The sequence below is a fragment of the Leguminivora glycinivorella genome, chromosome 1 (assembly GCF_023078275.1).
Source record: "Leguminivora glycinivorella isolate SPB_JAAS2020 chromosome 1, LegGlyc_1.1, whole genome shotgun sequence".
Taxonomy (NCBI): Eukaryota; Metazoa; Arthropoda; class Insecta; order Lepidoptera; family Tortricidae; genus Leguminivora; species Leguminivora glycinivorella.
In genome coordinates this window covers 13,409,348-13,685,570 of record NC_062971.1, presented here as the reverse complement: position 1 = coordinate 13,685,570, position 276,223 = coordinate 13,409,348, and the positions used below count along the sequence as shown (strand labels likewise).

At 36.5% G+C, this 276,223-nt stretch overlaps 12 protein-coding genes and 2 non-coding genes across 22 annotated transcripts; 6 read left to right on the top strand and 8 right to left on the bottom strand.

Annotated features, from left to right (window-relative positions):
* Window positions 1–11,895: 11,895 nt before the first annotated feature.
* LOC125233410 (acyl-CoA synthetase short-chain family member 3, mitochondrial) lies at window positions 11,896–28,324 on the bottom strand. Its single transcript, XM_048139460.1, has 12 exons — window positions 28,185–28,324; window positions 26,258–26,408; window positions 24,875–25,019; window positions 19,743–19,887; window positions 17,506–17,602; window positions 16,946–17,145; window positions 16,621–16,852; window positions 16,092–16,251; window positions 15,457–15,604; window positions 15,090–15,235; window positions 13,335–13,566; window positions 11,896–13,060 (listed from the first exon to the last, which is right to left on the bottom strand). Exons 1-12 carry the CDS (start codon window positions 28,297–28,299, stop codon window positions 12,783–12,785), a joined length of 2,049 nt encoding a protein of 682 aa, XP_047995417.1. The 5' UTR covers window positions 28,300–28,324; the 3' UTR covers window positions 11,896–12,782.
* Window positions 28,325–29,018: 694 nt separating this feature from the next.
* On the top strand, window positions 29,019–32,672 carry LOC125233558. Its single transcript, XM_048139642.1, has 4 exons — window positions 29,019–29,158; window positions 29,381–29,650; window positions 30,927–31,093; window positions 32,567–32,672. The coding sequence occupies exons 1-4, from the start codon at window positions 29,095–29,097 to the stop codon at window positions 32,639–32,641; spliced, it is 576 nt and encodes a 191-aa protein (XP_047995599.1). The 5' UTR covers window positions 29,019–29,094; the 3' UTR covers window positions 32,642–32,672.
* A 5,440-nt stretch (window positions 32,673–38,112) lies between these two features.
* On the bottom strand, window positions 38,113–49,682 carry LOC125233487 (alpha-soluble NSF attachment protein). Its single transcript, XM_048139551.1, has 6 exons — window positions 49,478–49,682; window positions 48,609–48,805; window positions 46,093–46,172; window positions 44,074–44,259; window positions 41,911–42,084; window positions 38,113–41,546 (listed from the first exon to the last, which is right to left on the bottom strand). Exons 1-6 carry the CDS (start codon window positions 49,567–49,569, stop codon window positions 41,397–41,399), a joined length of 879 nt encoding a protein of 292 aa, XP_047995508.1. The 5' UTR covers window positions 49,570–49,682; the 3' UTR covers window positions 38,113–41,396.
* Window positions 49,683–58,909: 9,227 nt separating this feature from the next.
* On the bottom strand, window positions 58,910–107,599 carry LOC125227867 (phosphatidylinositol-binding clathrin assembly protein LAP). Of its 9 annotated transcripts, none has more exons than XM_048132247.1 (17): window positions 107,323–107,599; window positions 92,515–92,657; window positions 80,012–80,087; window positions 75,464–75,484; window positions 73,806–73,908; window positions 73,309–73,476; window positions 72,832–72,970; window positions 72,574–72,719; window positions 72,259–72,436; window positions 71,519–71,575; window positions 70,739–70,922; window positions 69,454–69,585; window positions 66,718–67,008; window positions 64,611–64,722; window positions 63,016–63,115; window positions 62,498–62,569; window positions 58,910–61,026 (listed from the first exon to the last, which is right to left on the bottom strand). In XM_048132247.1, exons 1-17 carry the CDS (start codon window positions 107,471–107,473, stop codon window positions 60,916–60,918), a joined length of 2,184 nt encoding a protein of 727 aa, XP_047988204.1. In that variant the 5' UTR covers window positions 107,474–107,599; the 3' UTR covers window positions 58,910–60,915. The 9 variants fall into 9 exon arrangements, with proteins under 9 accessions (XP_047988204.1, XP_047988210.1, XP_047988236.1 ...); XM_048132253.1 differs by having other exon boundaries at window positions 64,611–64,719; XM_048132279.1 differs by lacking the exon at window positions 62,498–62,569.
* Window positions 107,600–112,592: 4,993 nt separating this feature from the next.
* Window positions 112,593–123,309, top strand: LOC125227857 (arginine-glutamic acid dipeptide repeats protein-like). The gene is made up of 2 exons (XM_048132239.1): window positions 112,593–113,108; window positions 120,699–123,309. The coding sequence occupies exons 1-2, from the start codon at window positions 112,854–112,856 to the stop codon at window positions 122,667–122,669; spliced, it is 2,226 nt and encodes a 741-aa protein (XP_047988196.1). The 5' UTR covers window positions 112,593–112,853; the 3' UTR covers window positions 122,670–123,309.
* An 8,084-nt stretch (window positions 123,310–131,393) lies between these two features.
* LOC125227947 (IDLSRF-like peptide) lies at window positions 131,394–229,854 on the bottom strand. The gene is made up of 5 exons (XM_048132361.1): window positions 229,758–229,854; window positions 154,389–154,511; window positions 147,395–147,523; window positions 133,837–133,989; window positions 131,394–133,580 (listed from the first exon to the last, which is right to left on the bottom strand). Exons 2-5 carry the CDS (start codon window positions 154,507–154,509, stop codon window positions 133,387–133,389), a joined length of 597 nt encoding a protein of 198 aa, XP_047988318.1. The 5' UTR covers window positions 154,510–154,511; window positions 229,758–229,854; the 3' UTR covers window positions 131,394–133,386.
* On the top strand, window positions 157,176–157,544 carry LOC125229910. Its single transcript, XM_048135210.1, has one exon. It carries the CDS (start codon window positions 157,176–157,178, stop codon window positions 157,542–157,544), a length of 369 nt encoding a protein of 122 aa, XP_047991167.1.
* Window positions 215,830–235,445, top strand: LOC125227784. Its single transcript, XM_048132478.1, has 3 exons — window positions 215,830–215,963; window positions 234,593–235,069; window positions 235,154–235,445. Exons 1-3 carry the CDS (start codon window positions 215,830–215,832, stop codon window positions 235,416–235,418), a joined length of 876 nt encoding a protein of 291 aa, XP_047988435.1. The 3' UTR covers window positions 235,419–235,445.
* A 943-nt stretch (window positions 235,446–236,388) lies between these two features.
* Window positions 236,389–237,489, bottom strand: LOC125227953. The gene is made up of 2 exons (XM_048132373.1): window positions 237,332–237,489; window positions 236,389–236,766 (listed from the first exon to the last, which is right to left on the bottom strand). The coding sequence occupies exons 1-2, from the start codon at window positions 237,453–237,455 to the stop codon at window positions 236,489–236,491; spliced, it is 402 nt and encodes a 133-aa protein (XP_047988330.1). The 5' UTR covers window positions 237,456–237,489; the 3' UTR covers window positions 236,389–236,488.
* Window positions 237,490–246,744: 9,255 nt separating this feature from the next.
* Trnaa-ggc lies at window positions 246,745–246,819 on the bottom strand. The gene has a single exon. It is a non-coding gene; the product is annotated as a tRNA-Ala (tRNA).
* A 362-nt stretch (window positions 246,820–247,181) lies between these two features.
* Trnaa-agc lies at window positions 247,182–247,256 on the top strand. The gene has a single exon. It is a non-coding gene; the product is annotated as a tRNA-Ala (tRNA).
* A 2,121-nt stretch (window positions 247,257–249,377) lies between these two features.
* LOC125227939 (trypsin, alkaline C-like) lies at window positions 249,378–252,244 on the top strand. The gene is made up of 4 exons (XM_048132349.1): window positions 249,378–249,531; window positions 249,765–249,945; window positions 250,475–250,733; window positions 251,889–252,244. The coding sequence occupies exons 1-4, from the start codon at window positions 249,492–249,494 to the stop codon at window positions 252,207–252,209; spliced, it is 801 nt and encodes a 266-aa protein (XP_047988306.1). The 5' UTR covers window positions 249,378–249,491; the 3' UTR covers window positions 252,210–252,244.
* Window positions 252,245–260,725: 8,481 nt separating this feature from the next.
* On the bottom strand, window positions 260,726–264,522 carry LOC125227849 (transient receptor potential channel pyrexia-like). Its single transcript, XM_048132228.1, has 2 exons — window positions 261,544–264,522; window positions 260,726–261,397 (listed from the first exon to the last, which is right to left on the bottom strand). The coding sequence occupies exon 1, from the start codon at window positions 264,520–264,522 to the stop codon at window positions 261,598–261,600; it is 2,925 nt and encodes a 974-aa protein (XP_047988185.1). The 3' UTR covers window positions 260,726–261,397; window positions 261,544–261,597.
* Window positions 264,523–274,166: 9,644 nt separating this feature from the next.
* LOC125227912 lies at window positions 274,167–275,906 on the bottom strand. The gene is made up of 2 exons (XM_048132318.1): window positions 275,765–275,906; window positions 274,167–275,631 (listed from the first exon to the last, which is right to left on the bottom strand). The coding sequence occupies exons 1-2, from the start codon at window positions 275,799–275,801 to the stop codon at window positions 274,355–274,357; spliced, it is 1,314 nt and encodes a 437-aa protein (XP_047988275.1). The 5' UTR covers window positions 275,802–275,906; the 3' UTR covers window positions 274,167–274,354.
* Window positions 275,907–276,223: the final 317 nt, after the last annotated feature.

The following is a 276,223-nucleotide window of genomic DNA, read 5'->3' as shown; positions in this document are numbered from 1 at the left end:
GTTTCGCCATACTGCAAGTGAACAGGAGCAAATTGTCAAAATTTACAGCAACACTACTTACAATAATAGAAAAAAGTTTAATTGAACTTCATTTGTTATTATATGAAAGCTGTCGTTAGTCAAGGAGCTTGCATGCAATTTTATTAGATGTTCTTGAGCCCTTGAGCGCAATAGTATTAATAAACATCGGTCAAAATTTCAACCCGCGACCTGCAGATTGAAAGTCGTCAGATACACTTAGGTACCTCTACATCCAAAGTACATATGTATATCATACATATAAAATATAAATACCACATCCAACAGATGAATACAAGCGATAGTAGCCAGACAATCAGAGTGCATTGACTTTGATTTGATGATCGGACCACAAACAGGAAATGCGTAAATAAAAACACTTATATAGGTAATGTCTTCAAAACAAGATATTTGCATTTCAATGCAGGGACACTTGAATGCCGACTATGCCGAGTTTGCTGAGTTCAGAGATCGAGTGATTGTTTCTTGTTTGTTTTCATATTGAAATGAGGGTTTGTGATATCGTAAAATGCCATGGGTGCATCAATCATGTTAAACTTGATCGCTTGACATCACAGCTTTATAAAATAAGTTAAAATATCCGTGGCACCTGTCGATGACATGAACTCACTCTATAGCCTCGACGTTTCTGCCACCGAGACCCCCACCGCTTCTCATGTTCCGTGACGTCATTAATAAAGTCGGGATACTCGGGATCAGTGTCCCAGTTGTCGGTCTCTGTAACGTCCGTGGCAGCTGTCTACACGTACAGTCGCACGTACTTACACATTTCTTCACCCAAAGTTGTTGCAATAAGGTGAAAAATTATACAAATATTTATGAACTCGACTGTACTTAGTGTACTTACTCTATAGCCTCGACGTTTCTGCCACCTGACCCCCAGCGCTTCTCATGCTCTGTGTGACTGTCTCATTAATAAAGTCGGGGTCGGTACCTCATCGCATCGGGTATTATTCGTCAGCCACTGAAAACGACATTTTTACTTACTCTATAGCCTCGACGTTTCTGCCGCCGGGCCCCCAGCGCTGCTCGTGCTCCGTGACGTCATTAATAAAGTCGGGGTCGGTACGTCATCGCATCGGGTATTATTCGCCAGCCACTGAAAACGTACTTACTCTATAGCCTCGACGTTTCTGCCGCCGGGCCCCCAGCGCTGACAGGGTGCTCCGTGACGTCATTAATAAAGTCTATTACCTCATGCATCGGGTATTATTCTAATTTTTGAAAACGACATTTTTACACTGTTAGCCTCGACGTTGTGCCGCCGTTTGTTTGCTCGTTCGTGACGTCATTGAAGTCGGGGTACCTCATCGCATCGGGTATTATTCGCCAGCCACTGAAAACGACATTTTTTACATTTTACTCTATAGCCTCGACGTTTCTGCCGCCGGGCCCCCAGCGCTGCTCGTGCTCCGTGACGTCATTAATGAAGTCGGGGTCGGTGTCCCAGTCGTCGGCTTCCGCCGGAGCCGGCGCGGCCACGTCCGTGGCGGCTTTCCACATCTGATGAGGAAGCACAAACATAATGTAGACAGGGTTAAATAATAAATAAACTATTAATTATTTTTGATTTTGATTTTTTGATTTTGAATAACATCCAAATCCACACAACCGAACTATAAATCTGTAGCTGTTTAATCAGTACTTACTTCAAACAAATAAAGTATACATTATATATATCTAATATATTTTTAAATTTTTAAACGAAAATCTCAGTGCAAGGAGAAACTATCCTACTCGCTAAATAATGAATCACACTGTCTTTGTTTTATCTTCACTGCACATAGAATAAAAATATTTTGTTCATTGTTTTCAAGAATATCTACACACATTCCTTATAATAATTGTATGAAATCCGGAAAATGTGCTTTCATATGAAAAAAAGATTTAATATTTATGACATTATGTAATGTTAATTCATTATTTTTGTAACTTAAAACAATTGTATATCAAGTTATTAAATTAGGTTGTTGTAAAAATACATTAAAATAAAGTAACTGATTCATCATCAAACTACCACATGTTATGGATTTCCAGGTTTCGCTGCAGGGAATGAATATAACCATTATTTTATCTATGAATACTTGAATATTATCATTGAGGAGCAAAATTTGAAGGAATTTTATAGGGTCAGATTTACACTAAAATGCCTTTTTATTAATTTTTTTAATTTATAGGGTCAGATTTATACTAAAAAATGCCAAATATCTTTATTAAACATTCGAACCCAGGCCCGCGCTCAGCAGGAAGGCATACCGGTTTTCATTGCTGGGCATATTACAGACTATGTTGTAAGACTGGTGTAGGACTAGATAAAATCCTTTCGCAGGCAAGACGGCCTGTAGGCTCTGCTTTGCCCACCATTATAATAGGGTAATATAGGTATCACCACTGTACATATTGATATACCATGAAACTAACAAAGTACAGTCAAATTCAGAAAAATTATAAAAAACTACCAATATATGACAAGCACTTACAGATGTTATATCAGTTTTACCTTCTCATATCATTTGTGGAAATATACCATTTCTTAAGAGTTTTAAATGAGTCACGGTTAGTTTCATTAGACTTATATTGACCAGGATATAGACCAAAAAATCAAAAAGGTAATCACGATCTATATCCCAGTCAATATAAGTTTAATAATACCATTTCTTGTTCATACATCTGGGGTAAAGATTACTTTTGTCGGACCAATACAAACTCAATAAAGTGTTATACAATTTATGACTTACGCACTACTGTCAAAACATCTGGCATCAAAGGTATGGCTTGAAATACCCCAAAAACAAGCTATTCATCCAAATATTTCTTAGACAGTTATTTTGGTCATAATACCTACTCAAGTAAATGGGCAATGTTATCTTGTAGATAGTAAATGTTGCGTACATGACTCATGGTCTCTAACCACAGCACTGTGGTTAGTCAGACTCATTGCAAGACATTATACCAAACTATACGAGGATAAGAGATTTTTATAAGCAAATGCACTTAGAGTTGTTATAATTAAAACTTACCATATTGTCGTTCAGGTTAACACTATCACCTATACTAATCTAATACTATCTTGACGTTTCTTAACGATGTATTTTGTTTACAGATAACTCCCACGTAGTTTTAGAGTGGCTAAATTTCTCCGCTCGTACTGACAATATAATGACACAGCTTGCGTGATTTTAATAGCTAGAAAGATGCCGTGAGACTATTCCGAGAAAACCGATTCAATTTGTACGTTTTTGCCTTTAAAAGCATAGAAAAAAAGTAAAATTTACCTTGTTTAGCCGGTTTCGTTTAGTTCTTTTGCGTTATACAGCCAAATTCGCAGTCATGTAGGTTTGCACGATCTTCAATATAGGCTTCTCACTATTTAATTTATGTACGTAGGATTTGTCAACTAGATTTTTGGGACTGAGGAAGGGATATTTGGAAAACAAATTGGGTGTGGAGGGTGTTGCAGCCTATGCCTACAGCGTCTATTCCCACTAATGACAATATGGTTGACAGTTGACACTGACAGCGCAGCTTACACAGCTGACAGATGTCTGTCTATGGTAATTGATAGTTTTGTCTATTGCTTCCACGCTCATGCTGCAGATGGTTGACTAAAATCGGGACGTTTGAAATAAGTCAATTGAATATTATTTTTTGACGTGATAACGTCTAATAACTCGTTACTACGGGCAGCATGCACGAAAAAGACGACGTCATTGTCCCGTTTCCCAATATAGCTTAAGCGCCATCTATTGGCGCGCGTTGGAACTAAGCGGCTGATCGATGCGCTCGGTATGGTTGTAGCGTGTGGCCTGAGTAAAGCACCACAACTGCGACAGATGGCGCGCCCGTGTTTATTATTTTTGAGTGTTTGTAATTTAAAAACATGAAAGATTGCATTAAAATAAGCATCTTTTATAGAATGAAGTTGTTTGAAAAACCTACTTATTTAGGAGTTAGAGCAGTACGAAGTTGCGAATTTTCCCATAGTATTTACTAAGGCGCCAGAGACTTAATAAATTTACGATGATGCGTTTTTTTACCAATATACCTATGTTAATATTGATAAATCATATAGAACACGTTTAAATAAGGATGTTTTGTTATATAAACATTGAGAGTTGAGTGTGATTTTCTTCTCCATTAATATTTACTGAGATATTAGGGTTCTAAGATTAGTAAATGGCACTAGAAACTTTAATAAAATTAACGCGTGTCTCGCAAACGGTCTAGGATACAAAATGACGACTTTTATAAGGTATAGGTTAGGTTCGTTAGGTATCTTCACTGAAGCATACTGTTGAAACAAGAGAAAATCGCCAATATACGCATGCTTCCTAGACTTGTCCAAAGCATTTGATCTTGTGTTACGATCTGCCTAGTAGCACATATATTAGAAGGCGGACTAGCCTATGGATTGCAACAACTTAAAAATATGTAAAATGCGGTTATTCTGTGACAGGGATATAGAACGTGAGCGAAGGTCACTGTCCGTTCGTATATGCTGGCCCATAGATTTACTCGTTGTAGCTTACTCTTTTTTCTACTCGTGTGGTCTATGGGTCGGTTTTAATAAGCGTGTGCGAGAGAGCGGCAACAGTAATAAGGGGCTCCGTCGATATCGCTTTCTGTCTCTGGCGCCTTAGTAATGCTACGGGAAAATTTGTGATTGGTTTGTGTGAAAAGGTGATTAATGTAAATAACCATAGTTTAACTTTTAAGTGTGTTTGCTTTTATTTATGTCAATTTAACATGTACATAATTATATTACCACATAAGTGCTTTGGTGAAATACTGTTAACTTTTGTGTATTTTTAATAAATAAATAAATAAATAAAAAAACGTGAAAAAAGTCCCAGAATCGGGCCCCTTTTGCTATACTCTGACCGCCCCTGTCTATACTACTGTAATGTTTGACGTTATCACGTTAAACTACCGTCCGTAAACCGACTTTACAGACAACCAATTTTTTAATAAAAAATAATATTACCAACCTGTGGCAGATTTATCAACCAAAAATTTTTTGTGACAAAAAAAGAATTATCCTTCGGAACTAAACCGTGGACGGACAGACAAATGTATAGACGAGCAACGTAGTAAAACTAAAGATCCCTAGTAAAAATGCAAGCAGCAAATTAAACAAGTAGTGCTACAAAAAAACGTATATAATAAAATAAAACTTTCTTTATTTATAAAAAAATATTCATTTCAATTAAGTACATACCTACTTACAAAAATGCTTAATAGTTATATGTCACAATTATAAAAACTTATTAATTTGAAACTAGATTAAGTAGTAATAATATAAATGAATTACAATAACGGGCGTAATGAGTTTTACAGAAGTCATCGATAATTATATAGGTACGAGTCGATACGATTTATACCTGACTGTATCAAAACCAAGGACGATATAATACCGGGACAGACAAAGCCCATACAAAAAAGCGTACCTCTGAAATGTATGGGCCTTTTAAGCTTAAAACTAGATGACGCTGGTAAAGTGGCCTAAATCATATTTTCCCCAAATATTTTTGCGTGTTTTTATTTTTTAAGAACACATTTCATACTTATATTTTAATATCATGATATCACGACAGTACCTACGAGCCCCAATGCAAATGATATCGTCTAGTATGAAAAAAATATTATGTCCTAACTTCGACCTCAAAATTCAGGATGAATTAGATGATTAGTAGAACATGTAACATAAAAACAAGAGAGCTTATAATGCATATTTTATTTATTCAAAACATAAATTAACAATTTTCCTCACTAGTAAACAAAAAAACATAATTTCACCAAATGTAACACTCGCAAAAATGTTCGTCTTCAGCGTAGCCGATGCAGAAAAGAACAACTACCACTTGGTGGCGTCACCTTTTGCATCTAAAACGGCCTTAATTCTGAGCGGCATTGTATCTACCAACTGTCTATACTCCTCAGGGGTTATTCCATTCCAGACACCCACAAGTTTCTCCTTAAAATCAGCTTTGGATTTAGAAGGATCTTTTCGCAACTTTTTCTTCATTTACCACTACAAAGTTTTTATGGGAGACAAGTCTGGACTGCTGGATGGCCATGATATGGTAGGAATTTGTTTTTGTTTCAGCCACTCCATCGTTGTCTTGCCAGTATGACATAAGGCACCATCTCGTTGAAAAGTAAATCCATTTATATACTTGAACTTTCTTATAGACGGTAGTGAACTCTATTCCAAGATGCTTTTGTATTTCTCTGCATTGACGGTTCCATCTATAAATTGCAGACATCCCACACCCTGTGCCGACATACAGCCCTAAATCATTTAAAGATGCTGGAAACTACACCTTGCGTTCAAGACAGTCTTTGTGAAATGCATCTCCTTTATCTTGAATGACTTTACTTCGTTCATCGCCAACTATGACCTCAAATTTGGATTTGTCGCTCCATATTATTTTTCGCCACTGATCGGCAGTCCAGTTTCTGTACTTTTGTGCAAATTTCAACCTGTTAGTTTTCTGCTTTTGAGTAAGTAATGGTTTCTGTTTAGCGGTGTGAAAACCGAAGCCCATTATTTTCATTACTGTCTTTCAGGTATCGACTGAAATGTTTATTTTGATCGCGTCATGCCATAGTTAGGTAAGTTCTCCTGCTCTTGCATGACGATTTTTCCTGATGATGCTCCTCAAAATCCTGTTTTCTCTTTGGCAGTTATTCTTCGACGGCCAGATTTATTTAAACAGGAGACGGTTCCGTGTTTTAGTTGATGCTGGATGATTGTATGCGCCGTAGATCTTGGCAAAAAAAGGTCTTTGGATATTTTGGAACGTAGATTTGCCGCTATTGTTACTGGAAATTATAATTTTCCTCACTGATTCAGGCACCGACTTACCTCTTGCTATTTTGGTATAAAAATGTTGTAGAATAATTATATTTTTTACAGAATTTACCTTTTTATGTAGCCGTATATCATATCAGACGACTTATAATATTATTAATTCAATTTAAAATATTATTGTATAATATTAATCTTACTATTTATATTTAAAATAGACGACCTATTATGCCTCAAATATGAACTAGGCGTATTTTTTTGCTTTAGATATGTTATTTTTATGATATGATTATATTAAAACATATAACATTAGGGCATTTTGTACGGCGCAAGATTAAACTAGTTTTAATGGCTTAGTGTGTCGTGTATTCCATTTATCATCAAAGTCAATCTGGGTTTAAATACCAGTTTCGGAAATAAATATCGCACGTTGAAGTGTGACTAGACGATATCATTTGCATTGGGGCTCGTACACATTTTGAAAATAATAAATTTGTGGGCATCATCAGTGTAGTTATAACAGTATTTAACAGGTGACGCTAAAAACTGAGGGTTCGATTCTTAGTATGAAGATTGTATATCCTATATAAATAATCTTTGATCATAATTTTTAAGAAAAAAAAACCGTCGCCTTTCGGGTTATGGTGAAAGTTACTTGCGAATATTGGATTATGTAGAAATGTGTAGGTGTTTTTTAAAACTTCTTTTAATGCTTTAATTATTAGATGGCAACACAAATGAATGTACGTATAACGTTAAGGTTTGAAGAGTTTCCTCAATTCCTCATGAATCCGATTATATTATTAGAAATCGAAGCTTGACAAACTTTGACTTGAAAACTCAATATGCTTAACAAACATAACTAAATAAATGTCACTGTTCTGAACTTAAATGCATGCTTTTCTTACAAAAATACCAAAGTCACTTATGAGTGTGCCGTTCAGATTTGAGGAGTATACGGTTCTGACTATCATCAGCAGTTCCACTGCACCAAATGTCACTGTTCTGGACGTAAGTGCATGCTGTTCTTATAAAAATACCAAAGTCACTATAAGCGTGCCGTTCAGATTTGAGGAGTTCGGTTCTGACCATCATCAGCAGTTCCACTGTACCAAATGTCACTGTTCTAGACGTAAGCGCATGCTGTTCTTATAAAAATGGCAAAGTCACTTTAAGCGTGCCGTTCAGATTTGACGAGTTTGGTTCTGGCCATCATCAGCAGTTCCACTGCACCAAATGTCACTGTTCTGGACGAAAGTGCATGCTGTTCTTATAAAAATACCAAAGTCACTATAAGCGTACCGTTCAGATTTGAGGAGTTCGGTTCTGACCATCATCAGCAATTCCACTGCACCAAATGTCACTGTTCTGGACGAAAGTGCATGCTGTTCTTATAAAAATACCAAAGTCACTATAAGCGTGCCGTTCAGATTTGAAGAGTTCTGTTCTGGCCATCATCAGCAGTTCCACTGCACCAAATGTCACTGTTCCGTACCTAAATGCATGCTGTTCCTTTAAAAACACAAAAATCACCATATGTATGCCTTTCAGATTCGAGGAGTTCCCTCGATTTCTCCAGGATCCCATCATCAGAACTGGGTTCTGAGAAAAATGGGACCAATCTGTATGCATATACATTCAATCAAAAAAAAATTTTCAAAATCGGTCCAGTAACGACGGAGATATCGAGGAACAAACATTAAAAAAAAACAAAAAAATAATAAAAGAAAAAACATACAGACGACTTGATAACCGTCCTTCTTGAGAGATATGAGGCGACGGTTAAAAACCAAAGGAAATTCGAGCTAAGCCTACCTACGGCCTAAACTACACCATACTCATGCGATATCGGTGAATTTTGTAGAACCCTTTTTCGAGCTTACAAAACACTGTAGATTGTTGCTTACAGAAGTTTAAGTCATAGGGCTACAACATGCATGCCGCGATTAAGACGTAACGTCAGGTAGTGCATAGGTACGTGCGTGTTTTTTATACACGTAGGTTGTAGGTATTCCTTTGAATTGAATTCATAAAAATACGTACCTATATGCAACGGTGCGACCAACCTTACAGAGTACGTACCTATATGCAACGGTGCGATCAACCTTACAGAATCTTAGAAGTTAAACTTGAAATACTTATCAGAGATAAATAAAAGTTATTTGTTTTACAAGGGGGCAAAGTTGTTGTTTCATCAGCGCCAGTATCGCGTTTGAGTGGCGGCCTCAAGGAGGAAAGCGAGCCCGCAAACGCCCCGTACACACCTGGAGGCAGAGTGTTGAGAACGAGCTGAGGGAATATGGACTGAGCTGGAACGAGGCCAAGGCGGTGGCTCAAGATAGAAAGGCGTGGAAGGATCTTGTGGAGGCCCTATGCACCCATGGGGTGCCCTAGGACGATCAACAACAACAACAAAGTTGTTGTTTAACCGCACGTGCCAATATTGACACCCGAGCAAGCGAAAGATTCCAATATTGAACCGCGAGCGTAGCGAGTGGTTCAAAAAGTGGAATCTTGAGCGTTGCGAGGTTTTTAAGGCACGAAGGTTAAACAAACTTTGCCAGCGAGTGAAACACAAAACTTTTCACCACACCAACACGTACAAAATACTGACTATAACATCAAATAAATCAAATCCGTCAATCTATTCAATTTTTTTTTATACTACGTGAAATGATTCAAAATCATAATTTATAGGTAAATTCTACCAGCCAGCTTAAGACATCAACTTAAAATTTGTATGAAATTACTTTGCACTTAGGGATTGCAATCCGGTCCGGCGGATCCGGTAATCCGGCCGGATCCGGTGCTTTTTTCATGCTACCGGATCCGGTGAAATTCGCCGGATCCGGTACCGGATCCGGTAGAGTGTAACTTAATATGTTAAAATTGTGCAAGAAATTAAAATTTACGCCAACATTTGAACGTCGCTCAATAGGGGATTGCAATTCGGTCTGATTTCCAATCAAAAAAATAATTTAATACGTATGTTCTTTGCACTTTGGGCATTGGAAGTCAAATAATGTGCTCAAATGACGCGTAGTAATGTGCTCAACATTTCCATCTTTGAATCCGTAGTGAAATCTGTGCAATTGTTTACTTGGATGCAAAATGTGGAGTAGATATGTACGTAGTGGAGAGTGACAAAGCGCCATACGAAAAACTTTTCGTTAACATGTCACTGAGGTCGATTCTCCGCGTTTTCTGGCCAAGCACTATCCGAAATCAAGACCTAGATATAAAGAATGAATGCCCTCTAACGAAATAACGCAACCATTGCTTTCGGCTGGAAATCGCAAAATGCAAACCGTGGCTCCGGGCACCCTGTAAACTGATGGAAGCGGTCCGTCGAGGATGAACTACGAGCGACCGAATATAGCTGGAGCGATGCCACGAGGGTAGCTGAAGATCGTAAGGCGTCGTGTGAGCTCTGAAGGCCCTTTGCACCTCTGTGGTGACATAGGACTCCAAGAACAACATGTTTTCAGCATAATATGAGAAGTATGAGGGTATATTGAGAATATAAGAAATAAAACGACAATTCAAAGCTTAAAGATGAACATTTATAAAAGGTATCCAGTAAGATTGTGGATTAAGCAATAGCAAATAATACTAAGGTCAATTACTGTTGCTGACTTCAATTTAGCTACTGTGGTTTTGTTAATCCGAGACTGGATATTTTTATACATACTGAGAAAGACTTTACGCAGACTTTTAATAGTTATGCTTAATATATATGATTGTAATAAGTAGGTACTATTTTTTGTTCTACTTTGCATGTGAGTAAAGTTAATTGTAAAATGACACAATACATATTTTTTTTAAAACACCGATCTCATGATGCATTCAGTTTAATATTATAATGTCCGTTCTTAATATATCGTATCTAAAAGCTCTATAGGTATTATTGTAAAACAATACAGTAAAAATAATTTTGTTATCCTATAAAAGTTTAAAAAGAAAGAACGAATTTGATTTGCGACTGATTATTATAGTAAAATTTACTTGTTACCTGGTAAAAATGTTGATTTCTAAGCTTGCAACTGTTGATTTATTAATCGTTAAGCAAAATACCATCATACTTCTCATATTCTGCTTAAACATCCAAAAAAAAAAAACTATTTGGGCACTTTTATTCCTCAAGGCCAATCCGGCCGGATCCGGCCGGATCCGCCGGATTGGGGGCACAATCCGGCCGGATCCGGCCGGATTGGATATCAGACCGGATTGCAATCCCTATTTGCACTCTTGTGGATAAAATTCAATTTTTAACCGCCTTCCAAATCTCAAAGGAAGGGGTTATCAAGTCGTCTGTATGTTTTTTTTTTTTTTTTTTTTTAATGTTTGTTCCTCGATATCTCCGTCGTTACTAGACCGATTTTGAATTTTTTTTTTTTATTGAATGTATATGCATACAGATTGGTCCCATTTTTCTCAGAACCCAGTTCTGATGATGGGATCCTGGAGAAATCGAGGGAACTCCTCAAATCTGAAAGGCATACATATGGTGATTTTTGTGTTTTTAAAGGAACAGCATGCATTTACGTACGGAACAGTGACATTTGGTGCAGTGGAACTCCTGATGATGGTCAGAATGGAACTCCTCAAATCTGAACGGCACACTTATAGTGACTTTGGTATTTTTATAAGAACAGCATGCACTTACGTCCAGAACAGTGATATTTGGTGCAGTGGAATTGCTGATGATGGTCAGAACGGAACTCCTCAAATCTGAACGGCACACTTATAGTGACTTTGGTATTTTTATAAGAACAGCATGCACTTACGTCCAGAACAGTGACATTTGGTGCAGTGGAACTGCTGATGAAGAGTGAGCCGCCCCTGGTTAGAGTTCCGTTCTGATAATCATTCTCATCTGTAAGTACTTCAGAATCATCCAGATTTCAAAATTGGTTCAGAAATACGGAGGTATCGAATAACAAACATTAAAAAATATACAGACGAATTGATAACATAATCCAACATTTGAAAGTATTTATCACCAGAACCCCAAAGGAAGGCGGTTTTTTTTTCTTAAAAATTATGCTATCTGTTTTCCAATAGCAAAGTAAGTCTTTACCAGTTGGTGTGGTGAAAAACTATTTATTGAAACGTAGCGTAGTATTTTTAACACAAACTTATGTGTAAACTTGAGATTTAATGATGCTTGTATTAAATACCTAATATATTATCAATAAAATGATTCCATCAATCTCTTACAAGTGTAAATTCAAAAGCGATTTGTGTGGTAACTGGTAAACCACGATAAGGTACACAGGCGAGACAATTTAGACTGACGGATAAAATGGTATGGAAGATCTGGGGACACAAATATCCATCAAGTGAAGTAGTGTATTTATAATATGGAAGATATCTAAATTAGTTGAAATTACCCGCCAGTCGAAATGGCTCCCCTGTCCCTTACAATATTTGTTCGTGTAATGGTACCAACTGGCAATGGTTGAAAAGCATTTTATTGAATATAATATACCTAATATAATTTTATGCACGTAGGAAATTAACTATTCAATATACTCTATGGTACGAAATGCGGTCCGTAAATTCAAAATTTCGATCTAGGGTTGTACTTTACGTAGTAACTAATTATTAATCTGTGGATGTACTATATGTACATAAACTCCTCTTAGAAATAGTTCAAATAGTTATCCTTAACGACTAGGGTGACAACAATCCCACAGCCAATTCGTGCTTATTAGGAACAAATTCTTCTGAAAGCAAGTTAGTCACGGAACCAAAGAAAAAATAAAATGTTTCAAGTTATTGATTTGTTCATAGATACAAAAAAGAACTCAAAATACCTACTTAAATTAAATAAATACCTTCTCTTAGATTAAAATACAAACTTAAAGCGTATATTTCTTGTTTTCCTAAATTCTTAAAAAATCTAATCACGAACGTTCAATATGTTTTGTTATATTTCAGGATCTGGTGCATCTATAGCATATCCAAACTTCTGCAGTGCAATCTTTATCTCTGCAAATACACTCGCGTCTTCAATTGTAGCTGGCAGGCGCACTAATTGTGATCTAGCTAATTTTGCAATAGCACCTCTAAGCGCTTTGCCGGACCTAGTCCGTGGTAACGCAGGAACTGCAACTGCTTTTCTAAACGCTGCTATTGGCCCAATCAGATGACGAACTAGGGCGATAAGTTCCTGGGTTACTGTGCTTTCAGCTACTATTTCTTCATCTGAAAAAAACAATAAACAATATATCAATAATTCAGATTATGCACACATTTTACTTACATATGTAAAATATTATTCACTTATCTTTAATCATTCATATTTATCGATCTTTTGGCTGTAATCTGGTTGTTGGTTCACTATTCTCCAGTTTAAAAAAAAAGTACGTAGTAAGTTCTCGTGTTATAGTAATATGAAAATAAGTAAGATAAAAATTGGTTCCAGTTTATTATAACGGTGCTAGGTAATTTTCCAATTACATTGAATTTAAATACTAACCATCTTGGGGTGGTCTCATTACGTAAAGACATAGCGGCACATCGCCCTTCGTAGTATCAGGGGCACCAACGACAACAGCATCGGCTATCCTTGCGTGCTTTAGTACAACATCTTCAATAGCTGCAGTCGATAGCCTATGACCAGCTACATTAATAATATCATCTGCACGGGCTACAACCCATACGGCTCCTTCGGCACTTATCCAACCGGCGTCTTGAGTGTCGTAGTAACCCTGGAAAATAAATTATAGAATACAATTAACAAAAAACTAAAAACCCTGTGTTTTGTTTCAAAGGTCAAATACATAATTGGACGGTGTTATGGAATAGCGAACTAAGCGCCAAAATCCGAAAAAAAAGTTATGAATGCAGTTCGGATATAAATGTGATAATCTATAGTATTGATTATTTCTTTGTTGAAAAATCATGCTTACAGCCTTATTTTAAGGGGTAGAATCAAGCGACACGTTAAAATTTGTATGGCCCTGTGTACTAAGTCGTTACGTAAAAACGAATTGAACGCCAAATTTACTTTTACAAATTATAATAAGCGTATATTCTAAATCGCAAAATCGAGTTAAACGCCATAAAGATGTTATTAATTCGTTTTGGTTTAAAGTTTTGATGATTTATAAACGCAATATCGATTTAACCGCCCTATTGGTGTCGTTTAATTCGTTGTTACATATTTGAAATTGCAGGATATTTCGCTTAATGAGAACTAAGAATCAAGAGGTTTTGTTATATCATAATATCTTATGTGTGTAATCCTGGCTAGTACTAATGAATTATTATTAGTTACAATGCCAATTTTGCCATATATGCTGATTTTTTTGACATTTATTAAAAAAAGTTGATTGCAGAACAAAACTAAATTGTTAGACGGATTAGTCCTAATCATTGTGGAGGAAAACATTGATTGTTAATTTATTTACAATAGCACTATTTACTCAAATATATGGAATTTTATTTTATTCCAGTATTCACTTTACCTCTAACAATTTGCATTAAAGAATCAAGCGACAAAATATGTCTCATAGTACGCTACGGCGAAATAAATTAACCTCATCGCAGTATTAGTTCAATAAAGAATCAAGCGGAAAAACGTTAATAACTTCGAAACTTAAATAGGTATGGTGTTATTTTTTTTATCAATTTAAATTATGAACACTTTTATAGGTTCAATGTCAAAATTAACTTTTTTTCTTTATAAATGAACTTACAACAACTGATTCAAATTTCAAATCTTTCTAGCTCATTTTCTCGATTTCAACTAACTGTCGCTTGATCGCTTATTCCATAACACTGTCCAATTATATACCTCTAAATATAAATAAGTGTCTATATACAATAACAGCATGCGTAAAGAAAACCTGCATAATGTAAACTACGCATCAAAATTAATTCATGTCAAATTTAAATATTACAAGTACCAAAGTGATTGCGCTAGTTTTCGTCCAATTGACGTGAATATCAACTTACTGCACAAATGAGAACTTAATGCAATCCTTATTTTAAACAATGCATCTACATATTCTACATAAAATATGTATTTTAAAAGTAGCAAAATTAAATATTAAAGATATCAATTCCGTCAAATGGATGAAAACCGATAAAAGCATGGAAACTAGCTGACATACCTACCCGACCGAATAAAAGTCATTATCATTGTAACTCACTAAACAATAGTTAATGAAAGCATTGCAGTTGATTGCTAATGAGTAAAATGTCGAAGGTGAAACTGGGTAATGCTTACTGGATATGACTCAAAATATGTCTTCACAAATCTGTCATCTGCTTGCCAAAGTGTCGAGGCAAACCCAGGTGGCAGAGGAAGCTTTGCGACTAATCTCCCGACTTCGCCCGTTTGACATTCTGAACCGTCTTCTCTTAAAACATGCACTGAAAAAAGTGTCTGTTTATATATATTTACATGCTTATGTAGTACCTAATTTAAAGGCAATACTTTATCACTTATAACAACATATCTAATGAAATTTTGGAACTTTATAAAAAATGCCGATTATCACTTGGGGCTGTTCACCCTTTGATCGATTTTTTTTTGTTATTTTTATTTATTTTAAATTTTATTTGGGTGGCTATTTCAATATTCACTAACTTACTATCGTATCCTGGAACAGGGTATCCAGCGGAATGTGGAGGTACTGATTTAATGCCATAGCCAAGACAGGCAGCAGTAATTGCTGACCCGGTTTCTGTTTGCCACCAGTGATTTAGCACGGGCACTGAAAATATGCGCTCTGCCCATAGCTGAAATAACAATTAAATGCCTACAATGAATATTAAAAAAACAGGTTTAAAGTGTCTGGAGTATCTAGTAAGGTTTATTCAATGGGTTTATTTTGGGACCATTTAAAAACGTTGAGGAATATATTGTATACATAAATATAATTCGAACTCGAGAATCGCCTTCGCATTCATCGTTATTTTTAACCAAAAGTAATGTTCTAGTAATTAATGTGGCTACTACGGTAATTGAATCGTATAAAACAAAGGACTGCCCAGACCAGAGGTCACGCGAACAGTCTCGGAATAAGTTTACATAAATACGGCACCTATATGTTGTCAATGAACAAACATATAATGTAGTTCAACTTTCTATGTGAACGGTACATTCTAATACTATGTGTCATTTACCTTCATAATAAAATTAGATTAAGATTAATATTTAAACATTGGTTTTATATATCTTTGATAACGTTAAGATTGATGTTAACTACTAGATACTAATACTCACCCGAGTATCTTGGTCGCAATGTTCTCCGGCAATGAATACTGATTTCAAAGACTGGTTACAATATCTCCTGGCATATTTGGCGTTCGGATCGGCTCTCTTCAGCACACGAATTGCGGTGGGAATTGTGAATAACGCATTTACTCCATGCTGTTCTATTATTCTGGAATATCGTTTAAGTAAGCTATATTTAATAAGAGAATATAAGTTCTGACATGAATTTATACCTATTTATGAAATTTTGAACAAAAAAATCGGTCACACGGTACCTAGCAGAGCTTTGAAAGTCGCATATAATATTTAAAAAAAAACATTCCGAAGGTCGCAGTCGAAAATAAATCCACCCATCATTAATGCATATAATATAACAATAACACTTATTGAGCTTAAGTAAATAGGGTGAATTAATTACAAGCAACAACAGGCTTTTAATTAGCTAAGCAACTATTAAATAAACATCAAACGAATTATTTAAATTGTCAACAATTTAACTTGATTTATATACTTATGGCTTATTTAACGACGCCCTTACCTAAAATACTGTCCTGGATCGGGTGTACGATCCGGCTTGCCTTCGTACAAAACAGTGGTGAGACCGGCAAGAAGAGGACCATAGCAGATATATGAATGGCCTACAACCCAACCAAGGTCAGAGGCTGCCCACCAAACGCCCTTCTTTAAGCCATATATTGTGCTCATTGACCAGCAAAGTGTAACTGCATGGCTACATGGACGTTGAACACCTTTTGGAGCGTCGGTGGTTCCTAAACAAGATTAAGTTTAGCATACAGAATTAAAAAAAAACCTAAATTGGAAATAAAGTACCTACAAATTATTTCATGTTAAGAGTAATCTACCTGAAGTATACAGAATGTATAAAGGTTCATTTGCCTCGACAGCCACACATGGCACCGGTTCGCTTTCAAGTGCCTCTTCCCAGCACATGTCTCTGTCTTTTTCAAGAGAACACTCAAGAACTCTTCGCCGCTGGTAAATAATGCACTTCAAGGGCTGATGTGAGCTTTGACATAGTGCCTCGTCTAAGATATCTTTGTATCTGAAAAAAAAAACACATGAATAACATTTATACTTAGTATTAGGTGCGCAAGAATTTACCTAAAGTTTCTGTCGTGACTATATTATATCGATATGGTGTAGTGGATGTGATTAAATTCGATAATTTCATTTTAATCTTTTTGTCCAACAGATTTTGTAAAGAGAAAAAATATTTTACTTAAAATGTTAGTCTTATTTATACATAACAGTTACATTTTTTTAAATATATTTAGTACTTATTTAAAAAATATGGCTTTCCCAATTATCTTTTCATCTTGTAGTATAGTATCTTACACATACATTCATAGTGTGATGCAATGAACATTGAAATGTAATTACAAAAAAAAAACTGAAAGCTCACCTAACAATTTTATTTGGTTCTACTCCACAACTAGCTGCAATAATAACAGTGGGTTCTGCATGTTCAATTCTTGTTCTTAGCTCTCTAGCCGCAAATCCTGAAATTAGAAATTATTCCTTTACAAATTTGAATAGACCACAGTTAGGCACAAGGGAAATGAGAACCAAATGTTTGTACCGCAATTACGGCATACAGATTTTGAATTTCGCGCTGCTTTATACTGAAAAAGTAGTTAGTAGGATTATGTAGAAAATGCTGAATTCATCTTTTTGTCACACTCTACGTTATTTTCTTGCTTAGTTATGTTATAAGGAAACCCAATTTACGTTTAATTTGTTTTATATCATATCTTTAATGAATATCTTTATGTTACTCGGGTGTTAATTAATTGGCACGTGCGGTTAAACAACAACTTTGCCCCCTTTCAAAACGAATACCTAACTAATTCAATGCCATTCTATTCTACCAACTTAAATAAAAAAAAACAGAAAATTTTGCTTAGGCATTTCCGTAAAATCCTAAATTAAAAATAACCTATGACATCATTGTCATCCAAAGATAATAGAATTTCATGTCTAGTTGTCATGTTGTCAAGCAATTCCCGTATAGTTTGTACATTTGGATCACGTCTCCGATTTTGATAAAAAATGGTAGGCTGATACAGTCCATGATGCTGAGCAAGATCCACTAGGTTTCCCAAAATGTCCTAGGTTGTTTGTATGAAACCTTCCTTTTTTGTTACCTGATTTCTATACATTTTCGGTAACAAAAAAGGAAAGTTTCATACAAACAACCTAGGACACTTTGGGAAACCTAGTGGATCTTGCTCAGCATCATGTACCTACTCTATCAGCCTACCAATTGTTAACAAAATCGGAGACGTGATCCAAATGTACAAACTATTCGGGAATTGCTGATCAATGATTTATTATTAAGTTTCAACCCCCTAGGTTCAGGCCTCACTAATCAAACAAATAATAATAATAAGCCCGCGGGGGCAGCTTGTGGCGAGCTGACGGTGAGTGGCGACACCGCGGACCCCTATTCCAGAGGGCACTTCCATCTAGCCCTCGCCTCTGCGCTTGCCTTAATCGGCCGGCCAGAGTGGATTCGCAAGAGCGGGACCTATGCTCCAGGTTGGAAGTGTAAAATCTCATAACGCCGGCGGCCTGCTGAACTAATCACCGGGATCTTGCTACCGCAGTCTCACCTCTCGACAACCTTTCAGCCACTCTTCAAGTGTTGCTCTGTTGTCGCACCATGCGTGCGGACGTTTTGCAGGGCCCACTCAATGAGTTGGCGAGTCACCGCCTGTCTTTTACAATCTTGAGACTAGTTGTCATGGCAGGTGTCCGATAGTCTCCCCCCATAGACCATTATCTAGTCCATCCAACTTGCACAACAATAGCCTATGACCTTAGTTCCCATCGCAACACAAAAGTGCTGCACTGAAATAGTCTTTACACCTGGCGGGGACCATCTCCGGATGTATCATATTGTGCGCTCGGGGATGGTATCCGCCACGTGTATCCCTTGCCTTTAGATTAAAGTGTCTAAAAGGGCCTCTGTGCTGTTGGCTTCGGCCCCACACATGCCTCCCAAAAGTCCGGGACCCCATGGTCCCGAGATATGGTAAGACATACAAATAATAATAATAATAAGTTCGGTGTACCCCTTACATTTCATTAAAGTGTCGAAAGGGCCTCTACGCGTTGGCTTCGGCCCCGCGCACGCCTCCCAAAGGTCCGGAATACCATTGTTCCGTGATGGGAAAGACATACAAATAATAATAAAATACTTTATTGTGCACTACAAAAAAAGATGCAATTTACAAAGCCAAGACTAAAATAGCAGATTACAACAGGCGGTCTTATCGCTAGAGAGCGATCTCTTACAGACAACCTTCGGATAGCGAAACGAAAATACTACTTATTAAAATTAATTATATTCAGTGCGACATAAAATTGAAAAAAATAAGGGTGCCACTTTCAAAGTGTAATATTTTTAATATCAAAAAAGTATTTGCAACAATGATGAATGGAAATACTTAGAAATATTATATTCGTATTATTTTAATATTGCATCAGCTTTCTCGGTTTCTCCAACATTTTACTAAAATTTCAAATCATTATAATTATATTGAAATATTATTTTATTTAAAAAATACCTCCTGAAATGAGATCCCACGAACGAGAATTTCTTTTTGAAGTCGGCTAAGAAAACCAGGCAGTACCTACCTCCGAATACCACAGAGTGGATGCCTCCAATGCGGTTGGTGGCCAGCATAGCGATGACTGCCTCCGGGATGAGCGGCATGTAGATCAGGACGCGGGACCCGCGCGTCACTCCCAGCTCCACCAGCTTGCCGGCTAACCGCGATACCTGTAGGTACGTACATAATGAATGAGGTGTAGTATGAATTTTCTGAGATGAACTTTTCGGTTTTGCCCTAATCTGCTAAACAAAGGCCTTTGTTTCTATTATTCGCCGCGGTTAGCTCCCGTTTCCACAGCACGTGCTAAAGTCTCAGTGTAGTTAAAAAGCAACTATCATGATAGCAATAAGGTTCAAATTTATTAAACAGTTTGCAATATGCAGGTAACTTTTTTTGAAGATGACAAAACGTGTTATCTCCGAAAGGGCTTTTTATGGATTTGAACCTTATTACTATCATGATAGTTGCTTTTTAACTACACTGAGACTTTAGCACGTGCTGTGGAAACGGGAGCTAACCGCGGCGAATAATACTTAGAAACAAAGGCTATTGTTTAACAGATTAGGGCAAAACCGAAAAGTGCATCTCAGAAAATTCATACTATATAAGCATGTGTAATTGTGTACCTATCAATAAGATTCTCTGACAGGTAGGTAAGTCATGCACTGTTTGTAGTATTAATAGGAACCCCGATAGCACAAAAGAAAACGATTTCTGGAACCAAAAATAATAGTTACTTATTAAGTATTAACCTTACTGAATAGGCTAGTTTCCTACTAGTCAAATCAGCTTCTTTTTATGAACTGTCAAAACGATTTGCTAATATGGAATTACTATGAAATACTGAGGAGTGACGTCACGGTCAATTCATTTACTTTATATCTTTCTCTTTGACTTATTAAATAGAAATTATGTTTAAAAATAACTACTGTGCATATTTTTCTACTAATTATGTGGTGCTTTATTTCGTGTACTGCTTAAAATATTTTAAGTATAGGAAACTAGCCTATTAAATAAAATTTGGCGAGTAAGCATGAATTCAGAAAAGCAACACATAAAATTTCCCATTATTGTTTACCGACTCCGGTTAATTAACATACCTAGTACTATATAAATAAATAAATATTATAGGACATTCTTACACAGATTGACTGAGCCCCACGGTAAGCTCAAGAAGGCTTGTGTTGTGGGTACTCAGACAACGATATATAATAATATATATTAATACTTATATACATAGACATACATGACTCAGAAACAAATATCTGTGCTCATCACACAAATAAATGCCCTTACCGGGATTCGAACCCGGGACCGCGGCGTAGCAGGCAGGGTCACTACACTATCACTACCGACTGCGCCAGACCGGTCGTCAAATTCAACATATTCTATTATTATATAACTAGCTACTCCCCGCGGCTTCGCTCGCGTTAGAAAGAGACAAAAAGTAGCCTATGTCACTCTTAATCCCCTTAACTAACTTCACTTAAAAAATCACGTCAATTCGTCGCTCCGTTTTGCCGTGAAAGACGGACAAACAAACAGACACACACACTTTCCCATTTATAATATTAGTATGGATTATGTTGTACATATTATATTCTATTTTAATTATTTTCACAAATCTAAAAATATAGACAAAATCTGCTACTTTTTGATATATACAGCCAGAAACAAAAACGATAGTGGTACTTATCTGGCACAGGAGACTAACACCGAAAACTTATTTATACTTTCTCCAATCATGGAATAAATATTTTCGGGATTGTAGCCTTGAACTGTCCACCATAAATAATTGTTTTCACCACATCAACCGGTAAAGTTATCCAGAACAGTGATAATTAATTTCATACAAATTTTAATTTGATGCCCAAAGATTTTCCTCGTGTTGGTGTGGTAAAAAATGATGTGTAGGTATAGTAAGGCGGCGGAATTGAAAAAAGTCGTCTAGTTTTGAAGTTGATGTGACTGGAGAGTATACTGCTGACAAGTGGTATCGTTGTGATCGGTAGACTTTACTGAGTACGAAATAATGACTTGTCACTTTCTCAGACTGTGGGGGGGTTAACTATGACGTCACAAAGATCGCGGTCCCGGGTTTCAATTTTTTGCCAATTTGTCTAGAACCCCTTATCCAATTTTGAAAAATGAGGTGTCGATTGAAAGCGTATAACATGCTGATTAAGATTTATTATATGTGAAGAGTATAGTTTTGTTAGTTATTTTTTAATTAATAATAATGCAAAAAATACTTTTTTTTTACTCTCTTTTTTGATTTTTGTGACTCAAAAAGGCAATGAAAACGGCCACTTAGCTAAAAAATATGTTATATAAATCATTTAACTACATTATTAAGCTATCTGTTGCTTTTTAAATTTCTACGATCGGATAATAAATAAGCAAACTACAACCACATACCTGTAGGCGGGGAGTACCGCTTGACACGCGTTCCCATACATTCGGCGTCTACCAAATTACACCTCGCGCAAAATTCGTTTCAAGCAGATATACCTCTAATCTTATTCATCGTAACCTATCAATATTGGTATCATTTGAAAGTACAATTAAAGTACTTTAAGAAACAATGTCAATCATTTTCATAAAATCAATAATCGCCAGTCTGTGGTGGTTACAAAGGAAAAAAGTGGGTATGCAATTTGACTGGTTTCCTAGGTTTGATACCCTAGACGAGTTTAAAAGGGAGGTAAAGGTGACATATGGGTTGTTCTCTGGCCTAAAAGCTATACAGAGGGTCACGGGAGAAAAAAACTAGGGTTTAAGTTTAGTTTTTAAGTTATTTTTTCTTTTATTTGTTGATTTTATTGTGTTTAATTTTTTTGTAATTTTATCAAGGATACACATTGGTTTCTTTTGCTGAAAATTCCCTTTTTTATGAGAAATGTTATGAATTTCATGGCATTTTCCGATAGAGACTAAAATTAACTTTCAAATAAGGCCACATAGTCATACTGATACATAGTCATACCCTTAATATTATATAAGTAAAAGTATGACTATGTGGCCTACTGATACATAGTCATACCCTTAATATTATATAAGTAAAAGTATGACTATGTGGCCTTATTTGAAAGTTAATTTTAGTCTCTATCGGAAAAAGCCATAAAATTCATAACATTTCTCATAAAAAAGGCAACTTTTAGCAAAAGAAACCAACGTGTATCCTTGATAAAATTACAAAAAATTTAACACAATAAAATCAACAAATAAAGGAAAAAATAACTTAAAACTAAACTTAAACCCTAGTTTTTTCTCCCTGACCCTCTGTGTAGCTTTTAGGCCAGAGAAAAACCCATATGTCACCTTTACCTCCCCTTTTAAACTCGTCTAGGTATCAAACCTAGGAAACCAGTCAAATTGCATACCCACTTTTTTCCTTTGTAACCACCACAGACTGGCGATTATTGATTTTAAAAAATGATTGACATTGTTTTTTAAAGTACTTTAATTGTGCTTTCAAATGATATCAATATTGATAGGTTACGATGAATAAGATTAGAGGTATATCTGCTTGAAACGAATTTTGCGCGAGGTGTAATTTGGTAGACGCCGAATGTATGGGAACGCGTGTCAAGCGGTACTCCCGCCTACAGGTATGTGGTTGTAGTTTGCTCATTTATTATCCGATCGTAGAAATTCAAAAAGCAACAGATAGCTTAATAATGTAGTTAAATGATTTATATAACATATTTTTTAGCTAAGTGGCCGTTTTCATTGCCTTTTGAGTCACAAAAATCAAAAAAGAGAGTAAAAAAACGTATTTTTTGCATTATTGTTAATTAAAAAATAACTAACAAAACTATACTTTTCACATATAATAAATCTTAATCAGCATGTTATACGCTTTCAATCGACACCTCATTTTTCAAAATTGGATAAGGGGTTCTAGACAAATTGGCAAAAAAATTAAACCCGGGACCGCGATCTTTGTGACGTCATAGTTAACCCCCCCACAGTCTGAGAAAGTGACAAGTCATTATTTCGTACTCAGTAAAGTGTACCGATCACAACGATACCACTTGTCAGCAGTATACTCTCCAGTCACATCAACTTTTCCCGAGACCCTCTCGCCGCTCTACTAGTAGGTAGGTACCCATCTCAACCTACATTTTATTCACAAATGCAACTTACTCATACTTACCATATACTTAATACGTTTTTGAAGTATCAAGAGAGCCTTTGCCAGTTGGTTTCTTGAAAATAAATGAACTATCTTTCGTCGTTACATTATTCATGATCACAAAGACGACGAATCGGGTCATCGAGATATGTCGCAGTTATGAAGTAACCATGGGTAGCAAGAACGTCACAGACAGTTCTTTGTGGTAGATATCTTGAACATTGATCAGGTTTCCTGTCTTAAATTTTCTTATAGCCCATCAGTCTTACCTTACATCGCTGTAGATAGGTACTTGATGTTGAGATTCCTCATATTAAAGCATCAATTGCCTTACATACATGAGTGGAATACTTTCGTAAGTTTTGTACACCTTGGCAATGTTCTCGGAACAGTTGGAACCTCATCCTTCTTCATTTTCCTAAATGCCTCCATATAGACGATGAGAGAAGAGTCATCTCACAACCAAAACCCTTTGTTTTGGTCCCTAAGAGCCAGAGGTTTATTTTTTGGACAAATAAGGTAATTAGGTATATTCGAGAGAGGGATGCATAATTATTACGAAGTTCTCGCCTCAGTTCTAATGTACGAGCTAATATACCTACCCGCGTTTTCTCACACACATTGATTTGAAAAAGCCGACACTAAATTATGTCCTTCTTTTATATCTACACTTTTTTTACAGACTGTACACTTCCAAACGAACCCGTTGTCGACTTCGTTCCTACTTCCTAGTGATCGACAGCGACCAGCGTGCGTAGCCGAATGCACAAACGCTCACGAAACGAAACGCTCGTAGATGTCTATCTCTATCGCTCTTGCGTATTGGCGTGACAGAGTCAGACTACCTTTCACGGCGTTTCGTTTTCGTTTCGCGTCGTAGAAATACCATTCGGCTACGGGGCCAGCAGTCGCTTGTGCGAGTTGTGCGTCACCAACAGCTAGTTGCTCGGGCGTTGCCGGCGTTGGGGACACTGATAGACGGGCAACTGTCCCACTCCCACTCCTTTGTGACTAACCTGGTCCCTCATCTCGCTGTACGTGATCCGCCTCACTGTGTCCGTGAGTGGTGAGTCGTGTACCAGGGCCACTGTGTCGCCCTGACCGTTCTCCACATGCCGGTCGATTGCGTTGTGACAGACTGACAGCTCGCCGCCTACCCACCTGCGACATGTGATTTAGGTAAGAAGATCATTATAAAACAAGAACAGATCAGTCCTAAATAAGTAGGTACTACTGGCCTTAGCATTTATTTTAGACGATTTATGGTGCAATGTCTGAGGGACATACATCGCTTTTGATGGCTAAACGTAAACAGATCTGTGCGAGAGCGACATACTTTGCCAGTTTGCCACATAGTTGACAAGGGAAACTTGCAACCGATTGCGACGTTTCGCAATGGTGTCTTCTTTCCCTTTTGTCAGCAAGTGCTGCAAACCACGTCTCATCGACGAACTTGCGACCATCTCCAACGCACTTTCGCCATTCCGTCCGCTTCTCCCAGTTTAAATTAATAAGTAGGTAAGCTTGTTCTTTTTCCCCTTACTAGCTCGGAAACACGTGTTTTGTCCTTTAATACCAGCGGGTAAAAACGCATTTTATCCACTAGTGGGTAAAGTAATTTGACCTTGAATAAAGTCAAATTAACTGCTTTAAAATTGATAAAAGTAGGTGAATCCAGTAATTAAGATGATTTACCACCTGTGGAACTACTGGAAGCAGTGATAAACGCATTTTTTTGCGTTGTAGTTTCCTCGCTATAGTGAGGGGAAAAGTTTTGTGTTACACTCGGGTGCAAATGTATTTTACTTCTCGTGTGTTAAAAAACTCGCAAGTTCAGGATTCTATTCTCGAACCACTCGCTTCGCTCGTGGTTCAACTATAGAATCCTTTCACTTGTTCGTTTTTCAATTCCACACTCGGCGTTAAAATACAACTTTGCCCCCTTGTATAACAAATAACTATTAACTTAACATGAAGCTCTGGCGGCCTAGCACAGCTAGCGTTCTCGTGCGGGACACCTACTAGCACCACTTCAAGTACCTATAAATGAACTCGCACGCGCGAGAGTGTAAATATGTCGTGATTTAGCGCACGTCGGATGTAGAGTTGAGTTCGATTTATAGTTTCATTATTATTATTAACATCATACCATGTTGCCACTTAAATACTTTCTGGTAATTTAAATTGTTAAAAAAGCAAGTAATTATCTAATTAAATTTAGATTTATTTTAGATTAATTAATTAATTAATTTTAGATTTATTTAGTTTAATTTTTATTTTCAGTTTAATTTTAGAATAATTTTAGATTTATTTAGTTTAATTTACCTGTAATATTATTTTAAAATTGTGTAGATATGTTATACACCACAATTAAATATGTATGTAATTGTGTCACTTACCATTTTGTAAATGGAGCGTTAGAGTTATCCAGAACCTTGTCCCAAGGCTTGGCCCACTCGATCTCTTTTGCCACATCAGACCAGAATCCCTCGGGATCCACCAGGGAGTGATGGTACGCTTTTTGATACTGCTCTGTCACACCGCTTTCACCTAAACCCAAAACATCATAATATGTACCTACTTATCAAAACCACTAAAGAAAGGAAACGAAACAATTGTAGAGCAAAAGTTACAAGGAAGAAAATGGACATGCTCGTATTTACGACGAGGCCTTTCTGCATCATGAATGAAACGAAAGATTTTACCTATAATTGAATTCCGATCATAATAATGAGGGTTAAAATAAAATCCTGTGCGAAGTGACCTCTTTGTTAACCTTTTTCCCCTTAAGGGAGGGCGCAGACGGGCGACGCAACAGTTTTGTATCCGTCGCTCGGTCTATGGCTTCCCACAGACAGTCTTAAAAATTCATAATCTTAAAAAAAAATTGTATGCAATCTGACAGTTCAAACTGACACTGACAAGACACTGACAGATCTGACAGTGTCAATTTGCATACAATTTTTTTTTAAGATTATGAATTTTTAAGACTGTCTGTGGGAAGCCTATGGGCTAGTATGAAGGTGCGCACACGTTGCGACGCAATTTTTTTGTCGCAGGGGTCGACGACAGGCCTGCGACGCAACTGTCTCCTTCCCTATGGGTTTCAATGCAAGTGCGCACACGGCGACAAAACAGTCGTCGGTCGGTTGTCAATGTTGCCAGTTATTCGAAAAAAAAGATAATTTTAAATGCAGATTGTTGAAGACGACATTGATATCTGTCTTTTAATTGAAGAAGTAGAGGAAAGACTGATTTTATATGACAAGAATTTAAAAGAATATTCCGACAATATTAAGAAAAAACGATGCCGGGTTGTAAAATCATCAAAACTTTTAAACACTCATTCTGAAGTACCAAAAAATTATTTTAGATAGGCTCTCAATTTCATGAAAAAAGAAAAAGTTGCATCCGAAATATCCAAAGATAATAGAATTAATCTATGGTAATAGCTTTTTAGTAGTCTGTGGTTACGTCGCTGTCGTTCCCGTGTGCGCACCTCGGAGACTGTCGCAAGGGGTGACGACAGAGACAAAAAAGTCGTCGAGCGACTGTCGCCCCCGTGTGCGCCCTCCCTAAGAGGGATCGAAGTGGGACTTTTTTTGTTAAAGGACTTTATGTTGCCAGTATAAAATATTAACGCAAAGAAAAAAGTTTGCACATTGGTACGTAATACATATAATAATAAGTTTTTGTCGATTTAGTTCGTTTTGTACACCATTATGTTATTAATATTTTGATAATTTCCTTATAGGTGATGTGAAATTGTAACAATCAACGGAGAGTTTGTGTGAAACGTCAAATTTCCCATTGGTATCAAAATAACTTGCACCGCCGTTAACACTTGAAATCCTCAATACGCTCAGGATTCTATTTTAGAATCCTTTGCTTCACACAGTAATATTGTGTAATAAATGTAGGTAGGTACGCCCTCGCCGTAAATATCTTATTTTGCTCCCTAGTGACACAATCTACTAATCCGAAATGGTGATGTGACAATGAACTGATAAGTAAGTATGTACGGAGTATTTGTTTGTCACTCGTAATAATTTACGATGACCGTATATTTTGTCTACCACTGACTTAATGAGTGTCCTGTGTTTACTAAATAGGTAAAAATATGTATTGATAATGTACGAGTATGTTTCTAATAGTTCCTAAATATCTTACCTACAAAGCACATCGAGATTTTTTAAATTATTTTAGATCTAAAATCTACTTCGAAAAGTTCTTATCTGTGTTGAACTACTCACTCAATTTCGTGTCTGCCTACAAGCCAGGAATCTTCTTAATCACGAGACCTAATTACCACAAACAAGGAATTACCATAGCTCTCTATATCAGCAGCAGACACAAACGCCTTTTTCTTCAGCTCACTGATAGAGGACTCGAATTTGTTCTTCTCGATCTTGGAGCTGACTCCATCGGTTTCCTGATACATGGTTATGGTACACAGTCACTTCGGGTGTCACGCGAGCACTGCCACACGAACAATGTGCCTTGTAAACTATAATACTCCATTATACCACGACCTGTGCCCCTTCTGAATTATTTAATACATTTATACTGAAAAGAGGTTGACGTTTTTAACTGACTACCTAAGTAGATGTCTATCTACCACATTGGGAGCAAATGACTTAAGTGCAATTGGAATTGTTTCACATGTTCTCCTTTTGAAATACGTGTATTGTATGGTACAGAATCTTCTTTTATTCTTTTTGACTACGATTGTGAAACATGTACTTAACACATAATACGAGAAATACATTTCAGCACGTGCGGATATGTAGATGAGTGTAAATTTAACATTCTACGAGACGGTTAATTTGATGAAAGTACAAAATATACTATAGGTATGTATTTAAGGAATTTCTTCAATTTCTCATGGATGCCATTATCAGAATACTTTGTCGGTGAAGTTGACAACAACGCATATTATTCTAAATATTGAACTTGGGTCTTATTTCGCATTTATATTTTCAATGTGATTAACGATTTATTCAGAGATAGATATAGTCCTTATTAGCAAGGAATCATTTATGAAAGTCAAGTCGAGTCTTAATTGAAAAATTAGGTAAGTAAACAATTAAATTGGTATGTTATGGTTAGAAATAAATTGGTTTCAATCATGCGATGATTTCAATTATTGAAACCTTTTTAGGTGAATATAAGTAGGCACACGTAGAATAATGTTTTCTAAATACATATTGTAGGAAATTTTAACTTTTGGTAAACCATGTTTGGTAAAATGGTTACTTTAATGCGATCTAGAATCATATTTTGCATTATAATCTTCTATGGTAAGTGCTATTAACTATGGGGCATCCATGGGTAACTTTCGAGTCGCAAGATCCCCTGTGATAACCCTATATACCCAATTACCCATGGACCATGGCTGTACTTGAAGCCATTGCATAATTTTCTTCACGTTTGTTACACCTCTTCAGTAGGTACCTAATTACTTAATAATTAATAACTTCTTGGTTTGAACGTTTACTCGCATCTTAAAATGCCTTTTTTAGTTGTACCACAAGGAAATGCAAAATCAATAAGAATTGATACAAGTATAGAAGTGGGCAAGAATATCACAGGCCTCCTGCAAAACCTGCAGAATTACTTGCAAGGCTTACAAACGAAGAGTCCGGACTACCTACAGCAACTGATAGCTAATGCGCAGAACAAGCAGGTGAAGGATGAGGCGTCGGACCAAGTAAAAGAACGCATAGTTCAACTAATCAAAAACATGGCAAACAATGCTGGAGCCGGCGTTACAACCCCCTCCCCATTTCAAGGTACCCTTATACAACGTGTTACACCAGCTACTGAAAGAGGCACCCCGAAGGAATTAAGATATACCTACTGGCCAACTTTTATTATGGGACACCTCGAAATAGTTATTTGTTTTTGTAAAAGTTGTTGTTTAACCGCACGTGCTTACCCGATTCATACCTACTACACCCGAGCAAGCGAGGAAGAATAGTTATTTGTTATACAAGGCAAGGGAGCAAAGTTGTATTTTAACCGAGTGTGGAATTGCAACACGAACTAGCTAATGGATTCTAGGGTTGAACTACGAGCTAGCAAATGGATTCTATGGTTCGAAAATAGAATCTACATTACGATGTACTAGTACGGAAAAGAGGCAGTTCGATACGAGTAGCAATAAATTAAAACACGACCGAAGGGAGTTTTACTGCAGGTACATATAGTGCTATTTTACTGCACTAGTCCGCAAAGTAGTACTTACTATACTTGCCTATGTCGAAACTTTAAAGATAACTGAAAAGTTTAAAACACTCCTCTAGGGTTGTGTTTTTGTTCATCGCCACTTGTTTCGAATTTCCTCTTTTCCTCACTTGTATTGTATCGTAAAGTAAAATTATGGGTTCCTTTTATCTGTACTGTACTTTAGATGTTAGTTACATTACATTTACATCTAAAGTACAGTCTCGCGTATAAAATACCTCTATATACTGGCCTTTGCCACCCTTAGCGTTTATTTCAGACGATTTATGGTGCAATGTCCGAGAGACATCGCTTTTGATAGCTAAACAGACCTTGTCGCCGAATTTACAGCTATGGCTATGAGACATGGTTTTCAAAAAGTTGCTTAGATCCATTGAGGTATCTTAGATCTATGTTTTTATTATTTGATTACCTACCTATATAACATAATTTACTATTTTTGCGTCTTAAATGGTTATTCAATCCACACTCGAGAGCGAGACCCCGATGACTTTTGCAAGAGTAAGTAGTTTTATTGAAACTTATATTTTACCAAAAACATGCAACTACTTTACATGTAACAAAATGTTGAAACAAGGCGTAACTAAATAAGTATAAGACCGTTTTCACATTATCCGATCCGATATCGGATGTCGGAAGGATTTCAATATAAAAAATCCAAGATGGCGCCTGTAATGTATGGGATATCGGTCTGACATCCGATATCGGATCGGATAATATGAAGACGCACTAAGGCTGACAAAAAGCACCGCCAGCAAGACAGTTCCACTACGCATTCTTGTTGGGCAATGTGTTTATCATAAATATTTCGTTTGTTTTCAGCACAAATACAGGCTGTATATGAGTCGAAAACCACAGAGATGAACTGGCTAGCGTTCTGGGAAGCTTTGAAGAAAATGGTGAATAATATAGCTCAGAGTCTAGACAACAAACCTTCGCAAGTCATAGTGCAAGAGGCAGAAGAGAAAAGACAATTTAGTCTTTTACAGGTACCCACAATCCTACATATTTTTCACCACATCAATGGTCAAGGCTCTCTCGAGGCTTTAAAATGAGTGACAAAGTTACATTTTATCCGCAAGAGAGCAAAGTAATTTTATACAAATTTTAACATGATGCCGAAACCTGGCTGGTAGAATTGACTTTGAAATGATGATGTTGAATCATAAAAATAAAAAAAATGTTAATATTTTCCACGTGTTGGCGTGGTGAAAAATTGTGTGTTTTCCTATGGCAATGTACGTGTCTCGAACCCGCAGCGCTCAAAATTCCAAATTCAATAATAGAATTTTTCGCTTGCTGGGGTATCAAATATCAATATTAGTACATTGTGCATGTGCAACGGGGCGGAAGTTGAATATTGCGAACGATAGTAAATTATATCGCGACGGCTTGGAAGCTGCCTAAATATTCGCCAATTTAGGTTATAGCCTGACTCTAATCTGTTTGTTTTTCCGTCTCCTAAGTGAATTTTTATGAGGAAAAAAATTAACCTAACATAATAATACGACGTGCACTTACCTTGTATCAATCTTCTGTCACTCGAATAAGAACAACCCTGATATTGCCAGTTGATAATGCAATGCTACTCTAACATAACACCGATGCAAAATAAACAGGAATACTTATAAGGGGGTTGGAAGGTCAGATAGCAGTCCATTCGTAAAACTAGAGCTTACGCCAAATCTTGGGATTACTTGTCAAAGTAGACCATAGGTTCCCATGAGCCGTGGCAAAATGCTGGATAATGTAAGGCGGATGATGATGATGACGATGATAAGGGGATCGGTGGATAGATAGTTTTATTTCAGCCTATTCAGCTCTGCCAGCCCCTTTTTAGGGTTCCGTAGTCAACTAGGAACCCTTATAGTTTCGCCATGTCTGTCTGTCCGTCCGTCCGTCCGTCCGTCCGCGGATAATCTCAGTAACCGTAAGCACTAGAAAGCTGAAATTTGGTACTAATATGTATATCAATCACGCCAACAAAGTGCAAAAATATAAAATGGAAAAAAATGTTTTATTAGGGTACCCCCCCTACATGTAAAGTGGGGGCTGATATTTTTTTTCATTCCAACCCCAACGTGTGATATATTGTTGGATAGGTATTTAAAAATAAATAAGGGTTTACTAAGATCGTTTTTTGATAATATTAATATTTTCGGAAATAATCGCTCCTAAAGGAAAAAAAAGTGCGTCCCCCCCCTCTAACTTTTGAACCATACCTATGTTTAAAAAATGTGAAAAAAATCACAAAAGTAGAACTTTATAAAGACTTTCTAGAAAAATTGTTTTGAACTTGATAGGTTCAGTAGTTTTTGAGAAAAATACGAAAAACTACGGAACCCTACACTGAGCGTGGCCCGACACGCTCTTGGCCGGTTTTTTGTACAGGCGTGAGTTAATTTATGTAATTTAATAATTATAAATATTTAGTCAAATAATCATTGTTACAATGTTTACAGAACATAAAATCAGGACGAGTTCGGGGCCCCGTTCACGTATATGGTCAGCACAGCGGTAGCAAAGAAGATGACTAAAGATAAAATATATCTTGAGATTTAGTAAAAATTAACTTATTTGTGGATTTAATATGTAAGGTACAGCGGGGCAAATCTCGACTAGAGGGCAAATCAATGTTTGCATTATTAAATAGAGTGTCCACCGGTTATATAATTATGGTAGGCGTGTTCAGTGTATATATGTAGAACCAGGGGCGGCTCACTCCGCGATCCTTTCGCCGCGCTACAAGGCCTACAAGTACATGCCGGCGGCCGCGAGTTCGCGGCCCATTCAGTGGCGACGACCTTCGCGCGGCGCAATAGAATTCAATGTCGTCTGCACGCGTGCGGTCCGTTTGTTAATGTAGGTAAGAATTTAGAATGGCGGCGTTTTGTGAACATCAAAGGAGTGAGCCTTCTGTACTTGTACTATTATATATTCTGTGGTAGAACTCGACATCATAGTGTAATAATGGAAAAAATGGATCAGTTACAATTGCCCCCCAGTCGAGATTTGCCCCGCTGTACCTTATTTTAATATTAAAAACATTAACACTTTGTCAGGTACAGTCAACTGAGTCAACCAATTTGAATCATAGGCCACTAGTTGTAGAACCTTTGAAATGTGACTTCTTATGGGCCTTATGGCAAATAAGTACAACGGTGTTCTAGAGTGGCCAGTATGCGTAGCCGAATGCACAAACGCTCACGAAACACTCACGATAATATCTCTTTCGTAGCTATCTATCTCTATCGCTCTTGCGTATTGGCGCGACAGAGCCAGACTACCTTTCTGCGGCGTTTCGATTTCGTTTCGCAGATATGCCATTCGGCTACGGGGTCTGGGATTCATATTGGTTGACTGTACGGGTTGAAGATGATGTTGAAGATGCACTGAAAATGATACAGGGATTTCGTATTAACTCTTTATTTATACATTAAACGATTATCAATTTATCAGTGTGCCGATACAATTAACTTCCGATGCTATGGTTACCGTATTTAATGGAAAGATTAATTCTAAACTGGAGTTTAAACATGCCATTTGTTTTATTAAAACAAGGATAATTGAGTATTATAAGCATACATCGGGGTTTTGGGAGCGGGAATGATTTATACTAGCCCAAAAAGGGTGAAAACGATGAACAGACATTACTATAACATTTCTAGGTACATTTGGAGCCAGATACATAGCTTAATCTATATTTCAGTAATTCAAGTTACTATAAACATAAGTAGTTATAAATACACAAATTCATTCCCGCTCCCAAAACCCCGATGTATGATTATAAGGTACATCGGCGCCTGAGCTTTGAGGGTCAAAAACTGCGCTCAACTCAACTAAAATGGAACAATCATTTTGTCAATAATATAACAGTTACAATGAAAGTCGGCATTTGTTTAGGTACAGTCGAGTTCATAAATGTGTACATTTTTTCACCTTATTGCATAGAGCTAAAGATGAAGAAATGTACACATAAATATTTATGAACTCGACTGTATTAGGTACATATATCGCTTTCTATATCTAGATTTTTTTAATTCACTACGAAAACACGCAATTATTTGATCCATTGACACGATGACTACAAAACAAAAAAAGTCAAATTATGAGTAAAATATGCGTCGAAGGTACCTGGAGTCTTAGCCCTTTTCAGACAAAGTACGGTTTAAGGCCCTCATATGCACCAATAGGATTTCAACTTTAGCATTCCTATTTAAGGTTCATATTAAATTACACTTTCGGAAAACGCGACTTTTCTTCGAATGAATAAATAAAGCTGCTTTAATCTGATTGTATTTGAATTAAGAAGCCAAACAAACAGTAACATAAGTCACTGCTAAAATCATTAGTACAGCAACAAGTAACCACATTTTTCACGTGACTTGGAACTGTTTACGCTTCTTGTACTCGCTTTAACATATACGCATTTTTATGCGTTGTTTAAGCTGTAACTGTAATCAATGCAAACAATCGTACCAAACAAACACCGTTAAAATATAAAGTCATTACTTACCAGTCTTCATTTCGTCTAAATTTTAAACTAACAGGATCTAACGAACATTCAAGAACACAACATCGAAAAAAACTGGCAAGACTGCGCTCTTGAGAAGGCACCTATTTATTAAAACAATACATTCTACTACATGATAATAATGATTATTGTATAATCACAAGGTCTTAGACGTATACTAACAATCAGAAAAAGATATTTGAAAAAAAGACAGTGCAATTCGTTAGCACAATAAGGGGCGGATTGTATTATCCATACCACGAACTCACGTTTAACCAACATAAGGTTTTGCTTAAGGGCGCTATCACATTTGGCGAACGGAAAGAAAGGCGAACGCGCAGCGACTATACCGCTCGCAGCTCGCTCGCAAGTCTCGTAACTCGCCAAATGCGATACGCCCTTAAATACATTTACTCTCATATTTGCATAATATCGCTAATGAGAAAAAACTTATGAAATAGGATTTACTTACATTAAGTTTTTCTTCACAAGGTCGCAACATAACATTATTAGGTTTCGTTAAATCAGTTGCCTACAGAATTTTCACATGAATAAGTACCTACCACCTACCAAGAACAATTTAATACTGGACTGACAAAGCCCATACAAAAAAGCGTACCCCTGAAATGTATGGGCCTTTTAGGCTTAAAACTAGATGGCGCTGTTTCGCAGACTGAAATTGGCCAAAATCATATTTACCCCAAATATTTTTGCGTGTTTTTATTTTTTATAAGATTATATGACATAGGTACAACTAGGGAACAAATCAAATTATTTTATTGAATATTTTTTATTTGTTATTTTTTCAAGTAGTCACACTACTATATATAAATTCGCCTCTTCGCGTCTTCACCACTAGACCAGCCGGCGGCGGCGGCGGTGGGCGGGTGGTCTAGTGGTGAAGACGTTAGCCGCGTAAGCAGAAGACGCGGGTTCGATTCCCGGCTCGGCCACCAGTGGGCCTTGTCGTTTTTTCTTTCGTGTATGATATCTATTTAAATTTATAATTAAATTACATAATATAACTTCATTTTAAAATCATGATATCACGTCGATACACATTTTGAAAAAAAAAAAATTGTATGCATCATCAGTGTAGTTATTAGTTTTAGTAGTATTATATAGTATTTAATAGGTGGTGCTAAAAATCGAGGTACGATTCTTAATAGTATGAAAGTATGTATAGTAGGACTGTACAAGTTTCTAATGGGTCGGCAACGCGCATGCGACACCCCTTGAGTTGCAGGCGTCCATAAGTTACGGTGACCGCTTTCCATCAGGCGGACCGTATGCATGTTTGCCACCGACGTGGTATGCCTAAAAAAATGTAAATCCTATAGTATAAATAATCCCTGCCACCTCCTAACTAAGATTTTCTCCATGCTATTCGACCTTATGTGTTTAACATAGAGTCGAAAAGTGGTAAACCACTATGTCTATCTTTTAGGGATAAATTTACTATCACCATTTTAATGATTTGATCTCCGTGCGTAGCCGGGGAGCAGGCCGCTAGTAATATATTAAATGCAAAGACCTTTACAGGGGACAGCTCAATCACATTTTTTGCCATACGAAATTGAACCTTATTACTGAAACAGAAAGTCGATCGTATCAGACTAGCGAAAACGGTCCACATGAGAGGGCATTGTTTGGGCTGGTGTCCCTCTCGCACGTGTTGCCAGTGTTAATGAGGTTCCCATAGTAGTAGTATTATTATCTGTATATATTACCTGATTTTATAACTTCTTATATTATTTTAGTGTTATATTCAAACTAGGGTTTCGATATATTTCAAAAAATTGGAAAATAATTATAATGTAATTATTTTGATGCCAATAAATCAAAGATTTGTATAATTAAAAAATACCTTCAATTGGGTATTAGTAGATTTGGTAGTAACTTTGAAAATTGACTGATATCCCCAATTTATGTCAGTGATGACGTCACTGAATAATGTTGACACATTGTTGACATTGTCAGTAAGTGCGAGAGGGACACCAGCCCAAACAATTACCTCTCATGTGGACACACTTTTTGACCTAACTAAACAATCTAGTTTAATAATTCTAAATCTATGATTAAATGTTAATTTTACACACGGTACCTACTCTTATTAGGCGAAATGATGCGAATGTGACTAATCGGAAGTACTTAGACAAAATAGGCAATTAAAAGTGTGACCCATATGGTAATTACACTACTATACTTAAACATATTTTTAATACAATAGGTGTTTAGATGTTTAATAAGCACGGTCACTGCTCTTCGTTTATTATTTATTAATACCGCCCATAAAGCCATCATATGAGTCATTGTTCTGACAGGAACAGGGACCTTGAAACTATTGAATATCTATTATCTTATTCTTAATTACATTATGTCCTTGTTTTAATAAAACATGGCATCTTGAACTATTCTATTTTTACCAAAAAAGTGAGCCTAAGTTACATTAAGGCGAATTTAAACGGTATTCCCTCCGTAAATAATTGAAATACAGTCAGTGGTCGACCCCAAGAGGCATTGTGTTCACGAGCTTACTGTACTCCGAAAACTCGCACCACTAGCACTTGTCATTATGCTAATTTTTGTCCACACTCCAGTTTTCATCATTTAAAGGTAAGATATATTGTTCAGGGGATAACGACGGCAGTTTCGTGTGACAAAGTTATATGTTCAGCAAACAAGCACTATGATCCTACATGTCAATTAGTACGGAATTGACATATCTGTGAAAGTCAGGCCTTGGCTGCCAAAAACGTCGAATATACAATTTTATTTACAAGAAGGTAAATAGCGTTTATATTTCCGATGTTGCGGTGGGTCTCTGCAATGAGGAGGCACACTGACATTTTCTCCCGCCAGGCGGCGCCTGTGCAAGTGTCTAGGCATGTCACTGTCATTCATATGTGAGAGAGAGAAAAAACATATCTTTTCGCTCTCGCATATGGACTAATAGGGTGGCGCCATCTGTCATACCTTTGAGTGTACCTCCGCATTAGTGCATGAACACGTTTAGATTTATTCGACGTAAACATTCTTCTACATAAATAATTGATGAGTGTTCGAATAAATTGTCCAATAACATTTACATGAAAATGAGAGTTATTTGAGCAGAGAACACAGGTTGCCTCTTGAGATGTGCGCACTCGGCTGAAATACAACTTACCTACACGTTGACGTATGAACACACGCTACGTTCTACCGCACGATCGTTCATTTCCTATCGAATGGGTAAATAATAACTTGAAGGTTACCACGAAAAACGTTAATTGTAATATTAAAGAGCGATAGAGAGCCGGATAATGGCATTCCCTTTACCATTTTGCGATAGTCGCTCTGATCCTGCGTTAGAATTTAGCTTGTGTTCAAATCTAAGGTTATTTATACATCCTGGCTGATAACCAGTGTATACGCAACCTTAGTTAACTACACTATGAATACATACTAGCTTGTATAAAATTTAACTAACAAACAGGAAATAAAAAATAAAACAAATAAAATATAAAATTTATTAGATAACGAAACGATAATATTTACATTAATAACAAAAGACGGATCGTTATTCGATCGCTTTTAATCGTTAGTCTATATTGAGAATAGGCCCCCAAAATATTACTAGATCGATTTAGTAAACTCATATTGATACTTTAACAAATAGCGTACTGTATATCAATGTAATAGTATGATGGTATACATATCGGCCAACTTTTGAAGTTGTGCAGTAAACACCATATAATACAGATGGAACATAGAATGATCATTTTATTCATGTATTTATAATTTGCGACAGTACCTTTGAATGCTAAATGAAAATAACCCAATATAGGGACACACCTATATCTAAATTGCCTAAGCACTAAAATAAATATGTACAATACAAAAACGGCCAATTTGGAATGGCTTAATAACGACATAAACAAGTTATAGTTATACTCAAAATTATGTGTATTTTATAAATATATAGCCAGATATAGATGTCGATAAATATAGCTTTGATAAATATAGTATACCCATAGTACAAGCTTTGCTTAGTTTGGTGCTAGGTCGACTTGTGTAAGTTGTCCCATTTTTTGATATATAAAACTGCAGGGTTAGTACATGATTGGCGCGAGATAGACTACCCGTCCTTATGTCATTAATACAATTAGAAGGAGACGTGTGATCTATCTCGCGGCAATCATGTGCTAACCCTGCTGATTCCCTTCAACAACATTCATTGCATATTTAAGTCTATGTGACTTGACTACATTCTCTTCGCAATTCCTTTAGAACTGTCTGCGGAGTTCTTGCTTACATAAGCTGACTGGGATATTAGTGTTATTACCTATTTTAATATAAGTAACTATCGACACCTAAATCTTTCTGGGCAATGGAAAGTTAAATGTGTCATATAATGATTTAAAAATTCTTCCCTGCTTACAACCTAATAATTATACCTAGATCAGCAAACACTAATACCTCTACATTACACTATTGACCAAAATCAACAAATTTATGGAAGGTACAATATAAGTAGGTAATCAATCACTACAGATAGTACTGAGAGAGAAAGTTTATAAATAGAATTCAAAATTAATACGAACATGGCGTCCCTTTTTTTATTCATCATAATAGTTATCATACTTTCTGATATTTTAGTATGTTATATGCTCCTTTCCTGTATGTTTTATTGAGTTCAACAGGTAAACGAAAAATGAAGAAGATATACCGACCAATGCCGATTTTACTAAATCAGTCTAAACCGAATCCTTAGACACGTAATTTTTTTTCAGCAAAACTCCACAATTTGTTTCGAGATATATTTTACATTTGAATGTGAAAAAGTGAAGATACAGAAACTGAAAAGAAACTGTGCTTTACACTAACTGTTATGTAAGGCTGATCACTAACTGCAGTCGTCAAATACTATGTAATACAGATTGTTTTGATATAAGTAGTAATTATTAGATCAAGTTGTATGACTGTAATAAGAGAAAACAATATAATGTACTTCGATAATTTAATATATTACGATTAAACGTACATAATTATAATACATCCTCTAAGTATAAATCTTAAATATTGCGTCTTACACTTACAATTTTTTTGATAACTATCATCTATCGTAAAACTGACTGTAAATGCCGTCCTTTAAATAGGACATCTATTTCGCATACACAAAGTATTTATACTAACTAGTGTTTATTTATGTACGATATCGAACATTAGCAGGTCCTTGATAGTAAAAAAACTAGGCGTATTTCGTCAAGTGACCCTTGACTATTATTGCTATGATAGCTGCCTGACTGCTTCATCTCGCGATGTTCGACAGTCAGTAAGCGGCGGTAAACTTCAGCAATTAATACTATTCGTAAACTAAAGGAACGTTGACTACAATCAATCTTATCAAATAGCCTCTAGTTCTAAAAACATTGTTCCTATTAAAAGCATACTGATATTTATATTCAATTATGGACTGTAGTTGACTATCATTTATAAATGACATGTAAAATGATGTCCTTTTTAAAGGACACGACCACTAAAAGCGTAATGGGGAGTAGTGTAACGTAGAGATTAGATAAACGATGGAATAGCACTGATGTCCTAAAGTAACATGTCAAGCCGTGTCGCCACTTCGATGTGTGCTCTTTTGAGCAATAACCTTATACAAGGAATGAAAAGAAAGGTCTACAATTGTTTCATAACTATGGGAAAGTTGCCATGCGCAGACTTAGATGTACGAATTTTGGTCGCACACATTCATTGAACCAGTCAATTTCAAAAAGTTTCTACATTTCCTTTATTCTTTCGCGTGATATATTAGATTTCCATTCCGATTACTTTACCACAGTTAATTACTTTTCTAATTAAATTTAAGATCGCATAATTTATAATAAACCACAGCTTTTATTTACAAATTCAAAATCAATACAAACACATCGACATTACCGTTGAGATGTAATGTATTATTATTTAGAATTTTAAATATGTGCTGAGCTTTTGAATACCTACTTTGCGGTATTTAGTTAATACATTCTTATTTCACATTTATTAGTTAGTAGTTACTCAAGAGGATTTTATACTATTCTAAATACCGCACAGTTCACAAGGCTTTTACATCGAAACAGACTGTAACATTGCAGCAATCTATCTAATACTGGTCTCTAAATATTGATTTAATAAATCTAATTTAAAATATTTTTGTTACACTAGACTTGAGTACAATTAAATATTTTAAATATATTTTACCGATCAGTATTAGATAGATGTTGTTAAAATAAATTCACGAGCATTTCCACCGTCTTAGTAATCTTAGTCAAATCACATAAATGAAATATTGATTAAATTGTGGACATGTATACACGGATAACCTATTAAAAACACTGCACTACGATATTATAAAGTGGTGTGATTTTTAGGGCGTAAGTTACACTTAGGGCCATTTTGACAGACACATCACGCAGCAGAAGTTGATGGAAATTCCCATACAACTTTAGCGAACGATAAATTCGGTAGAAGATGCTTTGGTGCAACCGATCCTTAGTCCAGTTGCGAATTTGACAGGCGATGGCATGGAATTCGAGAAGGCATAAAGGAAGGTGTATACATGCGAATTGCAACCCAAGATTTTAAACGGCGGGAATCAAAATTCTGAAGTTGCGTTGGTTTTTAGTTTGAGTTTTTAGTTTAAGAAATGGTGCTTAGTTTATTTCTCTATGAAATTGTCTAAAAGGTGGAAACGCTCCCAAATCTACCTAGCTACAGCACACAAACCTAACATGTGCAGCGGGGCAGCGGATTCAGCGCAGGTCGGGGTTGTCGTTGATCTGTTTCTTGACGCGCACGAGCATGGTCGTGTACCACTGGTCGAGTCGCGATATGCTGTCGTAGTTCTTTACCGCCTCGGTGAAGCCCTCGATGTTCTGGTCTTCAAGGTGCTCGATCAGTTCCTGGGGAAACAACGGAGAATTATAAAGTGCCTGGTGCCTTGTATTATAAGTCTGTTGTTATAAGTCTATCACCGAAAGGCGCTTCAGTTTATACAAATCGACAGCAAACGGCCAGCTCGGAACCGCTATTTAAAAAAAAACGCCGAAATCGACTAATATTTTGCTTAATGTTTTTTATGTAGGAATAAACCATGTATCAACCACGTAACAAAGACTTATTAGTTTGGCCCATTGAAACAGAATATTAAATCAAATAACAAACAAAAACGAAAAAAATACCAGTGTAGAGTATATACGGGTTTTCGACCCCTGACATTGAGCCATTGTGCATAGACATGTCCCCTATAAGGGACGGTGGGCGCACCTTGATAAGCTTGCACTCCCTAGTGTCAGCGAAGGCAGGGTAGAGTCCGCAGTACTTCTCGATGGCGTGCGACGCGTTCAACACGTCAACGCACAGGTGGCACAGCGCCGCGCGGAACATGTACTCCTTGGCGCTGTACTTCAGCAGGCTGTTGTCCAGGGACGACTTGGCAATCTGTATGACAGACAAAGTCAAATCAATTTGATAAGTCAGCACTATTAAGAAACACACTTAAGTATTAGAAGATGATGTTAAAGATAAGACCCCCGTGGTGGGCCAGAAACATGCATACATAATTAGGAACATTGATGCTCAACCAAGCCGTTTGTTTTCTGATGGTTTTTTTGTATCATACCGCCCAAATCGGCTATTTCGTCAGTGATATTTATTAAAATTCAATTGACCCGGCAAAAAGCAGTCATTAGGCGACGCGATGCAACGTGCTCTCGCTATGTTGAACGACGCGAGGTGCTAAACGTCAAACATTGGTTTTGTTACACAGTTTGAATTTTATGCATAGACTAATATCCGTTGGTTACATATTGATCTAGTTCTAATCCTTCACTTGCCCGCAAACCGACAAATACCTACGCTTTATTTAACTAATACTAATAAGTTACTACGTCAAACTCAGAAGAATAGTAGTACGTGCCACGCCACTACACAGGCGGGCGCCCCTCAGCCACTTGTTTATTCGAATGAATGGCTAGCGTGTAGGCGCTTAAGGGCCCATTTAGATGGTACGACAACTCGCATACGAGTTTTATTACATTGCGGTATTTGATGGCTGTGCAAAATTGTTTGTAACCTCAACATCCCGCAATGTAACCAAAATCGCATGCGAGTTCGCACGCCGTCTAAATCAGGCCTAACGCGCGACCGCGAGCGAGTGACGTAGCACATGATTGCCGCGAGAGTATGTCGCCGCGAAATAGATCACACGTCTTCTTTTTACTGTATTAATGACATAAGGACGAGTAGTCTTCGCGGCAATCATGTGCTAACCCTGCTGGTAAAGGTACGAGGTGCGGTCCAAAAGTTTCCGGCCTAACAAAGAAAGGGCTTACATATCTTTACAATTTTATTTTTATTTTTTAATATAGTCTTTCTCTGTCACAACGCTCTTTTCAAATCTCTTTATAAGCTTCTCCATCACCTAATAAAAATAATAAAGATTTTTGTCCTCAAAATCGCCCTAAACCGCACGGGTCACTTCGTAAAACGAAGATTTTTTTTTCTACTTCAGTCTACCTTAAGTTTTTAGAACAAATAATAATCACTTGGGGTCACGTCTCGAATATAAGGTAGGTGCCGAATATTTTTGAAGACACATTTCGTCAAAGCAACCTTGTAACTAATTGCACAAAAAATATTGCGTAGCATCTGCTATTTACCGTAGTCTACCCTTCTTTTATGTAAATCGTTAGAATTTCGTGACAACCCTAGAATACCGTAGCCTTTATCTTTTTTCGTGCATTTTGTGACAGAGGTTGTTCTAGGTGCCTTTTCACCATGACGTTGTCACTCCATTAATTTTCTTTTGTACAGAGTATCGTCTTACATAACCATGGTTTCATCTACAGTAGCAATTGCATTCAAAAAACTCGCTACGCGGTGTCTATGCTGGTCTCAAGTTTCATGAACTCACGGTTTTTCACTCATCTCGCTGTAAGCACGATAAAAGTTTGGGCACTAACCTAGCACTAAACACCGTAAAAAAACCTACAGCCAACAGACACCTAAAGAAACTATACACCAAAAAAGTGGAATAAATGACGAACACAATGATATCCATACTTTTTTTAAACTCTTCCGCCATATTTTTCGGGCCGGAGACATTTGGACCGCACCTCGTATATCCATAATCCACTCACAGACGTTTCTGCATGATAAAAAACAAATTTAGTATGGGTTAGCACATTGTTACTGGCGAATTCTCAATGTAAATTGAGACTCCAGTGCCTGTTAAGATCTATTCTTACGGGTAGATGTTTGCTATAACGCCACCCTAAGGCGGTTGAGAATTGAGGAAAGGCATGGATAAATTCGCACACATCCAGCAGGCCTCCGTGGCGCAGTTGGTAAGCGCGATGGCCCCGGCAAGGCAATTTTTCCATTTATCCTTTAATTTAAAAACATATCCATAATCCATCTACTACTGACCTGCTCGTATATCTGCACGGCCTTGTCGTAGTGCTCGAGCTGGGCCGCGTACTGGGCCAGCTTGAGCATGCACTTGTTGGCGGAGGAGGTGGACTCCTCGCCGCGGAAGTAGTCCGCCGCCTGCTCGTAGTGCTGCATGGCGCGCGCGAGGTCAACGCACTCGGTCTCGTACAGCTCAGCTATGTTCTGGTGGGAAAGTTATAAGAATTAATTTAAATAAGTTTTTTTGTAAAAAAAAAAAATTTTGGCACGAGCTTTTATCGCCGAATGTTCTTTCAACAGTCATCTACTGCTCTCTGAGACGTTTCTAAAAACTCCTCATTCGATGGAGATACAACGTTTCATAACATAACAAAGTTCCTATGACCACCTTACTGCTCGTATTGGCTACATGCACGAAAATTACGCCCACTACCATGTGAACTTTAAGTGGAAAATGTCAAAAAATGACATGTAAACAAACATTATATTTTAACGATTTTTCGTTAATATTTAAATAAATCCAGTAACAAGAGCTACTATTTGAAGTGTAATTTAGGTAGATAGATTATAAAGAAATGGATATAATACCAAAAATCAGTTTCCAAAGCATTACTCACGGTATAAACTTCCAACCCCAGACTACAGAAAGAGTCAATAAATTGGTGCTGGCAGGGCATATAAGGAATCTTGAAGAACATAGGAGTAATGGTACAAGTTCTTCGAGCTAGTGATATGGTATGTGTAGTGGTGGTGGTGGTGGTTAACCTCCGTCCCGTTAATGCCATATAAAACAAATCTAAACGTAAGTACCTAATCATGTCCGCGGCCGCAGAAATATCCGACACGGGCCTATTCCCTGGCTAGGCCTGAATCTTTAAGCATAATCTTTTACGGTAGGAAAAATACTAACAGCGTATTGAATAATATTAGGTAAACAAAGCTTAAATATAATTTATAATGGTTTGTTTTGACATGTCACTTACGTTTTCTTTTCACCGTAGCTATCCATTTAGTTCTTTGATCCAATTTCCAGTGTGCTCTAAGAAACACATAGAACGTGCAACGACTATTTATGCCATTATTTTTACAATTAACAACGAAACAACATTGATGCCCCATATCATACATTACATATTGTATTATATTTTATGAGTTTTGATAGATGACAACCACAATCAGTGTCGATTTTGACCACCGCAAGCACTGCGATCGCTTTGCTTACCCCCTCCATGCACTTCGCACGAAGCCAATATGACGTGATTTGTATATGTGTGCAAAATTTCAACTCAATCGGAAACCGGGAAGTGGGTCAAATTTAGCTTCTACGTTTTGACGCACACTAACATACTAACAAGGCAAGTTGAATAAAAGCTTGTAAAAAGCAGATGACAGGAACAAATAATGGGGCTAGATGGTAAAAGTAAAGCTTAGAATATACACCAATAATATATACTCAACCAAATGCATCGATATTTTTCTACATGTTACGTTCACGGCAAAAAGTACCTTATGTCGGTCACGCTCAAGTCACATTAGTTATAGAGGCGTCACTAATAAATTTATCGTAAGCGCCATACTCTTTTTACCCGTGCGACGGCACATTATGATCTGGATGCTAGTCCTTTAAGACAAATAATATACCCAAACAACACTATCTATAAAAAGAACCTGTGATGTTGCCTTCTCAATCAGTAATTTATTAGATTTGATTGTATTTTTTTGTACATATATATGCCATTATCATACATAGCTACATTTTCTAAGATGAAATTCACCATACATTTCAATTTAAGGCATACTTGATCATAGAAAAGCAGACAGACTATATTGAGCATGAAGTCAAGGTGAGATCATTTTTAATGCCTTTGATTGGATGAATCATCATTCACAAGTGTTTTTAATAACCGGTTTGGGCTCTTCTTTTTTGAGTATTAAATGTAAATCACTATTGTTTAATTATAAGACGATTCGCCAAACACGACACAACACACACAACAGTGGCAAACAAGTGCCACACTGTCTGCAGTGGATACATACCTGATGCTGCTTAGCCGCAACAGTGAAACGGCCCATGTCAGTGTAGATCTCAATTGCCTTCAACAGGCACGAGACTGCCTCTGAAATTATCCAACAATATTGCATAATCATATAAACATTATCGCTTTAGCACATACAAAGACAGTTGTATGATAGGCATTCAACACTTTTGTGAACTTACAGTTCAAATTTTAGCAAATATTTATTAAATGCAAGGACGAATGAAGGAAGTTTCTTTGACGTGACAGTGAACATGATACATATAACAAGCAAAATTTGGTCTAGATTACCCTTGAGGACTAGCCAACATGTAACATTGATACATATTACACAACAGCAAAGATTTAAAGTGGTATTGACACTTTACATTTTTTGTTATACAATATTTAAATGATTTTAATTTCACTAAAATAATAACATTATATAATTCCAAAAATTATACATTAAGTCATCCATTCCATAAAAAAATCTCAATACCAAATTGTATTTGAACTTTCTGTCAAAAGGAAAGACATTTTAATATAAATTTTTAGAGGATAGAGCAGTAAAGGGTTTAAGAGAATAAGCATGGATTATGTTTTAGAAACACATAATGTGCTTTTATAGTAACTTTATTAATAGGTAGAATTTTATTTAATTTAACATATGGAAAGAGACTCTTTTATGATACATGCTTTGTATAAAAATACTATTTGACCACTGTCAACACTCGTTTGACAGTTACTCGTCAAGATGGCACCGCATCAGAAGTCAACTGTTTTTAGCAAAATATTTATGCGTTTTTCTTTTGGTTTTTGTAAGAACAGGGTATTTCTGTTGTATAAATAATAAAATATATTACATAATAGTTGCAAGTGGTTATGTTTTCAATTTATTTCTCAATTTCTAATACTCATAATCATCATCTAAACAAGTTGTCCGCCGCACCGGACAGTGCCAAATATATACTAAATACGATTTGTCCGCCGTGGCGGACTATGCCAATGTTGCGGTGACACGTGTTGTAACAAATTATTATATTGTTTTGTTTATTATTTTGATTTTCTTGTTTTGGTGGCCTGCTTTTATGCTTAGATTTTTTATTTAATCCAACAGCGTGTGGTGCTGGACCAAGCAGTTAAAATTTTGGCACTTTTAGGTATACGTAGTGCGCGGATATTGTGAATGTTACATGTCGCGCGAGGGGCAATAAACATTAAAGAAAACCGGGTAGATCAAAATTTATAATTTCTTTGTCTGCCCCGAACATTGATATAATTAATATCGGGTAGTTTTGTGTTGTTTACATCTTCGACGACATTTTGCTGGGACATCACTGTCACATCAGTCTGTCGTGATCACGGCCTGTGCAACCTGGCCAAAAAGTCGGAAAAAAGTTAAAATAATGATATTTGACTATAAATATGTGTCAGTTTAATTTTCATACAAAATTATTATATTTGTTAATTTTTAAAATAAATATATGTTAAGAAATACTTGTTTATTTTAAATGACCGTATGTTTGGCAGTGTCCGCCTCAGCGGACATATTAATTTATCCCAATATTTGGCAGAGTCCGCTGTGGCGGACATATTTTTTTTCCAAAACTAATAAATCTAGATTTTTTTAAATATTTTTCGGACGCTTTAAAAACACCTGTTATTCAATATATTAAGTAAAATCGGAAAATTTATGTCACCAGAGTCTCTGCCAAATTAAGGGTTAATACAAAACATTATGTCCAAGCTGAAGTGCATGTTACACAGTAAAAAGTGGCCTTGATATCTTATCTTATCAGTTAACCAAGCTGATTTCAGGATCAAGTGATGTAATGAATTGTAAACATATTTGCCATAGTTAAAATCACTTTATCAAGTTAACCATACACGGATGACTCATTACTCCTGCGGTCTATTGAGATTTTTAGTGAAAACAATGTAAATAAAGTTCATTATAACAGAAAAAATGGTTCAGTGAGCTAATTAAAAACAAAATATGTAACTTTTACCAGTCACATAGTACTTTACATTGTTAGAGTTGATAGATAACACTGTAAATGTTCATTTAGAAAGTATGATTTTATTATTTGGCCTATACTACTGTAACCCTTAACACATTAAAGACAATTTAACACTTTTTATCCCAAGAAAAATTTTTATAGTCTTTTATCATGCAAATAGATAGATGTCGAAAATAAACAAATATCCATGTTTTTGCCACCTTTAGTAATATAGTTTAAATGTAATTATTTTATACAAACTATAAATAAATAAATATTATAGAACATTCTTACACAGATCGACTGAGTCCCACGGTAAGCTCAAGAATGCTTGTGTTGTGGGTACTCAGACAATAATATATTTAATATACAAATACTTATATACATAGTAAACATCCATGACTCAGGAACAAATATCTGTGCTCATCACACAAATAAATGCCCTTACCTGGATTCGAACCAGGGACCGTGGCTTAGCAGGCAGGGTCACTACCCGCTAGCCCAGACTAGTTGTCAGACAAACTGAAGATAAATTTACCATTAGCATCACACTTCTTGTAGCAATTGGAAGCATCAACAAAGTTGGTGGCAGCATCATGGCGGACTCCAGCCTTGAGGTGCAGTTGCGCTGCGTTGCAGAAGGCCTGACCGGCCTGGGCCCACTTCTTAGCCATCTTGAACAGGTTGCCAGCCCGGAGATAGCAGTCTACTGCTTCTTCCAGCTTTGATGAGCCCCTAATGTAGAAAATTGATTGAGAGAGCTGAATATTTATTACTATGCTCCTACTATCTTGCCATAAAAAAAATTGCAAACCATGATATTGATACAGTTTTAATATTTTACTCATAAGTGACTTACTAATTACAGATTCAGAAACAATAATTTTAATTTTGACAGGATAAGAGCAAAAAAATCCAATAGTGTTAGACTAAGGAATCTAAGATTTACCTATAATGAACTAAATCAAACTTAATAATTGTATAATACAATTATCTAATCTGTAACAGTATTTTAAGGTTTAGTAAGTAGTACATATTCATATTGGGCATAATAAATAAGGTAATTTATTATAGCATAGATCAATTTACATTTGCAAAACACGATTTTAGATTTTATAGGCAGGCTATGACTCAATTCTTTATCTCGGTAAAAGATGCCAAAATTACTATGCTCATGAGTAAACAGTAACAGCGTTAACTGCAATATTAACAAATTGTTCTAATGAGCACAGACTCGAAGCTGTGACACATTTTGTTCTACTTTTGATAGGTATTTGGTGTTGTATATCTTTGTAATGATTATCGACACCTTGGATTTTAGTATTTTACGTCATTTTATGAATAAAAGACCTCTCAGAGGAATTATTACAAGGAATAGTCAAATAATTCATTAGTCATTGTACTTACCCAAAAAGTGACCCAAGAAAGGTCTTAGATGAACTCAACTTTTTCTCCGCCTCAGCCATCAACTGCATTGCTTTCTGTTCATTATCAGCCATTTTCGTGGCTTTAAAAACACACTAAATACTAAAGAAATTACTAAAATCCCAACCAGTACAGGAATTATTGACAAAATGTCGTCACCCGAGAACACTGCGAAAATCAGTCGCTGTCATCGATTGATTTAGTGTTACCACAACAAATTAACTCCGTTCAGAAATAATGTAAAACAAAAAAAATTAAAGCCCAACGTTCGCCTGTAACACACGACCGCTCCGCACCGCGATCTTGAAACGTGTCATTTGAGGGCGGGAAGAAAAAAATAGCTTTCTCGCTCTCTAGTAGCACTAATAATGTTTCATATCGATAATCTTTACATAGTGTCGATAACTTTATAGACATGGACATGGCTACATTGCTGTCAGTTTTGAATTTTGCGCGCCCAGTGAAGTTATTTGTGTGTGTGTAGAAAAGCTTATGACCCCAATTCTATTTCAATATTTATGGAAAAGGCGGTAAATTAAAACCCATAAGGTGAGGAGCATAGTGATAGCGCAATAGAAAATTTGAACTTCGCGTCTTTTTATATAGCCGTATAATTCGTATAGCCTTAGCCAGACCAAAAACTAAATATAACATAAATTAAATATATATGTTATATTTAATCTATGGCCAGACTGAGACTTTAATATTATTTCCCTGTAATTAGCATACGTAGTATCTTCTTAGGCCGATAGTCCACTATCATTATGTTTATCATAGAAATATGATCATAGGCAACATGCCATCCTTTTTCTTCAAGTTGGAGAAAAAGGGAGGCATACAGACAGTCAGACATATGAACATATTTCTATGATAAATGTAAATGATAGTGGACTATTGGCCTTAGTAGCCTGTGCGTGTAGCTCACAGCAGTCACAACGACAAGACTATGGATGTGAAGACAAGACTTCAGTGGATGTCCTCATATTTAAGCAATAGACTACAATGTGTATGTATTGGTAAATTAAATGAAAATAATGAATAAGTAGATTATTCCTCAAATTTTAGGCACAACAAATATGGAGTTCCCCAAGGAAGTGTTCTTGGTCCTATTTTATTTTTGTTATACATAAACGACATAACAGAGATAACAAGACACCGTTGTATTTTATATGCCGATGATATTTCCATTATAGTGACATGAACTAGATATTATTAATACAATAGATATAATTAAGAATTGGCTATATACTAATAATCTTAAAATGAACCTGGACAAATCAAAATATATTCAGTTTAACAATTATAGGTAATCTCAATATCCAAAGCATCGAAAAAGTACAGAAAACCAAATTTCTAGGAGTACCTATTCATTGATGAGAAACTCGATTGGAAATCACAAATCGATAGTGTAACCTCCAGATTAAATAAATATGTATATGCTCTTAAACAAATAAGTAGACTCACATGTATTCAGACTGCAATTTCCTGTTACCATGCCTATGTCGAATCAACTTTACGCTACGGGTTAATACTATGGGGTTATAGTACCGACATGAACAGAGCATTCATAGCCCAAAAAAGATGCTTAAGAGCAATACATGGAATGCGGCCGGATGAAAGCTGCCGACCACTATTTAGAAAGCTCGGTCTTTTGCCTCTCCCAGCGCTCTACATATATGAAATGTGTATTTTTGTCCACAAGTACAAGTCAATGTTCAAAAACGCCTGCGACAAGAATCCTCGCTCATGCAGAGACCCAGGCAGACTACTACCAGATGCTCCTTCTCGATTGACAAAACACTCTAAAAGTTGTTTAATCACTAGTGTAAAAGCATATAACACCTGTCCAATTCCGCACAATGGATATTAATTTATTTAAAAAGAAATTATCGAATGGCTTAACGTTAAAAACTTTTAGTGTTAGTGAGTTATTCGAAACAGGATAAAATATTATCTTACGTAAAATACATATATTAGTGATTAGCAAGGACGATTATAAAGGACCAGCAGAGTCCATACTAAACACCGTACCCCGTTGGCAGCCGTAAATCTATGTCGCTAGATGTCACTAAGAGTGTCATTTGAATAAAAATGTCGTTTTTTTTTTTAAAGTACGCACGCGGTAGTTCAACGGCATTACAAGTGATACAGTGAAAAGTACATAGATGACGCTAGGGGCCCGTGTCATGTTTCGGTCCCTGTTTACAACGCAAGTCATCGTTCTTATTTTGAATTATGACAATCATGCAAAAGAGTACCATACTGTCAAATTTTCTATCTCTTTCATTTCAGCGTGACGTCAATGATTAGTAATATTACTTTCAATATATTTAAAATTTAGATTTTAATGAGGCCATTTCGAACGGTGTTTATGATAGATATCATGTTGACAATCAATCTCCTGACCGTCTCGCTCACATCAATCCTATCCTATATTTGAACAAGTGCGACCGAAACAGTCGAGTATTATTGAAGATTTTTGAATGTCTAAAATCTTATTGGTAGTTTTCGAAAACCCGCTTTTTCCATAAAGTGTTGGCGCGACGTCAAGTGGTTGATAGGCGTACGAGCAAGTACGCGTTGGATGGTCGACTACTATGCGCGGCGGTTTTTACGCGTACTTAGACCGTTTTCACATTATCCGATCCGATATCGGATGTCGGAAGGATTTCAATAGAAACAATCCAAGATGGCGCCTGTAATGTATGGGTTATCGGTCCGATATCCGATATCGGATCGGATAATGTGAAAACGCACTTACGGTGACACATAATCGAAAAAGGTCGTCGAGCCATAAGTACGCATACTTGCTCGTATCGTACGTCTATCGCCCACTTCAGACTGCGTTTCGATCGGCGTTTAGCGTCAATGATTATCAGTTCGGCTTCATGGCTTTACGAACCTTAGCTCGGACCATCGAATATGAAACTTATAAACTTGTTTATACACAAGGGTATAAAGAAGTTTATAACCAGGTGCTCCATGACACCATTGCACCAATCTGTCGCCAGCACCGCTACACTTCAACGGCCAAGTCACGTCAAGTATAAATGGGAAAGTGTGTGTGTCTGTTTGTTTGTCCATCTTTCACGGCAAAACGGAGCGACGTATTGACGTGATTTTTTAAGTGGAGATAGTTGAAGGGATGGAAAGTGACATAGGCTACTTTTTGTCTCTTTCTAACGCGAGCGAAGCCCCACTTCCTTATAATGGAGGATGGAAGTTTGTGGAGAGATTTTCGAATTTAACGCGATTGAAGCCGCGGGCAAAGGCTAGTTAACTATAATAATAAAGAAATCGCAGTAAGGAACTTTATGTAGATTTCCATTGAGGTATATGTACTACGTACTAGAGGCGACGTTGCCAAGCGAAAACACTGCACATGCTGACAAATGCGCGGGGTGGGGGGAGCGGCAATTTACGCATAGAGTAGGTCCACCATCAGATGTGACACATTATTATTATATTCTGCCTAACGGAAATTTTATATTTTAAAATACGGCTAGTCTAGTCAAAATGATTTATTTATTTACAACTTAAACAATACAAATTAATATAATTGTGCTGTACTTATCTTCTTCTTTAAAATACAATGAATGAACATATATATGTGTTGGACAAAGCGTATCCATTGTTCCCTTTTTTCATGACCAGATCAAAGAAAACTGCAAAAAGTGAGCGTGCTAAAAATACAATTTCACTCAAAAAATATTAACAATCAATAAAGAAATAAACTTTTTTTTATATTATAGTAACATAATTCATGACGTAGTAATTAGTTACCTAATCATTTTCCAAATAGAAATATATATATTTCGCAAATATATTAGAGGTGAAACACATTAGTAGGAACAATGTAAATGGCACATCTGCGCGGTTAGTCTTTGATTGCGTCACCAAAATGGCGGCAGTCCCGCTCCCGCTCGCGTATTTGTAGAATATTCAATCTTAAAATATTATAGACGAGTTTTTTGTTTAATTTACCGATGAAATGTCACACCTTGACTTTTATTTGATTTTTTCGAGTGATTAGAACAATTTTTAAGCACACAAGAACGCATTATTCACGTGGAAAGTAAATGCATCACGGCACGTGACTGCACTGCAAGGGCCTGGTGACGACTGACAACGTTGCGGTCCATGGACCGCAGTGGGGTGTGTAAAAAATTCTCTTAGCAGCGTCGCCTCTAGTACGTAGTACATATACCTCAATGTAGATTTCATTACTTTTTAGAGATAAACAAGCAGCTCCATCGAGACGGCTATTTTTTACAGAATGTTTTTGGTGGGATATACATAGGCATAGGTATATAACACTAACAAGGTATCTATTGTCTTAGTCCGTTTTCACATTATCCGATCCGATATCGGATGTCGGAAGGATTTCATTGGAAAAAATCCAAGATAGCGCCTGTAATGTATGGGGTATCAGTCCTACATCCGATATCGGATCGGATAATGTGAAAACGCATTAAATTTAGTCTCATTAATTATGTCAGAGTTTAGGTTTATACGAGTACCAAACGAGTAGTATACGAGTAGAAAATATATTACCAAAACAATACAAACTATCATTAATTTATTATAAAAACGTAATCCAAAGTGCCACACCTAGTCGGCCAGTGCATGGCCTACGCTGCCGATGGTCAGGGTGCTCGGAGTGACATACAAGAAACGCTGAACTATCCGCGTTGTGTCCAAGACGAAGCCTGACCGACGAAGCTAGCAAGTCTCTCTACATGTTAGCTGAAATACTGTCAAACCGTTCACTGTGATTACTCAGATTATTATAAGCAAAATGATCTTCGAATGAACTTTCTGGACAATTGAGATGCATGGGCGCAGTCGAAACCAGCTCGCCCCTTCAGCCGTGTCCCGTTGAAAATCGGAAAGATTCTTTTCCTTAGCACATTTAATGTTTACAAATTGAATTCGCCTTCTGTCACCTAAACTGGTAAATTTATGTATGAGGTCATTGGTCATACAATTATTAATTTATACCGTTATTAATTCTGTATCTCTACTCGCATTGCTACTGCGATTCTAAAATATTTAATATCCATATTATGAATATTCAATAAATCATACAATGACATTTGTGATGTGACATGGATGTCAGATGTAACATCTGTTGGCACAATGATTGCGTTTTGTTGAACGTATTTGAGCTCAACATATAGGTTTATTATCACTAAGTATATTATATTAATGAACAACGAAACGGATGTGACATTTTCCTAGTCCACCAACGTCATCTAGTCATTTTATTTGGCAACAATTAGACAACATGCGAACAAACTTAGCCAGCGAAGCGATCACAACTACGTCGAGGCGGACCAAAAAAATATAATTTGTAAAAATTGTGTTTTGAGCCAATATTTTGATATTAAAATAAAGTTTTTTGATAGTTATTCATATTATAATATAAAAACAAGTAAAAATATGTGTGAAAATATGTTTTTTTCCACTCCCGGGTTACGAAACAACGCCATCTAGTTTTAAAGCAAAAACTAAGCTTTTTTCAGGGGTACGCTTTTTTGTATGGGCTATATCAGTCTAGTATTAAATGGTCCTTGGTGATTAGTAAAGTACAGGAACAATAACTTCTTGGCTGTTTTTAACTAAATAGTTTATAAGAATGACACATACCTACTGTAATAACTGTAGTTTTAAGTTATTATTTTGCATACCAAATGAGGTTAAGCAGCGAATCCAGGATCCAAATTTCTCATTGAATGGTAAAAAACGATAAAGGTGGTCAAAACTTTTTTTAACTTAATTGGGAGGTAATGACTATGGTTTAAGAATTAAAATAAGGTAGGAAAAAAACGGAAAAGGCAAAATAAAAAATCAATAGGTATTTATTAAGTAATTTTCATTTATTTACGTGTTTAGATAATCGTCACTATCTCACTATTTGTGGCTCAACAGGTATCAACCGACATGCCTGAAAGCATTTTCTTTCGGTTGAATTATACATAAATATGGAACTACATTTTGATCAACCTGGCGGGTTTAATTTTAGAAAGCACCAATTTCTAAGAATCGCACAAAAGTAAAACCGTGAGAGGACACCTAAATCACTAACATTTTATACTGGTACCTGCATAGACGTAACAGAATTCCGGGCGGAATGTCTGTTGAAAATAAGTTTAATGCTGTCAGATTAAAGAGCCAGAACACAGATGGCACCACTATCATTCTACACTAGGTTTAATTAGAGTCGAGAGTAGTTATTTATCAGTCAGCATTTTCACCGATAATTCTGTTACGCTTTTTATGGCACATAAGCAATATTCATCATCATTCTGTGCCTCTAATTTGAAACAACGTACCTAATCAATGTCAACATTTCGGCAAGCCTCATTTGGTATGGGATTTTGAACAGCGCACCAAGCGGGTCGTTTTGGAAACATACTTCATTGTAGTTGTATTCGAAAACTTAGTTTCCGTATTTCCGAAACGTTTCTTGGCGCATTATTTAAAATCCCGTGCAAAATGAGTCTTAACGAATTTATGTCAACGTTTATAAAAAAAATATAGAGGTACTGGCCTCTAATTTGAAACAACGTACCTAATCAATGTCAACATTTCGGCAAGCCTCATTTGGTATGGGATTTTGAACAGCGCACCAAGCGGGTCGTTTTGGAAACATACTTCATTGTAGTTGTATTCGAAAACTTAGTTTCCGTATTTCCGAAACGTTTCTTGGCGCATTATTTAAAATCCCGTGCAAAATGAGTCTTAACGAATTTATGTCAACGTTTATAAAAAAAATATAGAGGTACTGATTCGTTAAGGTAAAAAAAATGTATATTGTACCTGCTCAGATTAAGCAAAGCAAGGTGATCATTCGAGAAGGCTAGGTTGTATATTGTATTTCGTTGACAGCATATATTATATTCCTTTATAATTATGGTGACGGTGACGTTAACTTTAGCGTATTACACAGAAAACAATCCACACCTAACAAAAATATATATTTTCCCAATATATACTTTTTCTCGAGCTAAGTATAACAGCTATACAATAATCTCTGTTAGACACCTAGAAAGTGCTACTTTAATACTGTGATTAAATTGAATATACCACTAGGTTCACCAAACATCTGGTCTGTCCTAGGATACATTAGGACAAGCATAAAATCGCATACAAGGTCTCAATTCACGGTGTCCATGCCGAATATAGGGCTTCCCTTTTATCGGCTAACCAGTTTACGCTAGCTGTATTGCAACATGACACTGAGATAATGCCATATACCAGACAAAAATAGTTATTAATGCAATAGTATAAATACTTTTTTTCTTTGGCGAATAATTCATTATTCTGCATAAGTTTTACAACTTAAAATGCCTTATCTATGTTAGTAACGGGCAGGTAGGTCATAATCTCATAATTGCAATCTGTTCGAACCATCGTGACTGATAGATAAGACCTTGATTTGAACCAGTGGGATTTTTTAACCTTATGAAGACAACTGGTGCATTAAGTACATTCACTAACTACATAGAAAGATCCATTATAGTTTAAGCGCTAATAGAAAATCACTAAGACAGACCACGATTGCGTTATTCAGAAATATTTCCTCTCAATCTTAAGCATACAGGCCGTCAAATAATGGATAAAGGCTGCAACACACGCTCTATCTTGCTTGGAACTAGGCGATATTGATGCTTTAATCTTACATACACCTAACATAATTATTAACAATAATATTGTAATATTGTTATACAATTTTTCGTAATTCATTCAATACCAACATATTTCTTAATCAATGAATACTTGATTTTTTTTCTTAAGCCAGGCCAGTTGAAACGTGTGATGCAGTCTAAGTATTGTCATTGGAATAAGAGGTAAATAGACGATCACAATATATGTTCTAATTTACAATTTGAAACAAGTTACTAAACAAGAAAAATCTTTTTGAACTTACTCTCCATTTCTGGATTAGGCTTAATATGGACCCATGGATAAACTCAAATGGAAATAAAAATAAAAGCAAAATAATCTGTATGATTTATTCATTTCATAAATAATCTAAAATTGAATATCTAAAGGCATGACATAAGTCTAGTAAGTAATAAGAGGGTATTTACATAAAATAATAAACAAAACATATTGATAAAAAGAATAAAATGTACAACTTAAAATTTTTAAAGATTATACTAGTGCTAATAATTATAAATCATAATGGGCAGTCACACATGCAACAACAATAATGTCAATATTCTTATTCTCAACTTTTTATTTTTTGGGCCTATCTTGGCTGCCTGCCCATGCCCTCCTGACTCATGGTTCAATATATTGTGAACTGTGACAAACGATACATGGATTTGATTCACGTTAAACCTAGGGCTAAGTGAGCTGTAATATACTGTCATGATTATTGTTGCTGGATACCGTATTCTACTGATCTAACCGTAGAGTCTAGTTCTATCAGAAATCGTCATTGCTAGCGACTCTACGCCCGCCAAACAGTTACTACATTGCATTGGCTCCCGCCTCCCTTATTCTAATATTTTCAAATAAATCAGTCGAAGCACACATCACAGAACGAACTGAAATGCCAGTGACTATGTGTAATAACAGTATTTTTATTTAATTATCTTCAAAAAATATGATGGGAATCTTTATCTACATCTAATACTGCAATTACCAAATAGTATGGCTTTAACAAGCAAAACATTTTAGGCATGTCCAGAAGTGGTGTAGGTACAACCGGAATAATACTAATTTAATTTTTAATTCAAATTTTAACAAAGCTTTAGGTATTGACTTCCCAGTAAACATGTAAATCAAATTTATAAACACATGACAATAAAATAGGCCTTACAAATAGTGCGATAGGGACGGCCTGCTATTTTATCGTCTATCGCGCGACCATGCTTCCCGTGCGAGTGGTGCGACAGTAGATATCTGACCCGCGAGATAGACTATAACTTTTTCTACAACTTCATTCTAATTATTAAGAATGACATGACTGTAATGTCACGGGCGACATACCTATTCTCGTAACAATCTTGTGCTAAGTATACGTGTGCGAAATGCCTGTACTTTATAAATTACAAAAAAATATTGCACAAATAAATACTAGCAGCCAAAGGTAGAGCTAAAAACTTATGACAATTTATAGCGCTAATGATGGCGAATAAGTAAAGCCATACAAAAGATGACGATCTTGATAGTCATAACTTTCAAGCCCTAGCTTAACTGCATAAAATACTCATAATTACTCAACAGATCTCATATAGAATTGCAAATGATATCATATACCATTAATTATTTCTTTTTTTGCATCTCAAAATCAATAAGTAACTTAGTTACATTAGATTACATAAAACACTATCATATTATAACTGAAAATCTCAATTTAAAGTTACCTTCATTAAATAAAAAAAATATGACGTTCTTTTCAGACTACCCCGCTTGATCTGTTGTCAATAAGCATACCTTCTGATTGAATATGTATAATGTCAGAAACGACTTATTGCTACTCGACCAAGGGGTGCATTTGGTAAGAGTATGACACATTTCATAGATTGGGTAAGCGATCAGAGACAGCGTCTAAACCTGAAGAAGTAGAAACGATTTAACTGAAGATACACATATATATCCTGAAATAAGCACCTAATCCTTATATTCACAACAGCCACACGATAGAATATACACCCGTAACACCTAATTTCAGTAACGATCTAATGCGAACAACTCCTATACAAAAACCCTCATTCAAAAAAAATTTAAACATTGTTCAATCATATTAATCTTTCATAGTGTTAGAATATTTTTCCTTGTGTTGTTATATTAAGTATGTAAGTACTACACTTTGATTAACAATAGTTAAATATTTTTTTAATGTTAAGGGTTTCTATTATAATATAATTTATACATAAGATTATACAAAGATATGGAAATAACAGGGTTATGTATGTATCGAAACAACACTAGAAGTGAGATTTAGTGTAACAGATACGCTACGCTTAAGCTATGCCGATAGGATAGTATGCAGAATCATGACTACACATAAATATAAATCTGATGACAGTGTAAAAGTTGATTACAATAACCGGCCGGTACTTTTTAGCACTTTCAAGAACATTGTAAACCTAAGATGCACTATTTACTTACTTGACTGTCATACTAGAATACACTTTAAACATAAGAAATCTCGCAATAAGCCTAAATATTCTGAACAGTGTGTAATGAAATGGCAGTTTTGATATGCTGTTGGTTGATGGAATATATATTATGTAGGTACTCAAGTAATGTTATTCTGGAATATCTAACTGAGAACTAACGCAATATTCTTACAATCTGTGAAGCATTTATCACCAATGCATCCCACTACGGTATTCTATTTTATGTCGTTAAGCATCAACACTAACATTTACAAATTATGTTTATATAGTATGTAAATATAAGATGTTCACTTCAATTCCAGTTGAAATGTTAATATGTATCGGAAATAACGCTTTAACCAACCTGTAGTAATATACTTTTGTACAAATATGGAATGTGATGTTCAATAACAAAATATAATGATATATGCACCGTTTTCATAAGACAAATTCATAAAGACAATAATAAATAGTCGTACGAAGCGAAATAAAATTAAGTGTATAATTTACTAAAGAAATATTTGAATTCTAGAGAAATAATTCAAATCACGCACACAAAATACTCATTATCAAAGTGAAATAAAGTATGTATAATCCATTAAGGAATTAAAATAATCATAATTTTATTACATTCAATAATTGGAAGTAAGAATGATTTTGATATCCAAATAATAATAATTGACTGTTCCATAACAATTAATGGATAATACAATAAATCAAATAACTAACCAATTAATTAGGTAACTCGCAACATAACAGTGACATCTGCGTATACATAAATATATTTATACATTGTGTAAACTTAGATATTTTATCCTACGAAGTCAGATTTACAATGACTTTTAACTTCGAATCCATGGGTTGAAACAGTTACAAAATACAATATTTATACAAACATGAGTTCTATGTAGCATCGTTACGTGTTTATATGCAAAAATGACCAATCATAACTGTCTCTAGACTAGCAGGAAGAAAAATGAAACATAGCCAGAGTTACCGAAGACCATATTTCTAGCGTTACGTAAGAGGAATAGTTTCATATCATTACTTTGTGTTACTACTCATAGGAAAGATTACAATACAATAAATTATAGTAGACCTGGTATATTCACTGTTGCGTTTCACGTCTTCGATCGGGGTATCAGATCTATAGTTTGGTGATGTCTGCCGAAGTTCTGATCAGTCCCCTTAATTTCATTGGGTTCTCCAGATGTGGTTTTAAAAGAGTCACTTGAGCTATATAATTCAGCTAAGATACTACATAGAAAACGCGATATAACAGCGGTAGTACAATAAGCAAGTTTAGCTAAACTGGTTGGTTGGCTGCGGTGGGAACTGCGGTCGCATGGGTTGTCCCATGCCCATCGCCGGCATAGGCGCCCCGGGCATGCCCATTACCATGCCTGGCTGTTGCTGAAATAGGAAGCATGGTTCATTAACAAATGATCATCAAAAGTTTCTTTGGTACATTAAACTAAACACCGTGGAAGAAATAATTTCACTATTTTTTGCGCACAATTTTAAAGACGTTAACAAAATGGTTTGTGTATGTTCGATTATTGAATTATTCTGAAATGAGTTTACAAAATAGAGGAATCGCGGAAGTTGTAAGTTAACCTAAGCAGCGCGAAATTAATCTATTGCCAGCAACAATTTAATCAATTATCTTGTAATTCCAAAATAATTGAAATACTTTTTATGCTGATCCGAATTAACATGTATGCCGATAGCACTTAATTAGTTAATATCTGGGAGGTTCTATTTTAATATATCACGTCTTTAGATAAAAAAAAACTCTTATAAATACAAAAACAAAAAAAAAGACAAAAAACAAAAACTTAATTTCTGACCGGGATTCGAAACCCTGACACCTACGATCTATCTGCGTACATTAGACCGACCTCGTGCGACTGAGCTAAGCGGAATCGATGCGCGCGCGGCGAAATTAAGGACCATATTTTACGTTTACAAATGCGAAAGAAAAACTCATGAAAACTCGAAAATTCGCGTTTTCCGGGATCTAAGGCTACGCTAGATCGATTTTTCACCCCCGAAAACCCCCACAAAACAAATTTCAGCGAAATCGTTAGAGCGGTTCAAGATCGTCGGTATATATAAATAAATAAATAAATAAATAAATAAATATACAAGAATTGCTCGTTTAATAGTATAAGATAAGATAAATGTTGCGATTCAAACATAATATTCATCAAATTATCATAAATCACAATGAACAGTATCCTTTAGATTATAATTAGCCGAAAGTTAGAATAACAGGAAAGTAGCAACTACAATGTATGCACTGAAAAAATACACATCGGAAAAACAGTCATGCTTCCCAACATGGCATCCATGCACTCAAAATTCTACACACACAGTTTCTAGCGGAAAAACAATACCATAATACAGAATAATACCAGAATACAGATCTGACACCTAGCCAAGTGACATTGGAAACTAGGAATCTGCAAAAACCTTAACTGAAATATCTGATATGAATATTTAATATTAAGACTTAAATTTAGACTAAAATATTTAGCTATATCACATCTGTACTACGGTATTATTCCCAGGTATAGAAAAGATCCAGTTTCAATATACAACTAGACACTATACCATACCTTACACGTACATAACGAAGACGTTGACAGACTTTGTCATTTATTAATTGTAGAGAGAACAGAGTAAAGACAAGAGAATACGACATAATAATATGAATAACATTATTTACATCAAGGCGGTTTATCATACGCGTTCCAAAAAGACAAGTCAGGAATCTGAGGCGACCAAACTACAAAAAGAACTAGCCGTAAGCATAAGGCGTGGGCGCTAGAGGAAAGTGTTAAACCTAAAATAAAGCGGAAAAACAAATAGCACAACTTACCATAACGTAATGCGGGGGGTGGTATGTATGGGGCAAAGTATGGAGCATGGGCGGGAGGTTCATGCCTGGACCCTGCAAAAACGCAAATAAAAAGGGATGCTGGCATGCTACAGGAAGAAGAGCGGAAAGTAAACTGAGCTGTAAGTTTATTAGCAAAAGAATAAAACAAACTAGCGGAAACATAGTCGCAAAATGCAACGACGAAAGCTTTTTGGTGTTGTCTTGGTTTGATTTTAGGCTATATTTAGAGTTCACTTTTTAAAAATTTTTGTCGGTTGTACGGTGCAAAATATATAGTTTCAAATGTTTAGTTAACTTTTGAATAACAACAAAAGGGAAACTATCTACACTAAATACTCTATCATCTATAATATCTATATTAAGTTGTCTTACTTGAAAGGAGTGCAAGATCAATATTGTGCTAGAATGGTCCAAGTTCCATGGCTGCTCTATGATCGGGCAGAATCGCTCTAGGCTTTATTGATTGGTACAACCGACAATGATTCCTGGTGTCTTACCATTGGGCGGTATCCCGCGCCGGTGGTGGCCTGCATGGGCTGGGGGCTCCACGTGGCGCCCGGCTTCGACCCGTTCTTTGGCGAGTTCCACTGCATCGGCCTAACCAGGTTTATGTCAGTTAACAGTCACGTTGGGGGTTACGATGTGGTTAAACGTTCATGGCAGAGTTAAAACAGCAGGCAGAATTAACATTCTTCTGTCATTCACAGAAAAGTGTTCTGCGTGTGGTCTAAGAGACTTTAGGGTGTACTAATAGCACACGCGATGCGAAATATGGGAACCCTGGCTGCCTTATTTTTATTAGCACACTAGTGTACTTTGTATCAATATATGTCAAGTCCCTAATAAATAAGACCCATGTAGAATTGAAAATAAAACGTGACGGCAGTAACTTGGTCCACGAGTACGGACGGCATGCGTGCTTGGCTGTTCGTTTGCGTGCAGAGTTGTGCTGATTTGTGTCCCGAGTCTAAAGCACTAAGGACTCAGGCAATATCAGTGTTGAGCAAATGTGTGCTGCTTGTGTATTCTATTAAAAGTGCATTTTTGAGGAGTTTTAAAGGGTTTTGTTTTAATGTTCACTCCCACGTAGCAAACAACCAAACTTAGTAATAGCATCTGTTTGGAGCTCAATAAAAGGTTAAACGTCAAGTTGATTTTATAATATAAAATATTCAATTTTTTTCTTGGATATGCCTGCATAGCATAAATATATTGAAATTCGTGGCAAAAACAAACGTTTATAATAAGTAATTACACTTGAAGTAACAGATGCTTCTACTAAAATGCATGTTATAATGCTCTTTCCTTTACTAATCTAATAACGTCATTCTCAGGCATTCCTAAACTATTTTTAAAAAACTTACTAAGACCTGATTTAGACGGCGTGCGAACTCGCATGCGATTTTAGTTACATTGCGGGCTGTTGAGGTTACATACATGGCAGCCCAGCCATCAAATACCGCAATGTAATAAAACTCGTATACGAGTTCTCGTACCGTCTAAATGGGCCCTAAAGCGGTAAACAAACATAATTCTAAATTTTAGTAAAAGAAAGGCATGATAAAATTTTCAATTGATAATTAATTTGAACTAGCGCAAACGGATAACTTAAATAACGATTATTTTCATAGAATGTTATGGAGGAACGAGAGTAAAGATCAAGACGAAAGTACATTCATTTATGTTAAATTTAATTTGTATATGTAATCCATTGTTTTTAATGTATCAATAATTTTGTCTTAAACTTTACTTGTAAAAACCTAGCTACCACAGGACAAATTCATACTTCAAATGCCTATTTATGGATATAATTACTAAAATCATTCAAGCATAGGTAAACAAAATAAATGTTCTGATCTGATGAATCCAATCTTAAAAGTCCATGTGTCAGTCACACTCACACTTATCCAAAGCAAAAACGCCTAATTTTTTTACTATTATTTGTAATTGACTGAGTACTGAACATTTAAACAGATTCAACAGATCAAGTCTACCATAATTCTTTTTGCGTACCTCAATAGAATAATATGACAAACCATCAGTAAGCTGTTTGGATATTATTCGGCTAAGGTGTTAGAAGAGTTGCACTTACTTCTGTGCCGTGGCGGACTTGTTGATGGAAAGGTTGTTGGCCAACGAAGCGAGCGACGAGTCCAAGTCGCCCGTCAACACTTTATTGGGTTGCTGCTGCTGTTGTTGACCTGCTAACATGGATGTTGTTAGGATGGTACTAGGGATTACTTTGAAAGAATGAGAAACGGCTGGGGTGTAGGCATGAAGCATGAGGCAAAGGAAGTGACCGGCTTGAAATCAAAAGGCAGCCATGGCAGTTTTAGTTGTGGATCCACCATGCCGTGGTGATTTGGTATCAATTACGTCTTTAGCATTGCCAGATGAAGACATTACGGTCAGTTGGTGGCGAAACTTGCACTCGCACCGCGATGTTGCCTCCATGGCCAAAAATTTACTGGAATTTCTGACGGCTCCTTCATCATCATTTGCTTGCCCGTATAATAATTAGTTGGGGTCAGCGCAGTATTTCTTCCACATCTCTTTATCGGACGTCATCTCATCATACACTTGCATTCGTTTCATATCATCTCTCGCAAAGTGGAAAGGGTCCACTTTATACATTTTGTAATGTTAATGATTTATACTTATAAAATGGTTGAAGTGGATGTTGAAAATATACATTTATGACCGATAGATGACATGATCATTATTTTATAGGATTATTCATGATACTTATTGTAACAGCATGAAGCGCTGGTGGCCTAGCGGTAAGAGCGTGCGACATTCAATCCGGAGGTCGCGGGTTCGATCCCCGGCTCGTACCAATGAGTTTTTCGGGACTTATATGCGAAATGTCATTTGATATTTTTGTCAGTCGCTTTTCGGTGAAGAAAAACATCGTGAGGAAACCGGACTAATCCCAATAAGGCCTAGTTACCCTTCGAGTTGGAAGGTCAGATGGCAGTCGCTTTCGTAAAACTAATGCCTACGCCAAATCTTGGGATTAGTTGTCAAAGCGGACCCCAGGCTCCCATGAGCCGTGGCAAATGCCGGGATAACGCAAGAGGATGATGACTTATTGTAACAGCACATGTTATAAACTGAAATAAATGCCAAATACTAAAAATAACTGACTAAGACCTCCAGTGCCCAACGCTGGAGTCGAACCAGCATCTACTATCGCGGCAGGTTCCTGAGCCATTCTGCCACGTGGGTCACGGTGACATCAGGCATTTTTTTCCAAGAATATGCTATTTTACTAAACGCTTGTGGCGCCCCCAGGCTATCCCTGTGAAGTGTGATTCGATTTCCTCACCGAATCGATTCAGGTGATTTAGGGCTAGCGACAGATGACAGATGGCGTTGCCAGCACATAATCAATGAATGAATTCGGATTCAGACGTAATAAACTAAAATCTAGATCTAATAAAATTTAGGATCACTGAATGAAAAGTTTGATGCTATTAAACATAAAAATCTTAATGTGCATGAAATAAATTGTAATTTATGTAAAAGCGACACATTAATATTTTAAGTACAGACATTAAAACAACCTACTAGCGAATTGTAACTAGCGTGTAGTGTAGAGCTAGATGCGAGGCACTAAAGTGCAGGATCTAATACGAATACCGCAAAAAATGCTATCAAAACGTAGTTAAAATGACGAAGCGTCAGATGAATGTAAGTCGACAATCAATTTTGTCACATTGTCAGTAGTCAATGAGTCGCCCTAAATAGTCTGTAAGGCCAAAATAGTACATTGTGCAACAAGGGGAGGAAGTTGAATATTACTAACGAGAGTAAGTTAAATCGCGACGGCTTGCCGGAGCGATTTAAAGACTCGAGTTAGTAATATTCATACTCCCCGAGTTACACACCATGTTTTTCATCACACTCGCAATGTAAAAATTATGTAAATAGATGTAAAAAAGTTAAGTACGGTACAAGAAATTTCATTATTCCCTTGGGAGAACGATTTTTCTATAACTAACGCTCCGCCTGCGTGCAATAGCACATTTAAAGTGTGATGAAAAAATGGTTATTTTACAAGGACGTCATTATCTCATTAATTATCGATCATCTGACGCCGTACATTCCGAGACCGAGGCACTTTTAATACGCGAACGAAAAAGAAGCACACGACAACAACGGGGCACTCAAAACAATCCATCCAAACGCTTCCGAACCCATAGCGGCCATCGGCACCATCGGCTGCCTCGCGGGGGAGCCGAACATCATGGGCGCGGGTGCGGGCGCGGGCGCGCCGTAGGGCTGCGGCTGCGGCGCGGCCATGGGCTGCTGCGTGACGGGCATGGCGCGGGCGGGCGAGCCGCCGAGCGACATGCGCATGGCGTCCTCGAGGTCGTCGAACGCGGACTTGGGTTGGGGGGGATGCGCGGGCGGCGGCGGCCGCGCGGGGGAAGCTGAGATAGGTTGGGTGGGATCTCCCATGCCCATGAACGGGTTTGCCGCGGCAGCTTGCAAGAAATTTACATATATAAGAAATAGATACATATAATAATATGTGTATGTACGAGTGAAAACGTTGTAATGCAGTAATTTAAAGTTTTTAGAATATTCTTCTATTTATTATCATCACAATCAATTCTAAGTCAATATACTGCACGAAACGTTTTCACTAAACCATCACCAGATTATACGAAAGTTCTAATTTACAAAAGTGTGAAAATAGAAGAAAATGGTTGCCATGTGATAAGAAATGTATACTTTATCAAATATACCGTCATCAGTGCATAAATAATATGTTGATCCTGTAACAGCGATGTCATTTTAGGATAGTTTGAAGACTGCAACTATTGCTGCCACCTGCTGCCAAAAATACTTTAAAAACTATCTAGATTATAATGAACATTGCCTGCGTCTTTCATAAAGAAAGGGCCTGGCCGGACTGCCATGGTAAAATCGCCCCTGGCTAAATATGAAATATTGATATGCAGGATTATTCGTATTGTTACTACATGTACTACTACTGGATATTATGCCTCAAACTGTTTCCGTTTACGAAAAAAATTAAAAAAAAGAAATTTTGTTTTTTATTTTTTTCTTTAAAACCGCGTATCCGATTGAGTTGTTCTTTGGATATTTTATAGATATATTAGGGATACATCAATAAAAAAAAATTAACTTCCTGACTCTTTGTTAAGTACATTTTTTTTTAAATTTATGTTTTAATTTTTTTTTTTTACCACATACGAGTTAGCGACACCTACTATATTTTTATATAATAATCGCCATTTTATACTCTATTACATATATTTTTATCAAAAATATTAGTTTGGATCAACAATGTCAAAATAAGTTATTTATATATTACTAGTATTACCCTTTAGTACGTTGCTCCTGGAAAGTGATGTATGAAAATTTTGGCATAATTAATGGAAGATTTTTTTTTAATTGGGATATGTAGATTATAGGCCGAAGTTATTTTTCATCAACCCCCCCCCACTCCTCCCCCTCTGCGTCACCCCTCTACCCCCCTTAAAGAGCCGAAAATGCGATTTTTCTCGATTTCTGACAAAACCGATGAAGATACAGAAAAAGCGTGTAGGAACGAAGTAATCCTTAATAAATTTACTACAAATTTCTCATAAACACTTTAGTGCTAGCACTTATAGTTTTCGCGCAATCCGTCACGAAAGTTGCTCCTTTCTGCAATTTTCTTTAAAGAATATTAAAGTGTTGTCCCAAAATGCTTACGAAATTTGTTTGATACGACTAAAATATTGTAAACTCATGACTATAATAAAATTAAGGGGATAAATCACTACCATGGTTGGGACTTGAACTCACGGCTTCCGGATAGAAACTCGAGGGCTCTACCAACTGAGCCACCAAAAGCTCATCCCTAGTTTCTAGCGAATCTTTCAGCTTTCTACTATATGAATCAATGGTACCCCTAGCGTCATTTATCTATCATATCTATCAATCTAGAGGCCGTGAGTTCAAGTCCCGCCCATGGTAGTGATTTTTTTCCCCTGAAATTCATTCTGAGTTTATAATATTTTAGTACTATCAAACCGACGATTTCGTAAGCATTTAAGGAGAAAACTTATCATTCATTAAAGAAAATTGCAGAAAGGAGCAACTTTCGTGACGGATTGCGCGAAAACTATAAGTGCTAGCACTAAAATGTTTATAAGAGATTTGTAGTAAATTCATTAAGGATTACTTCGTTCCTACACGCTTTTTCTGTATCTTCATCGGTTTTGTCAGAAATCGAGAAAAACCGCATTTTCGGCTCTTTAAGGGGGGGTAGAGGGGTGACGCAGAGGGGGAGGGGTGGGGAGGGTTGATGAAAAATAACTTCGGCCTATAATCTACATATCCCAATTAAAAAAAAATCTTCCATTAATTATGCCAAAATTTTCATACATCACTTTCCAGGAGCAACGTACTAAAGGGTAATACTAGTAATATATAAATAACTTATTTTGACATTGTTGATCCAAACTAATATTTTTGATAAAAATATATGTAATAGAGTATAAAATGGCGATTATTATATAAAAATATAGTAGGTGTCGCTAACTCGTATGTGGTAAAAAAAAAATATTTAAAACATAAATTTAAAAAAAAATGTACTTAACAAAAAGTCAGGAAGTTAATTTTTTTTTTATTGATGTATCCCTAATATATCTATAAAATATCCAAAGAACAACTCAATCGGATACGCGGTTTTAAAGAAAAAAATAAAAAACAAAATTTCTTTTTTTTAATTTTTTTCGTAAACGGAAACAGTTTGAGGCATAATATCCAGTAGTAGTACATGTAGTAACAATACGAATAATCCTGCATATCAATATTTCATATTTAGCCAGGGGCGATTTTACCATGGCAGTCCGGCCAGGCCCTTTGCATTATGTACCTATCACACGGCAACACTAAAACTACATTCGCCTCACCTGTGGTATCAGTGTTATTGAAAACGTTAGAGAAGTTAGCCTCAGAGACGAAAGTGTTGTTCTGCGGCGGCGGGAACGGCGTGAAACCGTTGGTCGGTTGCTGGGGCCACACCGGCGCTGGCTGAGGGGCCGCTAGAAAGTTGCCCAACCAATATATAAATGCAGTCACCTAATTTGATTTTATATCACTTCTGCCTCACTTTGTACAAAAATATAATTTCTATCAAAAAATAGAGTCCGTCTAAGCCTATTACTGCACAGAATTTACAACATTGAAAATTCACTGCAGAATCAGACTCATTGACAAAATACTTATATTTTTACTTGAGTACTTGACTGACAAACGAGAAGAAAAAGTTATGTTTGGCGAGTGTACTTTGTGTATTTTATTTGCACTCTGTAGACCAAACAAGGTAAAGGGGTCTATAGAGGCATAGGTTTTCTTCAAACGTAGCAGTATATTTTTCTGTTGTTTGTAGGTTGATGCCTATAGTACAAATTTATAGTGTGCTTGTTTCTGTCGATGTTCTGTTCTTTAAAAAAATATTGAGATTTAACTGACTGCATTAATATGTAGGACAGAAAGATTGTGGTGTCACCATCCCCAGAAGCTTGGGATGTGCTTTATGTACAGTGTTAGGGATATCAATATATTACTGTGCTGTATTATTGGGAGGCAATACTTGAAGAATTTTTAAAATATTTCATCTTCAGGCGAGATGTTAAGCTAAGTAGACTCAAATAATTTTAGCTTAGTGATAAATTCGTTCAAATATTGCCTCAATAATATGATGTTTCTACCTGAACCCATACATACTATAATATAAACTATTATTTTCTAGTATTATTAATCTCAACTATGATGTCAGTTAAACAGCTCTAGTTATTATAAAACATTTCTTACTATCAGTTTAAGTAACATTAATTTATTAACAAGTTACATACATTTTAGTTTTATTTTTAACATTGTGTATGATAATTTCAGACCAGATTACTATATTACAAATAGATCTTCGTACAGTCACCTGCAATAACATGTTACTCCTTCGAAGGCCGTAATAATATCGAACACGATCTTATTTGTAGAGCCATAAGGCCCATAAGAGGGCGTCACAGTTTTTGCAGCCTTCAAAGAGTACCTATCATGTTATTGCTGGTGACGGTACATAGATCTAGAATTATTTTTAATGTCTCTTTGGAAGGTAATGCTCAATGTTTTGATAAAAAATTACAAAAAAAATATAAATTTGATTTGACAATAAAAAACTTTGGAATCTGTACTTACCTCCAAACATGTCAGCAAACGGATTGCCGAGCGACAACAAGTCGTCCGAAGCTTTTGTTGCGGCGCTGGCGCCATCGGCCGGCGTCGGCCCGAACAGGTCCACGATGGACTGGTTCTGATTGGCTGGCGGCGCGGATGACAGGAACGGGTTGTTCGCCGCATTCGTCGGAGACTGGACTTTGTTCTGAAAGGGATAAGGCTGCTGTTTTGAAGGTCTTTTGCGGTGTGTACCGTCACCGGAAGGAACACATGGACAAACTATAAAAAAATGGATGTGACTAACGAGATGACCGTCGATGACACACAGATCGAATATAGGACAAATGTAAGCAGAGGTTACCAACATTTTCCCGCAAACCACGGACTCTAGGAAGACATAAGCTTAAGTGGATGAAGAAATATTATGTAAAAAACGATATATAGCAAAAATACTAAGATTTAAACATTTGGTGAGAATGAAAGGGAAAGGATCTTTAATTACTTGATAAAATAACTATTAAATTCGTGTTAATACATCATTGTACACGTTAGAAATGCTAATGAAAGGGTAATCTTGGTGATTAAAAAAAGAAACATTAAAGTACGTGGCTGTTAAAGCAATTGTGAATGTTGAGTATCGACTATTGGTCTAATCTTTTCTTTGTAATACATATTATATAAAAATACATACCTACATAAAATATATGAATGATTGCTGAAATAACACACACACAAGAAAATATTGGTACATAAAACTAAGCGCAACATTTCGTCCCATAACCAACGATGTCCATATCTTACTATAATGACGGAAAGGTCTTCCTCGCCTGTCCATTCCTCCCCTTGCAATAAATGCACCTGAAATGTATGCCACTTGAAAATACACCGTGAATCGATTTTGGTATATTATGATAACCACCTGTTGTGACTGTCTAATAAAGATTAGACTGGAATTTCCTTTGGAAAATCCTTTATGTAAGGTAAGTGGTATGATTGTTGATTCCACAGTAATGACCGTAACTTTTAGAGGTGATACGTTGTCATCTTGAAGCAACATAATATAGTAGAAACCTTCATAAAAACTTAAACGGACTCCTAACAGTCCCACGCAGCCTTTGCTAACGAGGTCAGCGTGTCGCTTATGAAAAGGTTAGTACCATTCGGGAAATTGTCGAAAAGTAAAGAGACAGTAACCACGGTGCTCCCGTTTTTCTACCTTATTTATTTTCGCTGATTAAGGACCATGTCGAGTAACGCCGGAGCCAAAATGGCAGTGCTTATGCTCATAATAGCTTTGATCTTTGATACTTTCGTACGGGAATGACGGCTTGTTTAGTTGGTGCCTACTAGCAATTTTTGCAGTTTGAAAGATATTCCTTCCTATAGCCCGCTACAAAATTCATATATTTTTTAATTATACTGATTAATGTTGACTTCGTCACCTAACGCCTGCTGAGCCAGCGGTTTGTGTTGTCTTCAAGCGAGTCCAATGAACTTATAGGCCTTGTCGAGGGCTCTACAGTCTTCATTATTTTAGTTACCTTGTACTGGTTCATAGCAGCTTCCTCCTCGGCCAGCGCCTGCTGTGCCAGCGGGTCATCTATGAAGAGGCCGGCGCCATTTGAGGCCTTGTCGAGTCGCGACGAAGCCGCCACGTTGCCGAAAGACGAGGACGTGGATGATAGCGCTCCCATTACGGAGGCCACGTTCTTTTGCGCACTTGAAATCAAAATAAAAAGAAATTGTCAGTCAATATAGTAACTGCCATCTTTCTTTGTCGTCTTGATAACTACTTTAGGCGTCTTTTTAATTTAATCTACCATTTCAGTTCGATTTTAGCGAAAAGGTTTTTGTACCTGGCAGTCTGAGTGGGAGTGTTGGCGGCAGATCCCTTCTTGCCCTCCAGTGTATTTAAATGTCCCTCGAGCGCGTCTAACAAACTGCTTGGCGCCTTCGTGAGATCCGGAATGTCACCTTTATCTATGCCCACGTTCTCTGCCACCTGAAAATGTATACAGAAATATTTTTATAAGCCCTAACTTGACATTTCGCTATTTTGTTAGAGAAAAACACTACGTAGAAAGAAATTCAGCGCTCAATGGAGTACACTGTACCTTTAGGAACTCTCCGACCCTATCCATTCTGATGAGGAACTTCTTATAGAGATCGAGAGCGTCGCGGCAGTTTTTCTTGTTCATGTCGAAGTATTTCTCCAGTAGATTGATAATGCCATCGTTGTAGCATGCGAACAATCTGTAATAAAATATGACCTTCAGTCAAAAAGTGGCAATTGTACAGTGTACAATAGTGTTACATATACATACTATAATAAAATGGTATTTCATTGTTAATTCGGCTATTTCAAAAGGCGCTCCCGAAAAATAAGTGACCAACATTAAACTTATGTTAATGACAGGAATCGGGCTATACTTGCATGCAGCACTGGCAGAGATATCTGATGGTGATGAGATATCCGAAGACCACACAGCCACACAGCACACAGTGAGCACATTTAGATGAAGCCGTCAGAGAGGCCGCTAGTGTTGCAGTCGAGCTGCAGCAGCGTCAATCCGCGTACAGCACCACATTACCTGATGAGATCTCTGAAGAGCAGCATGAAGCACATGTTGATGACGCCGTTGGTGAGATCGTTGGCGTTGCAGTCGAACTCCAGCAGCGCGTCCAGCTGTGCCTGCAGGACTGGCAAGGTTTTTAGCAGCTTCTCCGCGTTCATCATACGGAGAGAGCCTTCCTCCTTCCTAGAACGTATACATTTGTATGTTGTACTCTAACTATACAATAATAGGTAATATATTAATGTTAAGAGCTTTAGCTTAAGCATGTTAGCATTTGACATTCCACGAAGTAATTAATTTAAATGGGTTTGCTTGCATTTACCGCAATTACTATTCAAGCAGCGGCTGGTTCATACAAGCCGATTCCCACCGGCTTGCCTAAAATTAATTACTAGTAAAGTACCTAATGTTAAGGTAGGTTTTTTTTGTGCTCAGTGTTGCCTAGCAGAAATTTTCACCAGCCGCCACTGCTACCTATACATAACTCCGAAGTATTAATTTATTAGACTTACCCCCTTTTGACTTTGCAGAAGTCAAAAGCGACCGTTCGGTAGGACAGAGCCTTCTCATTCATGTACTTGGCATACCGCCGGATGAATGGCGACATGTCATAGCCTGCATAGAAAATAACATACTTATTAAAATCAACCCATAAGTAATAATTACTCTACATTCAAAGCACATATCTGCGTGACGACGTGACGACAAAGCAAACATATATTATGTGATAGTCACATGCATACTATGGAAGGCGCTGTATTTTATATATGATACATACTCTTACATAGCCTTTTGGCTTGTGATTGAAAGTAGCTTGTATAATTTTGATTCTTCAAGCTGAATAACATTACCATTAAAATCTTAGGCAGTATTAAAAAAATAAAACCATGTAACTACCGTGTACATAATGTGCATTCTACGCATATAACGTATAAAAATAAAGAAAGTCATTGCCAATTTACGTAGTTAACAATATTTTATTGGAAGCTGTCCAAGTAGATTTACGCTGGTGTAAGCATTCGCTATTTTGATGGTAAACAAATCAGTATCAAATCTAGAGATTTAGCAGTAGCTCTTGATACTATTGCGAGAAATCTGCAATGACTTCGCTATCTTTATTTAGAACAGTTACATCACAGATAGAGTAAACATTTAACACGAAAATAATAAACGCATACCAGATGAAAAATATAAAAGGTAATATGTGTGATCAAATTCAGTGCAATGTGCATCAAGTGAAGTGCAATAACAAGGTGATATAGGTACAGCTTGGTGAGTGCAAAACAAGGTTAATCAAATAATATACTTGTGCCAATGGGACTCTATCAATACCAATAACTCATAGGTATTGCGGTGATGCCGTTATACTATCTTTTATTGCTGTTAAATGGACAAAGTGTATCTTTAAGTTTGTTATGTATAGACACAGACACACGTCCATAAAGTTTTCTTAATTAGATGCATTACTATTTTTACGCTTATTAACTTAACAATCAACAGGCTTGTTTAATTAAAATCACAACTGTAAAATACCAACAAAAAACTACACGAACAGTGTAAAAAACGAATCTAATTAACAGCGTTAATGCAAAGCTACGTCATATTCTATGATGATAGATATTCATTTATAACAAACAAACAAAAAAAGTAACCCAATTGATCGGTATCAGTCTTTCTTGTTATGCCGTATCCAAGATAAACAGCAAGAACATAAATGCCTACAAACAAATACAAAATGTTTGTTTTATTATCATGATGGTCGGATACCAACTAATACAGATTAAAAGGTACCCTATGCTTTTTTCAATGATTTATAATTTCAATAAAATAACTTCTTTATTTATTTGTGTGATAAACACAAATATTTGTTCGTGAGTCATGGATGTTTTCTATGTATATAGTCGTCTAGCACCCATAATACAAGCTTCGCTTAGTTTGGGGCTAGGTTGATTTTTTGTAAGGTGTCCCCCAATATTTATATTTTATTTATGTTATTTTTGTTACTCTGCTAATTCGTTTTAACTTTTAATAAGTGAATAAAACAATACCAAATCTTGGATTCATGGAGCGTGCTTTTCTGTGCAAAAATATCAGTCTCCCCAAGCTCTACTCACACTACAGACAGACAAGAAAGCAGACAGACACTAAAAGCGGCCATCCTGCAACTTACCGATCCGTGCACCGGCCGCGCCTTTCCATAAGCGATAGGAAAGTAAAAATATTCAGTTAAACACATGTGGTAATGTACAGTATATCATCGTTAGAATAGAAGAGATCACACCTTTCAGACAATACTTAAAAACTAGTAGAAATTCGCCAAATCTCAACGTGTATGTATGGGAGAATCATGTCATTCATGTCCTATTAGAAGGTTGAATATACCTACGTACCTCATAATAAATGATAGACGCTTGTTTTGTGTCGATATGTTTAGTGAATATTCTAAAAGTCTTAATTATGTTACGTCGTATACCTAAATGGCACTAAATCTACAGTAGCATCCTTAGAAGTTGATTTCCACTTGTCTATTCTTAAAACAATAAATCTTATTACAACGCCTACTATACTACTTACTTATCTTCAAATAAAAATATTTTAAGGAAGAAAAAGTTATCAGAGCAATGAAATCTTAATGATAAAGTACTGTAACAGGTCTTAATAGTCATCAACTCATCACCAAATTAGTAAATTGACAAACGGATATGTTTGATGACGCCCCGAAACAACTGAACTGTAAAACTACTTATATGCATACTTAGGAATAATTTTATTCTTGAATTACCTACTAGATATTTGTCACACTTGCTGAAATTATGCTGACTATATTAACATTATCATGCAACGTAATGTATATTCATTATTTATGCTTGCATGGGTATTGCTAGTGGTCTTGTGGTATATATTTTTGTATATTTACACGTCAACACATGCTAATTACATATAGGTAAGTGAATTTGAAAAAAATCACATTCCCTTGCAATATAAATTTTGGTGAGGCCATGCAATGATGTCAATTTACATAAGTATTTCAATTTTGCTTCATGTTATATTTAAAATCAGTTACTTATAATCTGTATATATTGGTACCTAGTACTTAAAATTCATCCTTTGAAATAAATAAAAAATAGTCGTAATTTGCTAATAAAATGACATTCCTAAACGTCGTCGAAAAAATTCAGAACAATCTAAAATTTCTAGTTAAAAAAGTCAATGTATTACATAAATGTTGTTATGACAACAATACTCACGACATCGAATATGTAAGCCATTTGTTGGTAATGCGAAACCTAGTCTGAATGATCAATTAATCAGGTTTATCAGCAACTGCCCATTTTTATTATTTTAACAGATGAATTTAACTACATGCCTATATAGCGAAGTCGACGTTTAATTAAATTCCGTTTAATATTTACTAAAATATCAATTAGCTGCAAAAATAATTATGTACACCATAACCATGAAATTCTGGCCCAATAACTGGGTACTAATTAAAAAGGAAAACAACTGTAAAATAACATTATAACTATAACAATGAAATGATGTGTTCCCTAATTAGTTAGGTGTTTTTGCCTGCGATTATGACAAGATTATGAACAGCGGTTTGCTTAGTTTCGCAGGACAGGCCTAAAACGATCGAGCTATGAGATAAAATTATTCAAAACTACACAAAACAAAGGCTAACGAAACACGCTTCATGCTACATACGCGCTGTTTACAATGCGTGTCAAAAAGAATCATGAACTATGCTAGGTTAGATCGAGTCAACGAACTAGAGGTCAGCATCCTTGCAGGTATCATGGATCTATGACTCAAGGAATATGTACCGATAATTGAGCTCTGGTCGATTAACTTAGCAAGATGACGCTGCGGTATCATAGTGTGATAACAATCTCGGTTTATTTTTTACACTAGCACATTATAATAATATTATTTGCAAGAGAACAAAAGCAATGCAAAAGGTATTGTAGTATGTATGATGCGTTTTATGTATTCGATTGTATTTCGGTGGCACTTTATGAAAAGCCGTAGCTTTTTGTCATAAACAGAAGGAGAAGCCCTCTCGAGTCTTGAGATCCTAGTCGTTAAAGCCTAATAAATTCGGTATAGATACGTGCCTAGCTTGCCTAACATACACTACATGTTTATCGTGTAGCTGTTTAAAGGAAAATTATATAACAACGCAGCCACTGTAATAGACTTGTTGACTTTAACCTAAAAATAAACGTTAACCTTTAGATGTTAGATGCGGTTTTTAAATTCTCAAGAAGGATGATTATGAATTGAAAATAGTTCATGAGTATACCTAAGGCGGTTTTATTCTGAGTACTGTCATATCATGCCTTAACTTGCCCATGATAATTTATTTGTTACATAAGTCAAGATTTGTTTTTTAGTTAATTGTTACACGGACGTGGCTGGTGTTACGTTTCCTGAATGCTGAAGTAGGGCTTTATTAAATCAAATAAGAACAACGTTGGACTTTAGTGACATATTTTCAGGTGTGTACAAGTAGGGGGTCTGTATGCTTTGAGAATACAATATTAATGGTGTGTCGGCCTAGTGGCGCCCGACGGACTAGACGATAAATTAAAACGTATGTCTGCGTACAAATCCCCCTACGCTGCATACGCGATACGTGTCCGCGTAATAGGATTTCCCCGATTACCCACGCATAGTCAAGGGCTATGAGAAGTTAGACTGGCATCTCTCGACTCGGGATTGAAACTTTTCAACCTCATTTTTGACAATTTGGCTGAAATTTTTAACTTAGTTTTATATTTGTGTTAAAATTGCCAAATAATATTCGCCGTCTAGACCAACTTTACTTGATGGTTCCGAGGTACGTTTTATTCTCAGAGTATACGGAGTTATCTTTGTATATCGGAGTATATTTTGGATACTAAATACTTTTAACGTTATACGTTTGAAGTCAATATATTATTTCCTGTGGATCGTCTATGATACCTACTATCAATATCAGACTCGAATACAAAGGAGTTTGTAAATGAACTTTATAAAATGTAACATTGAATTCTACACAGGGAGATAACAGACCGATCGCGTACACTGATACAGAGCGCTTTCATTGTGTGCATCAGAATGACTGACCAAAGTGGCAGATCGATGTTGGAGTACCATCAGCATTTACTACCTATTTGCTACTATTTACTACCTATATTGACATATTTGCTACCTAAGTTAAAAAAAAGATTTTCCAAAAATAATGTGGGCAGTCATTCTGACGTCAGGATGACTGCCCAAACTGAGTATGTCGGGGTTGGACCCCCTAATTTGCAACAATGTATATACTATGATTTACTACCTATTTGCTACCTACACATATATTTTTTTCAGATTTTTTAGGTAAAAAATAACGATTTTATGAGCAAAGTATTATTTTTAGAGATTTCTTCCATAAAGTGGGCAGTCATTCTGACGTCAGGATGACTGCCCAAACTGAGTATGTCGAGGTTGGACCCCCTAATTTGCAACAATGTATGTACTATGATTTACTACCTATTTGCTACCTGCACATATATTTTTTTCGGATTTTTTAGGCCAAGATTAACGATTTTATAAGCAAAATAGTTTTTTTGTAGAAATGTGTTTCATAAAGTAGGCAGTCATTCATACTTCAAGTTGGACCCCCTAATTTGCAACATTCTATGTCCTATGATTTACTACCCATTTGCCTACTTACATAATATATGTATGTTTTCAGATTTTTTAAATATGAAAAATTGAATAAAATGAAATAAATATAGGCCCCAAGGCCCCATTTGCCTACCTACATAATATTATGTATGTTTTCAGATTTTATTTATAAAAAATAAAATGAGAATATATAGATATTATATGTAGGTAGCAAAGATAGTAAATCATAGGACATAGAATGTTGCAAATTAGGGGGCCCAACTTGAAGTATGAACGACTGCCCACTCTATGGAACATATTTCTACAAAAAAACTATTTTGCTTATAAAATCGTTATTCTTTGCCTAAAAAATCCGAAAAAAATATATGTGCAGGTAGCAAATAGGTAGTAAATCATAGTACATACATTGTTGCAAATTAGGGGGTCCAACCTCGACATACTCAGTTTGGGCAGTCATCCTGACGTCAGAATGACTGCCCACTTTATAGAAGAAATCTCTAAAAATAATACTTTGCTCATAAAATCGTTATTTTTTACCTAAAAAATCTGAAAAAAATATATGTGTAGGTAGCAAATAGGTAGTAAATCATAGTATATACATTGTTGCAAATTAGGGGGTCCAACCCCGACATACTCAGTTTGGGCAGTCATCCTGACGTCAGAATGACTCCACATTATTTTTGGAAAATCTTTTTTCTAACTTAGGTAGCAAATATGTCAATATAGGTAGTAAATAGTAGCAAATAGGTAGTAAATGCTGATGGTACTCCAACATCGATCTGCCACTTTGGTCAGTCATTCTGATGCACACCTTTCATTTCCGGCGGAGCAGGAAGTCAACTACCCTCTGTACAGATACAGGGCAAACCAGCAAACCACTAGCAGTTGTTAAAATACAAAGACGAAACGCTTTTAACTGTCAGATTTGCAAAAATAATATAAAATTAATAACGTACAATTAGGAGAAATGTCATTTTATTTGCAGTCTAGTTAAACGTTTTCAAATAAATTACGAGTGAGTTTTTAAAGTCTACATAAGAATTCTAAGAAGACAGATACATACCTTGAACTCCACTTTTATCTAGAAAATTACTTAGTTGAAATGTTGAATTACTTGATGCTAGATATTGTGTGAACCTCTGCAACAAAAGAAAAATATATATTATTAAAAAAATGTTACCAATTTCTTCTTTCTGGGCAAGCCTCAGCTAATTTGTAGTTATCTACTTGTTAATTTTCGAAAATAAACTATATGGTCTTCAATTCTTCATGCATGTACTTTGTACCCGTAACATATTTTGAAAAGTTTATTCGATAGTTTTTCTCTGATCCTACTCTCTGGATTCATTAAACTGCGAAATCGCTGTAAATATACAAATTTGCTTTCTTAAGACAAATTAATCTATATACTACTTTTGTGTTTATGGTAAAACATAATTTATATTATTCCTTCGGTTCGTCGTGTTTTAATTTATAGCCACTCGTTTAGAATTTCCTCCTTCTAGTACTTCCACTTTTTTATATAATATTTGTTTCTTATCGGTAAACAACGCCTGCAGGATTTCGATAAGCAAGAAATTTTTAATGCGGAAGGCGCATGAACAAATATTAACAATATTTTTATACTTATTTTTCAAATAATATGTAAAAGAACTTCAGTCGATGTCCACCTCTGTGAACCATTGATTTGGACAAGGATATTATTACCTTCAAGAAAGCAATGTTAAGGCATCAATAGCCATGAGTAAGGCGTTGTATTATTGATACAACTGTTTCATCGACGTATATATTACACGGCAGCATAAGGGACCGGCCACATCAGAGCGTCGCGTGTCTCGGGGCGCGCAACGGAAAAGATAAAGTATGTTTTGAGAAATTCTGGTGGCGTGGCGGCGGTGTGGCGCGCACCGCGCCGCTTGGCGGCGCGTCTTACGTCCTTCCTATACAAAATGTACTGAGACGTTTTTTGAATTACACTCAGGTGGCGTGGCGCGGACGTCCGTTGCTCGCCCCGAGACACGCGACGCTTAAGTGGGAACGCTGGCTAAAAAAAGATAAATTTTTGGGAACTTCTGTGAGTAAGACTTATCACATTCTTAATCGTGTTCGTAATACTCAGTTTTACAGTAACCATACCGACAGCGAAAGACGAAAGCGAAAGTAATCGCCGATATAAGTGTAGAAAATTGCATTCTTTGCATTCTTGTTTAATTTTGTATGTTATCTGAAAAGAACAAGTGGTCGAATCACTTATTTTGTGATAACTTCGGCACGTTTCAGGTTATAGTAGAAACTAGAAGTGTTTAAGTTATTTGAATGTATAGCTGGTACGTTGAAACGTGTAGGTTATTTTGAACTGTGTCGACCAATTGAAAACCGGACAAGAGCGTGTCGGGCAACGCTCAGTGTAGGGTTCCGTAGTTTTCCGTATTTCTCTCAAAAACTACTGAACCTATCAAGTTCAAAACAATTTTCCTAGAAAGTCTTTATAAAGTTCTACTTTTGTGATTTTTTAAATATTTTTTAAACATATGGTTCAAAAGATAGAGGGGGGGGGACACACTTTTTTCCTTTAGGAGCGATTATTTCCGAAAATATTAATATTATCAAAAAACGGTTTTAGTAAACCCTTATTCATTTTTAAATACCTATCCAACAATATATCACACGTTGGGGTTGGAATGACAAAAAAAAACACTCCCCACTTTACGTGTAGGGGGGGTACCCTAATAAAACATTTATTCTCACTTTTTATTTCACCACTTTGTCGGCTTGATTGATATATTGGTACCAAATTTCAGCTTTCTAGTGCTAACGGTTACTGAGATTATCCGCGGACGGACGGACGGACAGACAGACAGACATGGCGAAACTATAAGGGTTCCTAGTTGACTACGGAACCCTAAAAAAGTTGGGCTAAGGCCGATTGGGTTGGGGTTGAGAGTGATGCACCTATTTCGTTCGCTACTTTCGTAAACTATTCGACATATATTATACAACAGGGTGTCCACTACTAAACCCAAAAAAAATTCCCTGACTTTTCTCTGACTTTCCATGACCATTTGAGAAAATTTCCCTGACCAAATTTTCATTCAGCTATTACCACTTTTGCTTAGAGTTGCAAAAAAACGGCTTTTTTTCTGTCTTGAAAAAAAAAACCTGAAAAAAAATAAGTTTTTACTATCACTCGATCACTCGTGCGTCTGTCTGTCCGTCTGTCACAGATTTTTTTTTCTGGAATATGTTTGTTTTCTACGAAATATTAAAATTTGCAAGGCAGTTCATACTTTTATACCTACGGTTTTTTTATGTTTATGTTAACTATCAATCTTTAATTTCTGGTTTTATAAAACTAAAATTAACGAAATCTGTAGTTTGGTAGGTATCACCATTTACTTTTGGCTATACCAGTGCACTCTATCAGAGTAGAGCGAGTTTAAGTTTCGGCGCCCTTGGGCAATCTACGCCAGAAAAAAAATCGCGAGCGCAGCGAGCGTGAAATTTTTTCCCCTTTTATACGTTCCTGGGGCTGATAGTAGTTATTATGTACATAACATAGGTAACAAAATGGAGTACCTAGTCTATCAGAGCAGAGTAGTTATGCGCAAGTTGCGGAAACTTTCCAAAAAAATCTTAAATTTCATGAAACTTTAACGAAAAATAAAGGGAATAAAAATTGATGAAATGGAAAATACTAAACGCGAGCGAAGCGAGCGCGAAATATTTTGTTTGTTTTCAGTGTCGGGATGCCCATTTAGGTGTTTTGCCACTACATGCCTTTAGGTTTCCAAGTGTTTGAAGTTCTCTCATCGTCACGCTTATTATCCTCCTATGCTCCTTCGACTCATACAAAATTGCTCCTCTAAATATGTGACGTTATGCGCCATTGGCTTTATGAGGAACTCCGCTTTGGATTGTCGGATAGATACTTAGAATTTGGACAGCGACGTAACTTTGTCTTTGTCGTTTTCACATCGCCCTAGCAAAAGCAAATTATGAATGTTGTATATCTTATACTTTTAAACGAGCAATTCTTGTATATTTATTTATTTATTTATTTATTTATTTATATATATATTTATTTACACTGACGATCTCGGAAACCGCTCTAACGATTTCGCAGAAATTTGTTATGTGGGGGTTTTTGGGGGTGAAAAATCGGTCTAACTTATCCTTAGGTCCCGGAAAACGCGAATTTTCGAGTTTTCATGCGTTTTTCTTCGCGCGCCATCTCGTGTACAGTAGTTGTACTGTTAAGACAGAATTCTTTCGGTCGATGTAAGTACTATTTATTGCAAACACTAGATGGCGACACAGGTCAAGGCTAAAACGAATAGAAAAATACACTATTTGAGTTTTTGTGGCGAAATGCGCGCCATCTCGTGTGGAGTAGTTGTGTTGTTAAGGCTGAGAATTCTTTCGCTCGATGTAGGTACTATTCATTTTTGAACTAGATGGCGACACATGTCAAGGATACGAAACAGAACCGAGCGAAGCTCGGTTGCCCAGATATTGGTGACATTGTGGTGCAACTTTCCAGTTAATCTGAATCACAATAACTGAATTTATTCCCGACCCCCTTCGCCATTTTGGAATATGTGGGTAGGGCAAGCAATGTAAAAAAAATCTGAATTTTTCCGCATTTACGATTTTGGGCCGGATAAATTAAGGTCAGCTAGAGCATGAAGATATCTCCAGGGTGTCCACTACTAAACCCAAAAAAAATTCCCTGACTTTTCCCTGACTTTCCATGACCATTTAAGAAAATTTCCCTGACCAAATTTTTAATTTTTACCACTTTTGCTTAGGGTTGCAAAAAAACGGTTTTTTGTCTTGAAAAAACCTAACAAAATTTTTAGGGTTCCGTACCTTAAAAAGGAAAAACGGAACCCTTATAGGATCACTCATGCGTCTGTCTGTCCGTCTGTCAATCCAATTCTTTTCTGGAATATGTGTGTGTTCTAAAGTACGAAATATTAAAATTTGCAAGGCAGTTCATACTTTTGTACCTAAGGTTAACTATTAAACTTTAATATCTGGTTTTATAAAACTAACGTAAACGAAATCTGTAGTTCGTAGTTATCGCCATTTACTTTTGGCTATACCAGTGCCGGCCCGTGCATCAGGGTAGAGCGAGTTTGAGTTTCAGCGCCCTTAGATATCCTACACCAGAAAAAACATCTCGCGAGCGCAGCGAGTGCGAATTTTTTTCCCCTTTTATATTGTACATAACATAGGAAACAAAATGAAGTACCTAGTCTATCAGAGCAGAGTAGTTATGTGCAAGTTGCGGAATGTTTCCAAAAAAAACTTAAATTTCATGAAAAATTCACGAAACTTTCACGAAAAATAAAGGGATTTTAAATTTATGAAATGAAAAATAGTAAACGCGAGCGAAGCGAGCGCGAAATTTTTTCTTTGTCAGCGTCGGGATGCCCATTTAGGTGTTTTGCCACTACATGTGCCTTTAGGTTTCCAAGTATTTGAACTCATCGTCACGCTTATTATCCTCCTATGCTCCTTTGACTCATACAAATTGGGCCTCTATGTGACGTTTTGCGCCATTAGCTTTATGAGGAGCTCTGCTTTGGATTTGTCGGATAGATAGAATTTGGACAGCAATGTAACTTTGTCTTTGTCGTTTTCACATCGCCCTAACAGAAGCACCTACCTTATGCATGTTGGAGGTACATGGTGACATTGGTGCAACTTTCCAGTTAATCTGAATCACAATAACTGAATTTATTCGCGACCCCCTTCGCCATTTTGGAATATGTGGGTAGGGCACGCAATGTAAAAAAAAAAGTGGATTTTTCCGCATTTACGATTTTGGGCCGGATAAATTAAGGTCAGCTAGAGCATGAAGATATCTCTCATTAGCAGTCATTGGGATGGAGGCCAGGTACTACCTATCCTAGCCTAGCCTAGGTATACTTGTCATGAAAAGTCTAGAGACAATTTTAAGTGGCCTTAAAATCACTACCGGGAATCCATCTTTGCTGTCATGGATGTGGCCAACCCAAGAAATCATATTATTTTTTCAATACTTTTTGATTTTTTTTCTTGGTGCCAAGTTTTTCCCTGACCTCCAAATCATTTCCCTGACTTTCCCTGACTTTCCATGACCACTATGAGCTTCCCTGACTTTTCCCTGACTTTCCCTGACTTTCCAGAAAGTGGACACCCTGATCTCTGACATCTCTCATTAGCAATCACTGGGATGGAAGCCAGGTACTATACTTGTAATGAAAAGTCTAAAGTGACAATTTTAAGTTGCCTTAAAATCACTACCGGGAATCGATCTTTGCTGTCATGGATGTGGTCAACCCAAGAAATCATATTATTTTTTAAATACTTTTTGATTTTTTTTTTCTTGGTGCCAAGTTTTTCCCTGACCTCCAAATCATTTCCCTGACTTTCCCTCACTTTCCATCACCACTATGAGCTTCCCTGACTTTTCCCTGACTTTCCAGAAAGTGGACACCCTGTACAAATATGTGTGTACACATATATTTATATTTTTAACATAAACAGGTGTTTTCTTCAAAGCAACCGTAGAGCGCTTCATCCAACCCAAGGTTAAAATGAAGTGAGCAGGTTTACACGTTGATTTCATCAATTCGACGAGTTAATGAGTGTCGTTTGATTAATGGTCACTTGATCAGCTGGCTTTTTTAACGGAAAGAGTTACAAAACAATCAAGTTGCATGATTTCTTTACAACCATGCGTTGGCCTGCAATTGCCACATAATGACATTACAATACAATACAATACAAATACTCTTTATTGCACACCTTGATAAAATACAACAATACAAACAAGGAAGCAACACGAAACAGGCGGTCTTAATGATAAAACTAAAGTTGTATTATTAGTAGGTACCATCACCATCAGCTGCAAAAGTGCATGGAGAAATTATGAATGAATTCATTGATAAATTCGCCATGCACTTTTGCAGCTGATAGTACATGACCTACGGTACAAATGCGAAAAAAAGGAAGTTCGAAACGAGTGGCGATAAATTAAAACACGACCGAAGGGAGTGTATTAAATCAGCACAAGAATAAATCCTCATCGCACGTATGTTATTCGACGTTTTTCAGTACATATGGCCCTTTGAAGTTTCGACATAGGCACGGCCTACTCACACTAGTGCGATAGGCACGGCCTACTCGCACTAGTGCGATAGGCACTTCTCGCACTAGTGCGATAAGTGGCAGACGATAAATTAAAACACGACCGAAGGGAGTGTTTTAAATCGACACGAGTTACGAATTTCCTTTTCGCACGTGTATCGAACGACGTTTTTCAGTACAGATGGACCTCCGAAGATTCGACCTGACAAGAAATGAACCACTTCTCGCACTAGTGCGTAAAAAAAGCACCATCTGTACTGAAAATGTTAATCATAAACTTGATGACATTAATGTCTGCAATTATTCGAGATTAAGACATTAACAATGAAAATGTTATCAAATAATTTGTCGATCAGCTGTGCAGTTTAATATAGTCTCCACTAAATCGTTTAATATGTTTTTCTACTCCCGTGTTGTTATTCGTCATTTACCGTGTTGTGCATAGATCGTTAAAACCCTACATAAAAGATGCTCGCCCCCGCCCGGCGCCCCGCGCACCCACGCATACGATATAGCTCTTAAAGCATTGTTAGGTAGCCTTTAAGTTAAGGGATATAGCGGGCCGCGGGCGGCGGCGCGGGGGAGTGCGAGCGACAGGGTGAGTGCAGAAACATTGCAGAGGATAAGTCAAAATACTTATAGGAAACAGTGCGAATTTCACGAAAGTTATTCTAGAAAACTATTCAAAAGTAAGTGCATGGTCGTAGAAAAAGTATTGTATACAACGGTGTTTAACTGAGTCAAAAAATACTCGTGGCGTCTTAATAACAATTTTCGGCTTCGCCTCAAATTGTTACCCACGCCACTCGTCTTTTTTGACCTCCTTTAAACGCCTGTTGCATAAAATACTATATTAACACTGTGGTTATAGATCGGTTTGTTACTGTTTGTTGTGTAATTTTTTTTAGATTAACCCATTCACTGACTCTACATCGACAGCTAAACTGCCGTAGAAAAGACATACCCGTATAAGTACATATTTTCAGCGACAGTACAGTACGTCGACAGGCGCAGGCGGAGCACTGTCAGCGAAAGGGTCGATTTTGGTTGCACTGCACCAAACAGTCCGTTACCAAATTTAGCGTTCGCTAATTTTTTTGTATGGGAATTGCCACAAACTTCTGCTGCGAAGCGTTGATGTGAATGTTAACTGTGATGTTGTTGCAACTGGCCCTTAGTATGGCGCTTGCATGATGTAGTTGCCAAAGCGGACTTCATGGGATAACGCTAGGAAGAAGTATAGCGTTTGTAGTTTCTTTTTTCGTAACCATGAGAACTGTTAAACAAATTAATAAATTAAGTAAGTTTTAAAAAGACACAGGCCACAAATATTTGGCTTGATCATAATGATTACGCATTAGGTACCTATTGAATGGATTTGATCATTACAACATGACAGAAGGGGGCGTAACTGTTATCTCTGCAATAATTATAGTTAATTATTTCAGACATTACCTATAATGATTGTTATAAAAAGATTACGCTTATAATGTAGGTAATTATGCATTTAAATACATAATTTAATTACTAATTAAATCAAATGAATAACGGTACTGCCAAACTAAGCAGTCGTTACCTTAAGCTCCGCTAAAATGACAATTGATATGAGCCTTTTTTTTCAAGGGTGCATAACTGCATAGGTGCTTTTTATTACCTACATTTTGAGGCTAATCAAAGCCTAGTTTACTTACATTTACTCACAAAAATTACAGCCGACCCGGTTGATATGGGCGATGTGGCCTTTACCTATGAGTGTCTGCATGTCTAACATTAAGGGACTTTTTTCATTAATTGATTGTTTTTTGTAGCGTTCATACATTTCTATAAAACTTAAGAACTGTAATCGATATTAAGAATGACAATCATTTATCAAAGTTTTCTATTGATTGACTACTCTGTTTAGATCTCAAAAAGAGTGCGGTACATATAGGGTCGACAGCAAGCATGTAACACCCCTGAAGATGAAGGTATGATATACATGAGTAACCCGCTTAGGTGATACATGAGTAACCCGCTTAAAATATTGTAAATAAGCTTAGGGATGCATCGTATATTTAGTTTAAATTTGAAAAAGTTAAATCTTATTTTTTGTCGATCACCGTACCCTCCTTAGAACTGGTTATAAGTATATATATATATAATGGTCTTTCAACTTCAAGTTAAGTTCGAGACTGTTAAGGACCGACTTTGTACAGCGTACGCCCTTTCAAACCTATTGTAGAATCATCATTCAATTGTGTGGTTCTCAGGAGTAAATGCTTAATATGTAAATACTACACTGAGGACCGAGCTAGTATATCGGCCTTGAGGTTTGTCTATAATATATTTTAACACAAGTAATACAACGTTGTCCTATGCACAGATTAATTAAATTGTTTGAAAGAAGATAGTAATTAGTATAGTAGTAATTAGAAATTCGCCGTGAGTGTTACTAAAATGTCTTTTCTGTATAATTGTACATATTACCAGATTTTATGAAACAATAAGAGGGTGATTGAGACTTGACATAAACATTTTTATAAAACTATAATTCCTCACATATTGTTCATGTTCATGGACTTTTAGAATAGGTATTTCACTATCAGCCGATTGTTTTCACATAGCCTCATAATAAAAATAACATGCACCCCGCATTATATGGGTAGGAATATACGATCATAAACCCACAAGTTAAAGTGAAAAGTCGTCCATTAAAATTCAGTTCCCGCTGGCTCGTCCTATTACTTGAGACAATTGAACAATCAATCAATCACAATATGTTTATCTATCAGCAGCATGGATCTTCTACTTTAAATAAGATCGGCATGTGAAACTTTTGGTAAGGAAGACTGTATGTCATAAAAACTTTCCTATTTGTATTGTAAGTATACTTCGTTCATTCAAAGACAAAAAGAAAGAGCTTTGGCCCTTCAACTCTACCTATTTCATGTGTACAAACAAACGCGAGAGTGAAAGCGAAGAAATTGGCAAAAGTCGTTGAAGAATCCCTTTTCCGGCGGGAACCAAGAAACAATAAGATAAGATATATAGCGGTTCTGTTACATGGGCAACACAATTGCCACTTGCCAGCAATTCACATACAATTGCCGCATTTGTTCAATACGCACCAATTAACTATGCACTATAGAGCAAACGCGCAATGGTATGTGAATTGCTGGCAAATGTGTTGCCCGTGTAACAGTATTTTCCCAAAAAATTAAATGTTCGAAATCGCATCAGATTTGACCCATAAACTGAAGTATTACATACAACAACAACATACAATCACGCCTGTATCCCATAAAGGGGTAGGCAGAGCACATGAAACTACTAAAGCTTCAGGGCCACTCTTGGCAAATAAGGGGTTAAAAGAAAACGAAACTATGGCTTGCAGTGACAGGTTGCCAGCCTCTCACCTACACCACAATTTAACCCATATCCCATAGTCGCCTTCTACGACACCCACGGGAAGAAAGGGGGTGGTGAAATTCTTAACTTAATCCAGTTGTTTTTCGAACACTTAGAGAATCTTCTTCATAAAATCTCCTATAAAACAAAAAAGAAAATAATAATTACTGGAGACTTCAATATTGATATTTTGAAAGAAAATACTGCATCATATACGCTCAGAGGATTATTAAAAAACTTCAACTTAACATTGCATATAAATCAACCAACACGCTTAAAATCATGCATAGACCATATAGCAAGTGACATCAGTGATGCTAAGGGCTACGTATTCCCTGTTCAATTATCTGATCACGACACTTGTCAAGTTCTTGAATTTCCAGTAAAAGGTATCCCAATAAATAAAACCCAGGACTACTGGTATGTAACAAAACGAGACATGTGTAAGGAGAACATACAAAAGTTTAAAGGTTATATAACTAATCTTTCATGGGCTGAAGAGTTTTCCATAAAGAGTATAAATACAGCTTTCAATGGATTTCATGATACCTTTACATTATTTTACAACCTTTGCTTTCCTGAAAATATAATAAAAATTAAAGCAAATAGCGGCGGTCCTAAATGGATAACAAAAGGACTCAAAGTATCCAGTAGAACGAAAAGAAAACTAAGAGCAATATATTATAAAGAAAAAACTACCCAGAGTAGATTAGAGTTTAATTCATATTCTAAATTATTGAAAGCTTGCGTTATTATATCCAAAAAAAATGTTAACAGCAAATATGTACAAAAGTCAAAAAATAAATGTAGAGCTGTTTGGAATGTTATTAAAAATACGCATGATCGAAATTTTACCCGACAAGAAATCGAATCCATTGAGTCTGATTCCAAAACTATTACGGACCCGTCTGAAATTGCAAAGTTGTTCAATGATTTCTTGATTGACTCGACAAATGTTGACATAAACGTGAACGCGGAAGAACACAGCGAAGGGCCATCATTGAAGGTCGAAAGACTTCGGGATAGTATATTTCTAACGCCATGCACAGTACACGAAATAGAGAAGATCATTAAATCCTTAAATAATACAAACTCTACAGGCTTTGACGATGTAGCAACTTATGTCCTCAAGGAATGTGTTTCAGAAGTTTCCCCTATTTTGACTCATTTAGTCAATCTATCCTTCATGGAAGGTACTTTTCCTGAGCGGCTTAAAAAGTCCATAGTGAAACCTATTCACAAAAAGGGTAGTAAAACTGACATACGAAATTATCGCCCAATAACACTAGTTCCAATATTTTCCAAGATATTTGAGCGAGCATTTCATAATCGCGTAACAAAATTTCTGAATAAGTTCAATGTGATTGCTACAGAACAAAATGGATTTCAGAAGCAAAAATCGACCACTCATGCATCATACTCACTTGTTCGTAGAATCACTCAATACATAGATGACAAAATTCCAGTAGTGGTAACATTTTTTGACATGACTAAAGCATTCGACTTTGTTGAACATAAACTCTTGATTAAGAAATGCCAACATTATGGACTTAGAGGCAATGCTCTTAGCTGGATCGAGAGCTACTTGAGTAATCGTATGCAATGTGTCGAATTAAACAGACTTGACAAACTCAATGTTAATGTCGCTTGTCGATCAGACTACAGATGCAACGGGTACGGGGTCCCTCAGGGAAGTATTCTTGGTCCACTGTTGTTTCTTTTATACATAAACGACCTCCCTAAAGAAACAGAGTACCCCATGTCCCTGTTTGCTGATGATATAGCCGTAATAATACCTGCTGATGACGCCACAGATACTTATGAAAACAAGCTAAATGATGCAATAGACACAATAGACTCATGGCTAAGCAGAAACAACTTGCAAACGAATGTATCAAAAACATGTTATATTCAATTTCGGAACTACAAAACAGAGCCGATGGATCTACAATTATACTGTAGAAGTCAGAAAATTGAGCAAGTTAATGAGATGAAATTTTTAGGCATAACCTTAGATGAACATTGCACATGGAAAAATCATGTAAGACTGATCTCCGATAGACTCGATAGGTTTGTTTATGCTTTGAAACAGCTTAGAACTGTCGCTGGAGAAAAGACAGCATTGCTTGCTTATAATGGTTATGTTGCATCGGTTTTAAGGTATGGTATATCAATATGGGGCAACTGTACAGATGTCAATAAAGCATTCATAGCTCAAAAAAAGTGCTTAAGAGCAGTATGTGGAGTAAAGCCAAGAGACTCTTGCCGACCTTTGTTTAAGAGACTGAAACTGCTAACCTTATTTGACATGTATATATTAGAATTAGGATGCCTTGTACGCAAACTTCCACAGTTTTTCAAAGTAGTTTCAACTAATAGTAGATTAAGAGCAAGGGATGAATTTAAACTACAGATGCCACTATGTAAGACATCCTTATTTAAGAAAAATTGCTACGTAATGAGTATTCTTGTATACAACAACTTGCCCTACGAGATAAGACAATTACCCGACAAATTATTTGCTACCAGATTACACAATTGGTTAAAAGATAAATGCTTTTATTCTTTGAATGATTTTATGCACTATTCTGATAATATAAATGTATGAATTTAAATTAATTTTGGAATGCTATTTTAATGCTATTATTTAATGTTTTTCTTTTTGTAATTTCATTTGACCTTTCTTATTAAATGCGATTGCGTATTATTATTTATTAAATGTAATTATTGTTAGTTAAATGTGTTTATAATGTATTTATATTGACCTCTGAATTGCGTGTGATTAATGATTATGTACAATTTATATATTTTAGTTTTAAGTTAATTTGCATGCCATATTTGTTTTGGCTAAGCATGTGGTACAATTTAATTAGTAATTACTTTAAACATCTGTATGCAATTACCATGTTTAAGCAAATAAATATTTTCTTTTCTTTCTTCTTTTCTTAACCCGTCACCACACAGGCCACTGAAGTATTAAAGTTTAAAATATCATGCATCGGAAAAGGTTAAAACAATGAGTAAGTTTCTGATATCACCTACCTCATTCCCATATGCAAGTAGATGATGTACTGTGATGAGAGCTTTATAAACCACCACCCAATTGGTGTTCTGTGTTCGCTCGACGAGCAAGTTGGCGAGCTGCGGTATCGAGACATTGGGCTCGTTTGTGCAGTGGACTAGATCTGAAAAGACAGAAAGCAAATATGTGAATTCCAATTCAATTGATGTATAACCTAACCACAAAAATAAAATTTTGAAAAAACCCCCGACCGCGACATAGTAGGTAGACATTTTTAGTTAGTCATACAAATATTCGTATGTCCTTCGGAGCGGGCTACATAATGATTTAGAAGTTTTCATCTCCAAGCTAAAAACGCTGACGAATTTCTAAAATTTATGAAATCAGATATGAAAAAATGAAAATGAAAATGAATGAAAATGAAAATGAAATATTTATTTTTCAAGTAGGCATATTACAATGCGCATATGAACGTCAAATAAAGCTACGCCGGCTCTAACCCTACGCCTCAGCCTCGAGAAGATTTCAGTCCCCCCTCAGTTGGGAGGGGGGTATCCACTATGGGACCGGCAAGAAACTCGGCGGGCAACTTCTTTTCAAAACATTACATCTTATAATTAACATGCATTAAATAACAACATACAATTTAACATGCAAAAGTATTCATCAAAGAATATGAACAGACTAGGTACTCTATGGAAATCAATTTCAATAAATTATATTATTGCTTAATAATACGTCGTTCTTCTTCAGAGAAAACATATCAAATTGTCATAGAAGAAAAAGATAATATGAATCTCAATATCATTAAATATGTAATTTACCTACACAACATAAAATATAAAATATTTGATGTGCTTTCTTATCTGAACTGTGTATGAACTATATACCTGTGAGTTTTCAATTCAATCAGCGTAACTAACACACTAAAGGCTATGACGGTGCCATAACAGTCATACATATACGGTTGTTAATTCTTTTCGAACTTGGCACAAGACTAGAGGTCGACGTTCCCATAGACAATAAATACCACTTATTTTTAACTATTTAACCAATTAAATAATAGTATTTTATACAATCGTGATATAATACAAAGCTTTTCAGTCGAGTACCATGTTTAGGCCACGAAGCTTGCTGAGTGGCCTAATAGTACGGTACGAGAGTGAAAAGCTTAGTTATATCACTATTGTATACAATACTTTTTCTACGAGTCATCATCTTCATCATCAATGGACGGAAATATCATCATTCATGCAAGTTAAAATTAATGTTAATAGCGTCGTTCACCTTTGTATCAACATCGAATTACCTAGCAACCAATTGTTTGTAATAACTAATTCCCGAACTAGATCAAAAGCTTTGTTTGCCATTCCATTTTGTCGCACTAGGTACCTCAAAAACTCATATCTCGTTAGAGCATACTCAATGTATAACACAAAATATTGTAAGCTCGATATTTTCAACATGAAGCTTAGTCAGTTTGTTACTGCATTGAAACATGAACGACCTGTGCTGTAGCGTTCTTCTCATACGTCTATGTGACGCATTTTGTACGTACAGACATATGTATTAGTTTAAAGATATAGTAGTTACTTTCTGCTTGCTGAATTGCTTTGGATGATGCCAATTCTTTATTTCTGCATTTAATTAATTTGCCCTTTGAGCATTTCTGTATTAGTTATTAGTGGAAACTGTTTTGGCTCATGTTTTATTCATATTGTTTATATTTTGTATTATTGCATGCTGTTTGTTTCCCGAAATAAATAAATAAAAATAAAAAAATAAAATAACCGTCTCTGATTGGCCGATAACGCGACAAATAAAAAAAAATGTATTTCAGATGCACAAAAATTTGCCAGGTATCGCAAATTGTATGATGTTCTACTCGTATTTTTGAAATTATTACAGTTAACTTAAAGTCAACTATAATGAGATTACATATAAGGTCCTAATTTATTAGATGCAGATATTTTTACAGCTGATAGTACTCGGTCTCTGGAGTATATTAAACCGTGAAACATTATAGCTTTTACGATGTTTTTTTGGAGAAAACGGAAAAACAAATTTGCTACGTAAAAACACCCTGTTTATGTGATTATTAAATGAAAACTCATTGAACAGATTCTAGTACCTCTTTTACGTACCAACTACTTAACTGTAACTGGCCACTTCAATGACATGTGCAGTTTTCCCGCCGAACCTTTACGACATTTACAACAAACAATTGTTGACATGACAGACAGTGTTATTGTGACATGTGATAATGCACATGATGATTTTTTTAGACGAAATTATAATTAATTTTTTTGTTAGGAAAATGAAATCAAAAAAGTTACATGAAAAGATTTCTTAATTTATATTTAAAGTTAATTATTTTAATGTAAAGTGTCATGTGTTAAAATATCTGCAACTAATAAATTAGGACCTTATATATTATTATACTTGAGTCGGAACTGCCATAGAGTATCCAACACTGAAAAGTTAGCACTTATAGTTTAGTCTGTGGTGTCCTAATTGACAGATTACATTCGACGAGTAGAAAAAGGAATTTCTGAAGTTGACGTGATAAAAAATCCAAAATGTCGGTCTTTGTTTTCTTAATAATTCTAATAAACCAAAATAGAATTACCGAATAAACTTACTGCGGCACAGTAGTACAAAAGCCCTAGTTAGAACATACTTATTAAAATGTCACCGCGGCCTCTGCGCACGGGTCACGGTGCGAATTGAGTGCGCCGGCGCATAATGCTCGTAATAGCGTCCTTGACACGTTTGTGAGATCGGTATATGAAATAGATGAACTTTCACTTTGGTATGTTCATGTAATCATGTTTTAGCGTGCAACATCTTGATATTCATGAAATGATAAATTAAATAACGTTAAATTTTAACGGCACCACAGGAATCAGGATATCTTGAAAACTATGCGTCATAGTCTTAGATGCATTAAATGTGTGGACAGGAATATGTCTGTGGAATATGTGGACTCATTACATCGTGGAATATTGGGAATGCCATTTCAGCGCTGTATACGAAACTTCTTTATGGCATGTGGAAATTCAAAGGAAGAATCCCTTTTTAAGTTCAGGCACCCAAATTGCTAATACAATTAAAGTAAACCTAACCGAAACCCAGGCTCCAATCCATTTGGCTACATAGATAACACATTTACTACTGCCAGCGTCGCTTGCTCGTATTCACCCTCATATAAGTTTGTTCCTAGGCAACGCCCCCTGGCAGTGAATGTGTTGCGTAAAATATAATTCATCTGTATTGTGTATACCTAATATTTATTCTTTCTCATTTTCATTACTGGAAACTGTGTGGCTTGTGAATGTGTTCTGATTTTACTATAATGTATTGTAATGCTTCGTTTCCCAAATGTTTAAATAAATGAAGACAGAACGGTGTCGACGTTTCAGACCAGGGAAATAAATAAATATTGGGGACACCTAAGACACCTTACACAGATCAACCCAGCCCCAAACTAAGCAAAGCTTCTACTATGGGTGCTAAGCGACGATATACATACTTAAATAGATAAATACATACAGAGGCGCGGTCCTGGGTTCGAATCCCGGTAAGGGCATTTATTTGTGTGATGAGCACAGATATTTGTTCCTGATATATAAGTATGTATTTATCTATTTAAGTATTGTATATCGTCGCTTAGCGCACCCATAGTACAAGCTTTGCTTAGTTTGGGGCTGAGTTGATCTGTGTAAGGTGTCCCCAATATTTATATTTATTTATTTATTTATATACATAGAAAACATCCATGACTCAGGAACAAAATATCTGTGCTCATCACACAAATAAATGCCCTTACCGGGATTCGAACCCAGGACCGCGGCTTAGCAGGCATGGTCACTGCCGACTGAGCCAGACCGGTCGTCGTAATAAGAGAATGCCTAAGTAATAAGAATGCCTCACTTGAGCTGTCAGATGTCCATGATAATTTTCGTTACCGAAAAGACATTCTCCAAGCTTCTAAATCGAACTATTCCTCTATATCACACCACACCAATAACCAATATAGTGATTATGGTGAAAATACTCGTATCTTTCTAAGTTTGTATTTTGATATTTGTGATAATCCTTCACACGAGTAACTGTGACTAATACCAAACAACATTGTTAGAGAACCGCGGATGTTCGCAACGCTAGTCGGACCCAATGGGTCAAGTTCGCAACACACAATAATACAGCGTAATGGTTTTGTCACGGTATTGGTGCTGTTCGTAGTTCGACTGACTACCTATCAGTCGAGGTCTTATTTTTGTAATTTTAACATTATATTGTACCTTACTTTTAATGGGGTAATTGAGTCGTCGAATCAAATCTAAAATCTTACTTTTACGATGTCATATAATTATATCGGGATAGTGAATTTTTCGTATGTATGGAGTATTCCTTTCATAGGGTATTTTCCCTGCTTTCCCAGATTCCTGTTCCGGGACAGATTATCAAATTGTGGAGCGCTACGATATAGTTCGTGTATTTGAACGCGAGTGACAGTAATAGAGAATTTTACTTAAGAGGCTACAGGAGCGAAAATGCTAAAATGGAAAGGAGCCCCCTTTTAATTTGGGAATTTTAGTTAAATATACTAGTGTTATTAACTAGATTTATCGAAAAAAATTGTCCCTAAAGAACAACTCTTTAGAATCGAGCCAAGTTCAATAATACCTCATGGTTGTTCACTTGACTTATTGTTGTCTTGAAAAGAAGTGATATCTAAATGGGTGCCAAGTTCAATGGTCAGTCCTGAAATTTATTTATTGCAATTGTAAAAAAAAAATTGGCTATTTCATACATTTCGACTGTCATGATACCACTCATTTCTATGGAATTGTAACAGCCAAATTTTTTTTCGCGATTTTGGCATTGGTCCCATAATACTAGTAGTATTTTATGTTGTTATAAATAAATTTCAGGACTGACCATTGAACTTGGCACCCATTTAGATATCACTTCTTTTTTGTTGAAGTGCACAACCAAGGCATCCATACTAATATTATAAATGGGAAAGTGAGTATGTCTGTTTGTTTGTCCGTCTTTCACAGCAAAACGGAGCGACGAATTGTGTGACGAATCTTTTAAGTGGAGATGGTTGAAGGGGTGGAGAGTGACATAGGCTACTTTTCATTTCTTTCTTACTCCCCATTTCCTTGAAATGAAGGGTAGGAGTTCGTATGGAGCGTCCGCAATTTTCGAATTTAACGCGTGCGAAGCCGCGGACAATAGCTAGCATATCATATTATTGAAGTTGGCTCTCATTTGACATTTATGTTTTTGATATGGATATCAGATATAATCTACATATCCATGAACCCTATAAAGATAGTACCAAGGTATAGTAGGTATTAGGTACATCTTAAGTTATGGTTAAATAACCTAACCACAAAATTAAAATTTAGTAAAAACCCCCGACCGCGAAAAACTAAATCAAAATCGGTTCATCCGTTCGAGAGCTACGATGCTACAGACAGACACACACACAGACAGACAGACAGACAGACAAACAGACAGACAGACAGACATACACACAGACAGACACGTCAAACTTATAACACCCCTTCGTTTTTGCATCGGAAGTTAAAAATGATGAGTACCAATTTCTACTTCTACTACTAATAAAAATTTTCAATATGAATGAATGAATGAATGAATGAATGAATGAATGATTTATTTGCATGTGAATATTGGGTTTACATTATTAGGTGTTAGGTACAATATTTTATATTCGAATCTCCAAGATTCTACCTATACAGGTGTACATGCACTGTATATTGGCTTGGCTCGCTACTAATAGTAATAGAGTTTCACCATATAACAGAAAACTTACATATAAAGAGACTTATTATAAAATGTTACAATATGAGGCTATAATACAATTATACATCAAAATTATTAACAAATTAGGGATAAACATGTCATAGAAATTACAAAACAATAAAAAAAGAATATATAGACTAATAATTAAAAATGCGAAAATAATGTCATACACATAAAAATTTAAGTTAAAATTTTGATTGAAATTTATAATTTAAAAAGTCATTAATACTATAAAAACAACACTTACATAACATTTCATAGAGTTTACGTTTGAATTCTTGAATTGGCAAGGTTTTTAGAGCTACAGGAATTTTGTTAAATATTCTAATGCACATAATATATCTGGAATATATATGTCTGGAATATATAAAAAAAAATATGAAAAAACTACCAGTTGCTATATATTTAAAAACTTCACTTCTTCCATAAATGAAATCCCATAAATAGATACTGATATTAATGAACTCATACAATGTCATTTATTACTAGTATTACTAGTAGGTACTACTACAAGTTATTATGTGGTGATTGTAATCTCAATTCATCATTGGTTATTTAATAAGTATGTTGGTAGAATATGTAACAACTTTTAGCCTAGGGGACACCATAAGACATAATAAATAGGTAATACCTATCTGATCCTCAAATACAATGGACTTCATTTTAAATTTCAGTCAGTGCAATTTTTGCATATAGAGGCTGGTTTTGGTTGGTTGGTTGGTCTGGATCATGTTATAAATACATAGTACATACTTACAAATTCTTTGAATGCTCTTTTTTGGCCAAAATAAATTAGATTACTGATTTTATAACAGAAAATAAAATTATATGCAACACTACTGAATAAGGCAAAATGTAAATGCATCTCATGTTGCCATGCTCAGATATCAACCTCGATGATAACACAGGAAGCAGTCCTGTTTGTTTATCACTATCTGGCAATAAACAAATGTCAGCCTTCAACAGATTTTTAATTTTATATTTCAACTGAATTTGCCTGTATTTATGACTATCATGAATATATTTTACAGTGGTGAATCAAAATAAGTATTATGGTTTACTTTATTTTGTTTGTAGTAGAATATAACTATGTAGTAGTAACTTGAATATAAGATAGGTATGGGTGATTCTAAGTTAAGAGGTACTTTCGACGGCACTGACAAAAAAATATATTTTTTCAGGATAATACTTCATAATAACATATTTATTTTATAAAACTAAATGTTTTCTACCTGGGCACTCAAAATTATTACAGAAATTCATGTTATTATTATTATTATTAAAGCCTTTCTTTTCACGAACTAGTTTCATTTGTTTTTATTCTTATTTTTTATGTATATTCTTCTGTTTATGTTCGTAATGGTCTTTTGACCTAGGCCTCTTCCGAATCTAATATGGATAGATAGTTATCTAGCATTTCTTTCCATTTTTGCCTGTCTGTAGCTATTTCTGTCCAGGTTTTTCCTATTTTTTCTATGATGTCTTTTTCCCATCTCGTTTTGGGTTTCCCCTTCTTTCTCTTGCCAATTTTTGGGTTCCAGTATGTTGCAATTTTTGTCCATCTGTTGTTCCTCATTCTGGCTATGTGCCCTGCCCAGTTGTATTTTTGTTTTAATATATGTCTTGCCGCGTCTATAAAGTTTGTTCTTTTTCTAATCTCTGTGTTTTTGACTCTGTCAACTAATTTTATGTTTAGGACACTTCTCTCTATGGATCTTTGACATACTTGAATTTGCTTAATGTAGTCTCTTGTTATTGACCATGTTTGACTACCATATGTAAGGCAGGGTAAAATGCATGTGTCGAAGGCCAGTTTTTTTAGTTTCATCGGTATTCTGTTTTTGAATATATCCTTCATTGACCAGTACTTCTTCCATGTCTGTCCAATTCTTCTTGCTATTTCTTTCTTTGTGCAGTCAGTGAAAGATACCAATTTGCCGAGATAGATATATTCCTCTATATATTCCAGTGGTGTGTTCTCTATTTGTATTGTCACTTGTTTTGAGTTAGTCATAACTTTTGTTTTTTCCTCGTTCATTTCCAATCCCACTTGTTGACTTTGTGTATTCAGTTCTTGTAGTAGTGTCCTGAGCTCAGACGCACTGTGGGCAAGTATTACCAGGTCATCTGCAAATCTTAGATTTGATAAATATTTGTTGTTTATCCTGATGCCTTTTCTTCTCCCTTCCCAGTTTAAATTTTTGAAGATTTCTTCTAAGACTGCAAGGAACAGTTTTGGTGACATTGGGTCTCCCTGCCTGACTCCTCTGTTGATCTTTATTTGTCTGCCGATTTTATCTGTTTTGACTCTAGCTGTACTTTTTTCATAGATCTTTTTATGACTTGTATGTAGGTTTCTGGGATGTCTTGGTTCTCTAGCGCCTGCCATATCGATGTGTGTGCAATTGAGTCGAAAGCTTTCTTAAAGTCAACAAATCCTATATAAAGCGGTGTCTGGAACTCTGTGTGTTTCTCTATTATTTGACTAAGGGTCTGGAGATGATCCGTTGTGGAAAATCCCTTCATAAATCCAGCTTGTTCTGCTGGTTGTTTCATGTCTAAAATTGGTGTAAGGCGTTGTAGTAATGTCATCGAAAAGATTTTGTAACATTAGACATTAGACTGATTGGTCGGTAGTTCGATATATTATGTGGGTCTCCTTTCTTGTATAGTAAGGATATATGTGCCTCTGTCCATTGAGTCGGTATTTCTTGATCAGTAAGGATTTTATTAAATATTTTTTCTAGTGGAGCTGCTATTATAGATTTTACTACTGATATGCTTTCATTTTTAATGTTGTCTGGTCCTGGACTTTTATCTTTCTTAAGTTTGTGTATTGATTTTACGATTTCTTCAACTGTAAACACGTCTACATTCTGCTTTTCTTTTTGGTATTTCGTTATCTGGTGTGTATGTTTTAATGAGTATAACTCTTCATAGAAAACTGTGGCAATTTCGTTGATATCTTTTCTGTTAGTTTTTTCTTCGCCTTTTCCATCTTTCAGTTTTGGCATGATTGGTTTTCCCGTGTTAAGGGTCTTCTGTGCCTTTTTTATGGTTCCTGACCGTTCTAGATTTTCTTGGATTACATTCAATTTGTAAGCTTTGATATCCTGTTTTACTTTATTTTTTGTGATCTTGTAAAGGTTAGAAAGCTCTCGTTTTTGCGATTTTGTCTTGTGTGTTATAGTTCTTAATTTTTGGCGTTTATCTAATAGGGATAATGTATCTTTTGACAAAATATTTCTATCCGGTTTTTCTGTATTGGGTTTCCCCGCTAAGTTTTCTTTCAATATTTTTTCAAATTTGTTGTAAAGTTCTTGCACCGTGTCGGAGTTTCTGTCTGAGAATACATTTTTTAATTTTTGATGTATCTTTTCCCGAAGTTCTTCTATATTGTCAGGTGGTGATGTTATTAGGTTTTTACTAAAGTTTTTCCTGCATTTGCGAAGTGTTCCCATGCTTAAGGTTGCTCTCAGCATTCTGTGATCACTGTTATGTTGTAAGTTGGATATGACTTCGAAGTTTGTGAAATTTTGTTGGAAATTTGTCATAATGTAGTCAATCTCGTTTTTTACGTCGCCTCCGGGTGATATCCATGTCCAGCGTTTATTATTTGACTTTTTGTATACGGTATTTAGGATTTTAAGTCGGTTTTCCATTGCATAGTGGACAAGTTTTTCTCCTCTGTTACTCTGAGTACCATATCCATATTTTCCAAGAGCTGTGCTTTCTTCCGGATCTGGTTGCCCAATCTGAGCATTGAAATCTCCTTGTAAAATAATGTTTTTGTGGCTGTTACTCATTGCTTCATCTAAATTTTCATAAAAGACCTTGATCTCATTGTCGCTTGCTTTTTCCATCGGGGCATACACTTGAATTATGGAGAATTTGAATTTGTTGATTTCCAGGTCGAGCGAGCAGACTCTCTCTGAGGTATTTCGGAAATTTTCTACATAGCGGTTTATGTACTTTTTGACCATAAAGCCCACACCTCTCATACCTTTATTTTCTCCATAGCTGTATAGTATGTAGTCTTTCCTGTCGAGTATGTTGTAACCCATTCTTCTTATTTCTGATATACCTACTATGTCCCATTTTATGTTTTTTAAGGCAGATTCTAATTCTACTAGCTGTTCCTCTTTACAAAGTGTCCTAGTATTATACGTGTTGATATATATGTTGTTTGTTCTATTAGTTCTATTAGTTCTATCTTGCGATTTCGGAAGGTTTTGGTCTATCTCCCCACGGGGACCAGCCGGGTTGGGGAGTGTTATGTTTTGAGTTGCTATAGTTTTTTTGTTTCGCTTCTGATTCTGTTTCTGTTTCCGGTGGGTTTTAGTTTTCTTTAGTTGCTATTGGTTACTTGTTGAGGGTTCCGTGTTGGGCTTTGCGCGGTTCATGAATATGTAAGCATTTGTTTTGTTTAACTTGGCAGGGGCTTTTTGGCAATCTTCCTTGTTGCTGTTATTAGGTGTTGGTGACTTTGTTGGTGACCTTTTTCTTTTTTCATTGTTTTTCTCCAGGCTGGACTTTTCCTTTATTACCAGTCTATCATACTTGATTACTGCAATTTTACCATTATTTATTTCTTCTTTTTTCTTGATATTAAGGTCCTTTCTTATTTCTAGTACATCTTTGGGGTAGTCTTCTGTCACATAGGTGTTTGTTGGTAGCTTTTTATTGTTCTGTAGTACTTGCCATTTTCTCCATTCTAATGTTACTTTGACTAGTATTGGTCTACATTTTCTCCCACCCTTGAATCCTAGTCGGCGAACTTCGCTTACTTCCCATATGTCGAAGGTTTCAATGTCTCCCTTGTTCGCGATAGTATTCAGAGTCTTCAGTACTAGTTCTAATAGTTCCGAGTGGTTATTTTCAGATTCTTCTACACCGTGGATTATGAAATTGTTTTTCCTCACTTCTTTTTCTAAATTTCGAACTTTATTTTTCAGTACTGTCACTTCGTTTTTCAGGTTCAAATTATCTTCCACTAGAGGAGTTAATTTTTCTTCTATCGTTGATGCTAAACTTGTTTTTACACTTTCTGTTATGGAATTCGTGTGTCTTTCAAAGTCTTTCTGTATAGCCGTCATGTTCTCTTCCATTTTTTAAGAATGGTTTCCATTGTTTACGGTTTGCAATAATTCTACTAAATTGGTAAGTTTATTTTTTTCCTGGTATTACTATTAAGGTTGGTATCCCTTGTTTGGTGTATCTGTTAGAACATTTACTGGTATCTAGGTTTTTTACGCTGGCAACCACTTGTTTTACTGTCACTGGGCGGAAGTGCTCGTGTTTTTAGGTTATGTGGCGTTTATATTTTTTGCTATGTATATAGATCGCGATTTATTTTTGGCACTGTTTTCACTTTTAATCGGCACTTTTCTGCGCAAATTTTTAGCAAATCACATATGTTTGACTACACTTTCAAAATTACTCTTGTTTTATAGCTCAAGTATTACTTTTTCTCTGGTTTTTTAATTAAAATCACTCAACAACACTTGCAGCGGTTATACTTTGACAGTTGCGCCACCGGAAGTCCTCAGAAATTCATGTAAATTAGTCATAATCAGCTCTAATGTAGGAAAAATGTCTCTCCCCTGGCCTGTCCCCCAACCGAATTTATTTGTCAACAAGTAATTATGACTTTGTTAAAATTCACTTATTATTTTAATAGCCTTAATTTTACAAACATAAATAACTAAGGAACAGTATTTTATGAGTGGAATTTCTTATATTACTGTATTTAACAACAATTATGAACTCCAAACTTTGTCCTCCTCGTTTCGTGTCTCGTCCCCTGGCTTTTTAGTTTTCGTTCAAAAGTCGGTTTAATTTGTTAATCTGTGGAGGTCCTGTCGTCTAATACACAGGGTGTTATGTGAAGTTACCGTCAAGAGGCGCGTAAGGCAACTATGCATCCGTTTTGTTGATTATTTCGGCCACGGCACTCGCTGGGTACAGAAATGTTGAGTGAATGCAGTCTTTCCTCTGGTCACTTTTATTTCACAATCATTTGTTTAAATACTAATATATATAACAATATCCACTGTAAATGTTGAATATATTGTTACGTTTATTTATGAATTGCGTACGAGAAACACTTTTACAGCTATTTTTGATTTTCATCGAAAATGTATCTCCCCTGGCGTATCAAAAAAGCCAGGGGAGATACTTTTGTACTAGTTTTGATTATTTTTATTTCCGTTTTCTCTTAACCTTTGTTTAGCGTTGTACCGGTTTTTATTCTAGCTTTACGATAGAAGGTTTTCTTTCCAGAAAAACGCAACTATTAAGAAAAAAAACCGGCCAAGTGCGAGTCGGACTCGCGCACCGAGGGTTCCGTACAAACCTGCAAGGTTTACATATATTATGTGATGTAGATACGTATATTTACGTATATTTCTTTATGTTACATTCTTCACTTGTATGTTTCTGTTTTATCTCCTTGTAATAAAATAAATAAATAAATAAATAAATAACTAAAAATTTATGGTTTTCGTAATTTTTCCTTTATCTATGCTATAAGACGTTGCTTCGTACCAAATTTCAAGATTCTGAGTTCACGGGAAGCACCCTGTAGGTTTTGATTCCCTTGCAAGTGTCGAAAATTTGCGGCATAAACGGCTGTATCTTTTGATTGCGTTGGCTTAGAAGTTTGATTTTTTCACAGCTTCAAGGGACAGTAGACCTGAGTAATTGATATAAATTTCAGCTTCATACCTCCACGCGTTCCTGAGAAAAAGGGTCTTGACAGACGGACGGACGGACGGACAGACGGACAACAAAGTGATCCTATAAGGGTTCCGTTTTTTCCTTTTGAGGTACGGAACCCTAAAAAGAGGACACATTCACATTCAACTTCATATGAAATTTTCGTGAAGCTGTTTAATAAAAAGGTTTAATACTGATATTAAAAGGATAGGCTTTTGTTTACTTGTTGCCTATTGATTGTACATTAAAATTATTTTTGTTTTAATGGATAATATGGAGAAGTGAAAAATAAGTCAACTCATTAAGGAATTATCACTTTTCTTGCTGTAAAAATGTTATGAAATGTAAAGTCTGAGTATAAATAATCAATAATTATAATAAAAACAATAAATAGAGTTATTTCTTAAAAAATAAAACTACATTTTTCATACAACTGTCTCTTCCCTGGTCACAAAGTATCCTCCCCTGTGCAACAGTATCTCCCCTGGACTGAGTATTTCCCCTGGTCGCTGATAAAACACGATAAAACAAATAAATTGACTGGTCCTCTTTGTTCCATACAACGTATTACCTCTTAACTTAGAATCACCCGTATATCATGTACCCCTACATTTTAGGCAGATAAGAGTTGCTATGGACATAGAAGACCAGAGAAGCACATAAATAAATAAATAAATATTATAGGACATTCTTACACAGATTGACTGAGGCCCACGGTAAGCTCAAGAAGGCTTGTGTTGTGGGTACTCAGACAACGATATATATAATATATAAATACTTATATACATAGAAAACATCCATGACTCAGGAACAAATATCTGTGCTCATCACACAAATAAATGCCCTTACCGGGATTCGAACCCGGGACCGCGGCGTAGCAGGCAGGGTCACTACCGACTGCGCCAGACCGGTCGTCAAAATGTAGTTATTATTAATCATATTTTTTTCTCACTGACAATGTCATAGGTATAGGTGTCAGCAAAAGTATATTTGGGAAAATGACTTCTATAGTCCAGACTAACTTCCGTTAGATTCTTGAAAATCTATCTGCTTCATTAAAATGTTTGTTTTCTTTTCACTATTGTCATACCCTAAACTACTTCCCTTATCCGGGGTATGACAAAAAGCTTATCATGCAACAATTATTTTTTCAAATTTTACTTTTACACATACAAAGTTAATTCTTCAAATTTAATTATACACATTTTTAGACTTAAGTTATATTTAGGTCTATTATTTTGATCTAACTTATATTCTTTATTTTGATTTGAACTGCACATGACATGCAGCAAATAGACCTACGCACTGGGTAAGTTTAAACCACTCTAAGACCAAATTAAATTATTTCATAGGAAATATTTTAATTTGTGTTTTTTAGTAGACACACTACTATTTATTAACTATAAACTGAAATAAATGTCATATACAAAGAAAAAAAACGCCATCTCTCTTCGCTAACTCGTAATCACATGGTTTGATTCAGTTAGGAGGTCGAACTAGTTCCGGTTCTACCTCAGAGATGGCAGGGGGCGCCTTAAGCCTTCGGTAATTGTGTCATATACTTGAAAATTTCGACCCTTGCCGCCGTGACCGGTTGGCCGAGTGGTTTGAGGCATCTGTGGCTATAACGGAGTATGCTGGTTCGAATCCAGCATCGGACACTTGGAGGCCTTGGTCATTTTTTCTTTGTATATGACATTTATTTCAATTTAAGTTTAAACCAGCAAGAGCAGAAGCATGTTTTCATCAATTTGACCAAATAAAAATAATCATGTTTACACATTTTGGATGACATGTAAAGAAAACAAGGTGTACCTTGGTTTAAGTGTATAATTACCTGTCTTATTTCACTTAGTGTACAATTATTGAGGCTCTTATATAAACAGGTATTAATACAATCAAGTTTTATTCATCGAATGAACTACTATCCTCCAGTCTCTCATGACATAATACAAGAATCTATGTCAAACGACATACAATTCGTGGGATCAAAATTGTTTCGAAATAATTAAAACATTACTTAGTGTGCTTGATGGATAACTTCCAATAGCAGGCTAGTTAAAATAAAGTTATGAAGTTTTTAAGCCTTATGATGGGATGTTATTCTCCAATAAGCATAAATAAACCGTCCAAGACGAAGCGATATCGTACAATTTATCGACCAATAACTTGGAACGAATTCAGAGTGACAAGTTCATACTATCGAACGGAAAGCTATACAGTCCTACCTTCTGATAACAGTAATGCAAAAACATAGTAGAAACAGTACTTACAATCTAAATGTTTCTTTTTGGGAGCGATCATTTCTTCCGTAGTGGCTTTGCATACCGATTTTGCTAAGCCTTGCCCGGCTATACTGTGACGAGCGGCTAAAAGCCTATCGTTTATAGTCTGACCCGCCATTTTCACGTTCAGTCCTGACATAAACTATCCACACCTCGACACGGCACTAATTTTCCTTTTTTTCAACAAATTCACAAAATTACGGTGATGACGGGTTAAATAAAATATGTCACCACCCCCCCGACTGGCACAATACTAAATTCAAGATGGCGCGTACAGAAAAGTATTGCCAGATAATAAATAAATACGTATGTACTAAAAAAACATAGTATTGGTAAATTATACCGGCCAAAAAAGTTTGTCACTAGAAAAAGGGGGCGAAATCAAGGCGAAATTCAAATTTACTAAAGGACCACACACATTCCTATTTTTAAAATTTGCCGTTTTTTTTATAGCGACGGCAATGGCTTGAGAAGTTGACAGACTTTACTATAAAAGAGACGAAACTATCGTGAAACTTTCAGATTTAAAATGTATACTAAGAAAAAGAAACTTCGAATGCCGCAATACTCGAAACACAACCAGCGGAATTAGTACGATAATCTCCACCTCACATAAAATAGTACATTACATCAGAGGCCGGGAAAATGAGGATTTCCGGCCAAGTGGGTATATACGGCCGAGCGAGCGTGCGAGCGAGGCCGGATAGGGATACGAGGCCGGGAATCCGTTTTCACGCCGAGGCATGTACAGTGCTTTTCTCAAACATACAATGAAATAAAATAAAAAATGTTCTAAAGGACAATATTTTATTTATTAAGTGACAAAATACAAATACACTCAAACGTCAAGTGTGACAAGTATCCAGGTCACAAAAAAAAAAAAAAAAAAAGTGACATGACAGTACTGACAGCTTACTTAAGAAAGTTACTTTGCAGGCCTAGGCCTAAAAAATAATATGAAATCCCTTTACAGTCCTCTCGAGTTGTTGCGCCCAAAAAGCGATACTTCCCAGTCCATTTTAAGGAACGTAAAGACAATATTTCATTGCATGTTTGAGAAATAGTACATTACGATACAAGTGCGTAAAAAAGGAAGTTCGAAACGAGTGGCGATAAATTAAAACACGACCGAAGCACAGTATAATAAAGAGTACTATCGTACAGTATGGCCACTCCCGCTCCCCGCTGAAAGTGCCGCCCACCCCCTCTCGGTTACCTCACAGTTACCGCCTGTCAAAAATGCGAAGAGTCGACCTGTCATATGTCACTCATACAAGCATAGCACGCGTTCACCTACACGAGCTTAGACTGTGTGCTAGGAACGCGCCTCTTTCATATATTTGATCGCCAGTGTCCGAGGTGTGACCGAAGGGAGTGTTTTAAATCGACACGAGTTACGAATTTCCTTTTCGCACGTGTATCGTACGACGTTTTTCAGTACAGATAAGCCTCCGAAGTTTCGACCTAGCATATAATGAACCACTTCTCGCACTAGTGCGTAAAAAAAACACCATCTGTACTGAAATATGTATATTACTAGCTTTTACCCGCGGCTTCGCCCGCGTAATAAAAGTATTCTTATTGAAACGTTTACAAAAAATAAGATTTTCATTTGGATCCGTAGGTTTCTTTGTAGGTACATCTGTCCGCGATTATTTCGATTAAGGTAAAGCGGGGCAATTCTCGACTGGAGGGCCATTGTAACTGATATATTTGCTGTACGGTCCGGTTTTGGCTGACTGTACCTTACACCTACTGTTTTTAAAGAAATTCTTGCAATGATTGTAGAATTGTTACACAGCGACCACAGCGTAGGTAGTAGGTACGAATATGTATGTATTTTACCTATATAAATATTTATACTGGGGAAACTTCATACAACCCACATAGCCAGTATCTCGACGCTATGGTCGGTAGGGTAAAAAGTACTTCCTTGCATTATCGCTTACAATTTTTTTTCATTTTGCTTATACTTATTGCAAACGTAAACATATAAAAGGCAAGCAAACAACGATCTTCTTACAGCACATTGAATGTAATAGTTATTACGGATGCAGGATACTCGCCGATGCCTACTTACTAATACCTTCCCACTGAGCCACCTGCATTTTACACTGCCTAGATATCGATTGCCGACCGATTATTCCGACCCCAATCCCTATTCTTATCCCCGTCCCTATCTCTATCTTTGTCCCCGTCCCCGTTCCCGTCCCGTCTCTGTCCCCGTCCCTCCCCTATCCCTATCCCCGTCCCCGTCCCCTATTTTTATCCCTATTTCTATCCCTATCCCTATCCCTATCCCGATCCCGATCCCTATCCCGATCCCTATCCCTATCCCTATTCCTATCCCTATCCCTATCCCTATCCCTATCCCTATCCCTATCCCTATCCCTATCCCTATCCCTATCCCTATCCCTATCCCTATCCCTATCCCTATCCCTATCCCTATCCCTATCCCTATCCCTATCCCTATCCCTATCCCTATCCCTATCCCTATCCCTATCCCTATCCCTATCCCTATCCCTATCCCTATCCCTATCCCTATCCCTATCCCTATCCCTATCCCTATCCCTATCCCTATCCCTATCCCTATCCCTATCCCTATCCCTATCCCTATCCCTATCCCTATCCCTATCCCTATCCCTATCCCTATCCCTATCCCTATCCCTATCCCTATCCCTATCCCTATCCCTATCCCTATCCCTATCCCTATCCCTATCCCTATCCCTATCCCTATCCCTATCCCGATCCCGATCCCGATCCCGATCCCTATCCAGATCCCGATCCCGATCCCGATCCCTATCCAGATCCCGATCCCGATCCCTATCCAGATCCAGATCCCTATCCCTATCCCTATCCCTATCCCTATCCCTATCCCTATCCCTATCCCTATCCCTATCCCTATCCCTATCCCTATCCCTATCCCTATCCCTATCCCTATCCCTATCCCTATCCCTATCCCTATCCCTATCCCTATCCCTATCCCTATCCCTATCCCTATCCCTATCCCTATCCCTATCCCTATCCCTATCCCTATCCCTATCCCTATCCCTATCCCGATCCCGATCCCGATCCCGATCCCTATCCAGATCCCGATCCCGATCCCGATCCCTATCCAGATCCCGATCCCGATCCCTATCCAGATCCAGATCCAGATCCCTATCCCTATCCCTATCCCCACCCCTACCCCTAGTGCTCCTCTAAGGAACTTCCGTGTCAATTTGAAATCTCTTGAACCAGAAGTAAAGATAAAAACTAAAGCTATACTTATGGCTATTTTGGATATTTGAACCCCATTTCACAACAACAGGGGAGAAAATTTCTTTTCCACCTCATTAGATTTTAAAATCGTTGTATTTATCGTGATCAGCGACCCGATAAACCATAAAAACGATACCCATATTGTGTTTTTGACTTTACCCACTTTGCACCCCTTTAGGGGTCAAATTTTTAAAAAACCTGAAACATGTATTTAGTCATAATAATGTCTTTAGGAATCCTCCTGTGAAGTTTCGAATAAAATAGTCAAACTAATCTTGTTTCCCCATACAAACTTTGAACCCCCATTTCACCCTTTTAAGAGGAGAATTTTGAAAAATCCTTTCTTAGTGCTCCTCTACACTATATAAGGAACCTACGTGCCAAATTTGAAATCTCTAGGACCAGCGGTTTCGGCTGTGTGTTGATATATCAATCAGTCAGTCAACATCTTCTGTTATATATTTAAACCCCATTGCACCACAACAGGGGAGAAGTTATTTCACTTCCGCCTCGTTAGATTTTAAAAACGTTGTATTTATCGTGATCAGCGACCCGATAAACCATAAAAACGATACCCATATTGATTTTTTGACCTTATCACCCCCTTTTCACCCTTTTAGGGGTTAAATTTTCAAAAAACCTGAAACACGTATTCAGTCATATGTCTTAAGGAATCTTCCTGTGAAGTTTCGAATAAAATAGTCAAACTAATCTTGTTTCCCCATACAAACTTTGAACCCCCATTTGACCCCCTTAGGAGGTGAATTTTGAAAAATCCTTTCTTAGTGCTCCTCTACACCATATAAGGAACCTACGTGCCAAATTTGAAATCTCTAGGACCAGCGGTTTCGGCTGTGTGTTGATATGTCAGTCAGTCAGTCAATATCTTCTTTTATATTTTTTTTTTGATATTTAAACCCCATTGCACCACAACAGGTATTTCACTTCCGCCTCGTTAGATTTTAAAAACGTTGTATTTATCGTGATCAGCGACCCGATAAACCATAAAAACGATACCCATACTGATTTTTTGACTTTATCACCCCCTTTTCACCCTTTTAGGGGTTAAATTTTCAAAAAACCTGAAACACGTATTCAGTCATATGTCTTAAGGAATCTTCCTGTGAAGTTTCGAATAAAATAGTCAAACTAATCTTGTTTCCCCATACAAACTTTGAACCCCCATTTGACCCCCTTAGGAGGTGAATTTTGAAAAATCCTTTCTTAGTGCTCCTCTACACTATATAAGGAACCTACGTGCCAAATTTGAAATCTCTAGGACCAGCGGTTTCGGCTGTGCGTTGATATGTCAGTCAGTCAGTCAGTCAGTCAGTCAGTCAGTCAGTCAGTCAGTCAGTCAGTCAGTCAGCTTCTTCTTTTATATATTTAGATAATATAAGACGGCCAACCAAATCTTGCCACTAAAAATATATGCGAAATTCATATTTTCTATGGGCTGTGGGCTGATATTTTTATTTTGAGGTTGACTCGTACTACTATAAATAATTAGACTTTGAACAGAACTGTAGTCATAATGGTCTCTATAAAGTGCTATAAATCTCCAAAACTTGTATTTGTTGTTTCTTGCAATACATGACTGCCTTCGCAGGTGAAACAACCTCAATTAACCGATCGAATACCGCAATGTGTCAGCATTTCAGCAATGACATCACAACAATGTTGACGTGGCTTGGTAAAGCTGACTATTATTATAGTCGTAATAGACAATAGCTCCGCACCAAGGTCACGCTGTACGGCACCACCCGTATTTAGGAGCGTGAAAGTGATCTTCTCACTCTCACTTCTAGTTAAGGCCGTGATGGGGCGCGATAGCCTGTAGTAGACATTTTTATCTATAGTCGTCTATTGTTCGTCTATTTAGTCGTCTACGCCAAGAATGTCAGAATTGACAGGAAATTGTCTGTGGTTGCTTTGACCGACCAAAAAAAAAACCAAAGATCCGAACGGTCCGGTCCGCACCGAACACCGAACCGAAAGAAGAAAATGGCAACATGACATGAGCAACAAACATTCTAGCGGCCTATTGTTGTTTCCTTAGGTCTTATCGTGATATTCGTGATTATGTTCCCTTCTGATGTCGCATGTGTTTTACAGTTTTAGATTGCTGTGTTAAAATACTTTCATTGAATATGGATGTTGTAATTAGTGAACATTAGTATTTTGATATCGGACTACAATACATAAGTGAAATCTATAGACTGCATTCTAGTGGCCAGACACAAATTTATATAGAAAATATGGCAAAGAAAAGATCTAAAGCGAAGTCCGCAAAACCGACTCTTGCCGTTGAGTCTCCTGTGACTGTGACCAAAACTCCAGGCGTTGACACGATAAACACAGAAGAAGCCATTGCGGCAGCTTTGAGTTCAGTTGCTCAGCCAGTCCTGATGAAAGTTTGTAGACTATGTGAAACCAAAGATGGTCCATTTCTTAACATCTTCGATCCCGAAACATTAACTGCTAAGAAAACCCAAGAACTGATGCCATTTGTGGTAAGCCACGCATATAATTTAGTTTTAGTAGTTTCAATGTGTGGTCCCAACTAACTAACCCAATTGTTCATAACAATCATAGCATAATTTTCGCTTTACTCATTTCCTCAAAGGTTGACTGGAAGAGATCCCATTAAGGGATAAGTCCGCCTACATTGTATATTACTGACTCTGTAACTGTGTCTCTTTTGTTTCCTTTATGTACAATAAAGCTTATACATACATACATACATAATTTTACTAAACAGCACACATAAGCGAGGTATATTAAGCTTACAACATAATACACTATTCTGTCTATTCTTAGGTATAATTAAAGGATTTTTATATGTATGTAAACTTCTTGCTATAGGTACACTATTTGAAAATTGGTTTAACCGATTGTGATATTATGTATTATGAAAGTAAAGGAATGGAATGCTCTTCCACCATCGGTGTTCCCTGAAAGATACCACAGCCTCTTTAAAGCAAGAGTAATGCTATTACTGAGTCGGTGAGCCCTTTATTAGACTCTGGTTTCACTTTCCATCAGGTGTGACTTCAAACAGCGACTAGTCTACAATAAAAAGAAGGTGGATTTAGTTAAATGCTGCTAGAATTATATTATAAATTGGAAAGTCTCAATTTTCCTAATCCTAACGAAACAGTATCATGGTGATTTAAAACATTATTTTTACTTTAAATTTTTTATTTTTTATAAATTATGAATATGAAAGTACTAATTGGTATGTACTAAAAAACACAATTCATCGAGTTATACCATATAGTCCATATGTGATTATTACAAATAAGTGTTATTATTTATTTATTTATTTATTTATTTAAGCTTTATTATTCTACAGAAAAATTTTCTTTTCTTTCAATTTAGTTTTTATTATTGTATTCTGTAGACCCCTTCTGGGTAAAAGCCTCCTCCAGCTGTTACCATTTTATTTTATCTTTTGCCATGCTTTGCCATTCCTTGCCTGCAGTTAGAGATGGGCGCTGACGGGTAAATACCGGGAAAATACCCATATCTACCCAATCTACCTGGTATTTACCCGTATCTACCCAAATGAGCGGGTATAAAAAATAATCTAATGAAATTAAAGATTATTCTTAATTTACATGACTGAAATATATTTTTCTACTAAAATAAATATATATATTTGACTAACTAATATTAAAATGTTAACAGAGATTCCAAATATTCATGTGTAATTTACCACATTCAATTAAAAAGTTATATTCCCCAGATGTTTTAGGCCCACTAAGTATTCAAATAACTTACTTAACTTAAACACGGTGGACAGACAAATTCAAATTCATTAGCCAATGAGGTCACAGCTTTGCAAAACGCCAGGTAGTTGCATCCGTATTGAAAGGGTGCAATAAGTCACTTGACCGGTCAGTTACTTTTTTTTATTTTTATTTATGGGATACTTATAATTTAGTTTGTACTTAGTTAAACAAGCGCCACGTCCATGTGTGATTTTAATTAACACTTGCTTTGAATTCGGACTGTAATAATGCCTTCTATGTGACTTCGGCTAGATACTGGACTTCGGCTAGATAGTAGGCTTTACCAAACAAACAGCAAGTAACATTTTAGTGCTATAATTTTGGTTTTCGACGCTAAAAGCTACTATAGATGTCGTATAAAGGTTTTCGGCGTGACCGCCTGGCGTATAAAAGCCTCCAGTCACACCTTTTAGCTCTATAAGCTTGTACCGCTAAAAGGTGTTATTAGGAAGTGATGTAAACGTTTATATCACCATTTTATAGAGCCGCTATAGGCCTGGTCTATAACAGGATCAAATATGACTACTATAGGTCTATATTATTGTATAATAGTGTTAGGAATCACTGCTATGCAATCAATTTGCGCTACTAAGGTTCCCGACAAGCCGCTATAGTTGTTGCGTTATACAGCTAAAAGGTGTTATTAGGAAGTGATGCAAACGTTTATATCACCATTTTATAGAGCCGCTATAGGCCTGGTCTATAACAGGATCAAATATGACTATTATAGAACAATATTACTGTATATTGGTGTTAGAAATCACTGTTATGCAATCAATTTGCGCTATTAAGGTTACCAACAAGCCGCTTATAGTATTTTTAGTAGTTGTGTTTTAACAGATTTAAAACCTAACTATACCACTATTTTGGGATATAGTGGCTTTGGAAAACACTGCTATAGTATTTAACACTGTATAGTGGTGATATGAATACCATTATAGAGCTATTTTTATAATGAAGTTTTCAGGATACGTTTATATAGCTTTGAAAAGGTTATAGTCGTTTTCTAATGCCTTTTATATCTCATCGCCGTATACGCCACAATGACTCTTTAAATATCACAGACCTGTTGAATAATGATTTCGGTATCTCTTTTAAAACACAATAGCGTTATAGCTGAGTTTACTATATATTTTATAAACCAAATCAGATATATAAGAGTAGAAAACGATTACTTTTAAATGACAATTTTGACCTTAAAAGGCTGCTTTATGGTGTTTATACATCGTAATTATGAAATCAGGCCAAAGATGCGGTATCTGGTTCCGTACAGTGTTTTTCTAGAAATTAACTTTAAAAATACACATAGCGACCAATTGTAGTTTAGATTTGTCATACTAAAAAGAAAACAACATTTATTAATACTGTTTAAAAGATCTTTCTACAGTAAAACATTGAAAACAAGTTATAAGTTAAACTGGATCATAGTTAAATTCTCATGCAACCCTAATTGAATCCACGATGGCGGGCTCATGGCAGTGAATGCGTATGATAAGTGATATAGTCGAACTATAAAAGCGTATGTTTTACTTCTTGGATCCATAGTAGAAACTATGGTGCCAATAATTTTATTGTATTAAATTATATTTATTTATTTTATTCAAAACATGGTATAAATCGAGGGCGCATTTAAAATACTCCATTAAACTAATATTCTTTTAACGGTAAAATTTCCATCGCATACCTTTTTGCAGTAATGATGGAAGTATACGAAATCCAAATTATGTTAATTGACACTAAACTTCACAAGTTCACACGCCACTTTTCGTTAAGTTCCTCGTTTAGAACAGTTTTTGTTAAATATTACACACATTAAATTATTTTAGAAATTTCGCATTAAAAGGGACGGCAACTGCTATTATAGAACAAAATAACCTGTATAACGGAATCTCAAATGCTACTATAGCATACATTGATACTATAATAGCGTTACTGTGTCCTCTATGTCAACAAATTAGCACAATAGTCATCATTACATCACCATTATAGACCTTAAACGTCACTGATGATACTGCTATTATAGGCCTATTATATCACTAAATGGCTGCATAATTGCGCCAAATCGGCTCTACAGTACCAATATAGACTATTTATAGGACCATTTAGTGTGATTTAATTTGGTGTCCTCGACCACTATAGGACCAGAAATTGTTACTTGAGAGGAACTATAATAAGCACACAAAATTTCATCCCCATCGGTTCAGCCGTTTAGGAGGAGGAGGTAACAAACACACAAGCATGTCAATGATATTTAACAAATTCCTTATTCAATACAAATACTTCGATATATGTTTATAGAACTATATTAATAAAATATAAATATATTATACAATACCAAGAAAACATTTTTTCACGATTAAATTCAATTTATGACCCATTTTATTACAATATTTATTTATACCCACCCATTAGGGTAGAAAAGGTAAATATCGGGTAGATTGGGTAAATACCCGATATCTACCCCGGGTATTTTCCCGCCGCCCATCTCTACCAGTAGCCACAATGTCATCCTGCCAAGTGTTATACAAGATGATTATTATAAAATATAAAAGTAGATAAATATTGTTGTCATACCAAATGATAATTATGTATAATGAGTGATTATATCCATTAAATATAATATAGGTACCAAACACAAGATACTACAAGTCTATTTAGGTCTACAAATTTTTAGGACTTGATCGAGAGTTTTAGTAGGTGGCGATCACAATAAATCAGAAATGATCACAGTGATACATAAGGCGCGAAGCCTTACATAGCCTCTAATAAGAAGGATAGGTAATTAGATACCAAATGTTATTATATCAATGTTACTCTACCAAAAATATACCAAACACAAGATACTACAAGTCTTTGAATTTGTAGTTGATCGAGCCAAATGTTGTTATATCAAATGTTACTGTACCAAAAAAAGTTATACCAATCATTACACAAATGGTTTGTCCATGCATAGAGTTTCTGCTTTAGGAAGTCGATGCGCGCTCGATGACATTATAGTCGCGGGGTCTGATGTCCGGCCGCGCGAACGCCTGGTTCACAAAGCGCATTACTCGGGGGCGATTGTTATCCTCTCTGAAGCAGATCAGCTTTGCAATAAGAGTCCTAAACAAGCTGATACGACGCTCGATCCGTAATTGCCATGCAGGGACACCTTCGACTGTCCTAGGTGCATGGTCAGCGTCCATGTCCATAGCTTGACTCGAGCAACACGGCACGCCGCGATGGCTCCGCAGTACATGATCGAGTGTGTATCATATCTTCCAGATCTTTGCTAGTCCGTACATATTGTTCTAGTAAAGCGTATCCCACCAAAACATTCTGTAAAAAACTAGCCAAGTCTCGATGGATCTGCTTGTTTATCTCTAAAAAATAATGAAATCTAGACAAAGTCGGGCCAAGTCTAAAGTTCCTTACTGCGATTTCTTTATTATTGTAGTTAATGTTGTGTGACTTTGCCTTGGCCGTGGAAGGGTACAAACCAGGTGCTCCATGACACCATTGCAATGTTATCACAAAACTAGCCAAGTCTCGATGGAGCTGCTTGTTTATCTCTAAAAAATAATGAAATCTAGACAAAGTCGGGCCAAGTCTAAGGTTCCTTACTGCGATTTCTTTATTATTGTAGTTGATGTTGTGTGACTTTGACTTGGCCGTGGAAGGGTACAAAACCAGGTGCTCCATGACACCATTGCACTAATTGTCGCCAGAACCTCTAACCTTCAATGGCCAAGTCACACAACATTGACTATAATAATAAAGAAATCGCAGTAAGGAATCTTAGACTTGGCACGACTTTGTCTAGATTCATTACTTTGTAGAGATAAACAAGCAGCTCCATCGAGACTTGGCTAGTTTTGTACAGAATGTTTTTGGTGTGATTTCACTTCTTTTTGTAGGAACGTGGGCATGAAATGAAGCGGCCCACCAAGTTGAATATGTTTTGTAAAAGCGATATGTCGATCTCTAATAGTTTAGTTGGACTCTTGTTTTCTAATCAGGGTCACCAGGTACTCCAGATCTTCGATTATCCTAGTTTTTATAGTTTTCCCTTTATGTGGCCATTAAATAATAACTCTGTACCAAATTTCAGCTCTCTGAGTTTATGAGAAGTTCTATTCTGATGATCATGAGTGAGTGAATGAGTGTCATAAATGCGAAACTTTGCTTTCGCTTAAGTTCTGAACTAAATGACCTACAGACTTGAAATTTTGGATTTTAAGTACCTATGTGATTATAGCTTCCTGGATTACAAAAATTTCTGCGTTCTGGTCTTACCCAAATGTTCTCAAATAGGGTCCTGAAAATGCGGCGAAATGGTTCTAGAAAAGGATGGTACGGCAGTGTTTGCTTTGCGCTCGACTTGGCGGGGGCACCCCTGTGCCCCCGGATAAGGATAACATTGCGCTAGATTGCGTCTATTCACGGGCAGACGTGGTAATCGTGGTCTAGGGCTGCTTGTGGAGCTATACTGCGTAATCGCCTCTTCCACACTGAGAGAAATTTGCATTGTGAATTTAACAAGTTCGACTTGTTGCGGTTTATCCGTTTGAATCAGCCAAACGTATGTTTAAAACAATATGTGTCAGGTTGTTTTTATAAAATCGACTTGTTGATTCAAATATATTGCCGATTCAAATGACAAGTAGCTTGTTGTTTGAACCAAAGAGCACGTAGGCGCTATTTTAACCAAAAAACTTGTTGAACGAACATGAAAACTGGTTGTATTTTCTCTCAGTGCAAAGACCTCCTCAGTTGCTCATTGGCAGGCTCACTTATGCTTTGACTCGCGATGTATATTTTTATTATTATTACACTAAATATCATAAATGCGATAGTGTGTGCCCGACTGCCCGTCTATGTGTTACCCCTTAACTCTAAAAAGGCTTAAACCGCTAATCCATACGTATTCTGGCAAATAAAGAAATTTTAATATTGTCTTCGGTTACCGCGATAGTTACTCATGAAATAAAACTATGGAAACGGATTAAATCGCGTATAATGAATTTAAAATACATCCCGACGTTTCGAACTCTTTACAGCGTTCGTGGTCAACGGGTGACTGAGGAAAAATTAAAATGTGCAAAAGCTACCCACATACAAGAAATATTAACGAACCATGACCACAAATAATATAGATTTCTAAGGCAGGTTCACACACTATTAATAAAGCTAGTTATACAATATTCAAAAAATTTACCATTACTATGTCAAAAATAAGTAACCAATTAATCTACACAAAATTGACAAAGAACAAACTGCAAATGTCCAACACCATACAACACAAATGCCTCACAGCCTTTGTCGTGCTTGTTCCATTATCAGATGTACTACTGGATCCCAAGCCGGTGGTAAAGTAAAGCCATCCTCTCTATTAAAGTTTGGATATTTTTTGATCTCAATGGCCTCTCGCAACATTCTGGGTATATATCGCTTCTCCTTAGCAAGAACCAGAGGCTTGTTAAACTTTATAGCATGATTGACTTTATCCATGACATGTTCAGAGACTGCAGACCTTTGCCGACGGTGCTTGACATCCGCTATGTGTTCCTTCACCCGTGTGGAAATGCTTCGTTTCGTCTGTCCCACACATGACAGGCCGCACTCACAGTCTAGCCTGTACACTCCCGCATTTCACAGGCCTCAGGAATTGGGACATCTTCTTCATAGGCTTGAAATAAGTTTTAATAGAAGCCCGTTTCAAGATGTGGCTGATCCTATCCGTGACCCCTCTGACAAAAGGGAGAATAGCAGGCCGGCGCTCGACTGTACCCAGAATATACCCAGAATGTTGCGAGAGGCCACTGAAATCAAAAAATATCCAAACTTTAATAGAGAGGATGGCTTTACTTTACCACCGGCTTGGGATCCAGTAGTACATCTGATAATGGAACAAGCACGACAAAGGCTGTGAGGCATTTGTGTTGTATAGTGTTGGACATTTGCAGTTTGTTCTTTGTCAATTTTGTGTAGATTAATTGGTTACTTATTTTTGACATAGTAATGGTAAATTTTTTGAATATTGTATAACTAGCTTTATTAATAGTGTGTGAACCTGCCTTAGAAATCTATATTATTTGTGGTCATGGTTCGTTAATATTTCTTGTATGTGGGTAGCTTTTGCACATTTTAATTTTTCCTCAGTCACCCGTTGACCACGAACGCTGTAAAGAGTTCGAAACGTCGGGATGTATTTTAAATTCATTATACGCGATTTAATCCGTTTCCATAGTTTTATTTCAAAAGAAATTTTAATTAGTCTATTTTATTCGATTCTATAATCTTGTATTTTATGTATTTTTTTCATTTCAGATTGCTGAATATGACGACCTTCCGCACAAAATATGCTTCCGTTGCTCAGCCAAAGTGGAGGAGCTACATGAATTTGTTCAAAGATGTATTAGAACTCAAGAAAATTTGCGTAAAGCTTTAGGTAGATCTGGTCCAAAAACTCAAACCAGTAAGCTATGGGAGGAAAAATTGCATAAATCCAATATTTCTAATGATGCAATATGTGATGCTTTGATTAAAAAAGCTATGGCAGGCATTGAGGACTTACCTTTAAACTGTTTAACACCTGATGAAATCCAAAACAAAAACAATAAAACAGATTCAGCTCAGAAAGATGACGACGATGATGAATCCGACTTGCCACTTAACAAAGTAAAAAAAGAAACTAGTCTTGGTTTAAGATCTACTAGGCAAGAACAATTAGAAAATAAAAATGATAAACCTGTAGGAAACCAATCCTTAGATGCACAAAAAAATAAAAGGGCGACACGTGTATCTGAATCCTTGAATAATCAAATGTCGACAATAGAACTGCAATCTGATGATGATGAGCCGTTACAGACAAGAAACAGTATTAAAAAGAGTAAAATAAATCAAAATAAGCCACACGCTGAAGTAAAGAAAAATAAGAGTAGTGAAGATGATTCTGATAACAATATAAAAATTAAACAACCAGAACAGATTAACCAGGAATCCGTGAAAACTGCTTCCGCAAAAGAAAAAGATTTCGATATTATGGATCATATTAGCATGATAAAAGTGAATGGTGTTGGTGTTCTTTTTCAGTGCAAATTATGCAACAGAAATTTCCTTAAGAAAGAAGTCGTAGTTTCTCATGCTTGTGCGAAAACCGGTGTACCTAAAATTGATTTCACCACAAATTTGGCTCCTATTCCTGATCCACCTAAGGTAACCACTGTTAAATATATTAATACGAGGATCGATGGCGAGATCCGAAAACCAGCACCGTCACCAACAGTTGTTCCGCCTGCAGCATCTGCCCCTGAAGTTAAATCTAAACCTAAAATAGGTCCCGCAAGTAAAATCAAACGCCCTATTGTTGGAATGGTTGTAACACCTAGAGAACCAAGTCCTCCAGCACCACAACCAACTCCTGTGACGGCCATGCCTGCCATGCCTGCCGTTGAATTCCCTGCCGCTCCAAATTTGAAGAGCAGGTATAAATTAGTACCAGGGCCAAACAACACTTTTACGCTAATGGAAGACGTAGACCGCGATATTCCTGCTCCACGAATTTTACAAAAACCAGGACCTCCAATAGATACTAGGCCAAAGCTAACGCCAGTAAAACCTAGTGAAGTCCCACAACAGGTTGTCAAAAATGTTTTAAATCATCATTATCAATCTCAAGTCATTAATTTAGACGATGCAGAAGAAATAACTCCTCACGTGTCCGGAGCGCCTCCATATCCAGTAGGATTATTCTCAACAGTTTCGCACACTTCTAATATTTTACCCCCTCCTGTAGTCCCGCAACCGGCGCCATTTACTACACCGGCAATGAAAAAGCAATCGTACACTATAGTGAAAACCGGTAATCCGAGCAAACTTTTGATATCTACTAAAGTCCAGCCGCCTGTTGAAGAACCTCCAAAAAAGAAGCAAAGGAAATCAAAGTTAGTACCAAACGCAGAACCTATGCCGCCTTTCAATGCATCATCGGATGACCCAACTCGGTCAAAAGATAACTTTTTTACATTCATAAATGTAGACCCTTTGCTTCAGCCATCTTATGTTCTACCGACAGACAACATTATCCAAGAGTCACAAATTTCTACTTCCACACCGCTAACTAACGCACCGAAAGCAGATGCAAATGTTTATTCCTGTAACATGTGCCCCGAAAAATTCTCTAGAGAGAAAAAGTTGCTATCGCACATCCAATCGCATTATTCAAAAATGGACGAAGAAGACCAACAGAGAGAGAAAACCGGGAAAAGGCGAGGGAGAAGTTCAAATACAAATAAGTGATGGAGATGAATACTTAGTAAGAAAGACTAGCAGTTTGTGCTGCCATTTAAGGTATGGTCCTATTTTTTTGTTCAATATTTTATTAAGTTTTTGTTTTAAGTGCTACGTTAAAAGTATTTTACGTTTGACAAGTCAAATAAGAAAAATATCTTAAATAACTAGACTTCTATAAGTGTATGTATGAGTAAGTGTACTGAGTTTAATTAGTGTTTTAAACCAATTAAGGCAAGAAGAGACATAATTACATATGTCATATATAGTAGTATATACATTACTCATAAAAACATGTTTTACTTCATTGGAAAATTTAACACAGAATTTAATCATAAATGGTTATGACGACATGGCTAAATAATTTTGTTTATATATTGTAACTTTTCTTAGTTTCGTTTGACTACTAACTGTTGAATTTATTTTTCGTTTAAAATTATATACCATACTGTCGCTTATGCATAATGACGATAATTCGTATAAAAATACGAGCATATTGTCCTAAGCGACACGTGATACCGTTTACGATAGAACGCCACAAATAGTGAATACTTCCACAGTCCACACGTGACAACGGCAGAGTGGCTGTGTGCGTGTGGATTGAGTGAGCACCTTCCGAAAATAAAAAAAAATATGCTGATCATTTAGTAAAAGTTCTAAAACAATTGTAAAACGAATCTCTGAATTTGTAAAAAGATAAATCAAAAGATACAGTCATTACATGTGCTCACTCAGTTCTCACAAACTACCAACGAAAACAGTGAATGTATTCATTTAACATATAATATTTATATACTAACATTTAGTAAAAAATATGCCAACTTACCTCTATAAATTTTAGATCGCCTAGTGACGTATTAAATTTTTTACAAATAGTTTCTTATGCTCACTCAATCCTCACACTTTTGAAAAGCCGAATTTTGATGAAAAACATAAGATTTAGACCGCTATTATATGTGTATAGTTTAGTAAAAGTGAAATGGGAATTTGTAAAATACAAAACGAACCACTAACGTGTCAGGTTTTTTTATAATAAATTTTTGTAAGTGCTCACTCAGTCCACACGTTTTGAGAAAGTTAAAAATGTAAATATCTTAAGATTTGTAGCACCACAGACACTCGAAAGTACTTCAACATTTAGTAAAAATGTTTACTAAATGTCCACCATCTAATATTTTATATTCGTTGTCTGGTTTTAAAGATATTCAGACATAACTTTTCTCATACAAATGTATCATGTAGGGTGACCACACTATGTCGGCTCCTGATTTTCCCCGCCTTCCCATTGTCATATTGATTGGGGAGTTTCGTTCAATTTTGATAATAATTCTTTTCTCGCTCCCACTTACAAATCCGGTACAGTCATCTGTTAGCGCGATTAGATTACCAGGTTCTGGTTTCTTACTAGTGAAGTATTATATTCTTTTCCCCTCACTAGCTCGGAAACACGTGTTTTGTCCTTTAATACCAGCGGGTAAAAACGCATTTTATCCACTAGTGGGTAAAGTAATTTGACCTTGAATAAAGTCAAATTAACTGTTTTAAAATTGATAAAAGTAGGTGAATCTAGTAATAAAGATGATTTACCACCTGTGGAACTACTGGAAGCAGTGATAAACGCATTTTTTGCGTTGTAGTTTCCTCGCTATAGTGAGGGGAAAAGTTTTGTGTTACACTCGGGTGCAAATGTATTTTACTTCTCGTGTGTTAAAAAACTCGCAAGTTCAGGATTCTATTCTCGAACCACTCGCTTCGCTCGTGGTTCAACTGTAGAATCCTTTCACTTGCTCGTTTTTCAATTCCACACTCGGCGTTAAAATACAACTTTGCCCCCTTGTATAACAAATAACTATTGTTTGTTACCAATTATCATTCATGTCCTTTTTAATGTATGAATGTCGATATGGTTATTATCCTGACGTCGATAAAAATTACACAATACACATCATCACTAGGCCACGAACATAACCTAAAAACAGTTTGTAGATGGAGAATTAATATGGTATTAGTTTAATATAAACTATTATCAAAATTGAACGAAACTCCCCAATCAATATGATAATGGGAAGGCGGGGAAAATCAGGAGCCGACATAGTGTGGTCACCCTACATGATACATTTGTATGAGAAAAGTTATGTCTGAATATCTTTAAAACCAGACAACGAATATAAAATATTAGATGGTGGATATTTAGTAAAATTTTTTACTAAATGTTGAAGTACTTTCGAGTGTCTGTGGTGCTACAAATCTTAAGATATTTACATTTTTAACTTTCTCAAAACGTGTGGACTGAGTGAGCACTTACAAAAATTTATTATAAAAAAACCTGACACGTTAGTGGTTCGTTTTGTATTTTACAAATTCCCATTTCACTTTTACTAAACTATACACATATAATAGCGGTCTAAATCTTATGTTTTTCATCAAAATTCGGCTTTTCAAAAGTGTGAGGATTGAGTGAGCATAAGAAACTATTTGTAAAAAATTTAATACGTCACTAGGCGATCTAAAATTTATAGAGGTAAGTTGGCATATTTTTTACTAAATGTTAGTATATAAATATTATAATTTATATGTTAAATGAATACATTCACTGTTTTCGTTGGTAGTTTGTGAGAACTGAGTGAGCACATGTTAATGACTGTATCTTTTGATTTATCTTTTTACAAATTCAGAGATTCGTTTTACAATTGTTTTAGAACTTTTACTAAATGATCAGCATATTTTTTTTATTTTCGGAAGGTGCTCACTCAATCCACACGCACACGAGTGGCTGGCCTGACCAAGAATTAATTCTTATTACATAGCCGTTCTCATCCGTACTTTTCCTAAAGAATTAATATTTAAAAAAGTAACATTTAAAGCCATATGGCTAAAGTGCATACCAGACATTTGAGTGAAATAGAATAGGCAAGGCTGATACCACTTGAGCCGAACATAATAGGGCTGACAAACTTGTCGCACCGCACCAAGGTCAACTGTAATTATTGAGAGCAAGAAAGATATATTTTTCGCTCTTACTTATCCCACCCTGCTGGCCTTGGTGTGGTGCGGTAGTCTGTTAGTGTTTTAGAAATAAAATGGGCGACGAATTAATTTCTAACCAGCGATGGAGTAGAATCTCTACCACTAGGTAATTTTCAAAAAACAAATATTCATATCATTCCATTTGTATTGTCTTGACATTTGATGTTTTTGGAATAATTACATCCTGTATGTTTTGGTTAGTGAGCTTTTCAATTTATTTTTCATTGTGGAAAAAACCTATGAAATAACTGCCATTTTTGTAATATCATTTGTACTGCTGTGGCGGGACGTAGGTATCAGTAATTAATATGTAAAATCAGGTCAAAGCGCTCTGCAGTGATTTTAATGGAACATACTGTGCAAGTATTATTTTAAATTTATAACGTAAATATTCAATTCTTACGCAGTCTGTTGTATTAAATAGCTGCAGAATCGGGCGAAGAGCCCACGTCGCTACGTGGGTTCTGCGCCAAAGCTTAGGTCTGATTATAAATATGTAGGTAGGTAGAATGGTGGTACAGACAGATGGTAGGTACTATGTATAATACATCAAATTTGATACGAGTTGTATGTATGATCTATTTCATTCTCTTTTTGTATTTTATTTTGCATCAATGTTAATTATATGTCTCACAACACCAGGGTCACCCATAAATGAGAGTAATAAAGATATATTTTTTGGCTGATTCATGGATAACGCTACTGTGGCCTTGGTACGATGCGGTATGATTACCGTAAGGGCGATTACATGTCAACTCAGACTGCTGCATAGGACCTCGCCCTTGGAGTGGTAGGTACTGGCGTGGAGGTCCATATAATCGTGTCTTTCGATCAAAACTGATTTTAGTCTATATGTACTACAAACCATAATTTAAGCCGCGAATCAAACTCATCGCACTGCATCAAGTAAGAAAGCGATATGGTTTTCTCGCTCTCAGTTCCGGGTGACCTTGCCTTGACGTTGTTGAGGTACGGTAGTCTGTTAGAATTCTTAGAAACAAAATCTACGAAAGATCAACAACCCAGAGACACATGTAAATGTTAAAACCGGCAATAATACCAGAGGACCAGACATATTACTACCAATTATTATTAATATAAACCATCATATTATACATAAATACAAATTACCGAAGATTTATTTCAAAATTATTTGTAGGTAGTTAATAAAAATATTACACTTACCAGTTCAGTTTTAAGTTCTCATGGCGTCTGTCCATTGGGACAATTTTGCCAGTGTCAAGGTTAAGGGTGCACATTACCAGTGTAGTTAACAACAATGACATTGACATGTGTCACTGTGACATTCAGCCGTCTTTGGTAGTTTTATGGAAATGAATTGTGGTTTCTAGTATTATAGTGATTGATAGTAAAGTAGCTAACAAACAACCGCACCGTGCCAACCTTGGATTTTTATCACGTAAGTGAGAGCGAGAAAAGAATAACTCTTTCTCGCTCCCACTTACACGATAGTACATATGTGAATCACTTTGGTGCTGTACAGTCATGTGTTAGCACTATATTATGAGCTGTCTACGAGCTTACACACAGGCACGGTAATCTGTAGTATTTTTAAACGATCTGAACCGGGAAACGACCGCCCTCGTTACGTAGATGTATTGGCTCTCATGTACATGTACCAACCAGGAAATAGCGAAACAACCGCACCGTGCCGACCTTGGATTTTTTTCACGTAAGTGAGAGCGAGAAAAGAATAACTCTTTCTCGTTCCCACTTACAGGATAGTTTGTGAATCACTTTGGTGCAGCATAGTCATGTGTTAGCACTATATTATGAGCTGTGTACGAGCTTACACACAGGCACGGTATTCTGTAGTCATTGTAAACGATCTGAACCGGGAAACGACCGCCCCACGTTACTCTCATGTACGTGTACCAACCAGGAAATAGCGAGCAAGGTGTGAGTTAAAGTATCTGCAGATTACCGCACTGAACAGTGACCTTGGTGCGGTGCGACGTGGTCAGTCGTGTGTTAACGCATTTACTGCCATCGATCGTTTTCTTTACTTTCACTCAGTAGTGTTCGACGCACAGAACGCGTTTGTAATATTTAGTATTTACTGAATGGAAATGTCCAGGAAAAGACGGTGGCAGTGAATGCGTTAAGGAACGAGCGACCATCTCGCTGGTAAAGTCATAATTCTAGTAGAAGTAGTAAAAATACCTGATAAATTCCGGCAAGGCAGTCTATGTTCACTTAGTCTGTTATTTGTGAGCGTCAGAATCGCGGGTGTACATCAAGCAATCCTGGTGTGGTATACGTCAGGAGTTAGTGCTAGCAATGTGCCAAATGTGCGCCAAAATTCGAGCAATGTGCTCTTTTAACTCCAGAGATATTTAAGAAATTAATGACACCCGCCATTCTGACGTCAGGTTGGCGGGTGTACTTCCAGTTCTAGCTAATGGCTGCTTACTCGAGGGTGAAAGTACTGCCTAAGGTTAGTGCTCGCAATGTGCTTCACATGTATGAAACACACACTAATTCACAGAGCCGATGAAGAGTAATATGGGATTGAATAAATATATCTATAACGCCTGCTGAAATAAAATAGCAATGTTCATTGCCTGCCATTGCATTCAGCATTAACATGCAGGCGCTTTTCACAAAAAAGTGATACTTATAGATATATTTATACAATCCCATATTACTCTTCAACGGCTCTCTGAATTAGTTTGTGTTTCATACATGTGGAAGCACATTGCGAGGACTAACCTTAGCCAGTACTTTCACCCTTGAGTAGGCAGCCATTAGCTAGAACTGGAAGTGCACCCGCCAACCTGACGTCAGAATGGCGGGTGTCATTAATTTCTTAAATATCTCTGGAGTTAAAAGAGCACATTGCTCGAATTTTGGCGCACATTTGGCACATTGCTAGCACTAACTCCTGACGTATACCACACCAGGATTGCTTGATGTACACCCGCCATTCTGACGCTCACTGTTATTTAAGTAGGATACTAGTGTAAAGGTGTTACAACATCAATCGATTTTCCTAGAACAATCGACCAATCGACGACTGTTTCATTTCGATGTCGATCGCTGCCATTATAGATCGACTGATATGGTAACACCCTAATTGTACGTGTGTATAATTGATGATTGGAAATACAATTCGTTACTTATAAAACTGTTCTTATTTATTTTTTTCTTCATCCAGGAACAGCTCAATGGCATTGGTAGGTGAAGTACCTATAAAAATATCAAAAAAGTTATGTTCACGCGCTAAGGCATTGTCACCTCATCTGTCATTAAATTTCACAAACGTCATTTTGGTCACTGAAAAAAAGATAATTAATAAATACGAAATAAAAATAAAAGAGCCATCTTTCTGTGATCGTTTTAACGTAAATATCACTAGATCACTACAATCAATCAACCAATCAATCAATATTTATTGCACCTATGGTAGTATGGTAATCATTTTAGCATTGGCAACACCCACACTGACTTTTCCCGAGGTCTTTTCTATTTCATGTAGATTATTTTCTCTAGTCTGGTACGGACGCCATTCTAGCTTGGTGATAAGGTTCAATTTAGTATGTGGCCATGTCGATAAACTATCGACATTCCTTACATGAAGGAAGGAAGGGTAGAGTATTACCACAGTATAATAAAGAGTATTATCATACAGTATGGCCACTCCCGCTCCCCGCTGAAAGTGCCGCCCATCCTCTTGGTTACCTCACAGTTACCGTCTGTCAAAACCGCGAACAGTCGACCTGTCATATGTCACTCATACAAGCATAGTACGCGTTCACCTACACGAGCTTACACTGTGTGCTAGGTACGCGCCTCTTTCATATATTTAATCGCCAGTGTCCGAGGTGTGGTATTACTGCAATGTTAAACAAATAAGCGTGTAAAAAGTAACCCAATCCCTTAATTTAAACTACGGCACCCTAAAAACCGGCCATACACCACAAGAAGGGCTTAAGCGCCGCCTTTTTTGAAGGCACTTAAGTCATTTTGGCGAATAATGGATATTTTGATCAAATACTAAAAAAACAAACTGAGATGAATTTATTTGTAATACTCTAATATTCAAACGCGCTCACACAATTTCAAGAGATTTGATAACTCGCAGCGGCAGTGAGTGAAATTCGTAATTTAAGTTTATTTCTTTTAAGTCCGACTTACGCTTGACCATAGATTTCTATTAGGTTTTCCTGTAATCTATAGATTGAAGGCTATCTCGTGTATTTTTTTGAAAATTTTACGCTTAGTAATTTCAGAGATAGAAGGGGGAATGGTCATTTTTTGCATATTTTCTTAAATTACTTGACTAAAAATTATTAATAAAAATTCTGGCCATTAATATCGCTTTAAACATGCTTCAAACTGAACTTGGTTTAACTCTAGATCCATATTTGCGTATTATGTCCCTCCATAGGTATAGGTACATTAGGGTGCGTAGCCGAATGGCACTCAGGCTCACGAAACGCTCGTAGATATCTCTATCGCTCTTGCGTATTGGCGTGACAGAGCCAGACTACCTTTTGCGGCGATTCGTTTTCGTCTGGCGTCGGAGAAATGCCATTCGGCTACGGGGCTAGGTATAATATGTTTTTACCCTCACTAGCCCGGAAACACGTGTTTTGTCCTTTAATACCAGCGGGTAAAAACGCATTTTATCCACTAGTGGGTAAAGTAATTTGACCTTGAATAAAGTCAAATTAACTGCTTTAAAATTGATAAAATTAGGTGAATCTAGTAATAACGATGATTTACCACCTGTGGAACTACTGGAAGTAGTGATAAACGCATTTTTTGCATTGTAGTTTCCTCGCTATAGTGAGAGGAAAAGTTTTGTGTTACACTCGGGTGCAAATGTATTTTACTTCTCGTGTGTTAAAAAACTCGCAAGTTCAGGATTGTATTCTCGAACCACTCGCTTCGCTCGTGGTTCAACTATAGAGTCCTTTCACTTGCTCGTTTTTCAATTCCACACTCGGCGTTAAAATACAATTTTGCCCCCTTGTATAACAAATAACTATTTCCCCTCACCAGCTCGGAAACACGTGTTTTGTCCTTTAATACCAGCGGGTAAAAACGCATTTTATCCACTAGTGGGTAAAGTAATTTGACCTTGAATAAAGTAAAATTAACTGCTTTTAAATTGATAAACGTAGGTGAATCTAGTAATAAAGATGATTTACCACCTGTGGAACTACTGGAAGCAGTGATAAACGCATTTTTTGCGTTATAGTTTCCTCGCTATAGTGAGGGGAAAAGTTTTGTGTTACACTCGGGTGCAAATGTATTTTACTTCTCGTGTGTTAAAAAACTCGCAAGTTCAGTATTCGTTTCAGTACTCGCTTCGCTCGTGGTTCAACTATAGAATCCTTTCACTTGCTCGTTTTTCAATTCCACACTTGGCGTTAAAATACAACTTTGCCCCCTTGTATAACAAAGAATATTACGTACAACTTGACAAAAAAGAGCAGAAATGGAACTATTTTATCATAGCAACTATATCTCTAATCTCCATAATAGCTACACTTAACTGTTCTCATACAAAAGTGTCAAAATCTCTCAAAATAGTTGCCACGTGCAAGTCGTGCAAAACGGTTTAAATAGATGGTGGCGCATCTATTCTTGTCTACTCTTTCTTGCAAGGCTGTAGCTGCTGTAGCTGTAGGTACTTATTTGCGTACTTAAGGTGGCACTTATAAGTAAAACTCCATTTCAAGATAATGTATTTATTTCTCATTTTAGAACAGTAAGCCATGTATTTATACTTAGTTTAAAAACACGTAACTAACTAACAGAGCTCAAAGTTCGTCATTTGTAGAATCATACAGACTAAATAGAGATCTGATGCAAGTTATTATGCGAAACACTAAAGTCGAAAATCCCTTATGCTAATACGAACTTAATCTAAGATTAAGATTAGAGGGAACCAGTGGAGACCGGGCATGGTTCTATAAAGGCGGTTAGTTTAAGTTTGGCGGCAGAAATTACTTGTTAGAGCCCAGTTCATACAACTTCTGGCAAATACAGGCTGTTCAATCGATCTCCGAATACGTCATCCGTAACGGCTTTTGAAATTTTTGTGAACTTAAATGCTCATAGGTATTATAATTGTGTAATTAATCATGTGTTTGTTTAGTATCTCCAGTAGTTTCTTTCATTACGCTCTTAAACTATTAAGCTTTTCCAGCATCTTGTCATCTTTCCCATAACATGCTTTTTCGTATATTAACAGACCTCCATATCAATTTACACGTCGTGTTGGTGACACACATACTTTCAGTGCCAAGTTTCTCCTGGAACGGCCCGTGAGGCGGGTTCTTGGCATCTGATGTGTTGATTGATGCAATATTATCACCAATTTTTTTTAAACATAATTCGTTGTCTTTTTAGCCCGCATTTGACAAAAGTTTTATTACCTACAACGTTAACACTTTAAAATAATATTGGCTTTACAGATTGACGTTAAAGTACAAAATATAAGATTGTAAGTTATATAAGAAACAATGAAAGTCAACATTTTATGGTAGATTTGAAAAGAAGGTAGTTTCAATAAATGTAAAAGTTTTAAGTAGGCATATTAATTTTCAACTACTTTATATATCTAGTTTTGGTATAATAAAGAACCAACTCCAGCCAAAGTTGGCAATAACACACCATATAATAATCTAACATCTAATTATACAATCACATAGTTTTGATATGTTTCGGGATTGGTGCAGCACCTTATGCTTTCCTCGATAAAATTGATATGTTCTAATGATTTGACGAAATTCTACATAATTTCTTAAACTACATATATTGAGACAGTAAAATGTTTCATAAACACTACAATACCGATCATATTAAAATAATTGTACTTTATCTACTACTCATTTATTCTATGATATGTTTCGCCTAGACTAAGTTACAATGATATGTATCCATGGTCCTATTCTGGATTTTTCCAAAAGCCAGATATAAAGCGCATGCATTCTTTCAACGATTCTTAATATTTTATAATCTAAGGGCATTATCACTCGAACATAATCGACCGACGTTTAGCTTTATATCTCGCTTAGAATGGACGCTGACACTAGGAGTCGCCTCTGACTTCGTGGGTAGAAAGGAGAAGAGTAGGTACAACTACATGAGGGCGACATTCAGATTACAAGCATCCATACGACCGCGACAAGCTATGCCGTTCTTCACCGCACGAGTGCTCTTTGAAGTTTATCCCTACATACATATTACATACACACACAGTGGACGATTGCATGAGCTGTTTCTAACATGCGTGCACTCTGCGGAGGGGACGCGAGTACCAGACCGCATAGCTTTCCGCAGATTATCCGGTTATGTAACAAACAATGGACTTTTAGGTTTTAAACCTAAAGAAATTACTTTATAAAAATATACCTATCCTAGGGCGATAACGAAATCAATTGCTTTTTCGACTATCTAAAGCTATAAAAGCGGACGAGAAGAGGTCGTCGGGACCCGAGTCGAGTCTACGTGGCCGGTTGTAGAAGTCGGCATCCGAAGTCCGACAAGCGCCTCTCAAAAACAGTTAAAAACCTCACTCATATCACACCAATCTCACATGGGAATGAAAGAGTTATTTCTTCCTATATCTGTTGGGATCGTAAGGAAGGTAGCTGTAGAATGAAGAGCTGATGGGGGCGAATTGGACGACACGGTAATAATCAGAGGCAGACTCCGGCGCTATTCAGTCGAGGAAGCCAGTGTTTACTAGCTTCTCCAGGAAGAACTTGACGTCGCCAAGCTCCGAGTCCTTGATGCCGAGAGACTTCAGCATGCCAAGATCGCCATTTTCGACAGCCATGAATACAGAACGAAGATGCTCCAAATCTGATCGCATCAGATGTAAAGCCGCACCGAAGTCTTCAATGGTCTGCGACTCTGAAATTTAGAAAAATAGAATTTAGTTCGACTAATTTTGCTGATGGAAAATAAGTATCGCAATAACGATTAATTAGCCAATATCCCGTATAATACAATATCAATTAACTCCTAATAAAAATGTAGTGTAAAACCCTAAAACGGCATCTCGATATAGTTCGGCCCGTGCGATGCTAGCAGCGGCTGCAGGAGTGATGCCGTATCTACGGATGGCCTTAGATAATACCGTTAGAAATGAAAAGAATGCGGCACTGACCAGACAGAGCGATGGCCACCTTCTCCACGCCACCGAGCGGTTCCAGCGCGTCTCTCGCCTTGCTGCCGAACAGCTTCTCGAGGTAGTTCGGCCCGTGCGACGCTAGCAGCGACTGCAAGAATGATGCAGTCTCTTCTACAGGAGGCCGTTTGGCTGGAAAAGCAAATTATCTGTGTTTATTTTCTTTTAATCTCGGAAAATTAAGGATGACATTTTTCACACCTAATTAAGTCATTCAGTGCCAGCGTGGGTCGATGTCATTGGGAAATGTTTATGCAGCGAGAAGCGACTACGAACGGAGAGCCCGAGTGGCCCGACTAACTATAGAGTCACTGGCATTTAATTTGCAAAATTCATTCATTGTTTAGGTACGGTCCATTGAAGATATAATATATAGATAAGTATGCATAAGAATTAAAAAAAAAACATTGAAATATTATATATAATACGAGTAGGTATGTCCCAGATTTTTAGGATAGCGTTAAAACACTTAAAACTACGTGTTAACTACGTGCTAACATGTTTCTTTAACACCAATGTCTACGAGTATTCGTCGATAGAAGCGAAATTCACTGCTACGAGCTACGGCGTAGCACTTCTAGCGTTCGTTGCTTTCATTGACCGCGAGAGAGCAATATTTGTATTGTTTATGTTTTGTAAAGTATAACAAGCAATCTATATCTGAGCTGATTTCATGCTACGGAGTATAAGTACGAAGCCTGCAAAATCATTTGTATAAATAGGTACCATGTAGTAATTATTCTATAGCAACCTTGGGTCTAATTCGATTCACAAAATTTTAGCAGGTGATTGTATCTATTCGACAACTTGCGACATTATCCGTATCAACGGAAAATCAACAACAAAACGTCAGTTTAGGCGTATTAAATTAAGACGCTGCAGGAGCGAAAATGCTAAAATGAAAAGGAGCCCCTCTTTTAATTTGGGAATTTTCTTAAATATACTAGTGTCATCAGATTAAATTTATCGAAAAAAATTGTCCCTTCAGAACAACTTGGTTAAAAGATATTGCGAAAAAATCTTTAAAATCGAGGTTCCGCTCTCGACTGTTTCCTCCTTCAAAACTTAATCAATCGTAATAAAATTTGAGAATCTGAATAACACTAAATCTGTGTCGGACCGTTTAGTTTTTTTGACTAATTGTTACCAATTTTGAATACCTTTTTTGTGCCATATTAATCAATAAGGCCGTTAGGCGCCATAATCAATAGGTAATTTTTGATGGGCTTTAGCGTCTTTAAAAATAAGAAGATAAAAAATAGTATTTTATGCAACAGGCGTTTAAAGGAGGTCAAAAAAGACGAGTGGCGTGTGTAACAATTTGAGGCGAAGCCGAAAATTGTTATTAAGACGCCACGAGTATTTTTTGACTCAGTTAAACACCGTTGCATACAATACTTTTTCTACGACCATGCACTTACTTTTGAATAGTTTTCTAGAATAACTTTCGTGAAATTCGCACTGTTTCCTATAAGTATTTTGACTTGTTCTCTGCAATGTTTCTGCACTCACCCTATCGCTCGCACTCCCCGGCGCCGCCGCCCGCCCCCGGCCGGCGCCCCGCGGCCCGCTATATCCCTTAACGGCCTAGCCACGACAATGGTCTAAGGCGTCTTGCGGCAGCGGCAAGCGGTAAGTCACAAAAACAAAAACGCAGCGCGCGCGAGGCATGCCACGACCTTGCCGCTGTTCGAAATCGCGCGCGGGTTTTTACGGGCCTACCCGCGGGAGCGGCGCGCGGGGCGGCGCGCGACTCAAACAACTGTAGCGCGCCGCGCCCGCACCGCCACGACATTACAGCGGCGCGACCGGCCTAGGCGGCTAGATGGGGCTAGCGATTCCGCGCGAAACAAAACATTTTGTTTTTGGGGGCGTCCATTAATCGCGTCATACTGCATAGGGGGGAGGGGGTCATGAAAAAATCACCAAATATCACCATGGGGGGTGTGGGGGGGTTAGGAACATATCACGTGTATTTTTTTTGTTACACTAACGTAAAGAAAAAACATATTTCTGAGCTATTTTTATATCAACTTTTACAGTCAGAACTTGCGTTGTGCAGTGCAAAGAGAACAGAATATAATTTATTCGTGAACACAGTCAAGATTAATTACACATTACAACACAAACAGAAAGGAATTAAGTGCCACGAAATGGCCTCATCTCAGCGTGTTGCTGGTGGCTTCCAGCGCTGATCTTCCGATGAGACCATCAAGTGAGAAAAAAAAGCTGTGAGCTCAAAGATTTTTTTAGTTTGCCCTCATCACGTGTACACGGACAGTCGGTTATAGACGGTCAACCTAATCATGGCACTGAAAAAAGGCGGCAAATTTGACAAATGTGAGCTCACCGGCCAACTGTCTTCAAAAAACGCGTGCCTTCCTAAACCTTGACGTTGGAGGAATCATAGACGAGCCATAACACTTAAAAACCGGCCAAGTGTGAGTTGGACTCGTGTTGCAAGGGTTCCTTACATCACAAGCAGAGCTTAACACGTTCGCGGACGCTCAGTCACCCCTCTGGGACACCAATATTTTGTATGGGAATTTTTCGACTGCTATAGCATACCTATCCTTAGACAGCTTATATTAGGGTTATTATGTGACGAGGAACGCTATAGCATTCGGATGCTATAGCATACCTGACAAAATACAGAGGTAAAATGTGATCTTGTGTGACACCGTATGCTATAGCATACGATGCTATAGCGTACCGTGACACAATACTGAGTCAAAATGCGATCTTATATGACACCGTATGCTATAGCATACGATCCATAGATGGTGATACAGCAGATTCATTCTGTAGAATCATATCAAATAAAACATTTAGTGTTTCTGGCTGCGGGGATGATGCCCACAAATAAAAGTATAAAGCTTGTTCACGAATACAGAGTTTTTTGGTACAAGAAGAATTGTCTAAATGTGTATCTCCTACAGACTCTTTTGGAGTACCTAACTTTCGTCAGAACTGTAGTCACCCGTTTCGTCATTGAGACTAGAATAATGTTTGTTCAAACCTGCTGTTGTATAGGTGCTAAAGGCCTTCGTTTGGTGCGATGATTTCTGGGTAGAACTTATCCACTACCTCTCACTACGCGATGATTCGCCCAGCTTTATATGCTATTTTACAAGCATCTAAACCAAGTTCAAGTAGTTAAACACCAACAAAATTCACTCAAAAAGATATAATTTAACGTAAACAGTCAGTATCAACCAGAAATAGGGTTTATTCACAATTATATGAGCAAAGCAATGACTAAGTACGAAGGAAATTACTCAAATAATAGGTGTAAACATGCCTCGCTTTTCTTAATTTATCGTAACCAAAATCACGGTGTATTATTATAAAACGACAGTGGACTTGTTTGTTAATAAAACCGCAACACAAAAATATATATAAACTGTAAAAATAATTACTTATGATTTTTTAAACAATCCGTAAAATTGCGTTTGCGCTCGAAATTTGGCCACATTTCACGGGCCAACTCCCGGTGACACTCGCGGGGCTACTGCGCAAATTTCCATACAAAGAGGTATTCTATAGCATACGCGTCACAAAAAGGTGAACTCGATCTGTGACGCCACAGCATATTTTTTAACTGCGATAAAACTATGTAATGTTGCAGTATGCATACTATGATTCTAGTGAATGGTAGAGGAAATGTTGGTGAATAATATTATACTGTGAACAAGCAGATTACTAAGTAAACAGACGCATAAATTCAAACCAAATAACGTATTCTATAGCATACGCGTCACCAGAAGGAGTACAAAAACGTATGCTATAGAATACGCGTCCGCGAACGTGTTAAGCGCCTTCCGGAGGCGCTAAGTCATTTTTGAAAATAAAATAATCGATATTTTGAACAATTTATAAAAAACCGGCCAAGAGCGTGTCGGGCCACGCTCAGTGTAGAGTTCCGTAGTTTTCCGTATTTTTCTCAAAAACTACTTAACCTATCAAGTTCAAAACCATTTTCTTAGAAAGTCTTTATAAAGTTCTACTTTTGTGATTTTTTCATATTTTTTAAACATACAGTTTAAAAGTTAGAGGGGGGAACACTATTTTCCTTTAGGAGCGATTATTTCCGAAAATATTAATATTATCAAAAAACGATTTTAGTAAACCCTTATTCATTTTTAAATACCTATACAACAATATATGACACGTTGGGGTTGGAATGAAAAAAAAATCAGTCCCCACTTTACATGTAGGAGGGGGTACCCAAACTAAACATTTTTTTCCACTTTTTATTTTACCACTTTGTTGGCGTGATTGATATACATATTGGTACCAAATTTCAGCTTTCTAGTGCTAACGGTCACTGAGATTACCCGCGGACGGACGGACAGACAGACAGACATGGCGAAACTATAAGGGTTCCTAGTTGACTAGGGAACCCTAAAAAGACGAAACAAAAATGAATGTACATATAATATTCAAACACACTCGACACTTTCAAAAGATTTGGTAACTCCTTGCAGCCCCAGTGAGTGAAATTCGTAATTTGAGTTTTTTTCTTTTAAGTCCAATTTAGGCATGAAAAAAAGTGGGGCCCAATTAACGCCCTTTTATTTGATATGTAACACGCTATGTACTATTTCAAAAAACTTTGATTCCTAATTTTCACGTTTACCCCCCAAAAGTGGCCCCTATAGTTGTTTTTTTATTTTATTTAAATTACATGCCCGTCTTTGGGTCACAAGTTTACATATGTGTGCCAGGAAACAAGTTAATCGGTTCAGTTGTTTCGGTTCAGTGGTTTCCTTTTTGAGGTACAGAACCTTAAAAATGAGGGGGCAGAGGTTTAATTCTCATAGAAAATTTGAATTTCGCGCCAAGATTTGGTTGATTCGTTGGTTGGAAAAAAAGTCTACTTAAGTTGCCAAAAAATTACACGTCATATTGGCTAGGGGGGGAGGGGGTCCTGAAAATATCACCAAAGATCACCATGGGGGAGGGGGGGTCTAAAATAAGCCAAAAACCTATGACGCGATTAATGGACGCCCCCTTTATTATGAGCGTCTTGAACCCGAAACCTTTATTTAATGAAAATTGAATTGTACTTTCGCGTATGTAGTATGTAATAATGTTTTCAAACATAGTTTTGTATAGTATTTATTCGTATTTACTCTTAATTTTTTTCTAAATGTTTATTTATATTAAGTATCATTTAACTAAGCCATAAAATAAATTCCATTAAGGCTACCTAACAATGCTTTAAGAGCTATATCGTATGCGTGGGTGCGCGGGGCGCCGGCCGGGGGACGGGCATCTTTTATGTAGGGTTTTAACGATCTATGCACGACACGGTAAATGACGAATAACAACACGGGAGTAGAAAAAAAAACAAAACGGTCCGACACAGATAAAAATAATAATAATCTGCGTTGAAAAACTCATTGCTCTATCTTCAAAAACCAGGGAGGATTTAGTCGAGAGCGTTTGCATGGAGAATTGACCCCTCCAGTGGGGGCCGATTTTTGAATGTCGACCATTCGATTTCGTGAATTTCGTTCAATAATATCTCCATTACTAACGATTTAAATTCTTCTATCGGTATCGACAACAAGTGGTCATTACCACTAGATTTAAAATTACTAGCCGTCCTTTTTAGGGTTCCGTACCTCAAAGAGGAAAAACGGAACCCTTATAGGATCACTCGCGTGTCTGTCTGTCCCTCTGTCACAGCCGATTTCTCCGAAACTACTGGACCGATTTACTTGAAATTTGGCACACGTATGTAAACCTGTGGCCCAAAGACGGACATGCAATATAATCAAATGAAATTAAACGAAATTTAATCATTAGGGGCACTTTTGGGGGGTAAAATTGAAAATTAAAAATCAAAGTTATTACAACTATATTGTGATACATATCAAATGAAAGAGCATTTTATAAGCATTTCAAATATATTTTTTTTTAGTTTTTATTTTGGTAATTTAGAAGTTATTTAAGAAAAATTACCATTCCCCCCCCCTTATCTCCGAAACTACTTAGCGTAAAATTTTCAAAAAAATACACGAGATAGCCCTCTACCTGTAGATTACAAGAAAACCTATTAGAAATCTACAGTCAAGCGTAAGTCGGACTTAAGAGAAAAAAACTCAAATTGAGATTTTCACTCACTGCCGCTGCAAGTACTTACTAAATGTTTTAAAATTTTGTGAGCGCCATGGACAGGTAGAAAGAAATTCATTTCTGTTTAGAAATTGTTAAAAATTTTAATCATTTGCCAAAATGACTTAAGTTCCTACTAAAAAAGAGGCGCTTAAGACTGTTTAGAACTGCAATGACCATAATATTGCCCTAATAGGTCCAAAAAATGGTGTATATATACGAAAACAAAAAAATTGTGCCACCGACAACCAAAATCTGAAGTCTATTTGCTCTATCTCTTATAGTTTCCAAAATATACGCAAAATCTTTAAAGTACAAATCTAGTGTACGTTGCTATCACATGTCGTCAGGCGCTCATGACCTTTTTGTATGGAAATGTCGAAATCCGACTCGCACTTTACCGATTTTCATAGAATGTTGTGTTTTATTATAGTTTTGAAGGAGGTTTCTTGTTTTTAACCACCAACGCAAAAACGACGGAGTGTTATAATAATAATAGGTTTGACGCTTGACATGTCTGTCTGGCATCATAGCTCCCGAACGAATCAATCGATTTTGATTTAGTTTTTAATGTTTAAGGTGAATTCGTCGAGATTTTTTTTTGTACCACGTAGGTGGCAAACATGCATACGGTCCGCCTGATGGAAAGCGGTCACTGTTACATATGGACGCCTGCCACTCAAGGAGTGGCACACGTGCGTTGCCGAGTCGACTCATTAGAAACTTGTACAAACCTGTACTTAGAAGGGGCCTGGGTGCCGACGACTCAAAGGACCGAAGGAAGGAGGAGGAAGGAAGGAGGAAGGATCTATTGTCCTAATTACTTCCGTAGGTCCTCCAGTTGCGATACAGGCTGCCAACATTTTAATTACACTTTGTGCATTTTAATCTTTCGGGTCGCATGACCACGCCGTTGATAGTTCATAATTAATGGGAAAATACTTGAACACGCATCCACGACTACTTTCCTAGGTTTAAAGATTGATCAGGGCTTAAACTGGGACCAGCAAGTAGATAAACCGTGTGGTAGTCGGGGTAGTGCGTGCTTTGCCTTAGGTCGAGTTGCAAAGTCTGTGGCTCCAGAAGTAGCCCGGACATGCTATTTCGCCACTGTCCATTCATTAATACAGTACGTTGCGGAGGTCTGGTCTGGGGATGTTGTCCTGAATGGGAGAGGGTCTTTCGCTTTCAGAAACGAGCTGTCAGGATCGTTGCTCAGGTACCTGTAGACAGTAGACACTCCGGCCAAAGAACTCTTTAAAAAATAAGAATCCTTAAGCTAGGAACACACTACGCGGACGTCCGTCGTAAATCGACCGCGGACGGGGATCTGGACAATGAATATACACTTAACCGTGCAAACTATCGGTCGACGGACGTGGACGTGGCCTTGAGCGCATGGACGTCCGTTCGAAATCTGGCTCGCTGGATGTTTTGTTCCGTGCACACTGTTCGGTCGCGGTCGCGGTCGATTTACGACGGACGTCCGCGTAGTATGTTTCTAGCTTTACACTCATTACACTGCCTGCAATAGTTATCATGCAGGTAGCCATTTATGTAAGAGAGAACTTGGCAGCATACAAAACCAGGGGCGGCTCACTCCGCGATTCTATCGCCGCGCTACAAGTACATGTCAGCGGCCGCGAGTTCGCGGCCCATTCATTGGCGACGACCTTCGCGCGGCGCAATAATAGTTATTTGTATAATAGTTATTTGAAGAATCATGAACTTGCGAGTTATTTATAGAATCCTGAACTTGCGAGTTTTTTAACACACGAGAAGTAAAATACATTTGCACCCGAGTGTAACACAAAACTTTTCCCCTCACTGTAGCGAGGAAACTACAACGCAAGAAATGCGTTTATCACTGCTTCCAGTAGTTCCACAGGTGGTAAATGATCTTTATTACTAGATTCACCTACTTTTATCAATTTTAAAGCAGTTCATTTGAATTTATTCAAGGTCAAATTACTTTACCCACTCACTAGTGGGTAAAATGCGTTTTTACCCGCTGGTATTGAAGGACAAAACACGTGTTTCCGAGCTAGTGAGGGGAAAAATTCAATGTTGGCTGCTCGCGTGCGGTCCGTTTGTTAATGTAGGTAAGAATTTAGAATGGCGTCATTTTGTGAACATCAAAGGAGCCTTCCGTACTTGTACTATTATACATAATATATTCTGTGACAAAACTAATAACATGTGTTCCAAGTACAACATTCGAAATGCCGGAAAGTCAGTAGGTATCGACCGTAAATTGGCGAAATCCAATTTACGGTCAAATTAATACATGTGATGGACCCTGCCGTCTATAATAAATTGCCGTATGATGAATATGTGGTTGAAGCGCCTAGTGTGTCGAACTTTAAGTACCTATCGCTTAAAAAATTGGCTGGTCGAGCACCCGTTCTACACTAATGACAATTTTTTTATTACCTAATTAGAAAAATATTTTTGTGCATTTTTTATGTGAATATTGCCTAACTTTTTGTAATTTTAATCTTCTGTCTATTTATTTTCTAAGTATTATTGCTGTATAAATATTATTTTTTTAAATCAAATCTTGACGTGTAAAATGGCGTTACAAATATGAATAAATGAATATGAGTATAAGTAGTATAATTATTTTAACCATTGAAAGTTTGTACGGAACCCTCGGTGGGCGAGTCCAACTCGCACTTGGCCGGAAAAATCGGTCGTATTAAGCTTATTATATTTTCCATTAGTTAAAAAGTCTAAATTAGAAAAATGTTTACATTGGAAATATTGAGATGGACGCGTTTTATGCATATTTCATGAATATCTTATTAAGCCTCATCAATATTCAGGTTGGCTGTCAAGTCATAAGTATTTAGCATTAGCGTACTGAATTGAGATATTTTGGTCCCAAAGGAAATACGGCTTAAGGATGTAATCTAAAAGGGCTTATACGACTACATCTTTATTCCTTGCCCTAAAAGGCATCCTAGTATCCTCCCAAGCCAGCTGGCTCCAATTGATCTAATTAAGTGCTTAGGAGAGTAATGTTCTCCCCGAGAAAACGATGAAGTTTCCTAAGAGCATTCGTGATGGATGGGAATTGGGAATCGATGGATTCGATAGCCTGCTAACGTCTGCTCAAGCGGAGAAACAAAACCTTTTTATTACATAGTGATAAGGCTTAACCGTTTGTTGAATTCGTCGGTTTTAATGAAACTGTGTGAAGTGGCTCTAATGTGGGTAGGCGTGAGTTTTTGAAATAGTTTGTGTAAAATTATTGCATTATTGCAATTCTTTATTACCTAATTACCTTCTTACTACGCAGATACAAATTAAGTAGGTTAGGTTATTAAGTTAGGATACAGGTTGTTATTTTACGAATCTGGCTGCCACGTGACAGGCTTAGCCTAGTGTGGAGCCGCAGGGTACCTATTCATACCAATGTTATTTCCATATATGTCCTTTTAAGTACTTAAACAAACTATTCTTCTTCTTATTCTTAATTGTAGGTACTTTTTACTGAAAGTACTAGGTAATTATGTTAATTTTATAAGAAGCGAAGTGATTAAACGACACTTGAATACATGAAGAATTCAACATGGTAAAGAATAAACATAAACCCACAAAACAAACTTCCAAGGGATTGACATCAGAACGATACTGTAAAGTAAACAATAATTTAAGACAGGCTGAACAAGCGAACGCGATACGTCGTAACAGTGAGGAAAATCACATTGAGATGTCTAGAGAGCTGCCACGCAAGATCTTCAGGGAATACGGCTTTGGGAGGCATTTCTAATGTAGGGCTGGTCTACGGAATATTTTAAAATGAATCTCATTAAATTTAAATGAATGGAAACTGCTGAAGATGGCGGATGAAGCTTTCTCAGGGTTTCGTAGCAAAAATGTACAAAATAATCCATATGGTGCGACTCCGTCCGTCTGTCAAATGTATACTAATTTTAGGGTGTTTCATTACAATATTGTATACATTGATGCACAAAAATCATTTAAATAATAAATCATCTAAATCTAAATCTATGTATATATATAGAACGGCTTACTTAACTCGTGAGACGTTTAGAATAGAATCCTTTGTGGTATTAGGGCAGGTGTAGGTAATATTACTTAGTAGATAATATTTTGCTCAATATAAATTGGAGACAGTAGTAGGTATATAAATTACAAATTCATACAGCGTCAAGTAGACCCAAACTACGAAAGACGTTTTGAATAGATTCCTATCGATGGTGAAGTGCCATGAACTCCTAACTAAGTACGAAAACCTAAGTAGTTCATGGTACTTCACCGTCGCTATGTCGTATCGTATTAAGGAAGGTGAAGTAGATTTTTCTCAAGAATGTACAATATAGACCATACCCTATGGTATATACATTTCAAATTCAACCAGAACCAAAATAATCATGAACATGTAAGTAAGCAGACATTTGAGACAGGGGTTCGACGTAAATAGGTAAGCCTTACGTGAACATTATTTTGAACAACGAAATAAACCTGATTCAGAGAATTCCGATACACTACCTACCTACATATTGTACAAGTGCTATAATAACCATAACTTTTTAGCGAACCCCGGTAATAAATTTAGGCTAGAAATATTTGAACATTGTTTTTGCGGTGGATTTCTATCAAGATTTGGTTTAAAGCTTACAATAAAAAAATGTAGATATCTTAAATGTAAACTTTTTATCGAATTTTTGAAAGTCAGGCTGAATTTTTTTACATGAATAAAAATGAGTAAATTTTTCTTGCACTGTAAAGATGCATTAATAAATGAAATAAGCTCTAAAATAAAAATGCTTTATAACATTTTTTGCCTCATGCAGAAAATGTATACATTAATTATAAATAATACAGCATGTATCTGAACGAAAAGCCAACACTTAAACCCGTTAACGTTTAGATCATACTGAGCAACTTTTACTATAAGACCAACCCCGAATCCCCAAAAAAAAAATTGGCTGTTTCTTGTATTTTGGTCGCTTGAAGTTGAATTTTTCTATGGGAGCTTCAATATTTTTTTCGCGATTTCAGTCTTGCTCCCATAGCAGAAATTACTCAATATGATCTAAACGTTAACGGGTTTAAGTGTTGGCTTTTCGTTCAGATACATGCTGTATACCTGCCGTCCCGTCCCAGTTATCAATCTAGGTGGATGAACTTAAAACACTATCATTATCTATTTTTTTTTGGTTTAGTAAAAAGTTCTGTCAGTGGTAGCGAAACTGGATAGTTCTCGGGCTATAAAGGGTCTTAACACCTTGAGAGGGATAGATAGACGGGCAAAGTGATTGTTAGTTGTTCTATTACTTCATTAGGTAGTAAATAAAAAATAACACGTGTGTACCAAAATACCTATCAAAATAAGTCCGAAAACATTTGACATTGTCAGTGTCCCTACAAAAAACAACTGTCGAACGGATCATCATTCATCACTGGCCGCGTCAACTTATTAAAAGTCAAAGCTGTCTTGAATTTAAAAAGTAGGACGGTTCATCCCCTCGTAAAGAGGAATAACGCCGTTAATGGCCCAGGCACCAGTTAACTAGCCTCGTAAATTTTAATCAAGCCTGCTTGATGCAGTTAGCCTGCGAACGAGAACAAATTTCCTTTTAATACCGACGGATTTGCCTATTCTGTTTTTGATTATAGAGCAACGAAGTGTGACTTATGTGAAATTGTTGGTTATTTATTTATATAAATGTAACTATTTTTTTATTATACTGCACATATATGCACATTTTTGTCATAAAATGTTTAATGGTTTATACTTGGCAACAATTTCGCATGAGAAGTTAAATTCTATTTAGGTACCTAATTTCTACAATTTTATGTCGCACTAAAGTTGTCTTTATTACGCCACACTTTACATGGCGATCCTGCCAAGATGAGCGATTAGAAACACAGAGATATATGTAAGTCAGATAGGGAAGATGTAGGTAGGTGTGCCGTGTGACATGTACCAAATAGTTTTCGAAGCACCATTTGTGCGTACAATTAAACCATATTTTCTACCAAATAATATATCTACTCAGATATTCTCTAGGGAGAGTCACACCAATTAGCTATCTCTAAATTAAACGGTAATTTTCAGGAATAACCTGTTTTGCTGAATATGAAATGACGCAGATAATTACGGATCCCCGAGAGAACAGAAATCAAATGCTTTTTGGTTCACGAATTTGACGATTATGTTAATATTGTATCATCAAATAATATAGCACACCCACACTTTGCATTTGTGTACCTACCTAACTATTTTGCTAGCGTTTATGAAGAGGTCCCGTTCCGAATAATTATCCATTCAATTTCGAAGACAAAGCTTTTTTACGTGGCTTATGTAATAGGGGCTGGTCTATCAGGGTACCTACGTAGCCAAATGCACAAACGCTCACGATAATATCTCTTTCGTAGCTATCTACCTCTATCGCTCTTGCGTATCGGCGCGGCAGAGCCAGACTGCATTTTTATCGGCGTCTGGCGTCGAAGATTGCCATTCGGTTACTCCGGCAGGTGAGAAATAATTTTTAAGAAAAAAAAACCGCCTTCCTTTGGGGTTCTGGTGATAAATACTTTCAAATGTTGGATTATGTTATCAATTCGTCTGTATATTTTTTAATGTTTGTTATTCGATATCTCCGTCATTTCTGAACCAATTTTGAAATCTGGATGATTCTGAAGTACTTACAGATGAGAATGATTATCAGAACGGAACTCTAACCAGGGGCGGCTCACTCTTCATCAGCAGTTCCACTGCACCAAATTTCACTGTTCTGGACGTAAGTGCATGCTGTTCTTATAAAAATACCAAAGTCACTATAAGTGTGCCGTTCAGATTTGAGGAGTTCCGTTCTGACCATCATCAGCAATTCCACTGCACCAAATATCACTGTTCTGGACGTAAGTGCATGCTGTTCTTATAAAAATACCAAAGTCACTATAAGTGTGCCGTTCAGATTTGAGGAGTTCCATTCTGACCATCATCAGGAGTTCCACTGCACCAAATGTCACTGTTCCGTACGTAAATGCATGCTGTTCCTTTAAAAACACAAAAATCACCATATGTATGCCTTTCAGATTTGAGGAGTTCCCTCGATTTCTCCAGGATCCCATCATCAGAACTGGGTTCTGAGAAAAATGGGACCAATCTGTATGCATATACATTCAATCAAAAAAATTTTCAAAATCGGTCTAGTAACGACGGAGATATCGAGGAACAAACATTAAAAAAAAAAACATACAGACGACTTGATAACCCCTTCCTTTGAGATTTGGAAGGCGGTTAAAAAAGCGCGTGATTCGCACCATCATATTATTTATTTCTTGCTATTTTATGAACGAAAACCGAAGTAGGTAGGTATTGTAGACAGGACGAAAATGGAAGACGAAAATTATTGAATATAATGGTATAACAAACCTGCAGTGCACAGCTTTGAGTCCTCATCATAACCATCAATGCAGTCGGGGGCTCCGTCGCAGAGGTACTGGATGGAGATGCAGTTCCCGTCCACCGGACACTTGAACGGCTCGTACGGGTGGCAATACTCTGGAAAATATAATGGAAGAATTATATATACGTAATTTTAATCTATCATTAATTTATGAGTATACGTTATTATTAACTACTGAACTTTTAATAAGATGGTAAATGTATTTCTACAAAGTTTATTCTTGGGACTCTTGGATTCAATTCCTTGGAAGTGAGACGCAACACATGCTTGCTAATTTTTGCAGTGCTGGTCCTGCGTGGTGAATCTGATTGCCGGGAACCAGTACAGAGGCTAGTAAGATTCTTTGTACCGGACCTAAAAATAACCCTCAGACCGCGATGTCATACATAAATAAATGTCATACATACCTACGTAACTTTGGGAAATTACTTACAGTTCATGCTCATGGAATAATGGGCCTATTTAAATGATGTTTTAGTGACGCCAAAAATGATGTTGTCAGTATTTCACTGACCTTATGAGATATAATTCAAAAACAAGATAAAACAATAAGTAATAAAACCTGTATCGTGAATGTCCAAAAGTTTCAGTAGGTAATAAAAATTCTACTGGAGCTCTTCAAACTAATCTTAAACCCGAATTGGGTTTAGTTGAGAAACAAAAGCTAATAAAAGTTACCTTTCTTTTAGAATTGACTCAAATGCTGAATCTTTAGGCTAAAATTTATAGACATCATGTAAAATACATGATATTTTATTATATTCAGATAAATTATCGGTTGATGAAGCCTTATCACACAATGGATAAATACTTTATAGAAAATTTATTATACTTAAGTACATTTTTCTATTAACCTTCTGATGCTTTATTTTAAGCTTTGTGTGAAATATTTTATTGTTAATACAGCCAAATACTCTAGTGAAACAGAGAGACAAACCGTTGATCATGTTTTGCAGATATGCACTAATATCATGGTCGCGCGATAAACGATGAAAACATCAGGCCGTCTCTATCGCACTTACAAATAGTGCGAAAGGGACCATGATTGCCTGCATGTTTTGCCATTGAGCATACTGTGTGGTAGAACCTCAGGACACGTCGCCATATTCAGGGGTAAGATATTTAAACTTGAAAGGACGTGTCGGAGTAACTTTTGGGTTAGGAAATAGGATTAGACGCAGGTAAATAATGCCAGTAGACATATATTACTAACGCTATATTTCTTCACATTTGTCAATAACGAAATTATTATCTTAAAATTGCAGGTATAATTAGATAAAACTAGCTATTTTGTTATATTATATATATAAATGTAATTTTGGATGATTCTTTACGATCATATAATAAGCTACTCCGATTAGTTACTCATTTATCTATCTTATTTTTGGCGGTGTTCTCAAGAATTTCGAAAGGGTATAAGTATAAGCACCTAATAGTATTATCGTTTCCAATGGAGCGTGTACACGAAAAAAGAAATAAAGATGGTCGTATAAAGTAAGCAGCTCATTCCTAATTAAAAAGGAAATTACCTTTTGCTCCGTTTCTTTTTGCTAATTATTTCGCGAAGCTTTGCGACGCTGCTTGAATGGAAAAATAACATAAGTAAGATCTTTGTAATTGTTTTTTCAATTACATCACATTTACGTAGTAATTGCTTTGATTATCTTTTGAACTATGAAACTACTTCGCAAGGTTAGATAATTTAGACATACCTAGTTGTTAAGTAACCCCAAAGTTAGTTTATACGTTGGAGGTGTCAATATAAGGGGCAAGTACATAAATAGTTCTAGTACTACAAGTATGTGCTGCCTAGGTCAATGTAAACTGTGTCACCGACATCAGAACGCCATCAAAGATATTCGCTCGCGCCTAAAACTCTACGCGCGAGTACGATATTCGAAAACATCGTTTAGATGGGTGATTCTCCGAGACCCTAATTTTCAGTGTCCGGAGGCTTATTTCACTGAAAACTTTAGTTTAAAATCCTGTTTTTTTTTTCAGAGATACTTTATATCTTTAGTCGACTGGGACATCGATTAGCTTTAGTATAAGGTCATTGTAATTTTTTATATTAAAAAAATATATCCGTTATTCTTACTACTCTGTCGTGTCCGTTCTCCGTTTTTCTCTAAACATGTGATGATAACTTCAATTCAGTCAACTTAACGAATATTTTGATTGAGTACATGGATACATTATTAGTTACTACATTACTAAAATTCAACAAGTATTTTTTTATCTATAATTTTGTATTTAAAATTTAGGAAATAAGAGATGTCCGCGACAATAGTTATTTGTTATACAAGGGGGCAAAGTTGTATTTTAACGCCGAGTGTGGAATTGAAAAACGAGCAAGTGAAAGGATTCTATAGTTGAACCACGAGCGAAGCGAGTGGTTCGAGAATAGAATCCTGAACTTGCGAGTTTTTTAACACACGAGAAGTAAAATACATTTGCACCCGAGTGTAACACAAAACTTTTCCCCTCACTGTAATGAGGAAACTACAACGCAAAAAATGCGTTTATCACTGCTTCCAGTAGTTCCACAGGTGGTAAATCATCTTTATTACTAAATTCACCTACTTTTATCAATTTTAAAGCAGTTAATTTGACTTTATTCAAGGTCAAATTACTTTACCCACTAGTGGATAACGCTCTCGAAACGCGCCCGTGTGGCGGAGGCTTTACTAAAATGCGTTTTTACCCGCTGGTATTAAAGGACAAAACACATGTTTCCGAGCTACTGAGGGGAAAAATTCTTATTTCTCTGGTGCGGGTTTTATTCGCCTGTATCGTAAACGTATTGAAGATTGTAGACAAACTTCCCCCCGCGGGGAATAATCAGTCGCGCTCGGAACGTGGTACGAGGTGGAAGTGTCGGCTGTTGCACGTGGCTCCGGAATTACGAAGGTAAATATCTTATTCCTCTGTCCGTGGTTCAGGTATCATTCTTATGACTCTGTTCGATTTTTTGGGATTTGTGTAACTTTTAAAAATGTACTTTTTTGCTTAATTAATTGCTTTACGTACTATCTATTCATATTATTAACGACAGCCGCGTTGTATATATACATTATGAATCATTGGTTTTTTTTCGATAATTTCTTATTCCTCTGTCCCTTATTCCTATGGATTTTGGACAATGGAATAAGAATTTTCAAAATTTTTCTTGTTTTTCTTAACTGACTTTCAAAAAGAAGAGTAGTTATCAAGTGATTTCCTATATTTTAAAGTACCTTAATAAAAAAAACTTAGTTTTTTTTTTAAAAATATTAATAAAAAAAAATTAGATCTTTTTAGCTCCTAGTGCATTTACAGTCATTTGTTATTAATAAAAATAAATATAAAAGTATTCTAGAATACTTTTTTGATAGTTTTGTGAACAAAAGTACAATATATAATCTATAAATATACGGTTTTTTAACATTTTTGTTAACCTATCCTGACTTATCTTATTCCTCTGGGCCTAAATTTCTTATTCCTCTGGACCAAAAAGTTAAAATGAATTTATTTTATGAATGAGTTCACAAAAATATGGGCCAAAACCATAGTTATGTTTAAAAATAAATCTATTTTCACAAGAGTATGTCCTTATTGGTTAAATTTCAAAAATAAAAAAGGACAGAGGAATAAGACAAAAATCGCTGTCTCGTAGAATGACCCAGATGTCGTGTAAGTTAGTATTGGCCTGTAGTTGTGTGGTGACCGGTGTCTAATTGCACTGAACTTTGTTCCGAGTTTGGGAGCAGTTACCGGATACGAGTTACAGTTAAGGGGTAGTTAAACGTGACGGCAATTTGGGCAAAGGGTAAATACTCCATTTAAATTATGGTAAGTATAACGTTTCTTTCTAATCAAGTATCGTGTCTTTCGCTACATACTTGAAGGTGGGTATTTACTAGCCATTATCCGTTGATTTATCTTTATGGGAACGGTGAAATTATTACTAAATAAATAACAAAAACGAATTCATTCTTATATTGTATGTTTATTGCTGTATAAAGTAGCTCTAGTAGTATACTTTACTCTATTTATCTATTTAACATATTTATTCAATTTAATTGCATTTCTTTTTACCATAATATTTGTTAATGTAAAATAATACCTATTCAAATATAATTACAAGTTTAACGCTGTCACAATCTGCCTCCAATCGCAAAATTACTAGAGCTGACACGAACAGAACTAGCAGCAATTGATTTCCAAGCTGAAATATTTATTGGGAAACCTCCAGAACTGGTTTCAATTGAATTTCAGTTCGATTGAGTTTTAGTTTCGATTTAAAAGTTTGAGTTAGGATTGATTATAACTTAATAATTTGTTACGAAGGAGACGCTTTGGAACTTTAAAATCTCAATTGAATTTGATAATAATTATCAAAGTAATTATTACTCCTACCAATGATGCTCGACCGTAAATACACAAGGTGCACGTGACTTGAAAAGGGAATTTAAATTAAATTTGAGATAAAGTTTAGATTTTGACTAACAAAGCCTAAAAACTAATGATTGCTGGGCTACTAAATAAAGCTGGTCATGTGCAAACTAAATAAATTTTAGTAAAAAATACCTATGTCAATTATTATACTTTCAAACGAAACTTCAATATCTAAAACGAAACCACCGTGTTTAAGTTCTGAACTTCGTCGTTCGCCGAGCAAGTTTTACAAGAACATTCTAAATAGCAGAGTTAATTATCTAAGTATAAAATAAAGTTTAATACTCGTACATGCCGAACACCCGCATGCACACGATCGTAATCTTTTACAGCTTTTGTAAGTACCTACTAAAAGAGTATACTAATTGCTGTCCTCAAGGCAATTTCATAAAAAATGTCCAACTCTGCACCTTTCTCTTCAAAATATTGACGTCTTGGACTTACGCAACTATGGGAACAAATCAAATTATTTTAACAAATATTCTGATTTGTGTTTTTTATGTAGTCACACTACTATATATAAATTAAAAATCGAAATAAGATGTCATATATTAAAGAAAAAATGACGAGCACCACCAGTGGTGAAGGCCGGATTCGAACCGGATTGCTAAAAGACGCCGGTTCGAATCCGGCCTTCACCACTGGTGGTGCTCGTCATTTTTTCTTTAATATATGACATCTTATTTCGATTTTTAGTCTTGGACTTAGTTTACTCAGATTTGTCTGTAATTTTGCGCCTTGTTCATTGATACCTTATTCCATTGTGTCACGTTAATTTTGAAACAGGCTTGTCTACACCAAAGCTTGAGTGCGAGTATCAATAGAAGGGAACGAAAAACCAAAAATATTTTTGGCGTTTATTCAAGCTTACAAGCGCTGCTGTTTACAGAAGCTTCAATCGTGCAAACCTAGCTCAATATTCCCTTGTGCTGTCATCCGTTTTACATTTTGTTATGTATTTTTAAAAGCCACGTGTAACTATTTTTGTCGGTAGATACCTAAATGCTGCATGCCAGCGCGGTCACTTTGACTTTCTCATATCATGTAAGTCTTGCGTGTTATTTAGTGCGTTTTCACATTATCCGATCCGATATCGGATGTAGGACCGATATCCCATACACATCCGATATCGGATCGGGTAATGTGAAAACGGACTAACATGGTTAACTATTAGGCAACGCACACACATACAGTCATACACGTATGTATAAACTCATCACGCCCGTGCAACACTTTTAGCAATTAAGTGACAGGTTGTCAGCCCATCGCCGACACCACCATTGAACCCATATCCCGGTGTCGCCATCTACGACACCCACGGGACGAAAGGGAGTGGTGAAATTCTTAACCACACGGGCAGAACAATGACTAACAACATTAAGGAAAATGTAGCGTCGTTCACTTGGAAAATTTATATACGCTCGGGCAAATATTTATGTCCAACATAAACCATGCAAATGATTACAAATGTTACAAAAACATTTTCACGAACCTCCTGCCCGCTAGGCGGCAAGGGAGCTCCTTAGGGGCCTTGAGTAATGACTTGTTACATCTGTTTTATGGGGATAAGGAGACATTTGCCGTTCGTCGTCTTAATGAAATGGAGCGTAATTGTTTCAGGCTGTAGGTAGTTTGTGTTGAGACCTGTTTGTTCTCTTATACCCTAAGCTTAGAAGCTCTAGAGGATACTACACTGTTTTGTTAGCGAGCTTAAGTGGCCGGACCGGTGCGAGGCTTAAACTTTAATTTTCTGCTTTTGTCTTTTCATCTAAAGCAAAACATTATTTAAGAGTCTTGTATGAGTTGTACCTAATTTATTTAGTATGGTGAGCGGCAGGGCGCAGCACACAGCATTACTATGCAGCAGATGACATGGCAGCAAGTTACTTAGCGCTTGATGTGATAGGATGACATGGCAGCTTGTACCTGAGCGCTTGGTGTGGTAGCCGTAGAGCCGCTTGAGATCTAGCGCCAGGACCGTGTGCGGCAGGTCGCAACATACAGCACTGCCATGCAGCGGGTGACATGTTAGCAAGTTACTGAGCGCTTGGTGTGGTAGGATGACATGGCAGCTTGTACCTGAGCGCTTGGTGTGGTGTCCGTAGAGCCGTTTGAGGTCTAGCGCCAGCACGGTGTACGGCAGGGCGCAACACAGCGCTTGGTGTGGTAGGATGACATGTCAGCTTGTACCTGAGCGCTTGGTGTGGTGTCCGTAGAGCCGGTTGAGGTCTAGCGCCAGCACGGTGTGCGGCAGGGCGCAACACAGCGCTTGGTGTGGTAGGATGACATGTCAGCTTGTACCTGAGCGCTTGGTGTGGTGTCCGTAGAGCTGGTTGAAGTCTAGCGCCAGCACGGTGTGCGGCAGGGCGCAACACAGCGCTTGGTGTGGTAGGATGACATGTCAGCTTGTACCTGAGCGCTTGGTGTGGTGTCCGTAGAGCCGGTTGAGGTCTAGCGCCAGCACGGTGTGCGGCAGGGCGCAACACAGCGCTTGGTGTGGTAGGATGACATGTCAGCTTGTACCTGAGCGCTTGGTATGGTGTCCGTAGAGCCGGTTGAGGTCTAGCGCCAGCACGGTGTGCGGTAGGGCGCAACACACGGCGCCCAGCACTGCCACGCACGCTGCCACGCGGCAGGTCGACATTGCTGCAACAAACATACATTGTTTATAAACATTTCGAAACTACTGTTAAAGGACACACTGGAAAAAAGCCCAGGCCCCGTAGTCGAATGGCATTTCTCCGACGCCAAACGAAAGCGATACGCCGCTGGCTCTGTCGCGCCAATACGCAAGCGCGATAGAGATAGATATCTACTAGCGCTTCGTTTCGTGAGCGATTGTGCCATTCGGCTAGCCACCCTGGACGGACTGGATTATAATGCAAATAGTTTTAGTGAGCTAGTCATTTGAATCCAACCTACAACAAAACTACATAGTAGATGAAGGGCACGTATTTTAATCGAGGTAGCTTTTTTTTTATGAAACAGGCAGCAAACGAGCAGACGAACCGCCTGATGGAAAGCAGTAATCGCCGCCCATGGACATAAGCAACATCAGGGGAGTCACCTATGCGTTGCCGACCTTTAAGAACCCTAAATACCTGTTTCTTGAAGAACCCCATGTCATAGCGCAAGAGGAACACCTCAGAAGGTAGCTCATAACCGAAACTGACATAGTACCTACCATTCACCCGAGTTACAACACTATTCTTCTATTCTAACAATATGAGGAAAGTTACCTACTTCTCGCATGGTTTTATTGGTTTTTAATGGAATAGAAAATTCAATACCAGAATTCATATTTAACAGCAAAACCAAATATCCCAAATAATTAAACAAAAATGTTATGCATACCTATTTGGAAAGTACAATGCAGTACTCATATAGCAGGAACAGGAACGTATTAGGTACATATCTACTACATAATTCTTAGAACAATCACGACATACATTCAGAGAATACTAACGATAAGTGGTAGGTACTGAATTCTAGCTTAAATTAAAATGTATAGCTAAAACTCTTAACAATGCCTCCCACGGATCCTCAAAGTTTGAAGAATGATCCTGATAGGATGGAAAGTTTGCTAAACGTGCCTTAGGTACAAGAGAAGTCGATTATCCCCTGATCGATTATTGAGGGCAAAGATATACAGTTCACTAACTTTCAAAATTGTAGACTACTTAATCTATTAAGAGTAATTCGTCCAATTTAAATTTTAGGTCGAGTGGTAAGGGTTTTATTAAATTATAACTACCTACGTAGGTAGGTACATCGGTAGGTAGCTTCTTGGTAATTGCATAAGTAACATATAATATTTAAGATATACTTATTGTGTTTTGTAGAAAAGGATAATATTTTCATTTCAGGAACATAACACAGAATAAACATAGACAATAAGGTAACAATGGGTAAAGATTCCACGTTCCCTTAGTCCGTTTTCACATTATCCGATCCGATATCGGATGTCGGAAGGATTTCAATGGAAAAAATCCAGGATGGCGCCTGCAATGTATGAGATATCGATCCGCCATCCGATATCGGATCGGATAATGTGAAAGCGCACTTACATAGACTAAATACAGCCAATATAATAGCAAACCTTTTATTTTCTTTTTTGAACCTTGACATTTTGAACATAGGTATTTGCTTTTAATCATGCAGTGGAGCAATTTGCCAAGGGTACCAGTTGTGTACCTGTACCTTTTATTGAAAGCATTTCCATTTCAAAATGTATTAATTTCTTAACATATTTTATTAGGTAGTTTTCTTTGGACATTATTTTCAACCTAAGTAAGTTTCCTAAAGATAAACTTTTCAAATATCGTTTATGGCTTCTAGTTTATAGTCAAGTCAGTGTTGCAAGCAACAGGGAGGACTTATGTTTCCCTTTCCTACACTGTAATGTGATTAAAACTTCGAGGAATAGAGCTTATTGTTTTATCTGCGAGAAAGAATAACGGCCTGATCCGCCCACCGTTCCGGTATTTGAGCGAGACAGTGCAATACTACATAGCGATGCTTCAGGGCCTGCTGGGACACCGGCTGACTTGGCTAAAGTCTAGGCTAAACTGACTGAAACGCAATTCTGTGTTACCAAAAAATACGAGTCACAGAGAGGGATAGCTAAAATATGCTACAGAGCAAGATCTAATTGCACACAAAATGAATATCAAATGAATTCCTTTAGTGGTTCATTTCTTGATAAACTTTGGTTTTTCGTGTAAGAAAATAATAGGTTAGTGTTGCTGCTTTTAAGGTGAATGAATATCTCCGTGAAATATATTGGCACGGCGGTAGAAAGGGGAATAAATAAAATCTGTTTACATTTCTGTTTCAAAGGAGCAACAGAGGATAATATTAAAAAAAAACATAAGTATTGTAATATAAAGGAATATACAACTACGGATTTTACACGTTGCTCAAAAGGTGATAATTTATCAGTGGCTTAATTAGCTGCAAAACAATTACGAATTTTTGGGAGCGAGATCTCTTCGTGAATGATGAAAAACAGGTAAAAACATGGTTGTTAAAATAACGACTTCCGCGCCGCTGATTTTGCTGTTTCATATTCTGAAAGTTTTTGTTTTTCACCGGCGAGGGTTACAAGTTACAGTACATGACGTCTAAAATACTCATACTGAGCTATTATGAGGTTAACAAGACGCGCGCAGGTAAAATGGGCACTAAATATAATGTATATACTGAATTAAATAAATAGTTTGTGTAAGTAGGTACGTGATAGATTTACTGAGTTGTTATTTGTTACTTCAGTATATAAATATATGGACTTAAAAAAAAATTCTCCCAGTAATGGACACGTGGGTTGATCGGAGGAAGGGCGCCCTGACTTATAGGGTCACGCAGATAGTGTCCGGACATGGGTGTTTCGGACACTATCTGCATAAAATACAGAGGGAACCGCGGCCTCAGTGCCATGAATGCGGTGCGGCGGACGACACGGCCCAACACACTCTGGAAGAGTGCACTCTTTGGGCCGTGGAAAGAGCTACCCTCAGGGCAGAGACGGGAGCGGCGGACCTCTCGCTACGCGGCGTAGTAGAGACTATGCTGGGTAGCGTGAGAAAATGGAAGGCGGTGGCCTCCTTCTGCGAAGAAGTCATGTCGCGGAAGGACGAAGCAGAGAGAGAGCTCTCGCTCTCTCTCTGCGGCAGCTGTTGACGCTCCTCCGCTACGACGAAAGCGGCAGGGTCGAAGGCGGAGAGCGTACGCTCGCCTCGAGCCCTAGAGGGGCCATGCCCCATATGTGATGCCAGGAAGGGGGATCAAGCGTTTCCGATCCTCCTTTACGATGCGGGTGCCCTGGTCAGGGCTGCCGGAGAGCGCAGTGGTGAAGTGAAACGTTCCGAACCCAGTGCGCTCTCACAACGGAAAAGAGGGTGAAACGCCGGAGTGGGTTTAGTGGGTAGGGCCGTTTCTCCCCTTCTCGCCAGGAGAAGGGAAAGCAACGGCGAGTCCCACACAGCGTGCGCAACAGCATTCCCACTCCGTCAAAAAAAAAAAAGGTTATTTAAACGCAGGTTAGTTAAGTAATTGAAACGTGTTGCAGGTACTTTCGATTAATATACACATATACTTTCATTACGACTCCTAAATACATACTTACGATGTCCAATGACGCTAGGTGTATAATCTGGAGCCTACAAGAAATAATAACTACTACTAGTTTAGTAGATTACTCTTACTACAAGAAACAAAACAAAAGTCTTACGTCGACTATGTTGGTTCGTTATGTCCTTACACAGCAATACCGATACGTGACGATACTGACAAAATGTTTTTCGTGCCAGCGGTTTTCAACTTTGAGTCTATATAAAAAAAACCAGCCAAGTGCGAGTCGGACTCGCCCACCGAGGGTTCCGTACAAACTTTCAATAGTTGAATCATCAAATGTTATTCATATACAGGCTTGACTAAATCCCTCAAGACTCAATTTCCCACATAACAAGTAATATTTAATATACAATTTTATTACTAAACAACGTCCAAAGAAACTCAAGACAATTCGACTTCAATAGTTTACGTTAAGGTAGCATTCGGATCCCAGCAGTCGCGACCCGGCAACCGCTGCCCAGCAGCCGCGACCGGGTCGCGCCGCATCGCTTTGTAGGGATTTATATGCGATAGTTTCCGACGCAAGGTCCTGATCCTGACCCGACCCGATTATAATATATCATCGGGAAAACGCGATGTAGGAAATGAGCGCTCAACGTACATCGACATCTATCGGCAAATTAAGTAAACTAATGTGCGCGAGCTTAAAGTATGGAAGATGATTTTTATGGGATAATTATTTATTGCGTGAACCGATTTTAATCATTTTTCCTCTATTTGAAAGCAAGTACTTTTATTGTTATTCTGTCAAAATTACAGGTACAATAAACACCCGCAAGGGTGGTGAAATTGTAAATCTGAAAGGTTTTTTATAAATTTATGAAAAAAAAATTCAAGATACTTGTACGATTTTATTTTTAATTTTTTACATTTTCCTTCAAAAAACGTTTTTTTCCACAAAAAAAAAAAAACAAAAAATGGTTTTGATATGTACAGTTTGAGCTCTTTCTAACGATACTCCACTTGACCTAGTAACTTGACATTTACAGTTTGCCCTCCTTTCATTTTGGCCGACCGGTCTGGCCTAGCGTGTTGTGACCCTGCCTGCTAAGCCGCGGTCCCGGGTTCGAATCCCGGTAAGGGCATTTATTTGTGTGATGAGCACAGATATTTGTTCCTGAGTCATGGATATTTTCTATGTATATAAGTATTTGTATATTATATAGAGGTATATCGTTGTCTGAGTACCCACAACACATGCCTTCTTGAGCTTACCGTGGGACTCGGTCAATCTGTGTAAGAACGTCCTATAATATTTATTTATTTATTTTCTATAGTTAATATTAATAAATTAAAAAAAATAATACTTTCAATTTGTAGAGGTTCACGATGTTCATAAATATTCCAAATTTCAAAGCGATAGCATAAGTAGTTCTCGAGATATTTAGTAATGTGACAGACAGACGGACAGAGCGGCACCATAAAGGTTCCTTTTGTACGGAACCCTAAATAAGTAATATTAAATTTTATTTGTTAAGAATGCTTTATCACGAACTTGCTTTGTCACGAACATTCCCTCATATAATCAGGTAGTTACAGTCACAATTTTAGGACTCGTAGCAACATAGATATCCAATTACAAAAAATGTGTCAAAGGATATAAATATATCTCTACAGTATAAACTTATATGAAATATTTTTCCGAACGGTCGAAAGATCAAAATATACAATTCATGATGTTTTTTTATAGTTCTGAATCATTTAATAGGACGTCAAAAAGGAACGCGATCACATGCTGTATATTATATTTATTTGTGCAAAAAAATAATAAAATAAGAAAAATACAGACGTAGATTCTTACTTTGGTCTAGAGTTGTTATACTTATATAAGTACCGGAGTATAGTTCATGTTTATGGAAGGTATACAATTAACTTTTGTTTTAAAATTGTTTTAATCGGTACCTATTTAAGTTTTAACCAAATCCAAAATCCAAAATAACTGAAACTAACACAAGCTGCCTGACCCATGTCAGGCTCTGTGCGCTTATCTGTTTAACAGAATGTAATATTGACGATATATAGCAAGCTTTTATTCAATATTCTATATCATTATTCTATCTTTAACAGACGTAGTCGTTCGAATTTTATTTCATATTCTTCTCTGCAAATAGAATCGCACAGGAACCCACTGGAGCCATAATAATGTTCCTATGTAGAAGGTAAGAGCAAAATGCAACTTAATCCCAAGCAGAACAAAAGGAAGGCTGACTTGTCGCTGGCAACTGTGCAGATTTCTATCTCAAATGCTTTTCTACTAGGAAAGTCGAGAGCTTTATTGGACAAGGGTTCTGTATAAAATGTTAGTTTTATTAGCAGGGGCGAGCCAAGCTGATAGTTTGAAATGACTCGTTGTTGGACCGTTTATCAAGTGGTGCTTGTAATCTAGCAGTTTTATCGTTTTAACTTTACAGCGCGGTGACTAGTTGTAGTAAGTCCATTTTGGAGGAGGAGGAATGAGTATGATGTGTAAGGAATTTTCATACTAAATCAAATCAGAACTTTCAATTTTGATACTATTATAAGTCCTTTACTAACATTAATTAACTACTTCTGCTAGTAATTATCCATCAATACGAGCAAATTTGAATTATAAGAAATGAAATTACTGAACTGTTTAATTATATGATACTGGTAATTATTTTTGTAACTCCAAATCTTCTCTTTAACCCAGCAGTTGTGTAATATATGTACTCGTAGCAGCTGATTCGTAAGTGCTAGGGGTATTTTCAATTGTTCACCGCTAATGGTCGCGCGATAAATGATAAATCATCAGGCCGTCCCTATCGCACTATTTGTAAGTGCGACAGGGACGGCCAGATGTTTTATCGTTTATCGCGCGACTATGCTATCGGCGCAGGTATAATAGAATAAAGCCCCATTTAGATGGTACGAGTTTCTCGCCTCGAACGTACGATTATCGAAGTACGAGAAAAAATATCGTATCATGTAAACTATACGTACGATATCGCACGAGAGGGGGCGATAATCGCCTCGCCTTTGATATTTGTATGTCTCCGTGTAAACAAAACACATATGCGAGAATCGTATACGAGTTTATACGCTACTCAGTCGAAATGAATTCAGTAGAAATCATGTATAACATGGTGTTTTTATATTTATAGCAGTAACTGCTAAAACCAAAAATAAATTCGGCTTATTAATATTATACAGTTAATGTTTACCTACTGACATTTTACCCCATATATCTATGGGGCAAAATGCCTACTATAATTTTAAAAAAATGTTATTTATATTCTATGTTTAATAATATCCCAAACCTAATCGCAAGTATCGCAACCAAGATTTTATTAGCTAGGTAACGCTACGGTCGAAATCATTATTTTCCCTATTATATATTATTGAGACCTTCATAAATCATTTATACTTAGTGTTTTTAATATTATTGGGTACTATTCATCTTAAATTCAAATAAATCCAATGTAAATTATACCCAATATTATAAAAAAGCATATAATATATGTGTTTATAATTAATTAATTAGCAACTAGGCACGCAAGTTGACAGGCAAAACTCGTATGAAAATCGGTTCGCTCCGATTCGTGCGATAATCGCACGTTCGAGAAAAAATGTCATACGAGAACCGGTTTAGACGAGTCGAGAAATGTTAAGGAAATACACTAATGTAAACGTTTTCGTACGTAGGCGATTAGTTTGCTCGCGCGATCATATTGCGCTCGCGCTCGGCTAGCAACTACAATGCTAATGACACTACATAGGGATTTCTCGTTACAAGCCATTAATACCTACATAAGATGGAGCGTACGTAAATGAATATATAGCTATATACCTAAACGCGATGTTTCTTGGAGCCGTTTCTAACAGACATCAACCATACTTATATGACTTACGTTAAGCCCCATTTAGATGGTACGAGTTTCTCGCCCGTTTTGGTCGAGAAACTCGTATGACATTATCGTATGCGATAATCGCCTGGCGATTATCGTACGAACACGTTTACATTCGTGCGAGAAATAAAAACTCGCATACGAGTATCGTATGCGATACTCGCCAGGCGATTATCGCCAGGCGAAATAGTTTAGACGGAGAGTTGAATTTCCGGGAAATATTTCCATAACATTTCTCGACTTGTCTAAACCGGTTCTCGTATGACATTTCTTCTCGAACGTGCGATTATCGCACGAATCGGAGCGAACCGATTTTCATGCGAGTTTTGCCTGTCAACTTGCGTGCTTAGTTGCTAATTAATTAATTATAAACACATATATTTCATGCTTTTTTATAATGTTGGATATAATTTACTTTGGATTTATTTGAATTTAAGATGCATAGTACCCAATAATATTAAAAACACTGTAAATCATTTATGAAGGTCTAAATAATAATTATATAATAGGGAAAATAATGAATTCGACCGTAGTGTTACCTAGCTAATAAAATCTTGGTTGCGATACTTGCGATTAGGTTTAGGATATTATTGAACATAGAATATAGATAAGATTTATTTTAAATGATAGCATTATACCCTACATTAACTATATAATATTGATAATGATAACCCTAATTTATTTTTGGTTTTAGCTGTTACTGAGAGTTAGCTGTAAATATAAAAATACCATGGTTTCTGTTTCTAGGTAAAGAGAATTTATTCCGACTGTAGCGCATAAACTCGTATACGATTCTCGCATAGGTGTTTAGTTTACACGGAGACATACAAACATCAAAGGCGAGGCGATTATCGCCTCCTCCCGTGCGATATCGTACACATAGTTTACATGATACGATATTTTTTCTCGTACTTCGATAATCGTACGTTCGAGGCGAGAAACTCGTACCATCTAAATGGGGCTTTATGGATTATATAAATACTCGTACATAACTTGCTTCGTATAGTCACTTCAAACGTTCATAGACAGTTGACTATTTTTTTTAGTAGCGATCCGTTTTATTGGGGTTATATTCGTGGGGCGTCAGGGGTATCAACATATAAATACGTATGTGTTCTCAAATCATATCCTAAACTATAAGAGCGTCACAAATACTTTAAGTTTACAGCCGTGTGAATTAAGAAGTTGCTACGATAAAACGGTTATTGCATCAGTTAACCACACATGTACGATTGTACACCCGGTACCTACATGAGATTGAAGAGAAGCTTCAATATACATACCTAATAAAAAAACAGTAAGTAGATACCAGGTAATAGGATAGACTTGCATCCTTCCACGCTTTTAATTGAAGAGTTACGCTAATAACCGCAGTGGGCGTGATAGGGGATAAAACAACAGAAAAAATAAAATTACTTTGTTTCAAAGTTTCCTTTGTTTTGTGTTACAACAATATCCTTCAGGTAGCAACAGCAATTACTTTTTGACGCAACGTAATAGCGCTCCTGGACTGCGTAGCAAATGGTCCTGTCAGGTAATTTTACCCAACGATCCAGGCATTACCTGAAATGGGTTTTATTGTAAAATATTTCAGAGTTTATTTACCTAAGCCTGAAAGAAAATATTTGGTTCAACAAAGTTAAGGTTCGTTTATTTTTTAACCCCGACCAAAACATAACATATCTGTTTACAAAAAAAGTTATTTATTGTTTTATTGAAAGTAGCTTCCATTTATGTAGATAATATACATAACTTAGTTAAAAATATGTATATACGTTGGTATGTAACAGGTTACGGTAGACTCGTATCCTTTCATGCGTGGTTTTTAATTAAATTGCAAAGCGTACGTGACGATCCTGCGCAGGTGGTCGCCCTATGCATTTAAATAAGCTCTTTAGGTTGCCATCAGAAAAAATATTCCAGTAGTGCTATGTTAGTAACAAAGGCACATACAGGCATAGAACGAACGTGATCATTTTCTTTAAATGTTCTGGCGGAAGATTACTGAATAAAAGTAACGTAGTGCGAAAAGTTGTGCCAGTAAAATAGGGCGGATTTCAAATGAAAGTTTGCTCGACACGCAGGGGATTTACTAACTTTTTTTCTTTTATGAGTTTTCTCGGAAGTTTATCTTAGTACCTGCCTAAGAACCTATTTAACACTTCGAGTGCTATATAAATAATTTGAGTTATGCATAAGCGGGTTCAGCAGTTTTCTATTCATTTATTTAAAACACTTCATAAATGTTGCGCTATTTACCCTAAAAATGATAAACACCTATTTAAAATCTTAATAAATAAGCCACCAAATGAGCTGTGTTGAAATGAAAACAAACCGTAGGTATTCGTAATCTTCTGCTCTTAAAGCTCTTAATTTGACGTCAGTATCGTCCGAAGTTGGCTCTACGTTATGTTTACGTGCCGGTTATCGGTTTATCGGGCTGTCATCACGCCATAACGACTATATGTTACGACGTACGTACGGGCTGCTATGTCCATAAAGATATCGCACGAATCCTATCTAACATATCTATGAATCTTTTGTTATATTAGAGTAATAAAAATATCTCGTTGTTTATATTTAACTAGATTTTCGCATTTATGGACTTTTGATTTTTAAAAGAGGATAAAGTTTTAATGTGTCTACAGTTACTTAATAGACTATCTTCTATTTTTTTTCCTTCTCATTGAACGCCACTGAAATTATTGCCTTGAGATTAATTGCACAGATATCCTAAAATTATGTAATAACATTTGAAGACCACTCACTGAAAATAAAGATAAGTATTTAATTAATTACGTTCTGAATATGTTTCGATATTGATATATTCTCATAAGTAGCTACATATATGTATGAAATGCCTGTCTCATAATTACTCATTTTAAAATCCGAAGTTTTGTAAACTTCTATATGCACGACTTAATTATGTTTTGTAAAGTTATAACTTCATTTCTTGTAAGTGTTTAGTCAGTACCGGAAATGTCAAAGAGCAATTTGTTCCCAAGGGTAGGTCCTACGTGGGGTTTCTGCAGGGTGTGGGGCTTCTGCAGGGTGTAAGCACAACGCCTACACTCATGCACGTGGGCGGCGGTGAAATTGATATTCAACAGGGCTTTCCTATAGTCGTTAGTCATCGCTGTTACGCTCCGTGCGAAGAATGCGATCGGGAATTTTATTATTTTAAAAGGCCTTCTCGGTGTACTTTGCTGATTAGATTCCTGTATCTATCATGTTGTCGTGAAATTAATATTGAAATTTGGTTTGGCTAAGAATAAACTTAAACAGTCCATGATAGTCAGCCTATTGGAGCCCGGTTCATTTTAGATTCCATCAACTCTCACCCCTGGGTTGCGTTAGACTTGTAATATGTCTAGTATGATAGAAATTGGAATGCCTATCGACGTGACCAGGTTATACAATATTTCGAATTTATTCCATGAAATATGGTAATATACTAGTGCGTGTATATTTGGGAGTGAATTCGTTTGAAACAAGATAATTTCCACAAACGTTTATAATTACTAGTATAAACAATATACATATGTACATGTATTTATATAGTAGTATATTCCATAGTGTGTAAATCACGTTATTGGATGTTAGCTGTTAACTAATAGATGCTGAAGCTGGCATATTTGCATATACACACATGCATAGTTGCATACATATGCATAGCCGACTATCAAAACAATGATTACTATGCGGCTGGAAATTTGCCTATTGTGTACCCACGAGACATGAATTTAAGTGTAAGGTTACGGCACGTAGCGTAGTAAGGGGGAAAATCTCGACTGGCCGATAATTTTAACTAATCGAATCCATGTTTCTAGTCAATCTAAGCTCGTTATGGACCAATTTACACACGTGTTCAGTTCACCCTGTATACCTACACCCTGGTTAATACTGTAAACCGTGAAAGTATTTTAATTAGGTAGTTGAAATTATCCGTCAGTCGATAAATATTGCCCGTCTGTAGGTACATATACATATTGTTTTATTTGTGTGTGTGTGTACCTACCTACTCATACTTTTTTTTTAATTATAATCTTAACTTAACTCTTTCAATTTTATAGCGCATTGGCCTATACATAAATACGTATAAGCTGTAAAATTGTCTTTGAATAAATATATAAATAAATTACATATAAAGTATTCGTCATGTTGATATTAAAACATTGTAGAAATAATCTCAATTAATTCTTCTGAAGTTATGAGGCTCAAGTGACATAGGTTACAAAATAAATATGCGTACTTTGTATAATTAAGCTCCGTTACTGTGTTCTCAGTAAAATTCAGACATGCCCTTTGATTAATATTTCAGCACTAACGCCCACAGTTTGGCTAGACCGAGCTAATGAACACCCACACAGTAAATTGCAGACTAAACTTGGCACACAAAATTTGGCAAAACGCTGTTTCTGTAATTTGTATGCGATATGTTAACACATTCTGTGCCGCTGACCCGATATCGGGTTCTCTGTGCGTACGCGTATTTCGCTACGTACGCGTTTCCCCATGTCATCGGCCACGTATATTATACTGGCAAAATAAATATCTTGAAGAGAAAAATGCCTCTTTGATCCCTGTTGACAGGGAAGAAAAGTTATTTTTACATATATATACCTATTTGTTAGGAAACTGTGTTTATTTAGATACTTAATTGCCTCGTAGGTATATTTGTGGGTGTTCTGCTTTTTCGCAGAAATATGTTTGGCTGAATTTCATTTGCCAAACAACGTTTGGCCGAAGTTTAATTTTGAAAACTAACGTTTAGCAACTTTTTGTATGCCAACTTTTCATTTGGCAGAATTATTGAAAAGCAGATTATTATAATCCATCTAAACGTTTCGCAGACTAATCATTTGTCAAATGTTTCACTTGGTCAAACAACTTTTGGACGAATAACGTTTCGCAACGAAACATTAGGCAAGTTACAAATATTTTTTAACATCACCCATTCGGAAAGGATACTTTTCTTCTCTGTTAGGAGAGAACAAAGTAGCACTTTTCTGTTCAAGGACTATGTTGCCAGCATAATGATATAATTATGACAGAGTCCAGTTAGGTACGACGACGAGCGAAGCGAGGAGGAGCGTGTTAGGTTGACCGTGAGCAAACCGGAAAAACTTTTTAATATAATAAAAACAAAATTAAACAATATTCTTGTAAAAAAAGTAAGTAGGTAACTATTTAAAAAAATATTTATACGTAAAAATTGCATGCCTGTCAATAAATTAAGAACTTTATAGAAGATTTAGTATTGCATATTTTTCGAATTACGCCATACATATTGTTGGTGTTCAATAAAACATTTGGTACATATACAATAAACAACTAGCTGTATATTACGCCATGCAAAACATTCGACGACATGAAAGTTTGGTTTTAAAAAAAAGGCCTTTAAAAAAAAAGGCCAAACGTTGAGCTGAAAAAAAAACATTATGATAATTTGAGAAATGAATATTCGGCGGAATTAAATTCGGCGAATCGTGAGTTGGGAACTGATATTCGGCTATACAATTTTCAATACAATTCAATTTTTGAGCTAAACTGGCTGAACTGAACCGGTATCAATAGCCATTACCTCGATTTCAATAAAGGGTACAAAAGCGGCGTTTTTCTTTCTGTGTTGAGATATTTATATTCAGATTGTTTACGAGACCCCTTTCTGCCTCCCCGGCTACTGCGTAAATCAATTATGGAAGCTTACATTCATGTCACGGTAGGCGATGTTCAAACAAGAGGTTTCCCTTTCATTGAAAATAATAACATTATAATAAATATTAGTTTCTACCATTTATCAACATAAATAGGTACCTATAAGAAAATAAAATTTTTCGTAATGAATTTTATCAAGTGTTGTATTTTCATTCAGTGTCAGTGCGAGCTAATCTAAGCACCATGAGCTTTGCCGATTCTATAACACAGGAAAAACTATAGGATCTGAATGTACCGAAAAGCGCTTAAGCACAAAAAAAAAGCCAGTAAGTGTAATAGATCACTGTCTGTGGTCAGTGTAAGTATTTAGGAGGCGAAAATCCTAATATTATTTATTCCATTATCGGTTTGATGTCAGTGCCCTTTGGAATTCTCAAGTTCACGGCAAGCATAATACCATGAAGCTATTTGTAACCAGAAGTCTTAATATAGAAACAATACACTGAAGACAACGACGCAAGAAGAGATAAAATAAAACTATCTCTTCCATGAAAATCGTTCCAGATTCTAGAGACAGAAGAAATTATCTAGCACAAATTTACATAATGAAATAACATAACATTTTTTGTCACATTACAAAGAAAAGTAATGCCCCAATAGTACTGTTCCAAGTATGGCGGGTGTGTTCCTGTTATTGGCTCCTGTTTCCGCTTCCGCTGATCGCTGGTGGGAGGCTTTGATTTGTTCCGGGCGCGTTGCGCCGCACAGGGCTGGGCTGGCTCACTTAACAATTACTCGATGCACGAGGAAACGAGGAAAATTCTTGATCACTTAATAAATACTTGTTAATTGCTTTTCCTTTCATCTTTGGATTGAACATGTGCGGTTCAATAATTGCTTGCAGTTAAAAAAAAAATTAAGATGATTACTTAGCTATTCGGGGCAAATCTCGACTGGGGGCCAAATGTAACTTGTCCATTTTTTCCATCGTTTACAATGTTTGCATTATTAAATAGAGTGTCCGATTACCGGAAGATTACCGATTCGGGCCTCGGCACAGATGAAAGGATATGATCATCGGGCACTTGTACGTAATTTGTGTCTGAATGATTTACTTCGATATTCGACAAGTGCCAAATACTTTCTAAAACACTGGCAAATGCACGATGGAAAAAAATCATATCGCATATTATAATCCATTTTTGACTTAGGTTAGGTACGTACCTAAGTAACAGAAATATAAAACATGTTTAAATTAGGTATCTGATATGCCGTCGGAATTGTAAGCAAATATTATTAGAACTAGATTGGCTACGTCAGCCACTTGCGAGCACACTATCACAGTAACGAAGTTAACAAAAGTCAACGTGGCCAAAGTTGGCTGTGGAGTTATTTTCTTATCATTAGATTGTTATTAGGTTCACGTTAACTGACATTTTACAATATCGCTTTCATCTCATGTCTAAGAAAGCTATTACATTTTTCCTCAAAATTGAAATACAACGTTTACAGAGCTTTGCAGAAGATTGCATCCGCGTCTCGGATATAATCGAAACATTATTCCTGTAGCGTTCGTGGCCTCGCCCTCGTAGACAGGCGTAGAGCGCAGCGTAGGAGCGTAGCGCGTAGCTGCCGAAACACTTTGGCTTGGCATTGTTCAAATACAATTTTGAATATATTTTACACGATACATTGATATGGAGTAGCAATATTTTAGTGGAATGCTATTTCGTCCTGTAAATATACTTATGTATACGTTGATATGAATGAATACTCGTCTACATCATTTTGTTATATTTTACCCCCTTAGGTCGAAAGTCCACTATCATATTATTATGTTTATCATAGAAATATGATCAGAGGTCTGTATGTCTCCTTTTTACTTTAACGTGAAGAAAAACGACAGCAATGATAGTGGACTATCGGCCTCATTCATAAACGTTCACTAAAGTTATCAAGCCGATAAAGTTCGTTTGTCCCTTTCTATCACGCCAATAGGTCGGAAAGGGACAAAGGACTTTATCGGCTTGATAACTTTAGTGAACTTTATGAATAAGGTGGTTAATGTGTGTAGGAGTATCATGCTCTAGCTGTCTCTGTAACATCTTCAGGCCTAACTCGATTTTATGCAGAGCAAGCAAGGCATTCGATGAACCGATTTGACGAAATCGAATATGTAAATGTTTAGTTACTTATCCGGTTGAATCGTTTTTATCTATTACCAATAAATCCAATAATTATCACCATCATCCCACGATGAGAAAACCGCGGACAGAAACTAGTGTAATAATAAAACGTAACGCATAAAAATATGAAACAAGTGAATGTAAAAGCAAAAGGTAATATTCCTTTATCCGTACTGGCAATCAGAATACAGCAAAAGGCTTTTAGGAGGTACCGTTGTAGGTGCACGACCGCCAAGTGTCGACTCGAAGCTACACAGACGGGTTATATTGGTGATATTACAAAAGATAAATTCCATCTTATTGGGGACATAAGCCAAATAGGTATCTTCTATTATCTGAGCCGGTAGCCAAGAGTACAATTTAACTAAGGTACAGCGGGTTAATTTCAACTGGGGGAGAATTGTAACTGATCCATATTTCCCATTATTACACTATGATGTTGAGTTCAACATGTATTCACTGAACACGCCTACCTACCATATATAACCGATGGACCCTCTATTTAATAAATATACACATGTAAATAACCATTTTTGTTTTTCCTATGTTAAGTATTAGTTATTACCAACATGTAGTAAGATAATTATTTCGCCTAGTAGACTTTAGACTATCTCATTATAGTAAAATATTAATTTCAATATCTCCCTAGACGAGACTTAATTATACTTTTATCTGACTATATCGTGTGGTGACGGGTTAAGAATTTCACCATCCCCGTTGTTCCTGTGGATGTCGTAGAAGTCGACTGTGGGATATAGGTTAAATTGTGGCGTGGGCGAGAGGCTGGCCACCTGTCACTGCAATGTCACAATTTGGATTTCTTGTAACCCCTTTTTGCCAAGAGTGGCACTGAAACTTAGTAGTTCATGTGCTCTGCCTACTCCTTTATGGGATACAGGCATGACTATATGTATGTATTCATTCAATAAAGTGTCCGAGTATCGGGTTTTGTATATTAGGTGGTTTGGCCGGGTGGCAATGAACCTGTTAAAATTTAAAACATTCAGTTTGAATACCGCACAGAAGGTTGCTCGCAAATACTTCATTTTAATTTCTAGACAAAGAACTCCAAAGCTTTGTGTAGACTAAATAAGCTTGGAACTCTAAAAGTTTCTCTGTTAGTTAATACCCGAAACAAACGCTGTTGTTGAAAGTGCTGTTTTACATTCTAAAGTGCCTGTAAGTAAATTAAACGAGTTAAAGTAATAAAGGGGTTATTTTGATCTCTTTTGTCTTTATTACTACGCTTAAGATTTGGTAATGATAATGTTTTTACTAAATTTTGAGAATGAAAAAGCGTGTAAAGTGTTTGAAATTTCATTGTACGATGTTACCCTACATATAAGTAGGTATACCTATTATTTATAGTCTATAACATGGATGAGACAATGTTTTTGATAGCAAGGTTATATTATTTATACCTATTTGTCAGACTTATAAGGCCACTTACATTGGTGTTAAAATAAAGAGTACATTTAAATGATAATATGTACACTTAATACATGTATTTAGAAGAAGCGTTAGTCAAAGTGTTTCTAAGTAAGGCGTATATATAAATACCTGTATCAAATATGGGCCTCAAACTTTGAATATTCAAATTGATAATAGATTTAAAAGAAACAATAACACTTGTTTTCTAAAGTTAGGAAGATTCGCTAACCTATGTTCATTAGAGACGTCCTAATGACAGTCGGTTTCGATCAAACATTTGAACAGAACGTAAGTAATTGTTTGTAGCCAGATATTTGCCCAGACCGCATGTTTGGCTACATTTAATCAAGCACTTCGTTGTTTCAAACCACGGACTCATCTGCCCACGTTCTGATTGACGTCAGTCATGTATAAACAAACGATTCAAATAAAAACATACCTATTAGTCGTAGACGTCATTTAGGTATTTACGCAGTGAAAGCACTTGGCAGGTCTATTTATTCAGATATCATTCAACGCTCTCTTGCATTACACTTTGTTAATTAGTACATTATATTATATACCGTGTTTTTTTCCGTTAAATTTCAGGGAAGGTCAAACTCTCACACACTTCTCTAAAAAAATCTCTTTTCTTAAATCTGTCTTATGTCTTTTGTAGTTTTTAAAAATATATTTTACGAACCTTACATACTTCTGTAACTTGTATTATATATTCCGTAAACTGCTAACAGGGGCCTCCCTGCGCAACCCTCGGTGCGGCGCAAAGATTGTTCTTTTAACTTATTTCTCATTGTCAAAACTTTGACCGTGGCTGAGAGGAACGAACGGCTACAATGTTTTTAAATTACGACATGAGTATTATTAAATTCCTACAACAACATATAAAGGAACGTATATTTATTCTTCTGGTCGTCTTGTTAGCGAATTGAACATTGAACAGGAATGTTCAGTTTGAGTTCAGTGTTCCAGCCTCGGGAATTGCAGACTATATTGTAAAAAAACTGAAGTACTCGTATACTTTTTATTTTAGATCCATTTACGTTTACTTATAAGTATTGTTTTTAATTAGTTTCATTAGCTAGTTTATTTTATAATTACCTACTGTGAAATGGTCTATCTTCTGAGAATTTAATTCTTATTGCTGAATTTTGTTCTGTTTCATAGCGATAGGTACATGTATACGGCCGTTAAATCAATCTGTTTGTGACGGCCGAGTGAGCTCTGCCTGTCGATGTTGTCAACGACATATCGGCCAATTACGAGTACTTCGATTTCCGAAAAAAAAATCAATTCCACATGTAGGTACAAACACTACCTACTTCCTCTTTCCTATCTTTTTTAAATAGCTTTGTTATTTTATATATTTTATAATGTATATATAAATATATATATCTAATACTATTAGTTATATTACAGCATTAGTTTCTCTTCGTACCTACCTCACAAATTCTGCTTTTAATACGGTATGAATTATTTTTAGGGTTCCGTAGTCAACTAGGAACCCTTATAGTTTCGCCATGTCTGTCTGTCCGTCCGTCCGTCCGCGGATAATCTCAGTGACCGTTAGAACTAGAAAGCTGAAATTTAGTACCAATATATCAATCACGTTAGTATATCAATCACGCCGACAAAGTGCAAAAATAAAAAATGGAAAAAAATGTTTTATTAGGGTACGTAAAGTGGAGTGTTTTTTTTTTCATTGCAATCCTAACGTGTGATATATTGTTGGATAGGTATTTAAAAATGAATAAGGGTTTACTAAAATCGTTTTTTAATAATATTCATATTCTAGGAAATAATCGCTCTTAAAGGCAAAAAAAGTGTGTCCCCCCCCTCTAACTTTTGAACCATATCTTTAAAAAATATGAAAAAATCACAAACGTAGAACTTTATAAAGACTTTCTAGGAAAATTGTTTTGAACTTGATAGGTTCAGTAGTTTTTGAGAAAAATACGGAAAACTACGGAACCCTACACTGAGCGTGGCCCGACACGCTCTTGGCCGGTTTTTTAAACTACAACCTAATAAAAAGTACCTATTTGTGACAAAATATAAAGTGTTGAAACACAAGCAAAAAAAGAGAGCTCGATTACGCCATTTGTATCTCAAAATAAATTGGGCTTCTAAATTCTAGCCCCTGCCTGAGTGGCAATTTAATTTGGACCTTGTTGTAGTGAAATATTTTTACTTTCAATTTAGGTTTATTTATTGCTAAAATATGCATATCTAAGGAACCCGAAAAAAGTGTTTTTTTGTTGTTTCAATTAAGTAGTTAAATATTTTCTTTGCGTATTAAATTTATAGTATTTCAAATAAGTTTTTTTGCAAAAAAATGTTTTTTTGGCACAAGCTTTTATCGCCGACTGTACCTTTCTTTCAACAGTCATCTACTGCTCTCCGAGACGTTTCTAAAGTCCCCTTACGACGTTTCATAACAGAGTTCCTTTGACCACCTTTCTGCACCATCATCAGATCAACTTCATGATACCATAATATTGCATTGTCACGTGATTTACTTATGTATGCAAAATTTCAGCTCAATCGGAAACTGGGAAGTGGGTCAAATTTAGCTTCTACGTTTTGAGGCACACTAACATACTAACAAGGCAAGTTGAATAAAAGCTTGTAATAAACAAGTGCAATTTCAAGAGTATATTACGTAGGTGGCATATTCTTCTCACCCTTAAATATACAAGCATAGTTTTTACTAAAAAGGTATTTTATTTAAAAAATATCCAATGATAATAAAATACTACTATAATCTGAATTTGCAGAGTTATTGGTAATTTATATTCAAACAAGAAACCCTTCAATTATTTTATTATACATAGTCAGGCAGACGACATTCCAATAAGGTCTAGTTTACCCTTCGGGTTGGAAGGTCAGATGGCAGTCCCTTTCGTAAAAACTAGTGCCGACGCCAAATCTTGGGATTAGTTGTCAAAGCGAACCCCGGGTTTCCATGAGCCGTGGCAAATGCCGGGATACCGCAAGGAGGATGATGATGATAGTTAGACAGACAACATCACTTAACAAAGCCCTATCAGTGCTTGTAGTTGTTCAGGCTTCAAATTACCTTTTGAACGAGTAAGTTTTCCAGACTCAAACTAAAGTCAAATTTACAACAAGGTTCAAGTAGGTAATATAAGGTATCAGGCGAATCCTCTGTGGAAAATTGCGCTTGCATGATATTTTCTCGTATGTATTAGAAAAAATACTATACTACCTTTTCTATATTATAGCGTAGATATGTATCTAATCGACGTTACCTATCTTAATAGTAAGAAAATCGGAGCCTTACTTGCTTATGTCGAATTTCCTTTAGTCGAATCGGCTTCTATTTAATTAATAGCTGTCATAACAGCTTCGAACGATTATTATTATAGAATTAATAATTCGAATTGAGTGACGTCACTGTCAACTCATTTATTTTACTTTATAAATTTCAATCCGAGTTATTAAATACAATTTAATTTTAAAATAAATACTGTCCATGTTTCTTCTTATAATTATCTGATGCTAAATTTCGTGCACGGTATAAAATATGCTATTTTAAGTACAGTCAACCAATTGGAATCCTAAGCCACTCTACAATCATGACAAAAAAGCGGTAAGAGATTTCTTACAATCTGACTAATAACGTCACTATGACATAGTTCTACAGTGGCCTAGGGTTCCAATTGGTTGACTGTACCTATTTACTCGTACAGGCAAGTTACCTATTATTAAGTCTGTTTGGTAATCGCATGCTATATGAAGTAATATGAATGGTATGAGCTTTAAGCTCTTTGTTAAAGGTTCACCTCATTGTGTCAGCTTTGATGGATTTACATATTAAATATGGGCTTCCTGGAGTAGATTAGGTACATTCGAAGAAGTTAAACGCACAGAACTATAAATAATAAATTCGTGGTAGTATGTAAAAAAAATGTTGCGATACTACGACCTCTTTCTATCATCCCCGCATTGAAAACCTTTAAATCTTAACCCATGTTACCTTACTTATTGAGCAATGCCTGGCAAGTTTTCGAAGTGAACCCTCATTTACCCACTGGATAGTCAATCTAAGTCCGGGTCCTGCAGAGGACAGTAAAAAATTTCGCGCTCTCTTTAATAAATGGATTAATATATCAGTAAAAATATTACAACTTGAATGAAAACGTTACCCGCATTATATATGTATATCTACTATCCTACTATATCTACTTACCTATGAGGTACGTGAACTTTATTTTTATCGGTTTACCTGGAAAAAAAAATGCAATTAGTAAAATAATAAATGCAAATTGGCTCAAAACCTAGAAGGTAACTCATAAACCTCAAATTTATAGAGGCTTCTGTTGACAAGGCATTTTGCTTTATGGATTAGCATTGCTATCCGGCGGGGCAGTGCGGACAGCTTTCCGTGCCCTACCGAGCGACCAGGATTTAGGGCATTTTGTTGTTAAGGCCCAAGTAAGAAAAATTGCTATATGGTCACTGAGTGAGACAAAAAGACATTCAAGTGACCTTTATATTCAAATGTAACTTAGAAACACGCTAGGCGCCTAATACACGTTCAATATACTTGAATTGTATATTCTCTATCTCTTTCAGACAGAGCGCATTGTTCCAAAATAGGTAGGTATACATAAAGGTTGATATCGCAATACATATATACTAGTACATAGTTTTTTACATAAAAGTCGCAAAGTTGGTCCAAGATTTCCGCAAAATCCATCTTAACTGACATGAACATAAGATATTGAAAATAGACGTAAACTAAACTTTGGTGAATTTCCCCAAGGAACTAGTCGTAAAACAAACAGCCACTACATCACTACAGATATGAAATGGCAGGTTACTTACATGCCTAGTTTTATGGTTAGATTACCTTTGGTCGCTCTTTGCTCAAACTAAAAAGAGCAACATTCGTAGCCCGTAGGTAATGTCTTTTGAGATAAACCTATTTAGAAATTTGGACTCCCTGGGAAAACTTTATGCCTAGTTTGTATAGCTGAGTTAAGTCAAATGACACAGGTAGGCATATTTATATTATTCTTGGTATTGTATTGTTGTACGATACTACTCTTTATTATACTGTGGTATTGTGTTTTAGATAGCCAGTAATTTTACAAATTAAACAATACAGTCTCGTTTGTAAGAATATCAATTGTTAATTATGCTTGAAAATGAGATCCTAAAGAAGGAGAAGATAATAGCGGCAACGTCACGAAAAATGAATGGAGAAAATATAAATGATACATACTAGTTAGGATCAAACATTACACACACTTTTCGTAAACGCCTCGCTAATGAATAACGTATTTGAACTCACGTAATAGCAACACTGAAACAGGAGGACCTGAGTGTGAACATTCTATCTACCTGTGACATATTTAGTAGCTAATAACAGTCCACAGATTGACAATTATATAGAGGTAGGCATCGCAATTATTTGAGCACTCAAAAAGGTAAATGACATGACGAATTTTATTACATTTATTTTTCATTTAACGAAGTGCAAAATAAGGTTTCTCTTGGACATAAAAATAATTTCTCAGCGGTCCGTTTTAATGTATTTGTCGTAAAACGTAACATGTTTTAAGGATACCTTACGATTGGGGACTTGTGGTACGTAAATGTGTTTAAGTATGTATAAGGTACTCCTTTACGTTTTTGTGTTTTAATATAACATGAGTAAAGGATTTTTATTGACTTATGTGCCAACACTTTTCATTCTTTTGCACTCGTACCTATTACACCTAAGTGAAATACAAACGTAGCCTAGTTCTGTTCCGGAAAACGAACCTTTTGGTATGAATATTATAATCGTAAAACTTTTTCTGGCAAGGCGTTTGCTTTTTAACCCCGACTTAAAAACGACGGGGTGTTATAAGTTTGACGTGTCTGTCCGTCTGTCTGTCTGTCTGTCTGTCTGTGTGTGTGTCTGTCTGTGGCATCGTAGCTCCCGAACGGATGAACTGATTTTGATTTATTTTTTTTTGTCTGAAAGCTGAGTTAGTCGGGAGTGTTCTTAGCCATGTTTCATGAAAATCGATCTAGAGGTACTATGTCGCGGTCGGGTGTTTTTTTCAAAATTTTAATTTTTTACAAGCTTTTATTCAACTTGCCTTGTTATTAAGGTACAGCGGGACAAATTTCGACTGGGGGGCAAATGTAACTGGTCCATTTTTTCCATGTTTTACAATGTTTGCATTATTAAATAGAGTGTCCACCGGTTACACATGGTAGGTGTATTCAGTGGATACATGTAGAACTCAAAATCATAGTGTAACAATGGAAAAAATGGATTAGTTACAATTGCCTCCCAGTCGAGATTTGCCCCGCTGTACCTTATGTTAGTTTTGATCGAAACATAGAAGCTAAATTTGACCCACTGCCCGGTTTCCGATTGAGCTAAAATTTTGCACACATGTAAATCACGTGACAATGCAATATTATGGCATCATGGAGCTGATCTGATGATGGAGCAGATCATGAAACTAAAAGATCATGATCAGTTTATGAAACGTCGTATCCCCATCGAGTAAGAGGTTTTCAAAAAGGTCTCGGAGAGCAGTAGATAAAATGATTTTTTTGCAAAAAAGCTTATTCATTATTTTTTAAAATCGGGACTTAATCGCGTATAACTACATATTAAAGTCCCGATTTTAAAAAATAATGATGTGTAATAATCGTGAAAGTTTAAATCAAAAAAGCTTATTATTCGCGAATAATATTAACGAGGTAATAAGGCTGACATTATTCTGTGAATCCTGACCCCAGTTGCTCGTATTTCCGAGCTCCGGAAGTCAAGTCCGAGTGCGCAGACTACTGTAGGCATTAGTTTACGTCATTGCCTTTGATGTCTCGCCGGCAACGCTAATATGTTACCTGTTGTAAGCTCTTTTATCTTCATTGTGCCAGAATAGGCCGGCTGAGTGATTTCTCCTAATTTATAGGTACTACTCCTTTTTTAAGGGTTTCTTATCTTAGGGATACAAATACAATGGATACAAAACTGTGGATGGATATCACGAGTATACCTATTAATGTATTTCAGTGTATAAAATAATTGGGTCAAATATACTTTATCCTCTCGTAGATATTGGTACCTAATTGTATATTTATTTAAATTAAGAAATCATGGTGAAATCGGCCGTAGAAAATATTCTACAACCAATTTAGTCGTTTGTTAATGAATCAGAATATCAGATAGGTATATCAGGTACTTTAAGCACCTCTGCTTTGTAATAAAGGTATTTCAACTGTTATACTCGTAATAGTCGTTTCTGTCAATAACACGCATATTCAATAAATTCTACCCATTTAAAGATCCAATCTTCTATTAACTATCCATAAAATATACAATCACACGTCAGCTACGGACTTTTGTGAATATTGAACTTCTGTACTATGAGTTTTACATGAAAAAAAATTTATTTGGAATTCAAAAACGTGTCTGAACCGTAATTTTAGACAAAATTCTCCAGTATAGCTTTGACCTTTTTAATGTATAAAATGTAATTACATCAATGTTACGGTATTGACCTTCCGAATTCATAATCATACTTTATTATTAATAAAGTAACTTGATATTATATAAAAGCTAATTTTCAGTAACTTTAATCCACACTACAATTATAAATGGGAAAGTGTGTGTCTGTTTGTTTGTCCGTCTTTCACGGCAAAACGGAGCGACGAATTGTCGTGATTTTTTAAGTGGAGATAGTTGAAGGGATGGAAAGTGACATAGGCTACTTTTTGTTTCTTTCTAACGCGAGAGAAGCCGCGGGCAAACGCTAGTAATTAATAAAGAACACTGGTATCTAAACAAGTAGTAATACTAGTATAGTAGGTATACCATACACTAACTTATTAAGTTTATTATTCACATAGCAACGGCTTTCGGCCTTACACTTTCCGAATTGCGCTCAACAAATCCAAATCTAATTGTAAATGCTATAAAATTAGAATTAATAGCCGCGAAGTCGGATCCTTTGATACCACCATAACTCATTTCCTTTAATTTGTTGTAAGCTGCGGTTATTATAATAAATGTATTACATATTGGTTGGGGGCAGACTGTAAAAAGGTAAAACAGTCAAAATTAAACTTTTAAAATAGTATGGTATTTAGGCTTCAAACCTTGTTATGTGGCTTCGGCTAAGTAACTGTGCACTTCGATATTAACCACTCAGTATAATGATTTTTGTAACTATTCGACTCACTTTTTAGGGTTCCGTAGTCAACTAGGACGTCCGTCCGTCCGTCCGTCCGTCCGTCCGTCCGCGGATAATCTCAGTAACCGTTAGCACTAGAAACCTGAAATTTGGTACCAATATGTATATCAATCACGCCAACAAAGTGCAAAAATAAAAAATAGAATAAAATGTTTTATTAGGGTACCCCCCCTACATGTAAAGTGGGGGCTGATTTTTTTTTCATTCTAACCCCAACGTGTGATATATTGTTGGATAGGTACTTAAAAATGAATAAGGGTTTTGTAAGATCGTTTTTTGATAATATTAATATTTTCGGAAATAATCGCTCCTAAAGGAAAAAAAAGTGCGCCCCCCCCTCTAACTTTTGAACCATATGTTTAAAAAATATGAAAAAAATCACAAATGTAGAAATTTTTAAAGACTTTCTAGAAAATTGTTCTGAACTTGATAGGTTCAGTAATTTTTGAGAAAAATACGGAAAACAACGGAACCCTACACTGAGCGTGGCCCGACACGCTCTTGGCCGGATTTTATCACATTGCCCGGGCATTATGATACTGCTACGTGATTGTTGGGCAATTTGATAATAAGTTTAATAAGTATACATACAGGGTGTTTCCTAACAAATAATGAAATGTAAATTGCGCTTTCTTGAATAAGCATACTTTTTAACCGCCGCCCTTAAATCTCAAGGAAGATGGTTCTCAATTCGTCTGTATTTTTTTATGTTTGTACCACGTTATCTCCGCCGTTACTGGACCGATTTAGAATTTTTTTTTTTGATTGAATGTAAATGCATACAGATTGGTCTCATTTTCATCAGAACCCAGTTCTGATGATGGATCCTGGAGAAATCGAGGGAATTCCTCAAATCTGAAAGGCAAACATATAGTGATTTTATGTTTTTAAAGGAACAGCATCCATTTACGTACACATTCTGCAGAGGTAGTTCATCATCTAAGTTTATGAACAATTGCTTTTTAACACCTATAGTGCTATTTTATCCCTCTCCTAGCGAGAAAGGGACACTTGGTCATACCTACTAAACAAACTAGGCGTTTCACCATCTTTGCCATGCGTGAAAGTACACTTTTATGATAGCGCTTACCGGTAGCTCTGCCTTATGGCTCCCCTCCCCCAACATCATCTATGTCTCACTAAGGCTCGAAGCGAGCTCTGATCTGCGGCCTATGTCGAAATTGTCGTTTAACTCTAAATCATTTATTATAAGTCCTATCTTAGCCATCCTTGACATCGAGAGGTCCTATGGCACTGCAGGCGGCTTGCCACGGTATCCTTTGTAGTTTGATATGAAACTGCATACAGTCTCTTGAACAGATCGGCACGAAAAACTGCTGAAGCTGCGCCAATCCATCTATTAGCTTTGCTACATGTTTTATTATTACTCTGACCAACAGAGGACGGTCATTATGTATAATTCCCGGGCGAAATTGAGCTATTCGGTATGTTATTATCACTTTGCCCAACAGAGGATCGGCATTATGTATAATGCCCGGGCAAAAAAATCTACTACTTTGGCTATATATGAGTTAATTAAGGATCTTACTATATCTAGAGATAATAGGACACCAATAACAACGATCTTCATGGATATGTCCAAGGCTTTCGATTGCGTCTCGCATAGTATACTATTAAATAAACTCTACCACTACGGCATACGAGGGAACTGCAATGACTGGCTACGGACGTACTTGACAGATAGGACACAAAGAACTGAAATTACGTCATACTGTCCGAAGACCAAATCCCTATCTAAAACATTGTCCAGCCAGTCAAATGTTAACATGGGAGTACCGCAGGGGAGCATACTTGGGCCGTTATTATTCCTAGTTTACATTAATGACCTCCCCAATGTCACACATAACAAGGCCCTTCTCTTTGCTGACGACTGCTCCGTCATTATTCCTGGTAACGACCCCGTAACTTACCAATTAGAGGCAAATGTAGTGTTTAATAATATTAACACCTGGTTGTTGAGAAACAAACTGAAAGCCAACATAAGTAAAACCAAATACATGGAATTCTACGCTCCCCAGAGTAACGCTAAAAACCTAATAATCAGGAAGCCATTGAAAGCGTCGAAACTATAAAATTTCTCGGGGTAATGCTGGATTGCCATTGTGACTGGCGAGCGCATATTGAATATCTGGTCGATAAGCTGAACAGATTTGTGTTTGCTCTGCGTAGAATATCACAGGTGGTGTCCCAAGAATCTGCCCTCCTGGCGTTCCATGGTCACATTATGTCCAACCTTCCTTACGGGCTGATTTTGTGGGGTAACTCAACATGTGCCCAAGAAGCGTTCCTCCTACAAAAAAATGCGTTAGAGCAATCTGCGGTGCCAAAACAATGGATTCATGTAGACCGTTGTTCAAAAAATTAAAAATTCTTCCTTTACCAACATTATACATTTATGAAACAAGTCTTTTTGTGAAAACTCATATCAGTCAATATAAAATCATGAAATCTAACCCTAGGTCAACTTCTAAATTCCATGGACTCAATATCAGTTATCCAGTCCACAACTCAGTTCATTTTGAAAAATCGATTCTTTTCATGTCTGTCAAAATCTTTAACCACTTGCCAAATGATTTAAAATCCATAGATTGTCAAGGTTTCAAAACCAAATTATTTAAGTGGTGTTTACAAAAAATGTTCTATTCAGTTGGTGAACACTTTGTATCCACTAATATGTCATATTTTTTTTTTAATTATTATTATTGTATCCTATTATAATTATTTTACTTCTTTTGACATTATGAAAATTCTATATGAGCCACTTTTCTGTATGCATGACATTTACCTATCATTATTATGTTCTTTACAATTGTTATTTTCTTATTATGTATTTCAAATCTGACATTGCGATATCTACTTTCATTTTTCATTGGTTTAATGACATGCATTTCGAGAGTCATGAGTATTGTACGCCAAATTCTGGCAGATTGTGATGTTACAAAATACTAACCCTATCATCATTTATAACCACTCACATTCGAACAATAAATTGAATTGAAATGAAAATTCAGCTATTTGGTGTGTCTTTTGCATATCTCTGGATCGTGGACATGCGTGGACCTTTGGGATGCGTGGGGCCAAAGCCAACAGCACAGAGGCCTTTTAAGACATTTTAATCTAAAGGCAAGGGATACCACCCCGAGCGCACAATATGATATGATACAACCATAGATGGTCCCCGCCAGGTGCAAAGACTATTGCAGTGCAGCACTTTTGTGCTACGATGGGAGCTAAATTCATGGGTTATTGTTTTATAAGTTGGATGAACTGGATAGAGGGCTATGGGAGGAAACTATCGGGCACCTGACAATAAGTCTCACAATTGTAAAAGACAGGCGGTGACTTGCCAACTCATTGAGTGGGCCCTGCAAAACGGCCGCACACACGGTGCGACAACAGAGCAACACTTAAAGAGTGCTGAAAGGTTGTCGAGAGGTGAGACTGCAGTAGCCAGATTCCAGCGTTCAGCAGGCCGCCAACGTTATGACACTTTCCCATTTATAAAATTAGTATGGATTCTCATACTGTGTAATTTTCTTTGTGTAAATAAAATAAAAAATCTCTATTCTTGGGCAAAATTCAGTTATTTGGTGTGTTATTATTACTTTGCCCAACCGAGGATGGGCACTATGTATAATGCCCGGGCAAAATTCAGCTATTCGGTATGTTATTATCACTTTGCCCAACAGAGGATGGGCATTATGTATAATGCCCGGGCAAAATTCAGCTATTCGGTGTGCTATTATTACTTTGCCCAACAGAGGATGGGCATTATGTATAATGCCCGGGAAAAATTCAGCTATTCGGTGTGCTATTATTACTTTGCCCAACAGAGGATGGGCATTATGTATAATGCCCGGGAAAAATTCAGCTATTCGATATGTTATTATCACTTTGTCCAACAGAGGATGGGCATTATGTATAATGCCCGGGAAAAACTCAGCTATTCGATGTGTTATTATTACTTTGCCCAACAGAGGATGGGCATTATGTATAATGCCCGGGCAATTTAATTATTTGAATAGTTATTATCAAACTGCCCACTCACAATGGGCATTATTCATAATGCCCGGGCATTATGTATAGTGCCCGATTTATCACTTGGTCCATAACATATACAAACTTTGTTGTACGGCATCGGGTAAGTAAATATTTATGTTTTTGTACTTTAATATGTAACCAATTAATAAATATTTTTGTAACTTTTCGACTTAAGTACTTCTTCAGTTGCCTAATTAGTACGATTGCAGATTTTCAAGATAACAAACCGCTAGTAAAGCCTACCTAATACTAAAAGCCCAAATAAGATTTATCTTTATTTACCTACTGCTAAGGTTTTTACGTAGATACTAATTATGAGCCAAACCCCAATTAGTGTGATTTCACCAAATGTCCGAAGCTAACTAAATCCTAGTCATTCATTTAATTAACGAACGTGTATCCTCTAACTAATGCCGCGCAAGTATACAAATACATATATCCAGTATTTCGTAGCTATGTAATTATTAATTAATTTGCAAATACATACTACATACATTTTGTATCTATGTAACAAGGACCAACTTTGAAGTTAGGTTCAATTACACCCTAAAAGAATGAAACTTGTCACAAGTAATAGGTATCTGTCGAATGAGATAGGTTTGGCCAGTGGGTACGAGAATTACGTTACCACTTACAAGTATAAGTTTTAGCAAATAATAGACATTATTACAAAAAATGGCTTGTAAACAAAAAATGTAGTTGTTACCTGAGCTTGCCACGAGACGCCATTACACGGGTTCCCTTTCATCGAAACTCTTTCTTCTTTGATACTAAATAAAACAGTATCACGTGGACGAATTTGTGGCTGTCAATGTCACTGTCAGAATGACTTTTAACGACACTTTATTAGTCGACGTTTGCACACATAACGGTAACAACATGTGGACGAATTTTTGGCTGTCATTGTCACTGTCAGAACGGTTTCTGACAGTGACATTGACAGAATTTGTACACACATGTGTAGGTCTGATTACCGAACTGCTCCTAAACCACTGTATCCGCAAATGTTTCATCTACCTACTAAGGGCATATGTAATGAAAATGAAAATGAAAATGAAATATTTATTTTTCAAGTAGGCATATTACAATGCGCATATGAACGTCAAATAAAGCTACGCCGGCTCTAACCCTACGCCTCAGCCTCGAGAAGATTTCAGTCCCCCCTCAGTTGGGTGGGGGGTATCCACTATGGGACCGGCAAGAAACTCGGCGGGCAACTTCTTTTCAAAACATTACATCTTATAATTAACATGCATTATATAACAAGATACAATTTAACATGCAAAAGTATTCATCAAAGAATATGAACAGACTAGGTACTCTATGGAAATTAATTTCAATAAATTATATTATTGCTTAATAATACGTCGTTCTTCTTCAGAGAAAACATATCAAATTGTCACAGAAGAAAAAGATAATATGAATCTCAATATCATTAAATATGTAATTTACCTACACAACATAAAATATAAAATATTTGATGTGCTTTCTTATCTGAACTGTGTCCTCTATACATAATACAATTATTTTAATTGCTATTCGTTTTTTGTAGTTTCTGGTTCGGGCCATGCATGTTTGTCTGTCAAATAGTCCTCGACTCTGTAATAAGCCTTTAACATCAATGTTTTTTTTAAGTAGTTCTTAAGAGCTGGGAGGGGTAATCTCAAAGCAGTGTCAGGTAACTTATTATAAAAATGAATGCATTGCCCAACAAATGACTTCTGTACTTTACGGACACGAAACTTCTTTATGGCAAGCTTATTTTTGTTTCTAGTGTTATAATTATGGATATCAGAATTCTTAGTGAAACAGTCTAAATTTTAACAACATAAATTATACTATCATAAATGTATTGGGAAGCTACAGTTAAGATATTAATTTCTTTGAAGAGTTCTCTTACTGATTCACGTGTTCCTAAGTTGTAAATAGAACGAATGGCTCTCTTTTGTAATACAAAGATAGTCTGTATGTCAGCTGACCCCATACAACCATTTCAGTCGCAAAATCTTCAAATCAGTAACTAACTGTCAAATGTGACATAACGCGTGGTAACGTCGTGCAAACAATGCGACCGTATTGATACAATAACAAAATGTAGTCGTCGTGTGCACTCGTTACGGTAACAAAATGTGTACGAATTTGTGGCTGTCAATGTCACTGTCAGAATGACTTTTAACGACACTTTATTAGTCGACGTTTGCACACATAACGGTAACAACATGTGGACGAATTTTTTGGCTGTCATTGTCACTGTCAGAACGGTTTCTGACAGTGACATTGACAGAATTTGTACACACATGTGTAGGTCTGATTACCGAACTGCTCCTAAACCACTGTATCCGCAAATGACAATCTGAAATACGAAGGTTTCTCAAACTGTCTTGTGAAGTTGTGGACTGGTTGCTTTGAATCATTTAAATATGAGCGAATTAAATAATAATAAACGACGACGACCATTTAAGCACTCTTCGACATTTTATAGAAATGTGGGAAAGTTAAGAAAAGTGCAGAATGATAATACAAATAGATAAGCACTTTATAGTTACTTAATGTATTAAATATATAATTTTTAATTCTTATTGATAAAAATGAAGTGTAGTGTTGCTTTACACAATAAAAGTAGGAATCAAATGAAATAGAGTACCTATTTACTGTGATATTAATAGAATTTCTGTTGCGCAATGATAGTTTTTTCAGTACAGATGCTGCTTTTTTTAACGCAGTAGTGCGAGCAAATCAAGCAATGATTCATTTCTTGTCTGGTCGAAACTCTTAGCTTAGATTTAGGTACTGAAAATCGTCGTACGATAGGTACACGTGCGAAAAGGACATTCACAACTCGTGTCGATTTAAAACACTCCCTTCGTTCGTGTATTAATTTATCGCTACTCGTATCGATTTACCTCTTTTCCGCACTCGTATCTACAAGTATTTTGTTTGGGTTATAAAAAAAAACACATTATTTATTCTACTACGTTTTATTTATGTCTCTTTAACATTACAAATTTGTGATGATAGATAATCTATACAAAAATCTTGACAAAAGAAGTACAGATCGCTGAAATGAATGTTGATAGTAATATTAATGAAGACTACTTCAACAAGTGTCAATTGTGAAATGCCGCAAAATACTAGTTGCTCTATAGAAGACCATAATAATATGATCCCCGATCCTTTACAACCCAGCAGCTCGGTACGCACGTTACAATTTTTTTTAATCTTCTTTAGTGAGGACAACTGAGTACGACGGCATATTTAATTGTTTATAAAGTTTGAGGATACCTGGAAAAATGAATACATTAGCCATTTTGAAAATCCAATAAATATTCACTGCTTTCGGTCACGCGTGTACGCTGCGACCATTTTGCGACCGTTTATCGACCGTTTGGTGACCGTTTGGCGACTGTTTTTTACATGGAATATTACCGTCTTAATCCATATTTTAACAACTTTATTGGTTTTCTAGGCATTATTTTTATTATTTCAGTATAGTATATGCACCGGAGCACTAAAACTACACCAATCAATATACATAACACGCAAACACCGAGTAGTCAATAATATTATTACTGGTTAAACTGAGGTAAATTGATGGCGCGTTGATAAATTTAGACTTATTTTATGAAATCACTCGAGCAATTTAATTGGCCATGGTAATTAGCCCACATTATATTACAAATGCAAACAATATTTATCTTTAACAAATTCTTACGCCATTACATTTTAATGTCAAATGATTTTATTTCTTTTTTACTTTGACGTCTCTGACAGTCGCCATTTGAAAAGAATGAAATGAACGAATGATTTTGGGAAAGTAGTCGCCAAACGGTAACAATGTGTGCACGAGTAGTGCACACTTCTGTCACTTCTGTGACCATTTGTGCCTGTTACCAATCATCCCCATTTGGGTCGCCTCGACTAAACGTCGACCGTACTGCGACTAAGCATTGAGACCCGAAGACCTGTGTGTACACAAAATAGGAGGATTTGCGTAGGAACGGCGACTGATTATGGTTATATGGGACCTTTTTAGGGTTCCGTAGTCAACTAGGAACCCTTATAGTTTCGCCATGTCTGTCTGTCCGTCCGTCCGTCCGTCCGTCCGTCCGTCCGTCCGTCCGTCCGTCCGTCCGTCCGTCCGTCCGTCCGCGGATAATCTCAGTAACCGTTAGCACTAGAAAGCTGAAATTTGGTACCAATATGTACATCAATCACGCCAACAAAGTGCAAAAATAAAAAATGGAAAAAAATGTTTTATTAGGGTACCCCCCCTACATGTAAAGTGGGGTCTGATATTTTTTTTCATTCCAACCCCAACGTGTGATATATTGTTGGATAGGTATTTAAAAATGAATAAGGGTTTACTAAGATCGTTTTTTGATAATATTAATATTTTCGGAAATAATTGCTCCTAAAGGAAAAAAAAGTGCGTCCCCCCCCTCTAACTTTTGAACCATATGTTTAAAAAATATGAAAAAAATCACAAAAGTAGAACTTTATAAATACTTTCTAGGAAAATTGTTTTGAACTTGATAGGTTCAGTAGTTTTTGAGAAATATACGGAAAACTACGGAACCCTACACTGAGCGTGGCCCGACACGCTCTTGGCCGGTTTTTTTTATAAATTTACAAGTTCGGCTTGTTGCGGGTTTATCCATTTGGAACAAAAAATACTTTTGTTTCAAACGTAATAAATCACAATATTGATGATACAAGTCAAATTGTTCGAACAACAAAGTCAAACTTGTTAAAAGATATTTGATTTAATCAGCCAAACATATGTTTAAAAACAATATGTGTCATGTTGCTTTTATAAAATCAACTTGTTGATTCAAATGACGAGTAACTTGTAGAATGTACTAGTTACACTTAACAAAATCTAACTTGTTTTTTGAACCAAAGAGCACGACGTCAGCACGTAGGCGCTATTTTAACCAAAAAACTTGTTGAACTAACATGAAAACTGGTTGTATTTACTCTCAGTGTACAGATTACATTCGTCGTTAGCTACGCATAGTATTTATGTTCTTGTTTCATTTTCCTTATGGTGCGTAAACATAAGTCGAACGCGTGCACGCGTGGCGCAGAAACTTTTTCTGCCCAAAAAACTTTTTGCTGACTAGCACATCGGGGAAAACACTCGCAATCATAAATGGGTTCGTGTCCTCTGGTAAATAAATACATTAACTCAAGTCTTAACTATGTTTGCGAGTTAATAACAAATTTTACGTTTATATACCGTATGTATAATTAATATTTCTTATATTTTCGTGATTATATTTTTGATTTTTATTGTGGCCCCGATATTTCGACGCAGTTGTATAAGTGAGTAGTCATGATATTTTCAACCTAAACGTTTATTTTGTTTTTAACTGTAAGGATTTCCTTTTGTGGTTTTGTTTATGCATACATCCACATCGGTATTTTCACTGTTATTTGTGTAAATTTGCATCTTAATGGATGTTTGTGATTTTATGATATAAAGAGCCACTCAGCAGCTGTACAAAGTCGTCACGAATACCGGAGAAATAGTGTGCGTTTGTTCAAAATAAAAAACAAAGTAGGTTAGTAGACGCTCTACAGAGTGGGGCCTGTAACCAAGGCGAAAAATTGAACTGTAGGCTATTCTCCTTATACTGATCAACATTTGTTCAGTGACTTTTAAAAATTAAGAAGTCTTTAAATTTGTAATTTTTCATACAAAATAAATATAAGCTTCAATGTACGCCATTATTGTTGTCATTGACGTTGTCTGTCACACTTTAGACTTAACAGAATTCACAATACATTACCTCTTAGAAAAAACTTTCAAGGGTGATAAAAATCAAAATACAAGTTATTTTTAAAAGTCGCCGAACAAATGTTGATCAGTATAAGGAGAATAGCCTAGAGTTCAATTCTTCGCCTTTGTTACAGGCCCCACTCTGTATAATGGTTGCTCATTAGCTAGCTGAAACCGTCCTGGTGGAAATGTACAGCTTGTTCATTCTCCGCGTTTTCTTTAGGTACTAAAACAACGTAATAAAAAAAGAGCAAGAAAATCTGAACCGTATTTGCGTAACATGCTCCTATTGCATAATACATATACCTACTTACTTGCTAAGAGTGGCATTGAGACTTGAACCGTTTCATGTGCACTGCTTACCTCTACGCTCACAGGCGAGACTTTACGTATTTCTGTATAATGTTTTAGACACTACGACGTACGAAAGTGATTTTGAAATTATTATTAAAGTCAAAACATTCACATCATGTTACAATCGGCCGCCGACATATAAATGTATTATATGGAGTAACGTCTGAGTTACTGTTTTATTGATCAGATCGCTCGCATGATATCAATAATTTAAACCCAAGTGACAAGGCCACGTATTAGGTACAATTTCTGGCTTTTATGTATAAGCGATTCACTGTGATATATTGTGACGTTTACGTAAAATGGTGGCATGAACAAGTATTACTTATTACTAGTTATAACTACCGAACTGAATGTATGTACGAATGAAAGCAGTACAACTGATCTATTTTATATATCTAAAATAAGTCAGTTACCTTACCATGCAAGGCAAAAATATAACAAGATTCATATTAATCATATTAATCAAGAGTGAACAGGCATCTTCTGGGCGAGCTCACTTCATCGTAGGCCACGTCTTTGCCTTTGGCTAGTCTGTGGTCAAGAGTAAGCCCATTTATAATAAAAAAAAAAATAATTAAAAAAAAACAATAAATACTTTTTCATTTCATATTGATAAGTAAGATGAGGTTCCATCCATCTACCAAATATTACACCATTCATTTAAGAAGTGTCTACATTGTATTATATATGCACTCTTAATATTTAAGCTTCATCACAATCAATCTTCAATTCGCTCTTGCTCCCAATGGCTTTGGTCAATAAATGGAAAATCAGCCTAATGCTTTTGATATTTAAAGTTAGCACTGTTAGCAGAATCTAAAGGAAATATATGTAAGGTACCATGCGTAAGGTGCCTACAGTTTAACATATTTTTAGTTATATTATTTATAATATATGTTGAAACATGAAACTACACGATTTAGAAACTTAAATTATGAGGGATTTAAAAATATTTCAAGTCTTTATTATATCAGTAGATTGCTCCACCCGTTCTGAATGGATCTCGTTTACAAAGGACGGGTAATCTAATAGAAGGCCCAAACGGCAAATATAGAAGAAAAACAGTCGTCCCAAAAACACCTCTCTTGTTAGATTATGGAAAGTGGTGGGTTGAGGATTACAATGCCATTAAGATCGAACTGGATGTAGGTTACGCCGCTTTAGATTCTTACAGACATTTTGCTTATAAACTTAAACAGTACCCATGGAAACAGGCCATGCTGAATAAAGATTGTTAACCAAGGGTAGAAAAGCACTGCACACATTTTGCGTTATATTTTTTTTTATTATCAGATCGGTTACAATTTACAAGTGGTAGTCAATGTCTAATATGACAAGTTGGAAAGAGACTTCCGCCGTAATTTCTAACTATCAGTTTTGAGAAATGGGCCTCAGATATATATTTTAGGCACACCGAAATCTGTGTATGACGCAGTAGCAGCAGAAAGAAGTGTGACTCAACTTTCACGGAGTGTATAAAAGGTTTTGGAATCGGTTAATAACTTTTTTTGCAAAAATTTCATTTTTGGCATAAGCTTTCATCGCCGACTGTACCCTTCTTTCAACAGTCATCTAAGTAATGCTCTCCGAGACGTTTCTAAAAAACCCTTACTCGATGGGGATGTTACGTTTCATAACAGAGTTCATATGACCATCCTCCATTATCAGTTCCACGATACCATAATATTGCATTGTCACGTGATTTACAGTGAAGACCGGTCTGTTTCAGCTAATACTGGCTAACTATTATATTGTAACATTAATTTTGATTACATTGAGGCACTCTGTTCGGTCCTTGTTTGTTTATTTTCTTTCTGACTCTTGGAGACCATATACATCTCCAAGGAAAAAAGTAGATTAAGTACCCATATCTAATTTTTAACCGTCGCCTCATATCTCTCAAGAAGGACGGTTATCAAGTCGTCTGTATGTGTGTGCTGTGTTTTTTTATTTATTTTTTATTTTTTATGTTTGTTCCTCGATATCTCCGTCGTTACTGGACCGATTTTGAAAATTTTTTTTTATTGAATGTATATGCATTCAGATTGGTCCCATTTTTCTCAGAACCCAGTTCTGATGATGGAATCCTGGAGAAATCGAGGGAACTCCTCGAATCTGAAAGGCATACATATGGTGATTTTTGTGTTTTTAAAGGAACAGCATGCATTTAGGTACGGAACAGTGACATTTGGTGCAGTGGAACTGCTGATGATGGCCAGAATGGAACTCTTCAAATCTTAACGGAACGCTTATACTGACTTTGGTATTTTTATAAGAACAGCATGCACTTTCGTCCAGAACAGTGACATTTGGTGCAGTGGAATTGCTGATGATGGTCAGAACCGAACTCCTCAAACCTGAACGGCACGCTTATAGTGACTTTGGTATTTTTATAAGAACAGCATGCACTTTCGTCCAGAACAGTGACATTTGGTGCAGTGGAACTGCTGATGATGGCCAGAACCAAACTCCTCAAATCTGAACGGCACGCTTATAGTGACTTTGCCATTTTTATAAGAACAGCATGCGCTTACGTCTAGAACAGTGGCATTTGGTACAGTGGAACTGCTGATGATGGTCAGAACCGAACTCCTCAAATCTGAACGGCAAGCTTATAGTGACTTTGGTATTTTTATAAGAACAGCATGCATTTACGTCCAGAACAGTGACATTTGGTGCAGTGGAACTGCTGATGATAGTCAGAACCGAACTCCTCAAATCTGAACGGCACACTCATAGTGACTTTGGTATTTTTGTAAGAAAAGCATGCATTTAAGTTCAGAACAGTGACATTTATTTAGTTATGTTTGTTAAGCATATTGAGTTTTCAAGTTAAAGTTTGTCATGCTTCGATTTCTTATAATATAATCGGATTCATGAGGAATTGGGGAAACTCCTCAAACCTTAACGTTATACGTATATTCATTTGTGTTGCCATCTAATAATTAAAGCATTAAAAGCAGTTTTAAAAAATACTTACACATTTCTACATAATCCAACATTCGCAAGTAGCTTTCACCAGAACCCGAAAGACGGTTTTTTTTTCTTAAAATTTATTTATTTCTTTAGTTGAGACATCAAGAGTCTTTTACAACTCTAAAGTTATTTTAGTTATCTTTTATTTGTATCAGTTCGTTTTTTTTTCTTCATCATGTATAATTTAACATCTCTTATTAATCATAATAGGTTTGTACTTTGTATAATTTATTGAAATTAATTTCCATAGAGTAGGTACCAAGTCTGTTAATATTTCTTTTTGTGATGAATACTTTTGCTGATTAAATTGTATCTCGTTTTTTAATGCATGTTAATTATAAGATGTAGTGTTTTGAAAAGAAGTGGCCCGCCGAGTGTCTTGCCGGTCCCATAGTAGATACCCCCCTCCAACTGAGGGGGGACTGAAATCTTCTCGAGGCTGAGGCGTAGGGTTAGAGCCGGCGTAGCTTTATTTGACGTTCATAAGCGCATTGTAATATGCCTACTTGGAAAATAAATATTTCATTTCATTTCATTACATACCTATGTGTGCAAAATTTCACCTCAATCGGAAACCGGGAAGTGGGTCAAATTTAGCTTCTACGTTTTGACGCACACTAACATACTAACAAGGCAAGTTGAATAAAACCTTGTAAAAATAAGCCAACCGTTGGGAATTGAATTCTAATGACTCTTCACATCGACCCACATCAATCGTTTAGCTGTGACAGCGTTTGTTTAGGTACTACATGCCAAACTCAATTCTATCTGAAAATTGTCCAAAGTAAAAAACTGTTTTACAGTTGCTCTCAATTGGAATCAAAATATTTTAAATATAAAACGAATCCACGTGAACGCAGTCGCAGCAACAGCCTAGTACTTACTTTATAAATACAAGAGCTTATTGATTGAAATAATACCCTATACAAGTAATGAATATACACATAGGTATTAAACTCGAATCGCATGATTGGGTGTAAAGGTGCTTTGTAATACAAATTTCATTAAATCTCTGCCAGTGATAAATATCATCTACTTTACTTTACAATATTGCTTCTGCTGAGAAAAGACGCGCTGTAGTAAAACCGCACAAAACTTGCACGTTCCTAGATGCTACATTCTTTGCAAAACCAGCCTTACGTTTTGAAAACACAGTTCATTATCCGTTCAGGTCATGGCGACGGTTATTAAATATACGTTGCTAAGATTATAAACAGCAACAGGCTGAGTAATACATGTTACGTGGCCTAGATGTTTCGCTACATGTCATCAAGCTTTACGAGTATATCTCATTTGTGTTTTCTCCTTTTGTGCGAGTATCAGGGATTTTTGTATCAAGTAAAATTTGTTTGGCGACAGCGAAAAAATGAGACAAAATTTTTCCTCGTTTCTGAATTATAATTTTTTGAAGATTTTGAATTTGGTTTTATTTACATAAATATTAAAAAATTCTTACACAGATGGTACCGAGCCCAAAGTAGTCTTGTATTGTAACCACTCAGACAAAAGTACTTATCCCTTCAGGTGGCGGAGCTACAAGTTGCATAGGGGATAAGTGGCACGGTCGTTTTATAAAACATTCCGTTAAGTGGCAGGCGCCGGGAGCCGAACTCTGGGAAAAACAAGCCGATAAGTGGCAGGGACCGGCTCCCGGACCCCGTGCGACGATATACCTAAATATATAAATAAAACCGTCTAAAACTGTATCTAGCTTCCTCACACTTGCACGAACCATTCGTCACTAAACAAGGACGGCATTCAGTAAAGGTCCAACACCCTCAACTTCAAAACAGCTTGAAATATGACCCAATTTGATTGGACCAACCGCCTGCCATATTTGAGACACGTGTTTAAAAACCGTCTTTTTTGCAAAAATTGTACTGTAATATGTTAAAAAAAGGGATATAAGTGTAAATAAATGTATATTTAAGTCCCTGAATTACTTTTTTATACAATTTACTGTTTGTTTTCCTAAATAAAGTTACTTTAATACATGGAAGTGGAAAACGTAGCCACCTGATATTTGATCGAGTCTAGCAAAATTCACATAAATGGAATGTATTTTTTTGCTATGGAATGATTTTAGCCGTTTCATAATGAATCCAGTGATATATGGTTTATGCACAACATCCCTACACTTTTTGAGAAATTATAATTTTTGTAACACAAGTGACATTCGCGATGACCACCTGTGAGGGCCCCGCCACTCAAGGGTAAATTTTTTCTGTCATTTTATCGGTATCCTTGCCACTCAACAGCTTTTTATTTCAAGTCCGGCTCCCGGTTACCTGCCACTTTACGTGCGGTCGGCTCCCGGATTTCGCCACCTGAAGGGTTAAATAAAATATAAATGCCTTTGCGGGAATTCGAACGAAGGACCTACGGATTAGCAGGCCACTAGTTCCGTCTTTAAATTAGCGTTTATAAAATTAGTACTTCATCTCGTATGCATTTGTAAAATACCTATGCTTTTTATAAATTATTGAGTTGATGTTCTCGAGGTAACTTAGAGCACGAGATACTCGTGCGTTCAATGAACGTGTGTAATGAAGTTTCGTTAAAACGTAGAGCCATGTTTTATGAATGTCAGAGAAGTTTGAGGCAAGTTCGTGACGTCTCTCGGGGACTACACAATCATCCAAGTATCTAGTTAAGTATAAATAATTTGGTACATACTCTGGCTACGTTGTTAATTAAGGTACAGCGGGGCAAATCTCGACTAAGGGAAAATTGTAACAAATCCATTTTTTCCATTATTACACTATGATGTTAAGTTCTACTATACATGTATCCACTGCACACGCCTACCATATATAACCGGTAGACACTCTATTTAACAATGCAAACATTGTAAAACATGGAAAAATGGACCAGTTACATTTGAGATTTGCTCCCCCCAGTCGAGATTTGCCCCGCTGTACCTTACAGACAAGTAAAATTTAGTTTTTCATGTACGCAATATGGTTTGTCTTTATGATAGGGGTTCGGGACATCGCGGTTTACTAAGTTGAAATATTTACATTTCAAATCGTTGTTTAGAAAAGTTCTTAGCCTATTACAAATAAAGATGTTACAACTAGGGAAGATATCAAATTATTTTATTATTATTTTTTGATTTGTTCTTTTTCAAATAGTCACACTACTATATATATATTATAAAAGAAAAAACAACAAGGCCCAGAGGTGGCCGAGCTGGTAATCGAATCCGTCTTCAGCTAACGCGGTCGATTTTTCTTTCATGATGTCTATTTCAATTTATAATTTAAAGATGTCATTAAAACATGAACAATATGTTATCTGTATTAAACCTTATTTTATAAAAAAAAATTCAGACGTCTTTAGATTGAAAATCAATGAAAATCGACACATTCAACACCTGTAGATAACTGTAAAATATATACAATTCTAGTAAACCGTGATAAACTGAAGCACGAATGATTTTGATATCAAAACTGGTAGGCACTATCTCTTTTATTAAGTATAGCGTGTAGGTTTAGTATAAAATAATATTCCAACAAATAATAAAATAACTGAAGCAAACAAAACCTATTCACATTCGTCTCAAGAATTATAAACGACTCCAGGTGCGAGAAATGAATTCATGATACCAAATCCTTTGTCTGACGGTGAATGAAACAGATTCGCTGAAACGCAAGTTATAACATTTTAGCAGCACGCTGCGGGGTGTTGTCTTTAAATATTCAGCTACGCTGCGCGCCTTACAGTAGAGTAGGAAAAACAGACTGTATTTTAAAGTTATACAGGTTAAATTTATATACGCTCTTAGAAGCTCACTGAAAGTTTGATTACATTAATTTCGTATTCTATAAAACAAAGATTTGATTAAAATTTGAGTAAACTACTTCTATGATAGTAACTAATTGCAAAATGTTTTTATTACAAGAGTTGAGTTTCATAGGTAATCTTGAGTCCCGCAGATTTTAAGGTGTATAATACCAACCACATGAGAATGTTTTATGCACGTATAGGTAAATGAGCGTAAGTAATATCGTAATTCAAATAAATGTTTTCAATTGACATGTCTGACTTATAACAAAAAAAAAATACGATGAACCAAACCTCTCTTGTGGTAAAGTCTCGAAGATGTTGGCTGTCTGCTGCGTTGCCCCGCTAAACTGGCAAACTAATGCGTTGAGCGAGGTAACTGCTATCTCTACGGTCCCCAGTCTCTATCACTGACTACCTACTTAAGCAAGTAAAATATTACGATGTTCCTAATTTTCACGCGTCGTCTCGCCGGTGATTACCCTACCGTTAACCCATGAAGCGTAGCCCGAGTTGCAGTTACAGAGGTAGTTAGCTATGTAATTGGAGAGTCGGAGCTCCCAAAGGTATGTACCATAAGTAAGGGTATATTGAGATCATTATACCCACATGTGTGGTGACGGGTTGAGAATTTCACCACCCCCTTCTTCCCGTGGGTGTCGTAGAAGGCGACTATGGGATATAGGTTAAATTGTGGCGTAGGCGAGAGGCTGGCAACCTGTCACTACAATGCCACAGTTGCGTTTTCTTTCAACCCCTTATTTGCCAAGAGCGGCACTGAAGCTTTAGTAGTTTCATGTGCTCTGCCTACCCCTTTATGGGATACAGGCGTGATTGTATGTATCTGTATGTGTATACCCACATTTCACCCTCATCAGCTAAGTTATTTATTTCAACTACACATAAAAGGAGCTAATAGTAAATTCTCAATGTTATTAAATATTATTTTTAATTACTTGTGGGTTTGAGTTGTGCTTTTGTTACCTTCATAAAATTTAATTCTAAAGTTATCATAAAATACGACACAACTTTAAAGTTTCCAAAACCATAAAAGCAATCTCTTTCTAATATTGAATAAAAATATTTTATTTCTCCAAAACAAGTTGCATAAGCAAAAAAGTTTTTTGATGGAGTCACTGTCGGGATTACTGTAGAGAGTCTGCTGCTCACTATCTTCGGTGCTTAAGGTAGGTAGTCTTGTTGGCATGTTCAAAATAAAACTAATTTTCGTAAGACGTCGCGTCGCCTTAGTGCGCATTTACCAAGTGTAAATAAATAAATGAAACCATCATGATTAGCCACTGCTGTGTCGAACCACGAACAGTTCGGTCACGTTGCTCGCAATGTTCACCGAACGGGCAAACAAACGACGTAGAAGGCTAGAGGGCAAGTGGCAGTTGGCGTACCATGTGATCAATATTTGGTAAATCCGTAGACCTATTCAGTTTGAATTTGTTCTCATTTTTGAAGCATCCGGTCAAAATGGTTCTGTCTCTACATGTAGAATCTCAAATGAGTAGGTAAGGGCTGTTAAAAATAAGCGGTTTTGTTACCAAATGTGAATTTACATTACACGGATGACGCCGTTTTGATTAGGCACTGCTGTTACGACGCACGAACAGTTCGGTCACGTTGCTCGCAATGTTGACCGAACGGGCAAACACACTCGTATTATTGTGTTTGGTCCACGGGGAGTGAGCTCGAGGCGTAGAGGGCAAATGGTACAATACGCGGCAATCGGCGTACGGCACGATGTGATCAACATTTGATAAATCCGTGGACCCATTAATTTTATATGACTGTCCACATTTGTAAAGCCTTTGGTAAAAAAATGTTATTTACCAAGTACCTACTAGTCTTACTACCTACTCGTACAGTCAACAACACATCTGTGTATACATTAATAAAAATATGTATACACACCTTTATGTACAGGTAATAAAGTTCTGTATACATATTTTTGACACTTTGTCTGTATACACAGCTGTGTTGTTGACTGTACCCAAAAACAATTTCAATTGTGTAATCGACAGTTAATAAGATATTTGTTTCTAAAACAATGACAATAACTACGACAATGACCATGAGATTTCCATTATAAGATGATGATATTATTTCTTATCAGTCTGTATATTTTTAAATAAGAACCCTTTCTTGCAATGTTTTCAAAAGTCCTCCAATTAAGATCTCCTGTAACATTTACGAGAAATTGAATTTCTCAAATATTTTCAATTTCTCCCTAATTTCATTTGTCTGATATCGCTTACCTTTTACCCCACAGCGTTGCGTGACATAACGAGTATGTTTATACTTGTACTCGTACTGCGCCGTACGGACTCGTAAATATGCATATTGTGACATGGGCTCAAGTTTACAGCTCGTATATATGAAATGCTACTTTGTATCAGAGAAAAAATATGGTTCAAACATATTTTATGTTAATACCTCACTGTCTGTGTCTTCAAATATTTAGAAGAGGTAATTGATGATATATTTAAAATATAACGAAAGTATAAATCTCCTAGGCATGTATTTTTTATTTGAGATAACTACTTCTAAATATGAATAACGAAGAGTTGGGTACTGATTGATAAAAAAAAATCCAAAGTCAATTTTGAAAATTTACGTTATAAAATGAGTAAGTTTTCATCACACTTTAAATGTGCTATTGCACGCAGGCGGAGCGTGAGTTATAGAAAAATCGTTCTCCCGAGGGAATAATGAAATTTCTTGTACCGTACTTAACTTTTTTACATCTATTTACATATTTTTTACATTGCGAGTGTGATGAACTGATTAAAAACATTGTGTGTAACTCGGGGAGTATGAATATTACAAACTCGAGTTTTAAATCGCTCCGGCAAGCCGTCGCGATTTAACTTACTCTCGTTAGTGATATTCAACTTCCTCCCCTTGTAGTACAATGTACTATTAAGTAGGTATAGGCACATTCACAGCCTAGACAGTTGCTGGTTAAATGTTTTGTACTCAAAAAACAATATAAACTAGTAACAACGTGTCATGTTCATTTGGTAGGTCCTTTTGTAATATCTTGAATCTGAAATTCGGACAAATGGAGTGTTATCATCCGGCCATACTAATACAGAATTGCAGAAAACGAACGGTTAACAAATCTTACATATAATCTTAGTTTTATTTCGTTTTGTGTAAACGATTTTCATCTTAAGAACATGGTTCAATATCATAATACCTAGTAGGATTCGATTAATACCAAAGAAAATAAATACAAGCCTGAGACACGAGTAAAGGTATTGTTAGCTCAAAATAAATACCGTTATTGTAATATAAAATAGAATACCTTTCAATCTCAGCTACAACGTCTAAGTATATACAGTCTATAGTATTATGATCGCAAGTATTCGATAATCGTGTTGCCGAACAATTTCTCATATTTACATTCAGAAGTATTTGGAGACCGCCATATTACATCTTAATATCTGGGCGACCGAGCTTCGCTCGGTTCTATTTTAATATGTCACGTCTTTAGATAAAAAAAACTCTTATAAATACAAAAACAAAAAAAAACGACAAAAAACAAAAATTTAATTTCTGGCCGGGATTTGAAACCCTGACACCTACGATCTATCTGCGTACATTAGACCGACCTCGTACGACTGAGCTAAGCGGAAAATTAACGACCATATTTTACGTTTACTACCGCGAAAGAAAAACTCATGAAAACTCGAAAATTCGCGTTTTCCGGGATCTAAGGCTACGCTAGATCGATTTTTCACCCCCGAAAACCCCCACATAACAAATTTCGGCGAAATCGTTAGATTGGTTTCCGAGATCGTCGGTATATATAAATAAATAAATATACAAGAATTGCTCGTTTAAAAGTATAAGATTTATCTGGTTTAGCTTGAATCCCCAAGACGTCTGCTTAAATTGAATGATATTTGAATAATTTATCATTCCGATTACCTGGCACTGGAGCTTTTGTCTGAAATACGTCTTATTCTGAATTTCTAGTTATTATTTTGACGAATTGCTTTTGTGACCTATAAGGAGAGTTTGAAACTAAACTTAAACTTGGTGCGATAATAAATTACCTACAAGAAAATTTTGTACACTTTAAGGAACTACCTTTTTAATCTGGCAAGGCCGTAAATGTGTTATTACTTCGTTAGGATATACTTGATATGACGACCGGTCTGGCGCAGTCGGTAGTGACCCTGCCTGCTACGCCGCGGTCCCGGGTTCGAATCCCGGTAAGGGCATTTATTTGTGTGATGAGCACAGATATTTGTTCCTGAGTCATGGATGTTTTCTATGTATATAAGTATTTATATATTATATATATCGTTCTCTGAGTACCTGCAACACAAGCCTTCTTGAGCTTACCGTGGGACTCAGTCAATCTGTGTAAGAATGTCCTATAATATTTATTTATTTATATTTATATTGTACATGGCGGAATGCTTATAGTGACCCTGCGACACCCAAGGTGGAGACGGGATCCGTTGGCGGTTTTAGACGGTAGTCTTCCTGGTTAGTCCGTCATCGCCCCTGGTCCCCCGGACCGGATGGCATGCGTAAATGCATTTCCCCAACGTTAAAAAAAAGGATTTACTTGAAATAGTGAAATAGTTAAATTTGTGGCAGTAATTTGCCAGCATGCACGCCTGTATTCCCAAAGAGGGCAGGTAGAGCACATGAAACTGCTTAAGTTTTAGTACCATTCTTGGTAATTAAGGGGATCAAAGAAAATGGAATTGTGATATTGTAAGTCTCAATAGTTAGTTATATCTACCTAGACATCAGCAGTGTGTAGAATGCAATGGACAAATAAACCTCCCTTGTGCGGATAAAGAGGAATATTAATTATAAAAAGGTATATCCATACTAATATTATAAATGGGAAAGTGTGTGTGTCTGTTTATTTGTCCGTCTTTCACGGCAAAACGAATCGACGAATTGACGTGATTTTTGAAGTGGAGATAGTTGAAGGGATGGAGAGTGGCATAGGCTACTTTTAGTCTCTTTATAACGCGAGCGAAGCCGCGGGAAAAAGCTAGTTCTACATAAATGTATAAAGTCATATGTTACTTTAGTAATAATAAAAAATATTCAAGTTAGGTAACTCTTACGCATGCTACCTTATAAAACATAAAAACCGGCCAAGAGCGTGTCGGGCCACGCTCAGTGTAGGGTTCCGTAGTTTTCCGTATTTTTCTCAAAAACTACTGAACCTATCAAGTTCAAAATAATTTTCCTAGAAAGTATTTATAAAGTTCTACTTTTGTGATTTTTTTCATATTTTTTAAACATATGGTTCAAAAGTTAGAGGGGGGGGACGCACTTTTTTTTTCCTTTAGGAGCGATTATTTCCGAAAATATTAATATTATCAAAAAACGATCTCAGGTAAACCCTTATTCATTTTTTAATACCTATCCAACAATATATCACACGTTGGGGTTGGAATGAAAAAAAATATCAGCCCCCACTTTACATGTGGGGGGGGGGGGTACCCTAATAAATTTTTTTTTTTCATTTTTTATTTTTCAACTTGTTGGCGTGATTATAGAATAGAATAGAATAGAATTCATTGATTGATGTACATATTGGTACCAAATTTCAGCTTTCTAGTGCTAACGGTTACTGAGATTATCCGCGGACGGACGGACGGACAGACAGACATGGCGAAACTATAAGGGTTCCTAGTTGACTACGGAACCCTAAAAAAGGGTCATATTATTTGACCTAACTCGTAAAATAAAACATTAACTCGTAAAATAAACGCCACGAGAGCATAACAATTATTATTCTTTTACGACTCCCTCATTTGAATTGTCTCGCATTGTAACGCAAAAGTTACAATAAGTGTGAAATGTTAATTAGGGATTTACCTACACATATTATAATATTTACTATGTTTTAGTATTAAAATGTAGAGGTATGTATGTAGGTAGTCTTTTATTTTTAAAACCGGTCAAACTGGCTTTGCGATGGATGTTTAGGTATATGGGCACTTTAGTCATAAGTAATTGAATATTAGTCGTATCTGAGGCACACGTACATATTTATGGTTTCATTGAAAACAACTTCTTAGCCCCAAATTAAGCCATAGAGTACAATATCTAGCAAGTCAATTGGGCATTTTCAAAAATTGGGACCCAAAATTAGTGAAAGTTGTTAACAAAAATTAACTCGATGTCAGTTTTGTGACAACAATTAAGAATAAAATTCGTCTAAAAACCAACTTTTTTCATGCTTTAAATGTAGATTATTGCTCATAGTTTATGTAATTAACAGAAAAGCCATATGTTTTTCGTTAGTCGAGTCGAGTTAATTTTTGTTAACAACTTTCACTAATTTTGGGTCCCAATTTTTGAAAATGCCCAATTGACTTGCTAGATATGGATGCTAATGTTGATGGTTTGATTAACAAATAATGTTTTGATTCCTACATACCTAATAACATAACCATGACAGGGTGCGTAGCCGAATGGCATTTCTCCGACGCCAAACGAAAACGAAACGCCGCGCCAGTTCGTCGAGCTCTGTCGCACCAATACGCACGAGCGATAGAGATAGATATCTACTAGATTCAAGATTCAAGATTCAAGATTCAATGGTTTATTCATGGTAAACACATAATTATCTACATAAGTATTATATACAATTCTACAATTAATATTAAAAAATGTATGACGGGTTTACCACGAAATGGTCCCGCCTCAGCATAGATGCTGACCCAGGGGTCAGCGCTGATCTTCCGGCGAGACCACTTTGTGGGCCACGAACGCAGCTGTACGGCCTGCCCCTCCGAAACATCTGAACGCGGCCACAATTGCGAGGCGGTATTCAGCGCCATCTAGACTGCGGGTAGGTATACATTTTTACATAAAAAATAATAAAAATGGCCGGTCAGGTCGTACAGCGTGCCAATGAGTTCGAGTACATTATAATCTTAAATAACAAGTAATCAAGTGCGAAGTACATAATTAGACGTGTGTTGAATTACATTCAAGTGAGTTTTTCCAACTAGTTATGAAATAGGCTTGGATTTACGTTGTACACATGAACATATAACGAAAAACAGCTACGAGTACATGAAAACTATTAAACATGCAGAGGTGGATGCCACGACACGGAAAAGGAAGAGAAACACAATAAAACTTAAAAGTGAAATACAGTAAATAACATTTAGTAATAAAGAAGAGAGAACATTAAAACGGGTAACTATATTATTATTACTTGCTTATCATTAGTAAACATGTCTAGCATAGCCTACATTAAATATAACAAGACAATTAAATAAATAAACAAATTAACAAAAACTTGTGTCATACGTTAAAGCTTCCTGTTGCCGCTGGTGTTGAAGTGTGAGTGATTTGAGTTTAATTTTGAAACTTAATAAACTTTGCAGGTTCCTGAGAGGTGGTGGAATATTGTTCCAGCACTTGGTTGCCATGTACCGGAAGCTCCCACGAAAGGCTGCTGAAGAATATCGAGGTGTCACCAACTGTACACTACAATTACGCGCCCCAAGAGAGCTGCGGGTGGACTTCCACGACAACTTCTCGAATAGATAGGATGGAGATTTGTGCTTTATAACCCCAAAAAGAAGACATGCCAGGTGTAACTTACGTCGATGCAGCATTTTAAGAAGACTATGCTGGTTCAAAAATGGTGTGACATGGCCTCTAGGTGGAATATTAAAACAGAAACGGGCACAGGCATTCTGTACGCGCTGAATAAGACGCCTTGTCCTTGCTAGGAGTCGTGGACCATACACTATATCCATATAATTTAATTTTGACAAAACAAGTGCCTCAATTAACTGAATACGTAGGGTTTCATTCAGAAATGGTCGTATGTTATATAGTACCCTGAGCCTATAAAAACAGTTACTAACACATTCAGCAACATGTTTCTCAAACCTAAGTTTGCAGTCCATAATTAAGCCTAGATTACGTGCTTCAAAAACTCTTTCAATAGGCTCACCCAATAACAATACATCTCTAACGGGCCTGATGATTCGCAACTGATTTTCGGTGCCAAAGATAAGATATTTGGATTTAGATGGATTTAGCATTAAACTATTGTCGCAAGCCCAGGACGCTATATTTGCTAAGTCAATGTTAAGTTTTTCAATTGCATCGTCAATATCAGTGGGTTTGCAAGATATGTATATTTGAATGTCATCCGCATAAATATGATACTTGCAGTGTGTGATGCGGTTTCCGACGTCCGCTGTATACAGAATGAATAGTATTGGTCCGAGTATCGATCCCTGCGGAACACCTCTTTGGAGGGCCGTTTTACCTGAGAGTTTAGGGGTTCCATCACTGGAACACAGCTTTACATATTGGTACCTTTCATTCAGGTAGCTGTGAAACCAACGCACTGCACTGTTGTCGAACCCATAGTAACTCAACTTTGAAAGTAGAAGATTTATATCGATGCAGTCAAATGCTCGAGAAAAATCAAGTAAAACGAGAAGCGTGCACATGCCCTTGTCTTGTGAGCCCAGTATATTATCCGTCACGTCCAGCAGGGCCGTCACTGTACTGCGGCCCTTTCTGAATCCCGATTGTACATCTGGTAAGATAGCGTTTTTCTCAATATAAGCGTTCAACTGCGTACAAACTATTTTTTCTATTAATTTCGATATGCAAGGTAATATGCTGATGGGCCTCAGGTCCTTTAATTCAGAAGGATTAGTCTTTTTTGGCAGCGGTCGAACGATAGCTACTTTCCAGATAGTAGGAAAGGTGGAGGTTGAAATGGAGGTATTAATAATATTAGTCAACAGATCCAAAGTATCAGGAATTGTCATCAAAAGCATTTTTAAATTAATTAAATCATGCCCTTCTGCATTTGACTTAAGTGTTGAAACAATTTTTAGTAAAGAATCTGGGGTAATTCGTTCAATGTGAAACACAGACTGGTGGTACCTGTGGAACTCAAAGTATGTTAACTGTGAGATCGTCAACTGTGAAGCAGCAGGTAAATCCAAGAAGTGCTTATTTATGACATCAGGATCGCTGAAATTGGATGGCAACTCTTTAGTATCTTTGGGCAGAATGTTACATTTAAGATTTTTCCAAAGTGCTTTTGGCTCTTTTATTTTATTATTAATATTATAATTAAAGAAAGCAGATTTTTCATTATATCTACTAGCGTTTCGTTTCGTGAGTGTTTCGTGAGCGTTAGCGCCATTCGGCTACGCACCCTGATATGTTACTTAACACTTAAGTATAAAGTTAAATTTGTGGATAGGTTGAGTATTTCACAACAACAAGTCATGTGCTTTAACATGTTTAATTAAGTCTCATTGATATTTTTAAACAATTAGCAAAAGTGAGTTAAGTATCATAACACAGTCTTGAAAAAGTTTAACGTCATCGAACAATTCGCAATAAAAGAAAAGGGCATTATTTCGTCAAATTGAAGTTTGTTTTGAAATTAAGTTACAATAATCACTACTAGTCAACATATTATAGCTGATAAACACAACAATCTAAATAAAAACTATTTTTTTTAAAGAGAAACACAAAAAATAGGAAAAAATCTTTAGACGCCATTTTCTCAAAATGGTTGGCGTGTGGGTTGACACATTGTTGCTTATCAGCATCCACTTATAGAAATACATATACTAAAGTTATAATGAAAACAACAATTAAAACTCCTCACAATTTATATTGACCGAGGTGACCGTGATTACCTTTTGATTTTTATTGAGGTCCCGATATTTTTTTTTTATGGGATAGGAGGCAAACGAGCAGACAGGTCGCCTGATGGTAAGCGATCACCGCCGCCCATGGACACCCGAAACACCAGAGGTGTTGAAGGTGCGTTGCCGGCCTTTAAGATGGGTGTACGCTCTTTTCTTGAAGATTTGAAGGTCGCATCGGTCCGGAAATACCGCATATTTCGAGTATTTCGATGCAGTTGCATGCATTAGAGTCAGTGATCACGGGAAACGGGTTTCCCGTATCATACATACCTCAATAAAAATCAAAAAGGTAATCACGGTCTATATATTCCGGTCAATATAAGTCTAATGAAACTATTTAACCGTGAACATTTAAAACTCCTCACATAGAAACAACTTAAAACCTGCGCATATTACGTGTTATATTAGATATTGAAATTTCTTATAAATTAAGTATCTGACGCTTCATGTCGCGCCTGGTATAAAATATTTCATTTTAAATACCTACTCGTACATGTAAGTTTCCTATTGTACGTTTGCCACTTTCAAGATTTGAACCCAAATCCACCAGCTTCTAAGGCCCACTTGCACCAACGACTTAACTCAGGGCAAAGACATATAATAACTCCGTATAGACAGATAAAGTCTAAGAAAAAAACGTACCTCAGTACCATACAGAAAAAGGTACGGTGGCCTAGATGGCATTACACCTTTGGGGTACTCTCAGCTGGATGGCGCTAATATTAATATTTGACATTTTAACACATATCAAGCTAAGAATATGGGCCAAATTGTCAAAACTGAGGTTCAAAAGTTCTCAGCCTGTGTCAAGAGATGGCAGTCTATGCACTGTGATTACACATTTTACTTCGACAGTAACTCTCTATAATACTCGATCCTCTTTGCTCAGGGTTAGATTTGTCTGTCATCTGTCAAATTCCATATAAAATGGTGGGTTAACCCTCGGGTTTACCCTCCATTTTCGTTGGTGCAAGTGGCTCTGTGTTTTTTTTTATTTGGCCTTAAGTTTGGTCCGGGCAGTGGGCCAAGGGCGACCGGCTTGTCTATGGGGTAGCGATCAATAGTGTCTGGCTCCATAGGACATGCTTGTGCAGAGTATTCCCTCAATTAATACAATTAACTCTATATAAAATGTTTATGATGGAAATATTGTCTTACTTATTCGTTCTTTATCATCGTCCTGCCCACCATATACAGTTTGAGCCCTTGAAATTTAAACCAAATAAATGAATAAATAAGGTAGATTTTCCTTTGTATCACGATTTAGGTAAAATATCAAAAAATAAATAGGTATTTTTTGCCTTTTAATTTATAAATTCCAAAAAATGGAATATGTCCTTTATAAATCACATTGGGCAGGACGAGGTTATGGTGACGTTGTATAAATTGTGTGACAGGGACAGCGCGATGGCATTGACATTACGCTGTGCCTGTCGCACAATGTTATAACATTAACAGTCAGTGTGGGTGCCCTATTAATACCATAATTGTGATTTAACTATCAATAACCAGAGCCAATAAGTAAATCGTCACGATAATATTCACTTTCGTTATAATATAATCCACTATGACGACCTTGAATGGCAGGCAGATGGCGTTACGTTCTTAAATATCTAAGAATAAGAGAACATTTATTGACACACAAATAAAAATTGAACATTTACACAAAAATATTAAACAATAAAATAGACAATTAGCATGTATGTCAAAAGGAACGGGCTCAGCATGTTATGCTGCGCAGCCATTTTGTTACAACGTCCCCTTTTCTGAACCTCATTAACAACTATGCGGTGTAGGTATGTATTTAACACGAACAGTATTGATGCTGAAATTCGTACTTTTACATAATCTAATATCGTATCTTAACCCGAGTAGGTATGCTCCTCAGTAAGTAGCTTCACGCGTGTGTCAGTCATCTTCTGACTGCTTGTTTATAAAATATTGTTAATTATACCTAATCAAGACTTTGCTGTCATTCAAAAAAGTACATTGTTTATTTAAAATATAAAAATAAAATTATCAGAAACATTATTTATTATTATTCTCACCTACTTTCATATTTCCAAAATGTACTCATTTATTTTTCAGGTCCTTAATGGAATATACTTGCGTGATTAATCAACACAATGGAACTTCTATTGTAAAGTTCTTCACAATTTTGTGTATAATTAAAAGTTTGGTGAATAAGTTTTCTGTAGGTACTAGTTAACGTAAATATTTCAAACAAACTTTAGGGTAGATACATAAGCTAAGCCGAGTATGTTTTGAAGGCGGTTGGCCTCTTGATTTAATTAATTAAGCCAGAAATGTAAGTAGGTATGAAGTTGTTAATTACTGTGGGTCTCACTTTACCCAAGTGAGCAACCACGTGCACAAAACAACGCTTCCACACAAAGCAAGATTGTATAATGCAGGATTAGTTCACACAAGAGTCTCAAGACTCGTTCATATTAATACGTAGGTGTCTTAACGCTCGCAAGACGCCAGTAATTCTGCTATACTGTGTACCTAGTACCTACGTACAGATTAACTAACACTTTAGGTAGCACGAGGGAAATATGCTATCAAGACAATACTAGAAAGTAAGTGTGGATATGAATACTAAAGTGGCTCTAACTAATTGTCTAATGTAATGGCTATATATTTGTACAATAATATTGTGCAGTTTGTGCATGCTTCTAACATTTATAAAATGCGGTTACTTTATTTTTATTTGGTTAATTAACGTTTGTGAAATCATGTGACTACTATAATATACGTATAATAGATATACACAATTACACAGTCGACGAAAAGCTTAAGATGTTTTGTCATTATAGTGTCCTTCTCAAACAAACATGTTAGAAAAAGACACAAATATTTTGCAGTGAAAATATGGCCCGTTTAAAAGCCCCTTCACAGTTCACACAAAAAAAAAGTTTTTTTGCCAATGTTTAATGACCTTTTCTTTGTCCAGAACCAAGAACACCTACTGAAATTCATTACTCTTGTTATCTTATTCCGTAACAAAATAAATATAAAGTTCCAGCGTCTAACTTTTACCCGGTTAAAGTTGGTGTTTAGCTAACGGAGCGGAGCCAAAGGGTTAGTTGGAGTTACCTGCTGCGGCTCCTTTGTTGTACTTCATCGCGAACTTATGAAATAAGATAAACTAAATGGACTATTAATTTTATTAGAATAGTTGCTAGCAAACTAATTACAACTTTGTTTTACTCCCTGATTTTCCTGTCAAAGCTAAACATTAGTTATCCAGTCGCCAGAGGAAATAATTTTACTATTTTATAAGACGCGCTTTGACAGCGTGGCAGAAAACTATTTTGAACTTGAGTTTACAAAAGACTGTCTCAACAACCGCTTATAGGTATGCTAGTTACGTTATATTTCTTTTGACTGATTAATGTTACTTATAATACGGATACCTCATTAAAACACAACAGTTTAAATTAAATGTGATTCCAGCAATACATATATTGAAGTAAATTAATTTAGTGTTAGCTTGCGTAAGGAATAAACATTATATTTTTTATAGTTCCCGTCTTCGCAAATTGCAGAATTTCCATTTCAAATTCTGTCCGCGCTACACGATTTCAGCGCCAACGTTTGACTCGACTTGTACAAAATGGGGGCAAGGTTTTAATCATTTTGATGTAGAATATTCGGGTTGTGGTCAGATTTTAGAATTAAATCTGTAAATAGGTAAATAGCTCTTTACTAAAATACAAAAATAGATTTGATTTTAAAGAAATTTACATTACTGCTTTCATAAAATTTGGCATTAATGTAGGTAGGTAGGTTTAAAAACGTCTGAATATTATGAAATTTAATAGTTTAAGAACAAGCTCTTACTGCCCGGACTGACTGCTGAACTACTTACTGATGCTGCTGCATTCATTTAAAAACACAAGCTTTCTTGCGGTTACCGTAGGGCTTAGTAAAGTTCTGATAGAAGTAGCAATTATTTAAAAATAAATTATTTCGCAGAACTATTGTACATTCTTGCTACCTACTGCTCAGCTGCTCTAAGTTCCTATGTAGTGAACAATACATACAACTAAAACAACTTAATGAGGAGGCACACTGACAATTTATCCCGCTAGGCGGCGCTTGTGCAAGTGTCTAGGCATGTCACTGTCATTCATATGCGTGAGAGAGAAAAAACATATCATCTTCTCGCTCTCACGTATGAAATTCTTTATCTGTGCAATGGACTAATAGGGTGGCGCCATCTGTCATAACCTTTGAGTGTGCCCTCTCATTCTATGACCACAGTACTAACTCTTCTGACAAACGTACGCCACATGGTATGTATGTATTTGTGGTGTGTACGTACGCAACACATGTAAGTGGATGAGAAAGATTCATTCTCGTTAATTCTCATCCGTTTACATGTGTGCGTACAAACACGGCACGCAAACATACATACCGCACGGCGTACGTTTGTCAAAAGAGTTACTATTGGTTTTAATGTCTAATACTGCGGTATGGTCGTCATTATTGCATGATATACTGAAAAACACAAAAAAAATTAGCCTGCGTCAATAATAATGTGACATTATTAATCGCTCGCTACAGAGTAATTTTATCAAATAATCATAAAGATCACTGGCCAAAAAAAATCACTGTAAAAATATATCTAACCATTGGCACACAATCGTCGCACGCTATCGATTGGAAGTTGTAAAACATTCATGAACATGTTCCATCGTGCTCTGCGTTCAAAATAGCTGGCGTAATACATAATGTTTACTTTTCCGACCTCTACATATGAAAATATATCACACTTCAGAATGAAACCGACCTAACTCTGAAACAAATCGCTATTGAGTTATGATGGTTTCATTCTAAAGGTTATGTAGGATCGAAGCCACATGAGTTCAAGATAAGCTTAGCTTATATTTCATAAAAATTGCTATTTCGTCGTATTGAGGTTTACAAAGCCTTTGTGATAAAACGATTGTATAAGCATTTGCTAGAACAATAATAGGTTGCTCATGCCACTCCTATGTGTAAAATGTAGTTTGTACGACAAAGGCCAGGTTCATTCGAACCTCATATGACATTTAAACGACGTCTAACTGACATTTCAATCGTATTTTTTCCATGCATTGCCGCGCGCCAGACGCACGAGAGCACAAAATATAGACGTAAGGTCTTAAGCAGGATAAGACGTAAGGTCTTAAGGAAATAACCTTATGTAATCCTCCTATAATGTAAAGCATGTTGAAAGAGGCAGACATAGCTATTCTACTTGATCTTCATTCAGTAACGTGGTACTGGTGGTTACATTTTCCCTCAAACTTTATGAAAATCATATGAATTTTTGGCGAGCTAATGGCTATCAGTCAAGCAAGTTATGACCTGATGACGTCACATATGATGACCATAATAATATGATCTATGAGGTAAATGACATCGTTACGATATCTTACTGACGTCCGTGTCATTTTCAGTTCGAATAGGCCTGTATGAATTTAATTACACGATCGACCGGTTTTCGTGGAACCTACGCCGTAACTGCCGAAACCAATTAGCATTGATTATCTTCATGTAGCTAACTAAAAGCTCTATGCTAATGATTCTACACAAATAACTAAATTTATGCATTGTAAGTTACTCATTTAGTAGATACTCTCCATTAAACCTAATTAATATATGGTGTATTTAAGCGGTAATGCTGATTATCCATATTTTTTACTTTTCAAAATATATTTAACCCCTCGTATGTCGCCTGCCATTTTCGAAAATTGAAAAAAAAAATACCTTGACATTTAAACAATCGATTTAAATTCCCAGACACAGGTTTGTGTTTAAATGCGAGAAAATATGATTAATGATGTACCGATCTGAAATTTGAACTTCGGAAACTTTCCATACTTTGTATGGACAATGGATGGAAACTTTCGATATCATAAATTTGAATTCCCTTTGTTTTTTCGTGAAAGTTTCGTGATTTTTTCAAGATCTCTAAGATTTTTTAGAAAGTTTCCGCTGTAAAGGAGGAGTGTTGATGGAAACAACTTGTTGGTTGAATGTATGATATATTACTGATATATGATCCTTAACCTACGGAATATATAGAGAGATTACGTAAAGGTGTGTGTAACGTACAGTGCATACTACACCGCAACTTGCACATCGTTAAATATGGTAGACTAGCGACCCGCCCCGGCTTCGCACGGGTACTATACCTACATGTAAACCTTCCTCTAGATCACTCTATCTATTAAAAAAAACCGCATCAAAATCCGTTGCGTAATTTTAAAGATTTAAGGATACATATGGACATAGGGACAGAGAAAGCGACTTTGTTTTATACTATGTAGTGATAATTAGGTACTTAATTAGATTTATCACTAAGCAAGAATTTAAAAGAGAACTTAATATCACATTAATATGATATAAAATGAAAAATTCTACCTCCATCTCAAAATGTAACAGAATACAAATCCTACCGCATCGGAAGTTCTGCGGTGTAAAATTTAGTACCGCTATAAAATCGTAGCAGATGCTACGCTAGAAGCGCCGTAGCGCTGTCTACGTCTCGGCGCATTGTGGCCAGAGTTTCATAACCACTTTATGCTTTCTACTTACGACCGATGCAAAAGGGGCACTTTGCTTACAAATATGCTGCCAGATTTTCCTAAGTCACCCATTTTCGTTGCACGAGTGTGTTGCTGCGCTTTACACTCAATTATTCAGCTGGTGTTGTTAAAATTTAGCGAGGTTCTATTTGAAGTTGGAAACTAGTCGGAGTTAAAAGTTAACAACTTTTTTTATGTTTTAGCGACTTGAGATAAAATGTTAAAATCAGGCTACTAAGTACCACCAAGATAATTATAATGCTATGTGTGCCGTTGACAATATCTGGCTTAGAATAGAGTTAAATTAATATCTTTCAAATAACATTTCATACGTGAACATTTTCAACGCGTGTTTCAGAATTGATCCAAAATACCTATAAGATGTTTTTATACAAAAAAAAACATGTCGCAATATCCCACTAATCCAACAACACAATCAATCAAAACCGCCATCAGCGTCGTTCGAAGACAGTTGCGCAGTCCTCAAATGAACAGCCAGTTGACAACGCAATCAGCAGCCTTTGATTGCCTTCAATCAAGGAGCCTGACAGTTAGCTCTAATTTATTTAAGGTCCCGTACAAACATGCCGCAAGAGCAAGAACTAGTTTAAATGTATGGAAAAAATAATATTTACAAAGACCCCTTTTTTCGAAATTGGATTAGGATCGTCTAAAAGCACAGGCCTACTTACTGAACTTAACGAATTCAGTGAATTTGTTTAAGAATTAGCTATATTTATTTATTCAGACAGTTAAGTTTAGGCTCCGTACAAACTGACGGCGACTGAGTTTTTAAGAAGTACTTAGTTGAAATGTAAAGTAGGAACAATAAATATTTTGCAATGACCCCTTATTCGAAATGGTATAAAAATACGATACATTTTTAGTGAATTTCAACAGATTTTTTTTATCGATAGAAAATTGACATTATTTTATATCGTGTTATTTTAAACATATACAGTCATGTTTAATAGTAAAGTGTAATATAACGTTAAGCTACACAAAGCAGGGTTAGAAAACCAAAGTCAAGTAGGTATATCTATAGTCTAGAACTGAACAGTAATAGATATCGATCAATAGCATGTCTGGCTCGGAAATAAAATAGCGGACGAAAAGTTCAGCAGTTCAATAATCATAGGGCTTAGGGTTTGAAAATAGAAATAATTAGTTACCACGACATTTTTGTCCGTCAAATCGTTAGGTCAGCTATACTTAGGTACAGGTCATGTAGAATAAAATAGTATTTCTGTATTTGCGTAATTTATTACTACCTACGTATTATCAATTATGATGTAGTAAAGTAAACGTTACTTTTCGTTTTCGAGTGAATTTCTTTAAGAAAAGGGGGTTACATTCTGGTGGCCTATAAACTATTGTCATATTTTCAATTGTCAGAGCATTATTTACATAACATTGTATGTCATAAAATATTGAAGTCAGAATAATTTTTAAACATACTTGTTTTACGTCATAGCTGTGTTATATAATATTATTTATTGCAATATTTTTTTATCATAGAAAAGAGCATATACCCATCTTAAAGGCTGGCAACGCACTTACAACCCTTCTGGTGTTTCGTGTGTCTATGGGCGGCAGTGATCGCTTACTACACCACACAAAATTAAACTTAACGAAACATTGACATTACGCCACGTTTTCGAAATTAGGTAAATTATAAATTACTTGCTACCCGTTTGCTGCGGACTAATAGTTACCTATTTGGGAAACGTTTCTGTGAAACTACTAACCAGTTCACGTATTGATCAGTGTTAAGTGCGAGTTTATGGATTTGTCACTTGTCATTGTCATTTACGAGGACGCGCCCCACTCCCTTCCTCTTTATAATAATCTGCAAATTCTGCAATATTTGTGCAGTTTGTTAGGTTCTGTAAAAATATACATTGTTTATCTTTAATGTATACATATATAACCACGAGCAATGGTTAACGAACTAAAAACTAAAAATACTAAGTACCTTATCGAGTTTATGTACGATAACTTATTGTAAGCTATTCAGAAATATGAATAGCCGTGAGATGAGTTTTTTCCGTTTTCCTACACGTGGTCAATTTTATTGCTAAACCCGTGTAACTCCTAATCGTATAGTAAACTTGATATAGATAAGGAATAAAGTGCACTATAGCTATATTGAAAGTATTAAATATTAATAGAGATTTAGTTTATGCTCCAAGTGTGCGTTTCGATTCCCGTTGATCCGATTGATCTCGGGAAAAGGAAAAAAAGGTTCGTGTCAAACGCCGCGCCTTGGAGTCCTTGGCAAATAATCTCTTCGAGGATTTTAAGTTGCTAACGCTCGTGTGCCCCGCTAATACAATACGATAGAGAGAAATTCGCGAGTTCGCCACAGATCATGAGTCATGAACCATGATTAGAGTCGAGTGGTTCGGTTAGTTTTACCCTCCTAGTTTAGGTGTATAACCTAACCACAAAATTAAAATTTTGAAAAAACCTTCGACCGGACATAGTGGACCAATTTTCATGAGACATGGCTAAGAACACTCCCGACTAACTCAGCTTTCAAACAAAAAAAAACTAAATCTAAATCGGTTCATCCGTTCGGGAGCTACGATGCCACAGACAGACAGACAGACACGTCAAACTTATAACACCCCGTCGTTTTTGCGTCGGGGGTTAAAAAGCAGACAAGGTAACCATATTTCAGTCAACGGTAGCCTGTATATTTGCCTATCACTATGCTGTCATTTGTTCTCTTAGAATAAATTGATAATGATAAATCAATTCATTGTTCTACGTATTTTAGTCATTTTACGAAAAATAATCATTTTGACCTATCAGGCAACCCGATTGTATGATAAATGATGTTTAATGTGAGACCAGTCTGCCGCGCCTTGCCAAGCGCCCACGCTCGTTACAAACGGCTATAAACGGTACAATAAATAATTATTTGCCGCCAGCAGGCTCAGCCCGTCAACCCTCGTCAGCCGTGGTGATAGAAATTAGCCGCTCTTTGTAGTCTGCGCTACAATTCAGCACTGAATAGAGAGGGTCTGTGGCGCATGATTTACTAGAATGTGAAGGGACTTAGGTATCTTGATATTAAAATATCATGATATGATATTATTTTAGATCTCTAAACTCTTTTGTCTCGATAATGAAGGAATTGATGATGAAGTAATAAGAGAGACATCATTGTCGGATTCTAAACGACCTTGAATCAAAACTTCTCCGGTAGCATGTTTAGAAAAGAACAGAAATACTTGGAGAAAGGCGGTGGGAGGGATGTGGTGGTTCCTAGTGAGGTCTTGGAGAAGATTCGGCTGAGGTTCAACAAGCCGAAGCCGCTTAGTGCCAAGAAGAAGATTGTTAAGTAAGTATAAGAAATCTCTTAAATCCATACTATTAGAAATAGAAATATTTTTTAATCATGGCAAAATAATACAAAAAAAAGACACACATAAATACAGATCAACAACAGAGAATTATTTACACACAACATCGCAAAAATGGGTGTGTAATGATTGGTATACATTTTTTTGGTATAGTAACATTTGATATAACAACATTTGGTATATTTTTAACCGTCGCCTCATATCTCAAGAAGGACGGTTATCAAGTCGTCTGTATGTTTTTTTATTATTTTTTTTTATTTTTTTTAATGTTTGTTCCTCGATATCTCCGTCGTTACTGGACCGATTTTGAAATTTTTTTTTTAATTGAATGTATATGCATACAGATTGGTCCCATTTTTCTCAGAACCCAGTTCTGATGATGGGATCCTGGAGAAATCGAGGGAACTCCTCGAATCTGAAAGGCATACATATAGTGATTTTTGTGTTTTTAAAGGAACAGCATGCATTTAGGTACGGAACAGTGACATTTGGTGCAGTGGAACTGCTGATGATGGCCAGAATAGAACTCTTCAAATCTGAACGGCACGCTTATAGTGACTTTGGTATTTTTATAAGAACAGCATGCACTTTCATCCAGAACAGTGACATTTGGTGCAGCGGAATTGCTGATGATGGTCAGAACCGAACTCCTCAAATCTGAACGGCACGCTTATAGTGACTTTGCCATTTTTATAAGAACAGCATGCGCTTACGTCTAGAACAGTGACATTTGGTACAGTGGAACTGCTGATGGTCAGAACCGAACTCCTCAAATCTGAACGGCACGCTTATAGTGACTTTGGTATTTTTATAAGAACAGCATGCACTTGCGTCCAGAACAGTGACATTTGGTGCAGTGGAACTGCTGATGATAGTCAGAACCGTACTCCTCAAATCTGAACGGCACACTCATAAGTGACTTTGGTATTTTTGCAAGAAAAGCATGCATTTAAGTTCAGAACAGTGACATTTATTTATTTAGTTATGTTTGTTAAGCATATTGAGTTTTCAAGTCAAAGTTTGTCAAGCTTCGATTTCTTATAATATAATATCGGATTCATGAGGAATTGAGGAAACTCCTCAAACCTTAACATTATACGTATATTCATTTATGTTGCCATCTAATAATTAAAGCATTAAAAGCAGTTTTAAAAAATACCTACACATTTCTACATAATCCAACATTCGCAAGTAACTTTCACCAGAACCCGAAAGGCGACGGTTTTTTTTTCTTAAAAATTATTAAAGGATATAATCACTCATTTGACATAATTAACATTTGGTATAATCACAAAATATCTACTTTTATTTAGTATAATCATTATTTCGTATAACACTTATTTATAATAACCGTTATATGGTATAACTATCTATTGATATACGACTAGTATAATATAACTAGCAAAAGGTATAAAACATTTCATGAATTAATTTTATACTTTTTAACCCCCGACGCAAAAACGAAGGGGTGTTATAAGTTTGACGTGTCTGTCTGTCTGTCTGTCTGTCTGTTTGTCTGTGTGTGTGTCTGTCTGTGGCATCGTAGCTCCCGAACGGATGAACCGATTTAAATTTAGTTTTTTTTTGTCTGAAAGCTGAGTTAGTCGGGAGTGTTCTTAGCCATGTTTCATGAAAATCGGTCAACTATGTCGCAGTCGGGGGTTTTTTTCAAAATTTTAATTTTTGAAGGGATCACAGTTCTAACCTAACCTAACCTACTTTTCTGGCAGTACATATGTTTAAGGGTCACAGTTCTAACCTAACCTAACCTATTTTTGCTGGAAGCAGCGCGTTGTGTGTAGGGGTCACAGTTCTAAGCTAATCTACATTTCTGGTGGACTTCCGGTACGGGCGCCATCTTAGCGGTATCGTGTCGTGAATATTTTCTCCTTCTTTTGCTCATTAATGCTGTTTAAAGTGTAATATCGATAGCTTATAATGCAGTAAACTAATGTTATAGTGAGAAGCTGATGAAGAATTAATCTCGAAACGCGTTTTGCCCCTTTTTTGTCGTCAACGGCCAATAGTCCACGTGCCCTGGTTGTAAAATCTAGCTATCAATTTACAAGTGCCAACTACCGAACACTGTCGTACTTACCGTACCAAAATCTTAAAACAATTAGCTTATATCACCTTGACACTGGCAAAATAGTCCCACCAATGGGACTGAGGCCATTTAATTAAAAAAAAAAATCTACTTTTCTGGTAAATTATGGATCTAATTTATTGAATTTTTTATTTATTCTAACTGTGCTTTAGAAAGAATTTGTGTTATACAATTTATTTATTATTAGAAATAATCATTATACTCAAAGTATGTTATAATAAATGTTTTTCGAAAAAATGATCACTATATTAAATAAGAATTATACAATTTGTTAGTATATTATTTGTTGTTATATGATTCAATAATTATATCATACGATCGTTATAACGACTAAAAATATATCAAAAAAAGTTATATCGATCGATACGCACCCCGCAAAAATATTTAAAAATATTTTAAGCGGGTTACTCACGTGTAAGTCGATGTAGCCTTCGACATGTTTCGATCCATTTTCGAGGATCTTTCTGAAGAGTAGCGACCCCTCTACATATCGAGAGCGCGACGCATAACACGTGAGTAACCCGCTTAACTTATATCAACTTGTACCCGAAAATATTATTTAAAAACATACTTGAAAAACTCTGCAAAAATCCAGAGTGGAAACTATATTTCGTCGGTATTTTTCCTATTTTCTCATGTTTCCCTAACAGCAAACCTGCTGGTAAATATTTCATAACATTTCGTAAATACATACGAATGTTAGTTGGGAGGGAGGAACTTATTTTCACAAGCGCAGAGCTTGGGAATTATATACCTATACTAGCTAACTTACGGACTTTTATTACCTATGAGTCTAAATTAATACTAGTAAATAATTACACAATGAAGTCACTAATTACACACCTACTTATTTAAATGCGTGTGCCTACACAAGTAGGTATTTATTACATACATCCATTTCCCGCATGTCACGATTAAGTGTATGAAGTGCTATCACCGGCATTTTTAAACGGTCGTTAGAGTAATTATAATAATACTAAAAGTTTGTTGAACCCAATCTATGTGAAAAGCTTTTTTTGACATTGATTACGGTATTCCAATTACTGGTAAGTAATTTAACGTCATGTTTTTAACGTTATACCATTTTACTATTACAATCCATTAGTAGATAACTATCTTAACAGATAGGCAGACGTACAACTTGGCAAAAAAGAGTAGAAATGGAAATATTTTATTTATTTATTTATAATAGCACACATTTGTATTTAACACAGCAAAAGGGATTGTACAAGTTTCTAATGGGGTAGCAACGCGCATGTGAAACTCTTGGAGTTGCAGGCGTCCATAGGTTACGATGACCGCTTTCCATCAGGCGGGCCGTACGCTTGTTTGCCACCGACGTAGTATAAAAAAATAGCAACACTCAACTGTTCTCATTCAAAAGTGTCAAAATAGTTGTCACATGCAAAACGATTTGCATAGCCGGTGGCGCCCCTATTGTTTTCTACTCTTTTTTTGCCAGGCTGTATGTACGTCGTTTATTCCAAGTAATCTTGTATGGCTATTTCAAAACTGTGATTTATTAATGCAATGTAGTATAGTCGTTATACGATTCAGATGACCCGATCTGACCTAGATATACTTATCCCATATAACCATAATCGGTCGCCGTTCCTACGCAAATCCTCCTATTTTGTGTACACACAGGTCTTCGGGTCTCAATGCTTAGTCGCAGTACGGTCGACGTTTAGTCGCGGCGACCCAAATGGGGACGATTGGTAACAGGCACAAATGGTCACAGAAGTGACAGAAGTGTGCACTACGCGTGCACACATTGTTACCGTTTGGCGACTACTTTCCCAAAATCATTCGTTCATTTCATTCTTTTCAAATGGCGACTGTCAGAGACGTCAAAGTAAAAAAGAAATAAAATCATTTGACATTAAACTGTAATGGCGTAAGAATTTGTTAAAGGTAAAATATTGTTTGCATTTGTAATATAATGTGGGCTAATTACCATGGCCAATTAAATTGCTCGAGTGATTTCATAAAATAAGTCTAAATTTATCAACGCGCCATCAATTTACCTCAGTTTAACCAGTAATAATATTATTGACTACTCGGTGTTTGCGTGTTATGTATATTGATTGGTGAAGTTTTAGTGCTCCGGTGCATATACTATACTGAAATAATAAAAATAATGCCTAGAAAACCAATAAAGTTGTTAAAATATGGATTAAGACGGTAATATTCCATGTAAAAAACAGTCGCCAAACGGTCACCAAACGGTCGACAAACGGTCGCAAAATGGTCGCAGCGTACACGCGTGACCGAAAGCAGTGAATATTTATTAATAATTTTTTCCAGGTATCCTCAAACTTTATAAACAATTAAATATGCCGTCGTACTCAGTTGCCCTCACTAAAGAAGATTAAAAAAAAATTGTAACGTGCGTACCGAGCTCCTGGGTTGTAAAGGATCGGGGATCATATTATTATGGTCTTCTATAGAGCAACTAGTATTTTGCGGCATTTCACAATTGACACTTGTTGAAGTAGTCGTCATTAATATTAATTATCAACATTAATTTCAGCGATATGTACTTCTTAAGTCAAGATTTTTGTATAGATAAGTGTCTACAAATTTGTAATGTTAAAGAGACATAAATAAAACGTAGTAGAGTAAATAATGTGTTTTTTTTGTAACCCAAACAAAATACTTGTAGATACGAGTGCGGAAAAGAGGAAAATCGATACGAGTAGCGATAAATTAATACACGAACGAAGGGAGTGTTTTACTTCGACACGAGTTGTGAATGTCCTTTTCGCACGTGTATCGTACGACGATTTTCAGTACCTAAATCTAAGCTAAGAGTTTCGACCAGACAAGAAATGAATCATTGCTTGATTTGCTCGCCTCGCACTACTGCGTTAGAAAAAGCAGCATCTGTACTGAAAAAAAACTATCATTGCGCAACAGAAATTCTATTAATATCACAGTAAATACTCTATTTCATTTGATTCCTACTTTTATTGTGTAAAGCAACACTACACTTCATTTTTATCAATAAGAATTAAAAATTATATACACGGTGTTTCCGGTATCACTCAAAACCTCAGACACCCCAACTGATTTTTATTTTTTTAAACTCATCTAGAGTATTTATCTTTTAATCTGATCGTTACTTTTTTTTAAATTGAATTTTTAATTTTCTGTACAGCTCTACTTGACTTTTAGCTCTACACTCAATAAAATAATTGCTAACTACCATCATAAACCATAACACTATTTATTTGTGTACGTTACTGCAACGACATAAGGTTTACCAATAGACAGCTAAGATGTCACTGTAAAACACTTTAAAGCTTTGTCACAGTAAACTTCAAATTGGACAGGTAATCGCAGTAAGCACAAATAAACTCAATATTCAAAATGACAAGGTTGTAATTAGGTACGAGTTCAATTTGTTATGACTTTTGATAAACATTAAGATTAAACTGACAAACAACGTCAAACTAGTAGCGGAAAAAATAATCGTCCAAGTAACCGGCCAGTATTAATACCCCTAAATACTGAAAAAAGGTAAACAACCTCTAGCAATGCGATATACACAATGTTGTATTACGAGTACAATAGAATGGGCACGTAAACCTCGTCACCCTCGTGCATCTTCTGGTCCGGCAGGGGTACATGTTGGCTGTCTATTTCACCCGGTTTCTCGTCCTGTAACAAGAGAATACATAGTTAATTTCATTTATTTCACATATAGTATAATTATTTTTTAGTAATCAACGGGTACTCTCATCTTTTAAATCTACAAAGATCCAAGTATCGTTATAAAGTAAAAAAGATTAATGACTTACCCTGTAGTCTCGACGAACACTTGAAGACAGTCTTTTGTAGCACGATCAGCCATTTCTGGGTTCACAAAATCTCGATTTGTAAGTTAAAATTAATTTTTATTTTAATGATAATTTTACAAAATGGAGGATAAAAATGAAGAAGGAGCCAACTTCAAAAGTATGTGTGGCTACCGCCAATATCGTGGAATGAATGAGGGATGGATGGTAGTGGAACGGGAAGGAAGCATGAACGAATGAACGGAAGTGACTGAATGGAATATTGTTTTATTTTATAATTTTTATTTTTACATCCTAGTAATAATATTTTGAATTTTATAAATTAATTTGAATTTTTTTAATTGTAATTTTAAAACATATTGAAACATTGAATAATAATAATTGTGATTTACGTGAGAATAACTCTTTTAATTATATTTAGTCGTTGACATACTTTTATATTTATATAACAATGGAATGAAGTTAATTATTATTGTTGTTGAATGTGTAGATTTTAATTTTGTAATTTTTTAATATTAGTTATATATTTTGTATAATTAATAAATTTAATACTTAGTTTTAAGAAACATTTGCATGTCGTCATGACGATGACTGAATACTTTTACTTGTCTTCTTACACGAACATCTGTACCTTAGTTATAAGTATTCTAGCAAATAAATTTCTTATTCTTATTCTTATTCTTATTCTTATCATTCTGCACTTTTCTTAACTTTCCCACATTTCTATAAAATGTCGAAGAGTGCTTAAATGGTCGTCGTCGTTTATTATTATTTAATTCGCTCATATTTAAATGATTCAAAGCAACCAGTCCACAACTTCACAAGACAGTTTGAGAAACCTTCGTATTTCAGATTGTCATTTGCGGATACAGTGGTTTAGGAGCAGTTCGGTAATCAGACCTACACATGTGTGTACAAATTCTGTCAATGTCACTGTCAGAAACCGTTCTGACAGTGACAATGACAGCCACAAATTCGTCCACATGTTGTTACCGTTATGTGTGCAAACGTCGACTAATAAAGTGTCGTTAAAAGTCATTCTGACAGTGACACTGACAGCCACAAATTCGTACACATTTTGTTACCGTAACGAGTGCACACGAAGACTACATTTTGTTATTGTATCAATACGGTCGCATTGTTTGCACGACGTTACCACGCGTTATGTCACATTTGACAGTTAGTTACTGATTTGAAGATTTTGCGACTGAAATGGTTGTATGGGATACGCTTTATATTGGACTTCATTCAACATTCACAACACGGCCGTCTTCATCACTAAGTTCACTAACCAAAGGTCAACCAGAGGGCGTAGCTGAATGGCATTTCTGCGACGCGAAACGCCACCGAAACGCCGCAGAAATGTTGTCTGGCTTTGTCGCTCCAACACGCAAGAGCGATAGAGATAGAGAGCTACGAAAGATATATTATCGTGAGCGTTTCGTGAGCGTTTGTGCATTCGGCTACGCACACAGAGCATCTACCATGAGTTTAGAGTACGTCACTGGACAGCAGCAGCGGCTGGTCCATACAAGCCGATTCCCACCGGCTTGCCTAAAATTGATTAGTAGTAAAATACCTAATGTTAAAGTAGCTTTCTTAATGCTCAGTGTTGCCTAGCAGAAATTTTCACCAGCCGCCACTGCTGGACAGTGTAAACTCACGCCTGTGTTCACAAAGGGGATCTGCTCAAATATCAATGCCACTGTAGGCAATTAACGGGTTGAAAGAAAACGAATTTGTGATATTACAGTGACAGCCCTAGGCCTTAGCCCATTGCCCACACCAGTATTCCCCATATAACAGAGTCGACTTCTACGACACCCAAGCAAGAAAAAGTTTCTTTCAAACATTTTTCTTGACATTTACGCTTTCAAGTAACATATTATATAAGGTACAGCGGGGCAATTCTCGACTGGGGGTCAAATGTAACTGGTTAATTTTTTCCATGTTTCACAATATTTGCATTATCAACTAAACATCATAGTGGAAAAAAATGGATCAGTTACAATTGCCTGTAATTTGCCCCGCTGTACCTTAATGTAAAAAACTCGTGGTACGAGCTTAGATGAGACCGTTTTGCATGATGAGTTTGAAACTGGGGAAGTTTTTACTTATAAATTGTGTAAGTCACATTGAAACTCGTATAACTAATCTTTAGCTCCTTGTGAACGCGTAAAACATGATTAAAGTTGTCATCAAATGCCCTTAAGTCCGTTTTCACACTATCCGATCCGATATCGGATGTCGGAAGGATTTCAATAGAAAAAATCCAAGATGGCGCCTGTAATGTATGGGATATCGGTTCGACATCCGATATCGGATCGGATAATGTGAAAACGCACTAAGGCTATGTGGTTTGGTAAAGTCAAGCAGGACGCACCCTTATATTCCACAGTCGTGGTATAAAAAATAGCTTATCTTAAAAAGTGAAATTTCTTAAGAAACTGCTTTGTGAAGCTTGACGCTGACGATATTTACCTTTACTCTTTGTATTGACGGTAAAATAAAAGGGTCTAACCTTTTTGTAAAGGTGTATTTTTAAACATTGCTTTTCCATTATGACCCGAATTAGGAAACCTATGAAACGTGTAGGTAAATATGTCACGTCTAAAAGTAAATGGTACAAAAACTACACAATAATAAACAGGTCGATTATGAGGCTTGGTTAAAAGGTTAACATTGCACAGTTATTCAAGTGAGATATCAATTGAATTTTATAAAATTTTGAAATTTGCTTACATAACTTAATTAACGTATTTTTTTAATTGCTAGGAGGAATCAAACTAGCATTTTTCTTCCCTACTACAAGAGATCACATATGCACTTTTCTGTTATAGCCTAAAAGAAGTTAATAATTACCTTATAAGTAGATGGTGTCAAAAACGTGGTAGCAAAACTATTTCCATTTTGTCTTGGGCGTCAAATTAACTGAAATCCTGCACTTCGCACCATATACTTATTGCGTCTGTTGTTTTCTTACTGAGGTACAATAATTGCTCAAAACTTTATTTACTATATACCTACTTTATTGTAAATTATTCTGAAATCAAAGGGTGCTAGTAACTTTCTGGAAACCATTTCAAACCTTTCCCGACTATCCCCAACAAGCGCCCAAGGGGATAATGTAAAGAGACGTTATATGTATTGGACCTTCAGGCAGTTAAATTCAAGGTATATGTTATGTACCTACTAGTTCGATTTTTCTACCTAAGCGTAGATACCTACATATAAAAAAAATTAACAAAGCACTCTAGCTAGTCTATAAATGGAGTTTTTCAAAGAAAGAGTAGATTTCGTGTTTTTAAAACAAAACTTACTTGTTAATTTAGATTGAAGTTAATTGGATTTGTCTTTTTTATGAAAACATGTAACAACATTAATTTTAAGAGAATAAAACACGTATCAGAATCATTAATTATAAAACAAACTTTTACAATAAAACCGGATTTATGTTAAACGGTAAACACTTTGACTATTAATAATGTCCTTTGTTTACTATATGTATACTAGAGATGCAACGAATAGTTGTTTGGCCGGATACCGGATACCGAATATTCTGCCCAATCATCGGCCGAATATTCGGTATCCGGCCACCGAATATTCGGCCAGCAGAATTTTACCTACAACACCTACAATTTAAGCAGGGAGCGGGCGCGTCGTGCAGGTTTTGATTTGTTGCGTAGTGAACTTCGCGCGAAGTCCGTTTTAAGTGCAAAAAACTAGTTTTATTATAATTATTTCGTTCAAGGCAAAATATATATTTAAATTTTTATTTTTTTAATAATAAAGGGCTATTGGTTATAAGTAGGTATTACAATCGTAACTGTTTTTTTTGCATTTAATTTGTTTACCCCAAAATCGTTCAATCAAAAATAGCACATCCGGTATCCGGCCGGATAGTACGTCACTATCCGGTATCCGGCCGAATATTAAAATAAGGGCCGGATAGGCCGGATACCGAATAGTAACCGAATATTCGGTGCATCTCTACTATATACATAGGTTAGAGATAACATGTTCAATTTTATGATTCTGTACCTCAAAATGTTACCCAGCAGTTCTCGAAAAATTTGTACTTTTTTATTCCTTTTTTGTTACCAAGATTTATTTCATGAATTGAGATTTTAGTAAGTTTTATTTGGTCATTAAGGTTCCCTAGTATCTATATTTTCTTGATTATAACAATTATCCTGTACATATCTTACGAAAGTCGACTTATATCACTAAATGTTGGTAACATAATTTTTAAGAAAAAAAAACCGTCGCCTTTCGGGTTCTGGTGAAAGTTACTTGCGAATGTTGGATTATGTAGAAATGTGTAGGTATTTTTTAAAACTGCTTTTAATGCTTTAATTATCAGATGGCAACATAAATGAATATACGTATAACGTTAAGGTATGAGGAGTTTCCTCAATTCCTCATGAATCCGATATTATATTATAAGAAATCGAAGCTTGACAAACTTTGACTTGAAAACTCAATATGCTTAACAAACATAACTAAATAAATAAATGTCACTGTTCTGAACTTAAATGCATGCTTTTCTTGCAAAAATACCAAAGTCACTTATGAGTGTGCCGTTCAGATTTGAGGAGTACGGTTCTGACTATCATCAGCAGTTCCACTGCACCAAATGTCTCTGTTCTGGACGCAAGTGCATGCTGTTCTTATAAAAATACCAAAGTCACTATAAGCGTGCCGTTCAGATTTGAGGAGTTCGGTTCTGACCATCAGCAGTTCCACTGTACCAAATGTCACTGTTCTAGACGTAAGCGCATGCTGTTCTTATAAAAATGGCAAAGTCACTATAAGCGTGCCGTTCAGATTTGAGGAGTTCGGTTCTGACCATCATCAGCAATTCCGCTGCACCAAATGTCACTGTTCTGGATGAAAGTGCATGCTGTTCTTATAAAAATACCAAAGTCACTATAAGCGTGCCGTTCAGATTTGAAGAGTTCTATTCTGGCCATCATCAGCAGTTCCACTGCACCAAATGTCACTGTTCCGTACCTAAATGCATGCTGTTCCTTTAAAAACACAAAAATCACTATATGTATGCCTTTCAGATTCGAGGAGTTCCCTCGATTTCTCCAGGATCCCATCATCAGAACTGGGTTCTGAGAAAAATGGGACCAATCTGTATGCATATACATTCAATTAAAAAAAAAAATTTCAAAATCGGTCCAGTAACGACGGAGATATCGAGGAACAAACATTAAAAAAAAAAAAAAAAAAAAAAAACATACAGACGACTTGATAACCGTCCTTCTTGAGATATGAGGCGACGGTTAAAAATAGGATCAAGTAAAGTTTGCTGACGTGGCTATATACAAACTTTTCGAGAACTGCTGTACCCTTAGAGAATCACTTGTCTTTATTGTCAGTCCGTCTGTTTGTGTGTCAGTCAAGACCCTTCGGGAAATCGTAGCATAAAAGTATTGAGCTGAAATTAATTGTAGTCATATACGATTACGATATATTATCTATCTAAAACGAATTTGTAAAAAAACTTGTCCTGTTATTTGAAAATCTATATTTAATTGTTTGAGTTGCTTTGCGACATTTAGGCGTAGAACGATTTTCAGAGCACTAACTGTAGGAACAAACGTACGCACACATGCGCTGAAGCTTTCAAATTGAGAGGAAACCAAGCATGTTGTTTGAGGAAACAATACAGCAATTTGTATGCAAAATCATTGTTCGGCGGCCCCGAGGGCCTAAGCCTATGTTCCAATAGGACTATATTTGTCGCGTACCTATTGTTTATTGTATGCCATGCCTCTTCCTGTCCAGTTTTGGTTGATATTCTATAACGCGAAGTTAAGAGTCACACAAGAGTAGAAAAGCTATTAAATCAAATGTCACTTGTACTTATTGTTGAATAATGATTGTAACTTCTATGTAATCTTCTTTTTGAAATCCTGTAGAATTCCGATTTTTATTATTATATGGAAATAAAACTAAGTAGCAATAGAAATAACACTAATTAAGATTTCATAGACTGATGCCCGTACTAAGCTGTGAGAAAGTATTGTTTTCGTCGAATCCATTTACTTATGTTGGTCATTAAAATATATTTTCGAAGTTCAAAATTAAACTGATTGTTGACACAATCGAGCAACAAAGGATTTCACATATTTTCAACATTGAGCCTGCTAAGTTCATACTTACCATTCTTACCAAGTCTTTGTATTAAAAATGGAAAGCTCAAGGGATTAAAAATAACGCGTTAATTGTGCATTGTCGGAAAGAACAACTGCGGGAAGTACATAAACTTAAAATGTCATTATGAAAAACTGACAATTTATCACGCGGTTTTCATTTTATGTACAGCAACTCCGCTATTGAAGTATTACTGCAGCCAATATTTGGTTGTTTTTGCGTACGTATTGAAGAATTTACGAAAAATAAATATAAGTAAATATGATTATAACATGAAAAACCATTGCACTTAACGCAGATACCCAGATGTAATTTAATTTTTTATGCTTGAAGATTTGAGTGCTGAAACAACTCAAACATAAAATAAATATTTATAACGTGCCGACGGATCCACACTCCGTCCACTCACTAAGGGTACGAGTCGTTCGTTACAGAGCCTATAATAGCATGAGTTTTTATGTGGAGTTTTTAGAATACATTATTCGGTAGTGTAAGCGTCACGGAAAATGTATGTTATTTTTCCTAAGTACCATTAGCGCTGTTATAAATTTCTCCATACAATAATTACCTGTATAATTTTCCTGACATACTGCGCTAACGAGTAACGTTTTTAAAACGTAAAAATTTCTGGTTGAGGGTCAGCAGTCAGAAGGGTTGTCATTTGTACGATTAAATATTGTGGCAAATCGAGAATGGAACTGCTCGTTATAATTATAATCTAAGTCATTTTAAGCTACAATGACGATTAATATTAAAGATACTACTACAAAAAATTTCCAGCTTTGATTATAGACATAGACATCAATAATTTGGACCCTGCCTGTAGTTGTACCACATATCTTAGAGTGCCATAATTATTGATTTTATCAGTTTTTCCATATATGTGCTAATAACGAGAAACAAAGGACGACGGCGGTTGGTTCTAAAAACATAAAAAAAAGAAAAACACACTTATATGCGACGTAAGGGGTCAAATTATATTCCCAAAGACAACATATACTCTTCACCAAGTCAGGGACAACAACATGAAATTTATGATTGTAATTAAATGTCACCAATGATACTTACGTAAATATCTAAACCTATGTCAAACTAAACCTATCTAATATGTCAAAGTACCTAATATTGCAAAAATTTCATAAAATGTCTGTAGTAACAGTAACTAGATGCCTAAATAAAATCCTGTTTAGCTGTATTCAGCTTTAAAAATTTCAGAAAATGCCTGTAGTAGACGCCTAAATATAATCCCGATTGGCTGTTTCAGGCACAAAAACTCTTTGTGTTGGGTATAAGCGTATTTCTACTTGTTGAGTAGAGCAACAGTTTCTTTGTACCGGGAAGCGGGGAACGCCTTTGTACCGACGGATTAAACGTTAAAAGCGCTGCGTCCTTTGAACCGTATTGGCCATTCACATAAACGGTATTTCATCTGGAAAACGTGTTTCTGCTTGAGTATTTCACATTTTTGTGTAATTTATCGTGAAAATAATATTTTTATTGAAAAAAGGGCTTGTGGCATTTAATACGTGAACTTGTGTTCAAGTAATGAGATTATAATTACATTATTAATAATTGTTGCGTCATAAATCCATTGTTGATACCTATAAATTAATTTTTAATTCGCCTTTTCGTTTAAATGAATAATAAAGAAAAATGCACGAAAAAACATAAATTATAGTAAAATAAAATAAAAGACTAACCTGTATATTCTCGGCGAAGCCAGCAGCGGCCAAACACGGTTTGTCATAAACAAGGGTGTTTCCCGCGGCACGTCCTGTCGCCGGGGCTGCGGAGCGCGACTGCAGCCAGACCAGAACCGATACCTTTACCTGTTACTTTGTTGGCGTAGAGACGCGCCCGCTTCAGCGGACCGAGTATTTTCAGGATCACTGTATTTCGAGGATTTCAAGCGGCTTTGTTACTTTTGTGTAGGTGACCAAGTAGTTTTGGCTCCTTTCGTAGCCGAGTCGCGCTCATATTGAACTCATATTTAAATGAGTAGCATTGTGTAAATACTTGTTTGTTTGTTACGGACAGTCAATATGTAGGTAGCTATTGCGATTTATCTAGTATAAATCATGTTAGTTTGTCTTGATCGATTAATGATTATTACATACAGGTAGCTTTCAGAAAAAAAAGTTACCAAAAGGTTAACCAAATATGTAAGTCATCTAAATAGGCTAAACTGTTTATGGGCTAAGCGGAAACAAGCAAACACACTTTCGCATTTATAATTTACAGTATGGATTGGAATTAATCCACATTTACAATATAATATATACAAATAAAGAAATGTAACAAAACCCCTTACATCTGAAGAGCCTGGCCCTTTTAGCCAGTGTAACTAGCCCGGTGATCGAGAAGGATGCAGGTTCAAGTCCTGCCTTGGGTGTGATTTATATTTTTTTTAAATAGATCCTGAATTTACCTAGTATCTGCTGTACCTACACCCACAAAAATACTTAATGGAAATCACCGCGGTACGAGCCATTCGCGCTCGTTCTGACACGCCATCTGCTTCCATCGAGCCATACTTTATTCGGAGCACGTCACGCTGCCCGCCCTGTTCGCCGTCTCTCTCGCACCCACCGCCCACTTCAAATTTATGAATGCGCCCAACAAAGACAGCCATATGTTTCAGTGTTAATGAGTTTCAGTTTGTTGTTGGACATGTTAGTAATGTAATATTATTTTTTGGCCCTTAGGGAGTTCTGCGTTTAATTAAATTCGTTTGGTACATGTTTCGCTGAAAAGACTTTCCTTTGTAATGTAAGTAATGTTGTTACATATTCAGCATTCCTTACATTTGTGTTAAAGACTGATAACAAAGCAAATAATAGTAAAAATAATGCCTACATTCTTCCTTTTTGTCTTGGGCCTGCTTTACAAAGTATCAAATCCTGCACTCAATAAATGTTCGATCCCTTTTCAGACTGACAACACTTTATTAAGTTTGTAATGTAACATCTAAATATGCTAATAAAACTTGATGCAAAATGTTCATCTCATTTTTAACTCCCTTAGGATTTCAATGTCTCATTTCTTAAGTAGTGTAGTTACATCTTCTGAAACTCTGAAAATTTACGTACAAAGTGTAAATTTTATAGTTTCGTTCATGAGAGAAGAAAAATTGCATATGCACATGAATATTTACGTACCTACCTAAAGATTGATTTGACATGAGTTTTAAGTTATAAGTACCTACAACATTACCTTTTATACCTACAATGAGATAAGTATTTCAACAAACTACAAAACTTCATAAATGTTGAAAGTGTTAAACATGGCATTTTTGTCAAAAAATATTTTATTATTAACGTGGGCAATCTACAGAGGTTTGTTTAACTAAATAAATAAAGTCATCAAGTGTTACGAGTATGAATGTTATGATTGTCAACATAATAAAAATTGGTATTGAAATAATAATTCGGCAGCCTTAATAAAAAAAACCGGCCAAGAGCGTGTCGGGCCACGCTCAGTGTAGGGTTCCGTAGTTTTTCATATTTTTCTCAAAAACTACTGAACCTATCAAGTTCAAAACAATTTTCCTATAAAGTCTTTATAAAGTTCTACTTTTGTGATTTTTTTCATATTTTTTAAACGTATGGTTCAAAAGTTAGAGGGGGGGGGACGCACTTTTTTTTCCTTTAGGAGCGATTATTTCCGAAAATATTAATATTATCAAAAAACGATCTTAGTAAACCCTTATTCATTTTAAAATACCTATCCAAAAATATATCACACGTTGGGGTTGGAATGAAAAAAAAATCAGCCCCCACTTTACATGTAGGGGGGGTACCCTAATAAAACATTTTTTTCCATTTTTTATTTTTGCACTTTGTTGGCGTGATTGATATACATATTGGTACCAAATTTCAGCTTTCTAGTACTTACGGTTACTGAGATTATCCGCGGACGGACGGACGGACGGAAGGACGGACGGACGGACGGACAGACAGACATGGCGAAACTATAAGGGTTCCTAGTTGACTACGGAACCCTAAAAAGTCCAAGCCTTAATAAAAACCAATATTATCGCTGTCCAAACAATTTTCTGTTATTGATTCTCCCCGAGCTCTAAATTGCTTTGCTTCATTCAAGCGTGTCCAATTCCAATACTTCAATTTCGTATCCAATAATTACAAATAATTAGAGAATATTTTCTTATAATATTTCATGCTTGACACAAAATTTAATATGAGCTAGCCTTTGAAATGTTTACGCGTCTTCTACATAGCTAATACCGTTTTGGTTAAATTTTAACTTCTGATTAGCAGAAACGTCTGCGATCGATGCCACTAGGCTTGGAATATATCTAAAAGTGGAAAATGTCTGCCTTGGGCTTGGGTGACACTTGAACTCACGGCCTCTGGATATATACTCCAGCGCTCTGCCAACTGAGCCAGACTTCAACCAAGCCGGCGAAATTTCCACCACTAACCCGTGGCCGTGAGTTCGCCTCGCCCAAGGCATCTATTTTACTCTTTTTAATTTATTCTAAGCCATTTCGGTTAGTTACTTAGGTGTGAATGCAATGATCACTAGGAATGACTGCCTTTAATGAGCAGATTGATATAATTTTGTTATCAAAATCTAAAAAAGCTCGAGACTTCAAGCGATGAAGAAGGTTTATGAGGTTGTGCACAAGTATTAGCTTCAGATGTGAACTAAACTGGTGGCACCGGACCGAAATCGCTTGAAGGACTGATCGACAGGCCGACAGCACTGTGCGATGAACGGTGAAGTAAACCATAAGTAGAATGAAAATATATATATTTCGCTACGTGCACAACTGGTGCACCCTCATTTCGTAGGCTATTTTATATTAAATCTCATGGAGTCAAATTAGTTCCTACAGCCGCCGCAAGCATGAATGGGACGTAGTTACGCAGAAACGTTCCAAACCATCAGAAATTGTCATTAAAATAAACTTTTGTTTTTCATACAAGGTCTAAAACTAAATGACAATTTTGTGAAAAGGTCACAAGTCCGAGATGGGACTTGTGCCCTTTTTCACCGAGTCAATTTGAGTTATACCCCTTTTCACTAGGCCCACAGAATTACATGTGGATTGAAACGTTTTTCCGTAAAAACTACGTCCAATGATGGTCATGTCCATTTAAGACGATGTGTATTTGTGACAACTTGACAAGCGGTGGCAGATGGGTTGATGCAACCTTTTATCTCTTCTTATGTTTGTTTAGGATTACTGCAAACATTTGCATGCCGCATGGCTGAATATTGTTACTATTTATACCAATGTCAAAATACCATTTCTGTACATATTCTTGCATATAAATAATTCTTTCTTTCTTTCTCTTCTTCTTTTTAGCCTTTTTCAATCTTAGAGATGTACTTAGGCCTCCTTCATTTTTTGCCATTCTGTTCTATTCTGGGCTCTTTCTATACACTTTGATCCAGCTGTTCCCTCGATATCGTCACACCAACGCATTTTTGGCCTCCCTGTAGGCCTAGCACATGATGGCCGCGAGAGTATGTCGCCGCGAGATAGATGACACGTCTTCTTCTAACTGTATTAATGACATAAGGACGGGTAGTCTATCTCACGGCGACATACCTCGCGGCAATCATGTGCTAACCCTGCTGCTGGGCATGACTCTCCCCACGGTCTCCACTCCATCAGCCTCTTGCACCATGAACCGTCTTTTCGGGCCACATGCCTAGCCCACTCCCACTTCAGTTACGCCATTCGTCTGGTTACATCAGTGACTTTACTATGTTCCCGAAGCCATTTGTTTGTTTTTCTGTCCCTAAGTGAGATTCCTACCATTCTTCTTTGCATCGCTCTTGGGGTTACTTCATTACTTGTAACCTATTCAAGATTTATTTTGTAAAGACCCAAGTTTCTGCTCTGTAAGTAAAAGTACTGGTAGGACACACTGGTCGAATATGCGAGCCTTTTGAAAAGTTGATAAGAACCTTTCATCTATACGTTCTGAATATGCATTTACAGATATAACTTCTAAAATATGTTCACTTACATTAACGTCAAATCCGAGAAACTTTCCCATTTACTCGGATAAACATTCTAAATCTATCTCAGGAGCACGTACTCTTTGACAGAACTCTAACATAGCCCGCGTTTAGAGCAATTTGCAAACTGCATTATGCAACTGCTGACCTCCATTCCACTTTTTCATTAAACTATTTTCAACTCTACTACCAAGTTATTGCAGTCCAAATTTAAACTAGTGATCTAAGCAGTTATTTTTGGCAGCAGTTATACTAAAGTAGACTTTAAGTACTAGATGGTGAGTTTGAACTGCCATGAGCTGAGATTGGTTTTGATAGAGCCTTCAACACATGAATTTGAAATTACTCTTAGCTGTTATTATAGCGAGCATAAAATAAGCTAACTTCAAGCTACTGGTGAAGATAATGTTATAGTATTAGTTAGGTTTACGTGCCATAATATTTCAAGCTGATACATTGTATACTTAAGAAGACTATATTATCTTATTCTGTCGGTATATATCTTTCAATATTGGTACCTTAATCAGAGCAATAGTGTCAGATGGGCCGGTAGGTTTTCTCAGACGTACAGGTTGGAGTGTGGGGTGAGGCAGAGGGGGATAACCTCTCCCAAGCTCTTCAGCCTGTATGTGAACGACCTGATCGAGGGATTGAGCAGAACTCCGGTAGGGTGCAGAGTTGATGATGTTAGTGTCAACAACATCAGCTACGCAGACGATATGGTGCTGCTCACTCCATCGGTCAGAGCTATGAGAAAACTACTAGGCATATGTGAAGAATATGTGGGTAAGCATGGTTTACTGTATAATGCTAAAAAAAGCGAATATATGGTGTTTAAGGCCGTCGGGGGCAAGCTACCGGAAAGTGTACCAGTCATCAAACTTAATTATAATGAACTTAAGCGTGTACACGCATTTAAGTATCTGGGACACTACGTCACCGAGGACCTTAAAGACCAATTAGACATAGAGAGGGAGCGTAGGGCGCTGGCGGTACGATGCAATATGCTGGTAAAGAGGTTTGCACGTTGTAGTCAACAGGTAAAAATAACTTTATTTAAAGCCTATTGTCAAGTCTTCTACACGTGCAGCCTCTGGACTAGTTATTCGCAGAAGACCATCAGTGCCCTGCGCGTGCTTTACAATAATGGTTTCAGGATGCTGTTGGGGCTGTCTCGTTTCTGCAGCGCATCAGGTATGTTCGCACAAGCTCGCACGGATGACTACTATGCCATAATACGCAAAATAACTGCCTCGTTGCTTTGTAGAGTGCGGGCCAGTACCAACCCCATCCTGGCCACTATAGCCTGCCGATATGACTCACCTATAGCGCGGCATTTTGAGTGTGTCATGACCGCCACTAGGTGAGTGTTTTATTGTTTTATTGTTGTATTATTGTGTCCACTTTTTGTTTATGTTATACTAACAGGTAGTTTTTAAAATATCCAATAATGTATAAGTACTAACCATTATGGGCCCTTTGTTGTCTGATATAATAAATAAATTATTATTATCCAAAGTAAATGAAGGTTTAACTTTCGTATCAGTATGAAAATTATTGTACCTACATTAACGTTGAGTGTTAGATATCAATTTAAATTAAGATTTCTGAGAGAGTTTGGGAGAGTTTCTGAGCTCCAAAAGCATTAGGCTATTATTTTTTAAGTTTTAAATATTAACAGAGTATAATTTTCTCTAAAAGTCTCCGAAAATCGATTTTTACTAAAGTTAAGATATTTTCTCGGCGTTTAATGGGATGTCCTGAACTCAAATATAAAATGGTGTCAAATATTTCTTCTATAGGGGATATTACGTCAAACTTTGCACAGATGGCGCCACTTCCACATTGAAGACTACCGCGAACCTTATTCGACATGTTGCCCCTTTGAACAACATTGCATTTCTAAATTTACACGTAAGTGTGACAGAGAAGCAACATGTCAAACGTGGTTCGAGATAAGTCAATAAAGGAAGAAATATTTTGGTAGGTATGTTATTTTATGCGATCAGTTCTGAACTGATCAAGTGAACCGAACTCTTTTCGAGAAAATCAAGGATTGGAAAAGTTACAGCATACTAAAAGTGACTTTTAAGTTAAAAATGTAATATAAATTAATAATTATTTTGGGCCTCTCAGTCGTAAAACCAAGGGTGGTTTAGTTTAGACAAATTTATCTCAGACAAGTTATCTACATCGTACAGTCCATTACAGGTCAGTATGAGTGGAGGGGAATTTCTTCAGAACAGCATGGTACAAGTTGTACAAAGCGTAGATGGAGACGATAATTATGACAATGAGCGAGCCCCCGAACACGAAGCTGACGGGAAGGAAATGAGTAACACATAAGTAAAAAAGAGATTTATTCGAGAAAACCTTACAATATAACCTCACTCGCGTTAAAAACCACCCTTATCTTAGTTTTATATCGCACAGTCCATTACAGCTCAGTATGAGTGGAGGGGAATTTCTTCAGAACAGCATGGTATAGGTTGTAAAAAGCGTAGACAGAGACGCTCAGGATGACGACGAGCGAGCCTCCGAAGACGAAGCTAAGGAAGTTTCCGTCTATCATGTTGGTGCCCTGCAGGCTGGCCGCGTGGCCTTGGAACAGGTCCTTGGTGCCTGTGCCCGCGGCCTTGCGCTCCTCCATTAGCCGCTTCATGGAGGACAGACGTTCTTTTAGTTCGTCTATTGATTCTAGCATGTCCTCGGACGCTGAAACAAGAATTTCAATTGTTATTTAGGTATCCCATTTGCAAGTCAATAACAGCTACTATCGAGAGTATAGTCGCGAATTAGTCGCGTATCTTAGATAGACGAAACAGTGTCCTACGTTTGTATGAAAAGGCGATTTCATGACAATGGCAGTCGACACCGGAATAAATGCCACAGCAACTTGAGTTCCATATCAGTAATGTCGCATGTAAGAGCTATAATCTCGAAGATATATTGAAAGTAACCAATCCTGTTATTTTATTCTTAACATGAATGAGCAAAATATATTTGGATTTTTTTCAGTTCGTGCAAACACAATGAAAAACTACTATTAAATAAATAATAACCTAACTTTTCACAACATAACCTCATCAAATTTCTTCCCCGAACACTACAATTTTATCTTTACACTCGAGAAAAGCGCCCTATGAAGACGACCCACACAATTTTGTATCAAAGACATTAGTTCCACAATTCGCCGCCGACACGCTCAACTTTGTCACAGTAAACACCCTTTATAAGCGCATTAAATGCGTCACAAATATAATGAAGTTTCGATAAATACCTTCAGCTTCAGGATCTGGGCTCATTTTGTCGTGAAAACGATGGGTTCTTGGTTTTTTCGGGTGTAAATCGGCAGTGTTGTGTTCCCTGGTCTCTCCTGGTTGGGTCCCGAGCGCACGACGCATGCGTGGGATACGTGGGAGCTATTGATCGACCCGGGCCTCCTAGGGGCTAAGTCTAGACCTGTAGAAACAGGCTTAGTAAAAAAAAATTTAAATAAATAATAAAGTAAAAATATCTTATATACTATTTATGCAGCATGAGTACAAACCTCTTGAACTAAACGTACAACAAGATTGACTAGATGCTTGTTAGTAATTTCTATTCTAAAATTAATTCATCTTTAAAAAATGTTTTAGCTCAAATAATATATTTGCTTTCTTTATCTTTAAACTTACTACTTCTGCAGAGCAGCCCTTGTTTAAAAGTCAACAATCCCACGTTTAAAGCTTGAGGTTATTATTTTCTACATATACTCATAAGAGTCATAAGAATGATAGATACTTAATTACTTACAATAAAATTTGAACGTTGGCAAAATGATACGATATTTTTAAGATGATAATTAATAATTTATTTATTTATATCGACGCTGGAAAGGCTAATTGACTAACGTGCATTTTGCAAACTTTACAGGAGAGCCAATATAAACTTTTTTTTTTTGAAAAAAAATCATAACTTTTTGTTTATTTATTATACAATAAAATGACGTACTACGAAGTTGGAGGTATTTGTGTTGTTTATTTGATCAATATGATTGTATTCCGATATATGTACGTATTTACGAAATAAAGTCCACGTTAGACAATTGTCATTTTTTCAAACTCAGGATAAATACATATTCATAGTTTCTTAGGGAACGGATACTTAACTTATGCGACTATGAGCTTTAAAACCCAACCCAAAAGAACATATAATAAGACCTTTCAAACAAAACTAGAATCGAAGAAAATGCATAACAGCCACTAGCTAACATTATGAAACACTGGTATAACAGCTTAAAAGGCACTTCACCAAAAACTAACACCTGTTTTTAGATGAGATGTCATACTGAAAACTATTGTATTTCTCATGAAAGAATCTTTAATTAACAACTAGGGAACAAATCAAATTATTTTATTGAATATTTTTTGATTTGTTCTTTTTTCAAGTAGTCACACTACTATATATAAATTATAAATTTAAATAGATATCATACACGAAATAAAAAACGACAAGGCCCACTGGTGGCCGAGCCGGGAATCGAACCCGGGTCTTCAGCTTACGCGGCTAACGTCTTCACCACTAGACCACCCGCCCGCCCGGGTTCGATTCCCGGCTCGGCCACCAGTGGGCCTTGTCGTTTTTTCTTTCGTGTATGATATCTATTTAAATTTATAATCTTTAATTAAGTTAAACTTATTTGTGCAGGCAACAGCAAAAGTAAGTGATCATTATTCGATTGTAGACCTTATTATATTATGAAAAGGAAGATGGTCAACACTTACACTTGCTGTTGATTGTACGAAAATAAACATAGGTTTCTACTGTTGCACCTTCGACGCTCTGCTGCCACCATGTAGTGAAAAAGGCGTAAAAATGTGTGTATGTGAGTATGTATATATTTTAAATATTCAGGGGGCAAAGCAAGGCTTGTATTATGGTGTGATGGGCGACGATATATATAGGTACTTACTAATGTAGATAAATGTAGGTAAATACGGTACCTACTTATATACATACAAATAAACGCCCTCACCGGGATTCGATTCCGGGACCTCCAACTTGGTAGGCAAAGTCACTAGTCAAGGTCAACTAGGTCAACAAGGTAACCGTATTCACTAAAAGTACTACAACATTGAATCTCAAGATCTCCATACTATCTGACCCGTTTCCTTTGACCAGTGAGTTATACACGGGACAGTATAAAAACAAACTTATAGGTACTTTCAAAATAAACAATAGAAAGGTACTCGTAAATATTATTAGTAAGCTTAGTGTTTGTGTTAAAAAGAGAAAGGAACATAAATAAAACGACTTATTACTTAAATATAGGTTCGAGTATCATTATTACTTTATACAATTAAAATTACGTATAATAATAATTAAGGAAAACACAAAACAAAGACTTGAAAATGAAAATGAATTATTTATTTTTCAAGTAGGCATATTACAATGCGCATAATTATGAACGTCAAATAAATCTACGCCGGCTCTAACCCTACGCCTCAGCCTCGAGAAGATTTCAGTCCCCCCTCAGTTGGGAGGGGTATCCACTATGGGACCGGCAAGAAACTCGGCGGGCCACTTCTTTTCAATACATTACATCTTATAATTAACATGCATTAAATAACAAGATAAAATTTAACATGCAAAAGTATTCATCAAAAAATAATTAACAGACTAGGTAGGTACTCTATGGAAATTAATTTCAATAAATTATATTGTAGTTTAATAATACGTCGTTCTTCTTCAGAGAAAACATATCAAATTGTCACTGAAGAAAAAGATAATATAAATCTCAATATCATTAAATATGTACAAATTCAAATTCAAATTCAAAATATATTTATTCATGTAGGCCTAATTACAAGCTCTTATGAATAGTTCATTACATATATATTATGATCTAAATCTAATATATTATGATCTTACAAAACATAAAATATTTTATGTGCTTTCTTATCTGAACTGTGTCTTCTACACATAATACAATTACATATTTTAATTGCTATTTGTTTTTTGCAGTTTCTGGTTCGGGCCATGCATGTTTATATTGTTTATCTATCAAATAGTCCTCGACTCTGTAATAAGCCTTTAATATCAAAGATTTTTTTAAGTAGTTCTTAAGAGCTGGGAGGGGTAATCTCAAAACAGTGTCAGGTAACTTATTATAAAAAATAATGCATTCATTGCCCAACAAATGATTTCTGTACTTTGCGGACACGAAACTTCTTTATGGCAAGCTTATTTTTGTTTCTAGTGTTATAATTATGGATATCAGAATTCTTAGTGAAACAGTCTAAATTATTAACAACATAAATGATACTATCATAGATGTTTTGGAAAGCTACAGTTAAGATATTAATTTCTTTGACTGATTCACTCTCTCTCTTACTGATTCACGTGTTCCTAAGTTGTAAATAGAAGGAATGGCTCTCTTTTGTAATACAAAAATAATCTGTATGTCAGCTACTTTGCCCTAAACCAGAATACCATAACTGTGAAAATAACTATGATACACTAGACGAGCTGTCTCAACATTAGTCAGTTGCCTGATTCTCCTAACGGCGTATGCGGCTGAACTTGATTTGTTTGCTAGTTTTCTTATATGAAGAGTCCATTGTAGATTTTTGTCCAATGTTACCTCTACTTACCTCTAAACACTCCGAAATGAATGATCGCCACAATTACGCACGATAGCTGTCACGTCTTAACTCGAGTAGCACTAAGCGTTGACTAAAGAGTCACCCGTCCCTTTCCCCCTTGTAAAATGTTTACGCTCAAGGTCAGTTTTTGGTTTTAAAATACCTAATACGCATTACGCTATGACTGAAGAGTTCATTTAAATTCACTAACGTATATTAAAATATCATTATTCGGTCAGGATATTTGGTATTGAATGTAATTTTTATTTACCAAAGACAAGTAAAATGGATTAAAGGAGAATGTTGTGTTATTAATTTCTTGGATATTTGCTTAAACCACCTAAGCCACTATTTCGCCGGTTGGGATAAACGGCTAACGTGCAGTTTTTGACTGCCGCGGTTCTGGATAAACGGCTAACGTGCAGTTCTTTACTACCGCGGTTCTAGATAAATGGTTAACGTGCAATCATAACATTTTTTCATTCTGGTAAAATGACTTACAAACTAAAACATATAAAATTACATTAAACGAAATTGACTAACATCCAAACAAGTGTTTTTGGCGTTAACATATAGCCAGTATCTCAATAATTTGTCAAAAAAAGTGGCTTGTTAGAGAAAATGTTTTTAGTAAATTGCCTTTTTCCAAATTGCTAACAAGCCAAAAAAGTCTTCAGATCGTTTTGAAACCTGGCTCGTTAGACGCAGAAAAAATCGCTGATTCCAATGATGTATATAACTCAATATGCCCAAAAATGGTCTGTTAGTCAATTAGCCTTTCCAGCGTCGATATTATTATTTTTGGTTAGTAGATAAATAAGTAGCACATCAAATACCTCTCCATATTTTCCTGCCACTACCGTCAAAGGACCATTAGCATAATAATTAGACAACATTAATGCAAGGTGGCGTTGTGTATGTAAAAGCGCGTAGGTACGTATTTGTTAAATTAAAAACTTCCTAAATTAAAAGCTCCCGTGTGGTAACGGGTTAAGAATTTCACCCCTTTCCTCCCGTGGGTGTTGTAGAAGTTGACTGTGGAATTTGGAATCAATTGGCGTGGACGATGGGATAGCAACCTATTACTGCAATAATTAGATATCACAATTTCAGTTTCTTTCAACCCATTAATTGCGTGCGCTTGCCTTTTCCTTTTGGGAATAGATTCGTAAAATGTATGAATTAATGAATGAATGATGAAAAACTTCCTTGACTGTGTGCGATGACGTTTGTGCCTGTGACAGTGTGACACTATTCATGTATAATTGTGTCGCTTAACTTCAAACTTGGTTAAATCCATTCTGCTTTAAGGTTGAATACATAAAAAATATAATATAATCTGAAAGATAATCAACCTTATAGCGGATTGGATTTACCCAAGTTTGATATTGACTTAGTTGTATAAATAGAGTATAAAGATCAATTTATTCTTTTAAACCGCCCAAAAAATTATGTTCATTTGTTGGCGTTGTCCTTCAGAAATAATTATATGATAATGAGAATAATCTCAAACCATGTCTTACAAGGCCATTATTATAACATTAGCCGCTGATAAGTGAGCACGTGATAATTAAGTAAAGAACGGAAAATAATATTCCTTTCTTTACTTACATAATTATCATGTTGTTATTATATAAGAATATACAGGATACAGGCGTGATTGTATGTATGTATGTATGTATGTATTATATAAGAAACGTAGCGTCTTACAAAATATTGGGTTGGCACAAAAGTAAAGAGACACTTGGTTTACGTTTTATATTTTTTATTATTATTACAATAAGCGCTGGTAGCCTAGCGGTAAGTACGTGCGACTTTCATTCCGGAGGTCGCGGGTTCGAACCCCGGCTCGCACCAATGAGTTTTTCGGAATTTATGTGCGAAATGTCATTTGATATTTGCCAGTCGCTTTTCGGTGAAGGAAAACATCGTGAGGAAACCGGACTAATTCCAATAAGGTCTAGTTTACCCTTCGGGTTGGAAGGTCAGATGGCAGTCGCTTTCGTAAAAACTAGCGCCTATGCCAAATCTTGGGATTAGTTGTCAAAGCGGACCCCAGGCTCCCATGAGCCGTGGCAAATGCCGGGAGAACGCAAGGAGGATGATGATGATTATTACAATACAAAAAGCTTAGTCGATGATGTAATCACCATTAGCATCTATGACTTCTTGCCAACGATCCGGCAAAGTTTGGATGCCTTTCGCCCAGAACTCTGATGGCTGTGCCTCGAAAAAGTTGTTCAACTCCACCTGTACTTCATGTAAATCATTGAATTGTTTACCCCGCAAATGTCGTTTCAGGGCTCTAAATAAATGAAAGTCTGATGGTGTGAGGTCTGGAGAATAAGGTGGGTGGGGTATCGTCTCCCAGCCCAAGTTCTGCAGCTGTTGGCGAACGGTAGATGCGACATGAGGTCGAGCGTTATCATATAGTAAAATTACAGTGGCTCGTCTTCGTCGTTTATTCTTGATAGCAGAAGATAGTTCGATGAGCTGTGTTGAATATTTGTTAGCGTTTACAGTTTCATTGTGTAATAGTTCATGAAACAGCATGCCTTGCGAGTCCCAGAAACAACAAAGCAAAACTTTTAAGCGGTTCTTTTGACTCAGCTTCGGTTGAGTTGGTGGCGTTTCTTCTCGAGGCAGCCAAAAAGTACGATGTGTATCGTTCTCATAATAAATCCATGATTCATCTCCCGTAACCAGATCAGTCAAAAACTCTTTACGTCGAGGTCGCAGCAAAAGTAATTGACAGATGGCGACACGAACTGCACGACTGGCGTCGGTAAGGATGTGCGGTACCCATCGAGCCAAAACTTTTCGATACCCAAGCTCATGCAGATGGTATTCCACAGCGTGGTGACTGCAGTTAAGTGCTTCCGCTAATTCACGAGTAGTAGCATCAGGATTCGACTGTAGTTCGCGGCGTAAATCGTCATCATTGAATGCAGGTGTTCGCCCTGAGCGTGACTGACTTTCAAGGCTCTTGTCTCCTGATTTAAAACGGTCAAACCATCTGGACACCGTGGCATGGCTTGTACTTCCAGCGCCCAATGCAGTGTTGATATTGTCAGCCGCAGCCCGCGCACTGTGGCCTAACAAGTACTCGTATAAGTAAAGTGTTCGAACTTGTCGCTCGTCCATTTTATTTCAATCTAACTAAACCAATCACGAGGGCGGCTTTATATACCCTCACATTAGAAGTACCTAGAATGTTCTACAACATACTAGAATATTATCGAAAACAATTAACTTAAGAAAGGAAATGTATGGAGTTTTGTAGAGTGTGTCATTACTTTTGTGCCAACCCAATATATCTAAGAAGTACCGCGTATTATCAACATATCCATTATACTTTACCCTACCCATACTGAACCCTAAAAAACTCGAAAACAACCAAGACAGTTTTCCTAGTTGTAGTAATACGTTTTATCTAGATTTATTCTAATTAAGAAGAACTCCTGTAAACCTTTAGTTCAGAGAAAAAAACTAAGTGAGTAACCTATAGTTTTCATGAATTCATTTGGTCCATTCCCTGTTCATTCATTTACATAGCTTGCAACAGAATCTGTTGCTCGGAACGCCAGCTCACATTACTTCACTTTTAAGATATAAATCATAAACTTCGAACAAAATTGTTTGGTAGCTCCAGGCGCGGAAGAAAACATGAATAGATAATTTAGACCTGCATGAGCGAAGGTACCACGTTCCATCTCAACTTCTCCGGGAAATTTGTTCATAACATGATTTACACTTCGCCATTTAGGGTTGTTACAAAGTTGATTTTGATTCATCTTCAATTTGGTTTATTATTTGATGGTGATGGTGTTCTTAATACGTTTTTTCTACTCCCGTACTGTTATTCGTGAGTTACAAGGTCGTGCATAGAACTTTAAAACCCTACATAAAAGATGTCAGGACAAGTCTATCTAGTCTATACCCTGAAAACATTTAGTAGCAGTAGCACGATATAGCTGTTACAGTTCAGTAAATACATTGCTACCAACTTAACAAACCAATTCGCAGAGTCGAGACTCCTTCGTTTTCTGCTGCGTTCATTGGCGACGCGTCGAATCGCATTCAAATGTATGAGAACTCGATTCAACTCGGCTCGATTCGTCTTAGTGGCCAGGCTTCAAAGAACCATACCATAGACAGTTTTATTTTCATATTTGCACTCAAACTGCATATTCAAAATGGTAGGCGGTCCACTAGATAACTAAGATGACTGAAAGTAGGTATTTGTTGATTTATAATTTTCTTTCAAAATAAGTGCTTGGTCGTAGAAAAAGTATTGTATGCAACGGTGTTTAACTGAGTCAAAAAATGCTCGTGGCGTCTTTATTAACAATTTTCGGCTTCGCCTCAAATTGTTACCCACGCCACTCACCTTTTTTGACCTCTTTTAACCACCAGTTGCATAAAATACTATTAAAGTGTTGTATTTTTTAATATCAATTTTAGAAAACACCCAACATCAAAAAGGGTGTTATCGTTCCATTACAAAAAAAAACGGCCAAGAGCGTGTCGGGCCACGCTCAGTGTAGGGTTCCGTAGTTTTCCGTATTTTTCTCAAAAACTACTGAACCTATCAAGTTCAAAACAATTTTCCTAGAAAGTCTTTATAATGTTCTACTTTTGTGATTTTTTTCATATTTTTTAAACTTATGGTTCAAAAGTTAGAGGGGGGGGACGCACTTTTTTTTCCTTTAGGAGCGATTATTCCCGAAAATATTAATATTATCAAAAAACGATCTTAGGAAACCCTTATTCATTTTTAAATACCTATCCAAGAATATATCACACATTGGGGTTGGAATAAAAAAAAATATCAGCCCCCACTTTACATGTACGGGGAGTACCCTAATAAAACATTTTTTTCCATTTTTAGGGTTCCGTAGCCAAAATGGCAAAAACGGAACCCTTATAGTTTCGTCATGTCCGTCTGTCCGTCTGTCCGTCTGTCCGTCTGTCCGTCTGTCACAGCCGATTTACTCGGAAACTATAAGTACTACAGTGATGAAATTTGATGGGAATATGTGTTGTATGAACCGCTACAAAATTATGACACTAAATAGTAAAAAAAAAAAGAATTGGGGGTGGGGCCCCCATACATGTAACTGAGGGATGAAAATTTTTTTTCGATGTACATACCCGTGTGGGGTATCAATGGAAAGGTCTTTTAAAATGATATAAAGTTTTCTAAAAAACATTTTTCTTAAAGTGAACGGTTTTTGAGATATCAGCTCTCAAAGTCGTAAAAAGTATGTCCCCCCCCCTCTATTTTTATAACTACGGGGTATAAAATTCTAAAAAAAATAGAGGTGATGCATGCTAATTAACTCTTTCAACGATTTTTGGTTTGATCAAAGTATCTCTTATAGTTTTTGAGATAGGTTGATTTAACTGTAATTTTGGTTAAGTTATTGTGCTTACACTGAAAACGATGGCTGAACCTTATAAGATAGATCAAAAAGTTTATTATATTTGCTGCTACGGAACCCTTTGTGCGCGAGCCCGACTCGCACTTGGCCGGTTTTTTTATTTTTGCACTTTGTTGGCATGATTGATATACATATTGGTACCAAATTTCAGCTTTCTAGTGCTAACGGTTACTGAGATTATCCGCGGACGGACGGACGGACGGACGGACGGACGGATGGACGGACGGACGGACGGACGGACGGACGGACGGACGGACGGACGGACGGACGGACGGACGGACGGACGGACGGACGGACGGACAGACAGACATGGCGAAACTATAAGGGTTCCTAGTTGACTACGGAACCCTAAAAAAATCTTTTGTTGTGGAAATAAATGTTTTTAAAGGAAAATGTAACAAATGACTCCCCCCATCCATGTCCAAACTTTGCAGACTTAAAATTAAGTTTTTGTTTTTACAAAACATTGGTATTATGATAAATAATACAGGATAAATAAAATCCGTTTTTTCTCTAATATAAAAGTTATTGAAGCAGGTTACTATTTGTTTTTTTTTATCATGCAGAAACGTCTGCGAGCGATATTACATATTTTTAAATTAAAGGAAAAATGGAAAAATTCACACCTCCGGCAGGATTCGAACCTGCGACCTCTGGCCTTGCCGGGGCCATCGCGCTTCCAACTGCGCCACGGAGGCCTGCTGGATGTGTGCGAATTTATCCATGCCTTCCCTCAATTCTCAACTGCCTTAGGGTGGCGTTATAGCAAACAAATTTAGTATGGGTTAGCACATTGTTACTGGCGAATTCTCAATGTAAATTAAGACTGCAGCACGGGAAGCATGGTCGCGCGATAGACGATAAAATATAAGGCCGTCCCTATCGCACTTACAAATAGTGCGATAGGGACGGCCTGCTATTTTATCGTCTATCGCGCGACCATGCTTCCCGTGCTGTGCCTGTTAAGATCTATTCTTACAGGTAGATGTTTGCTATAACGCCACCCTAAGGCGGTTGAAAATTGAGGGAAGGCATGGATAAATTCGCACACATCCAGCAGGCCTCCGTGGCGCAGTTGGAAGCGCGATGGCCCCAGCAAGGCCAGAGGTCGCAGGTTCAAGTCCTGCCGGAGGTGTGAATTTTCCATTTTTCCTTTAATTTAAAAACAGGTTACTATTATTATAGAGAATTTTATTGTCTCGGAAAAACCAACACACTATATACTTACTGCACAAATTAGTTCGCGGTCGCACTATTCGCCAATAGATGGCGCTATACTCAACAATTATTAGTACATATTATACTTATAGTCAAGTTTTGAAAGTTATCCGAGTAATAATTTTTAAGAAAAAAAAACCGCCTTCCTTTGGGGTTCTGATGATAAATACTTTCAAATGTTGGATTATGTTATCAATTCGTCTGTATATTTTTTAATGTTTGTTATTCGAAATCTCCGTCATTTCTGAACCAATTTTGAAATTTGGATGATTCTGAAGTACTTACAGATGAGAATGATTATCAGAACGGAACTCTAACCAGGGGCGGCTCACTCTTCATCAGCAGTTCCACTGCACCAAATGTCACTGTTCTGGACGTAAGTGCATGCTGTTCTTATAAAAATACCAAAGTCACTATAAGTGTGCCGTTCAGATTTGAGGAGTTCCGTTCTGACCATCATTAGCAGTTCCACTGCACCAAATGTCACTGTTCTGGACGCAAGTGCATGCTGTTCTTATAAAAATACCAAAGTCACTATAAGTGTGCCGTTCAGATTTGAGGAGTTCCATTCTGACCATCATCAGGAGTTCCACTGCACCAAATGTCACTGTTCCGTACGTAAATGCATGCTGTTCCTTTAAGAACATAAAAATCACCATATGTATGCCTTTCAGATTTGAGGAGTTCCCTCGATTTCTCCAGGATCCCACCACCAGAACTGGGTTCTGAGAAAAATGGGACCAATCTGTATTCATATACATTCAATCAAAAAAAAAATCAAAATCGGTCCAGTAACGACGGAGATATCGAGGAACAAACATAAAAAAAAAAAAAACAGACGAATTGAGAACCCCTTCCTTAAAAACCGTTTTTGGTGCAAAATGGCTAGTTACTGGAAGAGGCCATTTAATTTACTGGCAATTTACCCTATACAATCTCTTTTTTTCTGTTTCGGTTTCTAAACAATTTCATATTTAACGTATTTTATATAGACCTCTATAATAGACAGTTAAGTAAATGTAAAAATAAAAGTGGGTAGTGCAAGCAAAGACTGCAAATGATCCTCAACTTCCTTACTTCCTTCTCTTCCTTGTAAGCTAAACAAAATACACCTGAGATTATTTATTTTTATCGCGGCAATCATGTGCTAACCCTCTGAGATTATTTATTTTTATCTCAGCTTCTGTTTGTTGTTTTCTTTTTATCTGACTTTAGACAATATTGTTCCGCTTTTAAGTTTATCTGCGCCTTTTCAGAAACAAATATACTTACCTTTAACCTGCATTAAGTATTATTTTTTGTTTTTAGTAAAAAATGATCTTTGAATTATTATTTTGCTCAACAAAATCATATTATGCAAGTATTTAGTTTAAGTATAATTTAGGAAAACATTATTTGTATTTTAATTATTTTGGTCAATAAATTAATAGTCATCAGAAAGACCATTGGCCCATTAAGTACACAAACTTTTAATGTGGTAGAGGTTACAAATTACAAGACGTAGACACTGTCTAATATGACAAGTTAAAATGAGACTTTATTGTAACTTGTTGTTTTGTGAAATGGGCCACATGTCTGAACTCGACTCTCTCGAAAGTTTGACAGTAATGTGCTGATGTGCCACCCCTCAAATTCTCTAAATGACAGCAGGAATGATAAATACGATTAGTAAAACTTAATTGAAAACCATTTTCAAGTACCTATAAATTACATTACAGATGTCGTTTATTACCTACATGGCGGTATTTCCACGGCTTGAAGCACCCACCAAAGATAAGAATTAAATTATGTTATGCTATAATGATAGGCAGCGGTACTTTATCGATTTATTACTATTTACTACTAGTGTTAAGGATAAGATTGTAAGAACACGTCACAAATAGTTGATTCATTAATTAAAATGTGTTCTTTATTTATTTATCTTCCTAAGCTATTTAAATAATTGTAAGCTATTAAAGTACAAATTGAAAATAAGTAAACGAGTTTACGTAGTTGCAAGCGTACCATAAACTAAATGTACATACATATTCTTATAATAACATCTATCTAGAATTGTATAAATTTAATAGAGCCATATAGATTATTTCTAGATAAAAAAATGTAATAAATAAGGGTAACCTCGGATTTTACATCGCGTATTTGGTGAGGTAAAATGGCGTCACGTGTAATTTTGTCCCTGGCGCTCCTCGTGGGTACGTTCCACTTACATTACTTTAGACGCACACGAACTTTAATTTTTATTTCTGGCGAAATCAATACTTTTTCATTTATATTACAGTAATATTAAATACTAGATAGTTTATGAAATGTTGAAGTTCTACTAACATAGCAATTTGCACACTTTATTTTCACATAATGTTCCATTTGCTAAATGTGATTTCCCACAATCCGCACATGTAAAAATCCAATGGTATCATCACACCAGCTGCCACAGCCGCGTCGCCCAACCGCATCGTGGGTGGCAACCCCACCACCGTCCAGGAATACCCCTGGATCGTGCAGTCGGAGACCATGGGCATCTTCACAGGCGTCTGGAGCCAGAGCTGTGCCGCCAACGTCCTCACCACCAGATACGTGGTCACCGCTGCGCACTGTTACGAAGGATTGTAAGTTATAGAGCATTCATTACCGTCGTTTCTGCTGAACCGCTTCAGGACTGACATGGGCTAATCAGGAAAACATGAGATGATGCGAATCGGCGGCATATACGGACTTTGGAAACCGGAACAAATAACCCGCCATATGGTGGTAGAATACACCAAATTTAGAGCCAACCTTGAAGAGCTCAGGGTCTTGACTGGGCTCCTTTACGAATACTAAATTAATACGAAATGCAGTGGCATAATAATATGTGCCATACGAAAAAAAAAATTCGCGCGTTTTGGGCGTCCTGTGATTCGCTTGCCAAATATTTAATGTCAAGGATTGCCAAAGTCAATATTTTTACGAAAGTGATTGTAATCTGCTCTTCCGGCCTAGCTACTCGTCAGGCCTGAGGAAGCGTCATCTATTATTTATTAATCTATTTGTATTGGTGCTTGTTAATTAATTTAGTGCTTGCTAGGTACTCGTGAGGTTACGCAGATATTTATATATATTTGAATTCACACACGTCTTCATACACGTTTTATCCAGGCTCTACGAACCGAACCTCCGCCGCATCCGCGCGGGCAGCACCTACAGGAACACCGGCGGCGTCATCAGCCACGTGGAGACGGCCATCAACCACCCCACCTACCGCCACCTGTCGGGCTACGACGGCGACATCAGCGTGGTCCGGCTTGTTGAGTCCCTGGTCTACACGCCCGTTGTCCAGCAGTCCACCATAGCGTCTCCTGAAACAGTGCTGCCTCCGAACTTGCCCGTTATCCATGCCGGCTGGGGCACCACTTCGGTCAGTATAATATAAATATGTATGAGCATACATTCATGATGATTGGTCTTGTCCCAACCATTGATTATCAAGAGAAAAATGTCATTATTCTAGAAAAACAAAGAATGCTCAACTTGTCATTAATACGAAAAACTTTTAATTAAGTCATCATTAAAAACCGGCTAAGAGCGTGTCGGGCCACGCTCAGTTCCGTAGTTTTCCGTATTTTTCTCAAAAACTACTGAACCTATCAAGTTCAAAACAATTTTCCTAGAAAGTATTTATAAAGTTCTACTTTTGTGATTTTTTCATATTTTTTAAACATATGGTTCGAAAGTTAGAGGGGAGGGGGGACGCACTTTTTTTTTCCTTTAGGAGCGATTATTTCCGAAAATATTAATATTATCAAAAATCGATATTAGTAAACCCTTATTCATTTTTAAATACCTATCCAACAATATATCACATGATGGGGTTGGAATGAAAAAAAATAGCAGCCCCCACTTTACATGTAGGGGGGGTACCCCAATAAAACATTTTTTTCCATTTTTTATTTTTGCACTTTGTTGGCGTGATTGATATACATATTGGTACCAAATTTCAGCTTTCTAGTGCTAACGGTTACTGAGATTATCCGCGGACGGACGGACGGACGGACAGACAGACAGACATGGCGAAACTATAAGGGTTCCTAGTTGACTACGGAACCCTAAAAAACGATCTTAGTAAACCCTTATTCATTTTTAAATACCTATCCAAAAATATATCACACATTGGGGTTAAAATTAAAAAAAAATATCAGCCCCCACTTTACATGTAGGGGGGGTACCCTAATAAAACATTTTTTCCATTTTTTATTCTTGCACTTTGTTGGCGTGATTGATATACATATTGGTACCAAATTTCAGCTTTCTAGTGCTTACGGTTACTGAGATTATCCGCGGACGGACGGACGGACGGACGGACGGACAGACAGACATGGCGAAACAATAAGGGTTCCTAGTTGACTACGGAACCCTAAAAAGAAAGAGCACTCCAACCAATCCATCCACCAAAAGTATACTGACGTCAAAATGATATCTGCAAAGCTCGACAGCTTGGTGATAATCAGATATCATCCTGATGTTAGTCCTCAAATTAGTCTCTAGTCTAGAATAATACCGTCTCCTCCAACAGTTCCACGGTTCTTCATCCAACGTTCTCCAAGACGTCACCATCTACACCATCGACCACCAGATTTGCGCCGAGCGGTACCGCACTCTTGTTCCACCCCAAGATGTCACCGAGAACATGATCTGTGCTGGACTTTTAGACGTGGGCGGCCGCGATGCCTGCCAGGGCGACTCTGGAGGCCCACTGTACTACAAGGATGTGACCGGTTTGACCATCTTGGTGGGTATCGTATCGTGGGGCCATGGCTGCGCGAATGAGACGTACCCAGGTGTTAGCACAAACGTTGCCAAATATACTGAATGGATCATCCAGACCGCTGTTTAATTAACAAATAAATAAATTGCTCTTGAAATCTAAAATATGTTTTTTTCTACTCCCGTGTTGTTATTCGTCATTTACCGTGTCGTGCATAGATCGTTAAAACCCTACATAAAAGATGCCCGCCCCCGCCCGGCGCCCCGCGCACCCGCGCATACGATATAGCTCTTAGTAGCCTTTAAGAGATATAGCGGGCCGCGGGGCGCCGGCCGGGGGCGGGCGGCGGCGCGGGGGAGTGCGAGCGACAGGGTGAGTGCAGAAACATTGCAGAGGACAAGTCAAAATACTTATAGGAAACAGTGCGAATTTCACCAAAGTTATTCTAGAAAACTATTTAAAAGTAAGTACATGGTCGTTGAAAAAGTATTGTATGCAACGGTGTTTAACTGAGTCAAAAAATACTTGTACCCACGCCACTCGTCTTTTTTCTTAATAACAATTTTCGGCTTCGCCTCAAATTGTTACCCACGCCACTCGTCTTTTTTGACCTCCTTTAAACGCCTGTTGCATAAAATACTATTATTAATACAGTTACTATACTACTGTTATACCTATGTATGGAGCTCAATATTACACTGAAAGAATCTAATTTACTAGTCACGGTAATCGTATTACATTTTGTTGCCTCAACCTAATTTCATACGTAACATGGACGTTGTGTAAGATTTTAGTACGAATAATTTTTAAGAAAAAAAAACCGCCTCCCTTTGGGGTTCTGGTGATAAATACTTTCAAATGTTGGATTATGTTATCAATTCGTCTGTATATTTTTTAATGTTTGTTATGCGATATCTCCGTCATTTCTGAACCAATTTTAAAATTTGGATGATTCTGAAGTACTTACAGATGAGAATGATTATCAGAACGGAACTCTAACCAGGGGCGGCTCACTCTTCATCAGCAGTTCCACTGCACCAAATGTCACTGTTCTGGACGTAAGTGCATGCTGTTCTTATAAAAATACCAAAGTCACTATAAGTGTGCCGTTCAGATTTGAGGAGTTCCGTTCTGACCATCATCAGCAGTTCCACTGCACCAAATGTTACTGTTCTGGACGTAAGTGCATGCTGTTCTTATAAAAATACCAAAGTCACTATAAGTATGCCGTTCAGATTTGAGGAGTTCCATTCTGACCATCATCAGGAGTTCCACTGCACCAAATGTCACTGTTCCGTACGTAAATGAATGCTATTCCTTTAAAAACACAAAAATCACCATATGTATGCCTTTCAGATTTGAGGAGTTCCCTCGATTTCTCCAGGATCCCATCATCAGAACTGGGTTCTGAGAAAAATGGGACCAATCTGTATGCATATACATTTAAGCAAAAAAAAAAAATTTCAAAATCGGTCCAGTAACGACGGAGATATCGAGGAACAAACATTAAAAAAAAAAATACAGACGAATTGAGAACCCCTTTCCTTGAGATTTGGAAGGCGGTTAAAAAGGAAGAATAAATATTAGTTGGTAGAGTATGTGCGGAAAGAGAAGACGTAGAATATAATTGTATCCCATACATTTCATGAATCTTTCCTCACAGACTGAATTTAGTATAAACATAACTTTATTTTCCATCGAATAATTATTTTGAGACAAAAAGTTATGATACTTATGATTATAAAATGTGATTTTTCCAAATCTTTGCTTTATGTTTCACGCCATCTAGCGAACCTTTAACGCACCAATAATGATGAAACCTAAGCAAAGCCTAACACACGGAGATTGTAGGTACTAAGTTTTCCTACTTCCCACGTTAGCTCATAGATGGCGGTAGTCCTGTAACCTGCTTATAATGTTTAGTTAGAAATCTTGTCTTTAATCAAATTTTGCAAGTTAAATTTGACCCACTACTTTTCAGTTTCGGTGAGGTGGAGCTGAAAATGAGTATACTTAAATACGTAATTTCTGTAACAATACAATTTAACTAATTATCCAGCGTTATCTGATTATTTTAGACGGGAAGAACTTCGTGACAAGACAATTAGGCCCAATTGCCTACAGAAAGAAAATTACAAATAAATATTTATGCGTGTGTGGCGCTATTAGTAACAAAAATACTTAGGTACCTATGCAAAAAATACCCAGACTAGGTATTGATTATTTTTGTATAAATAAATAAACAAAAAATAGGCCAAGTGCGTGTCGGAACACAATTTATATACTTAAATGAATGCAGAGTTCCATAGTTTCATACAATATCAAGCAAAAGACTTGTTGGACCTTATAACTTCGCGGCAGTTCAAAGATGATAAGTACATGTAATCAGTTTTGTTTTTATAATGCTTATTAATGAACTGATCGTTCTAAAAAATATCGAAACAATGGTAGTAAGTAATTAAATATCTATTTTTTTTAACTTTGGATTCTTATCGTATCCTTTTAGACAGAAACATCAGAAGAAGAAGAAAATGGTACGCATTTTGCACATTTGTATAAAGTAAAAGGTCTAATAAAATTTTCGGTATAAAGATCTTTATTTCTCAAAAGAATAACAATAATTCATTTATTTGAGAAAAAAAAACAAGTATTTACAAAAATAGTTTCGTGAGCAAAACACTTCTTAAACTTAATGATCATTTTGGGTCCTTATTAATACTTACTTGCGCACTAAAAATGGTGCGTGACGACGGTGCGTACGCGCATCTATTTGCGCGCACTGATTCACGGCGCCTCGCGCGTATTTATACGCGGAGTGATGCCGATTACACATGCGATTAGTAATATTCAATTTATTATAATAATTAGGTATAAGAACAGAAAAAAATATTGGGTGGAGTCCCTTCGCGCGAAAGAAGTGAAACATCGAAATGTGTTGTTTTTCAAAATTCGAGTTGGTAGCACTGAGCGTTAAACGTTTAACGCTAACAGTTGGAAGTCGCACAAGAAGTTTCACTTCAAAAATCGCCTGGGTATAAGTTTTTAAGTGTAATTCACCTATAACTAAATAAAAATAAAATTTCTACGTGTCCAGGCTGATTTATAAGGCAACATAATCTAACACAATTATAGCCAAAACGGAAATATACCCCCTGGACTCTTTTTACGTTGCTAAAAATTAATAAAATTGAAATAGGTATCTAAATCTCAATAGGTATAAAAGAAGACACTGACTGACTGACTGACATAGCACAGCCGAAACCGGTGATCCTAAAGATCTCAAATTTGGCACATTGGTTCCTTATAAGGTGTAGAGGAGCACTAAGAAAGGGTTTTTCATAATTCACCTCCTGAGGGGGTGAAATGGGGGTCCAAAGTTTGTATGGGAAAACAAGATTATATACGCGGCGAAGCCGCGGGAAAAGCTAGTAAGTTATAAGATTGCTTCACCGACGGTTATCAGGCTTTCATTTAAGGTGGCTCGCCTAGGTTACCCGAAGCTCAGGCTGCGTTAGATGGCGTTAATCTGCAAATTACCGGTCTTATTTTTTTTTGTGGAGTCGTACAGGCATTTATATACTTTCAATTATGCTTTGCGAACATTTAATATTAAAATTGACGTATTACAACATACATTCAACTTCTCATTGTAACGTTAATCCCCTTAATGTACTAAATTTACTATTTTACACTATTTTTAAGTACCACTCACACATACAAACAGTGTTTTTGTATTCCTTCTAGTCGATAATTTCACGCGGCGACAGCTTGTTTAAATAGCCTTGCGGTAAATACGTGTTATCGCATGATTTGCATGGAAGTACTGGGTTCGAATCCAGGACTTTTTTTTTAATACTACGTCGGTGGCAAACAAGCATACGGTCCGCCTGATGGAAAGCGGTCACCGTAACCTATGGACGCCTGCAACTCAAAGAGTGTCGCATGCGCGTTGCCGCCCCATTAGAAACTTGTACACTCCCCTTTGCTGTGTGTGCACAGCAAAAAGGAGTGTACAAGTTCAAAGGAGGGTTTGGGTTGCCGACGACTCAAAGGACAATAGACGGAACAAATTAGTTCCGTAACTTCCGTAAGTCCTCCGGTCGTCAGCACCCTGCACCCTCGTTGAGCTCTGGCAGCCTTACTCACCGGCAGGAACACAACACTATGAGACACTATTTTTTGTTTTATTATTATACATAAATGTATATGTACTCGTACAGTAGTTACTGAGCGTTTTCCACAAAAAAGATTAAAAACCTATTCTCTTACATGGTAATAATTTTTGGGTTCGTCGAACTCAGAATTTCTAACATAATTATCATAATCTGATATTTTAAAAAATTCCAAAAAGTATAGATACATTTTAGTTTCTAAAGTACGATTAGAATGATTTTTTTTTCTAATTGTTTATTTTCGATGGAGCAAGGGTATTCAAATCGCTTTTGAAATCTTAAATTAGTAAATGAAAATGCAATAGTTAACTGAGTATCGTAGTGCTTGCTTTAAAAACTCAAGTGGACTTTTTTTATCTAAGGAGTAATTTCGAGAATACGAGTATATTATATTTAGCGAGGGTATTAAAAGTTATGTTTTATATCTCAACTTAACCTTTCGTATGCGTCTGTCAAAAAATTGTCATTAATATATTAGTCATAATAACTACATGTTAAAGTTGAAACAATATGGAGCAGATCTGCTCCTAAGCATACGAGAGGTTAATAAATAGAAAATCAAAATGACAATAAAAAAATCAATATGTTCTCTAAGATAAAATTGATACCTTTGGCTCTCCATTCTTGCTCGGTCAATAAAAAATACGAAATTTATATCCAAAAAAAAATACAAAAAGTTTATAGAATCCCGGGATTCGAACGCAGTTTCACGGTGTGACAGGCGACTGTTCACCAACGACGCCATTACATAACACGCTGTTACCGACGAAATTAGGCTATACGTATATAATTATTTAAATATAAATAAATGTCAAATCCATACTAAAATTACAAATAAGAAAGGGTGTGTGTCTGTTTGTTTGTCCGTCTTTCACGGCAAAACCGGAGCGACGAATTGACATGATTATTTAAGGGGATTTAGTTGAAGGGATGGAGAGTGACATAGGCTACCTTTTGTCTCTTTCTTACACGAGCGAAGCCGCGGTCAAAACCTAGTTTATTATAAATGGGAAAAGCTGGTTACTCTATAATCTGAAGTGGAAGAATTCGTTGTTTCATCAAAGATAATGTGTGTTTGTTTGTCTGTTTGTCCGTCTTTCACGGCCCAACGGAGCGACGGATTGACATGTTTTTAAGTGGAGATAGTTGAAGGGATGGAGAGTGACATATGCTACTTTTGTCTCTTTCTAACGCAAGCGAAGCCGCGGGCAAAAGCTAGTACAGCACGGGTAGCATGGTCGCGCGATAGACGATAAAATATCAGGCCGTCCCTGTCGCACTATTAGCAAGTGCGATTATAGGGACGGCCAGATGTTTTATCATTTATCGCGCGACCATAATTGCCTGCCTGGACCAGATTATATTGATGATAATTATTATTTGTAACCATTTAGTTAATATTGTCTTCAGTTACCGCGATAGTTACTCATGAAAGTCATGAAATAAAAACTATGAAAACGGATTAAATCGTGTATAATGAATTTACAATTCATCCCGACGTTTCGAACACTACAGCATTCGTGGTCTCTGAGCTCAACGGGTGACTGAGGAAAAATTACAATGTGCAAAAGCTACCCACATACCTACATACATTCATATATATAACTATTTAGTTGTTGAAGAAAAACATTCACACAACAATAACATAGGTCAACTAGCTCAGTATAAATGTAAGGAAGTCAGCACATTACTAATACTATGCCCACACTATGACCTATGTACCTGACCTGACGTGTAATATTTTATTTTATCAACAAAGGCATAATAAAGATTGTATTGTATTTTTGTATGAAAATAAAAAATAGGAAAGAAATATAGTAAGAGTCTTTTTTAATAGAATATTTATTCTATTAAAAATATTAAAAAAAACTTAATAAATCCAAAAAAAGTTCAAATGATTAAAAAAGACTCCGGAATGGAGCTCGAGATCTCCTGCTTCATAGTCAATGCGTTTGACCGAGACGCCATTTCGATTTACACTAGCAGTGTCGAAATACACGATATGTATCTTTATTGACAAAATGCGTCATTATTTCTGAGTCTGCTTGAGTTAAGTAAAGTAAACCAATATCTTTAAATAATTACTTGTCAAGAGCCAAGTGTCACTGATGACAATGTCAACTAAAAATGCGCGAAATATGACGGCTCTGTGTCTGTACACAAAATTTGGCACGCACATTTTCGTAAAATTAATAAAAAATTCACATGGATTTGTCCATGATTTTTGTATGAAACAATGTATTTCGTTCAATACTGCGACGATGGATAATGTATAGTAGATGTATGCGCATATTTTTATTTAGTTGTAGTGTGCGGTGACTAAATAAATGGTAGATGTTTTTTGTATGGAAAGCGAGCCACCTTAAGATGGTATAGAGTGTGTACAAGTACGTGCAGTTGACATGCAGAATTCAGGTATACATTATATAACAATATTATTAGGACTATTTAGAATAATGATACCAAGACCTCTATGATTACTTGATACTTAATGTTTAATGGAAGAAAATGAGGTTCTATGAGCGTACTTTCAATGATATCGTAGACTACAATGTTGCCTATGACATCGTTAAGAGTGCGCGCACCAGTCTACATTGTATGTGTCATCATTAGACTTCGAATTCCAATTTATCTTGAATGAGCCAGTGTGGACAGCGCACGAGACGCCAGCCAGTTATTTCGAACCGGACCTACGGACATTAATCAACCAAATGCACAATTTAATCACGACTGACGAGCATAAAGCATTTGATGCCCTGCGGTGGACACCGCGGAATGTACTAAATATAATGACCTGATAGCGAGCATCGCAATGGAAATAGACAGGTGTAGGTATGCATACCTACGCAAACCAACATCATTTTTCTCTTATTTACATAATTTGCTAAAAACAAATGCAAGTAAGATGGATTACAAGACCAAGAGATGCTAAGAGCAAAAAGAAGTATTGCATAGATTTCATCGAGGGAACCGGCCCCTTCCCCTTCTCTTTGTGGGGAGTAGTCACGTGCGATTTCATGACTATTGAGCTAAATCGGATCAGTTTGACCCAAGGAACAATTTTGCCAAGCGGCATCGCCACAGGCAAAAGAGCAAAGTCGCTGGCCTTACTTATCCTACTGGTCACCAAACACAAATATTGCAAAGGGAAAATGAGCATAGCTTGAAAATTATAAGTTCCAGGTATACATATACTTCTAAAGATCTTCTTTGAGATATTGTATTGTAGCTTTTACGCTTTTTAATAAAATGTAATAAAACTGAAAATAGGGACCTAAAAATGAAAGGAAAGAGGGGAAACATTGACACCTCGGCGTGTTTCTACTTCTATTTTTTCTTATAAACCTATAAGCTATATACATATATGCCAAGTTTCATATGCTTTCTACCAACAGGGACTATACATTCATACTAATTCGCCGTTTCCGCCTCGCAGACATGTTTAGTATTTTTATAAATACGAATAACCTGTAAAAAATGTTATGCCAACCGACAAAGTGGGACATTTTGCAGGACGTAGACACATATTGGTAGTGCGGCAACGCCATTAGTGCATTTTTGTTTAATTGTCATCGGCTGCGCCTGGTTCACGCCTGTCCGTCGCCGACTGGTTCTGGCGTACGCGGCATTCAGCTAATCAACAGTAGTGTAGGGAAAAGTAAAAGTACCTGAGGTACCAAAACTAAGTAAGCTATGAAACTGTAAGATAGAAATGTAGATGACATGACATGTCGTGTTGCTTAATGGCGGAGCTCAAGGGACCCCAGAATGAGGCCTCCAGGGTACGCAGCCAAAATGCACAAACGTAAACACTTACGTTAATATCGATATCACTCTTCCGTATTTGACGCGACAGAGCCAGACTTCATTACCCCACTTGACCTAGTAACTTGACATTTAGGTACAGTTTGCCCCCCTTTCATTTTGGCCATTTTATTTTTAAACAAAGTCCTCTCTTTTGTTTCAGAATACAGTTGTAATATTTGGGAGCGCTGTTTACTTTTTCAGACAATTATTGCCATTTCCAGTGACGTTTAAGTTATCGAGTGACGTAATAAAACTCATGGTAGGTAGTTACTGTTGGAATCTTAATAAGTCCTCGTGTCCCAGCACTAACTTTTTACTCCTTGTACCATTACAAAGCTATGTGACAGGTCGTGATTTTTATTTATTGGATCTTTAAAGAGCATATTTGTAATGAATTGGCTAAATGGGTTTTATTAGAGAAAAATACTTTTACTTTAGCACTAAAGAACATCGGTGTGTCTGGGAATATATTGTGCTGTTCTTAATTAACAATTATTGAGGTGTTAATTTCCTATTCTAAAGAATATCTGCAAAGGAATTTTGATAGTTAGAAATTTAATTAGGGTAGGCGCCACAGTGTATGTACAGTTGTAAATATATAACCAGGAAGGTAATAAATAAGACTTCTGTATTGTTTTCACAATCCTGGTATTTTTTCCATAATATTTAATAAAGTCCTTGTTACACTAGGCTTGAAGCATAAGGACCCTTTTATATGGAAAAAATCCACATTTTAACGTGTGAACTAGATTAGCTACAATAGCTAACTACCCGCATTGCACCTGGCTCTACCTGGAACGATTTCTTGGTACGTGCAGTCAATGGAACTCACAATTAATGGACATCATGATGTCCTTATAAGCAATTAAATAGGAAGGTGTGATGCATCCGCATTCCCATGCGGTTAGTTAGTTAGGTCTGGCACATAAAAAAGCTAACAGCATAAAAAATACACTTTAGTTAACTATGTAAAAATCTTGTTAATTTTTGGACGATTAATATTACACTAAACTACCTCCGCAGCTGTCTGCAACGGTCGCTACAGGGAATAATTATGCTTTTCACAATGATTAAGGTTTGCGCCCAGAGAAGATAATTTTTAATCCATTGATAGCTCTGTGTAATGGCACGATTAACTTTTAAAAGCAAAAGAAATATAAAATGAAATAATAACAGATTTTGAGACACATTCTCTATAATAATATGTATTATACATACTTAGGTAAGAAAAGATAGATAGATAGTACATATGAGAAACTATCAGCAAAATTTTGAAAATTTCAATATATAATTTTCATAGATTCCACTCCTAGATAAATACTACATACCTAATACTATCAGGGTGGCTAGCCGAATGGCACAATCGCTCACGAAACGAAGCGCTAGTAGATATCTATCTCTATCGCGCTTGCGTATTGGCGCGACAGAGCCAGCGGCGTATCGCTTTCGTTTGGCGTCGGAGAAATGCCATTCGGCTACGGGGCCTGGTCTGTAATAGATAACATTAATGATTAATGAAATGCCTAATTTATGTAACTCTATTTTTGAGGATCATAAGAAAAGAAAACTGGAGAATCATTGTATGCTGTAGATGCCGTGTAAGACGTCGCTCTCTCGGAATTCTTGAGTAAATTCTGCAATAAAGTCTGCTGCTCCATCAATAATATGTTTAGATGCCTCATCTCCTGATCGATCTTTTTCAGATTAAATGTAGTCTGGTCTATTTTCTCCTGCATACCTTTAATTTCTATATTGAAGTTTTGGTCTTCAATTTCTGGTCCCTTTTTAAACTTTGACGAATATTTGTTTTTATACAAAACTTCTTGGACAGACTTTCCTGTTTTCATTTTATTTAATTGTGCTAGTTCGTAAGCGGCCATCATAATATCTGTCGGTAAACGTTTTTCTCTGTGGTTTAGAGCTTTCACACTTAATATGACCTTACCAGCTTCCGGAGATACAAGAGCAGTTCTATAAACATACTTGTGAAGACATCTTGGCAACCAGCAGCTAAACATACCCATTTCGACAAAAAGTATCAATTTAGTTTGTCGTACAAGTTTTGACAGGCCTGCAGTCTTTCTCAGGCCCTGGATATCATGAACAGCAATACCGACCAGTAAATTCATAAGAATAATTGTGACAAACATAAGAAACAGTATGAAAATTATTTGAGACGATAGTTCGAATACTAAAGGTGGATCTTCTCCTTCAGGAGCATTGAGCAAGATGTTTAAATTTAGTTCCCCGACCATCATTGCCATTGTGCTAATAAAACCCATTAACGGATTGGCAAACATTTCTTCGTTAGGAAAAACGACGCAAAAGCAAATAGTGAACCCGAGTAGTAAACAAATATATGCCAATAACAACTTTAGGAACTCCTTTAAAACTTTTTGATACATAGCGACGTAGTCGCCGAACATTGGAAGTTGACCCATCATAAGCATTAAGTTTGTCCACGCCCCTAAAACGGCATAACCCCCCACATGGTTTTGCCAGCTATAATCTTTGTGAATATTGTACAGCGAAAACACAGACAGCAGGACAAACCATTCCATCAAGTTTTCAAACGTAGTAAAATATTGCCAAAAACTCGAGTAACCAGTTATTCCCGTTAGTTTTCGTAGTATCTCGAAAGCTGTGATTGCCATCAACACCCATCTTTCGAATTGTATCGGGTTGTCTTCCAAAATTTTTCCCAAAATCGATCCTGGTTGACAAAGCTCATTTTTTACGCCATATTTTGTTGAAAACGCTCCCTTACATGTTTTACGAACAGCAGTTAGTACATAAATTGATAAAAAGGACACAAACAGAAAACAAAAGATGAGTCTTGCTAAATAAAACTTTCTGATTTTCCTCCACTTCATAAACAAGAATGCGGAACATAGAGGATGAAGCAAAATATCTTTTTGACCCTCATCAATCAAACTGTTTAAGTATGTAATCTCGCGAGGATAAGAAAACTTCAAAAGGCGACCGAAATCAAATTCCACTTGAACTTCTTCATTGCTTTCTTTTGGATAACTAAGAGTAATCCCACAGTCTAAGTTATGTCTCAGAAATACTAAAGATTTCGGTGACTTTCTTGCGATAACACTTAATGCTGTATGCCCTTTCTTTGATTTTGAAGTTACGTCTGCCCCTAAAACTATTAATGTCTCAACACAGTGTGTTAGGCCATCTTTTGCCGCTGTGTGTAGTGGTGAATATCCGTTAATGTCTTTCTTATTTATTTGTGCGCCCCAACTTGCGAGCATTTCAATGATATCACACGAGCGTTCGGAATTACTGACTGCAGCGTGCACTGGCGTACGTTGAGTGTAATCTTCTGCATTCGGGTCAGCGTTACCATCCCTGAGTAGCAATTCAACGCATTCCAAACTACCACACATAGCAGCTAGATGTAATGCAGTGAATCCTTTATAATTTTTTGTGGTAGCCTTAGCACCTTCCGATAACAATAGTTCTACACAGTCAGAGAAGCCTCTCGCAGCAGCCAGATGTAAAGCGGTACACTCTCTATCTCTTTGTTTTATCATTCCATTAATAGGAATCTTAGTTTCTTTTAATAAGAAAGCGAGACAACGTTGTGACCCTAGTTCAGCTGCCAAATGTAAAGCATTCAACCCTCCTGATGTTGTAAAACATGGATCGACACCCTTATCTATAAATAGTTCCATGCATTCGACAGCGTTGCATCTTACTGCGCAGTGAACGAGATTATCTTCACAGCCAGTTCGTTGTACGACTGCATGCAAAGAAGCGCCGTTTGCAATCAAAATTTCAGCTACTTCTAGTGAATTTCCAAATGCAGCACAATGCAGAGGGGCAAAGTATTTAGGAGCAAAGTCCGGATCGGCACCACGAGTTAGCAAGAACACAGCTGATCTTCCAGCACCGCTGAATGCAGCAAGGTGTAAAGCTGTGAGACCCATCGGTTCTGCTGAGTGAATATCCGCTCCAACATTAAAAATAGAAGGCAGCAAATCATCCCGTGACAAAAATGCAGCCCATAACAAGGTCAAATTTACTACGCCTTCCGGAGCAGAACAAATATGATCTTCTATATTATCTGCCGTGATCAACCCACATTCGATGTCATCAAAAAATCTGCTAGCACCTAGTGTAAAAGCACGTTCGCACAAACCCCGTCTGATAGTTTCTTCTGTCAACTTAGCTTCTGGATCCGGGGCTAGAATCACAAAACTTTGATGCATATTGGACATATCTTCGGCAGGTGGAGAAGGTCCGACGAATAAATACTCTTTTCCTTGTTCTCGAGAACCCTCAACCAAATCGAGGCTCCGGAGGTATCTGTAGGTAGTGTTGAAGGGGAGGTCTTCATCTCGATTTCTGGAGTTGAAACTGCTAGCCGTACGTGATCGAGATAATAGTCGGGCGGATGACGCGGTGGAGGAGGCTGGCCAAGCCATCTCGCGGTAACCGAAATTGTCCATGGCCTGTGTGCGACTGAGACAATGGCGGCCACCTTATCTCTTATCTTCGTTTGTTTTGACTTGATGCTTCTTTGACATGTGTGATTTATCACACACGGTAGGCACTTAACTATTTATGTACTTTGAGGCATTTCTGAGTAAATTACTTATCTGCGTTGTGTGTGATAAATTTATTTTGGTTTTATCTCTATCAAGAGCTAAATAAAATGAATTTAATCATTGCATCGGACGACCTTTCCAACTTGCAACAGAGTGGACCAATATACTTAAACTGGCAACGATTTTGATAGCCCCGCTTCATTCCATTGAAGTTTGACGTTTGCACGCATTTGCACCAGCGGGGCTGTCAAAATCATTGTCAACTTATTTTGGACGCAATTTTTTGTTTGTAAAAAAAGAAAAACTTATAGTACTTATCTACAAAAGGTGGACTTCATGCCAACCTTAAGGCAAAGCGGAGCAATCAAAACCAAAATCGCTCTAAATACTATGCACCGAACCCTAGCCCTGTGACAAACGTCAGGCCACGTGATGTGTCAGATCGTCAACCTTAGTGTGTGTACTCGGTGCACCAAGTCAATGTTTACCGGCACTGGCTTGACTTACGTACACTCAAACGTAATATTAGGTGTATGTACATTCAATTAGTTGTATGGAAAAACAATTTTACAAAATATTGTGTACATAAGACGTAATAACTACTGACAGCATAGGTTTAAAAATCATGAATCCATTAACTTAATAAGTCTTAGTATTTGACATCAATGCTAAATATTCTTTTCAAGTACCTACTATTCAATGAGGAGGCACACAAAGGTTATGACAGATGGCGCCACCCTATTAGTCCATACGTGAGAGCGAGAAGATGATATGTTTTCTCTCTCTCTCACATATTATTTATGAATAAATGATTGAATTGAATTGAATATGAATGACAGTGACATGCCTAAGACACTTGCACAGGCGCCGCCTGGCGGGATAAAATGTCAGTGTGCTTCCTCATTGAGGGATTAGAGAGGTAAAACCCGATAAATCGATTTTTTATTGAAATAAGAACGTTACAGATTGCACAAAGTTTAAATTTCAAAAACAAGTTTGCTCAACTTATCAGGTTTCGCCACTAACCTGTGCTGTGCAAAGTTAAAATGTGAACAAAAATTCTAGTTTAAAAGATTCTAGACTGTACTTTTCTCTTCACGAGTAGGTAAATAGTTTGCATTTCATTTGCGCCCAAGCAAGTTTGTCAATTACACGTAAACAGGACTCAGTGTTTGTCTTGTTTAATGTCAGTTGTTGTTTGTGTAAATTAATGTACCTACTTAATACTAATAAAGTTAAAAAAAGGAATAACCTGGCATCTAAATATTTGCAAGTAAATAGGCATGTACCTACTTTACAGTCATATTTAAAGTGCAAACATATGTTCTCACAAATATGGCACTATGCTCTTATTTCACAGTATTACGATGCTATGAGACGTTTTTGCGTAAGATGTGTACAGTCAGCATCAATAGCAGCGGATGAAACAACGCACCAAAAGTATCGCACTGAATAACTTTACCAAATATATGTGTATTAATAAGTATAGTTCGTGGTCAGAAACGTAAAAGATTAAATTATTATTTCTATCTAGGTAATACACAGTAGACACGTCCTCTATAATTCAAAAGGACTTTAATCTCCCAACGATTAGGTTAGGTCAGTATTTGTACAGTAGAAGTTACACTTCATACAAAATTAAAGTGGTGTACATTTTCTTGAAACAAAAACCGGCCAAGAGCGTGTCGGGCCACGCTCAGTGTAGGGTTCCGTAGTTTTCCGTATTTTTCTAAAAAACTACTAAACCTATCAAGTTCAAAACAATTTTCCTAGAAATTAAACATATGGTTCAAAAGTTAGAGGGGGGGGACGCACTTTTTTTTCCTTTAGGTGCGATTATTTCCGAAAACATTCATATTATCAAAAAACGATTTTAGTAAACCCTTATTCATTTTCAAATACCTATCCAACAATATATCACACGTTGGGGTTGGATTGAAAAAAAATATCAGCCCCCACTTTACATGTAGGGGGGGTACCCTAATAAAACATTTTTTTCCATTTTTTATTTTTGCACTTTGTTGGCGTGATTGATATACATATTGGTACCAAATTTCAGCTTTCTAGTGCTAACGGTTACTGAGATTATCCGCGGACGGACGGACGGACGGACGGACAGACAGACATGGCGAAACTATAAGGGTTCCTAGTTGACTACGGAACCCTAAAAACGGAATTTAAAATCAAAATATCGAAAGTGTGAATTACTGCAGTGTTGATTTGATATCTTAAATTGAATAAAACCATTATTATTTAATTTCATACATCAGCAGTGTGCTCTTCAAACCACCTTAAATATTTTTATAATGGAAATGCGTCAGTAGCACCATATGATAACTTTCATACGCAGATATCGAAAATGTTTTAATAACTTTAACGTAATGCATTTTATGATTGAAAAATAAATAATTTGATTTAAGCGTGTCAATATTTTTTCATTAAATTCTGTTTTAACCAGATGCATACCGAATTTCCGACGCACTATAGTACACAATACAAATAAAAGATGACGTGACCGAATTTTTTTGTATTTTTTAAATTGAAGACGAGATATTGTTAATACTGTAATACATGTAAAATATTTCGAGATATTGACATTGTCTTACTACGAAATTGCCCCGGTGCACCTTACAGTAAAGAACCGGTATTATTTATTACAAAGCTATCATTTAACGCTGATAGCAACAAAGAAGAGATAGATCGCAGGATCAACATCAGCTGGAAAAAGTTTTGGAGTTTCAAAGAGCTACTGAAGGGAAACTACAGTCTAGACATGAAAAAAACAGTAATGGACACATGCATTCTACCTTGTCTGACATATGCCTGTCAAACCTGGGTGCACACTGACAAGAACAAAAGAAAAATTAGAACATGTCAACGGGGTATGGAAAGGAGCATCTTAAATATAAAACTAAAAGACAAAGTTAATAGTAAGCACATCAGATCAAAAACAAAGCTCATAGACGCATTAGAGTTCATACTGAAACAAAAATGGAGATGGGCTGGCCACATAGCGAGAATGACTGACGACAGATGGACTAGTAAAATCACCAAATGGCCAGGACCATATGGAAAGAGAAAACCTGGAAAACCAAAAACAAGATGGTCAAAAGACATTACAGAAATAGCGGGGGAGAGTTGGCCAGTTAAGGCCAAAGACCGAGATAAATGGAAAATCATGGAGGAGGCCTATACCCGACAGGGGTCCTTGATATAAACTAGAGATATATATATATTAAATCATACATGTAAACTCTGATAAGGAAATAAAAGGCTTTATATTATTTATTACAAAGCAAGTTGTTGAGCTATAGTTATTCTAATCAAGTTATTAATTCCCGGGTCGCGATTAACGTTATAATTTATAATTGCCGTCATATATCAACTGAGTTGGACTACATTTGACTAATCTGCAATAATTGCGCCCGCGCAGCATTGCCTGCCGTTGGAACTTGAACCGCCTCTGTAGTTACTATGACAATTTAATCTCCAAAAGGTATGTACTATCTAATTTGCTTATTATGTTTTCAACAACAAAGATTGTTTAGTCCTTACATAGACAATAAAGACAAGATATAATTATTTTAATTAAGATATTAGTTCCAGGGTCACTATTAAAGTTGTAAATAATAGCCGTCATACGTCAACTGAGTTGGTCTACATTTGACTAATCTGCAATAATTACGCTCACACCGTATTGAATGCTGGAACTTGGAGCGGAGCGCACGTCGTTACAATCTTAATCTTTTCAACCTTGTGTAGATTTATATCCATTTAATTATGTATTAGGGTACCAGAGCCTCTACCGTATAGTCTTTCATTTCAGTATACTGTTACTAGCTGGCGTAAACGCCAGGGAAAATGTATCTATATGTCGCAGTAAGATAGATAAAGCCGTTATATAGTTATAACCCTAGGGATATAATTATATGTCGTAACATAGTTAAACGAAAGCGATTAATTGCTATCTTACTAGGAATATAACTATAATACGTTACTAGTTTAGTCATATAGTTATATGACTGGATTCAGTTTAGTGAAATGATTCTAGGCAGGAGTGCGGCGGTGCGGCGGAGGTATAGTTATAACCCTAGGGATATAATTATATGCCGTAACATAGCTAAACGAAAGCGATTCCTTACCATCTTACTAGGAATATAATTATAATACGTTACTAGTTTAGTTATATAATTATATCACTGGATTAAACTTAGTCTAGGGATATAATTATAATACGTCTCTAGTTAAGTAATATAGTTATATTACAGGATTAAGTTCAGTAGTATAATTGTAGCAGTGTAGTGCTACAAATTGCACTATTTGCGATAAATATCATGTTTATCTTGTCAGATTAAATTAAAACTGCCATCGCACAAATCCAAATCCGGTTCCTAAATTTTTGTCCCGGTTCTTTCGCCACCATAAAATTACCGGGATTTCCCGGGAAATCAAGAACCGAGAAATACCGGGAGCATGCCCTAACTGTTACGTTTTAACTAATATAGCTTGGATTCGTTTGTTTAGTAACCAAACCTTGTGTACTATGTTCGATACAAAATAAACTTTGTTCTAACGTCAGTGACGGTGTTGTTATTCCAAATCGTCCCGCTATACGTATTATAAAACAACACTGATTTAAACTTTTACGATTTTTACACATATTTAAAATTGCAAACGGGACTTAATACATAGTAACACGCGATTAAGTCCCGTTTGCAATTTTAAATACCGTATTATAATTATGTTCCTAGTAAGATGGTAATCGCTTTTGTTTAGCTATGTTACGGCATATAATTATATCCCTAGGGGGTTATAACGCCGCACCTCCGCCGCACCGCCGCAGGGTAGAGCTGGAGCGGCTGCCTACAATCATTTCACTAAACTGAATCCAGTCATATATCATTAAGGGTAGAGCGAGTGGAGCGGCCGCTCTAGGCGCCACATGGTAAAGGGGCGCCAAAATCGAGAATGTGGAAAAATCCATACAAAAAAATTATACATGGCGTGGGCGCGCACATATCACAAAATGGCGAGAGGAGTCGGGAATTAATCCAGCTATTGAAAATCTAGATTTATTATTCATTTGGAAAGTTGTAACCACATTGCCGACATATACCAACATTCATTGGCGCTCACGGGCGCTGTTGCTAGGGCGCCGTAAAAGGAGGATTCTAGCCCTTGTCGAACCACATTGTTGTGCGGCCCAACGACAAAGTTACGTCGTTATCCAAATGCAAAAATATGAGTCTAAAGCGGAGTTCATCCGATAGTCCAAAGCGGAGTTCCTCATAAAGCCAAAGGCGCAAAACGTCTCAGAGAGGCGCAATTTTGTGAGTCACAGGAGATGATGAGCGAACTTCAAAGGACTAAGATCCCGAAGGGCATTTAGTGGCAAAATACCGAAATGGGTGGGACGGTGACGATCGAGTTCGCAGTTAATGTCTTCTAATTCTTAGTATTATAAAAATTATAGTGATCGCGAAATATAAGGCCTAAAGGTCGGGAAAATAGGCGCCCTGTGAAGTCAAAATAACCCAAAATATGCCAAAGACCGCAGTTCTGCAGTTGATCAAAGCTTGAACGCTCGCTGCTTCCCGCTAGCGAGTTGAGAATTGCGTCAACAAGAAAAAAAATCGCGCTCGCTTCGCTCGCGCTTACTATTTATATAAGTTTTCTTTTAGTTACTTAGGGAAAATTCCGCGCTCGCTGCGCTCGCGTTTTCATTTCAAGTCTGCGACTGAGAAAGTTCAAATCTTGTCCCTTTCGTACTCCGTATGATAAAATCCATAAATTCTGTATTGCGTTAATCATCAAACTACGTCATTACTATGAAAAAAATTTCGCTTGCTATGCTCGCGGTATTTTTATCTACATCGTAAAACTTCTTTCCAAGGGCGCCGAAACTCAAACTCGCTCTACCCTGATCGAGTGCACGGGCCGGCGCTGCATATATCTATATGACTAAACTAGTAACGTATTATAGTTATATTCCTAGTAAGATAGCAATTAATCTCTTTCGTTTAACTATGTTACGACGTATAATAATATTCCTAGGGTTATAACTATATAACGGCTTTATCTATCTTACTACGACATATATATTACTGTCATATTTCACTCATACAATCATAGTACGCGTTCACCTACACAAGCTTAAACTGTGTGCTAGGAACGCGCCTCTTTCATATAAGTACGTACTTGACCACCAGTGGATAATTAATTTCACAGTTCGACAATAGTACATTACTACAGAGGCCGGGACAAAGGGGGTTGCCGGCCGAAGACATATAGACGACGGATAGGTCTGAGGCGGGCAACCCCATTTCCCGCCGAGGTATGTATAGTGCTTATATCTCAAACATGGTATGAAATAAACAAAGTCTACTGAAAATAGTAACTTTGGATGGCTGTATCTCCTAAACGGTGCGTCGTAGCGCAAAAATAATCGAATTTTCGTTCCCCTTTGATACCCCGTATACGCTTATAAAAAAACAAAAAGTTAAAAAAAAATTCAAATAAAAACGAAAAAATATTTTTTTTGTATGAAAACGCACCCAAAATCAAATATTGTCTAGGGCCCGTACCAGTTGCAGTCGGCACGTCTATAAAGCCCCTTATAGTTTTTTTTTTAATTGGCTAAATACCTGGATGTTATGTCACAATTATCTGTGTTTGGAAATTAAAAAAGAGGATTTTGCCGGCCTTGGCCTGCAAGGTTTGTATGAAATTCCATTATCTATCAATCGTCCTAGCCGCACCTGCAACGTCATACTTCGCTGCCAATTATAAGGCACATAACATCAATATTTCATACCATGTTTGAGAAAAAGAATTTAACTCGAATTATGTCGTGCTTATAAACTTAATTACTGTCTGCTTATAATTGACTTTAGATACCCTATCGCCGTTGTTTTCACTTGCTTATTATTTATTATTATTTTTGTTGATATTTTCTACCTGCCTCTTATTGACTCTAACAAAAGCTATTGAAGGTTAATTAGTCATTCACAATAAAAATACACAATTACAATACATATGTCGTGTGTTTCCCGCACTAGTGCGCAAAGTGTCGAAACTTTCAAGGAACATGTGTACTGAAAAACGACGTATAAAACACATGCTAAGAGAAACTATTTCCCTCTTTTCCGGACTTGTGTCGTAAGGTCAGTGTGGGGAAGACCGTCTACCCGGAAAGACCGTCTATTGACTATAACTTTTGTGTTTATATATCAACGCCTCTCACACCTTCGGAGGTATAGCAGTTTTTCATCCTTAATCCATTGGTCTTCAATACATATCCCTAGGACGAACACTAGTTAACAATAAACTTGATTCGCGTTTCGAACTCGAACATCGAGTTCAACATGGTTTCGCAAAAAATTAAAATAAAATAGAAGCAGTCGGAATATTTGTATATCATATATGTAACGTAGTTATTTAATAACCGTTATTTCTGACTACTATTATTCTACTCAAAACGCGCTCAATTTCTAGTTTTATGTTCTGAAATATGTAACTTAGAAATTGTGCCTAGTCAGAAAGTCCGGCATAAAAGAGAAAGGCAAGACCGGCATATGATAAACAAGGAGTTTGCCAACCTTTTTTAGGCTTTATTGGAAATAAGTCGAGTGTAAACAATATCAATATATAGGTACGTTTTTGGCTTATGATAGTTGTACCGTTTTTGAATATAACTTCGAAATACAGTTTTGATAATGATTCGTATGGTGTTACTAAAATCATTCGAAAGTACTAAGTAAAAATAAAATATATGTGACGTGGTTGTGAAGAATGATAAGAGGTGAACAGAAGTAAGCCTACACTGCATTATTCATCATCATATTTAAGTTGGTAGAATTATCGTAAGCTCTACCCGTTTTTTTATTATTTTTGTTTAAGTATATGTAGATTGTGCAACATGCGGCGACAAATATTTCAAAAGAAAGTAGGGTTTCAAGTTGGTCATTATTTTTAAAATCAGTATTACCCAACAGGGACCGTATGGGTACCCTTTAAAACGGTTTTGACACTTTTGACCGACTAATTTACGGCTACCTGACCGTAATTGACATTGCTGTCTGTCACTTTGACAAAAAGTCGTCATGGGTGTCGTCAAATATGTTTTCAGGGGTGGTAGCTCAGGTAGGTGGTAACTCTGGTAGTAACTATAGAAAAACCAAGCATTTCTAAGAAATGTTACCAAACCAATTCACGTATCTTAATATCCGTAAATAGGATATTAAGATACTTTTCTTAATGAAAGTTTCAAAAACAGATAAGTAGTTGGATTTATATGAGCCTATTGTATCGCAGGTGTTCGTTGGAAAAACAGTATTATGCAATATCTGGACCTGAAAAGAAAAGGTTATGAACCCCATCTACAGGAATTATGCCGGTCTTGCCTTATAAATAGAAAAATGCTTATATGTTCAAAATTTCAACGTTATTTTATTAATTATCTAGCACATTCTGCCCTGTTATTACGTAAAATAACAATGATCATGATTTTGGAACCTAGTCTCATATGAAATTACGCGATAACAAGCACTAGACGGTCTTTCTGTACTCATCGCGCGGGGACGGTCAACCCGCCGAGCCTTATAAAATGTGATTTTTATCACTTAAAAGTACCTTATTTCACCAAAATATTATAAAAACTTTGTAAAATATAATATTTGCTATCTCATAGGACCATGCGCATTACGCCAGACTACATTAATTATAGAGTTTTAACCACTCAAACTTTATTTCAAATAAACTATGCCGGTCTTGCCCGCACTGACCTTACTATATACTTTATTCCTTTATAGTATTTTATGCTTTTTATAAACATTTATTTCATTTTTGGTTGATCTCTCTACAGGTAAGGAATATTTCAGGCAAATCACAAAGGAACTTCTAAATCCGTTACGGATGTTTACTTGCCGCTATTTGTGGCGCATTCCTTCGGTCCATGACCTGCTGTTTAGATGATCCCATCAACTCCGCTGGAAGCTTGTAAGGTGAGAACTGTGCAATGTTAATGTTTTGAAAGGTGTTTTTTAGAAACGAAAACGTCACTGTGCCCCAAACCCTAAAACAAATAGCTAATAATATTTTTTATCGAAGTCTAGTCAACTAAGTACGCTGCTTATCCGAAGCAACAGATTTGCTTGTATCATCATACAAATCATTTGTCAAGGCATTCTTATGGCAAGCGACAAAGTGGGACTTTTTGATGGGAAAGGGCACATATGACCACATGATTTCCACCTGCTATAGACAGAAAAGGTTTTATGGACATATAATTTTTACCTCTATGTCCGTTTAGTTACGGCTCATTGTGAATAACTTACAAACCACAATGTGCGTGTTCTATCGCATATTTAAAGGATTTATACTGAGCCGAATAATGAAATACCTGAATAAAATAAGTAAGGTACAGCGGGACTAATCTCGACTGGGAGGCAATTGAACCTGGTCCTAATGTCATGAATTCTATGACGTCACTACACGGCCTGCAGCGTTTCGGTGGCCAAAATTAAAAAAAATACTCACAGTTTTGAATTAAAGATACGTCGTCGTACACATTTAATACCCAAAATCATTAAATATTGGTTTCTTATGTCAAATATTACAGAAGACAATCATTTATTGCGTTAAATTAGATATGAGTCTAATAGCCTATTACATTAAAATAAATATATTTGAAACACATAGGTATTAAAAGAGGAAACACACGTATCAAATCGGTTTACCAAAGCTTTTTCGGCTCTGGTGGATGAAGTAATCCTCTGACAAACTTTGAGCCTTCAGTCAACAAATATTCCGTTGCGTTTTGTTTTGTGACAGTGTCAAAAAAAAGTATATCTGCCAATGCCATTATTTCTTCTTTAGCTCGCTTTGAAAAATTGTAAGCCATGGCTTCAAAAACATATTGTACTAAGTCATATAATGTCGTGTCTATGTTATTCATAATATTGTTTGCCCAATCTGCGATTGATGAAGTCCATTTCTCCATATGAGTACCATATACATCTTTGCCATCTATTCCAAAGGCAGTATCCACAATGTCTAAAATTATAAATGCCGATTTCGCCTTGTCTTGTATTTTTTTATCATTGGTGTGATTAATTTTGTACCGTCGAATTATAATAGAATGTAAAAATGCTATAATGCGTCTCATTTCTTGTACTTCTGTTGAAGACATATCATGGAATTTCGTTTCCAAAAAAGCAACTATATTTTCCCGTAATACGCTTTCAAAAAAGTTCCGCTTTGTAAGTAATAATTTTGAAACTCTTATAATACAATATTGAAATTGCTCATCGTCCAGGTTCACAACTTTCTCCAGTAATCTAAACAGGTATTCTGAGAATGTAGGATTTGGTCTACAAATTTTATAACTCGCACACATGAAGTTCACTTCCTGCCGTTTATCATTATCACTAAATATGCGAAGCGTATCAGATAGTATTTCTACTTCATCTTCTGTCGTGCCTTGAGCTAAAGCCAACAATCTCTTCAAGAGTTTTTTGTGAGTTTTCATTCTAATCATACAAGCAACGTTAATCATATCTAAAATCATATATTCTTTATCTACCTCGAAAACAGGTTTTTCCCTGCCAAGGTCTGAAAAGTATTTCTTCAACATTATAATATAATCGGCGTTTGTCTTTTTTACTATAGGAATAAAATCGGATTTTAAAAAGTTAAGACTGTTTTGCGCATGATCTGCAATAGCTTGAATACTATCAATGCCTTTCTGCTGTGATCGCTCTTCATATTTATTTATTTGTGCAAATATTGAATAACCTCCAGTTGTTATCTCTGGTAAATGTTCTCTTAACAGCTCATGTAAAGCATTGTCTTTAATTATCTCCATTATAGGACCATCGCCATCCGATTGACTTCTAAAGTATCCTAATTCCAGTTCATCATCAAGGCCTTGTTTTATTAATTCAATAAAACTGGGGTCCATCTGTACATCCGCTTCTACTTCGACCTGTTTAGATGCAAAAAGCTCTCCAGCTGTAATCACACAAATTCATTTAAATATCATATACTCGTAAATATATAAATTGCAATTTATTAACAAGTTAAAAATAAAATAAATATTGGTTGATTTTAAAATGTAAAAGGTAATATAAAATGTACGTCTTACCGTATGACATTAATAAAATAATAAATTGAAGCCACATTATTTTACCTACTTAGTCTCTTTTCGCATTCAAATGTTTAATGATTGTTTACAGTGGACAAAAATATTGCTAATGATAAAAGTATTAATAACCATAAAATTTCACACTTCATTAACAGAGAGTGTAATCTACCTATTACAGTATCCTTATCGTGTAGTTAAATATAATGGGATATTTAGGTACAATATTGAAACACACATCTCTTATAGTTTTTGAGATAGGTTGATTTAACTGTAATTTTGGCAGGTGTATAAATTGAAAAATATTTGCTGCTACACACACCACTTGGCCGGTTTTTTTAAATCGTATCCACCCATAAAATATCGAAGTACATAGTTATATGAAAGACATTTTGCAGAATAACTATTACACCATAACATTTTATAAAGTTAAGTTTAAAAAAAAATAAGTTGTTTTCGACA

Bases quoted from the DNA above. Each gene is read 5' to 3' on its own strand.
- LOC125233410 (XM_048139460.1), bottom strand. From the start codon at position 28,299: ATGTATCAGGAAACCGATGGAGTCAGCTCCAAGATCGAGAAGAACAAA. The intron at 16,853-16,945 runs GTAGATTACTCT...AATCTTGTTTAG, and splicing joins ATACATTCTGTATACTTCAG to GAACCACCGACGCTCCAAAA. The intron at 13,567-15,089 runs GTAAGCATTACC...TTTATTTTCCAG, and splicing joins CATATTTTGAGTCATATCCA to GGTTACTACGACACTCAAGA.
- LOC125233558 (XM_048139642.1), top strand. From the start codon at position 29,095: ATGTTTGGTAAAATGGTTACTTTAATGCGATCTAGAATCATATTTTGC. The intron at 29,651-30,926 runs GTACCCTTATAC...GTTTGTTTTCAG, and splicing joins AACCCCCTCCCCATTTCAAG to CACAAATACAGGCTGTATAT. The intron at 31,094-32,566 runs GTACCCACAATC...CAATGTTTACAG, and splicing joins GACAATTTAGTCTTTTACAG to AACATAAAATCAGGACGAGT.
- LOC125233487 (XM_048139551.1), bottom strand. From the start codon at position 49,569: ATGGCTGATAATGAACAGAAAGCAATGCAGTTGATGGCTGAGGCGGAG. The intron at 46,173-48,608 runs GTAAATTTATCT...GGATAATTTCAG, and splicing joins CAAGAAGTGTGATGCTAATG to AGGCAGTCTCGTGCCTGTTG. The intron at 42,085-44,073 runs GTCAGTAGTAGA...TCTGTCATACAG, and splicing joins CCGTGCAGATATACGAGCAG to ATTGCCAAGTCGTCCCTGGA.
- LOC125227867 (XM_048132247.1), bottom strand. From the start codon at position 107,473: ATGTCAGGACTGAACGTGAAAATGGCGGGTCAGACTATAAACGATAGG. The intron at 73,909-75,463 runs GTAAGTTGCAGG...TTTTCTATGCAG, and splicing joins CGCGGCCGGTGCACGGATCG to GCTATGACATGTCGCCATTC. The intron at 62,570-63,015 runs GTAAGACACCAG...GCGTTTTTGCAG, and splicing joins GCGCGGGATACCGCCCAATG to GGTCCAGGCATGAACCTCCC.
- LOC125227857 (XM_048132239.1), top strand. From the start codon at position 112,854: ATGGCAAAGAAAAGATCTAAAGCGAAGTCCGCAAAACCGACTCTTGCC. The intron at 113,109-120,698 runs GTAAGCCACGCA...TTTTCATTTCAG, and splicing joins AAGAACTGATGCCATTTGTG to ATTGCTGAATATGACGACCT.
- LOC125227947 (XM_048132361.1), bottom strand. From the start codon at position 154,509: ATGTCGACCTGCCGCGTGGCAGCGTGCGTGGCAGTGCTGGGCGCCGTG. The intron at 147,524-154,388 runs GTACAAGCTGAC...TATATTTTCCAG, and splicing joins ACACCATACCAAGCGCTCAG to AGTATTGCCACCCGTACGAG. The intron at 133,990-147,394 runs GTTTGTTATACC...TTGCTTTTCCAG, and splicing joins CTCAAAGCTGTGCACTGCAG to CCAAACGGCCTCCTGTAGAA.
- LOC125229910 (XM_048135210.1), top strand. From the start codon at position 157,176: ATGGACACGTGGGTTGATCGGAGGAAGGGCGCCCTGACTTATAGGGTC.
- LOC125227784 (XM_048132478.1), top strand. From the start codon at position 215,830: ATGTTTAGAAAAGAACAGAAATACTTGGAGAAAGGCGGTGGGAGGGAT. The intron at 215,964-234,592 runs GTAAGTATAAGA...CAATAGTGTCAG, and splicing joins GCCAAGAAGAAGATTGTTAA to ATGGGCCGGTAGGTTTTCTC. The intron at 235,070-235,153 runs GTTTGCACGTTG...CCTCTGGACTAG, and splicing joins TGCAATATGCTGGTAAAGAG to TTATTCGCAGAAGACCATCA.
- LOC125227953 (XM_048132373.1), bottom strand. From the start codon at position 237,455: ATGCGTCGTGCGCTCGGGACCCAACCAGGAGAGACCAGGGAACACAAC. The intron at 236,767-237,331 runs GTATTTATCGAA...TTCTTGTTTCAG, and splicing joins CCCAGATCCTGAAGCTGAAG to CGTCCGAGGACATGCTAGAA.
- LOC125227939 (XM_048132349.1), top strand. From the start codon at position 249,492: ATGGCGTCACGTGTAATTTTGTCCCTGGCGCTCCTCGTGG. The intron at 249,532-249,764 runs GTACGTTCCACT...TCATCACACCAG, and splicing joins GTCCCTGGCGCTCCTCGTGG to CTGCCACAGCCGCGTCGCCC. The intron at 249,946-250,474 runs GTAAGTTATAGA...CGTTTTATCCAG, and splicing joins GCGCACTGTTACGAAGGATT to GCTCTACGAACCGAACCTCC.
- LOC125227849 (XM_048132228.1), bottom strand. From the start codon at position 264,522: ATGGACAATTTCGGTTACCGCGAGATGGCTTGGCCAGCCTCCTCCACC.
- LOC125227912 (XM_048132318.1), bottom strand. From the start codon at position 275,801: ATGTGGCTTCAATTTATTATTTTATTAATGTCATACG. The intron at 275,632-275,764 runs GTAAGACGTACA...GTGTGATTACAG, and splicing joins TATTTTATTAATGTCATACG to CTGGAGAGCTTTTTGCATCT.